General features: G+C 40.0%; 4 protein-coding genes and 1 long non-coding RNA gene across 16 annotated transcripts; 3 read left to right on the plus strand and 2 right to left on the minus strand.

The window, feature by feature from the left end:
• The first annotated feature begins 7,872 nt into the window (after positions 1-7,872).
• Positions 7,873-84,004, plus strand: LOC141737851 (uncharacterized). Of its 2 annotated transcripts, XR_012585249.1 has the most exons (7): positions 7,873-8,018; positions 66,042-66,199; positions 75,303-75,378; positions 77,250-77,355; positions 78,287-78,352; positions 78,820-79,030; positions 79,770-84,004. It is a non-coding gene; the product is annotated as an uncharacterized LOC141737851 (long non-coding RNA). The 2 variants fall into 2 exon arrangements; XR_012585250.1 differs by lacking the exon at positions 78,820-79,030.
• Positions 84,005-92,452: 8,448 nt separating this feature from the next.
• Positions 92,453-131,088, minus strand: PROS1 (protein S). The gene is made up of 15 exons (XM_074597702.1): positions 130,922-131,088; positions 125,513-125,670; positions 124,397-124,421; positions 123,979-124,065; positions 121,242-121,364; positions 120,968-121,090; positions 118,936-119,061; positions 112,517-112,638; positions 109,943-110,061; positions 103,573-103,762; positions 102,460-102,627; positions 101,235-101,403; positions 99,471-99,619; positions 98,480-98,693; positions 92,453-94,913 (listed from the first exon to the last, which is right to left on the minus strand). Exons 1-15 carry the CDS (start codon positions 130,998-131,000, stop codon positions 94,768-94,770), a joined length of 1,998 nt encoding a protein of 665 aa, XP_074453803.1. The 5' UTR covers positions 131,001-131,088; the 3' UTR covers positions 92,453-94,767.
• On the plus strand, positions 105,286-178,328 carry ARL13B (ARF like GTPase 13B). Of its 11 annotated transcripts, XR_012588740.1 has the most exons (12): positions 131,110-131,895; positions 137,125-137,302; positions 138,993-139,063; positions 141,460-141,709; positions 165,096-165,201; positions 166,017-166,219; positions 168,565-168,661; positions 170,326-170,554; positions 171,043-171,159; positions 171,627-171,715; positions 172,903-172,946; positions 176,201-176,338. XR_012588740.1 is itself a non-coding variant. In XM_074597796.1 (11 exons), the coding sequence occupies exons 3-11, from the start codon at positions 139,009-139,011 to the stop codon at positions 176,275-176,277; spliced, it is 1,203 nt and encodes a 400-aa protein (XP_074453897.1). In that variant the 5' UTR covers positions 105,286-105,410; positions 137,125-137,302; positions 138,997-139,008; the 3' UTR covers positions 176,278-178,323. The 11 variants fall into 11 exon arrangements, 10 of the variants coding, with proteins under 10 accessions (XP_074453897.1, XP_074453823.1, XP_074453862.1 ...); XM_074597796.1 differs by lacking the exons at positions 131,110-131,895; positions 172,903-172,946 and adding an exon at positions 105,286-105,410 and having other exon boundaries at positions 138,997-139,063; positions 171,627-171,695; positions 176,201-178,323; XM_074597722.1 differs by lacking the exon at positions 172,903-172,946 and having other exon boundaries at positions 131,104-131,895; positions 137,128-137,302; positions 171,627-171,695; positions 176,201-178,323.
• STX19 (syntaxin 19) lies at positions 151,335-162,750 on the minus strand. Its single transcript, XM_074597811.1, has 2 exons — positions 162,611-162,750; positions 151,335-152,433 (listed from the first exon to the last, which is right to left on the minus strand). Exon 2 carries the CDS (start codon positions 152,341-152,343, stop codon positions 151,465-151,467), a length of 879 nt encoding a protein of 292 aa, XP_074453912.1. The 5' UTR covers positions 152,344-152,433; positions 162,611-162,750; the 3' UTR covers positions 151,335-151,464.
• A 4,715-nt stretch (positions 178,329-183,043) lies between the features above and the next one.
• On the plus strand, positions 183,044-205,495 carry NSUN3 (NOP2/Sun RNA methyltransferase 3). Its single transcript, XM_074597822.1, has 6 exons — positions 183,044-183,145; positions 184,434-184,543; positions 186,117-186,460; positions 188,113-188,267; positions 188,801-188,922; positions 203,393-205,495. Exons 1-6 carry the CDS (start codon positions 183,047-183,049, stop codon positions 203,652-203,654), a joined length of 1,092 nt encoding a protein of 363 aa, XP_074453923.1. The 5' UTR covers positions 183,044-183,046; the 3' UTR covers positions 203,655-205,495.
• The last annotated feature ends 82,863 nt before the right edge of the window (positions 205,496-288,358 follow it).

Consider the following 288,358-nt stretch of genomic DNA (forward strand, 5'->3'; position numbering starts at 1 on the left):
ATAAGAAAATTAATCCTTCTTCGGGAAAGGAAGGTTCATGGAGCCAAACAGCCTTGGTTACCCAGGACACAAACCAACATCCAAATGTTTGACTCATAACGGGGCTCTTCTGTGCTCTGCAATAAGAGGAATTGTTTTGCCATTTCTTCAAAAAGCATTAAGCACAGTCTGTAACTGAGAAGGGATTTAGCAGGGGAGTGCTTATTTTTCATCTGGTATTAGCAGTTAGTTCCGCTGGAGAAAACTCTAGGACTGAGCTACACTTAGCTGGCTCTTCCCCTGACTTGTGAGTACTTGAAATACTTGGGATTTCTAGACAGTGTGTGGAACTTCTTGGTTGAAAAAAGCACAATTTCAGGTGAACGACGCTTGCATGCGGAAAAAGGATGGAGGTAGTCAGATATGTATGTGCCTTTGGTTGTCACAGGTGACCTGCACTGCAACTCTTTTGACTCTGATTGTCTTCATAGCTCTGGAAGAGCAACACAGGACTAACAGTCTCCTAGATCTAGCCCTCTCATGGTCATACCCTCAGCCACTCTTTCCCTACCCCACCCAGAAAGTCTTTGATCTGAAGCAGAGTGGATTGCTGGTGAACTCTGGGAATGACAGAAATCTTGCTTTAGGAGGGTTTTGTGAATCATCTTTTTTATGAGAGATGGCAGCAGCTTAGGTAGCTATTCTACTGGATTCACTTCACCTTCAGGCTGGACTGTGCATCATTATGAGTTAAAAACAAAACATCGAATTATGGAAAACAAAAAAAAAATCCAAGTGAAGTCTTTCTAAAAAAAAAAAAAGGAGAACACAGCATGACTGAAAAGTGAGAGGGGATCATGAATGTCTGTTTTCACAGAAATCTGGATGTGAGGGATTGGGCTGACTGTAATAGATTCCCCCCACCCCTGTTTCCCCCCTTTCCATTCTGCTGCCTCTGATATGGAGATTTACACTGACCTCTGAGTCTTTACATCTTGCAATTTTCCAGCTCTTTGATAGAAAGCACATTCTTACTGGCCACTTAATTCCTTTCTGATCAACATTACGTGACACCAACAATCAGAGGGCCTTTTATTCACCAGCACAAAAGGGAGAATGGAAACGTACTTTTTTCACCCTAACACAGCATTGCCATGGTCCCATGAGCTGGCTGTAATCCTGGTTTCATTTTTTCTTTTCTGTTCTTTAGGGATGCTAGAAACCCAGCTTTAAGGCTAAACAAGAACAAGATAAGACAAGTTCTTTTACCTTTTGAATACCAAGGGAATAAATCTTTTTATCTCTCCCTAACTTCAGGTGCAGGAAGTAAAAAACCTTTTCTGTATTAACACTGAATAGGACTGGTCCATTCTAATTTGCCTGAAGCAATAGTTTCATTTCTAAAAGGACACATATTTAACCACATAAAACAGTAATAAGTGTAAGGAGAAAATGTGACTATTTTCAAAAAGGCAAGACTTAAAAGAAGAGACAGGAAACGCATTGAGCATTAGACGCTGATGCCTCTAACAGCCTCCTTTCTCAAGCCAAGTCCTGGGGAACTGCGAGGGTGAGGGGTAGAATTTTCAGCATTCAGCCCTTTGCAGAGGAATTTAATTGAAGAGCCAGAGATATAACAAACACAGGCAGTGAAACCACCTTCAATTGAAGTTGTGACTGGAGGATTCTGGAGAAACTCCATTAAATATTAGTTCATGAATCTGGGGCCAATTTTGTCTTTACCAGTGAAACTACTTTAATACTGAATATGTAAATAATAAGGGTTAAAATAAAAAAGGAAATGGAATGTAGAAGCAAGGAGAAATGTCATCTTTCAGTTTCCTCTCTTATACTTAGTTTCTGCTAGGTGCTCCTGAAGCATCAAAGATCTGCTCTGCTTTGTGTATGTACGTATGTAGTTTATATACTCCTTTCCTGAGGATATCCCATGATGAACTGTTGACATTTAATCAGTTTTTAGAGTATTGCTTGCACCTTGTTTACCAAACAATGGTGTAACTGCATATTAAAACAGAAAAAACAACTCCTTATTCAAAATAATGGTGTAGATTGATTCATTTGGCTTTATATATGTAATACATTAAAGTGTTTTTAAATCTAAAATAATGCAACATAAATATCTTGAGGTGGAGGCCTGAAATAACTGGGAAAATATGCAGCCACCATTAACATGAGAAGATTTCTCAAGCAAAAGAGTCTTCAGTCATTTTGAAGCTACTGATGTTGGGAAATTTTAGGCAGATTTGGAACACTATCAAATAGATAAACTGTATTCACACTATGCTATTTAATTATATTCAAAGTCTTTCTCAGGTTGGTTGATCAAAGCTGTTGTCAGCTTTGTAATTTTTGAAGTGAAGGATTCTATTTGATTTTTACAGGAGACACTTAAGCACAATAAATAGACAGAAAATAACTGATTACAAGCACAAGATTTTTAATTTGCTAAAAGTGATTTTGTCAAAATTCTACCCCAAGAAAATTTTTAGAACATTTTGGATTTGTATAGAACAAAATCAAGTTTCTATCCTCATAACCTAAGTGTATCTACCAGGAACATGCATCTTTAATTTAAATTTCTGTTTTCATGACTTAACGTACGAAATTAACCACAATAGTCTCTATATCTAAATCACCAGACCTAGAAAAAGTCTTGTCTAGCTGCAGACGTTGCTTCAGGTGCTAAGCTGCTGAACTGCTTAGCGAAGGTCTTTCTTCTAAAAGGAGCTACCCGGTCAGCTGTGACCCATACCAAACAGAACTTGGGAAATTAAGGAATCATTACTTCTATAAAAATTACACTTGCAACTCCAGTTGCAATTAGAGGTACTGAAGGGTCTGCCTGCGTACATAAAGAGTGTTCTTGTCCAACGGGGGAGAAGAAATCCCTGGAGGTTTTTGGGAGCTGAAGGGAATAGTATGGGAATAGTTGCTGGAACTTTCTAGTTATGAAGTGAGGAAAAAATTGTCAAGATCATAGCAATGGAAGTTATGTATAAAAAAGGATGTAATTAATTGAACTCTTAAAATGGTGTGAAATATTTACGTAGCTCTTCTGTTTTATGTAAACGTGCACCCTCCATACGTGTCCTGCGTTCTCTGCTCTGCAGCTGTGGAATGCGGTGCATCTGTGCACGAGGAGTGTGTGGTCTCGCGCCATAAATATTGCCTTGCACTTCATTCTCAAGTTCACGTGTTGGATTGTGTGGGAGAAGAAAGGAAAGTTACCAAAAATTATGCAGAAGGCTTTCTTGAAGCTTCTGACCTGAGTAACCAGACACATTATTCTTCTGAGTGATAGCTTGGAGCTGACTTCAAAATTCTTGATATCCGTTTTTAATTGCAAGGAGTGAGAACATGCCATTTCCAAACCCACTAAAATGTGGTAAGCTTTCTCTCTCTCATTTTCTGACTTTTAAGACAGTAAGCCATCCAGGACTTTGTTTTGCCTTTTTATTCTTTTAACTGGAAAGAATGTGATCCCTGACCTGTTTGGGGTTTGTTTTTTTTTCACATTCTCCAATAGAGAAGAATGAAAATAAACTGGCAAATGGTGTTTGTTTGCACTTCCCAAAATGGCTGCTTATTTTGAATAACTCGAGGTTTTTATGCCTGGCTTGAGAAGCTTTATTTTGGTTTTCCATCATGTGACAGCTAGCAGGTTTTTTTCAAAATTTTGCATTGCAGACATACTTTTCAACTTTTCCTGCACCTCACTCAGGTGTTGTTCAGGAAGCTGACTGAACATTCCCTGGCAGGAACATTTCCACACACCCTGAGAAAATGGGAAGATTATCAAAGCCATACATTACCCAAGCATGCACTCTGACGGTGGTGTGCTTGTGGGACCTGCTTGACAAGTCCTTATTGCAAGAGGAGGAAGAGATCAGCTGCCTGCTGGAATAAGCCTTACAGCCCTGCAGTGACTTCAGGGTGAAGGATTACAGGGTCTGTTAGTGTAATCCACCTGCCTGAGTTCCCACTGTGGAGGGAAATCAAATCTATGTTTAATCCATGCAGAGTAATCTTTGTTGTAAAGCCACTGCCAGGTAGAAGGATTACGGGTAGACAGAAAAAAGGTTAAATTTGTTTTGAAAGTTACCATTGACCACTGTCCATAAATGAGTATTTGACGTAGACACCTGCCAACAATGTTGATCTGTATTTTTTCATTCCCTTTCCATGATAATAAACAGAGAGAAAACCTATTTTAGCTTAGTTAATGGAATTCCTTAATAAGCATTAGTGAGTTTAGGAATATTTCAAATTGATGAATATAACAGCAGGAATATGTACAACTGAGAGAAGAACATACATTTTAAGTTGCTAACAGAGGATTAAGAAGATACAAGAGTCAAAGTACTAGGAAAAGGAGAAGCAGCTTAAATCACCTGTCTTGATTCTATTCATAGAAGACTGACTGTTAAATTAAAATTCTGCTGAGTGTTAGTGAGACCAAAAACCATTATTGTTTTTAAGATTGTGGTAGTTTGTGAAAGGGATTGAATAACACAGCTCTAAATAATCAGGATCTAGTTACAGTGATACAGGAGACCACTTCCAGATCTGGGCTCCTATAGTTGATATTTAAAAGGCAGGGCCATAATGGAGATGAACGGATTTTTTCAGCTACCAGGAAAAAAATATCTCTACTTTGTAAACTGAATGCCCTTGCTAACTCTGCTGAGATATGCGTAGAAGGGATCTACTGACTGTGGAAGATCCTTAACCTGGCAGTAAATCATCCATCCTGAATGCTGGATATAATTAGCAAAGTCAAAATGGTTTTCTCAACCTCCTCTTAGTAAGCAAGGCTTGAACATCATGGATTAGACATACAATTCTCAACCACTTCTCTGACCTTGACTGTGAATTTATGGTCAATCAGATGAAGTTTTTTGTATTTCCTACCTGAAAAGCGTGGAAGAGAGATTGTTCTGCCAATTTTGAAACTGTTCATTTCTTATTATTGTGTTGCAATTAGAAGAATCTTGAAGAACAACTGAGTGCTTGAAGCACTCTGGAGATGACACTGTGAGGGCAATGGGAGGAATAGCAATGGATATAGTTAAACGATTGAGAAAAGACATGTTATTCTGGATTTTGTGATGTACTTATCTTGAGTATAAAGGTGAGGCAAACAGTCCAGTACACAAATAATCCATTGTTCTACAGGTGTGGACCAGAAACTTAGAGTGTGTTTATAGCATCAGTGTTCTTTTAACACAGAAAATTTATTATTTTTTTTCAGTATGACCTTATTGCTTTTTCATCTTGCTATTAGAACCCACAGTCTACTTATTGAAGACAGATCAAAATTAGAAATTTTCACTTTGCAGGAAATAAACAATTTCAGCATGGGATTTTATTCTGAATTTAAACTAAAACTCCTATTTTTCATAAAATAAAATGTTTGGAAAAATATTTTTCGTAACTTGAATTACTGCACTCAAACAAAGCAAACATTTTATCTTTTGATTTTTAATAAAGAGCTATACCAAACATTTCAATAGAGTTGAAAACCAAACCACTTATCTACAAACAAAAAATATTTTATTTGAAATTAACAGCTGCCACAGGAAGTTGTGATTTTAGCCAGATTAATATTTTCTCAGAAATAATTCCTTCTAGACAACATTTGACTGTTTCAGTTGTTATTAAGTAGAATAAAACTGTATTGATGAATCATTGGACGTGGACAGAGAAAGGTCTTGATTTCACTCCAGTGACTCAGGTATCATGTAGCAAAGCAGTAGTTATGAAACCTGGGCTTCTGTGATGATCAAATTGCAGTCTGTATAAAATGAAAACAGCTATTTGTTTTCTACCTTTTGTTTTGTTTTTCTTCTTCTCTTCCTCTATTGTATATGAAATAATGTGATGAAAATTTGAAACATTCTAGAGCAGTTACTTGCAGCATACAGACACTTTGGAACCTAAAAACAAATAAAATATTAATTAGAAAAGACTAATTTATATCTTGTTAACTATCCTTTGATTCACGAGCAGTAGTTAATTTAATCATGGGCATAGTTTATAAAAGGAATTGAGCCTGAAGCTGTTGTAGCTAGTTCATTTAAAAGATAATTTTATGTACTGTTCTTTCTGTGATCGATTGCTGTATGAGCTGAAAAGTGCATATGGCAGAAACAACAATTGCCTCGTCAGGAACCAGCTTGACACACAGCTCCTCTACCCACCAGAGCATCCTCGCTGAGAGAAGCTCCTGAAGACACCATTATGCGCTCTGGGGATGTGGGGGCTGGACCATACTCTACATAGAAGCCTGATTTGGGTCATCATTTGGCACGTAGGAGCAAAGAGCCACAGACCCTGCCCTCCTTGAGACTTGCGGTGCAACCCAGCCACAGTGCTTTGCTTGGATGTGAGTCTAGGTGCAAAACACTCTCTCCACCTCAAAACTTCAGGCACTCCTCCCACATGGGCGCCACTACGCTGAACCTCCCTCACAGAAACTAAGTGGCTGCCAATATTATTGGGGGAGAGGACTGAGGCTGGGAGAAGCAGAGGACCTGCTTTCTTTTGAGAGCAGTTGTGGATTTCCCTACACCGTTTAGGGGTTACAGCCTCAGATGGGGAAAGCCAACACAAGGAATCACTACTCTCTTTCTGGAAAGTTAAGTCTCCTAAAACACCACATGAGGGCTCAGAGAACTTCAGCTGGTAGAAATCATTACTGCTAAGCTGATGTCAAAGGAGCAGCAGCGCTGATTTACATCAGCTGAGGCCAGGGGATAGACCAGGGTGGGGGCAGAGGGACAGAAAGTACAAATGAGCTCTTGGAAGATAAACCTTTGTTTTCACTGATGTAGAACTACATTTAATTTGCCAGTATGGATTGAGAGTAGTTATCAAGTTTATTTATAATGGTAAGGATAGAAATTAATCAAAGAGAACTTTCCTCATAGTATCTGTTTTATATCTGTAGCAGAAGTGAAAAATAACCAGTGGAAGTGAAATAAGTTGCTTTATGCAGCATTGGAAGTTTTGCATTGGTATTTTATAAAATAACAAACAGATAGGCATTACTTGCCTGCGTTAATAGTATCATATACCATCTACAAAATTTATAATTGATTAATTTCCAAACAAAATGGTGCAAGTTGTTCAGCATCTGTTACTTAGCCTACAGGAAGGGAATAGCCTGCTCTGCGAATACACTACTAATCTCTGTTGAAATTAGAAAACTCTGGTCTAACCTTTACTGAGAATCACCTAGCCTTTTCATAATAACCATTATAGCTGGAGATGCCATATTTACCATTGCAGTATGACTGACAGTGACTTTTGGACACATTTTTCATGGTGGCCTACTTCATGCTGAGCATTGCGCACTGCCAGGACTACCTTCCCAGACCTCAAGTGCCCCTGTCCTGCAGTCCCAGGCTGCCTGTCATAAGTCCTTCAGAGCTAAGACTATCTTGTGCCTTTTAGAGGGTATTGCTGCAGGGTTTCTTAGTTTGAGAGGGATCTCTAGGCAAATAACTGAGCGGCTCAAGCAATTTTAGCAAAACATTTGGGTTTTTTTGCTGGTAAGAGGCAGATGACTTTTGAAAACTGGAAATGCCCACACAAATGTGAGATTCTTTGTGTGATGTGATCTCTTTCTTATGCGAGATATTTTTCAAAGCTGTTTCTGATCAAAATGAGAGAGAAGCCAGTTTGCTTTTCAATGATGATCCACAAGGTGACTATGAGTACCCACCTAAATGTAGGAGAGGTGGGACTGAGCTACACCTGCCCTGCCCCAGCTGCAGGAGGGCCACTGAACTCAGGTTTTCTACATCTCACCTGAGTGACTTAACATGTGTCCCATGGAGAACTGGCCCAGCAGGAGTTATTCCAGTTCCTGGGCAAGTTGGTTCCAGAGGCGCTACCCCAAATGCTCTGAAGGAAGGTGATTTGAAGCAGGAGAATGTTCTTACCTTTCCCTTTTGGGGATTTTTGGTAGCAACAAAGTAACTGGATGTCTCAAGTTCATCAGGAGTCTTCAAAAGGTACCTAACTTGTCTCGGTGTGATAGTGTAAAATAAGTAAATTCTGAAATGTCAAAAATATTCTTAGGGCAAGAAAAATTATCTCTATGTAGTAACTTCATCTCTTCAGGCTCTTCTGCATTTTTCCCTTCTATCTAATTATAAATACACATGTATATATATATGCAAACTTTTATAAAAGGAGGAGGATGGACTGAGAATTATCTGTAAAGTATGTTTTATCTTTTTCTCTTGGAATAGTCATCAACTGAGACTATGCAAATAGCATAGGAAAATGGAGCAAGTTTCCAAGGTGATTAAGATGGTCTTAAAAGTAATACCAGGTAGATCTGCCCTGAGAACAGGTTTTTTTCTTGAATATAGTTGGGTGTGGTTTTTTGTTTTGTTTTTATTTTTTGGGGTGTGGGGGGTGTTGTTTGTTGGTTTGGTTTTCATTTGGTTTTTTTGGTAGATTTTTGTCGTAAATGGATGACAGAGGACCCTGTAATGTATTTCAGGAGTATAATGCAATTGTATTAACCAGCTAAGATTTGATGTTCTATTCTAAACAACCGCCTCTTCAACCTACTTTTTTATGGTGATATAGCTATCCTATTTTCAGTAAGAGGGGGGAAAAAAAATGCATTGTGTATTTACAAGATGTGACACCACACAACTTTTCAAAATTCTCTGGTGGTATGTCCTAGTTGCTCTCTTTAAAGCGTGCTACAGTATGCTTGCAGCCGTTACACTGCAACTATGCCACTTGCATACAAAACTCTGGGCTTGCACAAAAAAAGGTAAGGGTTAATAATATGCTCTGTTGTGCATAATGTGCACGTATAGAATGAGGGTGTTCTATTGCTTGTTTTGATATTAATGCCTTCCTTGCTGTGGATAGTGCTCAGTCAGCAGCTCATTAGTACTAAAACATCTTTACTGTTCAAGCAGTTTCTCTGTCTCTTCTTTCTCCGATGTTAATACTATTCATCTCAGAAGACAAATGTTCTGGATCTATTATATTTTTGGTGGGGTTTGTTAATCTAGGATCCCAATGCTTCTTAAACATGAATGAATTTATATTCGTGTAATTCATTTTTCCTATATAGACAGAAAAAAATGAGTGAAATAACAGGTAAATTAAAATTACTATATCAAAATCTGTGGCTGAGGAGAAAGGGCAGTGCTGGATAAACAACCTTTTGGGATTGTTTACGTATACAAATACCTCATTAGTAACTTTAGCTGTAATAGTTACACTGGATTAGACAACAATAAAGCAAAAAGTACTGTCCTCTTTGGGTAGATCTAGTTATGTGGTATCAAGATACTTATACAGTATAGTCTGCTCCCATATGTTCACCACAAAAGGCAGTGCTTGTAAAAGAACAATCACGATGAATATCTCTATATCTGCCTTCAGATAATTATTCTACGTTTAATGCAAATTTTATATTAACACAGTCGCTTCTGATGTGATTTCCAGTGTTAAATCTTCACCTCTAACCACTGACGTCTTCCCTATGGGCTAGATATTCCGTTTAAACTTGCATGTATTCAGCTGGATAACTTCTGCTATTTGATCGCTTTCTAATCCGTATGCTTTTTTCTGTCTAATCTTTGTGTTTTGCCATAAGGCAAAATGCTGTCATAGATCATTTTATATGTCCCTCGTGTTTACATGACTTTCCAAAATAAAATCTTGAACTTTTCTCAGTCAAGTTATTTAGTGTTCATCCATTTAGGTAGAACATATATGATACTGTGGCAATTGATGATGTTTGGCATCATTTGTATAAATTCTAGTAATAACTGTTGTTGGCATATTATTGATTGTGCTTACTGAAAATCATGTTTTGTTGATGGGAAGTGATTTGTCTCTCCAAACTATGTCTGTGCTCCTGTTGATTGGTGTAAGCATAGCATGTTTAGGACAGCGATGCTTGGGAAATACAAGTTTTTGATGAAAATGGAAAGTGATGGATTTATTCTACTTAGTCAAGCAGTCTGTGTAACTGCACTAAATTTATATGGTGTGTTTCCCTAAATGGCTAGATTAAAGCTAGCTCAGAAATGTTTGTATTGTAACAGCTAGCTAGTTGGCTCTGTGTGTGTGCGTGCGGAGAGGAGCAGCCACAGAGGAATAACCCCTGCAGTCCAGAGAGTCTGAGGGGGAATGTGGGTGTTCCTTAAATTAGAATAATATCATGCTTTCAGGATAAAATATGTTCAGCTCTGATGCCTCTTGTTCCCCCCTTGTGTTAGAGAGTGCTGGGACAACTCTCCATGGCACTGCTCTGAACTGCCTTTGGGTTTTAATAATAATAATAATCTCATCTCCTTTGTTCAGACTATTTTTACCTATGTATTTCACAGTGCAATCCCATAAATACTGTGTCAGTGTGAGAGGGGTTGGATTCACAGAATGCATGTGGAAGTGAACAGCCTGGCTTGGGAAGCACATGCAGCCAAGAAGGTAAAAACTTCATGGGAGGTCTGGGCAAATGCTCTGTGTTCCCACTTTATACCCTAAAATAGATCCTTTGTAAACCTGTGGATGTTGCCAAGCCTGAGGCATATAGTATTTTGGAAGTGAAGATGTTTAAAACAAGTACTTCATCTAAGCCTAAGCAGTGCTTGGCCTGCTTCAGTGATTCTTTGGTTGGCTTTTGGTGTCTGGTTTGGTGCAGACGGGTGTGACAGCTGCTCACCCAATAACTTCCTCAAAGAGGACCAGAAGTTTGTACTATCCCACCTTCTCCTTTTTGTGAGAATTTGCCAGGATACAAAGCAGAGTCCAAAGCCTGCAGCAGCAGGATTTTGGGGTTTGTGCTTTAACCTTATTGCTCCAAAGGCAGGGTAAAAGGCCCAGTAAGGTGCATCTTCCCTAAGACCAGGTATACAGTGAATCCTGATTCCCTCCTCTTTTAAGCTGCTTGTGCTACCTGCTATTAGGGCTTGCCCTTTTAAAGAACTTATTCCCTACTGCTTGCCAGTTTCACAGGAAGGTCATACCTTTCAAATTAGACTAGTGTAAAAGTCTTTGCAATGAGAAGTTTTATATTTCCCAGACCAAGTTCACACTTTCAGAGCAGAAACCTGTCTCTCCATTTGGGGCTATTCTTGTAAGTGAAAATATGCGATATTGAATCCCCCGTCATATTACTTCTGCTTTTGCCTTGCTTGACAGTGATTTGGCATTTTTCTAGGCCAAAGAGGCAAAATATTTTTAATTACTTTGAGCATATTTACTCCCTCAGGTTTTGACTTTTCTGATGAGCTTTGAGGTTCCTGTCTGAATCTTTAAGTTTTATACCTAACTGTATGGATATTTGGGGATATTCGCTGGATTAATTTTACTCTAGCATAGCTATGTGGAATAACTTCACAAATCTAGGCTTCTGTGCTTAACAGTATATGTCATTGTCAGAACTGCTTTGTACCGGTATCTGTTTTCAGTTTCACACTGAGGTAAGCATCTTTGGTGGAAAACACTTTATGTAGATGGATGGTGAGCTACAAGCAAATTAGGAGTTGATATCTGCTAGCTTCTTGAGAGTAAAATATGTTAGTGTAAAAAATATTCTGAAGTTGTTCTTTCTGAAAGAACTTATGACTAGCACTTTTTAAAGTTCTTTTTAGCTTGTGTATAATAGAGTAAGCCTTAATACATCACTGCTCTCTCTCTTCTCCTTTGCAAATACCTTTTTTATTGTTAGCAGTCTCTTCAGTTGCTGCACAATCCCCTTTGGATTGTGTTTAGCAGTATTAAAAATCACAGCAGCATACCCTCTTGACTTTGCTGATGTTAAAAAAGAAAATGTTTCAATTAGCTTTTTTTTTTTTCCTATTTATTTCTGTGAGTATTCTGCTTTAAGCATACCTCATACAGTTTCTGCCTGGATCCTGCCAAGGACGAAAGTAGGTATTTCAGAAGTCAGCTGTCAACTGGTTGGTTACAAAGGTAGTGAGGTCTGAAGCAAGCTCCAGTAAACAGGTGAAGAAGGAAATGGTCTCTTGGCGATGTGTAAAACAATACCGAGGAATGCACTTTCCCCAAAGCAGATTTTGCAGGGGCGCTGTGGTCAGGTGTCAAAAATGTTTACTGAATTACCGTTTTATTCTCTCATGAGAAGAGAACCTCTCCACATCTTAATTCTCTCTCTTCCTTATTCTTCTGATACAATTTCCCTAATGTGACATACTTGTTTATTGCAATAGTACTGATGAAAACCAGTCACGAGTCGGGTCACAGAGGCACTAGGATTGTACAGATACAGCATAAAATGTCCCAAAGGATTTATTCATTAAGCAAGCCTTTTTATCTTTCTCATCTTCTCTCTTAGCTTTTGGGGCTGTTATCTGACATTTTGTCAAACATGCAGTTCTCTGAAGTTGTTTCCAGTCAGTTCTCTTTGAAATATTTATATTATAGTTTTATCTGAAAACTCTATATGTAGAACAATTGAGCGTTAATATATACGTAACAGGATAAAATCTCAGTACAGTTTTAATAAGATAAGTCTTCACTCAGAACGCAGATTGAAACGGGGTCATGAATTGGAACAGCACTAATCCATTTGTAAAATGAAAATGAGAAATGGTCTGTTTGTGACATTCTCATAATACAAGTGAAGATTGTTATCCCGCTCAGCTCGTGTTGATGGGGACGGGGGAAGGATGTGTAATCTAGCAGCTGAATAAGTATGACCTTGGTCTGTGAAAAGGCACTTTTGTTAACAAATTTGTAAGTACTCGCAGTTTCCATTTTCATGCTTTCTCATTGCTATTCCATCCCTCTAAATTGATCAATGCTTTGTGTCAGGCAGACTGTGGATCTGTCTGCAGTTTGCATCCCATCCCCTCAGGTGAATCCTGCAGAGGACTCTTTCTCCCAACACCCCTCCCAGGCCACGTGAAATTAGGCAGATAATCTGTCTGTTTCTCTGGACAGTATTATCAGCTGTCCTGGTGTTCTCGTAACTTAAGTGTTTGTTTGACGTTTTTAGGTTTTGGTGTTTGTTTGTTTGTTTTTTTCCATTATTAAACACTACTTGTGTCTCTTACTGGCACATGAAGGTTGATGCTCAGTTAATTGGGGGGCAGGGGGAAGCTGTTTAAAAATTAAATGACTATTGCAGCACTGCTGAAATAAACAGTATTATGTCTTGCAGCATGTGAAAGTCTGCCTCATCATTTAAAAAAAGGTAGTGAGTAATAATTATTTCAAAAAAATTCAGTATGTTTCCAATTATCAAAGGTGGTTGTCTTTTTTTAAAGAGGTTGTACTGCTCTGAACTGACTACTGTGATACAGAATAGAAACATTCATTTGAATATCGTTTAAATCGCTAAAACCGTTTCTGTCTGTATCTCATTCTTACTTTTAAAACATCTTCATTTTTGAATTAAATGCCGTCCACACGCACTAATTTACAGCAAAATATTTCTTATTTTTTAGCAATTATTAAGACAAAGGAGTGCATTTTTGACATTATTAAAGCATCATCAACCTACAAATTAGTTACCTTATCTGTTCTCTATCTGCATAATCCTCATGCCCCCGTCACCATGTTTACAAATCCAAATGAATATTATGCAGCCCAGATCTAATTAATTTTGGATTAGCCTTCCAGACACATGTAGTTCTGATCAAAACAATCTGTATTCTCTCTTTTCTGATTAGGATGAAGCCTGACCCCTGGAGTATTCTGTTTGTCAGGGGATGTGGTAGAACATGAATATCAACAAGCAGGTTAATCCTTAGGCTGTCACTTTCTCCTTTATATGCAGCATCCTGTATTTTGTTGCTAGAAACCTTGGGGATCTAGGTAACGTCAGAGAGCAAATCAGTATCCTGCAAGGCTCAGGTGAGATTGATATCTGACTAGACATGTAAGCAGTTCAGCATGATGTATAATGAAAATAATCCGCTGAAATGACTTTTCAAAAAGATCTGGCATTCTATTGTGCTCTTCTTGAAGTGAAAGAGCCAACTTGAAGATATATTTGAAAGGAAAGCTGAGCTGCTATAAATTTCAAAATATATAATGAGAAATTTAGATAATGGTGATTGGGTAATTTATTTGGTTTTATGCATCCTCTGACAAGGCAGCTATTTGGGACTTCTGTTCATTGTCCATGGCACAATCAAAAGACTAATATGGAAAAAAATAGCTTCCCCTCCTCCCCTGAAGTCAAGATGGGGTTTGGAACAGGATACTTTAATTCTCACAGTTAAAGCCCTCAATCAATTACTGTGTTTTGAAGTTCAATAATTTGTCTTTTGTTTTAAGATAACATCCCTACGAACTCTTTAAAAAAAAAAAAATTATTCATGGTAGACCTTCTCTTTAAACATGTTCTCTTAGAATTTAAAATAAAATTTAAGGACAGAATCCTGTAGTTTTCAGGGTGTGTGTTCATCCTGAAGCAATTCAGTGGTCTGGCTGCATGTGATATTCTGCATATAGACAGACAGATATCGCAAGAGTTTGGTGGACTGGAGCCTTTAGATGAAGCTTTTGCCTCGGCAAAGCACATGTGCAAGGCACTTTACACTGCTTAAACTTTAACTCACGTTGTGCTTCCTTACTAGAAATGCACAGATCTCCAGGCCTATATGAACTTTAGTAAGTAATACAGCTCAGTAAGAACAGCACTGGAGAGGAAACACTTGATGCTGGGGACCTCGTGCCAATCTTCACCTATTTCACGGGGGTACTTCAGGCTAGCTTTAGTCTGGTCCTGTGGCCTAAGTGTCCATTTGCAGTAGGATTGTATTAGATGTGGTACTGAAATGGACCCTCTGGTTAACTTGTTCTGAAATGGATCCTGTTTGCGTGCCCCAAGTCAGCTGCAAAATGTTAATCAAAATTTGGTAGGTGCAGAAGAGTGACAGATTTGGTTTAAAAGTGTACCCTTAAGTCAACGAAAATAGTAAGGCGGATAGATGCAGCCTATAAAACTAGCTGTTTACAAGACTAAATTTAACTCATCAGCTCTGTTGAGAGCAAAATAAATTAGAATGTTTTCTATTATTTTTTTTTTCTACAATACCTGAACTCCCCATAGAGGGTGCCTATTCTTATATATGGCATTATGTCCAATCACATGTAATGAAACATGAGCTAATAACAGAAAACTTCTGGAATTCTATTTTAAGCGCTAAGGTGGTATCTGTCCTCCAGGACTTGTTTCATACTATGTTAGCAATCTGAAGGTAAATATTGCCTTTGGCACCATGTTTGAATAAGGAGATTTTTTTTTTTTTTTTTTTTTGGGGGGGTGGGGAAGGAAGGATCCTCCTCTTCTTTGGCTGAGAAAGCCACTGGCTAAAGCCTTCAATTTTTCCTATCGGCAGGAATATTCCGCAATAGAATAAACTTCTACGGCAATAATAAATGTCTGGAGTTAAGTTCCCATTGCTGGATTGAGTACCTTGACTTCATTAATTTCTTGTGTGGTTTCCAGTCTGGTATTTACTCAAACAAGAGTACAGTGGCTTTCCTGTAATTAAGGCATTCCTTGTTCACAGCAATGAGAAAAAGATTTTGCCTCTTGTATGCAAACCTCTGTGACATCTGTTCACTTGAATTTATGACTTGGAATTTGAAGGCAACTGAGCTACTTGATGGCTTAAGGCCTGGGTTTGAGATACTCCAGCTGCCCACCGGCACAGCTTATGCTCTGAGGTTGTAGCAGATAGCCATGCTTGTCTTCGCTTATCCCATCATCTAGGCTTTCCTGGGAAGCTAAATAAAGTGTATCTGTTTTCCTTTCTAAGTGAGGGTGAAAGTTTAACAAATCTTCTGATAAAGGGAAGGCAGTTTACTTGTCTTCCTTGCAAAAAGTAACCTTTCTGTTTCGTGTTGAGATTAGATTTGTCTATCTACAATTTCTGTCATTGGTCTTGCTATATACCTCTTTGTGAGATTGAACCCCTGCGCCTTGCTGTTGTTCCTCTTCTGTGCGTTGGTAGCATCATATGCTGATTGAGTCACTTCTTTATCCTCCTCTGCAATAAACTGCATGGATTGAGTTCCTTGACCATTACATTATAAGGCTTATTTTCTAGGATCTCATTTTGATGTTCTTGTATACCCGTACTGTTCTTGACCTGTAGCTGTCAACGCTGTATGCAGTGCTTTTGTAAAAACCTGATCCTGTGTGTAGAGGCAAGATGGTGTCCTTTCTTCTCTGTGCTTTTCTAGATGTATAAAGGTTGCATTAGCCCTTATTGTCCAGTCTTTGTTTGACCAGTCCTTTAGAGTAGGCTCATTACTGTCCTGGTTGAACAAAGTGATTTTTTGGTGAACGGGGTTATTTTTTGACATGTTTATTTTACCAAAAAAACCCAACAAAACCAAAACAACCCCCAAACACTTCCCCCCTCCCCCCCAAAAAAAAAGCACCCCTCACACTCAATACAGATGTTTTAACATCGATAGCTCCTTACATCAAATGGAGGATTGCTTCATTGATTCTTTGACTTTGAATAAGTCGTCCCCCTGCTTCTCATTACCTCTGAGTGTCCCAGTTGTTATCCTTTCTGTGGCTGGTCACCAGAATTTGATGGCACTATTGCTTTGTGCTTTACAAAGCACTTGAGGTAAAGGAAGACAAATACTAACCAAGCAATATGGTAATGGTCAGAAATACATAAATATAAAATTACATAAATGAAAAAAAAAAAGTAACACCAACCGAGCATTATTAACCTGTAATGATTTTAACATTTCTTAGTGAAAAGTAATTTTCAATTATCTACTGTTGAAAACAGTAGAAACTAAATTCTCAGCAACTAGACAGGAAGTTTATAAGATAGAGAGAAATCAGTCAGGGTGAGTAATATTTCAAGGCTTCTCTTTTGTCTAAGTTTTGAAGGTGCCTAGGAAATCAATTGTATTTGAAAAGTGAAGATATCATGCATGTAAACATTCAGTAAATGTAATAATGACTTTACTGTTAGCATAAAGTCCCCTTCCAATATAGGTGGTCTGCAAATAACTTTCCTTGGAAGGCTGCTATTCCAAACAGAAACTCAATTACTTTTTTTTTCAGTAACGTTTGTAACTACAGGGTAGGATAGAATAGGTAGAGAATGGATATTTTTCTATTTGAATGCAGATTAAATCTTGTTGGGTTTTCTTTCCCATCTCCCATCAAACCAGATTCATTATCACTCAGCTATGCTCCCCCAGAGCACAGAGCTCATTCAGTTTAGCTTAGGGTCACCCAATGGGGCACAGCTACTGGCATGAGCTTCTTACCAGATCATGGAGACAGTCAGTGTCAGTGATTAAATGGCTTTTCCCCTTTTTATGCCCTGAGGTACCAAGCTTCTAGATCAGTGTCAGGTTTTATACTACTTTCTCATTACACAGAATTTACCATGACAAGGCAGCTTTATTTATGTATCATTGAAATGGCTATTGAACTGCCTTCTCTTTTGTGCTTCTCTTTAATAAGTTATTCTTCAAGGTTAGAGACTAACTGATTAAGCTGGTGTTACAGATAGCTTTGATTGGAGATACATCAGTACACGAGTCAAGTGAGACACTGCAGATCTTTCTCGCTATACTTCAGTCAAGCTCAGCTTTTGTTAAATACACAAAGGCACCTCGTAGCTGAGATGCTTTGCAATTCTGAAAAAATCATACACCTTTGCTACAAGTAAAGTTACAGTAGCTGCAGGCTGCAGTATGCTCTTGGTAAATATATGCAAATCTGCATCTATTTGTATGCTGCCAAAAATGATAAAGGAACAAAGATGCCTAAATACCTTGGGGGATAAATTTGGCTCTAAGGCCCAGCTGCTGCAAATACTTAAGCATGGGCTTAATTCTGTATGTGTGATCAGCATTACTGTGAGTTTAATATATGTGTTAACACACGTAGAAGTGAAAGAACGAGTAAATCTTGCTGAGAGAGAGGTTTATGCGTGAACCTTGATGCCAATTGGATAAACCTGGTAATGTACAAAACGTGACCCTCAAAATTTTTTGGTGATGAAGTTGGGTTTGGATTGTTTTCTCCCTTCAAGTGGAATCTGGAATCCGTCTTTGAATAGGAGAAACTGGAAGGTACAGGGGGAAATGAGGCTGCAAAAGCAGCCTAAAGATCAAAAGGTGCCAAAAATAAATCTTAACTGATCTCCATTGTGTTCATTTCTTATTTTACCTTGCTGTTGCCTGATGAGTTATCATTGGATGGAGCGGTTGAAAGTATTGTTTGGCACTGTAGTGGTCACGTGTATTGCCCCCCCCTCCCCCCCCCACCCTCCCAAGTGAAATGGCTGAAATACTTTTTATAACGAGCAATTTCTTATGATTCTTGATGAAAAGCAAGGTCTGCAGATATTTGAATTAGTGTGATTATACTTGGATTTTTCAGCATTCAGGCTATCTTTGTGGTCTTTAAGAACAACTTGCCAAGAGTCAGATCCATTGTGTTAAGAGACCATACGGTTACTTTACTGTGTGATTGTCAATTCCTTGCTAAAAAACCTATGAAATACATCTTTCACCCCACTAAACTGACAGTCTCAATACAGCTGTCTATTTGAAGCTTGACTTTAGGCAGCAAACTAATAAAAGCATGGAAGAAACTAATGAGAGGAATGAACATTAATTGTAAACTAGAAAATATGCACAAAGGACAGAACTGGAAGAAAAAAAACGGCAGAAATTGAAGCTATGACAACTCCTCTTTTAGTTTGAAAAAACAACCCATAGAAAAGATTAATTACACTGTTAAGTAGTGCAACTTCTAGTAGCTAAAAAACCCAGAGGGCTCAATTCATCTTTGTATTTTGTCTTTAGAAGTGAGTGTCAAATGATGATGCAAGATATGAAACACTGATGGATGGGATTGAGTCCTATGTCTGAATGATCATGATGCTGTAAATCTGTGCTGTTCTACTGACCTTGATGTAACATCAGTTTATGGCAGCTAGGAATTTGGACCCTTGTTGAAGTTATATAATCTTTCTCAAGAGAACAACCAGCACTACTTTGTGTAAGAGACTGAAGAAAAATCTGAAATCTAGACAGGGAGGGGAACAAAATCTCTTGTGCGCAGAACATAAAGGTAAACTAATATGTCATGACAGGAAGGAACATGTGCTACTTCATTCACAAAAGAAGAGTCACATTTCCGTTGTTTATTTTACATATGACACAATACATGTTTAATTAATATTTTGACTAAGGCTAATAGCAGAATTTACCCTAGTGGTTTGAATTTTTTACAGGAATGCACATAACTCCGGGTCAAATACCACTTGAGTCAGGGGAACCTTAAATGGTGATGATAGACATTGTCTAGCTTAATTGCTGAATGGGGTTGAGGCCTTTGACTTCAGAAAAGCACTTTCCGAATATATAAAAAGCTTGTGCTGCCCCAGACGCATTATGTAGCCTGATTAGTTTAATCATAATTAAAGATTCAACTCATCTCTGCTATAATTAAAGACTGTGTACAACAACAAGAACGTACTTTCAATAGGATCATAAATGCTATTTTGTTCTGAAGAACAAAAGAGCTTGTTTTTCTGGACTACCGATGTCTGAAGTCATGGAGAGACTAAACTTGTAGCATCAAGAACTGGTACAGTAAGAGACAACTCTTTTCTTAATATGGTTGCTTTAGATTTTAGTTCATGGTACCTGCTTTCCTCTACGCATTTCATAGGAGCTTGAAAGTTAGATACCAGCTTTTACTTATTAGAGGTGGTCTGAAGTCAGCAGAAGTTTGCTTACTTAGATTGAATCCAGGCCTTAAACAGAAGTGTTGTTCTTTAGATGCAGCCTCAAAGGAATGAGAGTCCTGCGACAGGGTGGATGAGCACTGCTCTTGCTCTGGAGTTACTTCTAGGGCTTGTGTACCTCTGTCCTCAGAACAATCCACCACGCTGCAGAGAAAAAGCAGCGCCATGAGCTACAGCACTGTCTCCTGTCAATAGGAAAGCTGAAGCATTTGTCCCAGGTATACACCTGTTGTGATGAAGGAGCAGGAAAGAAGGCTAGCATGCCATGAAAAGTAGGGAGGGGGGAGGTCAAGACACTTAAGCCCTCTGTTCTCCTTCCTCTTCTATATGTGATACAGCAGAGGACAGAAGGAATAGTATTTTGTTGTAGTGATTTAGTCTTTTACGCAATGGCTGTTAACTCTGTCCAGCCACACCAGGAGTGAAGACTGTGTCTGCCTTTCTGTCCTTGCCGGGCACGACAGTTTCACTGGGGCAGAATGAAGATGATAAGACAAGGAGTTGCAACGGTGAAGGATGCCCAAAGCAGAACTAGAGGGCTGTTTGGGAGAGGGCTTCTTTCATATTTTTACATAAAATGTAAACTTCAGTAACTCTTTTTAATATTCTAAGGAGTTCAACTAGCCATTCCCCACAAGGAAACACAAGTCTTTTTGAACAGTCCCGTGAGAATATAGCTTGTTCTTGCTGTCTAACGAGAGAAGGATGAAAAGACAGTAACATCAAAATATCCCAATCCCTGATGAATCTCTGTCATTCTGGTTATACCAGACAGATACTGACTTTTTTTTTTTTTTAACAATCATAATAAAATGTGCTGGGATTGCAGAAGGCTTACAGCTGCTGCTGTCTCATGAACAACTTTGTTAAGTGTTCGTTTGAAGCAGTTCGTTGCTACACACCAGAGGAGGTTCATCCTCCCCTGCGATGCTGCATTGCTATCACAATGTTCTACAAAGACCTTTTCTCTCCCCTTCTTCTAAACTGCACAAGGACATTAGCATGAAAACGAAGACTTTGTTCCTTAAGTGTTCATCCATTCCTCTAGCTTATCCTCCCACCTGAAGTCCTCATCTGTGGCATCAATGAGTTGCAGTGGAAATTGGTTTGATGAGGCTTTTTAAGTGCAATCCACTTACATATTATATGCAATAATCTCTCTATAATTATAGACCTCCCCTTATTATTATTATAACATCTTTTAACACTTTTGAAGTTCCCTTAGTCTCATAATTCAGCGTCATTGACCAGAAGACAAAGAAATCCACCAGCTGCAGAGTTAAAATCATGATTCTGTTGGCTTTAATCTCTCTTTAATCATTAAAATATAAATTAGCTCTTGTACTCATTACTTCCCAAACAGCTTTCTCTTCTGGGTTTCTCTCATCCTCTGCTCGCAACTGCCACCTGCTTCTTCTGGTGGCCTGCCTTGCACCAGAGAGGAGATTCCTTCCCAGTGTTTGTCAAGAACAAGGGTGCAGGGCCTTAATAGCAAGAACTCAAAATAGAGGAGTTGGGTGTGGGCAATTACAAATGAGTAGGTCAAAGAGTGAGGACATCTCTGTCAAAGGACACACTTTTATTACGTTAGTTTAGATAAGAAGTAAGTGAAGCCTCTTTGGAGCGCTACTGAATTTTCTAGCCAAAACTGGATGCACGGTATACACAAGTCAAGTGCTATATATCCTTGCAGGAAGGACAGCAATATGCCCCTGACAGTCCCTGAAAAGGAGAGCGTTTGGTCTTTGAGTCAAAATCTCTTGTATATTACTGCAGCTATTTTAGGCTATTGTGTGGCAATGGCTTAGATGACGTACATATGTCCGGACTGATGGACACATATTTCTTTGGTGACAGTTAAGAATTTTTTTTAAATATGTTATTCCTAAGTGAAAATTTGCTCTATTTCTAACATAGTAAAATGCATAAATACACATTGTTTGGCCACAGTTAGTTGTCGCCTGAGATCCTATATCAGGAATAGATTTTCTGTTTCCAGCTACATCTCCATCCCAGTCACCTAGTCCAACCCTCCTGCAATAAGCAGGGACATCTTCAACTAGATTAGGTTCGTCAGAATCCCATCCAGCCTGACCTTGAATGTTTCCAGGGATGGGGCATCTACCACCTTCCTGGGCAACACATGCCAGTGTTTCACCACCCTCATTGTAAAAAAAATTTCTTCTTTCTGTAGTCTAAATCTACCTTCTTTTAGTTTAAGACCATTACCCCTTTTCAAACATCAGGATTTAGTATACGTCTCTTAAGGCTCACTACTCTATAAATTAAAGCCTACTGAAGTCTGTGGGACTCATGCTGTCTAGTACCTGAGCACCTCTGAATGCATAGGCAGACCAGATAAGAAATCCCAAGCAAAAAGCCCTATGGTCATACAACGTTGCAACTGGTGCTTAAGTATGTAACAATTCACATGGATTCACCCTGACTCCTCCAGTGCTTAAAATCAAGCATTCACTTATGTACAGCTACTCCTGTAAAGTTTTGGCAACAGGACAAAATAAATGTGTTCATAGTTCAGCTATGTGAAGCAGAGAGGAAAAAGCAAGGGCTCAGGGCAATTGACACCTCTAGAAATGAAGAACAATGTGTGGAAGAACTTTAGTGCTACATACACAGATCCTAGCTAAAGAGAATGCTTTACTGAGCCATGAGAAAGGCTGACCTCGTGGAAAAATCATGCAGCATATTCAACTTCATTGTATCCATTATGTAGTCCCTAAATGATGTGCAAAGGGATGACCCTAATTAAGAAAGGCTCGACCTGTTGGCTAAAAGCTTAGAAAATTGCTGTTCTTTCCTATGTTTATTATCTGAGCTCCTTTCCTCATTTCCTAAATGCAGAAGACAAAATTTAACACTCAAATCAATGAAAGATATTCTGTGTCTGGATTGTGTGTATTCATGATTTATTCCCCCCCCCCCCCCAAACTTTGAACATGATACAGTTTGGTTCATGGCCAGGCTTTAAAACAAAGCTTTTATTATTATTATTAAAGAAAAAAAAAAGAGAAACCACAAAGGATAAAAAATGTCTGTCTTCCATGATATTGCTCAGGCTACATGAATTAGGCATGTGAAGCTGTGGCTCCATTGAAAACAGATTTTTTTTTTTGCTCAAATAAATGCTGAGGAAGCAATTTTGCAATCTGACAGAACGAGTTATTTATAACACCTCTTAAAATACTTTTCCTAATTTTGACAATATGAAGAGAATCTTGGTTTGCTTTATCATAAAGAAAAACATGTACATAATTTGTGTTGTTTTAAAAGGATATCCAGAACTTTATTTACTTATCTTTTATTTCAGTAAGTACAGAATTGGAAAGGAACAACAGAAAGAAGCGACAAGAGATGTGCTTGGGTATTTGAGCATAGCCCCAGTAAGGCAGGCTCACTGTGGTTTATTGGATTTTGAATACTGTAAAGCCAAGCACATATGACCTCAAAGGGAACCCCAAATATCACCTCTGCTACAAGAGGAGGATCATGTAAAGTGGCACATCCACCTGTGCCCGGCAGCAAAATAATTAAACCTTTTGCCAAAGGCAAAAAAAAAAAAAAAGTTCAAGGAGTGGGTGGAGGCAGAACGCTGCTGGGCAAAGACATGGCCTAGCCGCAGCATTGCATTTTTGAAGAGCTGAGTTCTGACCCCAAATCCATTGTCCTGGCTCTACTTGCTGCAGAAAGCAGGTAGGCAGTCCCCCAGCCGCTCCTGTTGGTCCAGCGTTGCTGCTATCAGCTAGTTGCTGGCATTCAGCAGCAGCACTTTGCTGCAAAGACCTCTCCTCTCTCACCCAAGTCACACACACAAGAGGTACCCCTTACTCATGAAGGGGTTCAGCTCAGTTCTTATTTAATGGGAAGCCTTTGTTTATGATACTTGCTGTAAATGAATTTTTGAGGCCCTGCAAGACATTTTTGAAATAGGAAAGTGTCACACTGAGAGAGAAGGAAGGTTCACAAGAAATCCTAGGAAAACCCAGTTCTAGCCTTTGCATCCTCCTGACCAGAAGTGCTCTGATTGCAGAAGCCACATAAAGATTTGGGAGCTTTTTAGGGCCAGCAGAGGATGCGGTATGGCATAGGGTGCTACGCTCGATAGGTGCCTAGCTGGGCAAGGCCTCCTTCCCTTCTTGTATGGTAATGAGCTGCCTCAAACCAAAGGATGCGTCACCATCAGTGCATCAGTGCTATTATCGTATCGAGCCTTTTCTCCTTGTTCACTAGGTGTTGGAGTATGGGGCCAGGCTGCTGGGGAGTGCCCTTTGTGTGGGTGGGAAGTTTAGTGGCCAGTTACAATGAGGAGATAGATGGTCCTAATAGTACTTGCAGGGAAAAAGACATCTGAGGAGACCAGATGGGAAAGAGGAAATTGGTGGTCTGGGAGAGCTACAGAGGAAACCTGTGTTTGAGAGGGTGGGCAGACCGTTATGAAAAAAGGAGAAATGTAATCCAGAAATCTTAGGGCTGCTGAGCTATGTGAAGGTGTGATTTGTATTCGTAGCCTGTCTTGGAGAAATAATATGAGGTAAGAGCTGCAAGTGCTTTTGTGGCTATTAAGCTTTACTTCAGAATTCCTCATCTGACCCTGAGATTTTACAGGATGGGTTTTAAGATTAAATTAATGGAAAAAAACACGTCAGCTCCTATAGCTACAAGGATTTTTTTATTTTGATAACTTTGTTTTTCTCCTACTCCTATTCTCCAGTTGAAATGCAGCTTTCACAGAGTTTCAGTAAGTGTCAGCAGGATTGTGATTCCTAATGAAGAAATCTGCCAGCCCCTAACTCGGCATGGATATGCCTGGTGTGGACAGAATTGCACAATGCAATGTGTTTGCTTCCTGAGTGGAAGCAGTAATTTTTGAAATCTAATAACATTTCAGTTTTAAAATTGTTTAGACTCTTGAGATATTTTTTTCCCCTGCTTCTTTTACAGTTTATTCTTTTCTCTAATTTTTCCTCCCCAGGTAATCTTTTCCCCTTAATTTTTTTTTTTTTTAATACAAGACCGTAAATAAAAATTATCTGGGAGAGAGGATGGGGAAAAGGAGAAAGAGTTTAGAGGCAGAAAGAAAGGGAGAAGAAAAATCATGGACTTGCAAAGCCAGTACTTCTTAAAATATAATTGAAATAATTTATGGAAGTACAGTTGTGCATTTTCAGTAAGGTTTTTTGTTTGTTTTTTTCACTGGACCATATAAGAATTCAGGACATCTAACTTGGTATCATTAATGTACAGTGGGAGCTGACGCAGGTCTCTTTAAATAGATGGGATAACTGCACTGAGTGGGACTGATTTAAAGAGGACAAAGACCTCTGCAATAGAAGCTGGTGCAAGAGCATTTTCCTATCGAAGCAGGTCAAAAAATAGGTACCTGTAATGATTGTGCCTTCACTTCTATCTATTAAAAAAAGCTTCTTTTGAGTTTTTAGACAGACCTTTTCTGCAACAATCACTCCTTTGCACATTTTCCCTTTTTACTATGTTTTCTTACTACTTCATGGTATTATTTACCATAAGAGGAAATTTCTCAGCTTTACCCTGCACACATCCCTCTTAAATACTGGGGTGACATAAATAAATGGTGTTTGTTAGTGCAGCACTGAGGAAAGATGCCAAGTTGGTTGATTCAGTACACGAAGCTTTCATTTATATGCAGAACAGGTACAACAGGATTAGTAACAGGAGAAAATTTCTAATAGATTTGTGTTAGAGGGTAGTTCATAGAAGCACAAAATTGTGGAGGTGGAAAAGGACCTCTGGAGATGCTCGAGCTCAACCTTCTACTCAAAGCAGGGTCAGCTGAAGCAGGCTGCTCAGGGCTATGCTCAGTTAGGTTTTAAGTATTTCCAAGGATGGAGATTTCACAGCCTTTCCGGGCAACCTGTGACAGCGTCCAGTCACTGTCAAAAAAACCCAAACAAACAAAAAAACAACTATGAAACAAATGGAGGAAAAAAAAAAAAAACCAAACCCAAGAAACAAACAACACAAAATAAACCAAAACCCACGACACCACAGGCTTTTCTTATAGTTAAATGATTTTTTTTATATTTCAACTTGTGTCCATTGCCTCTTGTAGTTTCTCTGGTCACCCCTGGAAAGGGCCTAGCTCCATTTTATTTGCACCCTCCTGTCAGACATTTATATGTGCTGATAAGATCCCCCTGAGCCTTTTCAGAGCTTAATGGTCCCAGCTGTCTCAACCTCTCCTTGTTTGTCAGGTGCTCCAGTCCCTTAATTATCTTCACAGCCCTTTGCTGGCCTCACTCCAGTAAGTCCATTTCACTTCCACTTTCCGCTATGCTTAGCGATCCGCCCCTGCAATTGAAATTTTGGATCCGCAACTGGAAGTAACGCTGCCATTATCAGCCCTGGTGTCATTCCTATTAAGTATCACCCCACCCTCCCAAGGGAGTTAGTGCCACAGAGCCGTCCAACATCTTGGTGTTATGACAAGAAATATTCTCCTGCAAGAGCAACCCACCTGCTTAGCCCTACTTGGAGGATGGTTTTCCTCTCTTTCTTGAGGCATTGCAGGTATTGTTTCACACAGTAGGAATGTTGGAATACTTCCCAGTGACATCTAAAAATATTGAATTGCAAAAAAGTGTATTTGTGCCTTTGTTAGAAACAAATGGAAATGGATTTGACCATTGCCAAGTATCTAACTGGCATTTGATCAGGTGTCAGAGGGGTGTGGAGCCCTATGCTCCAGGCATCTTTTGTGTTGATGTTTCAAATAAGTACTCTTAAACAAACAAAAAAGAAAAAGGAAAAAACCAAACAAAACGCAAAAGAAAGACCCACCGATTGAAGAGGAAATGCAGTGAACTTGTATGCAAGTTCATATTTTAGTTAAAATTATTTTTACTTCACACTTTCTATTCTTCCATTTTAAATGTTACTTTTTCTTTGTCCTTTAAATAGTTCATTTGTCTGGATATGACAAATAAGAGGGATGCTGGATGCTGCCAGGTGGGATAGTTTGGCAGCTGCTTGAGTTAAACATAGTATTCTTATACGGCATAGAGACAATAAATTAGGTGTCACTGAGTTTTATGTTCTTCTTATCTAACGAGAGCTACGTAATGCAAATGGGGGAGTCTTCATAAAATGGTAAATAAATAGGATATTATTATTTGAAAATACCGGGGTATGTTTTACTTTTGAAGCTTAACTTTAATAGTTTTCAATGTGGTACTAAATTGCTGGTTACGTGGGATGTTTAATAACTTCACAAACAGCAAGCTAAATTCAATGAATAGTGAGCGATTGGTGAATAAATTGTTTCTGTGTTCAGACAGTTCTCCATATTAAAATGAGGATGCAACAGAGCGAATGAAGCATTGACTGCAGGTGGGTGGATATACTTCTCTGAATACAACACTGACTCCTACATATAACGGGAGGTTCCTACCTTACTCAAAGTATTAAAATGCTTGCACTAGGTCTAATCGGTTTTGACAAGTGTTTATAAGCCTGTTTTCTTCCACAGAAGTACGGAGGGGGGAATTTTAAAGAACAGACAACTGATCTTTTGAATTATGAAAGGAACTATCAAGTGGGTGTGTTTGTGTGTGAATGTATGATTTATACCTAAAATATGAACCCACACATATAGGCATTGGTAAGACAGAGGAATTTTTGAAGCATGCTTTTTTTTTTTTACAAGAAATTCATTTACTGCTCTGCACTTCTTCCAGCTGTCTGTAGTATGATGATTTATGAGAAAGGATTGTTAGAGTTTGATTTAGAGCGAAGCTAGGCACTGAAGTATGTTCACTTTATGACAGATATTTCCTGTTATCTTTGTGAAGACCTCTGCAATAACACGTTTCCATACCCTCCTAGATCTGTTAGAACCTGCTTAATGCCTCTCAAGCAAAGTCCCAGGCTCTGATTCCCTTTTGTGCTCTGCCTTCCGGGCCATGCGTGAGGGAAAATTAGGTACAAGCGGGAGCAGGTGGTGCAGGACCCAGCAGCAAATGAGCTATAAAGCTATAAACTTGGGGAGAACAATGTAGGTAGAAGCAATTAATTTTACACTGAAGTACACTATTCCTTTCACTAATCACAGCTGCTCAGGTCTCACTGTGAAGAAGGAAGGAAGGATGATAGGCAGGTATTTGTAATACAATTCAAAAAAATATCAACTTAGCTTACAATTTAAAGGGTTCTGTGTTAAAAGATAAAGCCATTTAAATTCCAGCTTTAGGGGAACATTAACCTTTCCTCTTCAGAAAAATGTATGTTAATAGAGGACTTGGGGATTGACTCTGGATGTGCTTGTCAGCCTAATGCTGCTGACAAACCCATCAAACCCATGACTTTCTTTTTCCTTTTTCAATTCTTTGAGTTTGGGACTAAATTATTATAAAGTAAGAATTACCACTCTTTATTTCACTAAGTTTTATGTACAACATACATATGGTTATAATGGTTGTTAAATCAGAGATGGAAAAAAGTAGCTACAGATCTCAGGGGTTTTTTTGTCTCATCAATTAAATAAGGACCAGTCCTGCTATACTCACTTCATCACGGTAGCAGACAGATGAAGTTTTTCTCCACATACAGGACTGGTAGAAGTCCTATCTACTTATATGACCGTAACACCTTGAAAATCCACTTCTGGATTACAATCATACAGTCAGTGCTGTGTCCTCACCAGTGCTTACCTCAGCTGTCTGAAGCAGGGCTGGAAACAAAGGGCACATGTTGAAAGGAGTCCCCTTACAGCAGTAAAAAAATTCACCCCTGTAATGAATGAGCAGAGGTGAAAAGTATACTGTTTGGAGTACCTAGACCAAGTCTGGGAGTCCCGTGGGGGAGCAGGGGAAGGAGAACAACTTCTAATTCAATCATAAGTTTATGGACTGAGAGCAGAAACTGCTGTATGAAACGGTATGCCTTGTATTCAGAAGGGGTGGGATTACAGAGGGATCATTTTCAGTCCTTCAGGCTCTTAAAAATCAATGGAAGTTGGATACCCTCTGTAATGAGGGAGAATCTCACCCAAGAGCTAGTGAGAGAGGAATGAGGTCATTCAGAGTCATGGGGCTTACAAATAGGCCACTAGATGAAATTCCAAATTATTATGGAAAATAAGTGCATGTTTGCAACGACTGTGTTTACGTGGAAATCCCTTGACTTAGTTTGAATGTTTCTCTTGGAACCACTTGACCCCCGGAGGTGGTCCTCAAGAAATAAATTTGGAAGAAATATATACATTTGGCCTGCTAGAGCTACTTGAGTCAGATGTTTGGATTTGTCACTCCACTTTCTTATATAAAGTCTGGACTCAGCTGCTCAGGAGGGTTTGCTAGCCAGACTGAGGAGAGTGGTCATTCTGAGCTACATTTCCTGCCTTGTCTGTTCTGATGCTTTGGCCTGTGCTGTAGCTGTTGTGCTCAATGTTGCAAACTGCTTGGGGTAAGTAGGGGAGGCTTGAACTGTCTACTGGCTGTTCTGTGAATGAGTTTGAACCCAAGTGGCAGCTGAAAGAAAAATGGATGACGTCTCCAGATTCCCACAAGAGAGAAGATACTGCAGTTTAATGACTAAATACTCAATAACTTTGTGGACCAAGCCCAACAGGGAAAAGGGAAAATAAATGAAATTAATTATTTTAATATTTTAAGCTTTGATGGGAAGTAGAGTAGCCCAACAAAGTTTTATCTTTTTTTTTTTTTTTTAGCTAGCGTAGTGTAATACAGTAAGGTTTTCCACCAAAGGTAGGGTACCAGTTTAGCCCAACAGTTACCCATTTGTTACCAAACAAGAATCAACAATATAATAATCCAGGAAAACTTGAAATTATGAAGTATAAACCAAAATGGAGCCTTTATCCATTTTGTATATTATATAGTTTTTTCTTCCTCTTGCATCTGATTTGCTTGTGGTGTTCTCCACTTCCTTCGTGGATCTTGCTGTTCCTAACCTGCTTTGCGAAAAGTATTGTCTAATTAAGAAAGCTTATGTGGAATATAGAATTCAGCTACGGATTTCTGATTGTTCTGCAAGGGAGATTTATTCATCTACCCACCCTAACTGGAAAATAAGTGAGGTAGCTACCATATGTGACCCAGGTGACTCCAGCATTTGCCAGTGAAGTATTTCAAAATCATAAATGAGATTTAAACACTAGATCAGGACAGGGAACTGCTGGAGACAGTATAGCAGAAGGTTGCAAAGATGATTAGGGGACTAGAACATCTCTTTTATAAAGAAAGGCTGAGGGACTTGGGTCTTTTTAGTCTGGAAAAGAGAAGACTGAGGGGGGATCTTATCAATGCTTATAAATACTTAAAGGGTGGGTATCAGGAGGATGGGGCCAGTCTTTTCGCAGTGGTGCCCAGTGACAGGATAAGAGGTACCAGGCACAAACTTGAACATAGGAAGATCCATCTAAATGTGAGGCTGGACAGGCTGGATCAATGGGCTGAGGCCTATGGTATGAGGTTCAACAAGGTCAAGTGCTGAGCCCTGCACTTGGGTCAGAACAACCCCATGCAGCGTTACAAGCTTGGGGAGGAGTGGCTGGAGAGCTGCCTGGCAGAAAAGAACCTGGGGATGTTGGTAGACTGTTGGCTGAATATGAGCCAGCAGTGTGTCCAGGTGGCCAAGAAAGCCAACAGCATCCCGGCCCGTATCAGGAACAGTGTGGTGAGTAGGACCAGGGAAGTGATCATCCCCCTGTATTCGGCACTGGTGAGACCCCAGCTCAAATACTGTGTCCTGTTTTGGGCCCCTCACCACAAAAAAGACATTGATGTGCTGGAATGGGTCCAGAGAAGGGCTGGTGAAGGGTCTAGAACACAAGTCTTATGAGGAGCAGCTAAGGGAACTGGGGGAGTTTAGCCTGGAGAAAAGGAGGCTGAGGGGAGACCTTATCTCTCTCTACAACTACCTGGAAGGAGGTTGTAGTGAGGTGGATGTCAGTCTCTTCTCCCATGTAACAAGCGATAGGACGAGAGGAAACAGCCTCAAGTTGCACCAGGGGAGGTCTAGACTGGACATTAGGAAAAATTTCGTGACTGAAAGGGTTGTCAAGCATTGGAACAGGTTGCCAAGGGAAGTGATTGAGTCACCACCCCTGGAGGTATTTAAAAGACGGGTATACATAGAGCTTAGAGATATGGTTTAGTGATGGTTTTTGTCAGAGTTAGGTTGATGGTTGGACTTGATGATCTGAAGGTCCCTTCCAACCCAAGCGATTCTATGAGGAGGAACTTCTTTACTTTGAGGGCAGCAGAGCACCGGCACAGGCTACCCAGAGAGGTGGTGGAGTCTCCTTCTCTCAGACATTCAAAACCCACCTGGATGTGTTTCTGTGCAATTTGCTGTAGGTGACCCTGCTCTGGCAGAGGGATTGGACTAGATGATCTCCAGAGGTCCCTTCCAACCCCTACCATCTGTGATTATTTGATGTACCAGAAAATGTTGATACTTATTTTCTTTCCTTCTACTATCTGAGTCTTTTGGACTGCACTTGGGCAATGTCCCTGAGCATGAAAGCTGAAAACATACTATTTTGAAAAAGCCTTATTTTCATCTTTGCACTTCAGAAAGGGTAGCTTTCAAATAACCAACATTTGGACGTAGCAGCACTGTTACCCAGGGTGAAGAGTAACAAAGTAATTGCCATGACTTATCTAATTAGCAAGTATTTTATCTCCTTTTGTATATTTTGTGTCCAGTCTGTTCTGCTTACATCTGCAGGATTTAGCATGACCAAATAGCCAGCTTTGAAAATCTGTCCCTACGTGCATGCAAATGGGGAGGTACACAGAACCTTGCATGCAGCAGCAGCATGTACGACGAGTATGTCACAGTCAGTGCTAAGTCTCTCCTATTTTTTTTATCACCATTAAATCTGAGCTTAAGGTTATGTGTGCAATGCAATCTACCTCGAGTTTCCTCTTCTGAGCATACAACTGTGGACATTTGCAAGCTCATTTTTCCAGCTCTAGCATCTACACGGATGACTTTGAGTGTTAGCTAAGGTAGCAGGCGCTTACCTGAATGGCATTTTCCACTGGGGTTATGCCCCTTCTCCACATGAGAGAGAAGTGCTCCAGGGGCTGTCACGCGACTGGTTACCCAGGGAGTCATTGCTGTGTGCTCTTTGGAGTCCCAGGCTGATTTCCTGGGAGCAGGGATGTGGCGGTAACCAAAGCCGTGGTAGTCATTTGTATAGCATACCGTCCGCTTCACCTTCCTTTCCTCTCTCACATATAGTAATAATAAATTATTGCTAGTTAGGTTGGGCATTACCCTCAATTATCAAAGTAATGCAATTCAGCTAGAGACGGAGTGTGGGCTGGGACTCTGTCTTCATTCCTATTTTAAAGCTGTAAGATTTCAAGCTAACTGCTAGCTGCCTGCCAAATTGGGCCCATATATATGTTTTAGTCTGGTGCTTGTTTTGCACATATGCAGGAGGGTGCTTCTGGAAGCTGTTTGCTCAGTGCAAGCTACACCGCTTTCACTGCCTCTGATGAGAACCACCCAGTTAGTCTGAGACAGTTGAGCCTCAGCATTTTAATAGATCTGTGTGCTGTTAGACCTCATCACATTGTTATACTCAGGAGAAGGCAATTTTAATTTTCATATTGAATAGTAATGCTCTAAACCAAACATATTGCTTTGAATCAAAGCAGCCCAAACTTGAAAGCATTCATAAAGTGGAAACAGGTGTAGTCAGCTGTTTAAATACTTCGCAAGTTGTTTGACACATTACCACAGTAGTTTGATTCACGTTTGAAAGTTAGGCATTTGCATAAGCAGAGTGAGATCATAAATCATTTTGGACAGCATATTATTATTGTGTTAGTTCCTGTGGATTGATGGAAATAAGTAGCTGCAACAAAGCAATGCAAGCCAGTTCTGAACGTATATACATGTTTATGATCATTAAAGCAAAGAAAGTAATAAAAAGTAATTTTTCATGAATAATAAAAATCGGATGAGGTTTTTCTCCAACTGCATTATTTTTGTGCTTCCTTTTGGTAAGCTTGGAGTTGGTGTATTGAAGTGGCCTAAATGTCTGGGTGAATAAAAAGTCAAGAGGGCGCCTGAATTCCAAGTAAAAGGGAGCTCAGACGTGTTTGCAGAAGTGAATCCCAGCTGCTACAGAGCGCTCTGAATTGTGCACTATCTGGATTTTCTTGTTGTCCTTTGAGTAATTGTTGCATGCCACGACCCATGATCTTTGTTTCCCTAGAAGTACGCTCTACTCCATATTTTATGACATGCAGCAAAATGGATGAAAATATTAATCTTTTTTTAAAAAAAAAGTTAATTTAATAGAGGAAGAAGGGAGAGAGCCAAGCATTATGTTATAGTTTTTTGATGAATGCTCTATATTTCATCTTTATGCACTTGAGCCAAGAGACTAACTCATCTCTTTGCATAAACATATGGTGGCTTTGTTTTTAGGCAGATTTGTGACAGTAGTGAGTGAGTGACTTTCCAGGCTCTGACAGTTGTCATATTCATGGGCAGCAGTACTGCCAAAGAGCATGCATATTAACATGGTTATTCAAATTCCCTGTAACACCAGAGTACCGGATTCAGAAACTGCTTCTCCAAAAAAGTTGAATGTTATTAGGTTTGTTTCCTCAGGGGGTTTCTGTTTGTTCATTTGGGGCTTTTTGCTTGTTATTTTTACAGTTTTTGAAAGCCTTTATTTCGGAGCCAACTTATACAATAGAAACTGATTGCCTTTGATCTAAAGTAGTCAAAGAGACTGGATTTCAGCAACTGCAGTCTTTTTCTGGGGAATAGATCTGTTTGTGTTGTTAACGATGGGAGCTGACTCGTGTATTTTCTCAATAAACTATAAATATGAGAGACTGTAAAATGGAAAGGAAAAAGAACATCATCACTGTCTTTTGCTTGACAAAGACCATCTGACAGATCCACTTTTGCCTCCTGATAAGTAAAGTAGGCAAGAAAGGGAAAATAATGATGAAAACAGTCTTGAATAACAAGTTGAAATGATAAGAATTTTATGGAGAAGGGAGAACATAGATACAGGACCAAAAAGACCACGGCATGTTGTACTGAGAAACCTTTATTCAAACAGATAAAAGGAAAAGAGAATATGTTTTGTTAGACTGTTAGTGTTTTACAGCCAATAAAACAGGATCAGGCAATTGAGATCAGATATAAAGAAAGCCAACCCCTGCAATTCTTGAAAACACTCTAAAATTTTCAAAGGAAAAATACCATAAAGATCAAAACAGCAGCTTCATTATACTGAAAAGGAAGAGGGAAAGGGCATCCAGATAGGGATGGTATTTCTGTCTTCTGCTCAGTTCCCCACTTGCACGTTGTCAGGGCCGGTAGCCACCAACCATACAGTCTCAGCATGCTCAAACTTGCTTACGCTCAAACTTGCTAGTTAGATTTCCAGGGGAGTGATGAGTTAAAGAAAGCTAACTTAACTGTTAATTGTTTACAAGTTAACTATTATATAAAGTGTTAACTATTCATGTGTTTTTTGCTGAAATTTTAATGCTCTCTGTCCCATATCCTATTTTTTCCACATGAATTGACAACTGGAAGGGGGGGGTGGTGGATTCTCTGCTTCTAGTCTCCATGTGTCAAAGCTTATTTAAATGCAAATAGCAACCTTCAGTGCTTTCTCCCAATTTGCTTCTGCAATCCAAGAACCCCAAAAGTGCTAACTGAACTGCTATGCAGTCTCAAAACAGTGGGTTTTTCTATCAGTTTGACATTTCTAGAATCAAATCCCAATCAAAGCTTTGTAACAAGTAATAAACTGTACATTTTCATATGATATAAATATCATTGAACGTATTATTTACCAAGTTAGCAGAAAAGGTAAATGCAATAGATAGTGACAGACAGCAACAGAACGGGTTGCTGTCTTTTAGATCATTTTGCTTCCAGTGCGATGAGGTGGTTATAACCCAAGGCTACCAATAAAGCTGTCCAAAGACAAAAAAAAAAAAAGATCAGATTTTGCATTATATAAATATGTAGATGCTGAGTCAAAATAAGAGGGAGCAGTCAGTGGCAAACTTCTTATTTCTGTGTATTTAGGAATACTTCCACAAACTAATCAAGTCCTTGATGTATTAGAAAGCAGGAAACTGCTAATAACTAATCTTACAAAGAGAAGGTGCAATATGAAAAACAAAATAAAACCATTATTTTTATTTTTGACACAAAAAAACCACTTAGACATGCACTACATTTTATAATCCTGGTAGCAAAGCATTGAGGCATCTACTTGAGTTCTCCCAGTAGTACTACTTAAAAATTAATTCAACAAGCTGTTGAGCAATCTTGCTTGATCCAGTAAAACACTCAAGAATGTGCAAAGTAATATGGTACGCTCCTGGTGTCACCTGAACTCTGTTGCTAAATCTGTTATGGATTTTTACTGAATAAGCTTAGTCTCACTTGTCCCAGTCCACTCTTATGCATAAATTTACTCTTTCTTTGGCATCAGGGGATGGATTTGATTTTTGTGTTAATTGCAACCTTTGCCCTAACCTATGAAGTTAAATAATCACAAAGAATCACAATGGGGAATAGCAGCAGAAGTGGTGAAGTTTTCATCTCAGGTAAAATTTGAACTGATGCAATGAGGTAACAGCTAAATTGGGTAAAACACCCATGTTCAGACTGACATGAGTTCAACTATATAGTTTATATTTTTTGTTTTAATACCGCCATGTATATATCTGCGTGGAGGATGAGCAAGCCACAGGACAAAAGGAAAGCATACTGTTCTTTAAAGTTTCCGGTTTCCTGAGTTCTTACGCTTGCTTTTGCAAGTGTGAATGCTTTTGGTGTATTCTCTATTTTTCTGATGAGGAGATTGGGTTGAATATAGGGACACTCACTAAGTTACTGGAATAGAGTGCTTTTGATAGCACTGCGTACCTCCAAATTTTACTGTAACGAAACAAAAGTAAGTTTGCGGAATGCAAATTAACTTCATCACATTGGGATATTTTAGAGATCAAAGGCATAAACGGGATCAAAAAAGGATTAGGCAAATTTAGAAAGGAGTTACGTACTATTAAACACAATGTTTCACCAGTTCATTGAGTGGAGTCCCTAATCAACTGTTCAAAAATAAGATAAGGAACATTTTACATTTGCTTTGACTCTTCAGTATTTCCCTTAAGCATCCACTGTTGGTCATCCTGAGAGATAGGATGTTGGGCCCTGTGTTGGATCTCTTGGCTTGACTCTATAGCTGATACACTGTAACGTCTTCACAGACAAACCTGGTAGACGTCACCAATGGAAAAACAGTTTTTGTCATCCTACACATGATTGTTGAGAAATAATTTCCTAGGGTTAAGATGATTGAGAAGTCTTCTAGAAGAAGCCAGAGAAGACATAATGCAAAGAGTTGTCGTTTAGGACGTGGTGCTTTGTTCCTGTTCTTCTTGTCCAGGGCACTTTACTGAAATGTTTCAATTTTCTACTTTTGACTTTCTCAGCAGTACCAGTTACCCAAAATAGACCGCTGCTCTGATAGAGCTATACCTCCACAGAGGATACCTGAAAGGGATAATGTGTATGCCATTCAATTTTTTCCTCTGAAGGAAACTGTCCTGTACTTGCTTATAAACAAATATAATCCTTGTTTTAATTGATGATTTCCCAAACAATTAAACAAAATTAAGATCTGGGAATAAATAAGAAAGTCTGGTTTTGATGTTTCTTCACTGTAGTCATAGGTCAAATCTGTATATAATCTTGTGGCAAATAAGATGACAGACAAGTTTTAAGAACCATTGTTGATGACCATGAATTTCACGTTGGAAAATAAATTCTCCTAATTTTCCTTCTAACCAAAAGGAAAATGCGTGTGGTCCTTCTTCTAGAGACATTGCCAGACAATGCAATCATTTATTCCACCTGGGACAATTTTGTCTCTACCATCAGCCAAATGATAGATATTCATATGATACATGAAGCTCTTATTTTTACCATTGGAAAAAAGATATTTTTTTTTTCTCTAAATCTATTTCATAGTAGTTAAACTATGTATGAAAACTTATGATTTTTTTATTTGCAATATGGGTCATGGAAGTCTGTAAATTGATTCAAGTTGCATGTGTTGATTGACCCTTACACAGAGAGTAATTAAAATCACTAGTCAGTAATTTCTCTGGCAATTATTTCCCATGCTGTGTTAGCCGAGTTGTTATATCTGAGAGTGACAGAAGATCCACAGAATTTCAAGTTAAGGTTATGCTTTTTACCATACCTACTGATACAATTAGAAGATCAATTAGAATGATTTGTTAGACTCAACTTTTTTTTGACCTATAAGCTGATACTGTAAAAGATACCATGTATTCCCACAAATTTTGTCTCATTGACCATTTTGTCATTTTAATACGGATTTAGTTTAAATCCTTTCTCTGTAATTAGAGATGGGATTTTTTTTTTAATTTATAGCTGAAAGATCAGAATTTTTAAAAGAATGATCTTCAGCCACTGAGGTTCAATAATGAATCTAATTTTTTTAAATTTAATCTGCATGTCCTAGGAGTAATTAAATATGTTGTTCTAGGCACCTGTTCTGTTCTTGAACATGTAGTTCTTGCTTTTTTCCCAGAAACAAGGGGGGAGGATGTAGTTCAATGAGTGATGTCATCAGTATTTGCTCTCTCTCTTCCAAACAATAAGCTAATTAAAAAAGTAGTTTGACTAAAATTTTTCATATCACTGCCTCATCCACAAAAAGTGGATCTCTGTACCTCAAGTTCATTGATAATCCATACAGATTTAATTATTTTCCTGAGCTTGGATTGTGGCAGGACAGGACACAAATAAGATTAGTAGCAAGATACTGATGCTTCTAAGAAATAGAGAACACACATATTAGAGGTAAATTTCAATAAACCAATGGTTGAGTGTATAATAATTGGCTGTACAAAGAATTTAAATCTCAGCTCAAAACCTAACTGAAGTTGTCCTGCAGTATTACAAGATGTCATCTTGAATTTCATGACTAAACAGCCATAACTTCAAACAATAGGCAGCTAGGCACACTAGTGACACACTGAATTTTTGCTAATAAATCCTTCTGAGAAACTCTGGATTACCTGTTTCTTTCTCTGGAGTACGTATTTTGTAGTTCAGCTACTGAGTTGTTTCTGATAGAAATGGTGGCTACCATATTTCAGCACGTGATGATATCTTGCCTTGGAATGAGGCAAAGTAACCAGCTCTACGCCTCAAGGTACATTTTCCTCTTTGTGCCTCTTCAGCATTCTCAGCAAAAGCCAGCCATCAGGCAGGTGACTTGAGGGGTTAGGCACTCTGCATTGGGGGTTCAGGAACTTAGGAACCTGATCGGAAAAAAACAAAAAGCTCTTTAAACAACTTAAATTTGATTGGGCTATTGTTGGCCCCCTACGGAAGACTGTCTTTCTATCGCAGAAGTTATCTGCAGTGCTTTTAGGGACAGAGAGAGGGAGAAGGGTAGGTCTCTCTGAATCAGCTCTTATAATCACCTCTAGTTTGTGGGCAGAGTTTTCACTGTTCCTTTGAGAAGTTCAATTATGTGAAGATTACAGAAGTAGCTGTAGGAGATGTTCTCAAGTGCCTTTGGTATTAATTCAAAGAGGAATGAGTCAAAAAATAATTTGAAGCCTGACATTAATCTTTGAATTTGTAGAAGAGCAATTGTTAGAAAATTCCCTACTGGTTTATTTTCCCAGTTCAATTCAGAACAGTTTTGAACAGTAGGTTATTCAGCACAGAGTTAGTATTTCTATTCTGAATAGCTGGCATAAAATATTGCTGTCAAGAGTCAATTTGGATCAGTAAATATTTTTCTCCTGCAGTGTTCCGGCATGTTTTTGAAAGGGATAGAGCAGGATGAAAAGCTGATCTTGGAAAAATAAGTATTCTACTAAGTTTGATTAACGTCGTTTGGTTGATGGATCAAAACCAGAATCTGAAATAAAAACTTTTTTTTTTTTTTAAATACAGTGAAGCTAAGAGTTGAGTCTGTTTACAACATTTTTTGATTTTGAAAGCCTGAGAATCTTAAATCCCATCTGTGTGTGCTCAAAGCCTTATGAAAGAAGCTGGGTTTACAACTAGTTTATTCAGTTCAAGATCATCAAATTCTGTCTGTGTGGCCTGATCTCATCAGAATTATCCTATTTTAGGTCACTGTCTCTGTGACAATAGCACTCAGATCTAGTGCCTACAAATTTGACAAAAAACTATATCCTTAGGCAATCTTGGATCGTGAACATTAAATCTTTTCTAACTGCAAATGATATTTCCTTCATTAATTTCTAAAATTCCCCAAGTTATCAATTACACAAAGCCAAATGTTCAATATTGAAAATGCCCAGTAGATTTGTATTTTAATTTCTCTAAGCTCTTTATCATTGTTCAGAGATAGTATATGTGATTTACAGACACTTAAAAATCCCATGAAATTATGAAATTATCAGCATATTGGGAATCGTTCTTCCATAATTTGCATGAAAGGCATGGTGGACAATTTGCAAAGACCAGACTGAAGCAAATGTATGCTTTACTTGGACCAAGAGGAGCAGCAACAGCTCGGGATAATATGACAAGTGTATTTGTCTCCGGTTTTCCAGCTTAGATTAAGTCTATATGTATGAGCTGGGACCAAAAGGTCCCTTTAGTTCAGCTGTTCTTAATGTTATGCAGTTGCCATATCATGGTGTAGAGCAACGGGGAAAAACAGATTTTCATTTCCAGTTATAAAATACTAGGTAAAAGAGCAAGCAAATACAAAGCCTGGCTAGGACACACAGCTTAATATCACACGCCTTGTTCTTAAACCCTTGTTCTCAACAAGAGTTTCCATCAGAACCAAGATCCCTTTGAAGACTTGGAAAATTTCCTGTTAGGTTTGATGAAAAACAGAGCTTTGCATGAGTTATTTTCACAAGAAAAGTATAGGGCACAAGTCAAATTATTAGGCTCTCTTGGGGATGCTCAGACAATTGCATTGCTGGATTGACTGGGTGTCCTGAAGCGTACGTGGAGAGCTCAGACTGTGTTTGCTGATGGGCACCATCTTGTCCCCGTGGAGTTTTTGACTTTTCCATCCGAAGGGCAAGTGAAGGGGAGAAGGCATTAATAAATCTCAGTATATTTGCTACTTGACATTTCAGCACAAAAATTTAAACAGAAATGCGGAAGTATTACTACTTTTGCCGTAGCAAAATTTTGAACTTTGCTTAGTTTCTATAGAGGAAGCAAAAGCAGTCAGTGTGGTGGCCTTTCTGTACCTTCTCTGGGCTCTGGACTTTCTCAGGGTTAGGATGGTGGTCTTGGCATATTAAAGGAGGCACAAAATCAATGCTTCATACCAGTGTGAATAAATGAAAACAAAGGCTGCACGCTGTCTTCAGGATGCTCTACCTTAAAATTTTCCATTTACTCCTGGTAAGTAACTGGGTTTAATTATTCCTCCTTTGGGGATGCATAGTATGCTTACCACAAGTGTTTTCCATTAGAAGGCATTTCACCAGGAGTACCCACACAGGTGCTTTTTAATAAAGTATAAGGGATCTTTGTACACAACCCTTCAGATTCGCTACAGCATTATGACAACAAATACAAAGAATCTAAATAAAAGCTTTTGTCATATTTCTGAAAAAGAAGGGATTTATTCTGGAGTCTTGAGGAAAGTTTGGAAGTCTATTTCCATGGTTTCACTGGGGCTAGAGGGGTCAGGTTTGCTCTTTACCTAGTGCTTGCAACCAGTTACGTACATGTAACTAGCAATATTTGTGCAGATCTTCTTATCTTTTTTTTTTTTTTAATGGTAAAATGACACAAACTAGCTTCTGATGTACTCGTGCTAAGTGATGTTTTATTTGACAAATAGTCCTACTGAACTGGGAGGGAGGAAGTAGATTCAGTATCGGGTTTTGGAATCTGACCATAAATAAATGTTGACTTTTTTATTGTTTTAAATTTCTTATCTGTGAAGTTTCCTGGGGTAGATTCAAGATGTCCAAAATTAAGATCATTGCTTCTTAGTGTAAATTAAAAGAAAAATTAATTCTGTCTGAATTTATTTCCCACAAGTTTAATGCTTTCAAGATGGTGTGCTTCACCAAAGTCAGTGGAATCAGGCCAGTGGTAAATACTGTCTAAAGTTCCAAGAAGGAAACTTCCTTCACAGAAGATGAATATTGCAGTTTTTAATTTAAGTTGTAGTTTTTCAAGACAGAGAGAGATTTAGAGAGTCAAAAGCACATCTGGGAATATTTTATAAACTGGAGTATTTTCCCAATGAAAATGCAAAGCTTGTCTTATGTTATGTCCAAAATTTCATCTTAATTAGGGTTTGCATTCCCTACAAGCAGCTATATTTTATGTTTGTTTTGACATCAGAGACATGCTGTTAATTAAATGTCAGGAAAAGCAAAGGTGGTAGAGAAAAAGAATGACATAAAATATGTACATATGAAAATATGTATATGTATGTGTGTGCATGTGAAGTTAAGTAGTTTCTTTTGCAGCATTGAACTCATCGTTGAGTTTTTTGCTTCCTAGACCTCACGGGAAAAATTACCTTGGGAGTTTAACAGAGGGATAAATGAAATGAAGAGATTCTTTTTGCACTTGGTCTTTAGCAACCAACTCTTCAGTTTTCATTCTGAAGGTGAACTCTGATCAGTCGTTCTTCTTGTCTTTGTAGTACAAGGTTTATTGGGATTGCTTACGGCTTGTTTGTGGGGTTTTTTTTCTATTGTTTTTATACTCTCAACCCACCTGTCAGAAACACTGGTATATGAACAAGACGCAGTGGCAGTGACTTGAGTTCTTGTTCTGTCTTGAGATACACAGTGGTCTGAAGTTCACAGGTGCAAACACTCGATTTTGTCATCTCTAACTAAATTTGAGTTAGAAGTCTGAAATCGGAGCAATCTTCAACTGTCTGTTGAATATGTTTTATAATAATGATAAGATGTGAGTGGGCAGCACACCCAGTAGTCAATTCCGCTAAAGTTTATCATATGCTTAGTGATCTGTTTACTTCCCTGCATAAAATGCTCATTGTGAACTGAAGCATACCTGGAAATAGTGTATGTTAGTCCTGAAGACAATTCTAGATCCCTCTTGTTGTCCCATACAGGGACTACTGAACATAGCAAGGATCGTACAGACAGAGCCAAACTCATTTGCTAGGTACTGGGCCAGAAGACAATTGGTCCACTGGAGTTTCTCATGCTTTTTCACGTATGACTCCTTGTTTATCTTTATGCTGCCAATGACTGTTGGCCCAAGTTATGCTTTAGCACGTTAATAGTATTATTTACCATGTACTCTGGCGTTATACAGTCCTCTGACAGCAAGTCTACCCCACTTCCCCACGCATGCGCATAGAGATATACTTGTTTTTTCTTATACCAGCTCTCAGAGTAGGGCAAGTAATATTCCCTCCTGGAGAGAGAAAACAGTTATTCCACTTGTCCCGTCAAGTTATTGTCTGTTGAGCTAGTTAATACGCCACATATTTATTTTATGACATTAATCACTGAATCTGAGTGACACACAGATTTTAAGGTAGGAAAACAATCCCTCCAGGGTCAAACTATATTATTTTTCTAAAAGGTAATTCTGCCTGTGTCTGTATTCTGAAAAGGGAGACAGTCGTCACAGCAGTATATCAAATAATATGAGATTTAGAATGCAAAAATCACAACAGACATCTTATTCAGCACCAGATAAAATCTGAGTGAAAAATCAAATTTAAGAACAAAGTCCTGCTCCGAACCCTTCTGGAGACTGTTTCTAGATACCTGAGGAGCTGCCTCCCTCTACAGGACCATGCCTGACCATGACAGCTATGGAATAATAGAAATACCAGCTATAAAATGGAAACTAACAGGCAGCAGGAAGAGGGCTTTCTCACAGATGGTTTGGGCAGCGGTGTTTGCTCCTGGAATGTATTAGGGATACCATCAGTTCCACTGCTAAAGAAAACGGTTTCCTTTAATTGACTTAACTTTCCCTCGAGTAAATAAACTTCACTGAGGAGGGGAGAAACGCATAGAGTAAGTACTGTATGTCAACTGCTTTTACAAACACTTTTGAGCAATGCTATTGACAACATATAAAAACTTAAATTACCTGGCAGCAGAATCTATAAATTTTCTGGTGAGAAAACACATGTATTTCACGTGCATTCTGCTTGCTGTAATACCGAGAGCGCCTTGCACGTTTTGCAGATGCGGGTAGAGCAGGGCACCAAACCGGTGGGTTGAGCTGGATTTTGCCACCCTGATGCTGCCCAGCTGCCTGTGGCCTTTACAACTTGCCTGAACCTCCAGCTTTTTGTCTTTCATCTCATTTGAGGTGAAATCTCACTGAGGGGGAAATTATGTCTCACTGTAGGTTTACATGAAGTTCATCACAACAAAATGCTTATTGCTTATTTAAATTACGACCCCTGGGTTGTAAGTAAAGATTATATAAACAATCTTATTTTTCTTTGTACTTTGACGGAAGAGTATGTGTTGTACACAATTTATATGGGTCTCTTGCAATTCTCTTGTATTCTTGAGGTGCTTGTGGTAGACTAAGTCTCTGCTATCACCTGTGTCTAAGGATGTATGATACTCCTTTGAGGAACCTATCTATAACTTTCATAATCTTCCTCAAAGACAATTTGCTCAGCTACTCACGCTCTGTTCCTTGTCTGTAGATGGAACTAAACTGTAAGAACACTGTTTCTCTTGTATTAAGCATGGGATATGAATTACTCTTAAGAACAAATAGTATCTTGAGTTTAAAAATGGGGATAATCTCTATTTCATTGGTGTCTAGAGAAAGTTCTTTTGCCTGTAAACTTCATAGTCATTTACTATACAATAATGAGGGTACTAAAAGAGTTGGATGTAGAAAATAACTTTTGATTAAATGATTGATGGTTGACTTTTGCCTAATTTAAATTGAAAAATTAATAAGTAGCAGACCACTTTTTTGAGAAAGGCAAACTTTGGTAGGCTAAAGTATCCAAAGTTTAAATTAATATTTGGTATTCTAATATTGTGTAGACCAAAAATGTCTGTAATTACCCCACTGTTGTGATCCACATGAGGCTGTGGGGATATGAGGAGACTCCTTTCTCCAAAATCTTCATTGGTGATACTGCAAAACGTAAATATAAATCAAGAGTTGCCAAAGTCTAACTCAGATAGAATTTGTATATTAAAAAAGATTTTAAAAGGCTTTTCAGCTTCATAAATTAAGAAATAAATGGGGCTACTTCTACACTGCAGGGATAGCACAGGTGTTGCTTTGGATATGGTATTAAAAAAAACCAACCTTCCCTCACTCCTCAAAACTACAGGAGGTAATCATGCTAGGTAAGCTGAGCAACCTCCGTCCCAGGGGTGTGAAACAATTAGAAAAGGAAGATGTAAAGCCAGAAGCAAAGACTGTGTTCTGACAGACAGCTAAATACATCTGAAAAATTGCAAATATAATACCTATATTTAAAATGGGGAAAGAAAAATGATCCATGTATCTACATGCATTTGTAGTATCAAGGGATTAAAAAAAAATAAAATATTGAAGGAACAAATAAATACATTGAAATATATAGAAAACATCTTTCATTACAGCATAGGCTTTAAGGTCTAGATGAAACCAGATTAATCTCTGATAAATTTGTATAGATATTATATATCCTTTGTCTAGCATAGTGCATCAGCATGGCATTCATAAATTTCAGTCATGAAAGAACTACTAAAAAATGGAAAAGGCATGTTTAATAGGAGAATTGTAAAATAAATTGTAATGTAAATGAATCATAAACAGATGAAATAATGACAGGCATTGTTGAAAGGTGGATCACAGTGCAGATTAGAGGTGAAACTCTCTGGATTAATTTTGGGATTAATCTTGTTTACTGTTTTGACAGGAGCTATTCTTGCTGTCTATATCTTTATTTGCTTTAAATCCAGGAGGGGAAAAACTTCTTTACGGTGAAAGATCAATGTACAAAAAAGGAATGGACATAAACTGTCCATAATTATATTTTGATTAAAAATGAGAAGAGCAGTGAAACTCTGCAATATCCTACAGTAGAAGTAATGAGACCAAAACAGAGGCATATTACTGCTAAAATAAATAAATGCTTGCATCAATAGTGGGATAGTTTTGATGATTTTTTTTTTAATCGCTATCTATTAATGTGTTTTAATGAAGTACAAAGATTCTTTTAAAGAATATAAAGAGATTGAAAGGAGAATTTAAACCATATGCAACGAAAGCAACACAAGGCCACATTCCAAATAGCAAGAAAACAGGAAAATGTCAAATAGTTAATCCTCAATGACACCCCTGTCCTGTGTAATGAATATGGGTGGCGTCATATTAGGGGAGAAAATCGAGTATGTAATTACAAACTCTATCACAATGCACATTGTGTCAGTGGGGCTGAACCAACATTGCAAAGGGCTACTGTAATTCAAATACTTTGCTTTTAGTTTTAGTGCTGTACTAGTAGGTTTGGGGGTTTGGGTTATTTTAAGTTTCTGTGTGTGTTTATAATTCCTATTTACATGAGACCGTACACACAAAGCATGTGTTTTGATCAAACACTAAATAATTACTATGGGTTGAAAGTACTAATTCTATGCCAAAATTCCTGCCAAAACAATAAAAGTGATATAATTTTCACCATCCTTTTTTTTTTTTTTTTCTTCTTCTTTTCCCAACCTGGCAAATATTAGCTCTCTGAATCAAAACTCACCAAGTTTCCAAGCGTCTCCTGATCTGCCCACGCTCATCGAGTTCCAAGAAAGAGAAAGGCTGATACAGCTGCTAGGCAGCATTTTGAAAATGTTGAAATCCCTTTGAATACCACAGAAGGATCTTGGTCTATAAATTGTCCTCAGCAAATATGCCATGAGTGTAAAAGTTATAGCTCTCTTTAAAGGCCAAACTGGCAGAAAAGTTTTTAAATCCCTAAGAAGGGTGTAGAAAATATCCAATTTTATATGAAGAAAAAATTGCATGCTTTTGTGGTATAGATGTTGAAGAACAACTAGGCAAGAAATGCTCTGCAAAGAAAGGATTAACATTAATTTCTGTAACTTAGTCTAGTATAGATTTTGATGATTATGGAGCATGTCGGCAGAAATTACGCTTCAGCACAGTCATCTTCAGTAAGTCTCAAATAGGATAAATAATCAGTAAATACTTGTCCCCCATTAAGTCACCAAAAATAAATTAGAGAAATATGAGCTTCAGAAATCATAAACACAATGCATCTCTCATGTTTTCCCATACATATGGTAATACTTAGCATGGTATTGGTTGGGGTTGGTTTTTTTTTTTCAATTCTGCTTTCATAAAAATTCCTACAAACACTGAAAGTATTTGGAGATTATAGCCACCAGTTGTCACTTAACCGCGCTACTTTCACTTGGACTTTAAAAGTTGCTTATAGTCTCCTCTGACAGTAACTCCCCAGAAGATGTCTTGTAATTGAAAACAGAAGAAAATTTCACCTTTCAGTTAAAAAGTTTGAGTTTGTTATTTTCTTGTTGGAAAGCCAGCAAAACAAACAAATCTCTGAAGGGAGCTCTTCTCACGCGTTGGAAATAACTGAAATCAGATTATGAGTACAGCTGAATCAGAGGAATCTTCTTTATTCGATGCATGCAATGACATCTACACAAAATCATCAGCTTCTCAGTAACTCTGAGGTACATTATTTGTTAAAATCTGTACAAAGGTTACAAACAAAATGTGTGGTGTCCCTTGATGGGTCCCCCTGGTGTCCCTAGTGCTTTACATAATAAAAATTAATTTAGCAATGCCTCCTCTGTTTTGCCACAAATTACTTTTTTATTGCAATGTGAGCTTGGCAATTCTTCTAATTAAAATGTTTAAAAAGAAAAAAAAAAAAGTGCATCCCTTGACTTTTCAGTTTTGATCCCAGCATGGGTCCATTATCACAGACCAAAAGAACACAAACGGTTCTTTCTATCAGAAGTGATGTTCTTAGAGCCAGACATTTTCCATTTTTATCTTATGAAAGTGTATAGGATAACCAGTACACACCATGCTTTCTGGGCCAGGCCCTTTAATTTTCATTTTTCACCTTCCAGGCTCTTACCTTATATAATCAAGTACCTTCTGTGTATCTACCAAGTGGGCATTTTTGGAGTCTTGCTGGTTGTGTAGGTGTATGGAAATCTGATTTATGTGCACAATCAGGCATTTTGCATACATAAGCACACTACAGTATAGGCCATGAAATGTATGTAAATATGGCAATCCTTTTTTTAGGGCTGCCTTACTGAAGTCCCCAGACATAAATTTTGTCTAGGCTGAGGTATTTTGTTATTTGCCATGGCCCATTTGCCAGACACCCACTAATGTTGAATTAATGGTCTCTCTGAATGTATAAATTGACTTTGCCACAAGGAAGAGTCAAAAGGGTGCAAATGGCTATCTAGGAGCCCAGTGTAAAGTAGATGAAAATAAGGTCCTTGAAAGAGTTGCAACTGAAGTAGAATTATTCTGTCAATTTAGAAACAGGTTGTTGGATGAGCGTGCGAATGAGCTAAATGTTGGAGTTTATTTTAGTTAGAAACTTGTAAGGAAAAGCAAACAAGCTTAAAAGGGTATCATGAGAAGAAATTTTTCGATAAATGCTTGGAGACTGTTAAAAGAAAATGCTAGAACATAACAACATTTTATCTACTTCCCTAATTTGTCAGCAAAACCACTTGTGCAATGAAGGTCCCTAGCCCAGGAATGTATAAGAAGAAAAAAGATACAGTCATTTTAAAAGGAATTAAAGGTGGAGTAAATCAGACAACCTGGCAATGCCTTAGGAACGTCAGCTTATTATAGGATGTGCTTCCATGGGAATTTTCTTTATTAAAGAAGCTGGCTCATGGACTTCAAATCCCATGGTGCGGTTTGCTGACATTTAAACTGTGTCAGGACTTGTGATGTGCTGTTCTATGATGCTGCAAGCTAGAATGCTGGAAATAGCCCTCTTTAGAAAAACCCTCCAAAATTGTACATGTGATTTAGAATATGGAGCTGGGATGGGAGAGACAACTGTTTAAACTGAAGTCACTAGAGGGAAGAAAAAAAAAAAAAAGGGGGGGGGGTGGGAAGCATGGAGTCATGCATTCAGTTACCACGATGACAAGCTTGAAGATAACACAGACATGTGAGCAAACCAGAACTGGCTTATATTTTCTCGTTAACTTTCTGGTCTCTTCCCACCCATCCCTCTCAATGAAAATTGAGGTTAATTAAAATACTTTCAAATTTGTCTGGGACCCCCTGGCTGATGGAATTGGTTACAAAACACATTGTGAGCTTCAGTCAACGCTTATCCCATGACTGAGTCATGTTAAGGTTCCTCTGCTATATCACATGTTTTAAGCTGTGGACTGACATTGCATCCTTTCTCTTAATGAGGATGCTAATAAAGCTTCTCTTCTACCTTGCTATCCATGTGGCAATCTATATGCTATTTATATAGCTGGATGGGGCTTTGAGCAGCCTGGTCTAGTGCGAGGTGTCCCTGCCCATGGCAGGAAGGTTGGAACTAGGTGATCTTTAAGGTCCCTTCCAACCTAAACCATTCTATGATATAATGAAAGTCGTTACTACAATATGCACCTTTGGCATTGCCTTTAGTTATCCTTGGCACAGCTTGGTGAAACTGGTGGATGCTAAAAGCAACCTGGGGATACCAAGCACTCAGACACTGAGTCACATAAGCCTTATAACTGCTTAGAACTGGAAGAAGTTAGGTTACAAATAGAAAAGTTTAATGAATGTCAGTTGACATCAAGGGGACTTATTAAAAACACCTGAGTTCATCAGAAATAGGAAAAATAGATGGTTGCCCTTAAAAAATCCAAACCAAAACAAAAAAAAACCCCAAACAATCAAAAAAACCACAAAAGAATCCAAATAAATGAAAAAAAAAAACCACCCCAAAAAACCATCCAACAAACAAAACCAAAACGCATCTGCTGCAGGCAAGTTTATTTCTCCACTTTTTGCTTTTCAGTAAAGCCAGGAAAAACATGGCAAGATGAGTCACTTGGTTCTGATCTATTTTGCTGTTTTCAAATTCTGTCCTTTCCCCCTTCACCTCTATTATCCTTGCTTTCTGCTACAAGTATTACTGATTTAAACAATAGCTTTTTAGAAGCCCCCCCATCCTGTTCTTATTAGTCTGGTACCACTGGGTGCAGGTTGCCAGGGTATGATGTTGGACCCAGGGTTTTCTGGGCCTCCATAACTCAAGACTGGAAAAGCAGCAGAAACTCACTGTTCAGGGCAAAGTGTAGTGAACTACCAGGTAAAGTGTAAACTAGGCTGTACGGTATAGCGTGTAGCAAATGGCAAGTTGGTAGGGGTTTGGGAGGTGGAGAGAAAAGAGAGGCTTTTTTGTCTCATAGGAAGGGGTCCTTCTGCCTAAGGAAGACGATGTCTTGCAGAAACTTCCTGTGGTGCGGGACGCTGTGCCGAGTTTAAGGCTATGGGCTATGAGAGATGGCAAGAGCTGTCCACCGTGTGACAGCCTATAATGCTGTTAGCTAGGCAAATTCCTGACAGTAGGCCTCAGTTTAGGCATTTGCAAGAAAGTTTATTTTCTAAAAGCTGAAGGGGATGTGGGTGAATGAAATGAGTAATTCCTGAGTGAATGCTGTAATATTTTCCGTGTATGGTTAGAAACGTAAACACGTTGGGAATGGGTTCAAGAGACCAAGATGTGGAGGTGTGAGGGATACGTTTTAGCCAGTTTATAAATCTGAAACAGTAAAAAAAAAACAATGCTGGATAAGCTAGGTGTAGGTATAACTGTTTATTTGGGGGGTTTCACTTTTTGTTTTTTACCAGCTGCAGAAATTGCTCGTACTTCACTCCCCTTCTGGAAGAGCAAGACAGAACAGCAACCTCTTTTCATCAGGCCACAGATCAGGCAGCAGATGGCAACTTTGGATGGCCTCCGATCAGGCTGGCTTGAATTAGAGATGAGTCCCATCCCCTTCCAAGTGAGCACAATGCGAGGCTGAACTGGGAATTGGATCATGTCTAAACATTGTGTCTGGATTCAAAATGCAGCAGAGTTTTGCTGTACCTGATCCAAGGGCTCGGCTTGAGCCAAGCCCTAATTAGGACTTGTAACTTAACAGAGAAATGCTCTGTGCGTTGCCATCAGTAGTCCTGTGTTACCTATCTCTTCCTATGATATTTTAGAAAAGATAAACTGTCTCCAGGGCACAGCTGGTCTCTGAGGGCTGCTTATAGCACTCCATTTTAACACCTGAAATGGAAAAAGATGCTATTTGACTTCGTAACTCTCTTTCATCTCTGGATAACCAGCTGGACTTAGGAGACACTTACTATGAACAATCTCCCAATAAGTGAAGGCAAAAGCAAGGTAACCTCTGAAGTAATCAAGTAGCTTTTAAGTAGTTGCTTGCAAATCAGGAGCAACTTCTTCTTTCCCAATGTAGTGCATGGATGAAAAGGGGCAATAACTTGAAAATGGAATTCATAACAGCAAAAGGAAAAAACCTGGGAAACAATTTTGAAGACAATTACTAACATAGATGACAAAAAACAGAGAAGCCTCTCTAATTGGTTTTCTGAGTCCCTCGTTCTCAGAATAGCTGATTGGAGTTGTGCTGCCTAATGTTACTATCCACTCTTTGTAATCCCTTGCTGCACAGTGAAGGGGAAAGTGTTGTGGGACTGCAGGAAAGGCAGCACTGCTTTCTGCTCCCTGACCTTCCACGCGCTCTTGTGATAGTATCTGAGGTTTATTAAACAGACCTAGTGTCTGCATATCACTGTAGACTATTCTACTTAGTGTGACTCTTCGCTGTGGAGCTGGGTTCAGCTGCAGAAGGATCTCGGCACCTCATTCATTTTAGAGTTTGCGCTGCCAAACCCCCACAGTAGGAACGGAGGTGATGTTCTCCCTGGCTAGCAAAATGGAAACAGGCACAGAAGGGCTGAGCCCACACAGCACACTCCTGCTCACACGAATCTACCCTTATTTAGACCCCCTACAAAATATTGTTTTATAAAAGCAAGAGTTTTACTCTGTGCGCATGCTTGTCATTTATATCACAAACAGGCACTGAGCTCAGGGAACATGGACATCTGAAGTTGTATATTGGCTTACGCTACATCACAGGGCCGTGCTTCCCTGCCTGCCCTGAGAGGGGGATGCCGTCTGCAGCTGCTTCCTGCTGGTAAATGCGCTGGTAAAATCGCTCTGGGTGAAGCTAAAAGGTAGAAACAAAACTTCCTCTCCCCCATCATATCTAGAGGGAAGCTAACTGCCCCACGAGGGCTGTGGGCCCCCATTGCTCTGCCCACACGGGCAAAAGGACAATCTCATGTTTGCTGTAAGTTTATAAGCTAATGTATTGGAAGTCTGAGCTTAGACATAGCAAAGGCCGTGCAATCCTTTAGGCTGCTTTAGCATGCATGGCATCCGCATCTTATTAACATGCCAACCTAATTCCACTCCTTTGCTTCACAGACAAGTACCACTTTATTAGCCACAAATCTATTATCTTCCCATTTGAAGGGCTCTGAATAGGCTTACAGCAACATTCCGCTTTTGTGATACAACAAGTCTTTTCACATTGATGAAAATACTTTAAGAAATGAAAAATAAAATTCAACAGTGACAGAAATTCCAGTCGTTCCTTTCATCCTCCCAGTGTGAGCCAGCAGGTGCAACTTGACATTCTTTAAACAAACCTTCCCCTTGCTTTGTGGCTGAAGAAAGGCTTTGGCAAATGCTTATCCTTTGATATGATGTGTACTTGACAAAATTCACAGGGAGATCTGAACCGCCGCTTTGAAGCAAATGCTTATTAGAACACCGGAGCGCTAAAGTGCACTGTGATTTGGCTCGGTTGCTAGTAAGACATCAAGAAAAATGTGCCCATTATGTCAATTCAAAGTCAAGTCTAAACACGCTGACTTCTGAGAAATCTGAGGAGAATTTGTGGCCGCGCAGCTCTGCCGCTTTATTGCTTATCTAATTTGCATTTCCTTCTCTGTCTGTCAGTTCCCCCCTGCATTTGTAGCTGAGCAGTTGGTGAATCATCTGGAATTCATTAAATATTTTCCATTACTGTACTTTACTTTCCATTTTCAGACCTCCTTCTTCTCTTCCCCAAAATGTGCTACGCTTCCAGCTGCACGTGAAAGGAAGTGGGGACCCGTCTCCCTTTCACAGCTTGGGGGTTGTTCCAGGATCGTGTTCAGTCTATGCAGGTATTCAGCGGGGAATACTTGATCTAGAATATCTGGAAAGGTGCTGTGGAACGTGGGCCAGCAGCGAGGACAAAACGTCTCATGTTGTTACCCAGGAAAGGTTGGTAGGTGAGATGAAACTAATGCATCTCTTTCTGCCCTGACACAAAAAAAAAAAAAAAAAAAAGACCTTTTGTCCTTTCTCTCTCCTTATGTCTTGAAATTCCCCATGAAATGTTACAGTTTGTTGCGATGTCTTCTTTCTTTCCTGCCTGTGAGTAACCCCCTAGCCTGGTGATTGCTGGCTCGTGCACAGCCAACTTCTTCAAACATGATACCCCGAGTCTGGAAAGCATTCGCAAAACACCTGACCTGCCTCTTCCGTAGCAGATGGCAGATCCTGGTAGAGGATCTCTCTGATCCTAACGAGCTGTCTCATTTAGCAGAGGTATTTCAAGATGTACCTTCTGGAAGCTTAGGAAATGCAGCTTTGAATTTGAAATGTGGTTTGTATTTTTAATGCTGAATATAAATAACTACTAGAACAGCCTCCTTGATGCTTAGTTTATTCCCTTTCTCTTGACATATTTAAATCAAGATTTGATAACTTCCTAACAGATTTTCTATAGTTTAATAAGAAATTATCATCTTGAAACAAGACTTTCTGGTCTGGCCATCAGGGCTTGAGGGTAGTATTCACAGAGTTAGATAACCATAACAGTCCACCCTGGCCTTAAAATGTGCTAGGCACCATACCGTCATTCTTAATAGATTAAAAACTGTCTCTTTAGCTGGGGGTGGTAACAGTTCTTCGCTGAGGTGAACAGAGAGGTCATGCTGGTGGTGGTCAGCAGGAGTGGGTGTCTTCAGTGGTCAGCCCCTGGTAGGCTGCAGGTGGGCAGGACATGTCCTAATGTGCTCCATCCACTGCCTGCAAGCAGGAAGGTCCTTCTCCCAGTTTAGGCTGAATACACGAATACAGATAATTAGTCATTGCATCAAGCATCGGAAGCAAGCAAGAAAGGAGAAAGGTGCTCCAGGTTTTTGTTTTCCCTCCTGTCATAGGAAAAGCGCTTGGAATTGTTGATTTGTTAAAATGTTCAAGAGAGACATGACATTTGTTTCTTTTTCTGAAAACTTAGCATGTAAACACAGCAAATGTTATGTTTTGCTTTGAACGTACAAGTTGCATCTTAAATATTACAGCACGTGTAAAGGCATACACATGTACACAGAAAAAAAAAATAATCTGGTGTCGAGGCTGGTGCCCTGGGGAATGGGTTGGAAGGGCACTTGCAAGAGACCTTGGGAAAAGACTACTGAGGGCTCTACGTGCCTAGACTTGTTGAGGATTGGGCCATTCAAATATGGTATCGGACTTGCCTCAGGTATGTAGAGGTCTGTCTGCCCGGTCTCAAGTGGTAGAAAACTGCAGTCGGAGAAACTATTTCAGGAGAGGCTTGTAGCTGTCAGGTAATGCTGCTGTCGGGTGACACAATCACCTTGCAGAGAGTGCAGTCCAGGTTGCAGTTCATACACAGGGTTTGTTCTTCTACCCAGACCACCGTAAGAGCTAAATGCCTTGGAAGCAATGAGGGTTACTTGCTTGAAAGCATATCTGTTGTCAGTAAGTCTTGCCCTCAGATGGTAAAGAAGGCGTGTGCCAGTCGTGTCCGTGGACTTGTCGGGTTTCAGGAAGGACCAGCTGAGCTGTTGAGGTTTGCTAACCTCTTGGCATCAAAACAGTAAACTACACGTGTTCAGCAAGAAACCGCAAGCACTTTGCCTGAACTCAGCAGGATGAGTGTGCTGAGCAAGGGACCTCGGTGAGATGCATGCGTGGACCTTATCTCAGCAAGCAGAAGTGCTGAGCCAATAACAACGCAATGGCTTTGGCATCAGACTAACGAGCCAGATTTGCTGATGCTAGCGCTCTCGGATTTCGGCTCCTGGACATTGGGCCAGCGCAATGGAGACGCTGAGCCTGTAATATCACAGTACCTAATGACTTGGCATCACCTCCTCAAGCGAGAGCTGCCGTGCTAATAACCACAGGGGCTCAGCCTGCCACTTAGCTGAAGACCTATTAACTAGTGGTGCTAAGCCAGGAACAGCAGAGAGTCCTGCAAAATTCATACTGATGTCAGCCATGAAAGAGCTTTGCCTCTATTAAAAAGATTAATAGTCGTAGTATAGAAAGTGAAAACCTGCTGTTACATCTCCTGGTTTGGCTGCGCATTGCATCCCTCAATCTTCCATGTGATAGTGTAAGAGCTGTCATCCTTTTTCAGAGGCTAAAGGAGTCCGGTTTGCCCTTTTTAAATAATCTTTTTTTTTTTTTTATCAGACAGTCTCTTCTTCTTGCATCTAAAATTAGATGCAGCTTCTCAACTCGCATCAGACAGAGGCACAGCAGAGCATCTAGGGGGAAAAAAGTATGTATCTAGAAGCCCTTAGAGAGATTCACTGTCAGATTGGAGCAAAGGAAAAAAATAAAAGAGCTATCGTTTCCGGGTTTGAGGAGTTTTTTTACGTATGTCTGTGAGACTCTTCTTTTTTCTGAATGGGAAACAATGGAAATGGGCGTGGGGAAAAAAACAAACGCAAACTTGATTATGTTTCTCAAGCTAGTTATTTGTAAAGTAAAATGTATTTCACCTTCTCCAACAGAAACCAGGGGAAGGTGATTTCTTTTCCCCCCATTTTCTACAAGTTTCAGTCTCTTCCCATGCCTAGTAAATGTTTCTATGAGTCTTTAAAAAGACATTTGGGAGGCTCCCAGGCTATCAATATTCAATTAGCATTTAGTACTACAGTCGTCTCTTTGCAAATTAAAAACCATGCAGTTTCCATAGTGACCTAAACAAGATGAGAATCCGAGGGAATCTGACAGAAGTGAAGATAAGCAGATAGCAATGCAGATATTTTAAATGAGTTTGGGGTGGTGTTTTTCATTTATTTGTTTTGTTTGTTTGTTTGTTTTTCTCCCAAGGTGTATTTTGAGGAACCGACTGTAATCCTGACTCGAAAGATCTCTGGCAATGACTGGGCAGCTAGATCCTGGCGTAAAACTGTTTTGGGCGCTCTTCAATGTTCTCTAATAATGCTTCAGAGTAGTAAATGGCCAGGAAAGGATATTCTCCATTTTCAGCTATTGATGTAGCTTCACCAGCCCTCTTTCCTTAATGGCATCACAGCTTAAGCAGATGCACTTCTATGATCTTTGTCTTTCTCTGAAATATGAGTGACAAATGAGGCTCCCTGCAATGCAGAAGGAACTCAGTCACACACCCTCCATTCCACAGTGGTGCCAGTGTCCCATCAGTGGGATGAGGCCACCACAGCAAGAGATGCTGGTTTTACTACAGAAAAAAAGTCTGGCAGATTGTTGTGTTCTTTCACTAAGTTTCTTGAGCTCTGCTTTTAGACTGAATTTTGTTTAGGCAATGATAAGTAGATACAGCCATCTGTATGATTTGTTTGTTGTTGGGGTTTTTTTAATTAGGGGTTGGGAGAATGTGCCTAGAGAATTGGGGTGGGCAAGGAGTGCTGAGTTTTGGTAGGTAAGCAGATGGTTTTATGCAATGTGACATTTAAATTCCAGTCCATAACATGTTTGTGCAGTGCTTAGATCAATGGATATCCCTTTAGAAACAAGAAAATCATTATTAACATTTGGTTGGTTGTGCAGTTGGAGCATCAGAGAGGCAAAAAGCACGTGTTCTGTATTTTTTGGGAAGATCAACTACAGATATAAACCTGAGCTTAGAGAAATTTCCCCTGGCACTGTGGCACTGTGCTCCCCTTTCTTAGGCTGGTGCCCTTGAGGCTCAGCACAAGCTCATGATGGATGGGACACTTCTAAGCCACAGGAAAACCCTCAGCTGGCCAGACACATTTCCTGGCCTTTAAGAACAGTATGTCTCACCCTTTGTAAAGCATTTTGTTTTAAAATGAGGGTAAGGGGAAAGAACAAATTCCAAACTCTCAGCCTTCCAGTCTGCAAAATTTGCAGCCGCTGACGTGCATTGCCTGCAGCGGGTTCCTCCACGCTAGCACGTGTAAAAGCTGAAACTTTAGGGTCTGAGCACTGATGCTGATTCTTCTCTGCCAGCCATCCTGTACCCTCTTGCTGTTTAGCTGAGTGTTGAACCGTGTGTTCAGAGCCCCTCATTGAGATTTTGCCCCCCGTTCAGCCCAGTCAGCGCATGTGTTGCGTCCTTGCAGAGCTAGTACAGCTACTGGTACCTAAGTTACTCATCAGAGTAACAAGCTCACTGAGATGGTTAGGCTGTTCGTGTCACTACAGCAGAGACGCATCTGTAATAGATGATTCTCTGCCCTGCACCAGGTTGAATGAGGCAATTTTTTGCCATAAGAACAAAAAAATGAAGGTAAAACGTACTATAATAGCTGATACACATTTCTACTGCTCTGATACGTCCATAACAGCATTCTGCATGAGTTTCTATATATGGTGTGGCTAATAAGACAAATTAGGTATTCCAGCTGCAAAAACACAGTGTGCAGAGAATGATGTGCAGTTCAGCTGCAAAAATATGGCACTCGTGTGACATTACATTCAACCCTCTTCCCCCAGGAGTTCTCCCTCCTAGGTCAGCGTGGAAATGACAGCCATCGCCAACACAGCGCAGTCCGTTTGCTAGGGAATCGGGATACTTGCCTTTCTGCAGCTGCCAGTTAGGTGGTCTTCACAAATATCAAAATCAAATAAAGAAAACGGGACTGTCAAAATCCAAAAGAAGTTAGTAGAGATAAACACTGCTTGATTTGTTGGGGTTTTTTTGTGTGTGAGAGAGTAAAAATAAATACGCTTTTTGAACTTATTTAGTTTCTATTAAAGGGGTGCTTCCACGGCTTAGAACAACTAACAGAGGTCTTTCCATTTGGGTCCATTTCAAATTTAAGTATATATTTTATTTTGTTTTGTTTATCTCCATAATTATCATCACCGCCTTCATCTTTAATCCTGGTAGATTCACTGAATGGCGTGGCTCCCTATAGAAGTTCATTTATCCAACTCTAATTTGGCAGGTGTGTATATACAATTGTGATTACATACTTGCACCACTTAGAGGTGAGCAGCGAGTTAAAACTTCCCGTGAGAACTACCTTGTTGATTTCCTTTTCTTCTTCTCACCGCTGCTGCTGGCAGCTGGCTGTGTGTAAGATACTGGTTCTGCAGGTTCCTATCCTGGCACCATACGTGGCTGGAGGCTTTAACAACTGTTCAAAAAGGCGTGCTCGTAAGTGACAAGAAAATCCCTGAACTGCCCAGTTCTGTATTCGATCAAGGTTTGTGAGGTTTTTTAATTCTTATTTTATAATAATAAAAACAGCTTTAAGGATGCAGACTTGGAAAGTGTCAGCTGGTAGGATTAGGAAAAAAGTCCTGTTGCAGCAAATTTACTGAAAGAAACAACTGAGATTTTGTGTAGTCTAAATGTTCCCTAATCCAACATGTCCTGTGTTCTATTCAAAGCATAGCTTCACAGTGTGATTCTCAGCTAGTGTGCATAATTCATTTACTAATGTAAATTGAATGGTCCAGGCAACAGCTCTTATTTAAAAAAAAACAAAACCAAACCCCAAACAAACCTGCAGAAAAACTCAGGTTCTTTGCTGAATAGTTAAATGGTTGAAAATTCACAGCTCTGTATTTGTTTTTAGTACGTGTGTATCAACCTATTGTCTGCTCTGAGGTAGACCCCCTCATTTCATTATCCTGAGAAGTGGCTGCTTGCTTATGGTTCGCGTTCTGACCATCCAACCTCATTGATATCGCTTGATCTAAGTGGTGGGATTTTTTAAGCTATTATGTACTCACAGCTCCAATTTACCTCAGCTGCACAGAAGCCACAAAATCCCCAAACCCTCTTATTTAAAACTCTGGAATTAATATTCTACTGACAGTAATAAGGGAGGAGCCATGGCCAGAATGGGCTGCATAGACAAAGCTACATCCTGTTTTTCTGCTTCCTGTGAAGATGATGCTCACAGGTTGAAGATGGGCTGCCTTTGAGGGAGAGTATGAGAGGAGTATGAGCTGTTGCACTGCCTTTGTCCATAGTAATCAGTGTTATTTTACGGCCTAAGGTCGAGGTGATTAGGGAAAATCAAAACTGGATGAGAAGCAAACTAGATATGCTAACAGGTCCATCAAGAGCTGATTTTGATTATGGAGCATGTGCCAGTGGGGACAGGCAGAGTGCAGAAGGCTACAGCCCACTCTGAAATTCAAATTTTCAAGAAACCCAGACCACAGTGACTGATTTGATATTGAAACTAGGAAAGATGAGGAAAGGTGGTGTCTCGCTATGTCTATTATGTCTGTTATCTGTAAATGTTGGGATGAAAAGACTGTTTATAAAAGGTTTGGAAATGGCGTGAAGAACTGTGCTCTCCTTAGTGATGGATGCAACGACTGATGCAGCCCTGATTATATCTGCTCTGTAAATAAACACATTTAGGATGGCTTTGGCTTTATATGGCAGTGTGTGTCTCCTAGTACTTTAGAAGAAAGCTAGGAGTGCTTCTTGCACCTCTTTGAGGGATATTATCAAGTGGCCTCTACTTCTCTGCCAGCACAGCTGTCTCTGCTGGCAGCATGGCTAGGAAGGGTCTCCTGCATGACAGCAGCAAGCACAGGGGACTGAGCTCTGCGTGACTCCAGGCGTGCCCTGCTCCAGTGTCCCTGAGAGCTCTTCAGCAGGGGGAGCGGAGGAGGGAAAAGAGCCACTGGCTAAACTACCCTGCGGAGCCCATAATTCAGTTTGGGGGTCTGCTGGGGTTTGGTTTGGGGATTTTATTTTGTTGAGGTTTTTTATTCTTTTCTTTTCCCCACTTAAAGTGATTCTGCTGCAGCTGCAATAGTTAATGAAGTGCTGAAAATGGAGTTGCTATTCAGCATAGGGGGGGAAGAAGTCTTCCTTTTCCTGGCTCCCCACAGGCTCCACAAGTCACTCGGGTGGGTCAGGGGGGAGGACTTGGCTGTTAGCTCAAGCGGCATAGCCTGATGAGCAAAGCTTGGGAGTTTCATAAACAAACATCTCGGCAGCTGCGTCCCACCCAGGTTGGTGATGGGAGGACAAACTGTTAGCTCTGTGAGATACGGCTGGAGATCTCAATCACTGTGATCCTGGCTTTCCTCTGCAGCAAGTGGAACTGCAAGCATTCCCCTACATGCGAAAAGGGACTTTCAATTTAGGGTGAGGCCATTTGCTTTGCTTTGCATTTGTCAACCAAGGTGTTGACATTTGTATTGTTTTGGTTTATTGCGCTTAAGTCACAGCCCTAGACATTCTCCAGACTAGTTATTGCTCACAAATAAACAGAGACGTGTAAGACATTTGCTAGCATATTTACTTTTCCGGTGTGAAGCTAACGAGTGACATCATTCTTTAGCAGCTGTCTTGATTGTGCAGCCCTTTCCTGCAAGGATCATGTCCTGAGAACAGAAAAAAAAAAAAAAAAAGATCAAAACCCAGTAGAATGATGGCAAACATCTAACTGAATAATTAATTGAAAGAATAAATGACTCATTTCATCAAGATCATGAGTGAATCTGAGTCCTGGACTTCCTGTCCTATGCAAAGAGCCCTGAGAGTGTTTATTTAAGTGGGAAACATTCTCTGCGAGGAAATGGGTAAATAGGGACTTCGGGAGTTCAAAGCTAAGGTCCTGCAGAAGAAATACCAAAGCTCAAGGGCCATGCCTTTAATTTGCGTACACCATTGGTTACAACTTATAACCATCAAAGAACTGTCTCTCAATGCTTGTTCACATTATTTGATCTTCTTGAGCTTGCAAAAATTGATCTTGTTTGATTTTAGTCTGTAGGAACTTATGTCTCTTCAAGCCTTAATGACAGATAAAGATAACACTAGAATAACCTGCCTTGGACAATGGCTGGCTGGTTTTGGTTGTGTCTTGAAACAAAAAGGAGAGAAACATGTCTAAGAATAGAAGAAATTATCAAAACATTTAAATATATACATATTTAAGATTAAATCAAAACTGCTTGTCCCATATCACTGAAGGCTCTGGAGAAACAATTCTCCTAAGACATTTTATGGCAGCAGCAATCAGTGGAGGCTCATTCTTTTACTTGCCAATACCTTCAGCAGTGTTTATGTAAGTTAAGTAACAATAATAATTTTCTTCAACGTGTACGTTTTCTGCATCTGTGAGATACATTTTGTCAAATAAATGAAACAGGAAGGTATCTCCAGAACGTCTAAGTGAGGTATGGCATCCCATTTACAGCATGCTCCAGGGGCAACTTGTCAGTAGAATTGTGTGTCTCTCAGCAGCGTCTGGTGGAGCTGCAGACAGAAAATCCCAAAGAAATGTCAGTGATGCCTAAAATAATGACAAAGTCATTTTCAAGTTATTTTCAAAGGAGGTATCTGCTTCTCCCATGGTATGACAATAAAGCTGTCACAGATTTGAGCAGGCAGTTAGCCCCAGAATGCATGCTTTTGACCTGGGCGTTTGCATAAGTCAGATACAGAAGTTGTAGCACAAATACCTCAGAGCGTGTTAGAACTGAGACAGTCTGCGGTGTTCATCAAAGACTGAACAAAGTTTTGCTTATGTTTACATTTCTTGTTGTTTAGGAGAAGTACTAAACACAGTAAGAAATATAACTTTGTACTGAAAATTTCCAACTTGTTCATGGTTTGGCCCAGCCTCTGTGGGATACTCGATCCCACCATGCTGGGGTGCCACAACACTAGAGCTGTTGTGGAAGGTGAGGGGCATAACATGGTCTATGCTTAAAGGTCATCTGTTGAAAAATTTTGGCTTTAACTCTGCAACAAGGTTGATAACCTCAGAGGGCATTGCATTATTCATTTATTTCAGTGGGAGCAGGATGAGCCCAAGAAGAGCCCTTGGACCAAAGAGTGCAACTCAGTTTGTCTCCTATGAGTTCATCCTCGGTACCTCTGGCTAGCTGTCTTTCAAAATCACGTGCTTCCAAAATGGGGCAGAAGGCATTTTGGGGGGCTTTTCTTTGGGTTGGGGGTGGAGGGGGGAAGGTGTTCCACTTTTAACAGTGGAAAACTTTTTTTTTATCCACTATTTGTGTGTCTGTAGGAATGATCCACAACAGAGACACTTTGAAGTGGCTTCAATTTAATGATAATTCAGTACCAGATTCTGGCTGGTTATAATGGCTCCCGGGGAGCTTTTCAGACCTCATTTTCCCTGGTTTAAATCCAACCCCTGTTAACAATGTCCACAAGACAACATCGTTACCTATCAGGAGGCTTACGTAAAATGAACTGGTGTTAAGAGTACAGTTTTCAGTAGGCTGCATCAAGCCATGAATATGAACAGCATCTGTGTCCCAAAACCCCTTTCACTGCGTGGAAGGTTGACTTGGTCCAGTTGACTGCTGCCGCTTTCCTTGCTGCGAGTGACACCATGCGTAGTTACTCAACACTGCTGTGTACCTGGAGTGCCTTGTTGGCTACGGTTTGACAGGATAAAATATGTAATATGTATTTAAAAAACAAACCAAAACAAAAAAAAAAGAGGAAGTGAAAAGTCTGTGACAATCTGATGCTTACACCAGTATGAAGGTCATTCACACATTTCAGCGGTGCTGTTTTGCAACGCTGGAACAATTTAAGCCCTCAACAAATTTAGAGCCTTGAGAGGATCGCAGCAAATGTTAACCAAACTGCTTTCACCCGTGCCTCCAGGGCATTGATTTTAAACACCTAAGCTCCACTAGCCTTTGGGCTTCCATTTTTAGGCAGGAAGTTTATTAGAAAGGAAACATACGTGCTGCAGGAAAAGAGAGGCCTCTGGTACTTTCCAAGTCAGCATTTACGTGACTCGGGTTCATTTGGAGAAGAATAATTTATAGTGGCGTGAATAAATAATAGCAGTGAGTTCTAACTGTCCAAACACGATACATAATACCCTGGGAAAATTTCCTCTGCTGTGTACTAATGACTGATTGTTGGCTTTTATGTTGTGAGCGACTGTAACGAGTAAATCATTTGAAAATAACTGACGTGCTCAGGTTTATTTAAGCAGCGCTTGTCAAACGGCATCTTCAAGCCAATGTGAGATATGAGTTGAGTTCACTGCTGCAATCAGTGTGGTCTCTTTGCCTGCATTTGTAAGCAACCATGCAAGATCAGCTGCTGAACTTAAAAAAAATCAATGGTGTGATTTGCATTGCACAAAATTGCCATTATATCAGTGTCTCTTCTTGTGAAAATAAATACATTTAAACATCAGGTAGGTGCCTAGCTCATCTGGGAAGATCATCTGCAGACTAATATAAGAGCAATAGCAAAAATATATTCCCTCATGCATTCCATTTGTGTGTGGAGAAACATTTTCAAACTGTTGTTAATCATGCTGTGTTGACTGTTCCTCTAGCTGCATCTATGGCACGTAAAGCTTCCTTTTTTCTTTTTCTGATTGTAGTTTTACTGAAACGGCTCTTTTTCCATGTATTTTTTTTTAATCATCCAAAAGGAGCATGTTTTACGCTTCTCTCCTTGTCTACCACTGCTTCTTACTTATTTGAGAAAACCTTGAAACTTTATCATGAAAGGAAACTACCAAAAACGTTGCTTTGATTTTCATTTGCATCTCTTCATTGGTGTTAGTGAGAGGCCTTTTGAAAGGTAAGAAGCATTTCTCTATCTCTTTCAAAGGACATAAAATGCTTGGGCAAGGTGATAACTGGACATTACAAATTTTCCTCTGCCTGGTGAAGCTTACACTGCTTATGCTGGTTTTCTGCACAAGCAGAGTTTTCTGAGGTGTTTTCAGAGAAAAAAAGCAACGAAGAGCAACAAAAATAGTGCAAAGCATATTTCAAATTCAAAGTTCAATTTACACAATTTACAGCAGCAATAAAAATTTCTCTCTGTTCTACCAACTTTCTTATCCCAGGTGACAGTTAAGACATTCATCTGTCTTGAATTTCTCTTTGTCTACCTTCATTGTAATATCCAGGCACTGAGGTTTACTGTGAAACAGAGCAGTGGAGGAAGGAAGTCTTGGCCCAGATAGTTTCTGGCTTTTGACAAGGACACAATTCCTTTCAATGTCACAAATGAGATTTAGTTTTTTCGTTTCTTCCAGCTGCCTAAGTGTGCAGTTCTGGGTTTTGAGTTGCTTGATGTCGACATCTGGTCTTAAGTGGACTAAGAACCTAAACCCAATTCATGGAAGCTACCAAAATCTCACCCAGGTATTATAATGGCTATGGGTCACTGCTGATTTGAAGCCAGTCTTGAAGTGGTAGCATGGATGTCAAAGGTTTCATCTCCTATTTGCAGTTCTCTGAGCCTGCCAGTTCCGTTGCTCAGCATTCATCTAGGTCAAATCAGCTCTTTTTGCCTTTTTTCCCCTCTTTTCCTTTGTTTTGCATATCTTCATGGAAAGATGAACCCATCCAATGAATCAAAAGGTGAAAATACCCCACTGGTAGTGAATAAGTGGTCGTATCACTGAATATAGTTTTATCCTACTTTAATTTCTCACAATTGCAACACTTTTAACTAGGTTTTGCGTTGGTGGGTGGTTTCCTGTCTGCATTTGTGCTCAACTCTGATTACTTTGGATCCAATGCATTCATCTGAATTTAGTATTCAGTGAACAATTCTCTATTGTGGTCATATGCATAGCTTCTTACCATCTGGCATCACTATAGCTACTACTGGCCCTATGCAGTTTCCATGGTAGTCAATGGAAATTTTTGGGGCTGACTTCACAAAGCAATGCATCCAACACAGGAGAGAAAATATGTTAATCCAGAAAAGGTACTAACAGAGCTTGTCACTGAAGTACACATTTTCTTTGCTTTGCCCTATAGTGTAATCCCCACCTGACAGATGGCTCATCCAGATTCATCCAATATTTGTAAAGGGATGGAGAATTGTAAAACTGGGTCTTCCAACCACCAAGTTAGCAGCCTAACTTTGGTGCCATCCTTGAGAAAAAAGCTGTGGGATGAAAGCAAGTATAAGGCAGGGAGAAAATCAGCCAACCTAGCACCGTATTCACAGATTTGGAAACAAAGCTACCTCCCTTAACAGCTCTTTGCTGTTATGAAAAAAAAAATAAAAATCCCTCTAAAACCTTCTATGGTTATGTTTGTTTTCACAAAGGTATGTGTGTGTTTTGGTATTTGATCAATGCAAGTCCTCCATGGTTGCTATAGCTTTTTCAGGAATCTGAGAATTAAAAGATCACATAGAACATGGTTCTCAAATTAGGTGAATTAATGTAATCAAGGGCAGAATTTGCCTGTTACCTTGATTGTATTGCTGTTGTCTGGTTCATGTGCCCCTAATACACTGGTAATACAAGAACTAGCATTTTCAGTCCCTTTGACCCTCTCTTGAGTGAGACCAGAACCTCACCAGGAGAAAGGGAGCTACAGTATTTAAAAATTATTTTCATGTAGACTTTATAACTATTACCTTTTTCTCTTCTCTTCAGTTTACTCTTTTTCTGTGTGTTAAAAACCACTTTCCCTCCTCTGGAGAGCTTTTCCCTATCCCATGCCCTCTCTACTCCCAGCTTCCGTGACCCTCTTTTTACCTTTCTTTTCACACGGTACACAATTTGGGTTGTTTTCAAACAAATCTGAACTTTTACTTTGTTCTGATTTTATTTGTGGCCTGAAAAACAAAGCGCATTAAGTTGAAACAGACACTGAATTGCCTATGGGGGTAACTTGCAAAGTACTGATGCTTGGAAAGTTCCCAAAAGAAAACAAAGCCCAGCAGTCTTGCCTTGTTTGTAGAGCTGATGGAGATCATTGACTCCTAAACCTTTGCCATCTCCTTCCAACCAGCCCCCTAAAATAACAAATACATGGGCTATGTCAAACAGTTACAGTCTTCTGAATCACGAGCCAGACATAAGAGTGACATGGAGACTGTTCCTGCACATAAACATTAGTAGCTCAGTTTTGGGGCAGCTCTGTCACGCATCGCAAAGCTGTGCTGATTTACTTCCACTGAGAATCAGGCCCAATATCCCACAGAGAACAATCGAAGTGATGGATCTAGAAAACAGAGTTCACTCCATGTGGCATGAAGTACCTCTTCGAGGTTTTTGTTTATTGCTTCCTGATGATATGCTAGGCACTCTACAAGCAGGGAAGACATTTTCACATGCCCAAAGTCTAATTTAGAAAGTGAAGAGGATGGGGTGTGTTACAGGCAAGGGGACCCAAGATCAGGCTAAGGAGAAGAGTGGGATTCTGTAGTTGCAATGTGCCCACACCACAATGGCTCAGAGCACGTGTGATTTGAATCAGCTTGTGGAGCAAATGCAAGGCCAGTCATGACACTTCAGCATTCGTTCAGCTGACAGAATGGAGTCAAAAGCTGCAAGTTAAATATTTTGTATGAAAAAAGAAGGGCATTAACAGAGGCAGATCCGGTAGACTAAGTGCTTTTAACGATAGCCTGGAATAAAGCAATTGCTCACTCAAAACGGAAAATTTGATAGTGAAATTTTATTTTACTGTTATAGAAGTTGAACATTTTTACCCATATCGTAGAAAAATATCACTTTTCATTGATGCCGTGTTGTACATATAGTTTCAAAGTTCAAACAGGGAAAACTTGGCAGCCTTTAGGGGGGTCCACAGCTAGAATTTGCACACAGAGACAGAGAAGGAAGAGGGCAGCTCTAAATACAACTTTGTCCAAAAGCACAAAGGTGGAGGTTTTTTTCCTGCTCGAATGGGAATATAAATAGGGCTACTATCAGAAGTGTTATTTGTTTCTACTTCTGTTTCAGAAACAACAGTAGTGTTTCCAAGGTTGCTGCTGGTAAAATGTGTAGACACAGCTTATGCCTTCGTAGTGTCTCCTATAGCAAAAAAAAGTGGTAGTGTGGATTCTTTCAGTAGGATTTGCCACAGACTAAACATGAGAGTTTGCTTTCTAGGCTTGGTTGACTAACCTTCATCCACAAGAACGGTTCATGCTTTCCACAAAGCACCACGCAGGACAACCGGTGTCCACTTTGCCAGCAGTGCCAAGCCTCCAAATGGCAAGGGGTCTTCTGCAAATATTGGCATGCATTTGAAGGGCTGCATGCCAAAGGTACAGTTATTTTACTTTTTAATACAGTTATATTAATTTGACTTGGAGCCTGTCAGTCATGCAACTTAGTGGGGATCTTGATTACAGAGTAGGTTTTTTTTATTGATTTCCCCTTCATGCTTACCGAAGATATGGTTGCTCTTTGTTTGTCTTTCCTTATCCTTCCTTCCTCCCCTCTCCCTTTTACTTTCCTATGCTTTGGACATAATAATTTCACCTATATAGACATAAATGCTGATCTGAAGAAAACAACATGTAGCAGAAAGGCATACTAAAAGAATAAACGGTTTATTATCGCTCACCTGTTGTACACAATGGATGACTTTGGTAAGAAGTGGGACGTTGAATACCTCATTTCTCTCCTGCAGCAGCGTGGCTCTCTGGAGTGACTCCAAAGCAGGCAATGGAATTACACTCTTGTAAACACTGACTGGTGAATCGAGACGCCAGCCCTGCGAATTTCCTCTCACAGCACCCTCTCTTCCACTGCATTATGCAAATGTATTACGCGCGTTCACTGCTCTCAGCATTTCTTTTTCAGGCCTCATCTATATAGAATTACTGAAGCCATCTAGGTAATAACTTGAAAGAAAATAGACTCATTCAATGAAAGATTTTGAAATTGCAATCAGCCCTTGAAAGAGAGTGAAATCAGGGACAAGTAACAGATGTTGGTGGTGGCTAATCTTTCAGCCTATTATTTTACCATATGGGGGTCTATGCCACAGACTTTCATGCTGAAAATAAAAGAGAAATTAATCATTGTGTGACAATATAGAAGTTAAATAGCTCTGTTGCAGTCATATTTGCTTCCATCTAGAAACCATATGCAAGAGCATAGGCTCCAAAACTAGATTCAGCTGCACATAGGTTGTTTTTGTGGTGACAGACATCACATGACTTCAGAGGAAAAAGAGCTACACCATTTAGTTTACATGGAGAAAATGAATTTTCTGGCTATGCTGAGGGGTCTGTGAAAGGAAACCTACATACACACACCTGATGGACTCTGATAGGAAATGATATCTTCCCTGTGGAATCGAACAGAGAACTACATCATATGCATAGGATTCTATAGGATGTTTAAAAAGAGAAATTATTTCATTCTGTGTTATGCCAACAGTCTCTTATCTGGCTTTTCTCCACTGGAGGCAGGAGTGCTTTGATAGCTGCAGGCCTTTATAAGTCACTTCTACTCAACTATAGTAAATATTGATATACGTATGTATTTAATTCCTATCAAACTTCATAAGATTTTTCTACAAGAGAAATGCCCAAAGAGCAGTTGTATCTGTTCTATTTCTGCTGTAAATGTTTCTTTAAAATGCTATCAATGTAAGATCAGTTCTCCATTGGTAAACCAGAACTAAGGTACTAAACTTCTAGTTAACTTTCCTGCTAGCTATCTTCTCTGTGTTTACATGTGGTAAGGAGAAGGACCAGTTCCAAAACACTCCTGGCTCTATCTGACTACTGGAGTGTGTTCCATTAGTCACTCAGGCTTAACGTGGTTGTATTAGGCATGAAAAAATTGACTTTAAAAACACATATTGGGCAATACAGGTTAATGTATGGTCATGCCTAGAGAGAAGATAGGATAGATGGTCCATCTTGAGCCTGCTCCAAGACCCACAGGCATACCCATGCATGAGCATGCAGAGAAAAACTCTGAGAAGAGGTCAGGAATTGGTGAATCTATCCACTACATGATCTTACCGTTTGGTTGACTGAAGTAGAGAAAACCATTCTTGGAACAGAAGATGCCTAAGTGACCCAGCTGTGTTACTAATTCACAGCAGTTTGATGTGAACTGCAGCCAGGGTTTCTTCATTTTATTCCTTGCTCCAGACACGCTCGCTCCCTTAACCCTTTACCTACCAAACTATCATTAAATCACTGCAGTGCTTCATCGTTGGTGTTGCTGTCCCAGCATACTATGAACAGAAGGACATACACGAATAAGAGAAGGAAAAGGCATTCCTATCCTCTAGACCCTACTGCTATGATTGCTGAGAAGCATAGTCTCTTTCATGTTTTATTCTTATTGCAGTTACATTGATTTTTCATATAAAAAGGAAGCAGATTTTGTGCTGTATTCTTAAAACACAACTCCGGTCTCTAACAAGGATCAGAACTCCTGTTACTACACTGCGTAAGAGCTTGAGCTCTTGTTTTGCACAGTTTGGGCTCAGCCTAACCATGACTACTGCTCTGAAATGCCATGGGCTGTCTGTGAAATACTTCCAAGGCCAGGTTCATAACTGCATATAGATATAAATAACTGTCATTAGTGGTTCAGAGGTGTATGCCTACGTATTGGAGTAGGAACAGTAAGAAAGCTAGAGTTCAAAAGTTAGCCATGAAGTTTTGAGAGGCTAAAGAAAATCAACGGAGAAGGCTGCACCTCTGAAAAATTGTTTCCCTTTGTATCCTTGTTTCCATCTTTGCAGAAAAGGCGTTTTCCTGTGTGTGCATAGTAGGAAAGAAACGAGTACAATTTGATGACACATTTCACACGTGAAGTGCTGACCAAATTAATGTAGGGATCTATCACAATTTATTGTGCTGCAACTGGCCCCAGTTAATGGGTCCCCCTAGAACTTCCATTTCTTTCTAGCCAGACAGATGACACTTTTTAACCTAAAATCCTCTGAGTAGAAGGAAATTTGGGAGAAAGCCCAAAGAATAAAAATCATCACATAAAAAAAATAATTAATCCTTATAACATTTTTGTTCAATTAGCCTTATGTTGTGGTTCGTGGTTAAAACAGTCATGGCGATACCCTCTTTTCATTTAACTTTATTTTAACACTGGTCACTCTGTAACCCGGTGTGTTTGATCAGATTTTATGCTACCAATCAAAGTGTAGACCAGGCCTCTGATACTGTCAAATCAAGCACTGCAAGTGATTTGAACCATAAAATGACTTCAATTAAAATAGTTTAGGACAGAAACTCTAAGATGACTCTGAAGAGTTTTTTAGTGTTGCTTTTTTTTCTTGCATTCCCCAGATTAATGCACTCCTCATTTCTTGTTTCTTGAACTTCTGTGTTACCTCTAGTCTCCTTTTCAAACATCCCTAATAATTTTACTCTGTGAACTCAGGTAGAGATGTAAGTATTTATTGTATCATAAAAATAATAAGAAGAAAAACACTCAACAAACAAACATAAAATACAAGCCTTACTTTCAATTTAGGAAAGGGGATATTTTTAGCTAGAAGAAATCGGCCGTTTAGTACTTATCAGCTTTTTATAGACAGTCACACTGAACTGTTTAAAAGCATGGCATCACACAGAAAGTCTGATCTGTTGATCATATTGGTGATGTCTTTCATTTCCCAATGGGACGCTCAAATGTTAATGTGAATCTTTTCCTTGTGTTTTTCGAAGGGCTTGACCATACAAACACAACTTCAGAAAGTGTCTGCAGTGCTGCACTGAGCCTCCCTTTTGGTTCCTAGAGAGCAGTAAGGAATGAAAAAGAAATGTGTTCGCTCGACAGAAGAGTTATATTTTTCTCGCATTTCAGCATAAGCCTGCCTATTGTGTTTGTGAAATGTACTGAAAAGGCAAAAGCTGAAATTACAGTCTTATCATCAAAACAGACTGATTCATGGTTTATATGCAGCTAATTGCTTACTACTTAACCCACTTCTAGCTACATCCCCATATGCAGCCTTTTTCAGTCTTTAAATGCTTTCAAGTCAGTTGAGGAATATTAATTTGTTCCTCAACCCAGAAGGGTGCCCAATTGTTGGGTCAGCTGTTAAGAAAGGGGAAAATAGTCATTTGCACCAGGCAGCTTGCTTTCTTCCATTTGATCAGATTACAAATGATTAATCAAAACTAAAGACTTCTTACAAGCAGGCAGTTCTCTGTGTTTGAGGAGACTCCACGTTATTTAACTCAATGTATGCCTTTTGTGAAGTATCATTTGCCATTATTAATCCTGTAGCAGCCCCTCATAGTCTGCTTTAACTGTACCACCAGAGCTTGCGGTTCAACCAGGAACACGTAGCCCCTACATTATTTAGGTAAGGAAAGTTTATTGCTTCACATTTATAGAGCCTTGGTTCTCCTGTGTCCTGTAATCACAGAGGTCTTTTACTAGCACGACCAGGAATTGAACTCACATCCATTTCTAAAGGAATTCAGGAACGTGAAATTACAGCTTCTGCAGCTCTGTAAGAATATATTGTACTTTCATCCTGTTATATTACAGTGTATTTTAAAGCTATTATGGATGGTTTGGCAGTCATCAGTGTATTGTTCTCAAAGCCAAATGAGCTTCACTTGTTAGCAGAGTTTGTTGAGGACTTGGCCTCTTCTGATTCCTGCAGAGCAAGACTTTTGATGTGCTCTGTGATTTTGGAGCACATCCTGCTGATAGTTTCAAACGTGTGTTCCGGAGTAGCTCAGTCCATTTGAAACTCTCAACTCCTCAATCAAAAATGGATAAAGAAAACTAGTGCGCCAGGTTGTATGTACTTGTTCAGCACTACCAACCTAGAATAATCACATTGCCAATATTTGAAGTTTCTCTGGATGGACAGTAGTGACCTTTAGAGAACAGGCCCATTACAGGTGACTTGGTTGCTCTCTAAATAATCTGCACGCTTGTAAAATCAAACAGGTTGTCCTTCTCTTTGTGGGGAATAATTCTTCCATGTTTCAGGAAGTCTGTTTCCTATCAGTAAGCTACTTCCATCTTGATAGAGGCCCTTGATTACATCTTTCTGGGAAACTTTGCTTAGTTAAAGGTTCAAATACCTCTTAAGAATTTGATCTGGGCAACCAATCTGTAGCTTGTCTCTACAGAGATGCAAGCCATGGGGCAAAGGCTCCAGAAGTCTTTGCTTGCCTTCATCCTTCTACCCAACATTTGTCCATGGTCACAATCAGCATTTGTTCCTAATGAGGCTCTAGCTGCCCCGGAGCAAGAAAGCATGCTGGGTGGAAAGCCCGGCATCAGCACTCACACTGAGAGCTGAGGCTGGCTTTGTACACCACAACCCTTCAAAGAGTAGGCAAATTGCATTTTGAAAGTCCACGGTCCCTCAGGAATTCTTGACCCATGTGGTGCGAAAATGAAAGATGAATTTTCTAAGTAGAGGCTCGCTCTCGAAGGAGCACGAGGGTCAGCTTTACAGTGCTGTATGCAGCTACTTCAGTAAATCAGAATGGTTTCCAAGGGCCTCCAGCTGTGTTACAGCTCTTCTGTTGCTACTTCTGGAATATTATTGGAGAAAAAGGCAGCATCTTACACAAGGGCTGTGATCTTTTAAATGTTGCTGCTCTGAATCCACCTACATGGAAGCACTTTTGGGGTAGAGAACTTCCGTTTCTACATCAGTAACCAAAATCTCTAGCTCTCTCTGGGTTGGCTTGGCCTGATGTAGCATACAGGAAGAATGAGGGAAAGATCTCATTTGCCAAAAGACAGGATTTTTGTTGTTCCTGGTCTGAAATCATAAATGAATAGTTGCATGATAATTTAGGGGGCTAATTCAACATGATGTTTCTCTTCATTTACCTCACTGAGTACTGTTATTAGCACCTCAAAACTAAAACTTTTGTCCTTTAATAGTCAAAAGTTTCAAAAAAGCAACATAAGAAAAAAAAGGCAATTAATTTTTCCAAGACAATGATTCACAGTAGCAATAGCTTTCATCTATCTGCCTCTTGTGTTAATGTACAATCTAATTTTCTAACTTTAAATTCATTTTGAATCCTGCCTCTTTAATCTCTGTAAAATTTCTGGTGGTGACTTCTACTTCTTGCATAATTATTGCTAATGAAAAGCTTAAAATGCCTCATTGAGTTGGAAAGCTATTTAAATACTTGTTATCCAGTCCAAATTCTAAATTTCCCATTGTCTTTGGTGTACTTTTGCTTAGAAGGACAAGCTATGAGTGTTAACAAACTGGCTGTACTGGAGACTTGGTCCAGCTATCAACTACAGGTGGAACCTGAACTTCATCCTAAATGCGACCCATGCGCCCTTCTTTTGCTAAAGTAATATGCCAGCAAAGGCAGGATTTTACGGAAAAGGTGGTGGTGGTGGGGACGGGGATGGCATTCTTCCTCTACCCTCTCTTTCTCCCTTTTTCACAATCAGTGTCGTCTTTTTTTTGCTTTACATGATTCAGTCTCATTTGGGTGGGGGCTACATCCAAGGAGTGAGAAGTAAATAAGTTATGAGGGCAACTTTGGTGAAGCTGCCTTGGTTTAAGTGTTTTCATGCAGGGTTGAATGAGTGGAGGATGTGGCCCAGAGGATTTTCTTTAGTTAGCCTTGCCTGAAATTGGAGCAAACTGAGCTTCTGTGGAGAATTAAGGCTTGAGTCTTGGATCTATATCTGAAAGCTTTACCTGGTTTTCTTTTTATTAAAAGGGTGCTCAGACATCATCTCCTGGCTCCAAAACTGACAGAAGGAGGAGCAATTGAGTGTCTGAGGCACTCGAGAGTGGCCTTGGAGACCCTGATCTGCTACCCCGCAGATGAGCTGTGTGATCTTTGGTGTGCTAACCTGTCTCTCTGCACCTCAGTTTTCCCACTTATTCTAAAGTTGCGCTTCCTTGCCTCTGGGAAAACTGTAAGGAAAAACATATTAGTGTCTCAGTCTTTCTGAAAGGGGCTGTTACAGAGAGAGGTAAGAACTGGTTGGTTGGAAGAGGCTGTCGTGGCACAAAAGAAAAGTCATTGCCTCAGTCTTTGCCCCGATGTGAAGCTTTTGACATCCATACAATACAGGTCGTTTTTCAGCATGGCTCCTGCTATTGCTAAAGCATACTATTCTTCGTTATGATCTTCTCCCAGATGAGAAGCTGGAGATAATGGTATATCAGTGACCCTTATTCACCTCATGTTTAGCTGGAAACATAGGTGGAGGACGAGACATGGCTGAAGCTATGAGAACTGATTCCTGTAACTTCTCCAAGAGATGGACAGGTGGAGAGTGTATCCCTCTTTCCCCACAGATAATAGAAATGAAAAATCAGGAGTGGCTGGAGAAGCAAAGCCAACTTGTTTTTGAAGCAAAAAGGTACTGCAGGAAGGAGGGGCTGAGGAACTTGTTTTTATTTCACTGAATGTCCAGACAAGATCAAAGGAAATTGGCTGGGACACAGGAGAGACAGAAAAGACAGGCTGTCTGACTGTCTCCATGAGTCAGAGAAAAAATATAAACTGTAAGAGAAAGATGGAGGACATCTCTGAGGACTTTGCCCTAAGCCCAAGGATGTTCCACTTGAATGAGGAAACAGAAAAAGATATGCCCATTTTATTGATCTTAAATTACCTTATAACTCACATGCATCTTGTTAAAGACCCACTCACAGAGGCAGTTTGTGCCCTTCAACTTTTGCTTTGCCCTAGAGGGTTTTTTGTACACCTGGGGTATGCAGAGGTTTCAGCTCTGGCAGATGGGATGTGTAAACCCCAGGCTTGGTGGGGAAGGGGAGTTAGGTCATCATGGGGTCTTTGGGGCCCCACATGGTGCTTCTGTGCTCCCATTTCCATGAAAAGACACCTCGCACCCTCCAGGGAGGTGGGCAGGCTGTGGGAGGACTACGGAAGAGCACACAATCCCCGTCAGCCTGGTGAGAACCCACATGAGGGGAATTAGGTGTGTTGGGGTAGGTGGGGGCATGTGCTGAGGGATTGATGACAGCAGTGGTCCTGCCTGCGTGGCAGGACGCAGAGGCACCTGGTAGGAATGTGGTCTGGGGTCATGCTTACCGTGCCACAAATCTCTTGGCTCCAATTTAGTTTTTTCTGGCTCTTAAGAAGGATCAGCCCCCACCAACTCTGGCTGGCCATGGCCACCCACCTCTTGCTCTCGTCTGACTGGAGCCTGTCACCTTGCCACTGCTGAGTCCTCCAGCTTCATGAATTTCACAGTATGGACTGCCATCCAGTTTTCACCTGACAATCTCAGCTTTTATTGGAAAAGAAATACATTTTTGTCCCTTGTGGCTTTAGAGAAAAATCTGAAATACATGAACTTTACATACCATGAAAGGGAACCAGCAAATTAAAAGAAATAAGCATTTATTATTTTTAAGTCTACTTTTTAGCATATCTCAAGAATTTTGAGGCTTGGTTTATAGTTTGGGAGGTTTTTTAACACTTTGAGGTGATGGTGACACATCTTTGAAACTCTTGACATAGCACTGTGTAATGCAAGAGGTGAAGAGGACAGATCCTGCCCTTTGCATGTGTTATGTCTGTCTGGAGCCATATCATGGAGGTGAAAGGAATTAATTCTGGTAAACAGGCGGTATACTTCTTGCTTCTGGATTTGGGAGGAGATTTTCTAATCTCAAATTGCCTTTATGTCAGCTCATATAACCTTAGTTATATGGCACTGGTCCCTTTATCCCAGTCCCCTATCTGACATCTGCACAGAACTCTGAAATCCCAAACATTGTTGGTGTGAATCTGTGTGAGTCCTCTGGTTGTGGGAATTCTTTTTTTTTTTTTTATTTGGGGGATTTGTATCTTTTTTTCTGATTAGGTGCACAGCACACGCCTGGTTCCCACAACTGAGAGGAAGCAGTTTCTTGGTGTTCACTCTCCTGGGCAGTAATTATAATTTGTCAGGAATGCAGTTTATTTTGTAATTCAACATTTCCCTATAGCACAATTGTGTAACACCTATACAAATAGTTGTTCCTGTTAAATGCTTGGAAAAAAATAAAACATGCAGTGGATGTCAGAATAGGCCTAAGGTACTCACAGGAACATTCATTAATATCATCAGTAATACTTCCATTGGCTTCTGCAGGAATAATTCCAAATCCTAAATATTTGTAGTTCCTGGCAGATGCTATACCTATGGCCCTAATCTATTTATATATTCAGGTGGAATAGTAAAGGTAAAACAAGATTGTCGTTATTTCCCAAGTATAAATCTTAAGGGACAGCAGCTGGGCATCAACATGGACCTCAGGTCCTGTGCTCCTGCAATCACTGGTTTCTCTGATTACAAGTCTGATAAAGGAACAAAAGTAATTTTTTCTGATTATTTTTTTATTGAAGCTTCTTAACGGTGTCAGATTAGTACAATTCACGCCATCCTTTATACTCTGTTAAACAGCCACAAAGAAGAGGTCAACGTGACAGCTACAGCAGCGGTGGTTACTATTTTCTAGGCCTCTTTTAAGTACTCAAGGGTAAGCATTTAAAGCAGAACAAAAGATGTGAAATCTGTTACTTGCAACCCAGGATTTCTTGTGATTATTGAATAGTAGTAGTATTACCCAGAACAGCAGCAATGAAGTTAGAAAATGGGAACGTAGAGCAAGCAGCTGTGACTTTCTCCTCATTTTCTCTTAAATTTCATTTGGAAGGAAAGAAGGCCAGGATAAGAAACACTTTAGGAAATATTTTTTATTGAATATTCATAGCCTGCTTGTGACAAATGACGTGGTTATTAAAATATCTGCTGCTCTCATACGGAAATAAGGGCATCAGTTGTCTATCCCCATCAGGAAGCAATGCAATTGAAATGACTGTCAAATTATTTACACAGTGATGGCTCTTATTTAAGCTGCCCCCCCTACCAAACTCCTTGCAGTGTTACACCCCTCTGCCTGCCTCATGGTCGCCCAACAAAACAGGCAGAAGTGTAGAGTCAGGGGAAAAAAAAAAGTTCATAAAGACTGTGGGGTTTTTGTCCATGTTTTGGATGGTCTGTATGAACTATTTGAAATATATTTTGGTGAGTGACATTTCAATATAATCCATTTAAGTGGAAAAAAATAGCCTCACTTTTTTTTCAGAGCATTTGCATGAAGCTTTTATTTGTTAAAAGTGTCTCCTTTTTATTTTCCCCATATAGAAGGGGAAGTCATGTTAGCTTTCCAGATTAAGTGATAAGAGTGTTTTATCTCCTTGTGTCCCACTCATTCTATTGAGTCTCCTGAGTCCCTGTCGCAATCTGACCAGCAGAGTTCACTCTTCAAGTGAGGGCACACAGAAAACACAGTCTTAGTATATTCTGTTTTGGTTTTTTTGTTTTGTTTTGTTTTGTTTTTTTTTAAGGAACTAATGCTTTTTGCAGACATAATAACTTTTCTTCTCAAGCAAGATCCCTGCTGATATGTGACTTTTCTTGACTGAAAGGTCAAAAAAACCCACAAAAAGATCTATCCAGTGGTGGAGCAAACAACTTGCTTGATGTTAGGACTATCATTAGGAAATTTTGAAGGAACTGAGTGCCAGAAAGCCAAACTTGGGAAGAACGCTCCAGGAAAGCTTTGTGGTGTAGGAGGTACCAGCAGTGCTCTGAAGGAGCCACCTCCCTCTCCAGGGGTGGGGATGAACCAATGAACTGAGTAAATGCTCCCCATTAGATGGCTTCATCGTCTCGCTGGGTATGTGGATTACCATAGGGCTGGCCCCACTGTGACAGTGCTGCTGTGGTGTGACTTTGCCTGCATGCTTGAGCCACATCTGAATTGTTGGTGAACCGCAAGAGGCTCAAGAGACGTGAATTCATGATCCTTCATCTGCTTGATTTCTGTAGCAAAGATTGCCCATTGGGTTCCAAACAAAATAAAATTGAGATTCACTTTAGCTTTGTAATTTTACAACAACACAGCTGGAACTTTATGGTTTTGCCTCGAAAACAGTCCTAAATGACATTTCAGATTGTCCCTCTGAAGCACTTTGTGTCCGTAAGAGCTAGATGAAGCAATGATCCTCTATACGCGTGTGCATGCACAGAGCTTACGGCAATGAGAAGAAATTACATATAGAAAGCTAGGGTTTGGTTACCCTTAACTGGAAAAAAGGAGATAAAAATAACAGTACTCTCAAGTTCTCACAACTCAAAAACTGGTGCCTAAAAGCTAGGAAATCAACCCCAAATCAGAAGTTTTAAATTAAATAAAGTGAGATGCTATCCATTTGGAATCCAGTGTTAAGCTATTAAGCAGTACGCTTCCAAGTTTTTTTCAACAACCTTGAGGGTGATATGGCAAATATATATTATACTGTGTTTTAATAATCATTGTATTTCTGCCAAAAAAACTTCTTCTAGGTCATCTGATGAACTCTATCCTGGTCCCCAGTGGGAAGCCTCTTGCCTTTTTTCTACATCATCCCCCAGCTTGTTTCTGTACAAAAAAGGTGACTGAAATTTGCAGGTATGTTAGTTATTGGTGATTTTGCACTTATTGTGAAGCCAGACCTTTGACAATTATAAACAGATGCCTCTGTAACACATTCGGTTCTGCTCAAAAAGTGGAAAAGTTGTTGTATCCTCTATTAGAATAATAATAATAGAACTATAGCTTTACTGTGAGTAGGAAAAACTTATGCAGTTTCAGTCAGGAAAAAATGTTCATCATAAAGCTATTCGTGATTTCATTCAACAGCAGTATTTTATATTTAACTCAGTTACTTAACTACACTTTATGCAGTGCAAATATTGAGCAGAAGTGAAGCTGGACTGAGCATTATTCGTCAAGATAAGACTGTGATTATTCATCAAGAATGACCATTACCTGGAGTTGCAGAACCAAATTCAGTGGGTCTGCAGACAAGGATTGTACTATCTGAGAAATATTGTTTGTCCTTTGGGGGAAGGGGGTGGGGGAGAGGATTCAGATGTTCCATTTAATAATCCCTGATCTACAAAATTTTAAATTCTGAACACTGATGTGTTGCAGTACTCTAGAAGGTAGGCACAACTGAGCTTCCAAATTGAAGCAGTGACTCAGACATAGCTGTAATGCCTTGGTTAACTGTAACTGTAATTTAAGATTGACCACAGGTAGAATAACTACACCAGAAAAATCTTAAAAAACTAAAACAAGTACTACCATCTAATGTTTAAATGTTGTTGTAGTGGCTAATAATACTTTGCAATATTGTGTGTGCACGTCTACCTTTTCAATAATAAACAGATGCATAAATGGTACACGTAGAAGCTCCCATAACCTGATGAGTCCATTATAGAATTATATCTTCAACTCATGTGCAAAACCAATCATATGAAGAATGTTCATGCTGCAGTTGTTTGAAAAGAACAATGGTGAGTTAAAAAGCTTTTTGTCTTTTTTTTTTAATCCACAGATGCTTTATTCTTTATGAACTCATCACTAGAAGACATCAAAAATCTTTAAAAATCAAGTTACACAGGTAACAAGACCAACATGTGCCCAGAGATCTAAGTTTTGATTTATTTTTAATTAGCAAGTGCTTTCTGTAGTGCAGTGAAACAAACCATGTTTGCTAGTGTTTCTCCACTTAATGTGCTTTACGAGAGAAGCCCAGGTTTTGAAACATTTAAGTCAACCTAATTGCCTTTGACATGTCTGCTGCTTTTCATATTTTTTTCTCCAAGATCTATTTCTCTTTTTGGTACCTGTTTCTTCCTCTATTTGTGTTCTCTTTCCTCTTCATATTACCCTTTGTTATTGCTTTCTCCTTCCTTTTCTTTTAATCAATGAAGTTTCAGTGGACGACATCCTTTGAATCAGAAATTTAACACCACTGCACAATGACCAGACACCATAAGGTTATAGACATGTCTACTCTACAGTAATAGGACAATAATCTAGATATCCATACTAGCTCTAAAGTGTCTCATCTGGTTAACGATACAGGTCTAGCCACCATATGAATCGGCACGAGCTAATGTAACCTACTAAGAAAAGTCTGCAGAATAACGCTAAATCCTGTGAAAGCTTCTTTGATGGGAAGTTACACGGTGCAATAATTTTGAGGATCCCTGTTCAGATCAGGATCCTCAGACTCGGAAGATTACTGCTGGGCTAGAAGGCGAAATCTCCTACCATCTCTGGTGCACAAATATTTGTAAGTCTTTAGGTATGAGTTTTCTTTCCACAGCGTCTGGACCCCGAAGTGGCTTTCCTTCTCTTCCAGTCAGATGAGGCTGTCTGTGCTAGAAGAGCTTCTGGTTATGATCTGGATTCACACTTCACATAAGTGTGGAGATTAATTAAGTGAGGGACAGATACCCAAGACACTTATAATTAATGCCTTAAGTAAGTTATAAACCAGGGCTCCAAAGATGAAAGCTCACTGCTTGACTGATTTACTAAATCACACATTCCCTCTCAACTACTGTTTTAAGGGCACAGTCTTTGCTAGCCCCACGCATGTGCTTTGAGAATTATTCACTTCAGAGCCGCTTGCATTATCAACATCACAGTATTTTTTCCTAAGCGCTGCAGTACATGCCCATGTTAAATTCTTTGAACTTGCATCACATCGTACGATCTGATTAGACCTTTTAGACCTGCAAGTAGATGTTTTGCATATTGAAGAACTTAATCTCATACCTAAATCTCTCTGCCTCCTGGGGTTCCCTACATGAAAGGTATTCTCCATCAGCTATTCAGATGCTTCTATTTTCATCCTGGAAAACTACGATGACTTCGGGGGAAATCTAAGAGGGAGCAAGTTACTTTGAACCTTGGTTTTCTCCTACAGGGTTGGCATGCTTTTCAGTTTCAAACTTAATTTAAAAAAAAAATACCTCTCAGCTTTCAAGAAGTTGGGTAATTTTTTCTTTTTCTTTTGGCATTTTCAGAAAGAGTGTTTGGAGTCTGGTCCAATACTCCTGAAGTCTAAGATGAGAAGGGAAGCCAGTATGACTAAAAGTAAACTAAAGAGGTTATTAGAAGTAAAAAAGATGACCTTCAATAAGTGGAAGTCCAAATGAAGGACATAGAAAAGATAAGAAAACTTCTGTCAAGCTAAACATGAAGCCATAATAAAGCCGGCCAGGAGGAGAAAGTGTGCAAAATCTAACAATAAAAACCTTTTTTTTTTTCAAATCCATCAGAAGCAGGAAGTTTGCCAGCAGGTTGATGGAACCAATATATTACTGAAATCTAAAAAGACCGCTATAGAAGGACAAGTCTACAGCCGAAAAGCTTGAAAGTACTACATTTGCGAATGCTCCTTATGAAAGGGGTCAAGGAAGTTTCCCTGTTGGAGCCAATTGTTGGGGACTGTCCTGAGGAACAGCTCATACTGAAGTGGTTTGATAGGAAAGGGGAGGAGAATAAACCAACACAACAACAGGGACAAGGGCTGTGCTGTAAACGTGCAACTCGCACAAAAGCTCCAAAGAAACTGAAAGAACAGTCAACTCTTCTTGCATCATAGCACTTAAGTCAGCCTTGTTTTAGAGATCTGTGATGTTCTGTATCTGATGCTGCTTTTTGAAAAGGCTTCAGGACAACCAGGAAACTACAAATGTGGGTACAACTTCCATATTTCCAAATGGGTATAAACTTCCCTTATGACAGTCAAAACAAAATCAAAACAACAACAAAATAAACCCCAAACCCATGGGGCAAAACAGATCAGTTTTACAGCCTCATTTCTTTTGTATGGACGATTGTTCCAAATTCAGTTGAAAGGTAATACTGTTTTTTTTAATAATTGTTTCACTTTTGACAGGAGGCTACATTCTATTCTAGCTTGAAGTCTTACCAGTCTAAATCAGATTCATGCACCGCACAGTTGGGATAAGGAGTGGAGAGGAAGAATATAGGGACTGTGACTCATTTGGTGGTTCATATGTCTGGGAGAAAAGCCGGTGTTCTCTCTTTGCTGTAGTATTACTGGGGCTGGTTTTGAAAGACTGGCCTCAGCTCTTTTCCCCATCCCCATAGTACTCAGGGGAAAATTAGGATTAAGGTTATTGTAAGTGATATTTTTGGTTAAGACATACAAGGGCCACCTGTTCCCTGCCTGAACACCAGCATAAGTCAGAACAGCCAGTTTATATCCCGTTTCCCCTGGTCCCTTTGGAGCTCTAGAAAGCAATGAAAAAGCCTAGAGCTGTGCACTTCATCTCTTCTTTTCTTCAGCACTCCCTCTTCTGTTCCCTGGTGCAAAATCTGCCATCTGCATGAGGGACTGAAGTAAAGCTGAGGAAAAAAAACCCTTCTGCCCATCTTGTGCCTCCTGAGAAGCTTCTGCATAGAAAATTATTTCATGTGGAAATTTCTGCACAAATTCCTTTTTTTAAGATCAGTGGCATAAACAGAATTTATATAAACAATCTTATGACCTGTAAATAGGTAAGACCTGTGTTGGTCAAAAATAGCACAGTCAAAGCTCCGACTACCGTGCAGTAAAACTCTTATTGTCTGTGTGGTACAAGGCTTTAGAGATGTTTTTCATGTGAAGACGCTTCCCAAAATGCCTGTTGACTTAAAGCAGATGTGCTCATTTCATCCCAGTGCATTTGGACTGTGGAGAATGTTGTTGATGGTAATATGTGGACTTGCTACTTTTGTTTGGAGTTGGGGTTCAGTTTTACTTTTCATGCCAGGGTCTTGGCGTAGCTTTCAGAAGTAGGGTAGTTGTTTCCAGCTAGAAAGCTTTGACCAACCTATCTGAACATATAGGAGACGTTCGTGAGAAACGGTGGATGGGAATCCAGCTGTACATAACAGGATCTTAAATATTGAATTATGATCCCTTAACACCCACTCCCCCCCTCCCCCAGCCCCTTTTGTCATGAATAGCATATGGAGCCGCATGACTGTAAATACAACTTTAGGTCATCTCCAGGAGGGATCAGATAAGTGGTTGCGGCCTTTGTTATAACTTGAGCAACTGCTTTCAACCTCCTTTACAGTCAGATACGAACCCTTAGTTTGGCTTTTAACTAGAGAGGATCCCCTGCTTATCTGAGGTTACTGACAGAGTATACTGCTGATACGTTTTTATGAAACGTTTTGGGTTAGCTAAAAAAAAAAGTAAGTAGTTTCTGCCTAATACACTTCAAATACTTCATTTTCATTTATGAAGACCATAGCTATCCAGACTAATGAATTCTTTGCTCTTATCTCTATTTGCAATTTATATTTATTGTTCTGATTTCATGTATAATATGTAATTGTTAAAACTCTGAGATAGAACTTTCCCTTTAATTCAAAGATAACACTAGTAGTGGAAACGAGCATGAATTTATCCAGATCCCTTTGATTGTGCTGCCAGTTACTCCACGAAATCTTCAAATACCGCTTCAGATGTTCGTCCAAACTAAATGCCTACTTTTTACAATGGTGGGGAGAAATCCTCTTTCCCAATAATTTAAAAAAAAAAAAATAAAGAAAATTGTTCACGGTGAGTTTACAGGACTTCACAAGTATGAAGATGTCAGGATGGGCTTTTGGTTTTGGGGTCTTTTTTAGTTTGTTTTTTTTGTTTTGTTTGGGGTTTTTTTGTTTGTTTTGGGTTTTGGTTTGGTTTTTGGGTTTTTTTTTAAAAATTGTACTATAATTCCTCTAGAAGATGAAACGCAGTGGGTTTCGCTTGACCCTGTTTCTGTAAAAAGACGAAACCACCGGTTTGCCCCAGTCTTTTTCTTGCTTAAGGGACGGCAGCCGCGCCGGAGGCTGGGGCTGCGGGGCAGCAGGGAGGAGGAGGAGGAAGGGGGGGTGGGGGGTGGAGGCGGGTGGCCCCGCCCGCCGGCGCGCGCCGTGTGTGCCGGTGCCGCAGCGCCACCCCGCGGTGTCCCTGGGCAGCGCTGCCCCGGCCCCGCCGGCGGCGGGGCGAACGGCCGTGCGCCTTCCTGTTCCCGACCCGCGGGACGGAGGGAAATACGAGTGTCCCAAAGGCGCAGCAGCGAGCCTTTGCGGGGCGTCTGAGCCGGGCCTAACGGGACCCTGGCACGTTATTCACAATCATAGAACGGTTCGGGTTGGGAGGGACCTTAAGGATCATCCAGTTCCACCCCCCCTGCCATGGGCAGGGACACCTCCCACTGGACCAGGCTGCTCAAAGCCCCGTCCAGCCTGGTCTTGAACACCTCCAGGGATGGGGCTTCCACAGCTTCCCTGGGCAACCTGTTCCAGTGCCTCACCGCCCTCCGTATAAAAAAATTCTTCCTGGTATCTAATGTAAATCTACCCTCTTCCAGTTTGAAGCCATTACCCCTCATCTGATCACTAGATGCCCTTGTAAAAAGTCCCTCTCCAGCTTCCTTGTAGGCCCTCTTCATGTACTGAAAGGCCACGATAAGGTCTTCCCAGAGCCTTCTCTTCTCCTGGCTGAACAGCCCCAGCTCTCTCGGCCAGGAGCTCTGCCCTCTCTTGCTTCTACTCACCCCACTGATGTGCTCATCTTTTGTCTCCTCTAGCTGGAGATGACTGGGAATTGCCTGGCTGAGGAACTGAATATCTCCTCTTGCTATTTAATAGGAAACAAACTGTTGCTAAAGCCTTTGAGCCCTCAGATCTCCATAGCCAGGCAGGCGCCCAGGGAGCCATCCTGCCCTGGGGAGAAGAGTCAGGGGGTGACTCCTGCCCTACCCATGCAGGGAACCCAGTACCCAGCCCTCCACCTGCGAGAATCATCTTTAAACACAGCATAATATATCCTCCAAAGCTGAATTTCACAAAGTTTCCAAGTTTCCACTTCTAATTCTTTCACATTTCTGGATTTCATCTGCAATACAAAAAAAAAAAAAAAAGAATTTTGTAGGAAAACCAAAAAGGTTTTTCATAGATAACAATGCATACACATTTCTCTACAGCAGATCTTGCATAACCTTTAGAAAGTTACTTTATTTCTGTAAACTTGATTTTTGGAGCAGCAAATGGGTGGATAGCTGACCCCCAGGGAAAAAAATGTAAGTCATCACTGAGAAGCAGGTGGAAAGACCACTGAATTCCAAGTTGATGTTGCCAGGCTAACTGTATTAGCAAATATTTTATATAAGCCTAGCTTGCGTGTTCCCTGGTAACTGTGTTGGTTTTAACAACTTACGTAAACATAATGGATATCAGCATTTCTGTAGGATCCGATGTATCACATTGTACCAAAGCCTTGAGTGAGAAACTGGCAATAGGTCATAGAAAATAATGCAGTATGACACAAAAGGATTTTTGTCAGCTAAGGCAGAAATTCTTGTGGAAGAGGGGGACAATGTTTTGTCCTTAAAATATCAGATTCTCTGCACATACGCGCTCCACTGACAGCACATCAGTAGTTAAGCGTGTGAGAAACATCCATTTCTCATTGGTTTTGGTATCTTAATTAAACATATGTGACCAGTGAGGCAAAGGCAGAGTGGCCGAGTGGACGCGTCGCTGTGGCTGATGTCTGCAGACAGAAGTGCTCCGCGGCAGATATATCCTAATATGGGACACCACCTCTTGTCCTGTTGTAAGCGGGAGCTCCTCTGCCCCACAATGCAGAGTGCTTTGTATAAGAAATGTTATTTGTGCTCTCTCAAACCCTGTCATGTGTTTGTGTTCCTTTTCAGATGAACTTTAATTCTGACCCTGCTGAGGGCGTATTGCTTGCTTTGGAAATGCTTGCAATATCCCCAGAATGTTTATTTTCTACCCCAATATGCTGCTACATTCTTGCAAGCTTTCTCTGGTTGTAATGCAATATTTGGCCACAAAACAGAGAATACAAATGAAAAACAGTGCCCCAGTCTTAGGGAAATGGAGTTAACCTATGACAGAAAGTGTTTTATTGGAAACAAGACAAAGATTTCCAAAGAAATAATAAACAAACAGCTGGTCAGCGTCCCTGTAAGACCATCAACTTCAGATGTGTATTTCCTGGAAGGATCAGAGTATTTTGTTTCATTCTCTTCCTCTGCCCTCACCAGGTAGCAGAAGCAGAGGGCAGCTCTAGTGATAATGTTCCAAAGCAGGTAATTAGATATTTAATAAGTGTAGCAACAACATAATTTGCATGACCAGCTAACCATCTACAGATTGTTTCCAGTAATGGATCCAAACCGCTGGCTTTCTGCAGGTATTTGTTGAAGACCGGCACTTAACCAACAGTGCACTAAGAGTCAGGCTCCAAAGGGTCAGCAGCAGGAAAACATTTTTCTCCTGCAGGGCTGTTCAGGAACGTATCTAATGACAGTGTGGACGTTAGGGTCCCTTTTGCCAGGATAGTAGAGTTTTGGAAGGGTCACGAGAAAACCTGTGTTTCCTGAAACAAGGGCTGAACCCCTCAGCAAAGAAACGGTAGTTACAAAAACCAGTCTCAGAGAACCTGAAAGCAGGCCTCCGTGTCCACAAAGCCACAGCAACTCCCTGCACATGGGCTAGATGGAAGTGCAGCTATAAAGGTGAATCCAGGTACAGAGTCAGGCCTGAATTCAGCAACAGCTGGTTGTTGGGCTAGACAGGAGCCTGGCTGCACTGTCACTACCCTGAGAGTGCTCAAAATCCCGGCTTTCCGTGGTAGCTAATGCCTCTCCCTTCAAAACTATATCTCGGAATGATATGCCATCTCAGAGTAACCCTAGAAGCAGAACCTTGTGATAGACCCTTGTGATAACCCCTTGTGATAGACCACAGACTTGTGCAGGGGAACAGCAGGGGATCAAGTTCTCACACGTTGCAAGTACAGCTTGCAGAGCTATATTATCTAAGTATTAAGACTAAAATGTTGTTGGATGGCACCAGATGCTTCAAATCCCACTTTGTGATCAACAACAGAGGCAGGGAAGTAAGCGTGATACAAATCAGAAAAGGAGGGTCAGGTAGACATTTCCTCATCTAGAAGCATAAGGAGACTTGAAGAGTCTGAAACTGAAGGAAAAAAAAAAAAAAAAGGTGTAAAAATGAGGAGTTTTACAAATGCAGAGTAAGAGGTAGACTCCTATATGGCCAACTCAGTCATAAGAAAGCGAATGCCTGAGCCTGGAAGAGCCCAGTGTATCTATTACGGTGCAAGTGAAGCTGCTGCCCTGGCAGCTACCGTAGCCATTATTGTAGTGCTGAGCTAAGCAGGTCAAACATATACGTTCCCTGGGACCTCAAAATGCTTTGTTTCTACTCAGATGACCTTGCACTTGAACACTCGGTGAGGAGCAGCACATCCACAGACCTGCTTTCGCTGGTGTGGATGATGGATGGGAAACCTATTATGCAGAAGGAGGGGACTAACGTAGAATAGAGAGTTTGTCTTCAGGACAGAGTTTGGAGAAACTTTTTCATGCTATAAAAACAAAATAAAAGGGTTGGGGGGCAGGACTGTTTTTTTGCCCTATAAGACAAGGTAATAAAATTGGCACAGTACTCCAGTGAAAAGTCAACCTTGTGACCAGCAGCACAAAGCCGAAGCCTTTGAGCAGATGCATCCTTGTAGATAATATGACCACACGGAATTGCTGTAAGTATATTTGCAAATCAACCCATAAACATTGCAGTGTTTGTGGAGCTGACAGACAAGTAGCCAGAAGAGCTGCAGTGCGACCCGGGCCTTCTCTCCCCCTTACGACACAAAGCAAATGGGCTTGCACTGTGCTCCGTGCTGGTGTCAAATACAGCTTGCTTAAAGCAAAATGGGTTATTGTAACTTATCGTTGCTTCCTGGAGTATAGATGTATCATCCATAGGCTACGTGTCCTCTGCTCTCTGCACTACGCAACAGTTGAGTATCCAACGGTACCTTTAGAGAGCAGGCCGTCCTAACAGCGGTTGAACACAAGCCCCAAAGAACCAGCCAGGTACCATCTGCTCTCTCCCCTCTTCTTGCCTCATGCAGCCAGCCAGCACCTCCTTTCTGCTAGGAGGACTGAATGATAGCCGGCTAGCTCTCCTCCAAGGCTCAGACATAGCCACGCCAAGTGACCGGACTTTCAAACTCTGTTGGAACAGACATGGAGATGAATTTTGCTGGCGCACTGTTGTCCCCAACACGCGCACTGGGGTATTGGTGTATAAATACCATATAAATATTTTGGGGAGGGACTGTTTGCAAGGGCATGTAGCGATAGGATGAGGAGCAACGGCTTTAAACTAGAGCAGGGTATGTTTAGATTAGACTTTAGGAAGAAGTTCTTTACTATGAGGGTGGTGAGACACTGGCACATGTTGCCCAGAGAGGTGGTGGAGGCCCCATCCCTGGAGACATTCAAGGCCAGGCTTGATGAGGCTCTGAGCAACCTGGTCTAGTTGAGGATGTCCCTGCTTACTGCAGGGGGGTTGGACTAGATGACCTCTAGACGTCCCTTCCAACCCAACACATTCCATGATTCTATGAAATCTAGCTGCAATTTGCAAAAGGTATTAGTGTCATTGCAACTTTCTTTGTCACTATGAACTGAAAGTCTGGACAGAAATTTTCTAGCAGAAGTTTAAACTTGGCATTGCTGCATAAACCAAACATGGCTTATGTGCAACACTTAGTACTTAAAAGTGTATTACGCTATGCATTTGTATAGTACAATGTACAACAGACATGGGAAGTCATCAGATTTCTGGATTTTCTGGAAAATTACATTCTCATTCTCTATATACATCAGATTTAGCAGGCACAGGTTAAAATTGTGCAGTACTGTCACAAATGTCTTTTAATTTTGTTTGAACCTATTGCATTTCTCTTCTGACTGCAAATATAAACCTCTGTATTTGTACCCAGGTAGACCTTTGTTCTGGCAAAGAATAGCACACAATTTAAGTTTTGGCTTTGAGACACTGTGTAGGTCAGGCTCTTCTGTCTGTGCAACAAGACAGATTTTCAGAGGCATGAAGGGTAGTGGAGTAGTTGACTTCCAATGTAGGTGGATGCCTAATGTCCCTTCGTGCCCTTGGAGATCACTCCTTTGTGTATTGTTTTGCCATCTGCCTACACAAACACTCTCAGCAAGTCTAGAGATAAATCCAGCATTAGCAGCAGAAAAAACAGTGTACTTAATGAAGAAAAACCAATTGATTCACGGCAAAGGCACAAAGTGCTTCAAGGGTCTGTTTAATATTCATTGTGCAGATTCCTGAGGAATCAATGTCCACTTTTAAAGTTTCACTGGTGGGGTTTCTTGGGGGGGGAGGGTGGTTTTTTAATATCAAGACCTACAACAGGCTGTAAGGTAAGACTGACTAAATCAATTTCACCCTTGGTTAGTGACAGTTTCTTCAGGCTTCTGGCAGTAGCCGAATGTTTGAAATATTGGCAAAGCTTGTTCTTGCTTTCTCAGAGATGAGCTAAACTACATTTTCAGCCCTTGAGATCACAGGTCACAGCTCTGCTTCACCAGCTTCAGCTAATGACATAATTGACACCCAAAACAGAGCAAGGAAATGCTAAATGTATCAACTGCTAATATCGTTAACAGTGGGGAACCTGGAAGTCGTGGTATCTTCACCTTCTGATAAAAGTCCAAAGACAGTTCAGAGGAAAAGTTGCTACAGAGCTCAAACAGGTGAGAGAGTGACCATTTCAGTTACCTGCTTTATGACAGCGGTAAAAAAACCCCAACATTTTATTTTCTTCAGGAACAAAATATGAAAAGAATATTCACATCATTTAAATCAATGGTCAGGCTTTTAAGTGACATATAAAGAACTTAACAGCACATCTCAGAGGTCCCTTCTAACCACTAAGATTCTGTGATTCTGTGATCTTGCACCAAATTATTGTAATTACATTCTGTCTGCTCGTTTGAAAAAGGTTCGGCCTGTATTTCTGATGTTTTGTCAGGTTACTTCTTTAAAGTCTTCCCTGTGTAAATAAAGTTTGGAAAATAATAACGCAAGGCTCATCTGGCTTTAAAAAGACCGAGAGTAACTGTGCTCATCTTACTTGAAATATTTTTTTCTTATCCATCATTTATTTAAAAAGAAAAATCTTTTTTTATATGGATCGTGCCTGGAAATGTTGTTCATTTATCTCCGTCTGAAAAGCTAAGTGCCTATAAAAAGCAGCCTTTGCTTGTGAAGACAGGACACCAGTCCCTCTCTTGACTGTTTGACCCAGACTAATCTCGTTTCCCGTATGGGGTGGAGCACCCCAAGGACCGGGGGTTTTGGCCCACCCCAGCGGATGGAAGGAACGGTTTGGGGCAGATCCTGATGTCATCCCGGTTCACATCTGTGGAAGACAGCAAATGCAGAGTAATGACTTCACGATGAGGATTTTGTGAAGCTGCCAATGAACTACTTATGAATCCTCTGAAAGACTGTGAGAGCATCTATCAGCCTTCACCGAGGCACAAGCTCCAGTTCATCTGCGCAGCTTGCTGAATGAACGCCTCTGTTGCCCAGTGTGGTGATATAAAGTCACGAATTACAAGGTGATGGGGTTTGCCTGTTCCAGGCAAACAGGTTTGTTAAATCGATACGACCTTCTGTTCCAGAAGAAACCCTTTAAGCAAAAGGCTGGCTTCTGCTCAGATTTAAGAGAGAAGATTGCTTTTGAATGGGCTGCGTTAGCAGCAGTCTCTGACCAGCTGGTGGGAATGATCATGCACTCAGTGATAGGCTAGAAAAGAGTAAGGCTTGCTCTAAAGACACCTTCTCTTTCTTCTCTCTCTCTTTTTTTTTTTTTTTTTAAAAAAAAATAAAATAAAATAGAGTTTTGGTTGATGGGAATCATACCAGAAACTGAAGAAGGGAAAACCTTTTCCTGGAAAGGTAAGCTACTGCTGAACGGCAATTAGAAATAATGACTGTTTTATACATGAATTGTTCTTTCTTGGGGTTTGTTTAAAGCAGAGCCATTTTTATTCTGTACCTTCTGCGCTACGCTAAACTTGCGAAAATTTAGATATAATAGTATGTGTCTTCAAGTGGTCGTCTTGCATCCTATTAATTAAGATCTTACCTTTAATAAATCAGTATCTTATTTACAATATGAATAACACCACCAGTAAGTTCTAGAAATATTGTTCTCCGGTCCTGTGGCCCTCATCACCTCTTTGTTTACTCACGCTGGGTGTCGGCATCGCTGTCAGCACGTGCTTCCCCACTAGTGCTGTGGTGGGCCCTCAGCAGAGGAACCTTGGCCAGATCAGAGAAGAATGAGGCTGATTCTGGTCCTGTATCTAGAAAGGCTCATTGTATGGCTTTTTGTAGCTGCAGAGTTGTGTATTGCTGTGTTGGTCTTTATTTACCTCTCCACTGGGGAATGAGAGGGAAGGGAAACCCAGCTTCTTAATGAGCGTTAAGAAACAAGGCACTACTAACCACTGCTTTGCGTGGAACTGTTAAGGCTTGCAAAAGCAAAGCAAGATTTTCAGAAGTGCTCCAAGGACCTATTTTGCTTATGAGGAAAGGTGAGCAAGAGACTCCATCTGTAGCAGGTCTGGCATCACAAACTACAGTCTTGCACTTTCAGTATCTTCAGTTACTCTTCTAATGACAGATACTCCAGGGCAACCTGAAGTCCTTGCTTAAGCTCCAGTTTACGTGCAAGCGTGCCTGCCCAAATATGTGTACTTGTAAAGCTGGCCTTGGGGAGTGGGGGGACACAGCCCTGACTGCTGAGCAAACTGTTGCCGTGCTAAATGATGTGAAACTGCCAAGTGAGGCTAAAAAGTGAGCTGTGTTTTTTTGAAAGAGGTGTTTATGTGTTTGGAGGGGTGTAGAGTGTAAGAGAGGAAAGGAGGTGAAAACATCTACTGGAACTAAATGACTTGCGGGTTTTGGGGTGTGTGTGGTGTTTTGTGGGTTGGTTTTTTTTCCTGGTTAGCATTGTTCCTGATGGGTTTGTGTGTGCATGTGTGTCCCTCCCCTGAGTGCTCAGCTAGACTGGATAGAAGCCAGCGCACCAAGGTGGACCAAGCCTTTGTGGTGCTTTCAAAATCGAGAGGTAGAAAATCTTCTGGTACAGATTGCTGCATAGAATGCTTTTATGTTAACGTTTGCGTATGAAAATATTAATTATGCAAACAGTACTTATCAAAGCATTTTTGCATGTCTGACTTTCCCAAAATCCATGCACCCATGTGGTGTATGTTTTTTGCTTTATATGTTGTCGCATTTCCTATGGTCCTCATCCTGAATGATAAGGGGGGGATATCTGTGGCTCTGCAAACCCATGTTCCACAATACTGGTTTCTTGTTGCTTGTTTTTTCCACACTCTTAATTTGCCGAGATGCTACAAATTCCTCAAAAAAGCCCCTCAAACTTTTTTTAAAAAACAACAAAATGAAGTCCTGAATTACATACAGGTGTGTCAATTTGCAACCACTTGATTGATTTAAGTGTCTATAAGCCATATTCTAAGCTCCCTTAATGGGATGATTTAGCTGATGATTTAGCTGATTGTTCACATACTCCTATTGAAATGTAACTACCCTTACAGCAAAGGGCTATGCTCAGTGTAACAACGGGGGCACAGTCATTTTGTGGATAGGAAGTGTTTTTTTAAAAACATGAACAGTAAACCTTGTTAAGGTTTTGTAGGTAGTTTGGAGGTTTTTGTAGACATTCCTTTTGATTTCCAATGATAGGACAACAGTATTTCCATCTTGTTGGCACTTTTGCACAGACATGTCAGGTCTTAAGCTGCCTAAAAGGACAGGAGCCAAGGTCACTTAGCTCTGAACTCCTGCTGCAGGACTGTGGTCTGGAAAAGAAGGTGGGACAAAACCAGAGACTGAGTAGGAGTCATCTTTTTATTCATTTATTTATTCACAAAACAATGTCTGTCTTGCTCCTTTGGTACTAGCTCTTATGGTTTTCCTTGTATCTAGTTTTTTTGGTACACAACTGTCCCTTTTGGCAGACGAAACGTGAAATTGCTCCCAAATCGGGGTGGTTACTTTGATATAACAAGGTTGCTGAGGCAGCAAAATATTAGGCATGTGCATGTGACTGATGACATCGAAGGACCATCAGTGCATTGTTCAGTGATAAGCAGGACTAGAATGATGGAAAATCAGTTTAGCCTCTCTTTCTTTGAAGATGACAGCTCTAGAGCTAATCTTGAATATCAATAGAGAATGTGTTTGCACAAAATCTACCCAGTTATCTCTACCAGGGGACGTGCAGGCATTAAAGCACGTAAAACAAGCCTAGATCAGGCATATACACAGGAAGCTGCTCTAGTATAAATGAGAACCAATTTCATGACTAGATTTCATTTTCAAGGAAATTAGGACACGCTGATTTGTATCACTTGGTGCACAGGAGCTGAAAAAGCACAGAGCAGGTCCAGCCGTTCCATATAAGCACTGAATGGCCATTGCTGAAATGATTATACCTAAAATACAATGAAATACATCTGATGCAGGAGAAAAGACAGGAATCAATAACTTTCACTGATCTTTCTTCCATGTGTAGCTTTAAGCAAAGCTTCATTTCCTCAGGCAATATTAAACAATTAATAAACTTCAACATTTACCTAGAGAATATGGATGCCTGTTTGAATAGCATATTATTTGAGCCAATTCTTTTCTTTGATGCTGAATCTCATGAGTAAGCTATGGGACCACTAGAACAAGTCTTGCACAGTGACAATGAACAAAGATATGCAAATACAACTTAAAATTAAAAGAAACTTGCAAATGCTGCTTTATTTAATTCTTACAATAGGGAGGCACTTTTACATTTAAAAAAAAAAAGTGCAGTGGCTTCACTACAACTACAATGCTCTAAAATATTCTTCCATGAAAACAAAAAGAAATAGTGTCTGTGTGGGGAAATTAAGTGATTTTTTTTTCCTTTAATTTCATCTCTGCACTGGTTATTACACTTAAAAAAACAACCAAACAAAAAACTTAAAAAAACCCCACAAAAACCAACCAAACTTTTTTTCTACTGTTCGCACAGTCCAACATAAGCATTTAGAGTACTGCTGACACTTTGCTTTGTGCTCCTCACCTCACCGTTTCTGTGTTTGTGGTACAAGGCAAAGAGGCTGACCCAAGGGCTTTCCAGAATTCAGAGGGTGCTGATGAGATACTCTTAATGAAGTAATCACATGTATTTGATATCAAAAGTCCCAATTCAGCTCTACCTTGCATGTAAAACCTGCTTATTTCAGTCAACTTACTCTTCAACTCTGGCCCAAATGAAGAACGTGCGTGTTGCGGTGGGAGGAGCGCAAGCTGGGACACTTTCCTGTAATTATTTCCCCTTTGTGGAGTCTGGAGAAATTAAAGCTTTTTTTACATGCCATCGTAGAAAAGTGAACTAGAAGTTCACTGGCAATTAGCCCCCGGGGTGTCAGCCATACGGTCGGTATTCCTGCTGATAGGCAGCTAGAATGAAGCGGTGCTGGGCAGACCGGGAGGCTGTGCCGAGGCCGGCCGATGTGTGCCACATGACACAAGTGGGAAGTGAAGTTAACAGTAACCTCAGACAAAGCAATAATGTTGAAAGATGGGTTCAGATTCTGCAATACCAATGTACCAACGTTAGTACTCGACAATGAAAGAAACCTCACTAATGTCACTGGGAATGTCTCTGGGGAAAGGCAATCCTCAAAATGAGTATTGTCACAATCCATCCTTGTGTACATACGTTTCCACTTCAATGTCTCAAGCGAAGAAAGTAAACCTCAGGTCAAGAATCCTGGCAGATAAATGTCTCTCTGATTGATGGACGAGAGCATATATTCATCACTTACAGCAATTCTCTTGCTATTTATTTGGTTTGAGGTTAACAAAGCCACTAGGTGAGCTGCACAGGGAGACTTCTGGTTGTGTGAAAATGAGTTTGGAAGTGGAAAGAACACTCAAAGGATGTTAAAGAAATATTAGAAATACTTGAAATGAGCACACCTGAGGAAAACAATACTTTTCTAATTACCTGTTCCATTAAAGTTGGTTGAACAGAATACAGCCTTACATTCTGATGTTACTAGCAAAACTTAGGCTTTCAAGTATGTCATAAACACAGCTGTAACAGGGCTCACAAATAAATCTCTTATGGGACTGTGAATGTAAGGTTGACCTAAATAAAGGGAATATGAGGGACCATTAGAGGGTGTTCGTTCTGAAGAGTGCTAGATTTGTCACGAGTGGAAGAAACGTTTGCTGTAATTTCTCAGCTTTACCCAGCAAATTCCAGTTTCATGTCCTGAGAAAAAGACCAGAGCTCCTTCCTTCACGCCATCTCCTTTGTTTTCCAAAATTGCCTGGGGTGTACTTTAATCCACTTTGAAAGTAAATTACCTGACCTGATCCACAGCTCTGTTAAAAGTCTAAAGCTGGGTTCCTAGGATAGAAGAATTAAAGCTGGTACAGTATAACGAGAGCTATTTTCAAAAGCTGAGCTACTTAGAAAAACACTTCGGTTTTGAAGTTGCGATACCAATATTGATACAACTTGTAAACATATGCACAAAGAGCTTGGTCTCTGGATTCAGGAGTACTTTTTTTCCTTTATCAAAAGCACATATTACAAAACCTGTAGAGATTTCTCTTTGTATGTTATGCTTGGAAAATTTTAATGAGAATAGTAATGTATTTGAATCTAAACAAAACCAAAATTTGCAACTTGTAACTTTATGCTGCTATATGAAAAATAAGAAGTAAAACTGGTTCTAAACAGCACTTCCTGAACTTACTTTCTAAACTAAATATATCAAGGGCATAGTATGAGCATGAAAGATAAATCTAGCTTTAAGATTTATCACTGATATGAATAGAAGAACATTTTACAGAATTTTCATCGTTTCTCTCTTTACAGCTGAAAAGAGAGGGAAATTTTCCCCCCGTTCTATCTAAAGGGGTGGAAAAACACGCCGTTGATTATTTTCCTGGCACATATTGAATAAAATAATACAGGCTTCATTATGGCATGAGACTAATTACACAAATTGTATCCGAAAGAAAAAAGTTAAATTAAGAATTGAATGGTTACTGCATAATCAGTGGGCACGAGTGAGATCTAATGTCATTGTGTTTAGAAATGGCTTCATCCAGATCCAGCTGTCTGTTGTTGACCTTCACCTCCATGCAGCCGTTATAAAAAGCAGTTACTAACGTAGCACCCAGAGGAACATCTGCACAGAAACACATTCAGTTTGTTAGGCCAAGGCATGCAAATTCTGATGTATTTTTCAGATTAGCGAAAACATGGGGAACACTCCACTCCCCAGCCATTAGTCATCCATGGGAGAAAAGAGCAAATTGGCAGGAAACACTTAAGTTGTTCTCCCTTTTCTTTAAGATTGAGATAAAGTCAGCAAAGCTTAGAAAGGTCAGTAAAATTTGAAATATGCGTTAGAAGTCTTCTCCCATCCAGAAACATAACTATGTGACTGTCTTTCATAGTAGCATTTCCTGGATTAACAACAGTGAACCAACAGTTTGTTTCATGGAGTCCACTGTTCTCGCCCTGACATACAAACAGATGTCTTTGGGTTTTGAGGTCACAGAAAGAACCATCTTGCTTTTGCCAGAAAGCTACTCTGGATTCAAATCTGCAAGTTCTCAGATAGGGGACCCCTGGGAACGTTTTACAGCTTCCTTACTGCTGTTTCCAAGTGAATTCTCTGTAAAAGACTCGCTTTATCTGTTGCTCATTTAGGTATTGTTTGGATTATGGCAACATAAGGTCATGGATATGCTTCCAGGAAAAAATATGTTAAGCACAAAATCGAGCAGGCATTGTTTTGAGGTCTTAGAGTACAACTAGATTCTTACAAGGTAGGCAGAAGGTGCTTCAAGTACCTTCAGTAACTAGAATGAGGATGCCTAGAAGCTGATCTCAAGAGCATCTTTTTTGGATGTTAATCATCTTGTCCTTCCTAGAAGATAAACTTCAAGGTCTGGGGAACAAGAAATGTTGCTTTCTTGTCGTTTTATTTTGCTGTAAGCTGAGGTACTGCATAAACAGTCCTGTGGAATTGTGCCCTTCGGCCTTTTTTTGCTCCAGCGATAACACTGCTGTCATAGAACTGAGCAAGTCTCATTTAGCCTGCACTGGCTGTGCTGAATTAATTAACAAAAAGGCATACTCCCAATGCTGTTACTAGTTCGGAGAAATGCATATCAAAACCAGGGACTTCTGGTCTTCATGAAATGCCTGTTTTTGTTGGGTGCCTTTAATAATACAGTTCTCTGCGCTGTGGCTCACTGTGGGGTTCTTCACCTACCTCTTCATACTGCTCAGTAATCCCAGAGGCTTTTCAAGGGTACGTCAGAACGAATAAACGAATCAGAGTAACCAAACTGGCTGTACACGGGGACCTAAAGTAGTTTTCCCATATTATTTTTTCTCTCTTTGGTAATAGAGACTGTTGTGAAAGCAGGTCCCTTGGATAATGTAGGGTTTGTGTTGCTTTTTGAGACCGTTAAGTAGAAACTGTTTACACATACAGAGGGTTAATTTGCAAGTTGAAGATAACTTTTAAAACTGAGAGATTACACTTACTTTTAAGGAGCAGCAAGTAACTAATGCTTCTTATCTATTTGGGATCCATGACTGAAGCCAAAGTCTTAGCTGTTAAGACGCCAATTACTCTGTGGCTGGCAATGTACTAGAAACAATCATTTAAATATCACGAAGAGGTCTAAGAAATGACCAGAATCTTAGTTAAGTTACTATGGCTCAGTGACCTACTGACTCACCTCTACTAAGTAAACACTGACTTCACCTATCTTTTAAAATTGCGCAGGTATTACAAAAATACTGACACTTACCTATTGTGGTATGTGATGGTACTGCATCATTAGCACCTTCACATTCCACATCCAATTTGAATTGAACTCACCTGGTTACCTTGTTTCCAAGATATTGCATACCCATTCAAAAACAAAATTAGAGGAGAAATACTCGGTGCCTACATCTTGTTACATCCTTGATTACCAGCGTATGAAGACTGGTTGAGAACAAGCAAATTCCAACATTGGACCTGGATGCTGAGGCAACCACCACTTCAGACAGAGGCTGTGGTACTTGCGGTACTGTCCTAAACCCTTCACTTCTATTCTGACAAGCAAGTCTAGAGGGTGGAAACATAATTCCAACTTCTCCTGTGTACACCACCTTGGAAGAAATGCCTAAGGACACCATCTCCAATGGATACACAATTCCTCCCTCTTTCTACTGCTGTGCACTCTTTTCTCCTGCAGATAAAGACCAGCTATACTGGGGGCAGTGCTATGACACTGCCACATACATGTAAAGTGGATGTCCATTCCAGACCGTGTTGATCAACCTTTTAGGATTTCCTTAGGAATTGTGACTAACTGTCCTTAAAATACCTTTAATAGAGGACACGGAAAATCCCTGCCAGTAGTAACGCTGTAACCGTAGTGTCTTTCCCCTACCAACTCTCAAGTTTGAGGATCTTATGCTTCGAAAAAATCTTCATCTCTGGCAGTGCTATTTTTCTTCATGATTCACCCTAAAGCCAAACTATTTTACAGATACGCATGTGTACACTTCCCGCACAAAATAACCACAGAATCAGAATGGTTCGGGTTGGGAGAGACCTTAAAGATCACCTAGTTCCAACGCCCCTGCCATGGGCAGGGACACCTCCCACTAGACCAGGCTGCTCAAAGCCCCATCCAGCCTGGCCTTGAACACTTCCAGGGATGGGGCATCCACAACTTCCCTGGGCAACCTGTTCCAGCGTCTCGTCACCCTCAGGGTAAAGAATTTCTTCCTAATATCCAACCTAAATTTCCCCTTTTTCAGTTTAAAACCATTACCCCTTGTCCTATCGCTACACTCCCTGATAGAGTCCCTCCCCATCTCTCCTGTAGGCCCCCTTTAGGTAGTGGAAGGCTGCTATAAGTTCTCCCTGGAGCCTTCTCTTCTCCAGGCTGAACAACCCCAACTCTCTCAGCCTGTCCTCATAGGAGAGGTGCTCCAGCCCTCTGACCATCTTCATGGCCCTCCTCTGGACCTCTTCCAACAGGTCCATGTCCTTCTTGTGTTGGGGACTCCAAAGTTAGACACAGTACTCCAGGTGGGGTCTCACGAGAGCAGAGGGGCAGAATCACCTCGCTAGACCTGCTGGCCATAATGCTTGTACGTCTTAAGACTGGGGTACACTTGCAGCTAGCTGTAATATTTTAAATATATTTATTTAAAATATATTTATATATTTTAAAGACATTTATTTATATATGTTGTAATAACAGAATATTTGCTGCTTCAACATGTTTTCTGTCTCATAAAGTCTGCCAGTCATCTATTGCCCAGAGTTTAATTGCTGAAATCATATTCCGGCTACTCCTTCTGCACTTCTCACACTTATTTTACTTACAAATGCCTGGTTTTCTTACATACTTGAAACAGTTCCTAAATTGTGCCAGCTGGTGGCATTTCAGAAATATGCAATGTTCTTTCCTCCCCAGCTCAAAAATCAAGACATTTTTTCCAAATTCAAACCTCTAGAGAGCCTCATGGCTTTCAAAGGGCATGATAAAGCTACTGTTGAAGAGCAGGCTCCCTCAAAAGCTGAATAGACTGGATGAAACAAGAAGCACTCTGGGGAAAAAAAAACAACCCTGTTTCTTTTTGTACAGCTGTAGGCTTTTTCTTCCTTGGGTACAAGCCTGATTATATTCAGCCTTAAAAATAATCAAATTAATGAAAAGAAATATAATTCACCTGGCAGGCCGCCCAAGTAGGTAACAACATTTGCCATCATTGCTTGATGCAGGGTAGACAGTTGCTCTGTATTGCTTCGGTCTGTGTGTGAATCAACAGACAGCTCAAGTTGCTGTCTGGTTACCAGAAGTCCAACCAGCACTTTCCTGGGTGTACACAATTTCTTTGATTCCAGCTGTGCAACAGTGATGTTTCCAATGGTCACAATAATTTTCTAAATGGAAGAATGGTAGGTCACAAAAGATGTTGCATATAACTTCAACACACAATTACACTTGGCTCTGATGCCTTCTAAATTTGGAAGGAGAAGAATAGGGAAGGATAAGAAAACGAAATATTGGAGCCACATTTTAAAAATTGGAACCTTAAGTTGGAAAAGTTACCAAAGTTGATGTATAATGTTCACTTTAAAAAATCTTTGGCTACGGTTCTGAGGTGAAATCCCGTTTCTTTTAAGGGCAAAAAGAGTACTGCTACAGCTTCTAAGGTAACTAACTCTTCACTATAGGTTCTTGTTTGGGCAAAAGCATGGGTTAGCCATGCTGTATAATCATATCTGTCTTAGGATACTTGATGTAAACAGATGTAAATGGAAGTTTAAGGACAAAAAGATTTGTTTATAAATTGAAACTAACATGATGCCACTACTATAATATCATCATTCTACTTCTGTGATACTCCCCGTTCTGCTTTGTGCATTTGAAAAGCAAGGTCAAAGAAAACATGATGTAATGGACAGTAACTGACATAAGACCGCTTGGTGCTTAGTCACTGCTGTGCAGTGCAATCATTAATATATGTTCCGCACATCACTATATGATCTAAGTGCTCTTCAAAATATTAATGCAGCCTACCAGCTCCACTGTAAGTAGGTGTGAGTAGTTGTTTTTTTTAGTTCGATTTTTCACAAATGGAGTAGCAAGTTAAGTGAGACAAAAACAAGAGGTGTGACTTAGATGCTTATCAGCTGCTACAATAATTGTAAGATCACCTGTGAGTCAGAGGAGTTAGAGTCCACTATGGACAAAGCAAGAGGCACTGTTTCATTAGAAACCAAGGCAAACATAACACCAGTGTCTGTGGATGGGCGAATAGTCATAGTCACATTTATTAGCCAATCTTCAGCACTGTCAAGATTATCTGTTTTAAAAAGAATAATTGAAATTAATAAATCCATTTGCTAATGAAAAATTAATATGGAGTTAAAAATTAGTATTTAATCTGCTGCCACTATGGAAAAAACAGTACTAATCTCCAGAAAAAGCAGTGAACTTTGGAACTTTTAGAAAGAACTAGGAGTCTAAAAAAAAAAAACAAACAACCCCAAAAAGCAAACAACCAACCAAAACCAAAAAAAACCCCACAAACTTTAATCCTGCATCTTTCCTTATCTTCTGTGTTTATTGGACTTTTTTTTTTTCTACCTTCTTCATTTCTAATGTGGAATAGGCGCCACATTTACTAGAGGTGAGTTCAAAATCAACCCCCCAAAAAATTAACTCATAAATTGCTGCCAATAGTAGAATATTAGCAGTTCTCATACACTTTTACATTTCAAAGCAGTTCCACTATTAAAATGGGAATACGCAGGTACACAAAGTGAATATGCAGATACTGCAAATATAATTTCATATGATGCATTCATAGTGAAGGTAATATAAAAATTACTATCTAAAGAGGTATTTGTCATCTTTTCTATCTTTTTCTTCCTGTGTCTCTTCCCCATCTCATGTTCCTAAAACATGAGGTGGGGTCATATTCCTACGCAAAGCCAAATGGGCAGCGAGACAGTGGGCTATAACAGCTCATAGAAGGGCAGCAGTAGGTGTGGGCAGCCTCTTGGATTTGGGGATGTGGGGGGGTGAGAACAGAAAAGAGGGTGTGAAGTCGTGGCAGCAACCCCAAACACAAAGGTAAGGAGGAGTCATGGCAGCATGGTGTTAGTGAATGAACGGGAGTAAAGTTGAAGAAGCTTGAGTGGCATAGGAAACTCTGATAGAAGTTGGTGGGAAGCATAGAATATGTAAAGCTGGAGGAATCTTTTCTTCAATGAGTGCGTGAGGGAATTTAAAGAAAAGACCTGTGAAAGAATAGCAAATCCTGGGATGAAAAAGACCGGGGATCAGAGCAGGGCTGAAGGGTAGCATAGCATTTGGGATGGGGAACGGTATAACGACAACAGGATTTGGGATGATGCTCAAGAGATGTCTCATTTTGGGCTCTCAGGTATGCACAAGGAGATCCTGGATTGGAAATTTTGAAATTAGAGCAGGAGGTCAGGCAAGAAAGTTCTGGGTTTGGGAAGGGGCAAGTGAGGCACCTAAAACCTCTAGATAGGATGTTCATTTAGAAGCAGAATTGCACGCACAAAACTATCAGCGACCTCTTTCTCCATCCGCAGTCTTCTTTTTCTGTCAGTAATAGGATAGCTTTCCCCATTGATGAACAGGGGATAGAATTAGATCTTTGGAAAGTGAATGTGTTCAACAGTGCCCATCCTTTGCAAATAAAGAATACACTTCCTAATATAAAGCACTTCAGAAATAAAATGTATGACACCAACGGGATTAGAATTCTCATTTGAGCACATTTCTAAAAGAAGTTATGGGAATCATTGCTGGATGCAGTGGCGTATTCAGTTCCTACGTAGCTTAGTTTGTTTGTGGATCTTCCTTTTTTTTGTTTTTTCTTTAACAATTCATCAGTTCCATCACCACTCCAGCAAAAATATAGAAACAGACAGAAAAATACTTACTATAGTTTATCTGAAATTTTGCCATTCCAGTGCCAGGGTAGAAGGATCCTCTTTCCACTGCTACTAAACAGTGTTTGCTTTGTTTTTCTTGAATAACTTCTTTTACACCTGAGTGTCCCTGATTCATCAGGTTCCAGGCACGAATGCACCCATCTAGCCGAGGGTTAATCTGTAGAAGAATTACAGCAGTACGTGTTTGCATTCAAAGTTGTTTTTAAAATGTTAATAATAAGGCATTACTTTACATATCAACTTTTTTTTGCTAGCCAATGCTATAGGTTACAGCACTGATGCCAGAAGAAAACAAATGGCATGTGTTTAGTACCTCGGCCTTCAAAAGGTATTTTTGATTTAGTAGCATTTCCCATTTTGATGCTAGTGATCTGTACAAAACAGATGGCTTCAATTTTTTAAAGCTCATGCTGTCCTTTCGTTTAGGTCACAACAGCTTTTCTGTAGCTGAAAGACAATGATCACTAGCTCTGTTCCTCATTCAAGGTTTCATGTTCTCCTTGTACCAAAGTACAAAGAAATTTCTGGAATTACTTTCCATTGGGTAAGGGGATGTTGTTGTATTGCTTCATATTTTTCCTCTCTGCTTCACTTTTGAGCAAAAATAGATTTAAAAAAAGAAAAAAGGTGTAGCCTCTACTGTACAGTTACTTTTTGCCTCTGTTTAGACTGACAATTAGTCTGAAGGCTCCTGGACTGAGAAGTAGACAGTTGCAACAACTTGACGGTTCTCATCCCCAGCGTAAGAGAGAGGTGCTGAGGATGGAAGACTGAATGAATCATGGGCCTTGTCTAGCCTGGGCTGTTATAAAACCTATTAAAAATTAAAGCTTGTTGTGCTGCCTGCACAGTGAATTCCATACCTATTCAGAGCCTAGCAAAAGCCAGCACCAAAAATATGGACCACTCCGAAATGCTCTCACAGCAGAGTAGTGGTGATTTAGGGAACCTTAAAGCTATGTTAGGAAACAGGCTACAGAATCCTGAAAGATTCGACTGGAAGTGTTGTGTTTTATAACTGAAACCTAACTGAAGACAGACTACAAAACTTCATGCATATTTATTTTCAAAACAGTGGTTTAATAACCTGATTTTTATTTTCCAAATGGATTCCATGCCACTCTTCCTTCCTCTGTGACTACCAAGTGAACAATACAAAACCAAACAAATAACAGAAGAGTATTAATCAATGAAGTCTTATTATTTTAGTTACCTGTTTAACAAGAGTGTTGCCCACTTTGCGAGGTAATCCCGCAATGTACACCTTAGTTTCCAAGAAACCCTGTGATTGTTTAAAAAGAGTTCCTGGGCTGTTAATACTCATCACGGCTTCTTTAGCTATTTTTACACTGATGCTGTGTTCTAGTTCTTCAACTGAAATCTAAAATTAAACACAAATAATTACATATATACACACAAAAACATGTAGGATATTTTGAATACTAGTTACATATAACTGTATGAAACATTACTAATGTTTCTCTAAACTTAAACTTGTAAAATAGTTTTAATGCAGCGAACATTTACAGCATATTTAAACCTGAATCGTGACAACTGTCCATACCCATGGACACTAACAGGAGCATGATCTTCCATTCCATGCCCATCCTACCCCTGGGAAAACCCGTGCAGCTGCTTAGTTTCCTTTATGTGCTATAGAGTTTGCAAGAAGCTGATGTCCACAACTGCTCTGTATCCAATCCACATTTGGCATACAGTTCTCCATATCACTGCAACCTGCTGCAGAAGACTGAATCTTCAGATGGGACGTAGATAAAATAGGTTCAGTGTTTGCTCCCGCTATTATTAGGCATCAAAGCAGATTTTTAATCTCAAGAAAGTTGTACCGAACTGAAACAGGAGGTCTATGTAGAGTCCTAGCTTCTCTTGCTCCCCTTCAAAAACAAGCAAACAAAATCTAACTGATGTTAATAATTTGGTGTGATTTATAGTTGGTGTAAGTGAGCAAGCTTGAAGAACAAGATGGATTTCTGGTCTAGCAAATGTAAAATTTGCTATCTAAACATAGCACTTGACAATGCAATCACACTTTTTAATATTCTGCTGCTTCCGTCATGATTACAAAGAATAATTCCTATATTGCCAGCTAGTGGTAATTACCTCTTTCTGGATCATAACAGGTGCCACGATTTCCCAGGTGTAAGGCATCCTGGTGAATTCCTTGGCTGATTTTTAAATCTGGGATTGAGGGCACCACTTTAAGCCTTTTTAACAGTTGCTTAATTTCTCCCTATTTTACTTATCAAGACAGAATGTTCCCATAGTGGGTTAAAGGAAGGAAAGGGGAGAGGAAAACCCATCTTACTATATGCCACAGTCCATCATTAATGGCTTTGCCTCCACTGGTGACTTTTGTTCCAAATTCATTCTTGAATTGAATTTCAATCTTCCCATCACGAAGAGCAAGCAAGATCCATGCTGTATTGTCAGGGGATTCTGCATATAGTATAACTCCCTCTGCATCATATGTCCGGAAATCAAATTCTGCTGTAAATCTGAGTTGTGAAGAAGAATCTTAATAAGAAGACAGGAAACATGAAATACTGTATACCCTAGGATAACTCCTTAATAGGGTAAAAAAAATAAAAAAAGTCCATAGATATTAACCTTTTGGTAACTCTGTACCTGAGCAGTTGTGATACTGGCACACGATTAGTCAAAAGCAGAATCTAATGTAAGCCTTGTTCATCTGAATCCAGTGAAAAGTTTTGAGATTAGTGCCGTGAGCTGGGATTTGAAAGAGCCTTGGTTCAGCTTCCAAATCTGCTATGAGCTTTACATGTGAAGTAAGAAAGTACATGTTCCTTGAGTAAGAAACAGACGGAATATTCCTATTGCATTTTGTGGAGATGTGATGCAGAAAAAATACATGACCTATGATGTGCTTCAGTACAACAGGGTTGCCGAGTGTCATCCTACAACAATCATAACTTAGCAATTTGCTTTCATTACTGCTGCCTTTTATATGTCATTCTCTGATTCGAAGATTTGTTGTCTGGATCTTGGTGGTTGGTTGAACATATGTATATACGTAGCAAAATTATGATTTATATTATAGTACCTGTACAGTGTATAGGTACAGACAGAGGTACGTCTGCCTGTACCTATACACTTATAGGTATAAGACAGAGTATAAGTACTGTGAAAAACAGTCCTTGTTTCCTAGAACTTTTGGACTAGATTAAATAGATTAAGGATGAAAGGAGAAAACAAAGCATTTGGAAGTTAGGATTTGCTGAAGACAACAAAAGAAACAAGGGATCTGTAATTAAGAACTCTTACTTTGCTTTCACTCTCAGTCTTGTTCTTTGTCCACTAGATGTCATTGTCTCTCATGCAGACCCACAGAAAAATCATTCTGTATTTACAGAGAGATTATTAAGATAGCTTCAGACATTTATCATCCTAGAAAGGTCTTCCAGGACAGCATTAATGCCTGGTCAACTTGGAATAGTGGCAGAGGAAAAAGTTCTCAATGTTTATGTCCTTCTGTAAGGTTCTGAGGCTCTGGGGATCACCAGCTCAACAGCTGCTGCCAGTGTTACCCTCAAATTGCTCAGTCAGTAAGTCAAGGAAAACTGCAATTTCAGCTGCTACAGTGAAGAAGTCCAAGAGTAATGAAGAGGTCACAATCATTAGCAATTGTTTGTGGAGGATTTTCTGGTCCAGGGAGGTCACCCTGTGAACAATCCAAGCACAGAAAATCTGTTGCTGGTGCAACTCTAAGGAGGAAGAACAGCACTGAAGCAAGAACAGTGTACGTGCGACGTCAAGAAGGAAGTTGAAGATATTTGCGCCACCAGGCACAATAGAAAGAGGAAGCTGGTAACGATCAACTACTGACTCTGGCAAGCGCGTGGACAAGCCTTATGCACCAATCGAAATATAATGCTTGCTGCGAGCATAGCACTGCAACCAGTCAGAAAATTGTTGACGCGTGATACGGAACTCAAATTACCTATAACAGATGAACTGTCTGAGCAACAAAGTGGCATTAACCTGATCACATTGGTCGTTGTGTTATTGTCCGAAACTTCCGCATCGACAAGTGGCGCCCGAACAGGGACCCTCAGATCGGTGTTGGGACCAGACTACCCGACGAGAGACCGATGGGTACGAGGGGTGGAAAAGCGGCTGGAAAAGGTGAGTGCTGCCCCGGCACTCGGGAAGACGCTGATAGCGCATAGATTACCGGGAATCTCGCCCTGGCCAGATGAGCGGCCGGGAGGAGATGGGGTCTACACTCTCAAAAGAGGAAGAGGCAGTAGTTAAGCTCCTCCAACATATGCTCTCTATGAGAGGACTGAGTTACGATGTGCCGACCCTGATGGCGCTCCTGGCATGGGCGCGAGCAAGGGGATTGATTGAGACTGTCAGTGATCCTTTCATCCCAGAGACATGGTCAAAGATAGGAACTGTATTATGGGATGAAATTAGCAAGGGATCGAAGGAGGCACACAAGTTTCCCACATTGTGGAGGTTAATCTCGGAAACGTTAAAAGAAATGCAAGCAGAGCGTACTGCCACAACTGCTGCTTTCACAGCATTAGCCTCCACCACCACCTCAGACCAAGGGGGTTCTGCAGCAGCATTCACGTTTGGCTCGGGGCGTGTGATACCGCCCCCTCCCCGCTGCCGGTGTGGGAAGGGTGGACATGCTGTGGGTCTGATGCCGGTGACAACTAGTGGCCCCACACTAACCAACCCGGGAGACGGAAACGAGCAGAAAACCAGTGAATTTCCTCTCCCTCCACCTCCAGAAGAGGTAGCAAGTTATAAGAATGATGAGGATCAGAACGAAGGACAGGGTGCTACAGCAGGTTTCCCGCCTTTACCCCCTTCGGGATCAACGTCCCCTGGGAGTCCACGAGGCGGGGAAAAAGCAGAAGGACTGAGAGACCATCAATTTTGGGAGCTGCTGAAGAAGCTCGAAGCGTTGGAAACGCGAATAACTACCACTCACCCTTCTGCTCCTGTCGCCCCGTCGGCGCCGCCTGCATATACGGGGGTGGACGGGAGGGGAGAAAATAGAGGGGGAATACAGAATCGATGGAAAGGGGTAATTCAAGAGGCTGCCGTGGAAGGAGTGTTTCTTGAAGCGGCAGCCTATCCAGTGTTTACGAATGCTGCCCAACAGAGGGAATGGGAACCTTTTGATTGGAAATTATTGAAGGAGGTGAAACAGGCTGTCACACGGTATGGACTCAGTTCTCCTTTCACTAGAGCTTTAATTGATCATATTTTTGGTTCTAATTTGTTAACTCCTCATGACACCAGGCAAATAGTGCAAATGTTGTTGAAACCATCGCAAAAATTAACATTTTGGAAGGAGTGGGAAAGTCTGTGCGACAAGGCTGCTATTACTCCAAGACAGCAGGGTGATCCACTATACGGGGTGCAAGCACAAATGTTAGAAGCAGCTGACAGGGTGTTAGCGCAAGAACAAGCTTCGGTGATGGCTGCCGCCATCGCCATGCAATCTGGACAGAAAAAACGAAAAGGTGGAAGGTCGGATAAGCGCTGTTTTCGGTGTGGGAAAACGGGTCATTTCAAAAGTGATTGTCGAGCAAAGGGAGTTAGGCAGCAAGACGGAAAATGGTGCGTAGATTGTAAAAGCGGTACCCATAACACCATAGAATGTCGACGATCGGGAAACCGGGGTACGAGCGCGCCTCGTCCTCCTCGCACGACGACACAAACACAGGGGACAATGCAGGGTGCCTGGACCACTGTGCAGCAGCCACCGCAGGAAGCGCAGGGGTGGACCTGGCAACTGCAGTAGATACCACTCTAACCACTACTGCTGTGAGGTTAATCGATTCAGAGCAGCAAGGGCCACTAGGTCACAGATTAAGTGCATTATTAATAGGGCGGTCTTCCGTTTCTTGGCAGGGTATCTTTGTAATCCCGGGAATAATTGACGCGGATTATACCGGGATAATAAAAATCATGGTCTATACTTTAACTCCCCCCATAAGCATTCCCCGCAGGTCAAAAATTGCTCAGTTGATACCTTTTCAAGCATGCGTTCCCCGGGTATTAACAGAACGTCGGAGAAGTAATGGATGTTTTGGGTCAACCGGGTCTCCTGAAATTTTGCTAGCGGTTGACATTGCACGGGGAAAACCCAAAGAAAAGGTGACAGTGACCCATCCTTCCGGATCATCCATGGGCCTAACCATGCTTATAGATACGGGGGCTGATGTTACAGTGATTTCTGAGAAAAGTTGGCCCTCACACTGGCCTCTTGTCTCTGCCGCTACCAATGTAGTCGGGGTAGGAGGCTCTCAGAGAACCATGGTCAGTGCATCATTTGTTTCTTTTGCCTTTTCTGATGGGGCTGTAGCCACAGTGAAGCCCTATGTGATGCAAATACCGGTGTCCTTGTTGAGCAGGGACTTACTCTCTCAATTAGGAGCTCGTTTGGTAACATCGCCTTTTCAGGAGCAGCCATGGTCAAGCAGCCGGTATTAAAGCTCACATGAACGACTGGTAATCCTGTGTGGGTGGACCAATGGCCGCTAAAAGAGGATAGGCTGCGAATTATTCAATCCTTAGTACAAGAACAGTTAGAAGTGGGTCATATTGTGCCGTCCACGAGTCCGTGGAATACCCCAATATTTACTATTCCAAAGAAATCAGGAAAATGGCGATTGTTACATGATCTTAGAGCCATAAACGCAGTAATGCAGGACATGGGAGCGCTACAACCTGGATTGCCTTCACCTGCCATGATACCAAACGGCTGGAACGTATTTACTGTGGATTTAAAGGATTGGTTTTTTACTATTCCGTTACATCCTGAGGACGCGGAAAAATTTGCATTCACTGTTCCGTCCATTAATAAAGGGGAACCAGCAAAGCGATATCATTGGGTGGTATTATTGAAAAATTATTAGAGGATCAAAATAGCTTACGCCATGCTGTGCTACAAAATAGAGCAGCAATTGATTTTTTGTTGTTAGCACAAGGCCATGGATGTGAAGATTTTGAAGGTATGTGTTGTATGAACTTGTCTGATCATAGCGAGTCGATCCATAAACAATTGCGGTGGTTGAAAGAACACGCCAGTAAAATCAAACAGAATCAAGGGTTTTTTGATGATTGGCTCACGAGTGTTTTTGGACAACTGTCACCAGAATTAAGGTCTTTGTTGACGGAGGGTCTTCGTATTTTATTCATTATGCTTGTCATTTTGATATGTGCGTGTGTAGGATTGTCATGTGTAAAACGAGCTGTGTTGAAAGTGGTTAACCAAACTTGGATTGTTCAAACAGAAAAAGGGGGATTTGTGGAGGATTTTCTGGTCCAGGGAGGTCACCCTGTGAACAATCCAAGCACAGAAAATCTGTTGCTGGCGCAACTCTAAGGAGGAAGAACAGCACTGAAGCAAGAACAGTGTATGTGCCACCACAAGAAGGAAGTTGAAGATATTTGCGCCACCAGGCACAATAGAAAGAGGAAGCTGTCCACGAAGCACGTGGACAAGCCTTATGCACCAATCGAAATATAATGCTTGCTGTGAGCATAGCGCTGCAACCAGTCAGAAAATTGTTGACGCGTGATACGGAACTCAAATTACCTATAATAGATGAACTATCTGAGCAATAAAGTGGCATTAACCTGATCACATTGGTCGTTGTGTTATTGTCCGAAACTTCCGCGTTGACAATTGTTCTGACAGCTGTAAAGGAAATCATACAGATGGTGCTCTAGACAAGGTACTGTGCTCTATTGGTGTCCTTGGAACACCCTGTGAAAGGAAGCAGGGGGGCAGGCAGGGAGCATTGGCCTGGTTTTGTTTCTCAGCAGCATCTGTGTGGCACGTCACAGCTTCTACACAGAGCAAAAGTGAAACAGCAGCAATATCCAAATGAAAGCCATTCCCACATATAACTGGAAGTTGTACAGTAATTATTTTCCTATAACATCTGAATTTTTTGTCGAGAATTCTAAATGCCTTCCTGTATCTATATTATTGCCTCCCACCTTCCCCCGCCCCTGCTCTTTCCTTCGGGGGAAGAGTAAGCTTCTCTCATGAGGAAGCACTGATATTTTTGCTCTCTTGTCCACAAACCAATGGGACCTTCTGCCTGGTAAACTTACTGCCCTCAATCCTCTTCCTTTTTTGCCCATTCAAATCTGTGTCTCTTTGAACTCCTTCTCCCAGTCCATACACTTCTCCTTCCAACAGCAGTGGGAACCAGGACTATGATGGCTGGACAACTCCAACGCTGATATTCACAGATGTGGTCACATCTGAATGCAAATGGTGCATGTTTTGCCCCAGCTGTGCACTGTTTCCTGGCTGGGACAGAGCTGCTACTGCCTTGTACCCACTTCTGGGGTATATGGAAGAAACTTGCTGAACTTTTAGTTTTGCCATGTAAAAATGCTGCTGTCTATACTGATGAGGTGGCTCAATGACACTGTAGTGCTGTAAACTGACTCCAGACACATTACTCCTGCCTGTCCACTTTCAAATGACTCCAGCTTCCTCTAAGTGCTAGTATATGTAGGAATCTGAGTTAACCTCCATATAAAGGTATCTTAACCAGTGGGGAGATGGTGATATAATTTATGCATGCAGTGCACTCTTTCTAAACCCTCAGAAAATTAATAGAAATAAAGGTCCATAATTTCAATGCATACTTTTATCAACAGCAAATGCTTACCTCGTGACATTTGGCAATTTAAACTTTAAGTACAGAACGGGAATTCCTATAAATTGCTCTGCCAAGTAAAGCAGTTCATAATTCTTTTCAAGGTTCAGTGGGATACATGCGGTAACAGACTGAAAATGGTAGAGAATAAAAAAAGCTGTTAATGCATTGTGATAGTTCATGAAGCAACTCCTATTGTTGGCTGTTAGCCTGTCCTTTTTTTGAAGCAATGGTTTACCTCTGTTTTTTCTTTTTTTAAACTTGAATACCTATGTACAAATGAAGGGGTGTGTTTTTCTTTTTGCTTGAAATGTCCATTTATTTAAGCTGTTGGAGGATAATTCGAGTTGAAACAGTTTTGGTGGATTGCAACTAATATTTAAATATTTAGTGTTTGAATCAAGAATTCAAATCTTCCATCGGGCACTTTCCTTTCACTCACTTACTAGGGTCCTGCCAGGCTCCATTATTAAAGGAATCTAAACCCGATCAGATGTTAGAAGTGAATGTGGCCAGAGCTGTGTCTTGAGAAGATTTAATAAAAAAAATAATAATCACCTTTTATTTTCTTTGTCAGTATTGATCTACAACTACTCATAGCTGAACAATCTCTGGTACTACTAGAATCATTTATCTGGAATAAAAAGTAAGAATTTACAAGTGGATTAAGTAACAGATTAATAGAAAATGTTTCTATCTGGCTGTTCCTTGAATGTACTTGTCCTATTTGAGCTCTGGAAAGGAATGTTTATGAAATCAGCACCACAATTCCTGATGGAATAGCACTGGTTTAATATTTCTGAGAACTTTTAGTGGGGATATGAATCTCTTAAGACTACATTCTCAGGTAAACTGTAAAAGAAGTTCTAGATATTATTTGTGGCAACTGAAAGGCCTACAACACTGTGTAAAACTGGAATTCATCCTAATGCTCTAGACAAATGTGAGTAATCACAGTCAGCCAAATGCAGCTGCAATGAGAGGAGGGAAAATGGTGCTTATTCTTTCAGGTATTCATCTACTTGAAGTTTTAAACAAAGACGTTTATATCCGGGAATAATGTCTACTTTGTGTGTAGTGCAAGTTTAAACTAGTAAAATATTCAGTAAACAAATGTCAGGTATCCATTCTAAGGCATGACTTCTTTCTCTTCTGAAACTGTGATGTTATAATTAAAGAAATATCTACAGTTTTGTTTTAAAAGTAAAGCACTCGGATCTCCTTTAGGTACAGGGAGCTAGGCTCTGCATGTGGGGAGAGGTGGGAAGACTCTTTTCAAATGTGGTTTAGAGCACCTGTCTCATTGACTAGTAGGAGCCTAAATGTCTCTGATGTAAAGTTATCCCTCAAAACAGCCCTTGCATATCTTCTATATGGTAGCAGTTTAGTAGTTCTACAGAAGAGAATGATCAAGAAGAGGTGTTAAGGGCTTTTCTGTTCTCAAGATGTGCCGTACTTTGGTAAAAGATAATAAGGCAGTTCCCAAAGTCCAACTTCTGTATTCACGATGTAGCAGTTCCATTAAATGTACAGGTGTTCATCCTGAATTTTATGGCTACTTCATTTTATGTCTGCTAGTGTCACCGGTCTTTGGACTGCACGTATTTTCAGCTGATTAAATTATTTTTTTTTTTTCAATTGAAAGGCCTGAAACTAACTTGAGATAGATAGTTTAATCACTTTTGAACAACAGTACGAAAAATAAAATGTAACGAGGCTAGAAGATGCTCTTCCTATTTCATGAGTAAGCAAAATGAAACATGACTGCAAATGTTGTTCAGATATTTCAGGAAGCACAAACAAGATCTAATAAGTATGTGCTAGAACTTGCATCAGACCTTGTTCCTACTGTTCAAGCCCAATTTTGTTAAACTGTGTTTGGGGTGGTTTTTTGTTGGCAGTTATCTGAGGTCACCTCACATAACAAGTCTCAGCCTGCCTGAACCTTTCAAAGTATACAGAGAACCACTCGCAAGAAAATCCTTGTACTGGGATTCTCCAGAGTTTCAAACTTTCCACTAATAAGCGGTGTAAATTTTCAAACTAGCAAGAACATCTGATTTAGGCTGTGAGATGTTCTTCAATTGGCAAGCATTACTAGGTGCTTTTTCTCAAGCTACAGCAGATGAGAACTGTGGAAAACAACCCCGTTTTTTTAAACTTGACAGGCAAAGCCTAGAGTAATTCTGAAAGAGTGAAAACTTTTGTGCAGTCTAAGGAAAACCTGGGAACATATGGACAAATGGAGTATTCTGCCTCTGAGTAAGTGTAACAGAAATTACTTGTTTGATAGGAGAAAGCTGGGTCTTATTTTGGAAGCAGCAGGGAATAAAAGAAGACTGGCTGAGGCAAGCTTCTCTTGACAGGATTCCTGTAAACGAGCATGCATGAACTGAATGGCATCCAAATCCCTAGCGGGTCTGCTTTGTGAGCCAAACCACGGCTCAGAGTCCCCAGCACTTTTTCAGCAATTTTAGAATCAGTTCTCAAATAGCTTCCTATTTTCCTTAATCTAATTTATCCTGTCATCAAGAAATATCCAACTTTGTGATTTCCCATGTGGAATTTTACATAGTACAGTTTTACCTCACAATTCTTCATGTCCTTAGAGAGCTTGAACCCTCTCTTGCCATCACAATAGCAGCTATAACTTCCTGGAGAGTTTACACAGAGTTGAGCACAAACATTTTCGGAACATTCATCAATATCTAGGAGAAATGGAAGCATACAGAAAGTTTTATTCAGATTATTCATGGCACGGACTGAAAACTAACACAATAAATTAATGGAATAATGGACTAGGTGGGTTCTCTGGCATAACATGAATCCAACAGGTGACTGCTGCTAAGCTACACTGATGCTCACGGATGTCTCCTATGCAAAATTTACAATGCAGAGTTACCTGCTGGGTGTATAGGACCCAGCAATCTAATAGAGGCCTATTAGATTAGCTGGTCTGATTTGTGGGGCAGTAAGAAGCTGAGCTGTGAGGTGGCTGAATTACTGTAAGAGACCTCAATAAATCACTAGTATTTATGGCAGAAATGCCATTCTGGGTCAGACCTCTTCCTTTACCTATAGATGTCATAAGAACTTAGAGTATGGCAAGTATGTGGAGAAAGGACATGCTTTATTCACATAAAACAATCTCAAGGCAAAATACCTTTTTAAAATAATATACAATAATATCATAACTAACTAAGTTTCAGACAGCATCTATTCATGGAGACCAATCTGACTTCATCTGCGAATAAGCTAAACAAACTAAAGGAACCTAATTTGCTATTTAGCAGGCTGTACACAGTAAATAATTTAGGAATTAAAGGCTGTGTAAAAGGCCAATGTAACTGTTACATTCCTATTAAGGAAACAAACTCTCTCCTGGATAAAGAGACTCTAATGAGCATGATTTTTAGGCCTCAAATCAAAGAAACTGCAATACTTGTTTTGAAGAAAAACAAACAAACAACAACAAAAAAAACCCCAACAAAAAACAGTCCTTCTAGTGGGAATAAACGATTTTGTACTAATGTGTGCATTTAAAAATCTGTTTTATACTTTGCTAGGGTTTTTTTAAAGATTAAAGTACTTTTTTTTCTGTTGCTTGGGGCAGGAGAGAAGACAAGGAAAAAAAACAAAAAACAAAACCAATCAAACAACAAGAAAAAAAAGACAAAAAAAACAAAATACCAAAACCTTATTGGAGAAACTATTACTTTGTAGTGAGCATGCACAATCTCCTTCCAAAACAAGATACTATGTTTAACAGTTTGTGGATGCTATTCTGAGTCCTACCTCTGCTGCAGTTAACCATCATGGGCAAGCTGCTTTACCACCAAGTGCTAGTAGTTTCTACATTGTTTAAATGGCCAGCAATTCATTAATAAGCTGAGGAAACTGGTGTCATGTTTGGCTGAAGAGTTCCCTATTACTAAAATATTTCCCCTTCCTCACCTTTGCTCTAAGTTATCAGTGCAAGGGGTCTGTGCTCAGACTTAACACTCCCTCATACATGATCTTATCAGAAGAAAAAGCTGTACTCCCCTGTACTGCAGCAAATACAGCCAGAACTAAAGCTCTGCGCAAGCTCCAGCCACACGCTGTGTCACTTCTCCTGCTGACATGGCAATCTGATGTGTGGCTGTGTAAGCTACAGGATTCAAATACAGTCTTCTGCTGGTGTTTGCTTCACCTCTAACTTCTTCCACTCATCTCCCATTCTACCCTCTGATCTTCAGAAGCTGGATGGCCCTTTATATAGGCTGGTCTATTTGATACCAGCTTGCATGTTCACTCTTTGCATGAACTACTGAGGACTCTTCCAAGTCATTTCTATTAGCTCCAGAATGATAGTTTACCTCTGCTGTCAAGCTGGAAACCATCTCCTGCTGCATAGCAGTGAGGTTTTCCTCCTCCTCTTTTTGGAAAGAGTTTCAATGCCATTTTGAGCTAGCTTAGCAAGTTTAAGAATGATTGCACTGCATGCTAGAAGCCTACCAAGCGTCCTAGGCATTCCACTGAAAGGCACAGGATGCAATACAGAAGTCTGTAGCATATTCAAGCTGTGCCAACATGGCAGTAGCACTCTATAGCCAGCTCCACCACATCTTTGCTTCCATTTCACTAGAAGAGCTCTCTCTCCTGCAAGGGGATGAGGTACAGGAAAAGAAACAACATGGGAGTTCTCTGCTTTAAGATTATGGTACTTCTATGAACAGTGAGTTCAAATGAACTGCTCTGTACACGGTTCCACTGCCGGCCCCAGGAGGGTTCTCCGAGGATACGCTGGGTCTTAAAGACACGTGGAAGACCTTTGACCAGCAAGTGTTGCCATCACGTTTTCCTGTTCCGGGGAACAGTTTGATACATATTGGAAGACAGTTCCTAAAATCTAACTGGAGAGTTGGTGACTGGCTTTTTGGATTGTTCAGTCTCTAACTGGTCTTAGGTACGTAGCTGCAGAAAAGGTTACATAGGAAATTCTGCTGCTCTATATGCCTTCAAGTGCTTCATCTATCCAAAATGTCAGCTAAGTAAGTAAAAGGAATTGTTAATATAGAAATACAGTTTGTTTGTTCAGAATGTTTGTTCAAGTTGATCTGACATTTTGCAAATGTTTTCTGTGTTGCATACTCATAACTTGAATTAGTTTTGAATAATGAGCATATAAATTAAATTGTGACTGTGTCATGATTACAGTCTCTTCAGAGGTGAATGTTTGCATGTGTTAAGAGTTTTCTCCTTGTTCAGATTTGAGAAAGCCGTCCTATTAAAAAGTGTATATATGCATGCAGACACCTGCAACTCTAAATTACCAACCCTCTACTTATGGTTTAATTCCTATTTCATTCATTTTGGCCTCTGTCACCTGTAGTACTACTTAGGGGAGTAATATACCAGGGTGGATTGCAACATCTAAGTGTATATTTTGGAGTCTTATTCAAACTTCTTTCTATATGCTTCGAAGATAATGCTCGCGCATTAGTCACATGGCAGTATTTGGTCAGCTGTTAAGAAATACTTTGCTGATGCGTACGTGCAACTGATTGACCCCTCCACTTCCTCCAGCTACGAGAGATTACCTCTTACTCTTTCGTTTGGCATGCATACTCCTTTCCATTTCAAAATCATTAAATTGTTTATGGTCTTGATGGGGGTTGTCTAACCTAGCAGATGCAAGCTCAGCTTGGTGAAAGGGATTCTGCTGTGAAAGTCACTTCCTAATAATTTCTGGTGCCTGGCAATCTGACGTCTATTTAAAACTAAGACTATAGGATGATGTGTTACAACGTGAAGCTGCATTTGTCACTGTTGTTTTTGCATCCTAGCAAACATGCAAATGAGGCAATGACAAAATCCAAAAGCAGCAGTTAATTTTGAGTATGTTCCTCGGGCCCAGGGCCTGCTGACAAACAGAAACTTATGAAGTTGTTATGAAAGCTTATCACACAGGTTGACAAATGAAATTTCTATCGTTAAATCAATTACTCAGAGACCTGCACTAGTCTTGTGGGAGTGTAAATTTCCATTACCCAAAATGAACCTACTGCTCAAGGGTAAGGTCTCTCTCCAGAGTGTGCTATAGCAGCAGAGGGACAGGCAAGCTTCTTGGATAGGTATGAATTCTCCTTCCTCATCAGATATTCTGGAACCCCTGATCGGTCCAAATGTCAGGATCTCCCTGTATGGAGCTAATCATCCTGCTACAAAAATGCTGACATGCAGAGGCTGGAGTGGACTACATTTTTTGGAGGTTTGTTTTAACCATTTATGCTATAATTATCCTGCTTTTTTTTTCTTCCAAGTTGCAGTCAGCATCTTTGCACGTTTGTTTGAGCTATTTCAAAGGCTTCCCACAGATCTGTCCAAATGTCAGTTCCACATCATAAAATAGTCAGTAAAAGCTATTCACACAAACCCATGAATCTGAGCAGCATCCTGGGTTCATACAGCTGTTTCAGTGGAAGGCTAAAATAGCTTGCTGTGGATAACTTGCTAAGATACAATAAAATTGGCTACAAATGAGCTGCATACCATGTCCTAGAAGGCAGCCACTCTATATAATGCTAGGGAAAAATGGTGATTTTCCCAGAGCATGAATGCAGGGGCAGGTTTTGTGTGTTTTGAACAATTAATGTGGGAACGGGAAACCCTGATTTCTTGTCTCAAATTTCTAGACTACATGCTAGGAAGGGACTAATACCTGAAATACAGACATACTCCATGCTATTTAACTGGTTCAGTCACTTCTTTAAGAGAAGTTTCCCCTTCAGAGAAGAAAGAATAATATGGGGAAAAACATGCCAAAATTTAGGTAATTCTTTAAAATTCGGGTTCAGCTAGGTTTGCCTCCTTAATACTGACTACAAGACAGACCCCTCTAGCACTATAAGCTTACTTACTTATTTCCCACTACCCCCTTTTTTTTTTTTTGGCAAGGTGTTTGAAATTACAAAAGTGGTGGTAAGATAATCAAATCCTGTATCTAAAATTGTATGTATTCTATGAAACAAAGACTGGACTCTACAGATATCATCCTACTGATAGTGCCTCCTAAAGGGTGGGGATGAAGAACTGTAGCAATATTCTCCTAGGAATGGGTGAAGAAAAAACCCAAACCCTCTTCTATTCTACTCTAATTGTCTCTGTCATCATAGAGATAGTTGTGCATAAATGTATGTAAGCCTGATTTTTTCTAATAAGCATAATTGAATTTGGCCACCTACACGACTATGACAATGAAAAGCTAATGTCATTTATTATTTCTGTAAGGCTACATTCCTGTCAGTCTGCACAATCCTGTCCTTAGACAGGATTTGGTGACTCATTTAATGTGGTTACAACAAGGTCTGAAAGCTTATCGGTATAATCCTCCTTCTAGGAGGTAAGGCTTTGCTCGTTTTAATGTCCTCATCTTGCAACCTTCTGGAACTTGTGTTTCAGAAGAAAAATAATACTTAAATTCAATTTGATGTAAGCCATGTATATGCAGAAAGTACGAAGAGGAGAGAGAATTAGATTAATTACTGTGAAGTTTTTCTCATTTCAGTCCACACTGACAAAATTGTCAGTAACATTTTAATCCCACAGTAACTGGACAAAAAGACATCTCAATATGTAATCATTACCACTATGCAAAGCTTTGTCACGCAAAAACTGCATGAAAAGCCATGGAGCAAAAGATTCATAGCCAGCAAGAAGCTACTTTTGTGTCCGTTAGAGCAATAACATAAAGGCAGCATTTAAAATAAAAATCAGTCACTGATGTATTTTTCTTAAACTGCCAATGTAGAAAATTTCCCTTCATAGTAAAACTGTAAGAGCTTATATTTCTCTTCTACAGCTGAAATTTAATTTCTGATGTGTGTACTAAACAGAAACTTTAACAAGAACATAGAAATAGAATACTTTCTAGGACAGTTACGCAAATACTTTCAATACTTGAAAAAGTCATTTTATGACAGCCCGCGCATGAATGGCTCCTTGCTGCTTTACCACTCGCTATCAGTACTTTTCAACTTTGCTATAATTGTTACAGAACTTTGTCTTGAAGTTCTTTCTTACATATTTTCATTTCAGAACAGAATACTCATGAGGAAGGATTCTTTTGGTGGAGTTCCTTTTTTCATAGCTCCTTTTCTGGATATTTAGGAACTTTTTTTATTTTAAACGGGGGGGTCTTTATACAAAATCTTCTATACAAGTGTCATGCTGTCACTTCCAGCCTAGAATGGAGATCAGTTCACTCTAATGCTGTTACTTTCTAGCATAACTAGATACCCTGAGGAAGGATTAGACGCTTGAATATTATTTTACATGGAATTCAATGATCCCAGTGAAAAGCTCTTTCCAATATCTGAGATCTAAGGACATATAAAGGACAGAGACTGAGCCCCGGGCCATGAGGGCTAAATAAGCATCTAAACAGCCTACCAGATGGATAAAGACAAGCTTTTTAGCTTTTTGAGAAAACTTGATTAATTATGGTTTTCATTTCTGATGACTGCCTCTTTATAAATCTTCCTAACTGTCTTGCCCAGTTCGGAATTGCCAAGGACTTTTAATTGCTTTTGCTATAACTTGTCTTGAATTAGGGGGTATATATTAAACCAACTGACATCAAATATTCCATCCTTGTAACTGTAATGATGCTTAAAAACAAGGTACAAGACAATCTAGTAACGTCCGGATCCTCAACACATTGCTCCAAGTTACCTGAAAGAAACATCCCAGCTGTTAGAGAGCTCGGGCAGAAAGTCCTCTCTACAGTGGGACAGGAGAGCTCCCATGAACTGAGAAAGTTATCTGGCATACAGTAGGACACGGAAGTGTACTGTAAAACCCTCCAACGGCTGGGAGTAAGTCATTGCAACTATATACACTACATGTAATATAGCCTGACTGAGCCTCTGAAAGTTTGGTATAGCAGTGGATTAAAAACAAAAAATAAAGAAAAAAACCAAAAAGGAAGACAAAAGAAAGAGAAAAGGGCGGGAAAAGCCTACCTTCACAGTTCTTGGAAGTTGAATTATATGTGTAGCCTTCAGCACATTCACATTCATATTTCCCCAGGGTGTTCTTACAGATGGCTGTCCCACAGATGTTTGGATGTAACACACATTCATTTATATCTAGAAATACAAACAAGTTATTAAAAGTAAGTTGCTCTCTCACATACCATTTTTCCTAACTCTGTACAAAACTGTGCATACTAAGTGAGGCTGGCAAACTGTCTCTTTCTTGCTAGGTTTATTATGCTTCCATAACAGACTATAGCTATAGCCATAATGATTTCCAGAGGTCTCTAAAAGGCACTTCGGCATGCCCTCAGTGAAAAACAAATTCTCTGCCTGCCTGCCTTTCTCATTCTCTCATGTGTCCTATGGATAACATGAAAAGGGATGCATGTCCAGGAAGGCAGAGAGAGAAACAGTCTGCAAATTTCCTATAAGCCAAACCAGGCTGCATGGTAAAATCCTATCTTAGAAAAAGACACCCAGGAAGACAAGAGATAATCCTATCAGTTTCTTACATGCTATGATCAATTCATGTCACAATTGTCTTTTAATTGGCTATGCTGACAGGCGTTCGAGTCCCTCACTGTCTCTTCATCCCTCAAACCATTTTACTGTCTATCTTCTGTGTTGTTTCCAATTTTTCAATGTCATTTTCAAAATGCAGATGTGACAACTGGATGCAGCATATAGTATCAATCTTACTAAATGTCTGGTAGACAGAAAAAGATCAGATCCCTGGTAGCATTTCAATTCCTGCTTGTATGTGCAGGGATCATTCTTGTTTTCTCTGTGATTTTGTAGTAGTTGTGGAGATGGTGCTGCACGGGAAGAACAGATTCTGCCACTGGCTTGTTAGGATTCCAGCAAGCTTGATATTGACAGCTTGACACTTTTTAAGTCAAAGCTGTCCTGAATTCAGCCTACTTTTCTATAGTTACCATGTATACTCCAAACTCCTAGGTCTATAATTTTGTAGGTGGATGTAATGAAACACTTAAATCCAGCTTATCAAATGATCGAACTAGTACTCTAGGTACCAATGTACATTGCTGTATTTTTATGTTTGATTATTTTTTAACCAATTTTCCAGTATCTTTCCAAGAATTACAACTTATCTACTTGCCCTTTTTGACAAAACAGCAATCTTCTGTTCTTCTGGAATTTCTTTGGAAATTATGCATTCCAAAAAAAAAAAAAAAAGGAAATGACAGCAGGCCCTCAAGTCTGGCCTCTTACAGAATTTAACATTATCCAAAACTGTCAGCATAATTCAGCATCAAATATATGACATTAAAATGGAATGAGGTTGTATTTTTTTTCTAACTATACAGTAAGAATTGCTAATTATGTTAATACACTGTCTTTACCTGGAATGGAATGAAGTGCACAGGTCATGGCCAATAATAACAGACACAAGCATGTACAGAAAAAAAAGTGTGCTGGGTGAGTAGAAGACAAATCTTTTTCTCCATTAAGAGCATTTTCAGATTCATTAATAGTTTCTTCTCCAATGAACTTCAAACTCCCAAAAGAGCAGCATCACTAATTAGGAGTGATTCAGCCTAAACCAGTGCAGTGTTTACCAGACAGAATTTCCATGGTTACACTGTTAGCTGGTCGCACCACTCTAGACTCTTTTTTCAGCATGCTTAAAGGGTATGTGAAATTGGTTAGTGACCAAAACAAGCTTTACAGAGCTCTAGTAATGAAACAGAATCTAACATTATAGTCTCTTTTCTTCTTCTTTTGCTCTTTTTTTTTTTTTTATTTCCTGAATTGGTTTTAACTAACCTCAGGTCCTTGATCTGGTTCACTATACAGTTGCACGAATGTTTGCAGCGGTGTAAGGCTGTAGGTGGAATGAGTGGCCAGGGTGAAGCAGGACTGCATCTTTCAGAGGCAATGCAAGCCTGTGCTGACTTAGAGCATTTATGAAACTACTGGACTAAAGTCTTTCCTCTCTAGTCAACAGGCCATGTACTGTCATGTAATGGTGTCCTCCTTAAGTCTCACTTCCTACCTCCGCAATCCCGTTTATTTGAATGCATGAAGTAGCCATCTTCACATAAGCAACGGTAGCTTCCAGGTAAATTAGAACAGCGTTGGCTACAACCTCCGTTTAAGTCTTCACATTCATTTATATCTGGAAAGAAAACAAAATAAAAATCTCTGCTAAGGGGAAGGCATTCATAGACCAACTGTGGGTATACTTAACGATCTGATGCTATTCAATAACGGTACAACTATAACTGTGTCCCTAAGAACTAACAACATGATGAGAGTAGAGACTATACCTTCTTCACATTTCTCTCCTTGCCATCCTGGTTTACAGACACATGTGTATTTGGCTTGTCCGTCTATGCAATCCTTATATCCATCTTTATGGCATGGCAGAGGGCTACACTGGTTTGAAATTTCTGTGGGATGGAAACATTGGAAATACTTGTTATTTGCGGTTACTTTTCCTTAAGGATCAGTTTAGTCTTCCTTCTTCTCTTCCTACAGATACCTTTCATCTTTCATGAAACAGGAAAGGGCTTGATGCGTAACCTCAAGTACCCTATAACCACCTTGCTGCTAATTCTGTCAGCAAGAATTTGCAAGTGATTGAGAAAAAACAAAGCCACCAGTACTTTGTCAGAAAGAAAACAACTAGAAAACAAATGACTCACTAAACCATGTTAATCCCTGCAAAATGTGACCAAACATGGACTCGATACTATTTTCATTACATTTTAAGGACTTATTTAACTTTTTAAAGAACAGTGCTCTGTTCCATCATATTACCACAAATTTCGCTAGAAATACCAAAGTTTCAACAATGCCAAGAATTCAGAGTTACAGAGATCAGTTTCTCTGTTAGACACATCAGCATCTAACACTGTCACCTTTTATAAATAACTGCGATGACAAATAAATTTGGATCTTAAAGAGCCACTGAAGACTCTTTATACATGCCGGCAAGACCTAAGAAAGCAAGGCTCAAAATACATAGGCTGGGGCTGAAAACACAGAATTCACTGCCTTTTTTGCTCTAACCAAAATAAGTAAAGTTCTTTTAACTTTTCCCACCGTTTTCATAATTTTACATCCATATACCACATAATGCATCATTCTATTTGTGTCTTCTGAATATGTTGGTAGCTTTATAGATTATTTTTCTGCAGGCCTTCAAACATTACAAATATATTGTTTCTACTTTAACATTATGTTCTTGTAAAGCTCTGCAATGTCATTCTGAGGCATGCTTTAAAAGAAAAAAGTAGTGTCCTAAAAGAACAGATAGCAGAATGAAAAGAAGAAAGGGTTTTGTGATGTTCAGATTCAAAAAAGTGGAATGAAGGGCAATGTTCCTGAAGACCAACACTTGCTATGAATCTGTACCTAAGGCCTCATTGGATTTCTTAAAATATTTCTTACTTCACTCAAAAGAACTAAAGAACTGAGCCCCATAGAAAGTTTAGCTTTCTGTGACTAAGAAAGCTTAACAAAATCTGCGTTAGTATATTTGTCAATTAAATCTGCTTCTAATTAAATTCTGCTGCAAGTAAATACAAAAGCTCAGAGGCCAGCCAAGCTCCAAAATTATAGAGCACCTCTAGAATAGATCCTGCTTGTCAAGTAATATTTATATCGCAAACTAAAGGATTCCAGTTGCAGATGAAGACTGACAGAAGAAATTGTGCAGAAGAAATAAAAGGAATGGGGCTTATGTATGGCTCCTTCACAGCAATTTCCAAATGCAAGTTCTACAACTCCCAGTGTTTTTTCCTTTTTTGATTATTTACTGCTTTTGTAGGTGCAGGAATAAGTGTGGTATAGGTCTGGTATGAGCAAAGTATTTCATAGGTGACATATGTGGAGTTACCCTCGGAGTGTGCAACTGGTGAACAAACTTTATGCATACTCTCTTTACTTCTCCTTTATCCTGGTAACCGAACAATAGTAATTTGATTTAATAATATGATTTTATAATTTGATTTTATGATATGAACCCAAATGGACAAATACAGTTGCCATCAAGTAAACTAGTTATTTTCACTGGGTAATAATGAAACACCGCAGGTTCACACGACTCTGACAAATCCTTTCCTCCCAGGACCTCTAATAAGAGTGAGAAAGAATTATGTGAATGGGAGTAGTTTGTGACAGCAGTCACGTTGGCCAAGTGATCTGGAAAATATGTTCATCCATGACCATGTGCAGTGTAATTACTAAGGATTTTTTTTGCCTTCCGTTGCTTTCAATGACAGAAACAGTGTCAGATGGTTAAGGATAAGTATCCCTGTTCAAACTAACTGAAAGCTTCTTTGATGTAACCTGTCTGTAAAGGTTTAAGAGGTTTAGAGAGATTTTTCAACTGTGACAAGTAGGGAATAAGGTACAGATCTCTTCCTGTGAATTTACTAAATAAAACACAACACACACTGTACTTATAAACGTACAGGCGTTAAAAAAAAATATATATTTGAGCAACATCACAAGTTTCATGCTTTGTGACCTTCTTGTGTCAATGACTACGTCTTCCAGCTAATATTTGAATTTTTCAGCTGGTAATGTTACTCACCTCATGAAGAGCTACAGTGTAACTACGGGCCAAAGAGTGGCACAAAGGAGAATCAAACCAGATGGTCTCTTCCTTTAACTGACAGAACAGGACTTCTGAGATGCAAAAAGTCAGGCATAACTATTAAAGATATGGTAGAATACAGAGGATCTACTAGGGAACATCAGTGGGTTGGTGTAGGACACAATTCTATGTTTCTGGAAGAATTACGACTTCCATTTTGCAGTTAATTATCTTTTCCAGCATGCTTTATAAAGTTAAAAACAGTCACTTACACAACTTGCTCTGAAAATGCTTGGTCTCGCCTAATATTTTTTGTCAATTTCTGTTCCAGATTATTGAGTTTGCCTCAGTTAAATGGAGATTGGTCTCTTTTTCTGCCTATGTGAACTGCTTTCGAGCCATGTATGCGTGTGGTCTTAGATCTGAGTGCATTAAGTAAAATATCTAACAGCAGCGCTTACCATTGACACAAGCCCTCAGGTCAGCTGGAGAATCTGGAGTAACTGCAGTAACCCTGAAAACCCCTGCTCGATGGGAGGCAAGGCAGCCTGCAAATGCAAACCCACACAATCTGCTTACGATACAAACACTTATTTAAAATGAAATTACAACAGCTTATGCACGGCATCTTCAAAGAGTCTGTTCTCACAGCCTGAATCAGAAAACTTGTCTGGGCATATTAAGGACAGCTGATCACATACCAACCGCCTGAGTGCCTCTGCTAGGATCTAAGCACACACAACTGCCTAGGAGCCACCATGCATTATAACCAGCACGGAAATCATTCAAGCGCTATGGGCGGAATAACTAAACTAGTATTACCCAAATAAGACAACCAGTGAATGATATACTAGAGTTGTTCAGGTTATTCATACTTACTTAAATATTTGGGATAAAAGTATTCCTGCAAAAAGAAAAGAAAAATAAAGAGTAAGAAAAATCTAAGGTAGATAGAATTATAGCAAACTATATCACTGACTATGTTCTAAAATATATTGGTATTACAACTACAAAAGAAGCAAAAAAGAAAAAGTCACTCTGACTCATAGAATATAGACCAAGTTTTCTATATCACTATTGTTTAAGCTAAGATACCAGATTATTTAATAAACACAAGACTCAGTGAAGGGTTGAAGATACTGCACTGAATTGGACTTTGCTTTCAAAGCGAAGGCAATTAAAATGAATTGGGTGTCAAAGTGACTTTGAAAATTGTCTCTTTAAATGGGAGGATCTTGCCCAGTGTTGTTACTGGATGCAGAGCAGCCTCCTTTATTTCCCTCCTTCACCCTAAAATAAACAAAAACCCCTGGAATAGGCTGAAGATCTCACATGCAATTCATAACAAACAAAGTTTGGTTACTAAAACAGAAATTGTTAAAAACAACTTATTATTGTTTATTATTATTGATTACTGAAACTATTTGATCTTAACAATCAGTATATCCAAATACATGCAGTATTATCGAAGACAGAAGATGGACTTGATATAGTTTGCGAGACAAGAATTCATTTTAACCACATATATTTTGTAATAACCCTTTTATAGTACACAGCTGAATAAAATATACCTAACACTAAATAGTGTGCAGTGGGAATGAACTGAGGAACAAAGCTCTCCCCATTAGGAAGAAAGCTTGCAGTGATACCTCCAGTCCCCTCATTAAAAAGGCTGCACTGCCATGCATCCTCTGTGTAAAATTTTAATTGAAGCCAACACCGTTTTCCCACATGGAATGCTTGCAGACAACTGTGGTCTAAAACTGGTGATCCGTACTGGAAATTAAAATAATATCTACTCAACTATTCTCTTTGCTTATACAGTCTTCATTATTAATTGTGCAGGTTCTATACACAAAATAATTGCAGACCAATTTGTGGTCTGCATGGTGGCGTTTCTTTTTAGCTTTGCAGTGTGAATTATATGTACTTCTAGCTTTCCCCCTGCAAAAAACTACTATCTATCTCACAGATATTCATCAGATAGATACTCACAGTTTCAGGATTATTTTCAAAGATTTCTCTGGCTTCTTCCTTATTGCATAATTCTTCAATGCACTCTCTTTCTAAGTTTCCCTTCTTACTTTCTTCCATAAAAGAATTTGCTCGACGTTTCCTCACCAGGAACTGAGAGGCGTACTGCTGAGACAAAACTTTGTAGAAACAAAGGAGCTCTGTTATTTATTTATTAACAGTTGAAAAACACTGTAAGCACTGAACAAATATGAGAATCTAACACAAAAATGTGAATTAAATGCTTAGTCAGGAGTTGCTGTTTGCAATCATTTTAGAAAATCTGGGCAAGAAATCCTAGGAGTCTGTTTTCTGTATGTAGGGTAGCTGTTTCTGACCAAAAAATCCTGAGTCATCAAAAAACCATTTGCGCAACGCTACGCCTGAAGCATAATTTAAATGTCATATTCAGGACAAGATATTTTTTTTAGCTATGGATATTCTAAATGTGAGATATGTGACCAATAAATGGAAAAATGCTGTGAAGCCTTTTATATTCTGATTCTACTTAACTTCTGAGAGATGAAAAATGTGTCTTATAAAATCAGGCTACCTGCTATATGTAATTAACATAAATGTTATTTTATTTTTCAGAACCATAAAGAACAAGACAAAGTAAAATGTGGGAATGATATCCTGAGAAATATCAAGGCAGACAACCTACAAATATAGTCACAATTTACCAAGACAAAATACAATCCTAACCAACTTTTATATTTCAGATCCGTCATGCTATCATAGAATCACAGAATTGGTTGGAAGGGACCCTTCAGATCACCTAGTCCAACCATCAACCTAAAACTCACAAAAACCATCACTAAACCATAACTCTAAGCACTACGTCTACCTGTCTTTTAAATATCTCCAGGGATAACGATTTCACCACTTCCATGGGCGGCCTGTTCCAATGCTTGATAACTCTTTCAGTGTAAAAATTTTTCCTAATATCTAATCTAAACCTCCCCTCACACAACTTGAGGCCGTTTCCTCTTGTATGTATGACGCCTTATGTGTCATTACTTGATTTTCATGTATCTTGTTATTGTCATCTTATTGACTTTTACACAAATTGTAAACAAATAAGCAAGTTGAGAAATCATATTAAAAATGAAAGATGCCCGTTTCCTTCGATGTTCTTTGTAGAGCACACAACACTACAGGAACAGCAACTAAATTAGACTTCCTTGTTAGTCTAATTTTTGGACATACCTTGTGATTAAGAGAAAAATGGATGAGCATAATTGGAAAAAGTCTAGCTCATAGGGTTAAAGAGCATGGCCAACGTATGTTAATTAGACAGCACCATACTTCTACACTTGCCCTTCTTTTATCAGCCTTTGCACAACTTAACCTCTCAGACTAGCACAACTGCATGAGGGTCATGACACCTGCAGTGAAAACCATATACAGTGTACACACGTATTCATCGCTAGTCTACCAAGAAGATCAATTCAAGCAGACACAGTCAATTCAGTACTGTTTATGAGCACGTAATACCTCAAACCCAAAGTGCCTTTACAAGACGTGCCAGCAGCCAAGTGCCAGAGAACAGCCTCCAAATGTCTGTGCTCTAACAGGAAAGAAAAAACTTAAAAAGTTTATTAGAAAGAGCAGTTAATGAGGCACAGAACTTGAAGCGAGAATAGCTTTCAGGTGACAGATGTAACGAAAACCATATCATCCTAAACACATTACTAAAGGTCTCTATCAAGTGATGGGGAACAGAACTTAAGCACTCTGAAGTGCTGCAACGCTGGAAAATGACCTGAAGAAACCCTTCTGTTACAGCATCCTAAATGTATTTGATGGTGGGATAAACGTGTCACTTCAAACTGATCTGTTTGCTTTCATTCTGCTAAGAATCTTTCTGGTAAGGCAATAGGTAAGATTTCCTGATGTAAGGTGGACCCTACTACAGCATACCCCTGAAGTTTTGAAGCACACCTTTATCTCAGAGGGCAACCGGCAAGTTGCTTAGAAATGCAAGGAGGATAAGTCAGCTTGTGCCCTTCCCCACTACTAAGCGTATGAGCAAGGGAGTTTGCTATTTGAGGATTCATTTCTTATATACGTGTTGATGTACATGGTGGTCTCACCGGAGAATGTAAAGAAGTCTGTAAGGTGACAACTGATCCTCTAGAAAGCTGGTCATGGAAAGAAAAGTCTTACCTTACTTTCTGGGCCCCCACTCCCAGAAATTCTTGGCACAAAAGAAATGATTCAATCCTGCTTTCTTCTTCTACTGTTTCCCACTTTCACGAATGTTAAGGTATGCCATAAGTACCTCTCAAGGGCTATTAACAACGCATTTCAAGAGCTGGATTTGGATTCTCTGGTTGTTACATATCCTTCATACAGCAGTTAGGAGAAGCTTTTTCTCAATCCACAAGCCCACCACTAACCTATCATCATCTGCCAGGAGACTGGCAAAAGCACAGCAAGATCACAGGACAAGAAGGGCCTCATGAGAGCTCTTCTGAGCCCTAACTGCACTGGAAGCATACCCAGAAAAACATTTTGTTAATTTATTTATCACCAACTGTTGCTAGCAGTGTCATTTTCATTAATTTGGGTAAATGGCTGTATTTGTCATTACATAAAAGCAGGCTAATAAGAAGGATGCAGAAAGTCCATCTGTTGTGATGCAAAAGGAGTGACAACAAAATAGTAAAATTGTGCATTGTACCCACCGATTTTGTTTACGTTGGAGATTTCTACCAGCGCAAGCATGCTGACGTAGCTTTGGGGCAGAGGCTCTGTGGTGTAGATGAGGTCTAATTCATAGCTAACTTTAAACAATCTTGTTTTGACCTTTAGCTACATCATTCTCATTTTGACACAGTTTTTCAGTAAATAAAGCACAAGAAAATTCCAAGTGCAGGGAATGTTCTTGAGCACATTACACCAGATGTTACACTCCTACCTCATGTTTTCAATACAGTGGGGTAATGGAAACAGGTCTTTTCCCTGACATCCTGGTAGTTCAGCCTTCTCCTAAGGTGATTTCCTATGACTTCTGAGTTTAAATAAAACATGTAACTCGATGTAAATTACATATTTTTATTGCAAATATTTCAATTCCCATGCATGAAATTAGGATTGTATTTACTCAACTGGCTTTCCCTTACAAAGATTATGACAGGACCTTTATTAAAAAAAAACAACAAACAACCCAGATGATTGCTGCTCCTGCCAGTTTGATTACAGGAAACTCCAGCCCACTTCTGGCCCTGCCAAACCAATAGTTAACCCTTAAGGAACTCCGTGTGCTTCATTTGGTTATCACCGAAGCCTTATGGAATTCAATAGCTTTACGATTTCAGTAAGTGTTGTACAGACACTGTGTAGTGATTACTTATCAAGCACCTGTTTAGAAGTAATGCTACTGAAAAAGAAAAATAATGGGGGGAGAGGATGAGATTCACTGGTTTCTTACAGCTGTTTTGTAGTGCAGATGCAGCTAAAAACCTGCCTAAGTGGGCTAGTTAAACATAGCTAAGAGCTGCTTACCTAATTCCACAGTTGTGGAAAGCAGTTGTAGCCTACTAGTGCTCTCTGACCGCTAAACTGAATAAAAAGGACATGTGATACCACTGTAGAAAGTGGCATCATCTTGTTTGTACAGCTGTTATATTGCAATCAGCTCCATAGCTCCAGCCACTGGAGTCTCACGAAATGCTCATCAGTGACATAAGCTTTATGTAGACAACAAAATAAAGCCAACCAATTACTAATGTTTGCCAGTTCCTTCTCCATCTTATCCAAAATGTGTTGGGCCACTAGATGTTGGACCAAATGCAGACACACTAAGACTAGCAGAGAGGCAACTTTCCTTTATAGTTACTGAATGGTACAAGCTGCATTATGAAGATCTTTCTGTTTTCTCCCTTTTTTTCACTGTTCCAGAAATCCCTGGCCAGGAGCCAGGGACAGGAAAGCAACTACATGGACCACAGATATTTTGCATGAGTAGGACAACTTCTAATTTCCCACTGTTCATAAAAGAGAAAATTGACAAGGTATGCAACGGGGCAGATAAATGGAACAGAAAATGTGACGAAAACAGGAGAAAAGAACATTACGAAATATTTATTAGAAGATTTATTTTTAGGACCTGTTCAAAAATGCTATAAAATGAACTTTCATCTTTCCATACTGTTCCCTTCATAGTCAGAATCCCTAGCATTCAAACAGAAGTCCGAATAGTAAACATTAGTTTTTTCTTCTGTTTAATCATTAGTAAAAGACGTCAGAAACTGGCTTACTTTGAGCTCCAATTCTGCTTGTTCCAGATACATGTTGTCTTCTTTTAGTACTATGCTCAAAGACTATAGTGTCAAAGACCTAAGCTTTGATTTTTGTATTTATTTGTGGCAGCATGTAGTTCTTACTTAGGCTGATAGGTCTGAACTTATCAAGAGAGTCCAGGCTGCTTGTGTGGACTCCACAATAACGTCACTCTTCTGAGACCATGATCTATTGAGTAGTTTTCTTCCAAGCGAATCATAGAATGGTTTGGGGTAGAAGGGACCTTAAAGATCACGTAGTTCCAAGCCCCCTGCCATGGGCAGGAACACCTCCCACTACACCAGGTTACTCCAGTAATGTTTGTCCCATCCAGCCTGGCCTTGAACACTTTCAGGGATGGGCCATCCACAGCTTCTCTGGGCAACCTGTTCCAGTGCCTTACCACCCTCATGGTGAAAAATTTCTTCCTAATAACTGATCTAAACCTACCCTCTTCCAGTTTGAAGCCATTATCCTCATCCTATCACTGCACGCCCTTGTAAAAAGTCCCTCTCCAACTGTCCTGTACTTTGTACAGCTTTTTTTTTTACTAGAAAGCTCCTACGAGGTCTCCCCAGAGCCTTCTCTTCTCCAAGCTGAACAACCCCAACTTTTTCATCCTGTCTTCACAGGAGGGGTGCTCCAGCCTTCTGACAATGAGCCAAGAGCTATTTGAAGGCACAGCTCCGAGCTGCAGAGCTGCGTTTTCGTCCGCAAACGGCTTCTGAGCCGCGATCAGACTCCAAACTCCGCTGCCCCAACAGTAACGGCTGGCTTCGAGAAAGCAGCCAAAACCGATGGGATCAAGGCTCCCCGCCGCCGCAGCGGCCCGGTGGCACCTACCCGGGAAGGGAGGAAGGCGATGCACCGGACCGCGGGGATGGGCCGCCCCTCGCCTCGCTGCTGAGGCGCCCGCCTGCAACACCCCCGTCCCCACTCCCACGGGGGACGGAGCCGGCCCCCCGCTCGGCACCTCGCCCCCGGCCCCAAGGCGCCCCCGGCGCTGAGGGACGGGCGGTTGGGAGCGCGAGGGCCGCCAACGGACACCGGCCCGCGCTCCCCAGCCCTGCTGGCTCCCCCCCGCCCCAACCTCGCCTCACTCACAGGTCGCGGCCTCCGCGAGGGCGATGGCCACCGCCAGGCCCGCCAGCAGCGGGAGGCACCGCCTGCCCCGCGGCCTCATCGCTACCGGGGGGGGGCGGCCGGGACCGGGCACCGCGCCGTGACTGCGAGGCGCCTCCTCTGGGCGGCGGGGCCGGGCGAGCTCTCTGGGGGCGGGAGGGAGGGGCAGCGGGGCGGGGGGAGGCTGGGCCCTGTCCGGGTAGCGTTGTCCTGCGGGAGCGTCAACAGGGCGCCGGGCGCAGCGCTGCCGGCGGTTCGAGCCTGACCCGCGGCCGCGCCGCGCCGAGGGGCGGCCCCGAGCATCCTCCCCAGGGAGCAGCTCCCGCCGCGCACAACCAGCGAGAGGCGGCAAACCACGGAGGGCCCCGCACCGTCGGGAGAAGGGCGGAGCGGGGCCGGCGGCGGACAGTACTGTAGGGTCGCGCCGTTGTTTATTTTGGGGGGGCGGGGGGGAGACCGGGCACGGGGGATAGCGTTGCTGCCTCGCCCCCTTACAGCTGATTGGCTGATCCTCCCCGGGCACCGGGGTAGCTACCCGCTCCTATTGGTTAGCCGCGGGCCTGCCCTCCCCCGCCTCTCCGTCCGAGCATCGGTGTTGCCTGCCTTCGCGCTCCGCTGCTGCCGCCGCCAATTTTGTCCCTTCCCGGCGCCCGTCGGCGGTAACCAGGGGTTACCGGCCTGGTTACGCGTCCCCACTGCCTCGGAGATCGCGGCTTCGACCAATGAGAGGCTTCGCGTGAGCGGGGCGCCGGGCACGTGACCCTGGAGCGGCCGCGTCGGGCCCGGCGCGGCGGAGCCGAGCGGAGAATTCGCCGTCGCTGCCTTCCCCTTCCCCGCTCCCTGCCTTCGGACGCGGCCTCCCGCCGCTCGGCAGCAGCGCCAGGTCCCGCCGCCGCGGCGGGGTCGGTCTGCGCGGCGCGGAGCTGTTAGTGCCGTTAGCGCCGTTAGCGCGACCGGTGAGTGCCGCCGGGCGGCGGCTGCGGGGGGGCTGCCGGCCGCCCCGGGTACTGGTGTGGGGCGGCTGGTTGTGCGGCCCGGCCTTGCCCCGACCCGGCCTTGCCCCGACCCGGCCTTGCCCCGACCCGGCCTGTGTTTCCAGGAACGGCGTGTGCGGCGGGCTGCCGGCGGTGCCGCGGGAGAGGGGCGAGGGCTGGCGGCCGGGGGTCGGGGCTGAAGGCCGGGCGCCCCGCCGTGCGGCGGGGTGTCTTCTTTGGGTGCTTGCGCCTCCGAGGAGCGCCCGGAGTAAGTTTGCCCTCGGCGGGGCTGCGAAGTCTCCCGGGTGGGCTGGCGGGTGGTGCCGCCCCGCCGGGCTCGGGTCCGGCGTCCTGCTCGCTTCCCGACCGGCAGAACCCGGCTCCGGTTTCTTCAAGTCCTGGTCCATCGTCGCCACATAAAACACATGGGTGTGTGTCCGTAGTGACGGCCTCGGGCTGTTTGGCAGCCAGTTTGTAAGTCTTCAAGCAAGAAAATCTGCCAAGAAAATATACTTGGAGTAGATTTTCTCTGTAATGTTGATTTTTAAAAACCAAAAAATTACTCCCACAGTGGAAGAGAGAAGCAGAGGAAGTGTGCCTGAAAAAAAGTGACTGGATTTTAGGGCTTCTTTTTGGAAACACGAGGAGGGTAGGAACGTGACTGGAAAGTGCAAAACTGACTTGAACTGCTAGTCTTATAGTAACTTTTCATTACGGAAGAACTGGTAGTCCTAGAGCTATTTCTCACAAATACTTGTATGCTTCAGTCTCAAGACATTATAGTTCTTTCTTGCACGTCATGCACCTGTTAACTATGCTGCAGTTTTGGCAGAGAGGATGACATTGACGTTTTTGCTGAATATGCTTTCATCACTGCTCAATCCCTTGGTTTGCTCTTCAAAATATAATAGAATCATAGAATGGTGTGGGTGGGAAGGGACCTTAAAGATCGTCTAGTTCCAAACTCCCCTGCCACGGACAGGGACACCACACAGTAGTCCAGGTTGCTTAAAGCCCCAGTGTCTCACAACCCTCACAGTAAAGAATTTCTTCCTAATATCTAATTTAAATCTACCCTCTTTCAGTTTAAAACCATTGTCCATCATCCTGTCACTACACTCTCACACATATAAAGATAATGCAATACAACTAAAATACTGAGTTCTTACAATTAAAAGTTAAACAAGGAACATCACAGTAGGAAGTTAAATAATTAAACTTTATGAGGAGAGTCAGCTTTAAACATTTTTTAGTTATACTTTCTAGCAAAGTGAGAGCTTGTTATGACTGAAAAAATTCTCTATCGTAAAAGCCTCTACCAAAGGCAAAACATTTAATGTAAACTCTGACATTGAAATCTGTAAAAAGTGCTTGTTTTGTACTTTGATATGGAATTAGATAAACTTATTCATCAGATGACTTTGGATGTTGGACTTGTTGGTACCCAGTGCTTTGGATCACATAACATGCGGGCTGCTAAGTAGCTCTTGATCTAAATCTAGAGTGTAGAGTTAATGCAGTTGTCTGACATGTATTTCTTAGTCTCTGTAGTATAGGTTTTCTGTTCTCTTACCTAAAAATGTGATCTTTGACATTCTTGGTTGTTTACATTTGTGCTGACCTGCTAGCTAAATGGTATACTAGCTAAACGACACGGTTTTACAAATTTCTGAGCTTGTGGGTGTGTTGGTTTTCCTTCACCTCAACAAGCATAAAGAGTTCAGTCTGACAGATATAATAGCTGGAACAACTCCCTGAATGTTGTTAATGCAACGAATAAAATACATGGGGTATGTTCCATACATATTTCAGAGATCAATTTTTTGCTAGTTCAAGAAATGCAGTCTCTTCAAAACAGCATAATGCAATGTGATTTGCCTCTCTACCGTGATTTTCTCATCAGTGTTGAATGCCCTTTCTTTCTATAGCAGCATGTTTTGGACACTTTTAATCTTATTTGTTACCTCCTGCCCACCCCTCTTTGGGGTTTCGTATTTAGACAGAATTCCTCTGCTATGATGTAGTCGTCCTCTGCTTTTCACTGTTTAACAAGTTTTCTTCATCTCATGAATCCCATTTGAATGCTATGGGCCATATTTGTGCTTTAGAGCAATTTTGTGACAATTTGCAAAGCTAGACAATCTATATAATATGGAATGGGAATTGTTCTGTGATGATGCTCAGGCACCAAAAATGTTACGCTTCTGTCAGCGCATTGTTCATTGAGCTTTTACATTTTGCTTTTCAGCAGAACTAGCTGAAAATTTGTATAACTATGTTCTCAAAGTTAGCTTTGTTGGTACATGCTTGTGGGTTGGAGCACCATGTTCCACTGCATGTGAGGTTTTTTGGATTCTTCAGAGCCTGGTTTTAATACTTGTAATAGTTATAATCGTCTTGCTCTCCTTTTTAGGAACTTCTCTGCTCTTCACACATTAAGCTGTCCTGTGGAGAAGCTATTCTCAGGTGTTCTTGTATACTGGAGTATAAATGTTTAAAAAGTATCTGTTGTCTCTGCTCTGGAGGAAATCTGACCTGTTTCTGACATTGAATGGTAGCAGATCCACACAAAAGCATCCTTGAATACAGCAGCTTCATAAGATGAGGAGTTGTTCTCAGTTCCTACCTGTATAAATTATCTAAACCATCATAGTTTATTGGGGAGAAGATATGTTTGTTAGGGATAGTTCCTCAAATATTTTTTTTATTTTCATTGGTCTAGATTGGGAAGATGCAAACTTTGGAAAGTTATCATATGTAGTTATTCAGTTTTCTGCATAATTTGAAAATACCTTAGTTTGAGGTTATTTATAATTTAAAATATAAATGGAATTTCTTTAGGTTTTGTTTGTTTGTTAATTTTAAAAAGGAATTTTGAGAAACAAGCTTTAGGAAACTTGCTGTGGTAATTCAAAGTGTCACTCCTCTAGTTAATCTGCTCATGGAAGCCAGTTAGCAGTATGGAATATCTGTCTATATCTCAGCTGCTCTGATATGAATCCAGTTGTTTGGTTTTTTATTAGCTTAAGCTGCTGATCAAAATGGGAACTAAGGTGATATGAGCCTGTGAGCTGAGGTGATAGTGCACATTTTTCTGCAAGGGTTGTGATAATCTCTGAAGGAGAGATTGGTATGTCATTAACCACCATGCCCTGTCCCATGATATATGCATGGATATTATTCCCTTGTTCCATAGCCTCCCCACTTCCATGCCCCTTTCCCAAATAAGAACAGTTGATGACTTGGGACCCATCTCTGGAAGTGGTCTCTAAGGGCAGGATAAGTGGCATGTTGGATAGTTGGGTGCCAAGACCCACTTGGATTGGGTCACCACCACACTCGCCTCGTTCCTCATGAGACTCATCCTCCTGTGGTTCAAATGGTTCCTGCTGTACTGTTCCTGTCATGTACAACTCAAATCATGGGTTATTTTACCCCAAGCTTAAACCTCCTTGATATACACTCTGGATTTCCTCATCCTTCCACATTACCCACCAAGTGCACTTGGGATGTCGAGCAAAGATAATCCCACAAATGGCTTTGCCTTTTCCCAAGGGAGGAGAAATCCCCACTGCCTTTCTCAGCTGCTAACAAGTGCTGGACTTTAATATGCAGTAAAATAATCAAGTTCAGTGACCAGCACAGGACCCTGCCAATTAAAAACTATAACGTGCTCAGACCAAAGCTGTCATTATCTTGAGCCCCATATTGGGCACCAAGAAGGACTGTGGCGGATTGATCCTGGCCAACAGCTAAAGATGCACCCAGTGACTTGCTAGATGGGGAGAAGATAGATGATGACGACTTGTGGATAGAAATAATGGCAGTTTAATGGGGAGAGCAAAAACTGCATGCTTAAACAGAGCAAAAAGGAATTCAATCACTACTTCCCTTCAGTGGGCAGATGTTCAGCCGCTTTCTGGAAAGCAGGACCTCAGCATGCTTAATGGCTGCTTGGGAAGACAAACACAGTGAACGTTCCCCCTTCCTCCTTTTTTCCCTGAGCTATTTTTTTGCTGAGCGCAACATCATGTGGTGTGGAATATCCCTTCCGTTAGTTGGGGCCAGCTGTCTTGGCTGTGTCCCCTCCCAGCCTCTTGCTCACCCCAGCCTACTGGCTGGAGGAAGAGGTGGGTAGGGCAGAGTGGGGGAAAAAAAGAAAGCCTCAGTGCGGTGCAAGCACTGTCCAGTAATAGGCAGAATATTTGTGTGTTATCAGCAGTGTTTTAGCCAAAAATACAAAACACAGCACCATGAAGGCTGTTGCGAAAAAAAAAGTAGCAGCCAGACTGGGTACATCATCCTACCAGGGAAGTTGTGGATTTGAACTCGTGAAGTAAAATTGCCCAAAGCTTGCCAGTGAAAGGCCTTTACCTGAACAACTACTGTTTTTCGCAGTAGGATTATTGTAGCTGAATAAATAAGGGAATTTTGCATCATTGTGCACTTGACGGCATTGTTTGTGTAAGCATTACTGTTTCGTAGCTAAGTGTGCGTACAAAGACATAAACATGAACAGGATCGCACAGTTATTCTCCGTTGGTTGTTCCACAGAGCAGCATCAGAAAGAGTTCCTCTGTTTCTCTCTTCTGCTTGAAGAGTAGGAAGTGGGATTGTAAAATAATGGAAGTACTTGATACTTGTATTTGATTAAGTGACAATTACTAGATATTTAGCTGCCAGTTCCTCAAAGTACTCACTAGCAAACCCAGTTTCCTTGTTGTGGGATCTTTTCGTGTAAAAGAAATTGACAGTTAAATGAATATACTTAACTGGTAGGACATTCTTTGTTTGCTTTTAATGTCTTACCCTGTTGTGTTCTTAGAAGCCTTACTCATGCTTGAAATTGGTCCTTATTTTCAGTCAATCAGCAGAGCTGTGGGATATGTTTGCGAGGCAAACAGTGGAGTTTCATAGCTTGATGTGTCTTTCTACTCTCACGTTTCCTTATGTGCAGTAGTCTTGCATTATTATTTTGTATGAGTACTGTGTTGCTGCTGCCCAGATACGTAAAATGGGAGCAGATGAAGCATGAGAGGATGGAAAAGTGGAAGACATAATGAGACTGTCATGGGGCTGACTGAATATGACACACTCTGAATAAACAGGCTGCTGCTAGGGAAATGGCTTGCCTTGGTTATACATAGGTGCTAACTGTGTTTTGTTGTTTTTGTTGTTTTTTTTTCTCTCCCCTGCCCCATTCCATGCTAGCAGTGACAAGACAACATCTGGGCCTCTGCAGCAGTTTCTCTCCTGGTCTTCTTGGGTTGTTCTGGCCTGTCCACATTGTTTCTGTCACTGTCGTGGCTCTGGATGGCTAGTGAAGAGGGATGTTCAGTCTAATGGCCAATTGCTGCAGTTGGTTAAAACGGTGGCAGGAACCTATCAGGTAAACATGTGAAAGTATTTTACATTTCTGTGCTGACCTTCCCAAACTGTATTTCATGTCCTCTTGCCTATGTTTTACTGTATTTGTTATATAACATTGTTTCGTATTTTTTAATTCTAAGACAAAATCTGTCATTTTTTTCTCCAAGAGAGAATAAATACATCTTCTGAACTTAAAAATGAAATGTTAATCATCTCTAATTCAGGTGCTTTGTTTCCAACTTCAGGAGAGTATAAAGTTCAAAATATTTTCCTTTGCATGCTGTTTCTTCAAGTTGAGCATTGTGGGGTGATGCTAGAATGTTTATGTAAAGTTTATTTTTTTTTTTTGTCTTATTGTTTCAGTTTCTGCATTTTGAAATTCTGAAGTGTAATGTGTTAAAACACTTTGTTGTCAAGAGTAGACTGTAGCCCCGGTGTTTCTTAGTATTGTCTAAGTATCTTAATGCTGCATTTTGTGGGTAGCCTGGTGATCTGTTCTCATTTATGGAGTTGTACTGTTCTCGTTTGTTTCTGTTACTTTTACTTTGACATCCTGCATCTTTTTCCCTCCAATCAGCAGAGATGCACAGATAGCGCATAGTTTGTTTCAAACTATTGGCAAACTATGGGGAAGGGAAATAAAGGGTACACAACACTTATTCATACTCCAAGCTCATGTAGGAGGATTTGCTCTTTTATTCAGTGCTACATAGTTTAGGTTTTACAGAAGGTGCTGCTGTTCAAAGAACTGTATTGGATTGAATAGCTTTCTGATTATAGACAATTGTGAGTTTATAAATGTTCATGGCTGTTTTGGTTTTAGCTTACTTTTAAAGTATATTTTACTATGATCAGAGCTTTTTGGCTCTTCTGTAAGAACTTGCATAAATTATACTTCATATGTGATGCTATTGTAGTTTTAAGGCAGGAAATGACAATGGTTTTAGTATTCCTTCACTTAAAGGAGCATAAAATTGAGCAAATTCCTTTGACTTCTCTGAGTCTTTGTGAATAGGAAGAACAATGGAGGTATACACATAGATACGTTTTTCCTATTGTTTCACTTACAGTCCTATCCTGGGATAAATTCTGACCTGTATGCCAGTTTGCTAATGTGTTGTACATACTCAACACCACTGGTTTGCACATTTGCAGTCTAGATTCCTCCTGCTTGAAACGATGAGTACCATTGCTGCTTATTTGCAGCATCTGATGTTGTCTAGACAAGCGATGTATACTGTTGTTCAAATGCACTGGTTGAGTCAGAAATAAATTTCTAGTATAGGCACAACTTTGAGGCAGAGAGACAGTAAAAATACAGGGGAATGGAAATGAAATTACAAAAATTGTTAAGAGACCATGACCACACCAAAAAAAGGATAAAATTTACAGTACAGTGAAATTAAATTTCAGCAGGCAAAAACACCAGTTGAAAGCAAAATCATTGTCTCATGTGAAACTTACAGCACAATATTAGACCTCTCATTTCATACCTTGTTCTGCTGTTCTGTCTAATCAGATAGTTTGACATATTGAAAGCCAGATATGCAATTATAGCAATGCCTGCTACTTGGTATTTTGATACCCGTTCTTTCTACTACTTTGTCGTAAATTTGCTATGCTTGTATAAAAAAAACTTAATAAAATAAGTGATGTCTAGCTAGAGGAAAAAATATTTGAAAAATTTTTTTTTTTTTCTCCTCATGGAGGAAGGTGACACTAATAATGGTGGGTCTTGATAATGCTGGTAAAACTGCTACAGTCCGAGGAATTCAAGGAGGTAAGCGATTAATTTGTTTAACATCTAAATGGAGCATTGAAAGAGATAATATAATTACTGATTTTCGATCATTTTAATCTAAAAATGTTGCTTCACCTCTTAATTTATCTCTCCCTCTCATATTGTTGAAAGAAAATTTTGGTGATTGTACCAACATCAGTGAACTTTATAATAAAATCAGTGTTGTAAGTGGAGGAGGAAAAGGTCCAAAAGAAGGAAATTGCATGTGCATGTATATAACATAAAGGACGGTTCTAGTCATACATATTTTATATCATTATTTATTACAAGAAAAGCACTAGCAATTTTCTAGGCACTTACTTCAGTAAGAGATCACTTGATTTTGGAGGGTACTTTGCACCATCCAATGACACATGCAAGCAGGATATAATTTGAGATAAAACTTGTGCTTATGAAAACAAAAATTCTCTATGTGTTTGGTTTTCGTTGCATGTTTTTTGGGGTTTTCTTTGGATTTTTTTGTTTGTTTTTTTTCCTCTTGTGCGTTTGTCTTGCTAATTAACTTTCATCTTGTGTAATAACAAGAGTGTACTTAGTAGTGTTTTGGCAGACTGGGAAACTCCACCTTGACTTTCTGTATACGCATGTTATGTAAGTTCACAGACTTGCTAAAGTGTGAATAATTATGAATATCCTCTCATTTATATTCCTGAATCTTTGCCCTGACAATGTAGGTGCTTCGTTATTTAGCTTTCCATTCTGTTTCAAAACCAACTTTAATGCCTTTACTGGCTAAATGTGACAGTTATTTTTTTAAAGTCCTTTTTTTTTTTCTGGGAAAAATGGGATAAAGATGGGTATATCTAAAGGGAAACTCCTGGAAAAGATAGTTCTGACTTTCATGACTGTTTCCCAGCACTTGAATAGTGCTTGCCTTAGAAAGCAATTTTTTTCCTTAACAGGGTTTGCAGAGATTATAACCTTCAGTTAGTCTTCAGGGTTGATAAAACCGGTATTTTTGGTCATCCACCAGTCATACAGCCTATAGGAGGAGACTTCAGTTATGATTGCTGGGTTTTAGCAGAAACCAAATATATTTCAGTTCTGAGAACTCTTAAACCTGGGCAAATCAGCATGGTCACCGAAGTCATATTTGCCAAAATGAATCTGCAGCTTATATGGCAGACCCTGGTTTTGCACTGAAGACTGTTTATTATTGGAGACCTCACTGTAAAATTAGGAGCAGATGTTTCAGCAATATCCCCTTACGTTCAGCACCATCAATAACTTCCACCATTAACCAGACCTCATATTAACATTGTTCTGTCTTGCAAGAGCACATACTTACGGCTCACACTGCAAAACCTTCTTCAAAATAAAGTCTGCTGAGTTTTGAAGCTGTAGTTTCTCACAAATGGGGGTCCTGGACCCTCTCTTGCTGGAGTCTTGGCTTGCGCTGTTCTGGCCAAGGGGTCTGTTCTGAATCCCCATCTCGGCTGCGTGTGAAGGCTTCTCTCAAAAAAGGAACATGGTTGCAGAAGGCTGGTGGTGATTTAGCTTCTGCACTGCTCTTCAGAGCTCAGTGCTTTTGACCATGCTTTCATTTCTTCCTCTCAACAAGCTGAATTTTACATCTGTCTCTCCTGCCTTGGGCTACCAAGCTACATAAAACAGTTGAAGAGACCCAATGAACTCGCCCCTGTAGATACAGCTTACTGGTGTGACGCAACTACAGGCTTTCTTTGCCCTCTGGAGAGGGAGACAGCAAGCAAAAATATTAAATATAAAGCTATATTTTTTTGGCATATTGCATGTCAAACTAAAAAACAGAAAATAAAAATAAACAAACAAAGGCCAAAACCTGATATTGAATAAAGGGAATCAAGTAGTTTACATCTCAGAAGAACGTGGTTTCAGTCACTTCATCTCAGCCCTTGGTTTGAAGCTGTTTTGGCAACCATGAGGGATAAAGAATAAATTTGTCAGAGCAAAAGGCTTCTCGGGTCATAATGCATTAACTGTTTTGTTTGTTTTCCTTCTCAAACTTGGATTAACACCATACAAATGCTGTGTAACTGTTCAGATGGGAGCATTGGTGCTGAGGGGGAAAGTAAAAACTGCAATACACTGAACACCACTGCTAAATATTACATTTCTTTTGCTTTCTTCTGTCTTCCAGCCCCACCTTGGTGTTCCTATCTGAATTAATGTAAAGTAACTGGTTGAGAGACTAGTGCGTTAATTTGAAATCACCTGGGGAGAGAGAAAATCTTAATGTAAAAAATATGTGGTTAACAGTATGGTGTTACTTAACAGGGAGGGTTTGCTCCATGTTGTTAAGATGTGAATTTTGCTATGCGTATCGCAACATAAAATCCTCCTTAAATAACTAAAGATACTTTTTACTGAAGGCTGTCTTCTTTGAACTCTGACAGAGTCTCCTGAAGATGTGGCTCCAACAGTTGGGTTTTCCAAGATTGACCTTAAACAGGGACGCTTTGAAGTCACCATCTTTGATTTAGGAGGTGGAAAACGAATTCGGAATATCTGGAGAAATTACTATGCTGAATCCTACGGTGTAATATTTGTTGTGGATTCCAGTGACATTGCAAGAATGGAAGAAACAAAGCAAGCCATGATAGAAGTTTTAAACAGCCCCAAGATATCAGGAAAACCTGTGCTAGTGTAAGTAATGTTAATAAATGTTCTCCTAATAATCTGTAGTTTCGTGAATTTTGACCTTCAATGTACTATCTAAAGAGCTGGTTATGTATAGTATAAACATAAAGTACACTAATACTACTGTAACTTTAGCAGTTTTACAGTATTTTTGAAGTATTTATTTATGCAGCTCTTAGTATTGTACTAGTGAACAAAGTCTTCTCTCTCTCTCTTTCTCTCTCTCTCTCTCTCTCTCCATGGTGATATGCGGAATCCACTCAGTGCATCTGACATTTGATCTTATTTAGTCCTTCTCAGGGATATTTATTTCTCTTCTCTTTCATTAGTAGTGGAAAAATAATAAGTTGGGTTGGGTTTTTTTTTTTTTTACTCTTTAAAATTCTAATAATACTTGAAAAGGTATGATAGATTAAAGGCTTTGCAAGTTTGGCATGGCAACATGGTGTAAAAATAGTTACTATTTAGGCCTACACCAATTACTTAAATTGTAAATGGTTCTTTATATTCTGCAATACCAGTAATCTCTCAGCAATAAATATCTTTTTCACTTAACACATGGTGGTGCTGCTGATACATGATCAGCAAAAACTCATTAAAGAAGGCTTGCTTTAATAGTGTTTGGTATGTGCTTTTGTTTCAGTGCATGTGTTTTAATGAAAAAAAAACCCAAAGTTAAAGTTTCAAAAAGTCTAGAGAGGTTCTTTCAGGGAGTGGATAGATTCACGAACTTCTCTGCTTAAAAACTAGGTTTTGTAGAATATTGTAAATAATATATTTTATTAACTTCAGCCACACAAAAGTTGAGGACAAATGCCCTTTTGAAGTTACAAAATAAACTATGGAAGTTTAAAATGGTTTATCAGGACAACAACTTTGTCTGGTGGGCATAAGACCTCCATAATGCAGTAATGGCACATTTCTGTGATGTAAAGAATCTGTAAAGCTAAGAGGAGAGGCCTCTTACTTTTAATGCGTCGTCACTTTTAGTGATGATCTGGTGGTTTGAGGGGGGAAACTGGCTAATCTGTTTTGATCAAGTGGAGTGTAGTTCAGCAAGCTAATAGTGTATATGTTGAAAAATAGATTAGGTGTTAACTTCCATTGCTACCTGAATGTTATTAGTATAGGGAAGGCAATAAAACCAACTTGATGCAGCTAGTTTAACTCAAATCTGTTCTGAAAATGCAACTGTGACAGTTCACAGCTGTGCAGTATTTCTAAACAAATACAACTTTTAGTTTTGTTTTGTTTTTCCATAGAAATCTCTATGCCCTGATCCCATAATAGAGTTTATTTGGCTGTACGTGCAGAAAGCCCACTCACTTTCCTGGGACTTGATCCTGCTTTTTGATGCATGTCAGTAGCTAATCAGAAGGCAGAGTGTATTAACTGAGTCTAATGGTGACTAAACTAAGTTTGTCGATGTTATTGCTTTCTAATTGATTGAGCCTCAAGCCTTTGAACAGAATTTGGGCTGTGTTCCCATGAATTTGCAGTGTTCCAGTTCTGTGTAAGGGCCCGGTAGTTCTTGGTTTTATCCTCCCTATACGAGCCTGCATCTTGAGTTACAAATTCTTTCCTGTATTGTCTTTGTTTGCTGTTTGGTGTCTCTGTTCATGGCATAGCTGTGCTACTCTTGGCACGTTCAAATTATGTAAATCCTAGAATTTGTTCCAGTATTTGAAGTACTACTTTTGTTGAGAAGTAGGAGGGCTTGGTCAGTAAGTACTCACTGGTGTTTGTGGTATGGAAATAGAGTGCTTAGCAAATGAGATTAAACTGATCCCATGCACCTTCCCTTCCCTGAAGACACCTTTGGAGATGCAAACACCCATTGCTCATACTTGCCAAATAAAGAGTTCTGTGGTGTAATTTTTTTCCCTTAAGTCCCTAAAACTGAAAAATGAAAATGTATCAACAGCAAAAAAAAAAAAAAAAAAAAAGGAGGAAACATCAGATTTCCAAATTTGTGATGAAAGTTAGCCTCTTTTAATGTTTCCTTCTTCTAGGAATGTTCAGCTTTTGTTCTGTTTTTTGTTTTTTAGTAATGAGATATTTGGTACCCATATAGCAATAAGTTCTCTAACGTCTTGTGAAGTTTCTAATTAGTGCATTTTAGTCTGTGCATGTATGTGTGAAGCCCAGTATTTACTGAAAACAATATAGTGACCTCTGAGTATTAAGTCCAGGAAAGTTGAAGTTTACTTTCGGTAATTCCCTTCTCTCCCATGCTCTTGCAGTGCAGAACACAATCTATTTCTCTTTTCATAGAATATTGTTGTAATTTCGTGCCAGAAGAGAGAGACTCCTCCTCTGTTATTTTCATACTCTGCAAGTGTGTCTCTGGTCTGGATTACTGCTTTCCTCCAGCATATGAAATAAACAAGGAGAAGCAGAAAAACAGGTGTAATTTGCTTATTCTCTGCTGTCTGTAGGTGGACAGATTTCTCTGCTGTGTTATTTGTATGCTTAAATACAAAGCGCTTGCTCATTAGGGTTTTAATAATTACCAATTATCATCTAAAAGACTAATAAAAGAACTTCAACTCTAAAGGAATGAAAAGGAGTGAGCTATAACTTCAAAGTGTGTATGTGCTAAAGAATGACGAAAGAGGTATTGGTGACTTGATCAGAATGAAACAATTAAAATGTTTATACTGGATATTCATGTTTCTTTTTAAGCATAGATTGAACTAACGTGCCAAAATTTCAATAGGCAGCACTGAATTTTAGTCTAATGGTATTTACCCTAACTTACGCTGTATGCAGTATTTTGTACAGTGAAGTATATGTAAGTATGCTGTAAGATTGGATGCAAGTCCATTTTGGATTTTGAAGGCAGCAGTAGAAGTTGCTGTATATGCAGTATCAGGTGTATCACTGTGTGTACCTAGCATCTGCTTGTCTTTGAAATAACCTGCTCATTATGCCTTTTTTCTGTTTTGCCATTTTTTGTTCTTTTTTTGTGTGCTTCTGGTAGATTATAATCAAAAAGACAGAATTACTTTTTTTTTTTTTTGCATTTATGGGCTATCATCTATCTGGACAAAACTAATTTTGCCAGTTGGATTGGGGAAAAAGATGGACGCCTGAAATAAACCATTGCTCATCAGGCAATGAAATTAGTGTATGTGTAAAGGAACATTCCAGTTGGGTTATCAGTTTCATGTTTATGGCTGTGCTTTGTAATATTTTTGTTATTAGCTAATAAAACTTGGGAAGGAGTGATACTGGAGTGGTAGCAATGGTAATGAGGCAGGAATTTGCCTCTGGATAAGAATTCTGATCTGTCAGAGTTCTCTTCTTAATCTGCCCTTACACCACGGACTACCTCAGCACGTATAAAAGAGAAACTTGAAACAGAAATTGCATTCCTTGTTAGGTAAATTAACACTTAGTAGAACTTTCATCCCGTTTTACTTTTAGAGTTTCTGGTGTTCGGAACATTAGGATTTGGATTAACAAGAGTGTTGCTGTTGAATACTTTTAGAAAATTGGTTGTTCAATAATAATTCCAAGAGGAAATAAAATACAATTTGTATAACTGTACTAATAAATAAACACATTTCCTAATATGCTCACCTTTTCTTACATACTCTGACCTCTCTCACTAGTTCCTGAAGTTTTACTCTCTTTCTCCTTCTCTTCCCTTCCTCTATTCAGCGTTTCTTCTCTAGCTGGGTAAGCTCATGCTGTGTCTGGTTGTGGTGCAACAAGCGAAGTACTCAGCTGTCTGTTGCCTTTGAGAATAGGTAAAGTGAATGAATTAAAACTAGCTTTGGTCTCTCTTCTACCCTTATGAATTTGATATAGGTCAGGGGTATGGTTATTGTAGGAGCTAACTGTCCTTGCAAAAATGGTCTAGAAAAAGTAGTCGGGGGGGAAAAACCCTTTTTTACTCAGGTAAGCAAATTTTGTTGTGATGTAATGAGTAAAATATATGCTGAATCATGATGTTCCTTTATCTAAATATATCTCCTTTTTATCTTTAAAGATTTGAAAAAGAAAATAATATATCCTAATTTAACTGTATGTTTCTTCTTGTAAAAAGATAATGTTGTTTATAAGTATGAGGTAACATTTAAATAAAAGTATTCTCTAGTTGTTTGCTGTTACATGATGCAGGTTTATCCACTGCTCCGCTATGCAGTTGGGAGTTGAAAAAAATCAAACAACCAAAAAACCAAAAAAACCCACCAACCCAAACCCACAAAAAACCCCAAAACCAAAACCCCCACCAAACACAAAAAAAACCTCACACACAAAAAAAACCAAGAATAGGAACAAATTTCAGCAGTGATACACTTAATGGTCACCAAGAAAGGCTTGGGAGTCTTTGAAACACAGTCCTTAATAGAAGTAGACAAATTTTTTTTTCCATTTTGAACAGCAGAGTAATTATGTGGTTTGTCTACATTGAGAGATTTAGTCATCCCTCTCCCCACCACCCTATTTTTCAGGTTGTTCTTTGGGTGCTGTCACCACAATAAGCCACACTGTGTATGTGTCTGCTGGTTCACTTACTTCTTCTTGGAGAGAAATGGTTTCGTGTCCTCCCTCTTCCTGAGAGGACGTACCTGTATAACACTGTAGTTTGGTCAGATAATTAGGGTGTAGACCATACCAACTTCAGCTTCTCCTGATCAGGACAAGTCTCCAACACTGCATGAGCAGGTCTTACACACTATGTGCCCTCATGCTATATCCCAAAACTTTATGTGTATGATATCAGCATGAACAATTATTTCATGAGGTACATTGCACTGATCATTAATTTGGACATGCTGAATTAAGAATAAAATAATTTTATATATGTAAGTCCTAAGGCCAGAGGGATGTCGTATGCAGTCCAACAAGAGACGGGGGTCAAGTGCTGTAGTGTGGATGTGACCAGTCCTCTCCAGAAGGGGATCTCCAAAAGCTCTTCACTCCAACCAGTGTACATGGGTGCCAGTCCACATCACTTCATCCAAGGGCCAGAGCTTGCTTTCTGGCACTATCTCTAAAGACAGTGTAGTTATAATTTATCACCAGGTGAGCAACTAAGTTAATGTGTGTATTTGGAAGAAGCAGGGGAGAAGAGGTGGGAGAACAATTTTGGTTATCTTGTCTAGCTGGGACTGTGATGTGTGCAGTAAGTGTTTTAATCATAATGTATAGGGAGGTATGCAAATGAAGCCCTCGATTCTTTCATGAAGTATGTGGAAAATTGTGTCCACAACAAATATTTTAAATTCTTCCCAGTAGAAGAGTAGGTCATTGAAAAAATGTATTTTATTCTGGAAAAAGTCACGTTTTTCCTTAAAAATCTGCAATTTTTAAATGCTAGCTTTTCCCAGTAAATATGCTATTTCTGTTATTTCTTTGAATAATGGAACGTTTCCCAGAATATTTTTCCTAATTTCTTTTACATCTGCCGAAACAAGCAACAGACCTCTCTGAAAAGCCCTGGGAATTAATGTCAATTTGCATCACTGTGTGTTGTCTTAGATGTCTTTTTGTTTGTAGTCAACTTTATACTGTGAGTAGCGCTAGCAAGATACCACTGTGAATTATCATGGGAAGGTGGGTCTTATTTCACAGTGAAGAACAGGATCCATTACTTAAGTTTGAGATGCAGTCTTCATTATGGAGCAAAGTAGAGTTGGAGTCACTGGCCCACTCTTCCTTTTGGCATCTTTTCTTCCATCCCAATCTATTGTATTATGATATGCCCTAATCCCATAGTAAACCTATTCATGTAGTAACTCTGATAAGGGATAAGAAGAGACACTGATAGGGATAAGAAGAGACACTGATAAGAAAAGAAAAGTAAAGGGGAAGACAATTCTTGCTCCTCATCCTCCCTGATAAAGGAGTGGATAGTGAGCCTGAGCACTATTTAGGTGAAGTGGAGGCCCAATAACCTGGAAAGAGAACAGGCTAAATCATGCAATGTGGGTATAGGATTGGTACTAGACACAATATTACAGTAATGTGGGGATATAAGAGTTCTGATATTGTTCAGCTTGATACTGGCTTCAAATTGTGGTATCTTATTATCTATCACAGCCCATGGAGGTATCACCGTATCATTTTAAGATGGTTTTCCTAAAGTGCTGAAGGTATTGGCTGTTATTGACTCTTAGTACAAATTACTTGAAGACGTTAAACTTTATATTTGGCTTTTTTTTTTAATTGTTCTGTGTTACGACTTAATGTATGTATGCTTTGCTCATGTAGGCCTCATTTAACATTCGAGAGCTTAAGTAGTTAATCAGTCTGTTATGTTTGCGGAAACTGAGTTGTAGAAACTAAGAGTTCTTGCAGTTCTTACGTTCATGGGTCGATTCTATGCAACCTTAAATTCTCTTCTAATTTTTTTGTCCTTTTATCAAGCAGGAACAGTTGGATTTCGTATTATGTAGGCAAAAACTGTTTTTCTTTGGGGTTATTTTGGGGTTTGGTGGGTTTTGTTTGGTTGTTTTTTTGGTTTTGGTTTTTTTTTTTACTTTGATCTGAAACACATGCAAGAGAAAAAACAAGTCTGTGTGCTATGGCTGATATTTTTATACCACAGAGATTGCTGGGCAGATATTTTTTATTTTTTTTTTAGTATAAAGTTACTTTCTACGTGCTATTTTGGTGATGAGGGATTATAGTTATTAATATCTCGTATTTCTTATTAGAACACTAGCAGTTCTGCTTTAATTTGCTCTTCTGCATAACTATGTAACTAGAAAAAACACTGGAAAGTTATTTTAATGATTACTGCAAAGTTTCTGCTGTTAATCATTTTGAATGCTCAATATAAAATCCTCATTATGTCAATGTAAGTTGTAGTTAATACTAATTACTTTCAGCTAATAGTACCTCATATATGAAAAAGCTTTCCACAAGTCTTTCTGGTTTGCTCTCCTCTCAGTTCTTCTGCAGCGTGTTATATATATTTCTGTTATGCCATTTTCTAACCCATATACAGCTGAAAACTACCTGAGTTAGTTACATGTGTGTGGATAGGCAGCTGTCTTCCTGAGTATCAGTGAAACTCAAGTTTTCTTCCAGGATTTAAAGTTGTTGTTTAACAAGACTGTATTTACTTCAAAGGAACATATCTGTTGTGCGAAGAGGAAGGGCTAGCCCAGGAACACAAATTTCTCTCTCAGATAAGGATGCTTGTGTGAACACTCCTGTATGGGGGATGCTGTGTAAACAGGTGGTGTTTGTTGTGTTTTGGTTTTCTCTTCTGTCAATGCTGGCTGCAATAATCCTTCACAGATGTACTGTAATGCCTTTCTTTTTAAGGGCCCAGGAGGGAAGGAAAGGGCTATCTGTTATGCACCTCTGTTTATTTCCTAAAAGTAGAAACAGAAGATGGGGTGGTGTTTCTGTGTAGTGCATATTTCTGTGTGTATTATGTATTTTTATACACATACATATATATATGAAAGAGCATGTTGGCCATAGCAACTTTTTTCTCTGTATTGCCTATTGGCTAGTTTCTACTCTGCCCTTGGAATCTAAAGGTAGCTTCCATATATGTAACAGTTAAGGGAGATTATTTAATGGAATAGTATCAGTAGTGTCATTATCTAATTTCTTTTTTTGTCACTGCTGTGTAAACAATCTTTTTCACTTTAAGGTTCAGACCACTGATTGTACTTCGATAACCGGGATGACAGGTATCCAACTATTTATAAATATCACAATGTGAAAATAATTTGGTAGTCCCTTTTCATAGTAGATTAATTGCATCTAGTGGAAAAAAAATCAAAGACATCTAGCTCACCTAATGTCTTGCAGAATTGCAGTGCAATTTGCTCCAACTTCTCTGACTGTATCCAGATATAGTGGTATTGATTGTGTCTTTGCACAGCATAAAGGAGTTCAGAAATATGTTCCTGTTTTGGTGTTTAGTTTTGGTGTTTTTTCTTTTCCTTTGGAAATAACTTTATCTCAGTTGCATTTTTATTTTCTGTTAAATTGCATTAGAGCACTATTTCTCCTTCAGTTCCAGAAGGGCAGAACGCAACCATTGAGACAATGGGAAGCAAAAGCACCCCGCATCTGCGAGCTTCTCTTTCACTGTAGAAATAACTGCGTGCTGCAAAATAAAGCAGCGTTATACTTACTTTCATGCTAATTCAGCTGTTTCGTAAAGAACATCTAAGTTCTCTTCAGGGACAGTTTGAGTCAATGGCTAGCTGCTCTGTTCTAGGTATGCAGAGAGGTATGCACTTTAGGCACTTTCCTTGCATACTTACATGAGGATGCTAGGCTTTTACAATTAGCAAAATTTCATGGAGCCATTTGGAGTTCTGGAAATGCGCAACTAGTTCCTCTGGCAGCTCCTGTAGTAGTATAAATAAATACATGTCCTATACCGTGTCTGGTTCTGGACTTCCCACTACAACAAGACTGTGAAGACAAATGTTGAATACATTAAGGTGAATCCATCCCATTTGGGTATTGGAGCATGTAACATATGAGGAGAGTCAGAGATGAGTTTGTTCAGACTTAAGATGAAGAAACTAAGGGAGAGGTCTTCCTGCTGCCTACTAGTAAGGTGTGAAGATAACAGAACAGGCTCTTCTCAGAGGCGTGGTGGTAGGATGAGTAGTGGTGGACAAGATCTGCAACCAGGGAATTTCCTGTCTTGATCTGAGCAAGAGTTTGAGCAAAAGGCTGGTCTGAACATCCCCCAGAAGTTCCTTCCATCCTATTTTGTTTATTTTTATGATGGAGTTCTATTTTTTATTATGTTTTTTTTCCGACACTTTTGTACTAGTGAAAGTGAGCCTGCAGACTCAACTGCATATTTAAAGAGGCTAGGCAGCAGTAAGAACGTGTCTTATCACTGTGTAATAAAGTATCATATTCCCCTATCCTCACCTGGTAGAGGTCTGCCTATGTAGCTGAATAGTGTAAATGTTTCTATGTCAGCTTATTAATGCTTGGCTTCTCAGCACGTTGCTAACAAGTCTTCCTGTAGGTGTGGTGTCATGGTCTTCTGCTGTTAGCGATATTTAATGTGTTCAGAAAATATCAGCTCACCACCCATCTGTAAGAAATAGAGCATGGTGTTATTAAAATAAATAACCCAATGTCTGTTTTGTGTTCCATAAGACAGTGCACACTGTCCTACTATAATATGAGCATTATTTCATAGTTTTAAGTAGGTAAGTAAGCCTGTAAGTAACTTTTGCTATAGAGGTGGTATTGAAACACTCCTGATAACTGTGTTCTGACTTCTTGTTTGGTTTAGGCATCACATTCTGGATTGTTACTAACAATGTCTGCTTTACATGTAGATTCTTTTTGTAGAATTTCAGACTCCTGGAAAAAAAAACACTTTAGAATTTGAACCAAGTAAATGAGAGCGCTAAAAAAATGCAAGGCAATTAAAAATACTAATTGGTATTTTATAAAAAGTAAGTAAACCGTTCTTATGAACCCTGTCTTTGAGATTAACAGTATTTTCAATGCTTCCCAAAACCACCGGTAGTTTCTTGCCACATTGTGTTAGTTTGAGTGGAAATACAAAAAAGCGTCCCTTGTGGCCTTTGATCCTTTCCCCTAGTTCATGTGTTTCTGTGAAAACCGTAAAATTCTTTGCATTCTTTTAATTCTGTTTGCAAAAACAGATGCAGTTTTTCCTGAGAGCTCTGTGGAAGGGGAAATGGGAAAAAAATGAAGCAACTGAGGGATCCTGAGACTGCTTTACACGATCAGATTACTAAGTAGGAACCATTGGTATTTCTAATAGTTTATTTCTTTTGTCATTTGCAGCATGGACAACACCAGCAGCATACTGCTTTGCAAGGGTTTCTTTTGCGATATTTGACTGCAAGCCCAAATTTTTCTTTAGATACTTGAGTGTATTCTTGAGTGTTGTTCATACTGATTTCAATGTTGTTGATCATCCCCCCTTGCTCCTCCACCAGAACTGATATCTGGATAAAAAGTTCCTGTAAGTCTTTGATCTGGTTCTCCAAATTGACTAGTTCTTTGTGTCTCTGTTCAATCTCTGAAAGCTGAGCTTTCGTAATTTTCACTTCAGTGAGTAGATTTTCATTGAAAATCTCCCATTTTCCTTGTTGGAGCATGTCGTTGACTTCTTCCTCAGATACCTCTTTACCAGCTACTTCAAGCTGACGGACAATAAATCTTCTGCATTTCTCTTGCTTAGCATTTATAGCATCGTTGTATGAGAGCATCGCATTTAGGTAACGCTGGGATAAGAAAGCATGCTGGGAAGCTAGAATTCTTACTGTGGCACGTGATGGCCCATGTTCATTTTCAGCTTTTTTCACTGTTTTTGACAGTTCATCCAAACTTTTTCGTATGTGCTCTGCTTGAATTTTTATTTCTCTTGCTATGTTAGATTCCTTTTTCAGAACACTGAATCTTCGCATTGAAGATAGTAGACTTTTTTGTTGTTGACTGAATTTATGAACTTCCTCCACCAAATTATTAATTTCATTCTGAAGCTTCTGGATTTCATGCAAGTGCCTTTCAGTTATGGGTTCTTTTTCATAAATAATGGCCTGCTGTTCAAACTCCTCATGCTCCTCCTCTTGTACAGTTGCACCGTTGTTTCCTCCAGCTATCTGTAGTTCCCTAGCTCTCAGTTTAAGCTCTTGGAGGCGGTCTCTCATGGTTTTTATGTTCACGTTGGATTTTTCTGTTTTTTTTCCCCCCCCCTTGCCACACAGGGAGTTAACTCCAGTATCTTTGTTCTTGTTTCACTGTAATCAAAGCGTAAAAACAATCAACGTTAGCAGTTATATGTATACATGATAAGTAGTTTTGGAGATTAGAGCTACTTCCATCTGCACAAAAGTAAAGTAGATGTAGCAATGACTTGGAAGTGGTAGGTATTCTGAACAAATGTACAAGGTAGGTGGTGTCAGCGCACTCCACCATTTAATCCAGTTTCTGTAGGACCTAATCATAACCTAAAGTTTTTAATTTATCTTCAGATGGGTATGGTTAACAGTCTTCCCTCAGCTTCTTCATTACAGTGTTTTTTCCACATACAGTGATTTGTAGCCCAAGACCATTTTTGTGGTAGATTGGTTGTGTACGGTCCAGAACTTAGAACAATGAGGAATAAGGCATGTGGAGACGACTCTTATTTTGGGGAGGAAGAGAGGAGTAACTTAAATTGTTATTTTATCATAATTTCTTATTTGATGCAAACTAATCAACTTTTAAATCTTTTTGGAAATAGAAGTGAACCTGCTGTTCCATTTCTGGATTCTCAGTAGGAAACACACACTTCAGCTTTTGAGGTTATGAGATAGACTATCTAATGAATCAGAGTTCTGGCATGAATAAGTTACTTTAGGCTTTTACTTTAGCCACTCTGAAAAACCTTTCTCCATTTTCCTTGCCTTCTATTGCCTGGGGAGTTTAATTGGTAGTTACTGAAGCCAGTAACTCTACAGCAAAACAGAACAAGAGAACTCTAATAATTTAGCATGAAAATACATATATTTTTTTTAATGTCTAAGTTTTCATGGAGGTGGATACATGTTACTAATATTGCAGCTTGAAGATTTTCAAAGCCTTTTTGGGATTACTGTCATCTATTCTTACATTGTCATTTGCAGTCTTCATAAAATTTGTGCAAATGTACTTTGTGCATCATAGTGGGATACAATTCAGTACCGTTTCTTATTCAATAGAAAGTGGATTTAGTTCTGTTTTCTACCCTAGCTGTTGTGCAAGCTTTACTGGGGATATAATTATGGGAAAGTTTCTATTGTGTATGTTTTAGAAAATATCTAAGTTCAACTATTTTTAATTATAGGGAAGAAAGTATTATTTTTAATCTCTGAATGAATGTTTTCCTTGGACTATGATCAAGAATGGAAAGTTTCAGTAAAAAGCATAATGTTCAGGACTAAAAGATTGTGGGATTTTTGCTTGGGTTCTTCTGGTGAAGTCAAATGTGTGTCTTTCAAAGGGCTGTTCAAGCATAAATGTTAAACAGCACAGTAGTATCTTTTGGCTGTTTCAGAGGTTTCAGGGCAGTCTTCTGAAATAGTAGTGTTTTATAGGTGCATTTCTTCTTAAACCCCAATTCTAAAGATTTTTTTTTTTTTTTGTAATTTGGCACAGTATTTGTCCAAAAGGATGTGTTTGTAATAACTGTCAAGGATCAATCCAGTAACCTGTCGATATGCAAAAGATTTCATTATACGATGATGATACGACTTTGGTATCTCTGCTCCCTTATGCATATTTAAATTCCCTAAGTAGATTTTTGCATAATACAAGTCATGGAATTGAACTGCACGAACATGTCTTCCACGGACTTAAATCTGGCTGTCTGCAGGAGGATTAGCTGAAAAACAAAACCTGAAATGCCGCAGAGATCAGTCATGAGAAAGAATGTTGATATTCTACCCTAGAGTGGATTTCCCTTACTGCTTTTTATTTTTCCCCTTAATGCCTTAAAATCTGAATTTAGTGTTTGTTGATCCACATCAAGAGAATCCAAAAAGCCTGGCAGTCATTAGAAGTTACAGTAACGTACTGAGAGTTGTGCTCAGGCAAGCTTGCAAGTAAATTGTTGGAAAACATTACTTTGGGGTGGGAAAATGCAACATGTCTTCATTTTGTTAGAGTAATTCCTCTTCGTTGCCTAACTTGCTGTGTATCTCCGCACAGCTAAAGTCAAGCAGTTTCTTCAAGATAACGTTCTTTAGGAATGTTTCAGAGCTGCTTGGCACCACTGACACTGCCACAGGGAAAGTTCAGTCTGGGGCATGTGAATAGAACCAGAAGTGCTAAACAAGGCTTCAGAGAAGTGACCTGAAAATCTGTTTTAGTATAGTCTAAAACATCTGTTGACCCATGTTAATTTAGCATGGCTTGACAAGACTGTGATTAAAAGCAAGTTCTAAGGGCACCATTAATGCTTATGATGTGAGGTGGCAAGACTTTCTTGTATCTAAGAGAATGCAAGTAATTACTGAAAAGCTGTATGACATGCATGCAGTCATCAAGTTATTCTTTCAGAACACAGTACAATTTCTCAAAAGGGCAGTTACCAATTTTTCATATGATTAATCTTCTACAGTGTGAAAGTAAGTTAAACACAGGAGCATATGAACTGTACTGGGCTTTATCTTCAATTTGTATATCCATTAATGATTGACATCTACTTTTCAATGCTTCGGGTGCATTGCTCTTGAAATAGCTCTATTCCTGGGGGTGGGGTGGGGGAAGAAAAAGCAAGAGAATTGCAAATCTGAAAATATTCTCGAATATCAAACTTGCAAAGAAGCAAGCAGAAAATACGTAAGGTTGTTGTTAATGGAATATTTTTTTTTCTTGTTTAAATGTCAGTCTCACTAAAGAGTGGAATATAAGCAATTGAACCCTAGTTTTGTATCGTATATGCCATTGGGCTTGCCTTCAAAACCTGACACTGAAGGTGCTTGCCAATAAATGTGGTTGATTATACTGGCAAGTGAAATGCATGCTGGTTTCAAATAAATAAGGATGTCTTTGTGACAAAGATAACCTTGACACTTGTTGGCTTGGCTTCTTGAGTGTTCCACAACAAGCTTTGTTCATATACTGAGTTCTTGTTGTTGTCCTAAGTGTTTGTGCATATGTATAGGGGCACTTCCTGTTGTTCTTTCGATTGAGATCAAAGATCTATTTCCTTGAAGTTTTTGTCAGTAGAGGGATAATATGCCTATTCTTTTAGAGTTGAGTAAAAGGAATATGTGGACTGAAAGCACTCCAGTGAGTTACTGTGTCCCCTACATTAAAAAGAGAAGATGTTAAAAGATGATCCTTCTGAAGTGATAAAATAGCACAGCCTAGCAAATCCTCATCAGACTTTTTCGTCATTGAAGTTTGGAAAATTTGGGTTAAAACAGTTAAGAGAGTGACTGCAGTAAAGGCAAAGCAAATAAGTACATGGGAAAGCATTCACTTGTTCAAATGTAGCTTCAAATTATTGACTATGTTTAGAAATGGCCCTAAAAGCTCTTACACATATAAATCTGAAGAGCATTGGTGAAGTTTGCCCATGCTTCTGGCCATTCCTCAATAATAAATGCTGCTGTGTTGTCTTTTATCTGAACTGTTACTGATGTTGGAACCAGGTGTTTGGAGACAGAATCACAAGCTGCTAGCTGGTCTTTAATAAAAGATAATCTGCAGAAATCAAGTTGCTCTAATAATATGGCGGCAATGACTTAGTCAAACTGATGTGGCACTGTGCCTTCTCTGTTCACACTTAGAAGCAAGGTAAGATTGAAAACATAGCCACAGACAGACAGGGCTACAGGATGGACTTGGGGAGGGGGTGGCAGGGATAAGAAAGGGCAAGGAGAAAGAATCAGGCCCAGTTTTGCCCAATACCTAAGTTGTACTCAGAGTTCAAGGATTATTGATGTGCTTTCATGCACATATTTGGGGTGAAAAAATAGGAATGCACGTGTGGCATTTCAGTTTCGTCACTCTGGCATACCTTATCTTCTAGAAAGGCTTCCCTCACTGCCATTCAAGGTGTTTTAGTCACGCAGATCCACTGGTGATTAAGTTTATATTTGTTCTTCTGGTAGGCATCTTTATATATAGTTTTATTTAGTAGACAGGTTCAGAAACACCATTTTCACATCTTTGTCAAATAGATTTTAAGGGTATTGCAAGAGTCTTTGCCTTCTGATAACTTTATTGTGTTGCTCATCAGGGTTATGAATCTCTCCAGTCAAACTGATGACATATGTGGCTGGGAAAGTCTTTATAGTGATAGTTACGTCAGCACACTGACTAGGGGAATAATGGAACCCGATAACTGGACCACCATTATTAATCTGTCACGATGATAATGTATGTCCTAAATTCAAAGATAATGAATTTGATGGAAATGAAAATTTTTATATTGTCTTATCCATTTTTTAAGGGAAGAAAATAAAAAGGCAAGTTGAAAGGTCCTTCTACCTAATTGCAAGGTAGTCATATAGCATATTCTTCCACCTATCTAATTTATCAGTAGACCCAGTAAATGGGGAGCCTACATCCAAAAAATGAGATTTGGGCTGCATTAAGTTAAAAGGCATAAATGGATATGTGAGGTAGGTAAGTTGGTCATATGGAACTCTTGTTACTCGTTATAATTAGGTTTAATGGCTCCTTTTTTGGCTTTGATGACTTTTTTTATTTCCTCCCCACCCCCTTGACTTGCCAGAACCTGTTTATTTTAATTTCCATAGTTTTGTTCACTATTTCTTGGTTATTCAGCACCTTCGTTAAAATGCCTGACACAAAAGGCTCTGTTTGTATTTGATCTTTGATGCAATTTGGTTGCCTTCTTAAATTCATTTTAACATGCTGCAGTCCACCAGGAGAAAAGAACTTGCAAACAATCAAGGGACAGAACTCTTTCTTTAAGAGCTCTTTGAGATGTACGACCCGTGTTCTGCCTCATACTCCTGTTTTCACCTCTGATGAAATAGCTACTGTTTACTTTTTTTTTTTTTATGATTGCAACAAAAATAAGGGTCAGTTTGTTTTCCCGTTCCTTAGTTATGAGTCAATTAAGGGCACTGGGTAGAGGACACTTTCTGGCAACATGGCCTAAAGGAATTTCAAGTTACGAGTAATCTTATTTTTTTTATTATTATTATTTTTCTAATCCATTTCCAGACTGCAGTGAAGTTACATTATAGCTCTGTTATATGGTGCCAACAAACCTGTATAACGGTTATTTTTGAGCACAATGGCTCTGAGTAATGTTTGGAGTTGTACTCTAATTTGGAACTTGATTACTGCTTTAAGTGTCTGAAGTTTAGCAATAAAAAATTAGTGAGACATATACCATTTAAATGCCTACAGTTTAAGATACTTGTAGTAGTCCGAGGGGAAAACTAGGGGTTTGAGTTGAAATTTCAGTTTTCTACAAAGGCTGTACTCTCTCGCGTGTTCACACAAGAAAAGAAGAAACTTGTTGGATGGCATTTTGGACTCTTGCCCTGTTACCCAAAGATATGTTTTAAGTAATTAAAGTAACCAGTCTTGCTACAGGTTACATTTATTTTCTCCTTTGTTTAAGCAGTTTCCTTTAACTTGAATACCTTGTAAACAGACATGCTTAAACCAAGGATTATCACACAGCAAGGTGGTTGGATGAAAATATCCTCTTAAAGCACCTCTGTCTTAAGATGATAAGTCCTTGGAAAAACATATTTAAAAATAGTTCTAAGTTGAAGTTTCTGTTTGTGGGAAGTGTGGGTGTGGTTGAACAGGAAAATACCAAAGGCAGGAACCCTGCCCTGGGTATGAGACTAAGAACAGATGCCATTATGTGTGGAAGGTAGCTAAATTCTATCAGAGTATATAGGATATGCTAGTGCAAAATCAGTAACATTTTCAGCACAGGGGACCTAGGTGCTAATGGGTATCTCATTCTTAATATTAAAAAATACTAACATGCAAAGGTCATTTGTATTTGTCAGCCTTTGTCTCTGGAAAATAACCAGTAGCACGTTGCTTCTGGCATTGCCTACTAACATTGAGGAAATACAAACTGGTTGCTTGTCCCCTTGAGACAGTGTTACCCACCATAACTGCCATAAGGCTACCCAGTGAAACCAAAATGACCAACACGCAGGAGCACAGAAACAATGCATTTGAAGCAAGGCAGCTTTGGAGTTGCTCTAATTAGTGTGAAATAGATCATGGGAGGTGGAGAAATGTTGATACTGAGTAAAAACTTGAGATTCAGATGGAATAAAACAGGTCTTGAGTATTCAAGGAGTTCAAAAGATGGGCAAGAATGAGTCCAAAGTTACTGGAAAAGTGTAACCAAATCGTGCTGCTGGAGTAAGCCCTCCAAGGGAGATGTGGAGGGGGAAAATAGACTGTAATTACTTAAAATAATTCAGATGTTTTTGGGTGTTTCGCCAGAAATCTGTAACACAATCATGTTGTAGGAGATGTAGCTGTCTTTGGTTGATTGTGTAGTGTTGCATGATATGGGAAAGAATCCTAACACAGAAGAGAAGGGAATAATACAAGGTATATAGACTTTAGCATTAGTGGAGTGTCAGAGTACAGCAGTTTGTGAATCATCTGTGTTACAAGCTTTTATACTTTTGAAATCTTTGCAACTGTCAGTACTTCTCTTACGTTCCAATTAGAAAAGCGGGGATTTTTTTGCTATTTTATGAAGACTTGATTCAAAGATGCACAGTGAATCAGGGGCCAATTTGAGATTGTTCCTCAGAGTTTTGGAACCTTTGTTATGAATGTGTGGCTGCTTGAGGAAAAGTATCTATTTATTTCCATGTCTACAGACAGCAATTTTCATTTTCTGTACCGATACTTTGGGTAATGGAAGGTGGTGAGTTCATGCTTTCGCGCTGACATAAGTCACAGTTACGATGACACATACTGCACCTACGTACGAGTCCTGACTGACAAAACAATGACCTCACTCTGCAAATCAGTTAGTCTGTAGATTATTCTCTGTAATTGGAGAGGGAATGGAGTATCCCTTGATTAAAAGCAAAACTGAAGAACTTATTTAATGTTTTCATGGTGGTGTTTTTGCCATTTTGACACTTACTGTCAGTAGTGCTCTTTAAGAGACCCCAGAACTGAGCAGTACAGAGAAGTAAATGTATATGTTGTAGGAACCTGGGTTTATTTGTTTATTTCCAGCAAGAATAATACTGGAAATCAGCACCTTCACTTAATTAGCTGGTGCAAATAAGATGGCCACCTGTAGGTCACAGAAATCCAAAAACAAAGTCATAATCTCCTCTGCCAAAACATCCCATAATTAAGGTCCAGGTATTGACATATTTTTAAAGCAGTTATTTGATATAAATTAGGAACAAGAGAAAAGGCTGCAACAGGATAGAGAAAAGGTGTAATTCTTTCAATTTGAAAGGATATATAGTTTGAAGCCTAGTTAATGACTTTGTATTGTTATAAGTCAGTTTCAAGATTTTTGTCCTCCTGGCAGTAGAATTGCAGGCTCAAAATTTGTACTTTACATTCCCATTTCATCTCTGTCAGACCATATAGCTACGTATCACAGCCTTGGAAATCACCTGTAATAAATGTAAGGATTTCAAGGCCGCTTTTTAAAAAACATATCTTACAGGCAACTTCGACTAAATACCTTAATGTTTGCCTAGGTATTCATATATCATGGTGAAATAGAGTAGAATAAAATAATTCATATTTACAGGTTTTTTTTAAATTTCATACAAAAGTATATAGCAATATAATTAATTGTCGTTCCTTTTGGAATTACTCATCTGGAAGCTGAACACGATTTTCTTGATGTGAGCTCAGACCTCTCTGGATACAGCCTATTTGATCAATAGGTCTGATTAAACTGATTGCAGAGCAGTGTGTCAGAGAAATATGCTTTCGGTAAACAGGAATATGATTCAGACCTGAGGTAAGGACAAGGCCACTTAACCAAAATGAAACAAATTATAATTGTTGATGTTCTTGTGACCACTTCAAAAGGTAGTATGAGAATGGAGTTGCTCTAGAGTTGCCTAGAGATATTATAAACAGGATGAGTTTAGAATCTTATACTCTCTTATTTAATTGTGACCTGGAGGAACTGTTTAGGGAAAAGACTGAATTAGAGAAATATCATATCTCCTTGCAGTTGCATGAAAGCAAACTCTTAATTGATGTTTGCAGGCAGATAATCTTCTAGCACTTTATTCAGTGGGTTGGGTTTTTTTTATAGCTTACCGTAATATTCAAAGGATTGTTTTATATAAGATTTGAAGGCATGAAAAACAAACTAGAGAAATGAAATAAGCCAGTTTATTTGAGAAAGAGCCTAGTGTCAATCAGTAAAAAGTTACTGATGGGTTTGTAATTGTTGTCAACAATCCAGAAGGTGCAGGGGCTTAGAATGCTAAAGAAGAATGTAGTAGTTTAAGATCTATTAATACGCGCCATTTGGATTATTTCAGTGTAGTTGAAAGCTTTTAAAGGCAATCTGCAAAAAGTCTGTGGAATGAGGGGGCTCAGAGCTAAATCTTAGAGTGCCTTGTGGTCTCCATTGGAGGCCTGAAACTGTTGGGTAGTTCTCCTGTCTCCTTGTTTGTTAAAAATAGCAAGAATTTTGTTTTCTGTGACTTCCTCAAAAAGCCAATGAGCTGCCAGTAACTGAAGGGGAAAGAACAAACAAAACAATCTGACAAACTGACGTCTTTCTGCCTGTTTATAGATGAGGAGTTTCTTTCATGCATGTTAACATAAGCACAGCATAAAGAGGCTAACAAACCTTTTCTTGCTATATCTGCTGATGCCTCGCTTCTCTAGGATAAAACATCCTCCTGATTGTTGTCCCCAGGATTGCCCAAGAAAAAAGTTAATAGATGAGAGATGAAATTTCTGAAGGGAAAAAAAGGTAGAACAGCATTTTTAAATAGAAGATGGTCTGTAGACTGAAGAATATGGCATTGTTTTTTCCCTTGTGTAGACCGCTGTTAAATTCAAAAGTTCTCTCGCTTTGTTTTCCCGGGAGTGCTAATTCAGCCACTCAAAGCTATGGCTTCTTGAAGTAGCCTTGAAGACTAATATTCTTGATCTTAGATAAATCATTCTCATAAATATACATTTTCCTTAAGTTGCTTTTAATCATGTTGATAGTTCTGATACTGTAGTATTTTGACTCCAGGGATGCTTTGCTCTTTGTTAATTTTGATGGCCACCATGCAGGTTGGACCCAATATTATGGGTTTGTGTAACTGATTAGACTTAACCCCAAAAGCAGCAACTCTGAGACACTTTTACAGGTTACCCCCCTAATGTGTATCCTCTACAGTGGTTAGTTTTCAGTGTTCTGTAACTGTATGAGAATCCCACACAAGTGGAGAGAAATGTGTAAGTTGAAAAGTAAGTGATTTTAAAAAAAACCCTCCAAGTCTGCAAAACAAGAAAACAAAAACATGCGTGCGCACATACCCTCACACAAAATACCCTCTTCTCATATAAACCCTTTCTGTGTCACTTCTTGGATTTTTGATGAAAGCTGAGATATGAACGTGTTCTTTTCATACTGGATTATTTTCACCAAATCTTTTGGATTGTAAAGTAAACTTTAGTACTGATTGGTTTTTTTCTTATTCCTCTTTGTTCAGTAATTTACATTCTTATTCCTCTTTGCTCAGTAATGTTCAGGTCAAGGAACACACATAGTTTGCATTCAGACCTTGTTTTTCTCTGGCATGTCTTCTGGCTTCTAAGAGAAATATTGTTACTGAACTGTAGATGTCAGTTGTGCCAATGCACACATACACTCCCTTTCCACATTGTTTCCCATGACTCTTAAAATAAAGTTCAAAAGCTCTCTAGTTGCTTAGAAAAATCCTACTTGATACAAAAGCAGTTGGTGCTTACCTTTTCTTTATTTCTTGCTTAAAGTAAGTTTGTTACACTAAGAAGGCTCCAAATATACTTTATATGAAATTGAAATAAGCCAAGCATGATTTTATATATGAAAGCTTCTCACTCAGCAAACTTAATGTGATAAACCAACAGACACTCTCCTGTGCTTTCAAGTATGTTTTGATATATGCCTCCTACAGTTCTTTAAACATGAAAAATAGCTATATATGAAGTTCTACTGACTTGGAAAATTAAAATCAAGGTCTATCCGTTAAGATAACTCTGACGTATTCCCTAAAGAAGGAAGTTTTATGCATAAAACTTGCCTCACAACCTAGCATTCCTGTGCATGAGCGGCAGAGCTCTGAGACTATATTCACCAAGAGAAATACCCAGTTCTTTGGAGGGTAGACATCCATTATTTGTATGCTTTGACACTTAGGCACATTTCCATTCTAAACCACACTACACAGCCTTTTTCTGATATTTGCAACTTAAGTAAAGAGTACATAAAAGAAAAGCCTTTACCTTTTAATCTTGTGCTGGTGGCTTTCTCGTTTATCCTTTAGAGGAACTCCTGAGGGTAAGCTTCAGTATAATCTGAAAAGCATTGTTTCGAATATTTGCTTAAATAATGAGTCTTGAGTGGCATTCCATTCAGTATTTTCTGCATGCCTTCTGCTTCTAGTTCTTAAATAATTGTCCAAGGGTTCATCTTCAGGAGCAGTGGTGTGAGAGAGAAGCTGACTTCTGCAACTGCAGTAGACAGGCAAATTGATTACTTTCTACTGGGGAATCTGGTTCTGCCTGTTTGAAACCCAGCCTTGCTGAGAGGCGGATCGCTGCTGGAGCTGCCCAGTAGCAGGAAGTGTCTGGGAGCAGCTCCCTAGATAGAGAGAGGCCTTGGAAGCTGCAGGTGGAGCGCTGCCTACCAATGAAGCCCAAGTGGAAGTGCAGGGATTGCTTTCTTCTACACTGAAGCACGAAGGAAAAAGGAAGCAAGGCTAGGTCATTCCGACATTTACTTGAAAGGGGAAAAAAATCCAGCCTAATAATATCCTGTCTCACAGTACCTTAAAAATACTTTAACTCCATTTGTAAGTTTGACCTAAAGACCGAAGCGGGGCAGGGGCGTACAGCAGGAAATGTATGACCTGTGCTATACCACTTCAGGTCTTGGGGAGCATCAGGTGGAGACAGCTATTTGGATAGGCTGCTTTTCCAAATACAGCAGCACCTCAGCTGTATTTTTTTTTAAATACAATCAGCATTGCAACAGGAATACTGTGGAGAAAATGGAAGCTAATTGACCAAAAAGACAAATCTTACGCCTTTTAAGATAATAGAGGTTAAAAATCAGCAGCTAATGCAAGTTATAAGACATTAGTGTCACGCTTACACTGAGCTATGCAGTTTACCAACATTTCATTCTGCTTCAGCTGAGCTCTGTAGAATGCACAGTCCAATAACATAGTAAATAGTGCAGTTATTTAATCCTGAGGTGAGAAGGGAATAGGCTGTGGCAACAAAGTCTGTGTTTGGAAATATTTTCTTCAATTAAATCTAGATAGGAATTGACAGCACTGCTGAGTACTACTTTTTGAGATTAAGGGGCTGTGCAGTAGGATTTTCAGATTGTGACAAAGATAGGTTAAATGCAAAAAAGTGGAGATAATTGTTTCCAGTCTTTTAATTACTTTCCACAGCTTTCTTGAATTTCATTTCAGTTTTTCACTGGTTTAGCTTTGGCCCTGTTTCATAGCCAAATACTGAGAGGACATTACTTGTCCTAGCTGGTTGGTGGGAAGGAGTAGTGACAGAGTGGCATAAGCATATTGAAAATGTCATAGCTTCTGTATATGCATTGAACACCAGTTAGGGAATTTCTGCACTAAATCATATAGAGTACAAAGTACTGTAGAGTTACTCTTTTTGTTGAAAAAGGGGAATGGATTATCAAAGCCAGGGTGGGGGTAGGAAGAGCCTTGTGCTGTTTCTAGCTGTGCAGGCAAGTCAGCAAAGTTGATCATCATTAGGATGTAGGGGGTTTTGTCCCCAAGCTGATGATAAGTATGTGAACCTTTTGGACCACAAATAGTTCTTAAGTCTGATGAAGAACGAGTGAGAATGGGTGTTTGAGAAGCTGTCTGCATGGTCTGCTTCATAAACTCTACTTGAAAGGAAAGACTAGATAATGAGTCTAGTGTGTGAGGTTAATGGTGACAAGGAATGTTTTTTTTGAGCTGTAGATGCAACACAGCTTTTTCTTTTAATATTTCTTTGAGGTTAAAACTCTCTTGGGAGTAAAATAATTAAGAACTGAGGCCAAAATACTGTGATTCTGGAAAATGGGAAGGAATAAGGTCTTAGATCAAACTGAGGTGCTGACAAGTTCTGCTAACTATGGAGTTATTTCCTACCATTGTTCCCTCCATGCGAGGAGTATGATAAATGCAAAGTACAAGCCTTGGCCTAACATTCCCTAAAAGCCAATTGACAAGGACTTGAGATTTCAGAAGAAAGGCTATGATGTCTGGTTCTGAAACCATCTGCCATTGTGTTAATGGAAGCCAAATATTTGTGATTTTATCCATAAAGTTGAATCGAAGGTCTCTTGCCACAGAAGGGTTGATCGTGAAACAGTATTGTGTGGGGAAATGCACATAGATTGGGAAGTTGCAAAGTTCTGAACTTTGATTCATAGACTCCAACAGATTGTGCTGTCTAGCTTTAGATGTAGAACGATACAGTCTTTTACATCCATCTTCTTAGCTGTAAAAAGTAATTGCTTTTTCTATGGGTGCTTAGTAGTTATTTAATATTAGTATCTGTTGAATATAGTGCATGGACTAATGTGTTTATTAGGTAGAAAGAGCAACTAAGAAATAAATCTAAAACCAGACATTTTGTCTTTACTTTCTCCTTCCTTTTCTTCCAACCTTTGTCAAAAGGTTGGAGATGTGAGAATCTCTCAAGTCAGGATGCTCAGTGTTTCTTTTGATCTTTTCTTTAGGCTGGCAAATAAACAGGACAGAGAAGGAGCTCTGTCAGAAGCAGATGTAATCGAATCCTTATCTCTGGAAAAGCTTGTCAATGAACACAAGTGTCTATGTCAAATTGTAAGTATATTTTGAGATGCTTCATTTTCTAGTATATATATACATAATGCTTGCAATTAGGTGGGGGATTGTACCACATGGTGTAAAACTGAAACTAGAACCCTGCAATCCTGGCAAAGATGCCGTACATATATCTGTTTTGCAAGCAATTCTCCTGTTCACCTTGGCATTCTGCTTATGGATCTGTTGAGGAAATTTTTACAACAAGGTTCTCAAAGTGTACCTGCTGGTTCACTCTGAAACCATGTAAGAAAAAATAATTACTGATGTGATTTAAAACTTTTTTAGTTGGACAGCAAGTTTAGTATTCCATCTCTTTAAAAAAGAAGCATGTCATTTTTTCCATTTTACTAGACAAATATAATACAGGCTGTTATAAAGCAGCGCAGAACAGAACATACATATTTGAGGTTGATAAATTATATTTCTATATAGATGCATAGATATGGATGTCTATAGAAACAGGTGTGCAAATATACATATATATACATAACAGGTGTGTGTATATGTAAGAGGTGTATATATATGTCTATTTAGAGATAAACACGCAAACATGTTTTTCTGTGAGTATTCTAGTATTTTTGGAAAAAGACTAGAAATAATGAAATTTGGTAGAACTAATGTGATTTGTATCTTGGCAAAAAAAGCACCTAAATTGACAGGAAACCTATATGCAGATTTATTTCCCATACTTCTCAGTGTTTTGCAAGATTCAGAGTAAACAGTAGTTGTTTGGCTGAGTTTTTGCTTTCAGTCAAGGAATGTGATCTGAACGGCAAATAATTTTCCCCTCCTTCTTCTCCTTATATTTACAGGAACCTTGCTCAGCTGTCATGGGCTGTGGGAAAAAAATTGATAAATCAATAAAAAAGGGTTTATTTTGGCTTCTACATATCATAGCAAAAGACTTTGATGCCTTAAATGAGCGCATCCAAAGAGACACTACAGAACAAAAAGCATACGAAGAACAAAAGAAACTAGAACGAGCTGAGCGAGTGAGAAGGATACGAGAAGAAAGGTATTCTCTCTGTAATTTCTCCTACCTCCCTTTCCTCCCTTTCTCTAAGACGCTTGCTTCATTCTGTACATGGAGCTTATGGGAACCAAACTATCAAGGATTTAAAGCTTACAAGCCAAGAGCCTCCATATTAAAAGTAAGGACCTGAACGCTAAAAGCCTTTCTTTAAGACCTACAAGATTTTGCCTGGTTCACCCCCTTTATTTTATTCACTCTATGCTGGAAATGTACCACGAATGAGAATCGCAAGGTAGTTGTGGAATAAATTTGGCCTTGCTAATCTAACTTCCCAGGAGGCTAATCTACAAAATAAATCCTGTCATTGAATCTTAAATTACCTTCAAGTGTGTTCTAAAATTAACTTTTATTAACTTAACTTAGACTTTGTAACCTGTGGGTGAAACTTTATTCAACACTACACTTAATAAACTTATGGATATCCAGCAGGTGAGGCATGGAGGGCCTTAAGATGATGCATCGAGGGGAAGCGGGACACATAATTTATTACTTGCCTTCAGTGCCCTTTGTGGTGGTCATCAGCCCACCATGGTTCCTACTAGAGGCTGATGTGGGTCATTTTACAGGGGCATTCTTAGAAAATTCACTGAGCGCCCCTGTCTCCCCGTCTGCCTTATATGTGCAGAGATTTGCGAGTCTCAGTTACTGTATGAGAAGTAATTGTGAAGCTACTGTGAAGTGTCTTGGCTTGTACTCTTGCTGATTTGGTTTAATTAAGCAAGTAAATTGCTTAAGCTCGTTTTAAACACCTGGAATTTGACACAGTCCTCATACATATTTCACAAAATTATAAAAAAAAATATGCATGTGCTGTTAGTTTGCCAAATGTCTCTGAATTGACAAAACCCTCTGACCATGTTGGATTTATGCCATGTTGAGAGGTGTAGCAAGGAGGACTGACTTTGAAAAGTGTCTCAAAGAGATTGTCTGACAATCTGGGCATTTTCCATATATTCTGTTCCCACTCAGTAATTTTGATTGTATTTATTCACTGGAAGAATTGGTTGGGTCCAAACTGGATTAAAGGCTTACAAGTTTTGCTAAACTGTCCTTGTTTCTTAGAGGAATGCTAACTAGTAACTTCTGCTGGTTTTACCTGTAGCTGAGGACTTGTCTCGGATATAAGAGAGAGCATTAACTCTCATCTTGCTGTTTTGCCTCAAATCGGTTTCTTACTGTAAGAAACAGGTTATTCTTTATTCAAGTGTAATTCTGTTTTATTATGTGCTTTAATAACTCCCCTGAGCGCTTTTAGTTCAGATTTGCTTTTCTGTTTTCTTAAAGTGCATTTCCTCAACAATATGTTAGTAGCAATAATCTTGTTTCAAATGTGTTCAAATGGAAGAGAGAAGTAGTGCCAATAAGTTTTAACACAGCACTGGCCATTCCTTCCAAGAAATATGGTTTCAGGGGTAGATTGGTGACCTCCTTTGCGTTCCCTTCTGTGCCTCCAAACAATGGGGTTCCTTCCTCTCTCAGTACTTGCAGCTGTAAAGTAGGTGTTACAGTGACTTCCTAAGTGCAAGTACCATCAGATCAATTGATGAAGTGTTTGATGAGCATATGATTTATCAATGATGTATTATTTAATAGATAGTAATTTAACATTTCTTACATAGAGATCTGGTGCATAAAAAATAACTAGTGCTGGTGCGCCAACAGTATACTGAGGATTAGGTGTTCTGAACTTTTGTGTTGAAGCAAATATGATTCCCTAACTGTTACTACATAAACCAAACAGTCTAGCACTAGTTGTCCCTTATGTATATTAAGAGGAATCTAAAGTTATGAGAAGTGGAGGTGTATTAAAAATAGAATAAGAGGTTTTAGATAGTCTGGTTTCCCACCGCATTTTTTTTTTTTTTAAATGATTGAATACCTTGAAACAAGTTATAAAAGATTACCACCGTGAAAATTTTAGTATACTGTTGGACAATCGAAACCTTCCAGTTATAGATGTATTCAGTCATGTATCCTGTCCTCAGAAACTGCTTCCACTTCCTGACGTGCTGATTGAACATTCTGGCACACAGCAGCATGTGTTTCTACCTCTGACATAACATATACTTGTGCTTTATTGATGTTAGTCTGTCATTCTGATTTCTGTAGAATGTTTTTCAAAATACAGAAGCACATTGTAAAAATCAGCGTGCATAAATTGGAGGATGAGTTAGATGACATAATAAGTGTTCTCTAGGATGTAAAATGTATAGCTTGGCTTCTTCATAATTCTTTGTTCATCCCCCCTCTTCCTACTCCTTCCCCCCGAAAAAACCCAACCCACCCCCCCAAAACACTAAAACAACAACATAAACACAATAACAAAGGGAAAGAGAAGAAGGAAGAAGTGTACCTGATGAGGAAGACCCTGAGCCTGGCAACTGTGAAAACCCCTTTCAGCCTATATCTGCTGTAATCTCTGAGGTAAGAGAATATATGGAAGTCTGGATTAATTTAGACCTACTGCTAACAAATGTCTGAGGGGTAATGGGAAAAATGGTTCATTTAAAAGAATTGTTCTAAGTCTGTCTGCACAACATTATTTATCTTTATTAATCTTGTCATTCTGAGGGTACAGCAAAGGGCTACAAAGATGGTTAGTGGACTGTAACATCTCTTGTATGAAGAAAGGCCTGAGGGATTTGGGTCTTTTCAGTCTGGAAAAGAGAAGACTGAGGGGCAACCTTATCAACACTTATAAATACTTAAAGGGTGGGTGTCAGGAGGATGGGGACAGGCTCTTGTCAGTGGTGCCCGGGGACAGGACAAGAGGTAATGGGCACAAACTTGAGCATAGGAAGTTCCACCTAAACATGAGGAGGAACTTCTTTACCCTGAGGGTGGCAGAGCACTGGCACAGGCTGCCCAGAGAGGTGGTGGAGTCTCTGTCTCTGGAGACATTCCAAACCCACCTGGATGTGTTCCTGTGCAACCTGCTCTAGGTGACCCTGCTCTGTCAGGGGGGTTGGACTAGATGATCTCCAGAGGTCCCTTCCAACCCCTGCCTTTCTGTGATTCTGTGAATCAATGCTTTCATGTTAAGAAAATCCCCTATTACGGATTCAGGCAGAAAAAGTTTCGCAGCCACAGTAAAATAAGGGTATTGTAAACAGATGACTGAACACATTTCCTAATTAGACTATTGGATATTCAGGGTTGGAAAATATTCAAGGGTTATTAGTTTCTTGTAAAATGTTTTAGTGATGTAGTGAGTCACATGAAATATCACTGACTACTTCAATTATTTAGATTTCTGAGTATAACCTGAGACAACTGAGAAGTTTTCTTAGCTTTGAAATATGAAAAGCGTATTAATATATAAAGTTTCCTTAACCTGTGTTTCTGAGTTCAGGTAGTTCTTATTTATTGTACCATATCTTTTTATTCAGTTGACTTGAGATAGGTAATATAATATCAAGAAACATAAATTCTCAGTGACTTTTCCAGTAAGTAATTCAAACATTTGCTTCTCCCCAGGACAAAAGCACGCATATCCATATATCTTGCAAAGTCAGCTACAGGAACAATAATACACTTTATAATAACATACAGGGTAAGAAGAGAAGGGTATAGTTGTGATTATTGGAGAGATGGTGATCTACTGTTTCATTGAGTCTGTATGACACAATTGGTATTTGACCAAATCATGGTAGCACTTTCTGGGTACTTAAACTCTGTGTGTGTGTGTACTTATTTATTTTTAACTAAAACATTTAAAAAAAAAAGTTAAGAGGAAGAAATTAGGAGTTTTCTAACCTTTTGCTCAGGACTGTTGATGTTGTTTATATAGCTTGCATTTTTTTTTTTTGCCATATGACCAAAAACAAAGCAAGAAAACAGGCTATAAACCTAAAGATCATTTCTTTTGCTCTTAATCCTTCCTTCTGCCCCACCAACCCCCCCCGCCAGCTTCCTCTGGGCAGGATATTGGAAATTTAATTTCTTCAACAATTTGAAAATGTTTTCTATGCTAGATGTGGGACAGAAAAATATGTTAGGAATATTTTGATTTTTAAAATAACCTTCCTGTCTTATTAATCAGTTTACAGCATTAGAAGTTTTTAAAAAAATCTTACACTTTTTGTTAGAATGAAAAACAAATGGAAAAGGAAAAGAAGCGGCAAAGGTTGGAGACTGAAAAGGCTACAATTGTCTTGAAATCGCAAACAGAGCAAGAACAAATGGATGCCCAGAACGTCTCAAGTAGCAGTAGCCAAAATACAAATGAAAGTAGACTAGAAACATGCAATTCTACAACTACACAGCTTTTGCAGCATGAAGAAGGGAATGAGCAAGCCTCAGAATGCCTTGACTCAGGTAAAACTGCTTCCTTTTAGTGTGTCATTTAATGTTATTTTTCACCTAGCTCTTCCCTCTCTCTGTATTATTTTTCATGATACTGCACATCAATTTAATCTATTGAAAACACAAAAATACACCATTAGGTTATTGTATTGGAAAATATGTTTCAAAAAAGTGTGTGTTTGTTGGTGTGATTGATACTGTAGCTGAAACTAGGTTAATTTTTATCATAATTGAATATGTGGTCCACTTTCTATCAGTACCAAGCTAAGTTGAATTTCTTTATTAAAACATAGAGTTTGCATATATTTTATGCTTACCGTTTATTTTCTATAGCAAAATGTTGTGTAAATTTTACATTTTACATTTCACATGCTTTTGTGTATAACTTTGGACTGAAAATGCTGATGCATCTCACCCTAACAATTGTATTAAAAGATGATCTAATATATTCTCTGAATATAACTGTATGGTATGTAATGTTTTATTTCTGTTTGATATAGATAACAGTAAGAAAAAAAATAAGAAACCAAAATTAAAAAGGGGCCACAGAGTAGAACCTGTTAATGCAGAAGATGCTGTTCCCAAAAATCCTACGCCACCACCATCTCTTCCACCAGGTAAGTGTCCTAACAAACAATAATCGATGTCTCAATTTGTGGTTATTAGGCCTTTAAAATATTCATTTGTGAATGATGAAACTGGAATGGTCTTTATACAGAGATATGCTACTAAACCTTACCCTTCAGGAAATTCTTGATGCAGTTTCACACTTCATGGTATGAACTTTCAGCAGTATTGATTTGATCCAATCTGTGTAGGGGAAGATGTTATTGTTTTCAAAAAAAAAAAAAAAAAAAAGAGTCAGAGACTTGACTGCTCACTGATGAAAAGTGATTAAAAATATCAATATTTTTAAGGATAAATCAGTTTAAAGTATTTCATCATTATTTACCATATATACAATATATTACATACTTTTGGCATTTCTAAATGCTTTGATTTCTCCCAGAGAACTGGCTTCCCTACATTTCATCAGAATCAGGTGCAGTTGTGGCATGTTTTGACTCTCTTTGTTTTTCTTTAGTTGGCTGGGGAACTCCCAAACTTAATAGACTTCGAAAACTTGAGCCTCTTGGTGAAACACATCATGCTGGTAATTGAAAATATTTTGGGGTTTGTACTTTTTAAAAGCATTCTCCATTGTTCATTCACTTCTACGTTCATTTCATTCTTCATCTTTTTTTAATTTCTTCATGCTAATTTTTATTGACCAAAAGCTAACTCTTTTGCTTAGCAGAAAGCATCTTTTTGATTTTTCAAGTCTTATTTATTTTTTTACCAAAAAGAACGAGGTCTCTCAGATTCCCTTACAAAGTTTAAAGTGGCACGGCATATCAGAAGCTATTATTGATCTGAAGTTATTTGCACAGCAGCATGCACCTACATATTATAATGTGTCATATAACAGAGAGTAACAGGACCGCTTACTTTAAGAGTTCAAACACATATTGCATGTAGACAGTTCATCATTATCTGATGCAAAGGGGACGGAAGCTGGGTTACGTGGGTACTGCAAGAAGTCTGAGGTACTCAGCAGAGAAGATACTGCGGAAACACCTAAGCAGGACTGCAGAGATCTGGCAGGGCTTATTAATTTGGGATCCATAGTGACTCTTCCACATCCAGGCTGGTTCTGCGCTAAGCTGCCTGCAAGGAGAGGCGTCAGTGATAAAGCTTGGGATCTGCTACTTTACCTGAAGAGCCACTGTGCCTGAAAGTTCATAAACTGATAGGATAAATAAGTTTAATAACCGGAAATGTCATGGTGTAGTAGGTAGATTCTTGATTTCTCTCTTCAATAATGACTATTTTCTAATTTTTGGAAGATCGTGGAAGATTTTCATATGCTCATACTGCATCTTTTTTCAGTTTTAAATGATAATGTCTTCATTTATGTTACATTTTTATTTTTCAAATTTTGAAAAGCCGAGTGAAGATGGAGTAATATGAGATGAGGATGACCAAACTAAAGCAATGGGAACACTTAAACAGATTGAACAAGACGAACGTTAATTGAGAAACTTACAGAGAAAGGAGCTCAGTGTGGCTGTAGTGATCCTTGAGCTTAACCCTGACTTGAACTGATTGTACTACTGTCATGTAATACAGCGCTATGCGGACATACCTGCTGAGGTTCTGACGCAACAGAACATTGGAGCTTCTCCGCCAAAGAATCCTAAAAGATGCCTAAAGAGGAATTAAGTTCTCTAGAGACCAGACATTTATTTTTCACAGGAGCATGTGCAAAAATGTAATTTGTAGTCTTAATCATAAAACCATCTTGCTCTTTTTTTTTAAAGGCATATAGAGAGAAGGCGGCAAGAGAGAAAAGCCTGATGAAGAGGTAGGGAGGGGAAGAAAGGGAAGGGGTGTTACTCAATTTTTACCTGTGCCTAAGGGAGGTGTTGCATTTTGTAGCAAGAGCATGGGTGGGACAAAGAGGAAAGAAACTGCTTAAGCTAGGTTCCCTACTCACAGCTGTGTAAGTTAATAACCTGAGATCTGTATTAATTTAGTCCATTTGTAACATAAGAATAATCATTAAAGTGTTTTGGAATCTAACAATGGAAAAGATGTTGGTAGGGGAATGATCTCTAGACCAGAGTTGTAACCATTGAGATCAGAGGAAACTTGGAGTGCTCAGAACTTTGCAGCTGAATTTAAGACCTTGCCTGCTCTTTTCTGAGATACTTTTTTTTTCAGGAATTTTGAGACACTCACAAGATTCACACAGATATAGAAAATCTGAGAAAGCAAGAAAACATATATTAGGAAAGCACTATTTATAAATTAAAAAAGCTCTTCAAACTCACGGGCCAGCATTGTCAAACCTTTAGTTAGGTCCTGATATCCAAGAGCGTGAATTACTTATTTTGCTTAAAGCAGTTGGTTTTTTACTCAGATCATTTGAGAGACATAGAATCATTTAGCTTGGAAAGAACCCTTAAGATCATTGAGTTCAACCGTTAACCTAACAGTACCAAGTCCAGCTTGCACTGATTTTAGCTTGCCATCTGTCCTTGCCTGTTTTCTGTCACACAACAGTGTTTTTCAGTTACTTTTTATATATTTTGCAGACAGAGAGCCTGCTCCTGCTTGGAAGCTCATTCGAGTTTTCCTAAGACCAGTGGAGCCTACCTTTGATCCATTTTTTAAAATATTCCCAGAATTGCATCTTTCTGAAAACCAGCTTCTTTTTGGTTGTCCCTTCCGCAAAGAAATAAATCAGTTCAGATTATTGGGGGGTGGTGAGGGTGTCCAGCTTTGCCCGTAATTCAGTGGAAAGGTGGTTTTAAAAGTTTTTCAGGCATTCAGCCTTTGTGAAATAAAATGGCCTGGTTTCCTTATTGGTTTCATGATTAATTGGTATAAATGTCTTGAAAGCACGATTTGCAGTGAAAGCTTAAAGTTTTGTTTGTTATTTTTTTTTCATTTCCTTTAGTAAGGCTTTCTTTTCTGTGGGATTTTTGAATTCTCTGAGATGAATTGTTTTCTATAGTGATTCTGTTGAACAATTTTCTTTGAGAAACTGTTATTGGCCAAGTGGCTGAAAAGCCTTTGTATATGGGGCAAATGAGCACCTACCTGCATGTAGACCAGGCTGTAAAACCTCAGTTCCTGTAGGGTGTCCAGTAGATGCTGTTGTCGAGACTCCAGGTAAAATTGTTAGTGTCCGTAAGAGGAAGGAAAGAAAAAAAGTATTTAACAGTCTGCTTTTAAAAGTTTAAGGAGCCTTGGTTATGCATAGACATTATTTTCAGGAGTACTCTCTAAAGTCTTTGTCCAAGACTGTAACAATAAAACATTTGATAGCTCCTCAACATTAGTCAAGAAGCCCCCTTAAGCTTCAAAACAGGTGTGACTTTTTGTAGCATTGATTTCTGCAAGTCCATGAAAAAAACACAGGAACGGGTGTTTCTTAGTATTTCCATGCATTCTAGTACAGATCTTTGTGAGTTAGGATAGCAGTTATTCCTTTTTTTTTTTTTTGAAGTGTCACAGGTAAGTGGTGTAGACCTTGCTGCTGAAATATATAAAACTAGTGTAGTGTGAGTTGAAACAACCTCCAAAGGTCTGGTTTTTAATGCGAGGTGCTCTCAGAGACATAAATCTGTCTTAATGATTTGATGTGCAAACTGAAAAATTTAAGTGTTGGTGAGCAGGCTATTTAGTATATATATTGAGTCATTTTTCTGTCTTTCTGAGCAGAGAGCATTATGTTGGATGTTTAGGCAGAGTTAACAGGCAGTAGAGTCAATTATATAAATCTTTAATTATACACTTATTTTCACTAAAGACTGCAATTTTTCCAGTCATGCTAATGATTCTAGCACAACACTAGGTATGAGTGCCTATTTATTGTCACTGGAGGATACATTTGCAAGAACGATAAATCTCTCCCATTATAGGAGGTAAAATTGCCTGGCAGTCCTAAAATTGTTTGCCAGACTCAAGAAACTGACTAATAAAAACATCCATTGTACAGGTTTTCATTTACCCTATAATCATTTGTTACAGTTTTGTTGCTTTTCACATGCCGCTGTAACACTGAATTAGCTCTATTAAAATCAAATGATTTACAACAATAATATAAAAGTGTTATTATTTTGCTGATTAAATGTAAGGATAACTAACACCTTGATCCTACAGACATATAAACATATTCTTAGAGTAATGGAACCCAACTTGCTTGCTTTTGTTAATTTTAGCTTGGGAATACAATTTTAACGCAAGTTATTGCCTATGTAGAACAAGTGGAATTAATTTTCTTGGAAAATTACGAATTATTAAAGTTGAATTTTGTGTTGGCAAGCCATCGAGGCTTTGTTGCGGAGGAAATTGTATAAACAAAACTGAGATTTGAATGCTTCAAAAAGCTGCTTTTATTTTTTCTTGATTTCTACCTATTTCCTCTTACCATCTTTCATGATATTATTTTGCTTGTGAAATGCTTTGCATGTACCAGTCTGCATGGTTTGGGGTTTTTTTTTTTTATATCAGTTACAAATGTTTGAGGATACTTGTTATTCTCCTCTGGTGTACTCAATAACTTTGTCTTAGACAATTTTACTACTTTAAACTCCTTTATTGACAAAAGGAAATACTGTGCTTTTATCTAAAAATTCTTAATGTAGTTATTTTAGAAAATTAGCATGGCTTTCAATATAGATGCCATGCATAAATGGTCACAGAATTTTGGATGCTGCATGGCGTTACTGTCACTTAAAACTTCATTGTAATGCAGATTTGAGTACAGTAACATTCAAATTTTAATACTTCATTTTTTTCAATTGTTAATTTGTACACTTTGGATGCCCTTCCTATTTTTAGGGATGTTTACAGGTTATCTTTGGGCTTGATCTTGCAAATGCTGACGCATATATAACAAAATGTAATTAAAACCTGTTTCGGCCAATACACGTCCAGACAATTAGCACTATATCTGAAAGTTGCTTGTAGGAATTAGCTCTAAACTTGTAGGCTACCTAGCTTTCATCACGGAAGCAAGGTTTTACCTTATTTAAACAGCCTTTAAGCAAGGGAGATGGTAAATAACAGATTAATGTGGGTTTGCTTCTCTCACGTTTCTCTATGCAGATTTCTACGGAAAGCCTCTGCCCCCGCTGACTATACGCCAAAGACCCAACGGCGATACCCATGATGTCATTGCTTAACTGGATCACAAATAGCATTTTAAAAAAAATCTATCAATCAGAAACATTTTTTGCCCTTGAAGGAAAATTTTAAAAATGGCAGTCTATCAGCTTGTTGCAAAATAACTTGGTGGCAAATAAACATGGAGTTCATTTTATCGTACTTAGTTGATGAGACTTCGTCATTTACTTTTCACATCACCAGCTCTTCTTCAGGATTTAGCATGAAATGAAGAAAGGTCTATGTGTCTATGGATGCTCATGTGAACGTGGTATGGAATATTTATTGGGTTTACTTGTGAAAATTCGTAGCTGTAAACCTGAAGAAAAATACCATCAAGATCACATAATACTGGATTGTATGTTCTCACTAAGACCTTTCTCCAGGTGCCGCACATCGTTGGTATTTTTGCAGCTAATAAATAAATGATTCTAAAGCATTTTATAAGATTCATGTATGATAGAGTGAATGTAGGAAGGTTATGCAACAAATATTGAATATATTTTTCTAACTTTTTATAAAATTATTTTAAAGTTTTAGTGGACACACGTACCTACTACCAATAAAATGATACCTAGAAAGCGTTAGAAAGCTGATAGTCAAATGCATACAAGCAGAGTATGTTTGACTCTTATGTTTCTCTTACAGTAGCAATACCACTTATTAGAGATTACATTACCAGATGCATATTTTGTATTTCTGGCAATCTGAAGGGGGAGGAAGGTAGAAAGGGAAGTTTAAAATAAATACATTTTATACAAAATTATTCCGTTTGAATTGTCTGAAAGTTTTCTTAAGTGTTGTTTTCTTTGTTTTGTTAACTGATTTTGGCATAGGTAAAAAAATGCAGTTGGAAAAATAGAGCTGAATATTGTATTGTCTACTACATCGTACAAGAAAATTGCACATAGTGAAAGTTTTGCACTAATTCAGTCCTCAATTCTGATGGAAAACTGAATCACCCAGTAGGCGTATAAGCTCCAGCACTTTTTAATCTTGATAATACTAAAACACCACCTTGAAAGCAAAAGAAACTCTAAATTATTAAGGACTTACATAATATTTTCATGTCATGTGTTAATTTTACATTAAAAAAAAAATCACATACAAGTGATACATAAACAACAAGGGTTACAGTTGGATAAATCTCTATTTAAATGTTCTGTATGTGCTATTCTTCCTCTTATATTGGAAACAACCATTGGTAATGCCATGCAAAGGTAATGCCATTTAGTTACAGGAAGGATGAAACTCCCATTCAAAGGTTTTTTGAAGAAGCATTACTTGATTATTTTCTATTACGTTTTCAGTCTTCCATAACATGTTACTACCAAAAGATTTTAGTAGATGTTTAAAACAATGCAAGGTATATATTCAGCATTTTGACATTAGAAATCTTTACCGTATACCCCTTAGAGCAATGAGTTACACAAATAAATATCTACCATATTAATTGAAATTAAATTATTAACTAAGATTTTTAAAGAGTACGTTTGAGTGGGGGAAGAAAATAATCAGTTTTAGGAATATTAAGTTTGGAATGGGTGGAGAGGAATATTCCAAGTTTGCTAGTTTAGTGTAAGGATGAAACAATTTGTATGTGACTGCGAGCATAAGAATACTTTTGTTGTGTTCTAATAGTGTAACGTGGTTCAGTTTGATTATTCTCAGGATTTAGTCATTTTCACTTCAAACACACACAATATGAAGTGGAGGGGGGGGCTGCATAAAAGCTTACTTGTGCAATCTCAATCTTACTATCTTTAGCTATGTTACCACTTATATTTTTTGGCTTAAAGGCTCTAAATTTGCAAGCTTATTTTTTTACAGCTTCAGTTTCTAGAAAAGTATTACCCTAATCTAAATCTAAAATAAATCTAAAATAAATTAATGGAAGTCGTTATTAAAAATAAAGCTGAATACTGCTGTGGAAACAAAATTTGAGAAATGGAAATGGAAGATGTTGATACTTATATGTGAAATATGTGTTATGCGTGTTATGTATGTGAACACATGTATCAGTTTTGTTTCTGCTTTTAAAATAAATTTTACCAATATATTACCAAAGTACTAAAAAATGTTTCATACGGTTTTGTTTATTAATATGTAATTATTTACTACAGTAATTTTTTCAGTAATTTATAGTACCTTAACTTTTTATTTGCTCATGATAACATTTATGTATAGAATAAAACTAATGCACCAGCATCAACATGTTTCCCATATTATCATAAATTACAATTTTTGGAAGCAAGTATAGTCATAAATGCTTAATGGCTGCAAGTCTCATTTACATTGCTAAAATGTATGAAATAGAGACCTTATAGACAGAATCTTTGCGTATTTTACGACTGCAATGTGATCACATTTAGAATATATTGACAGATTGGCACTAAGTTATGTATATATGTATACACTTAAAGTGCTTTGATGGTGCACGTAGTATTTGAGAGGTGGTAAGTTGCACAGTTGTAAGTTGAGAGGTAATAATTATTGCACAAATTAGAAGATTTCGTCAAGTTCTGATGCTTTTCGTTGACAATAAGGTCACTTTCAAAATGTATGAGTGCATTCAGCTAAGAGTATTTGTACTTAAATACACGAGCGGTAAGTAAACAGAAATACGCTACATGAGCAGAACATTTTGCATTATCTATGTGCCCCACTAAATGGATTTTGGATAAAAATTTTTAAAGGTAAATTAAATGTACCTTCTAAGATAGGAATAATAATTTTCATGAGCTGAATTAGTGTAAAAGGTAATCAGTGCTTCAAAGTAAGTCATTCTCACTGTTTTCTTCCTTTTTAGTCAAAACATAGAATTCACAGAAGGACCTTACACAGAGATTCAAAGGTTTTAAATAGAAAATGATAACTATAATTGTCTTATTAAAGGTAGGTATATTTGATATCCATTAGGTTTAGTTTCACATCTGTGATGTGGTGTCTCCATATGAATAATGCACAGTAAGCGCGGGACGCTGATACTGAGGTGAGACAAAAGCACTGCGATTTCAAAGCTATTTGATAATCTTGTGAGATTTCTATTTCAATTCCACAGCCCTCATGGAGAATTAGAAAGCTTTAGAAGATTTACCTGCAACAGACAGCTGATGCCAGCTTTCTAATGGCCCTCTCGGGAGCCCTGGTTACAAGGATCAAGATGGGAGCAGGAAAGCGCCCGCAGAGGGGCCGACGAGGCAAGTGTAACTGGTGATCCTGGGGCACACCAGTCAGCCCGCACCCACGCTACCAGTGGGGCTGTGGAAGCCCCTGTGCAACACGCTTTAAACCCGTGTTATCTCTCAGCTTCTGGGCTGTGAATTCTGTATGAGCTTTGTAAAGGTTGCAGTGATTATTCTTTCCTTGAAACCCAAAGAACCGTAACTCTATCCTCTGGAGGCCTATCTGTCACTTAAAAATGGATTTCTCAGTTTTGTTATTGTAGATGACTTTTAAAATTAGGTTGCCACGAGTGGTCTCATTACAATTTTCTTCTCCAGAAGAAACCAGTATATGTCCTGAGAACAGTTATTTTTGCATATAATGTCGCATTAGAAAAGATTAATGGACAGTATCAAAGCAAGCAGCATAGGTTGTTGGTTTTTTTTTTTTCTTTAAATAACATTCAAACAGTAGTTTTTCCACTAAGATATTCCAGTATTTTAGTTGAAGGGTTAGTACTTGTAACTTCAGGATGCCACCCACTAACTTTGCCTTACTGTCTGTCAGCTTCCTAGCTTCTGGAATTCATTCAACTTAAAGTATTTACTATTTTGAGCAGAACATACCCCACAGTATTTCAATAGATGCATCTGTAAATGGAGCGAGGAACTACATTTTAGAAGTAAGTATAATTTGAGACATGTTTGTCTTGGGACAGGAGAATCTCTTTCTTGTTTGGTTGGTTTTGTGAGGGTTTTTGGAGGTGGGTGTTTGGTTTTTTTTCTGTTTTCTCCCCCTACTGTTCACATAAGCTGTATATTCTTACTTGGGATTGCTCTGGCAACTGCTCTATGGTAGCAAAATCTGTGCTTTCCAGAAGATTTTAGGAAAATGGACCACGGAATGGTTAGCAATCTGTGTATACTTCCCAGCAAATATGAATTTAAGAGCACTTCAGATTCTCTTCTTGGGGCTAGTAGAAAGACTGAGAGGGGGAAAAGTTGAGTGAGAATGAGTAACAAGAAATCAAGTCCTTGCATCAAGCCAAGTATGTGGGTTAAGCTGTGAAGACCAACAAAGCCAGGTAAGCCTGAGTAAGGTGCTACTGAAATAATTATTCACTGATAAGCAACTAAATAATGGACTGAAGGACTGAGAAAGAGTAGGAGACTCAGGATTGTGAAGTGTTTACATACATGTAAAAATTTTCTTCAGAAGGTAGTAGATTATGCAGACCTCAATCCGATGCTTAGTCAGTCTTCCCACCATGTTTGCATTTGCTACTGCAAAAAAGCAATGTCCTAAAATTTATCATGAAGAGAAATACAGTCTTAAAAAGGCTTTCCAAAGAGTACTACATCCCAACAGCATTAATTCACATGATCTTCTAATCTACATATTTTTTTATCCTAAAAGTCTGGCTGCCCAAAACTTTGATCTCCATAAAATCTAGCAAGCTTTTGCTAAGTCTGTCCTAATACAACAAACGTGGAGAATATGTTTGCTTGTGTATTTCTAAATTACTATATAATAATAGTGAAGACTCAGAATTTGTGCTTGCTCCAGGAAGTTGTGGACACATGAAACTGAAGAGCAAAAGTCACAGTAATGGCCAGTCTTTTCTGTTCGCTAGGCTCAGAGGATTTTAATGGTGGTGGTGGTATTTCTGAATATTGACTTGCTAATTTTAAGACATTTCAGCCATCCTCCACTCTCTGAAAGTATCAGGGGACGATTGGGCATACACTGTGTCATCTTCCTTTGCTTTCCAGAATGCAAGGACATGCTTAGAAAACCCAAGCTTGAAATAAGGTAACTTAGGTTTAAAGGAAATGTGTTAGCTTAAGAGAATTGTGGACTGAGGTTATACTGGAGTTGTGGAGATACCATGGATTTTGCAGAAATGAGATACAGTTTGTGGTTTAACAGGGCATCCAGGCATGCAAGTGGTCACTTACCGTGGCAAGCGCAGTTGCTTAGGTGACAGGAATCACTTAGTTTTGGATTGCTTTTTATTAAGAGGATGTCACTCCTGTACAGTTCCTGTACAGACAGTAGCCTGCCTTTCAAAATGTACTGAAGTTATTCTCCCAGAGTCAACCCGTCTCTTCAATAGCATACGGGAGAGATACAGGTTGCAGTAGCATTTTTACTGTTTTGTTGCAGTTCATCTGTTTGTGTTGGTGTTGCTGCTAGTGAGCAAACTGTTTAATTTAAGTCCTTTCTTTGCTTCTGAGGTGTTGCAAATCTTACTGGTTTCAGACACATTAAGCAACACTGATGGCACCATCTACAAGTAGAATATAGCCCTAGATTTAGGGGAATGTGACTTGGCGTACTTTTCTGTTTTATTGGTACAGTAAAATTCAATTATTGTATGTATTTTCTTATATGTTACTGGTCTTGGCAGAATTACAGCCGCAGAGGACTGTACTTTTTAGACCAGTCTTGTTCTGTATCTGTTGGTACAACTCGTGTATCAAAAAGCTTTTCTGGTTTCCTTTCACGTTTGATAGGTAGGAGGTCTCCATTTTGCCTACTGGCTCTTTGTCAGGATCCTGATTGAAACATTTTAAATGTTTCAAGTTTGATGGTAATTTGCATGAGGTTTGCATAAACGTTCTTAGTCTTCATTAGTCAGTGCCTGAAACTCAAATATTTATCTACATGATAGCACGCTCCTGCCTTTATCTTTGCACGCTTTTCCAGCCTGGATTTCAGAGGCCGGTTTCGGGGCGCAGGAGCTGCGTGAGCAGCCATTAATTGAAAGTACGGTTAATCAAACTGGCCATTTCCACAGGGGTTGCTCTTACTGAAGGAGTCGGGAAATGCTGGGGGACAAGCGAGGTTTTGAGAGAGAGAAAAAGAGGGAACGTGGTGACTTTGTTTTGCTAGGCCATGACGACTGCAGCAAGAGATGACAGAGAGCAAGACGGTCTTTCTCATGGAAGGGCTTTGCAGGTCTCCAGGCGAAGGGCTCAGAAGAGGAGCTGCACGAGAACTTCGGCAGCCTCAGATTTTAGTGCTGCTAAGCCAAGTTACAGTTGGCGAGCTGGGGTCTGGTTGTTCTCCTGACTGCTGCTCCCAGAGAATGGGCTATCTGAAAACGTGTGTAAGACATCTGCGTGAGTAATTCCCAAGATTCTCACAGTGTTTTGTTGGGTTTTTTTCTTTGCCGTGTCAGCAGGTGGGGGTGGAGCTGATCCCCGGTGGGGCTCAGAGGAGGCTGTCGAGCAGCTGAACGGCAGCTGCAAAGTCTGTGTAAGCCTGGACCAGCCAGGAGCTGGGGTCTGGTGAGAAGCCGCTGGCGGCGGTCTGACGGCGGTGGGGCGGACGGCAGCAGCGCCCGCAGCAGGTCTGGGCTGAGGACCGTGTTTGTGAGTTCATTAGCCGAGGGTCCAGTCACTGCCCGGTCCTGCTTCATCTCCTGGAGGGGCAGAGGGGGCTGCAGGACAGCGCAGCCTCCCACCGTGAAAAAGAAAACCGCAAACAAACCCCACCCTCAAACGCACCCCAGGGAGAGACGCGGGGCACAAGGCGGGCGAGGGGCCGGACGGCGGAGCTTCCCCCCGTCCTCGGCCGCCAGGGGGCGCCCCGCTCCCGCCTCCCCGCCCGGTTCCGGCCATGCGGCTGCCGCGCGCGGCGGTCCAGCTGCTGCCGCCCCCGCGCCGGGCCGGGGCCGCACCGGGGCCGCGGCGAGCGGCCGCCCGGGCCGCGGGGCAGGTGAGGCGGGGGGTGGGCGAGGGAGAAGCCGAGCAGCGCGGCTCGGGCTCGGCAGCCGGAAGCGGGGCGGGAGGGGCGCTCGGCCGCTTCCTGCGCGTCCTTCGGCGGGCCGGGGCTCGTCCAGCGGTACGGGAGTAGTCCCCGCCGCCGCCGGGCGGGGCAGCGCGGAGGGGCCCCACTGCGTGTCGGGAGCGAAGCTTCCGAGTTTGAAAGGGCGGTGTTGGGGGTTCGGGGTGTTTTAAAGCTCCTGGGGGCTGCAGGAGGAGCCGCGATGCCGCCCGGTGACCAGCGCCGGGGTGCCGCTCCGCAGCGGCTGGAGCCCGTTTGTAACCCCGTGTCCCTTCGGGAAACGAGCGCGGGTATCTTCGGGGTTTTGTCCTCTGTACGGAAAGCTGCCCCTACCCGCTTTTGCCGTTCAGCGCCCTGCCCGTCCGCGGTGGCTCCGGTACCGCGGCGCCGACCCCCCGCAACGGGGATCGCTTCCCGTTAGAGGTACAGAAACGGGAGCCAAAAACGCGCTGCGGGGTTTAACTACGAAATTAAGAGACGGCAGAAGTAACTCGGAGCTTGGCAGGTCCTTCGGGTTCTGCCTTCTGCCGGTTGTTTCCGTTCGGCGGCGAGCGGTGCTCGGCCGCAGGGAGGACGCGGGGTGGGTGGCGGGAGGGGAGAGAGGGAGGGGGGGACATCCAGCAACACCTGTTTCCTTTCGGGGCTTCCCTCTCAATAGCACAAGTTTGCTTAGAACCAAAAGTTCTTCCCCCTCCCCCCTCAAAACATAAAATTTTCATGGGTTAAAAAAAAATAAAATATATATATATACCCGATTTGGTTTTTTTTTTTTTTTCTTGCTCCTGGAATAAATTAGTTATTGCGGTGCTTTGCAGCTCAACTCCAGCGGACTTCCACAGTGATTCAAACATACTTATTTCTTTTAGTTAAGCACACGGGTACATCTTGGCAAAGGTGGTCACAGTGCATGATCATAGTCATGCCATGCTTATTTTGCACTCAGGAACAACTGTATTATTAGCATAGTGGGTACAGAGAAGGAGTATTATCAACAAGCTTTGAATGACCTCTTCCCAAGTAGGGAAGAAGAGAGTACACTAGCTTAACTTATTTGTTCTCCAGAATTTGTATTACGTCTTGATCACATGTGGTGAGACTTTGGTATTTGAGCATCCTAATATCAGTGATACTAAGTTGATAAAACGTTCTTTTAATCATTCCCGTGAGGGTTTCATTTGTTTGGTTTTATGACTTTTCTTTTTTCCTCCTTTCTCTGAAGCTGGAAAATAAAACAAAAGGGAAACTTCAAAAGCAGATTTGTCAAGTCGTTCTGGATCATTTTGAGAAGGAGTACACAACAGAACTGGGAGATACATGGACCGGTGTCAGGTCTCTGTTGTTTTGGGGAAATGGGAGAGGGAGGGGAGAGGTTCTGTTATTTTTTAAGTGCTTCATAAAATGAATTTGAAAAGAGTCATGGACTGTAACAACTGCTTCACTTTACTTTCAGTTTAGAACTAGCATAAAAGTGTGAAATAACAGAAGACTAAAACTTGGAAGTTTTTAGTTTTTTCCTTGACATGATTATTTTGGATGCAATGAAGTTTCTGTTCTCCTGTATGCATATGCACTGCAGAGAGACTGCTATTTTCTGTTTGTTGACTCTTCGGTAAAAACATGGCCTAAGTGCATCCCTTTATACTTAACAGCTGCTGTTAGGGGTTTTCTTTTCTACAGTTTTATAGGATCTTGATAGACTGGGACAAAGACGTTAGGAGAGAAGTACATCCCCAGATTTCTTTCATTAGAAGAATTTGAATATTAATGACATGTACAGAAAAGGCTACCACTCAGTTTGGGCCTCGATCACACAGCCGCTAAAGAACTGGCTGTGGTATTGAGAGCAGACGTCTTCCCTTTCCTGCTAACCGGCGGTTGTTGCTCATAGGAAAGCCCTTCTGGAGAAATTCGCTGCTTAGCTTAGGTACTTTTCAACAGGAATTTGAACAAAAGCAGTTGACTTTGACCTGAAGTGCATGAGAAGTGCTCCCATGATCAGTGCCATGTTACTTAGAAGGGAAAGGCATCTTAAGTGATCAGTCTTACAAACCATGTGATTCCTCTGAGTGCCCTCTTTGGTTTGGCCTGTTTGGATTAAAAAATAGTTTAAAATTAGTATCTCTGGTGTTTAAGAAAAAAAAAAAGCATACATGTATAGCATTAGTTTAAGTGAATCAATTTGAAAACGCTTTTAGGTTGGATCATTGTGTAGTTCTCTTTTTTGGCAGTGAATATTCTTGAGTATTTTTTGAGGCTAAGTAAAAAAATACTGAGAGAAATTCAAATAGAAAATGGGGGAAATCCATGTAAGAAAGGTCTGAAAAAGTTAACTGAAATGCAAACAAGCATGTTCCTACTATATAAGCGCTGCTTTTTGACTGTTTTCCAAGGATAGCTGTCAGTTTAAGCTTTTCTGGCCCAATGTTTGCAGAACGTAAAAGGAACTTTAGAAAAGACCACTTGTAAAAACTTCGTTTTATGGTGTTGGCTGGAATAACCATTGCAAAGCCAATGTGATTCTTTTTGCTGTGATATTTGCAACTACATTTGTTCTTTGTCCCTGGGGAAGTGCTTTATAGTCAGAAGGAACATTATGATTCATAATTTATAACTTCTAAAGTCATCTGTTAAAGAGTTAGGAAAAATAGAGAACATCTTGTCTCAGAAGAAATTAGTGTTTTAAATGCAGTAATTAGAGAAAACGTCCAGCTGATTTCCTATTAAAATTATTTTACTGCGTATTTTTCTTAATCGTATCTAATCAACGTGATTCCGTCTTTGGTTGTACCAGAATCATCCAGTGGTGAGATTGTTACCCTCATGTAAGAAAAGGCTTCCTGCGCTATGGAGAGCTCATTTTATTTGCCGAGTTATTAAACAGCTTTTCCTTTTTTCAATCTAGAGATGTACTCACACACCCGTTGTGCTGGCAGTATGCTGTCCTGCTTAACAAGTTCAGCCAGTCTGCTGAACTGGAGAACACCTTGCATGTAAAGGGGTATCATCCTGCCTTCCAAGGACCTCTGCCCTATCTTCCGGCATCGTTGAAGTGTTACATCAAGAGAACTCCTGGGCGATTCCCTGCACAAAAACACCAGGCTGGTAAACTGAAAGAGTATTATCTGCTGAATGCCGCTTCGCTGTTGCCAGTGCTGGCCTTAGAAGTGAAAGATGGGGAGGACGTTTTGGATCTCTGTGCTGCACCAGGGGGTAAATCAGTAGCTATCCTGCAGTGTGCCTATCCAGGTAATGTATCGAGGTGCTGTTAGAAGCTGATCCCTGGCTCTGTGCCCGGGCTATTTCAGTTGCGACTGTTTTCTCTACGAGATTCGGACTGGGGGCAAAAAAACCAAACAACGATTTATATTCCAAGTAGTTCCATGCTGTTTAGTAGGATTTTTATTTCTCTTTTCTTAAAAGGGGATGAAAAATGCAGTAGTTATTTAAATATAGGTTACTGCAGACTGACAGACAAAAGTGGAGTAGCTCTGTTTTTCTTCCTTCCTTGGTTCCCTTATTGTTACTTCTCAAGAAGTTACTTAAAATCATGTAGATTTGTTGGCAGAGGTAAGTAATCTGCAGTCTTAGAATACTTGTACTTTTTTTTTTCTTTTCCTCTGCTACCTCTCTGGCCAGTGTTATGCAAATAGTATCAGTAAATTTAAGTGTACTGGTGTAAAACAGAGGATAACAAATTAAATGTGCAAGATCTAGGCAGAGGGAGAAAGCTTATGATGAGGAATTGGTGTCTATCAGTGTTTAATAAGCTCTGTGTTTCAATCCACCTAGATGTTGCAGAAGGGAACTAAGACAATCTCAGTGTTTAGAAGGCAAGAGCAAGCAGCAGCTCAGTTCTTCCAGGCCAGGGAGTTAAAGCAAGCTGTGATTGCTGTTCCCAAGTTTGTATGTTAGCTTGGGTAGTAATTATATCAGAATGTTCACAGCACCTTATGTTCTTACTGATGACCTGCACTTGTTGATTACAGCTGGTTCTCCCTTCCTCTTCTAGAGGAATGAGGTGATGCCACTGAGGTAAATTAAATGTGGGTTGCCCTTTCAAAAGGTTTGGGGAAAAAAAAAAAAAAAAAAAAAGAGACACTTCTATCGCCTGGCTGCTTCTGAAGATGGCAAATTGTTGCTGGGAACGTAATATGTAAGGAAGTTGATTCTTAATATACCTTAGTGAATGCCAAGATGTACCATATTGCATGTGGCAAACATGGTGCAGGACAACCTGTGGAGAGATGAAAATAGAAATTTTATTAACTTAGAAAACAGGACTAAGAGTCAAAAATACCATGCTGTGTTTCTGGTCTGGGTACAAGCAACAGCAGTTTTTCTTCTGAAAGGGTAACTTCTCTGGCTACATTGTTAAAAGTAAGTGCAACCGAAAGGCTTTTGTTAAAACACAGCTTAAATTTCAAATAAATAGGGAGCTGGACTGCTTGGCTCAGGATACACAAAACTGGTGCTTTATTTATTTAAAAGGCAATTAATTAATAAGGGGTATGTACTTCACTTAGATAATGGTTCAAGGAGCCTAAAAAGGTGCTCACTTAGCACTAGTCTTTGGATATGGATCATGTTTAAAGTTTGTTTTACTGTGAAAGCCTGTTGCTACAGTAAGCATTTGCTAATAAATATGTATGACTCACTCTGTAGGAGCATGTTGAAATTTACTTGGGTTTATAAAAATTCATCAGTGTTATAAAATGTGCAATAATACAAACACTTTAGGTGTAAACTATGGCAGTCATGACAAAACAGTAGAACTTCTGAAATCAGTGTAACTCCTTATATTTGTAAAAAAACCAAAGAAACAAAAAAAACCCAAAAAACCCAGAAAAAACATAAAGACTTATTTTAGTGCGTTTACTTAATTTTTTTAATTTTCTAAGGTCAGTTTCACTGTAACGAGTATGATGACTTGAGGTCAAGATGGTTGAAACAGACAATGGAATCCTTCATCCCGGATCCTTTGATTAACTTAGTAACGGTCTCTCAACTGGATGGTAGGCAGATTGGAGATCTTAAGCCTGAATTGTATGACAAGGTAACGTTATTAATTATTAGCAAATAACTTTTCTGCATTATGCTGCTTTTTCTTCCTATGCTGCTCTCTTCTTAATTTTCTTTTTTTTCCTGTCCCCCGCGAAAATATCTGACCTATGAAGGGGAACCAAGGTGATGTACAGGAATTGCAGAGCCTCAGGAATCACTTTATAAAGCCAATTGTGCATTTGTTCATGTGTTAGGTGATGTCACCCATTTAGCCTTGGTAGTGAATTCTGAAGACCTTGTAGCCGTGTTCTTTGCATGATATGTAATTAGGAAAGGGGGAAACAAGTGAGAACTATTCAGGTGGAGGGTACTTTTATAGCAGTAATTTCTTCTTTTCTCCCTCCCACCCTCAACTCCATAAAAAAAAATCTCAAAATAATAATTAGATAATTTCTGCCCCTAAAAGGGAAAATAAAAAGTGTGGTTTAAGTGATTGCAAAAGTCAGTTGAGTAGATTTTTAGCATACAGTGTTCAGAAAGGGAATATCTTTATTGTGAATTGTCTCACTCTTATTTTTTGTATAGGTTCTGGTTGATGCTCCTTGTTCAAATGACAGAAGTTGGCTATTCTCTTCTGATATTCAGCAAGCTACGCTTAGGCTAATACAAAGGAAAGAGTTATCTTCTCTACAGTTCCAGCTGCTAAGGTGAGAAGTACAAAGGAAAGCTATTAAAGGAGCTTTTCGTAATTAATAAAAATGACATGGGGGCAAGATTCTTCCATGTTTAGTAACCAAAATCACGTTTCATTATGTGAAAAGAATGTGAAGAATATTTTGGTGCAATTGCTGTTTGAAATAAGCAGTTAATCTAGGTTAATGTGAATATGGAAATTTGTATGGGATAATGTAAATAGTAAGGCCTAGGCCTTCTGCTACCATACTGCTCTACAGTCCTGTTAACTCACTTATTCACATATATCTCCATTTTCAGATGACTCGGAACAGTCTGATACTATATCAAATAATATAAAAATATTTTCAGTGATGTCAGGGTTTAACCCCAGCCAGCAACTAGGACCATGCAGCCGCTCTCACTTCCCCCCACCCCCCAGTAGGGTAGGGAGAAGAGAGACAAAAGGAGGGGAAAGAGAAAAAACTCGTGGGTTGAGATAAAGACAGTTTAATAAAACAATGACGGAAAAGGAAAATAACAACAATAATAATGACAATGGTAAAAGAATATACAAAATAAAGTGGTACGACATAAGCCGCTCTCACTAACCTGCGATTTGTTGCCCAGCCCATCCTGAGCAGTGATTGCGGATTCCTGCCCCCTGGCCAAGCCCCGTTTATATACTGAGCGTGACATCTATGGTACGGAATATTCCTTTGGCCAGCTTGTCCTGTCTGTGCTCCCTCCCAGCTGCTATGGGAAGCTGAAAAGGTCCTTGACTAATGTAAAACATCACCCGGCAACAACTAAAACAATATGCATTATCAGGATCATTCTCGCACCAAACACAAAACACAACAGCTACTAAAAAGAAAATTAACTCTATCCCAGCTGAAACCAGAACGAGTGGACGCAGCCAGCGTAGTTTCAGATACGTTCCTCAGCTGAAGCAAAGACACGCATATGATTTTTAATAGGTTTTTTTTCACTGTGAAAATAGTCTATAAACCTGCCAAGCTGGGCATTCTTTCACAAGATCCTTTTGCTGTTGCTGTTCTTTCACAGAGGTTCTTTATTACAGTCTTTTTGATAACTGTCAGGAGTGGCTACCAACCATCACTTAGGTCATTAGTTAATGTTGCTTCAGAACTTGCTTTCTGGGCAGTTTACATGAAGAGATTGAGTCTACTATTGCACGTTCTTATGTGCTGCTTGTATTTAATACCCATTTGACTGTGTGTAGCACAGAAAGACTACCGCTCGTAATTGATAGGGTAAAGAAGTAAAAGAATGTGGGCATTGGTGAGGGAGCAAGGATTGTTTATTTTTCAAGAACATCCACCCAATAATCCAAATCAAGGTTGTCATGTATTACACTTTTTAATGATACCAGCCGTAGGCTAGCATTTGTGTAGCATTTCAAACTCTACAGTTTTTCTTGTTGGGGGGGAAAAAAAAAAGTGACTTCCCAATAATACGTTCTAGTGTTCTTTGCAAAGTAACAGTCACGTCTGAAGCCCATCTGTCAAAGCAAATTGAGGGAAAAAATAACACTATAAAATAGAAAAAGAAAGTTTTTATGGAAAGTTCCCATTGCAGCAGTTCAAGTTAGTTTTGCATGACTTCCAGTTGAAAAAGACCCAGCAGAAGCCTATGATTTATAACAGAAATATGAGTATCTTATTGCAGTAATGCATCATGTCACCCATTTCCTTTGAAGAAATCAATCACATTTAAAACACTGACCTGCTTCAGTTTTCCCTTTTCAATATTTGACATATAAAATCCAATTTGTGAACCCCTACCAAAAGAAAGCATATATCATGGAGAAAAATTTTGAGAATTTGCATAAATCACTCCAGATTCTAATCCTGAAGCAGAGAACTCATGACAGCAGGAACCTTGTTTTAAAAAAAAATGTAGACGTTCCTGTCAGTCCAAATCAAATTTAATTGAATTATTCCTAAATCAAGAAGAGAACTTTGCTTCTGTTGAAAGTATACTTTACTATAGCAACAGCAATAAGAATTAGATTTGTAAGGACGAAACATTTTTGATACGTAAGTTCCACTAAAAGGATGGTAATATCAATTTTGTTGCTCAGTGTAGGTCTGAGTAATTCTGTCGATTAACCAATCTACAGAACTGGAATTTTTTTTTGTCTTTTAATAGATTTTGGAGCATATGAAGTAAATGGTTAGGTTGCAGATTTAGAGATTACAAGTGTTATCAGGTACAATATTTGACATATACTTAGTAAATGGTGTAGTTGTCCACTGTATTTTTATTGTTTCTTTTATCTGATCACTTTAGAATGAATTTCCAATACTAATGACATCCCTGCATGAAAGGGAGAAAGGAAATGATAAAATGAGACTCGGATAGGCTAAATGATTCGTACAAGTGCATTAGAAGTTTGGCAAAAGTAAAATCGTGGAATGCTATCCTATTTAAGCCTTTGTTTTATGGCTAGGCTGCATAATTATAAATAAAAAATTGGATTTGAATCCTGTCTCTGATACTTCAGTAATATTCAGGAAGGCTGAACCTACATTAATCCAGCTGTACTGCATTTTATGTGAACCAGCTCATGTAAAGCTACCTCTGGCTTATCTGTTCAGATTACCTGGTGCTTTATGCTCATGGGCATTTCTCACCTTGGTTCCTGTATCTGTAAAACAAAACCAGTTTTGTTGAGAGTAGTATAAGAAATGTTGTGTGATTTGGAGGTGAAGCTTAAAGTGTAAGGGCCAAGCGTTATTTCAGTTTAGCAGTAGTGTGAATTACAAGGATAAAGCACAAATGAGAAGAATGAAATGCAGAGGGGAGTTCTATATTAATTTCTATCAAGTGACACTCAGCCCAAAATTTGGGATTCCCTCTTTCTTAATTGAGGAAATGCTTCACTTGTAATCTTGTAGTAAGTTTTTTTGGGTTTGGTCATCTTGTGCTTTTTACTCTTTTGCATTTTTTTGTGTTTTGCTGGGCTTTTTTAGCAGGTCAACTTAGGGGGGAAGCGGGGAACATCAGAGAGGAAGTGAAGGAAGGAAAAGTATTTTTTGCAATACAGTGTAATTTATTAAGTGTATAGAGGCTTCAGAGAATGAAGATCTGAAAGAAGTGTTGAAACTGATGCAACGATCTTCCTGCTCCAGCCTGCATAAAATCTGAAATGTAAATAAGTGGTATAAATGCTGAACAGCAAATTTTGTAAGCACTGAGGGCACCACTGATTTGAAGGAAATTGAGATTGTAATGATTGTTAATACCAAAACCAAAGCATCCCTGCTGAGTGCTATAATCCAAGAACACACTGCAAATCTCGTTATTATGTGGAGTGTTCATGCAGAAAACAAATTGCAAAGTAAGAAGGGAATGTTTATTTCCTGATACTGAGTGCTAGCACAAAATGCAGTGGTTCCTGTAAGTGAATTTACCAATGTTACCCATTCTAAGATAGAAATTAAATTTTGGGTTAAGCTCGAGTGCATAATAAGTTAGTGGTGAAACTGTTACGGATGTTGTAATTATTCCTGGACCAGTTACTGCAGCTGAAAGAAACTGTGTTAGGGTTCAGTTGAAAATAAATCCAACAGGATACAATTTAGAAAACTCAGCAAAGGCATTCTGACTACTCTAACTCTTCTATACACAACATCTCTCAGTAATTAAAGAGCTCTAATTGGTCTTTAATAGAGTTCTAGTCCACAGAAGCTCTGACTAACTTTAAAATATACGTATTGGGTGACTTTCCTTCTTCACCTTTTCCTCCCTAGTAGTTAGATACAAGGGAGATTGTTTTGAATACCTATGACACGCCCACACAAAGTTAAGAGATTTAGGGGAATTTGGGGTGCATGAGAAGGCAGAAGAACTGTTCTGTGCTTTGGATTACTGGTGGCAACACCACCCAGCCGTGTGGAGCGGTTGACACGCTGGAGGGCAGGGATGCCATCCAGAGGGACTTGGACAGGCTTGAGAGGTGGGCACGTGCGAACCTCATGAAGTTCAACAAGACCAAGTGCACATGGGTCAGTGCAATCCCAAGCACAAATACAGGCCGTGGGGAGAATGGATTGAGAGCAGCCCTGAGGAGAAGAACTTTGGGGTTTGGTTGATGAGAAGCTCAACATGAGCCAGCAATGTGTGCTTGCAGCCCAGAAAGCCAACTGCGTCCTGGGCTGCATCAAAAGAAATGTGGCCAGCAGGTCGAGGGAGGTGATTCTGCCCCTCTACTCCGCTCTGGTGAGACCCCACCTGGAGTACTGTCTCCGGCTTTGGAGTCCTCAGTATAGGAAAGACATGGACCTGTTGGAGTGAGTCCAGAGGAGGGCCACAAAGATGAGGGCTGGAGCATCTCTCCTATGAGGACAGGCTGAGAGAGTTGGGGTTGTTCAGCCTGGAGAAGAGAAGGCTCCGGGGAGACCTTATAGCAGCCTTCCAGTACCTAAAGGAGGACTACAGGAGAGATGGGGAGGGACTCTTCATCAGGGAGTGTAGTGATAGGATGAGGGGTAGCGGTTTTAAACTAAAAGAGGGGAGATTTAGATTAGATATTAGGAAGAAATTCTTTACTCTGAGGGTGGCGAGACACTGGAACAGGTTGCCCAGAGAAGCTGTGGATGCCCCATCCCTGGAAGTGTTCAAGGCCAGGCTGGATGGGGCTTTGAGCAGCCTGGTCTAGTGGGAGGTGTCCCTGCCCATGGCAGGGGGTTAGAACTAGATGATCTTTAAGGTCCCTTCCAACCCAAACCATTTTATGATTCCATGAAGTAAGCTATACACAATGCTCACTTTCCTAGTTGATCTCTTTTGAGTTGTATGTATGCTCATTTTTCAAATCTCAGGATGAAGCATTAAACTTGCGTGGAGAAATACAGGAAACTATGCTTCCTAGTTAATGAAATGTTTCGATCCCTCTTTTGCTTATAATGATTTTTAAGGAACTATGTCTGGTTCTGTGTGACATATGTATCTCCTCTTACAAACTCTATGCAAGTGGAGTGCAATACTATGATAAAATTAATGTTTCCTTCTGTACAAAGAACTTTTTTCCTTTGGATATCAATCGTAACATGGTATTTGAAATTGCTGATCTTTTTCAAGAAAAGGTTACCAGAAGTTTTGGGTTGTTTTTTTTTTTTCTTTCTCATTGAATAGCTTGGGAGGTAGAAGGGTTGTGCACGTGCTTTTACTTGGAAGGAGAAATGAAAAAACCTCAACCCAAATATTCTGAGCCTATTTTTCTGAATTAAAGGGTACTTAAACCATTAGCTAATGTAAGTAACCGGGTGTTGTGCGAGCCGCTTCATAAAGCTTTTGATTTGTTGCTTCAGTCCTTCAGTCCTGTTGTCTTGCTGCTTCAGTCCTGGGTTTCACTGGGGCAGAGGCTGCTGATCATGCAGCCACTTTGCATGGTGGTTTACCAATCTGCGCACATGGGAAGTAAAATGAGATTGACGTTTTCCCTTAAGTCACCAGGTAGAATTGACAACCTAAGTCTCTAAAGGCTAATCTACGTGCCACCGGACCCACTTTATTTTCTTCAGTCTGGAAAATATATCCTACTACTTTGTTGAAAATACAGGACACAAATATAACAAACCTTAAGTTACAAGCCTCTCTGTTTTCTCTGGTATGTGAAAATTAGTGATGTGGTTTCATACAATACATATAATCATAGATTTAATTGTTGAAAGAGAATCTTTTTCATATAGTGTGTGGTAAGTACTGTGATTTACTGGAAAAATCCTGATATTCCTCCTCCTGCATTCAGTGTCACCTCTGTATTTTCAATGAAATGTAGAGATTTACATATGTACCTAGAGGAGGAATTGTGCGGTCTTACGTGTGAGGTTTTTTATTGTTGTAAAATGAAGGCAAAAATTGTTTTGTATAAATATACTACTGTATAGTTTGAGTACCAGCACATGGTACCTCTGTAACACTTCTACTTTGGTTAAGATGAGCCTGTATGGCACATGAGCATATAATGATGGACTAAAAAAGGACAATACTCATAATTAGCTAGTTGTCCTGTCCAGGCAAAGTGATTCAGTTTTGTTTGTGATTTGCTACTGATGAAAACAATATCAGCCTTTAATGTTCATTGCAGTGGGGAGGAGAACCAGTGTCTTGAGCCTTTAAAAAATTTACCATCATAGAAGTTGCTTGAGTTTCAGTGTCAAGCATTAAATGTGCAGCAACACTGGAGGTCATGGAGGAAGGAGAAGCCACGAAGGAGTCCCTCCAGAAATACGGCAGCTATCTTGTCCCATAGATTTTTGTTTCAGCGTGTGCTGGACTCCTGCGCAGGAGCTCACTGGGTGAAGTTCAGGGGTGTTCTGGAGTGACTGGAGGCCCTGGAGGGGAGAGGTGATCTGGGGAGGGAAGTGGATACCATTTTCGGTGGAGAAGGGAAAGAAGGCACATAGAAAAGTGGAGAAAATCTTATTGAGGGTTGTTTTATCACACTGTTCTTCAGCTCTTTCCCTGGATTTTTTTCCCTTTGCTCCTCTGTAGCAGACCATTTAATCCACTTGTTATGCATAACCGTCTAGTCGATTAGTTCCACTGGGAATTTTTCAGAATTGCAACTGTTGGACCAACAAATCTTCGGTGGGTTGTGCGGACGATTCCTTCTTTAACTACTTCCATCTGGGAAAATAGATATAGACTGCTGGCCCCAGGCTCCAAAATGGCCATGCTTATCAGGGTGTCTTACTGGGCAAACTGTGTTCCCTCTCTGTGCATCCTTGCCCCGCTGGATAAAAACGATTTGGTAGCTGCTGACTGGACAGGGAGCATTTACTTTTTGTTCTAATTTCGTATGCTTAAATGCGGCATGTTTGTGCTGTGCCATTCCCTGAAACACTGTTTGTTGGAGGTATGAGTCATTTTCCTGAGTTTTTCAGACTCCTGGCTGGTTTGAATTTCTTCACAAAGAGTGCGTGCTGTGGCCATTGTTGTGGCTCCATTTTGTCTTTCATCAGAGATGGTAAAATAAATGGTTTCTGAATTTAATTACTGCCTGGTTCCTTAAGCCTTTGGCAGTGCCCTGTGAGTCACTTATGGATCAAGTCTGGTATGATATGTTGCAAAACAAAGTTTATTGACTTAAAAGTAACTAAATTCATGAATAAGCAAATAAGCTACCCAGCAGCTAGGTAGCTGTTTTGGGATCACGGATTTAAATTCAGACACAAATTTTGCTTTAATTTCACCTTCAGTCCTTTCTATCTCTCTGTGTGGTTCATGGGCTGTAATGAAAAATGGTAACTCTAAAGCTGTACGGCAAAGTCTGTAGTGGGCTTCAGAGGTCTTTCGTGCTCCGTTCTCTAGCTGAGAAAGTTCTGCTTGGGCTACATATGTTTTTCTTCTTAGAAAGAATGCGTTTAAGTTGGGAAGAGGGATGGACCTCTGAGAGTGTATGAGGCAAGAAGGTAATTCTGGGATGGCTAAAACAACGCAAGGATTGAAGGTTTGTCACAGCAGGAGAAGCGGACTACCTCTAGCTGGTGTAGGCTAGCCAGCTAGAAACAGCATTGCTGTTAGTGATACTGAGCGTGTGGAAACCCTGAACGTGAGTGTGCGAGGCAGCTGCAACGTTGAGAGTGGAAGCAAAAGTCCTGAGCATTTTGTTGGCTCTCGTGGCTCTTAAATCTGAGAACGGTAAATAAACCAATCTGTTACCATTACAAGGGCACTGCTGTTCTGGTGCTGCGACTGAATCTCGTAGCCCTGTGTTAACAGGATGAGTATTTCAGAAGTCACCAAGCATTAGAGGAGAAGGCTCAATAATGTTGAACTGAAGGTTCAGGCTTTGCTTTAGAAGAATTTAAAATTGTTTGCTACAGAAATGTTTCTCAGCATTTTCAGGACAAATTTTGGCTAGAGCAGGACAGGGTGGGTTTGGGGGTTTTGTGGTGTTTGGTTTTTTGGATGTGGGTTGTTTTTTTTTTGGTGGCTGTGTCTGCTTTTATTTATAGTTCAATCTAATGATGAAAAAAAAAGCAGTTTACTTCATGTTTCTCCTGTTGCTACTGTGTTACTCTGAACTGCAGTGTCTCTCCAGGGTAGTAAACCTTACTTAGGGCCAGAGGGAGTTCCAGCTGCTTGGGGTATGGAGAGAATATTTGAACTAGCGTCTCTGTCTCCTGTGCACCTCAGTCACCGCCCATCGCAAAGCATTGAAAAGATTGGTATTTTGACACAGAAGGAATTTCTTTATCCTTTTGACTTGGTTTGGAGTGAAAAAAAAAAAAAAAAGGCAGAAACTTTAACATGCAAGCCGTGTGACCACAGTGTATCTGGACTCATGTAAGAGGAAGAAGGAAATGTGTGATATCTTTAGTCAATAAAAAGAATAGGATTTGAGGATAAAAGCAAGTGCATCTTGAGATGCTTTGCTTCTTGAATAGCTTACAAAAAGGTTGGTAGTCTTTATTCTGGTCAGACATTATCTTGCATATTGAGCAGAAATACATCCCAGTTACCAAAAGATGGCACTGTTGAAGTGTTGAATTATTTTAATATTGACCTAAAATATATGTAATCTTTTTACTTTAATACTGAAAATGGTTGAATGATTAACATGATTAATACTGACCCTTCCAATGGCATGCAATGTAAACCCAAGCACAGGAGGAGCAGGCTGGATATGCAGGTGCTAGCTATACTACGAAATACGTATTTGTTGTCTGCCTATTTTTAAAAGAATGTTTGAGACGCCAAGGCTTTTAGAATGAACAAAATGTCAGCCTATCATGTTTAATTTTCTGTAAGTGTGAAAAATCCTCTTTTTAGGTTCTTGCTAACTATGTTGTAGTTGCAAGTAAGAGTTTTTTTGGTTTTAGAGTTGTCGTGTGGCGCTTGAGTGGTCTTTTTTCCATGAGATATTAGATAATAATACTGCTCTGTCTTCCCTAATTTATTGTTAGCATCTTCTCTGTTGCTAGATTTAAAATAAATCTTGAGAAGTGAACTAAATAAAACTGCTTTAAAATAATATATTTCTTTTGAAAATCTTATTCATTACTCCTGTTACACAAGCAGTTAGGATAGATTACTCTAATGCATCTTCTGTACTTCTGATTTCCATAGTACAATACCTGCCATTGAACCCGTATCCAAAGACACACCCTGCAAAAATACAAAGTATTGCTAATCTTTTTTTTTTTTTTCCTTTTTTGTAAAACCTTATTTAGAATTAGGAGGGGAAAAATCTGCATGTATTAAATAGTTTCAGAATACTTCCACGTAGGGCCACGAAGATGGTCAGAGGGCTGGAGCACCTCTCCTAAAAGGACAGGCTGAGAGCGTTGGGGTTGTTCAGCCTGGAGAAGAGAAGGCTCCAGGGAGACCTTATAGCGGCCTTCCAGTGTCTGAAGGGGGCCTACAAGGAAGCTGGAGAGGGACTTTTCACAAGGGCGTCTGGTGACAGGACGAGGGGTAATGGCTTCAAACTGGAAGAGGGTAGATTTACATTAGATATTAGGAAGAAATACTTTACTGTTGAGTGTGGTGAGACACTGGAACGGGTTTTCCAGAGAAGTTGTGGATGCCCCATCCCTGGAAATGTTCAAGGCCAGGCTGGATGGGGCTTTGAGCAGCCTGGTCTAGTGGGAAGCCAATGGCAGAGGGTTGGAACTAGATGATCTTTAAGCTCCCTTCCAACCTAAACCATTCTATGACTTCCTGAATGTGCTGGTCATTAACCACCGTTTTGTTTGGATTACAGATGTGTCTTGTGCTTGTGTGCTGGAAAATTGATAATTTTATAGTCGTTAAAAGCAGTTAAAAGCAAATGTGGAGAAGCATCAGGCGTGCTTCTATAGAATGATGTGCCAGTGAATCTCACTGTATCCTGCAGTTGACTATCTTATGGCGCTAAAACAATAACCTTATACTTCTGCAGTGGTGTAGTATGATAACATGCAACATAAAAGCTTGAGTTACACATGTCAGTTTCCAACACTGGTGGTGCTTCTTTAGGGTCTTGATTGCAAGTACTAAGGGGTTGTCACGTTACTAAAAGATAAATGGTTGTAGGGAATGGTGAACAAGCTGTAAGGCTCCAGAAAAAGTTTCCTGTACTTTAAATGTGTATTCTTACGTTTCTCCATATGAAGCTTGAAACTTTGCAGTTTTAGTGCCTGTAATATGTAAAATTCATTATGACAAATATACATACGATCATTTAAAATGGATTTAAAGTTATGAAATTAAGTATACTTAACTATACTTAATCTGTATTTAAATTAAAAGTTTTAGTTCTTTAATAAACACAAAGGTAATCTGTACCACTAAGAGAAAAATAACTGCAGATTAATTACCTTTAGGTAATGTATTTTATTTTTAAACATTGTATTATAATAACAGGAAGGTGAAAAAATATTTTAGGGTCTTCTGCCCTAGCACCCTTTTTAATCATTCTAGATTTGGAGTCCATTTTTGGAAGTTCTGAAGTACCTTATAACAGGCACCAAATCCCTTCAGCTAAGAGTCGAGCTTTAAGTAAGGATGGGGGATAATCAAGATGCTTAATGTAAGAGGAATCTTATGTTCTTAGATGGTGGAATCATAGCAGCAGTCGTGGGTTCTGCTAGATGCCTGTAAGTTAGGGTCCAGCTCTGATCTATCCCTTGGATCAGCTTGTTTCCCTTCATTGACTATAGAGGAAGACTAGTTTCTTAAATTTATTGAACAAATTCTCTTATGAATCAATTCTCTGTCGTGCCAATGACAAGGGTACCAAACTCTCTGAATCTGCTTAGCCCAGCGCAGTATCACTCTGTGACTTTGAGCCCAGCACTTCTTCACTTTGAATTTTTGCAGCTCAGTGCAGGTTTATCAAAAGCCAAGCACGGCTTAATCAGGGATGGCGGTCGGTTGACTTTGAACACAGCCTCTGAAACAACTGTTGCTGAACTTGACAAGATGGATAGATACATTGATTAACCTTGCGGCGTAAAGTAATCCTCCTTAGATATTTTAATTCATGCCTTAGGTTCAGAATAAAGATAACTGCACTGAGCAGCCTGACCCTGACCTTTTTGGGTCATGGGCCAGTGAAGATTCCAAGCTAGGGAGGCTTAGAGTTTGGGGGCATTTTGATGTGAGATTTTCAGGATTTTGTTCAGAAGGCTGCGTTGCTTTTACCTCTGAGTCACTGCCCCAGTGACTGAGTTGTAGGAGCAGGGTGCCTTTGAAAGTGTTGACTTGAATGTTTGTTACTTTATATATAGTAAGAAAAGGACACTTGCCAAGTGTCCGGGCTTTTAACCCTGTAAGCTGTAGCTATATCTACGTTTTTTGCTATATGCCTTTACCTTTTCCCTCTTCTACTTTTACATGGTAAAAATGTTTTCTCACTTCTTTAAATGTTCATGTAGTATCTGGCTTATAGGTAGGAAAGTAGTTGCTCTTATCTGCTTCTATGAATAAAATTATCGGATATGCTTAAGGTACATCTTGATTGTCATGCAAAAAGCACTTTCACATTTCCAAGCCAACTGGCTGTCCTCTCATGGCTCGGCATTGTTGTACGCATGGAAAAGGTGTAGCTGGAGGGGGAAGTCCTATGACAATGAGTAAAGTAGGTGGTTTCTTATAATACTGTGAAGATCAGCTCAACTTTGAGAGCACATTTAGACTTCATCCCTGTTCTCTTTGAGTTCTAATGTAAAAGCTAGAAAGCAAGAGACTATTATATGGGCAAAGAAAATGCTTTTATGTTTTCCAGAACCGATATGGGGCCAAGTAGACAGGGGATCAGGGCGCGGTTCCCTTGTTGTCTTGTTGTTCATGAGAAGGGAAGGTTGTACGTTCCAGCTGTGTTTTACAATAGTTACCTGTCATACATCTGGGCTCAATGTGGTTGCTCAGACAGGCCGGAGAGCAGCAGCATAATCCCTGCCCGTTTAAATGGACGGCTGCAGCCACAGCAGAACGGATGCAAGCAAGGGAGGTAGCTGGAAAGACGGTGGAGATGGCTTAGGGCCTCGGGTCCATTACTGGTGCTTTTGTAGCCTGCTATATGTGTGTTGGAACATGGAGGGGAAGAAGGGTGAATATGTGGAGCTGGGCAATTCAAATGCATGCTCGTAACTGCAGAATTTTAGGAAATAGAATCTGGAAGGCATGTTAGGGTGACACCTGCTCTGTTTTACTGTCTCAAGGTGGTGTTGTAAATGTCGTCCCATATCAACCTGTGTCCAAAACATTCTTAAACGTTTTTGCAGACTCTAAAAAGCTACTCAGTGGTCTGAGATAAGCTTGCAGTTTTGCGATAGCTTTAGGTGATTTTGGAAGTATCCTTGAATGAGTCCATTAGGCCCAGTTAAACTGAAAGTATTCAGACTACCTAAGTAGTCTGTAACCTGTGCTTTACCTGTAACAGGCTGAACTTGAACTGCTCACGCACTTAGGCTAAATGTGCTAGCCATCTGCTCACTCTCCCAGCTTTTTACTGAAGACTGATACAACAAAGGTATTAAACACTCATTTTTCTTAGGGCATTATCTGTTGAGAGAGCTCTGTTCTCTTATGCTAACTAAAATTGGACTAGTATAGACTCCAGTAAAATATGTAATTAGCTTGATGAGTAATGTAACCAAGACTCATAGAAGAGATGATCAAGATAATGGATACACTCCCCAGAGAAAGAGATTGGGTATATAATACACAGGAGTTTTCACCTGGGAAGGTGAACAGAGTTGTATTATCTCTGTCTGAAACAGTCATTTGTCCTGGTGTTTCCTTATTATTTCAGACAGGACTTTCAGAGTAGCTTTGATCTGTGATCTGCTTTGATCCTGCTTGTGATGAGGCTTTTCTTTATTGATTCTTTTCCTGAAAAGGCCAAATCCTGTTAAAAGGACTTGTCATCTTTTCCTTGAATTTTCTTCTTTCTTTTCTCAACTCTTTCTGTTCAGATATCACCCTAAGCAAGTCCTCAGCTTGTCTCCAGAGGAACTGCTGCTTCAGTGCCATTGTGTGTGTTTATCTGGGCTTGGAATCAGGCTCACTGCATTTGGGGGCTGCTCGCTTCATGTGGTTTGAGGATATGTGGGGGGTTTGGTTTCTTTTTTTCTTCTTTTTATTTTTAGAATATTTTTTTTCTGTGTCAATGCAGTATTTTCAGTAATATCTACCAATCTAAGATTATTCAGTGTCTTTCCATGCAGCGTGACTGCGTGTGTCATTGTGCTCCGTGAGTCCATGCTTCCAGCGTCTCCCCTGCCCTCATCCACCTGCTAAATTCCCAGTGACACACTTGTGGTCCCCTGAGCACCTGCCTTGATGTCTCTCTGATACGCACAAACTGAGAAACAACATTCACCTGATCAGATTCTCTTGTTTTTTAAACAAAAGAAGTTTTGTTTAGGGAACAATGGTATCTTAATGTGGTATTTGCTTTAGCCCAGTACTATCTGTTTTCCAGAAGCAGTGAGGTGATCTGTTTGAATACTAGTTTACAACTCAGTCTTTGAGCCATTATGTCCTCAGAAGCTCCAAAGGTATAATAAAAAGGGATTACCTTAAGAGAGCATGAACTTTTTTTCATTTTTTTAGCAAATGAACTTTTAGTGCAGCTTGGTCTTTCAGTTATGCGATGGCACCAGATTTGATGGTGCATCTTCTGTGATGCAAGATTTGGGGTTTTTCTTCTTACTCTTTTAATTTGCAATAGGTGCATATCTCATTTCTGTACTTTTATACGTTATATTTTACCTGTCTGAAAAAGGACCTTGCAGATCTACTTTAATGGAAAGTAAACCATTTGTTTAAGCTCTGTTTTGGTGGGGAAGTGAAAAAGAACCTCTGTTCTCGTCATCCACCAGCAGTCATGAAGCTTTCAGGAAACTTGAAATCTTAAGCCACTACTTTGCCTTTGTTTAGTCAAAATTTGTCAACAGGTTAATAGGTGAAGGGCACATAAATATACATTATGATCCGATAAGTCACAGAATGGTAGGGGTTGGAAAAGCAGTAGCTCAGTGAAACCCCCGAGTGTTCTGACCTGCTAAATAAGTTGCAGAAATGTTAGTAAAATTACAGCCCAGTAATTAGTTCAGGCTGTTACTGCAACTTTACATTCTGGTATTTGTTCACGCAAGAAGCTAGCTAAGTATCTAACTAGCACTTTTGATGTGGTGTAACCCACTTTGTATGCACACCTGCAGCATTTTCACAGTTGTGCTGTGCGTATAAATGTTTGAAGTATATTCTGCAACTTGGAATGAATGCTGCTTTCTATTTGTCATTGTTGTGTAAAAAAATAGCTTCAGTTAACTGAGAATATATTAATAAATGAGAACATGTGTTGCAGGTAGTTCCCTGAACTGTCAATTATATACTGTTAAGATGGTTTCATTATGCTGTTTTTCTCTTATATATTTATACCTATTTAGAAGTCTTACATGTTCCCCCTCCCAGCCCTCCCGAGTATGTCACTTCTCATGTTGATGATTTTTTTTATTTTTTTTTTGTTATTTGCAGGTCTGCTATTAAAGCATTGCGTCCTGGTGGATCTCTGGTCTATTCTACATGCACTCTCTCAAAGGCAGAAAACAGCGATGTGATAAATCTCATTCTAAACTCCTGCAGTGATGTTATGCCCATAGACATAAGTGAAATGGCCAAAGCTGTTTCTCAGGAATTTACTTTTCTCAGTGGTACGCAGAAGCATGAACTTCTGGTTCTCCCAGAGAAGGGGAGAGCATGGGGTCCAATGTATGTAGCTAAATTAAAGAAAATATAGTCCATCTGATGCCTGTTAGGTTTTTATAAGGGATATGTGATAAATTAATATTTATTTCTAATGTAGTATGTGTATATGAACATGTCCAAAGCAACTGAATTTAGAGCATTCGGCTGCTGCCTAATAAAAAGGAAGCTAGACGCTTAACTTAGTTTAGCTTAAAATACTGAATGTGTCTTCTAATGTGGACTTCTAATAAAGTCCTTATGAAGTCAAGGGAGCTTGTATTATTTTCAAGGTGATGCTTTTAAATGGATTTGTATCCTAGAATAGAGGTCTAATGTGGTGGGGTTTTGCACTCATTTTTGGTTTTTTCGTTACTAATTTGGTGTTAATGCAGTATATTTTAAAATAAATGGTTTCAATGGTCTGAAGTCATGGAAATCCTGCATTCTCTCTCAAACATGTATAGAAACCTGTTTTCCTGTAAGACCTGATTTGTACGCGGAGTTTGTCATCTTAAGCGCCGACTTTTCTGAGCACTGGCAAAACAGGTTTCATATTTGTTAAGTTGTTTGCTGGTTAAAAACTGTCTTTTGTTTATAGTTGCAAAGTTGAGCAGATATATCAACTTTTTTTCTATTTTTATATTTTTTGAGCTTACAAAAATATAAATTGAAAGAGTAAATTACATTGAAACGTCCTTAAAACAGCAGATTTAGATGTGTTTAGCCAGCCATGTCCAGGGCACACATTTGAAGCAGAAGCAGCATGATTAATAACTGCAATGATAGCACAGTGTTCAGAGAATTTTGTTACATAATTACGGTCACGATAAGCGAAACAGACAATCTGGAGAAGTGGCTTATCCCACCGAGTTAAGAAATGTTATGTGAATTCGCGATGTCACGTCGGTGGTGTGTAAGGAGAGTCCCAGTGAGAACATGTGCTGATGTTGTTTTTAGGTTCCCTCAGTTCTGCTGCACAATGCTATGGATAAATACATAGCCGCGTGTGCACACGTTCATGCGTATGCACATGCAAACTGTGTCTTTCTATGTGCTGCCTGTGGATTAGGTGTACAAACTTCTAATTCAGCAGTGCTTGAACTATGCCTATAATGGATCATGTAACTGTATATATATGAGGTCGAATGCTTGTCTTGAAGTAGAGTGGGGCCTTTTCATCCCTCTCCGAGCAAAGAGTCCTTTCCCTGATCGAAGCTTATAATAATTTTTTTGAAGGAATGGTGTTTTCAGGAGCAGAGGGTTTTTTCCGGTAGATGATTTGCTTGTGTGGAAATGTGTGTGAGACTGTGTACATGTACATATTTCATATGTTTTATGTGTACATCTCTGTGTATATATGTAATTACAAGTTTTTTGCAATCACAAGCATAATTTGTTAATGCAGATTTTTATTTTTATTTTTCTGAATACAAAAAAATATCAACTTGTAAATACCGGAAAACCTACCAAATTGGTGATTCTGCACCTCATTAACAAGGCAGGAATAAAGTTGATTGCCTGAGGTCTTCTGGAAGGAACTCCGTGTAACCACGCTGGAAATGCGGTAGTTCTGCATGAGATTCTCCAGTGATTCTGTTGCTGTGAGCTCACAAATACTTGTTACAACAGTGACTGAACTGCCTTTTGTCCCTGACAAATTCAGTTGGCTTTTCACTGCCTTTGTTCCCTGCTCACCTTGTTAGACTGATGAGCCTCAGCTCTGCATTCACACCAGTTCTCTTATCAGTACACCCGTGGTCATGGAGCACTCAGCATTTGTCCCCACTCTGAGGATTGTGGCAGCTGGGAAGGTCCTGTCGGTGGTATCTAGAGCAGTGAGAAGGCAGTGTATTCAGAAGCACAGCACCTGAACTAAACAAAATCTTGGTTGCCTGAAGCAGATGCTGATTGTGAGCAGTAGCTTTGGTTTTTCGGGCTTCTATGACTGTGAGGAGGGATGGGGTGGGCAGTTTGCCCTCAGAATAGTGTCTCACTGGTACACCCTGTGCTGAAGGAAATAAACGCACAAGGTACTCTGCCACTTTGGTGCATGAGCTTCCGTGGTTATCCTTTCCCCTGCTTTGTGATGAAAAGTGTTTGAGGTGTCCCTGTAGTATTAAATTGTCAGCAGTCTCTGGAAACTTAAGAGAATATAAAGCGTATGCAACTTGAGGTACAGAAGTTACTAATGTATGCAGATGATATTGTGTTCCTGTGAAAAGACTTAACGGCATCTGTCCCAGCAACATTAAATGTAATATCCAGATTTGGAGTCATCTCAGGCTACTGGATGAAATAACAATACCCTTGTCAAGGTGCTTTCCATCAGTTTTATTTGCCCCGTGGAAATTGAAAGCCAAGAACGTAACTTACTCAGGGATGGAGTTAAAATTTGTGGTTAAACTGAATGGTTGAGGAGAACGCGGGCTACGTAATCACAGAAAGAACAAAGGGATCCTTGAAGACTGAACTTCGCTCAGTCTCAGCATATGGCGAGTCCCTGTGAACTGAATTGCATCAGACCTAAATTATGCAGCAAGACTTCCTGACGTATGTAGAAGCTGCGCTGAGTTCTGTATAACCGTTTGCTGATCTCCAGGAGTTTCTTTTCAGCTAGTCTAAAAATGCACCAAAAAAGGAGGAAAAAGTGAGGTTAATTAATAAGTGATATTTCTTTTGCTTTGTAGCAGGTGAATGCTAGTCCAGAGTGCTGGGGAGTTTTGATTATTTTCTGTTCTAATCAGTTCTGGCTGGTGACAGGGATTTGGTAAGCATGTGTCGGGGGAGAGGGGGGTGAGAAGGGAAAGGAAGAAGGGATTGGAAGCATGCCTGGAGAGGTAAGGGGTAAGGTTTGCACATGCGAGGAAGCAGCTTCCACTGAAGGGTACTTCTTGAAAAAGTTTTGTGTCTGTTCAGATACCTCTTAGATCCTTCTGATGTCCTAAGACGACGTCTGCTCACCTCAGGACGAGGCTGCAACATTTTCCCTTTTTACACCTTTTTCCCAGGGAATCGTAATTTAATTCCTCTGTGTCCTGTCTCCTCTTTCACGAACAGCACTGATGGAGATGGCGTAACGAGCAAGTCAGCCTCTCTAAATTACAGAACATTGCAGCCCCAGGACAAAGGCAGGTGAGCAAGCTGAGGGCCAGAAAATTACCATTTCTGTTGTATAGTGGAATAGCCAGAGAAATCTGCATGATCTCTAATGAAGGCAATTAAGACAGTGTTTGTGCAACTACTCACAATCATATTATGCGTACCACACATCACTGCCAGTATATCTCAGAGGCAGCAGAGATAACTTGGGCTCAGATACTATCATGCTTTTCTGCCATTCCCTTTTCAGATGTACAAAAAATAATTTCCCTGTTAGCTTCGGGGGGTTGGCACAATAAGAAATGAAGGCCTTCTATAAAGGCAACTTCAGTATTTGCCAAATTTTATCCTTTATTCAGTGACATCTGACACAATTCAATTATGGCTTGTCAAAAGCATTCTCCACTGCGGAACAGAGTGGAAAAACAAGATTACATACAAATGGCTGCAGACTGTTACAGTCAACTAGGGGACTAACGAACTCTTGGCTTTCTTAGTGAGATGTGCAAAGAGAAGGTGAAGCACACTAAAAGAGGGGTAAAATGAAAAGATCAAGACGACAGCAGTAGAAGAAAAATGTGAAATGCTGGATAAGAGATACCATGGTTTTTATCATGGAAGAGCAGTGGTGCTGCACCCTGCGCAGGAAAAGGTCCGTGAGTGTTGGGGTGATGGGGAGAGGGGAGTTCCTTTGGGGGAGAGTCGGGGGAGAGCCACAGTTACCTGTGCTGGGGTGAGAAGAGTTCATTTGGCTATCTTAGGAGAAAAATGTCTTTTGAGGACATCAATCATGAAAGCTGCGGGGGGCTGGCTTTAAATTTGCAGGGTATTTAAATTAGCCCTGAGCACTTTAAATAGAGCATGGCTGCCTGTTTCTTGCAAAGTGAATGGCTGCGTCGGTGCAGTGTTCCTATCGGAAAAATTGATTTGGTGGGAGGAAGGTTTGAGAATCTGATCTGGCTTAAATACCTGTTCTGGCATAGAATATGGCCTGCTGCTAAGCTGATTTAACTTTATGCACTATTGGCTATAAACGAGACTCTTTCTTCCAGGCAAAACGAACAGCGCATATTGGTGTAGTCTCTTAACTTCCAGGTAAAAACTCAGGTAAAAGTGAAACTTCAAGTTTCACACTGTCAAGCTCAGTTATTAGTTTGTCAAACTTGGATCAGAGAGCACAGGGCATATGTAGTCACTAGTCTTAGCTTTTAGATGGTGCTGCTGTGTCCCCACCACATGATTTTTTTACTAAAGATAGGTTTTTATAAGACAGTTCATAGCAATCATGAAACATTTGTCAGAAAATGCTTTCATTGGCTGATCTTCCTGGCTGTCTCCTAAGATTTGAGGTCAAGGCCTAGTGGCCTTGCAAGGTTTTGTTTTCTCAGTAGTTGTACCTAATTTTCAACAGGGGCAAGCTTCACAGAGCTCCCGTGGCTCCATTTGAAAAATGCATTTCAGGTGGTACCAAAATAAAATGCCTCAATCAAAAAGTCACAACTACTCCTGAAAGAAAGCGATGGAACATAAACCTAGGTGTCATGTCAGTCTTTGTATTTCACTGAAGAATTTCTACTCCCTACAGCTGCGTTTAAGGTGGTCACTTACGTAAATGCTTCCTCGCTGTTTCACTTTGTGATAACATGGCAGTATGGACGCAACAGTACTGTGGCCACTTACCAGTGTGCGATGGGGATGTAACTCTTCATGGTCACAGAGGAAAAGGAAACAGATCTGCTACCCTAAAACCACAGGTAATAATAAATTCTATAGTAAGAAGTGCTCCAAAAGTAGTTGCAGAACTAAGTCTTTTGTTAAAGAAGCTAGAAGCACTAAAAGGCAGCACAGCTACCTAAATTTGATGAGGCTAGCGCTTCAGCTTATCAGGGGCATTCTTACCTTGTTCTTTCCGAAGTGATGCATCCCTGATGTATGGCTTTCGTCTTTAATGACCGTAACTGTTTGGCCTGACCTTACCTCTGACACGGCTAGTCAAATAAAGCAGTCAAAATAGGCAAGAGGCTTGTTTACATGCAGCATCAGAGTAGCTCTCGCAGCGATCACAAAGAGATTTGGGTTAACTGTCGCTGTGTCTTGGTCACCCATGATATTCCAGTGTAATACTTCGATAGCAGCACCTGTGTCAGGGGTGGGCCCTGACACGACTCCTCCAGATTCTCCCTTTGTATTGCGTAACTTTCATTGCTACTGGGGAGATCTCTAGAGGCACGTGTCCTGCTTCAGTGAGACTCTGCAAATAAATGGCTTTCAAACCATCTTTTGATGTACTTGAGTACGGCACAAACTAACAATGTGAAATTTCCATCTCTGCATAGGTGTTTTTGTAGCATCTTAACCTGCTGCAGGTCCCTTGATTTGAAGGCACAGAAAAACGTAGTATGTATTTTAGATGCGTTTTTCCTCTTTTTTTTTTTTTTTTAAAGTCCTCAGCGCTTATTAAACATTCTACCCTAGAAGAGGAAGGAGGCTGTTGCTCTCTGCCCTACCTAAAACTGGGTAAAGCCCAGAAGTGGGATAAGGCAGTAGGGAGAGGATGGGCAAGGTGCCGCACAAAAGTAACAGCGGAATGTTAACTCCACTTTTTAATGAGTCAGCCTGATTGAGAACAGTAACACAAGCACACGTGTATTACTGAGAATTAAGTGGTGGTTTCTAGACTGGACATTTCATTAGATTTTGCTCAGAAGTAACTGTGGCCCCAAGCTCCTCGTTCTGTCTGGCTGACAAAATAAGGATTGTCTCTGCCAAGGGGTTTGGCGTTGTGTGTGCCTTATGAACATATTATTGAAAAGGGTCTGCCGTATCACCAGTTCCAGTCCCCTGTTTTGATAAGTCTGCGATATGCCTGCCATAAACTGCTAAAACTTTACCTCGAAGGTTTCAGGTTGCTTGTCTCCACTGGAACACAGTTCTGGAATTACGTTGCTCAAAATTCAGAGAACTAAATGATGAGTTTGCCTCCCCGCCTGCGTCTGGTGTTCAGCATCACTCCAATAACAAATGAAATGAGCAGCTACTACTGCTTGCATTTGGTTGTGGTGGGCTATGAAAAGCAGGGAAACATGTAACTGATAGAGTTCTTTAAAAGCACTTTTTCTAATTGTCACAAAGTGAAATAAGGATAAGAGGAAATTCAGGCCAATATATGGGGTTTTTTTTTGTAGGGTTTTTTGCTTTGTTGATTTATTTTCTAGGAAAAATCTAGCTCGGCTGAGTGTGTGATTAAATAGGTGATGGAATAATTCTTTACAGGGAGGAGAAGATGCCAGAACATTTGAGTGGTGTAAAACTAGACTGCACAGAGGATTAGAAAAGGTACAGGGAGGAATAATTTTGTGTTGGCAGGAAGTAGACTTAATAGTACTTTTTTATCTGTAATTTTTATGATTCTATGGCTAACCAGGGAAATGTTTAATGTTCCCAATACAGCAACTGAAGGTAGAAGAAGGAAGATTGACGTACCCAGCACTGTTATAATTCATTTCATTACTTCACACAGGGCTTTTATATTGTCACGCCCATAAAGCGCCAGCGTGTGTGCTTATAGCCAATTCATCTTTATATACTGCTTCTGATCCCATTGAAGTGAATGGCAAAACTCCCATCAATTTTAATGGCAGTGGGATATGGCCCATTTTGTAGATATACAATGTATATTTCCTGCACACACTATTTTTCGTGTATAACGTGCCTCTCATCTGAGCTTCGGAGAATGTTTTATAAAGCAGCTAAGTCACAACCATTGAGGTAGTCTCCAGCTGATGAGATAACGTGAGCTGTCTTCAAAACGAGATTTAAAGATTGACATTTATTTATCTATGTATCTATCTATCTATCTATTTATTTATTTATTTATTGTAGGCACGGTATGCATGTAGAAGGTCTCCATGTGCAAAGTATCATCTTAGGCAAATTTGCCCAAAGACATTGCAGGAGGTAACTATGTTAGAAATAGATGTTACACTTGCAAGGTTAAAATTATGCTTCAGTGTTTGAAAAATAGGAAGCATCAAAGGAAATTGAAGGCAGCACGGATCAGTGGCTTAGTACATTACACAGCAGTCTGCAGCACCAGAGGCGAAGAAGGGTCCCGTTCGGAAAGCATCTGTTTGGATAGTGACTCACTCAATTAGCAAGGTACAAACCAAAAAAGAAAAGAATTAATTATTGATTCTTTGGATATTTTAGAGAGTGTTCTTATTGAGAAGCATTTTAAACAGTGGTAAGGTGTCTGTTTCTTCCAGAAACCATCACCCTTGACCCTATTTAAAGAAAATGTACAACGTATGAGCCGTATTTTAGTAGCTGTAAACCCTGCTGGTTATGCATTGAAAGATCTGGATTCTTCACAGCATGCAGCATGTGCGTACTGGAAATGGAATTGCTTGACAGGCTGATGTCTTTGCTCTAGAAGCTTCCATTCTTCACAGTAATGTATGCTGGAGAGCAGTCACATTCCCAGATTAATGAGAGAACAGGGTTTGTAGAGGACCCAAATGGGAAGTTTGCAGTTTAACTGAAACTCCTCGAGTGTAGTTTTGAGTTAGGTACCAGTAGAGACAAAATAATTAGCAGACTGCACTGCAGGTGACGGATCACCTAGCCTTACTGTACAATACACTCTTCCACTAAGTGCTTCCTGCAGTTACAGGTTCTGGAATTGGATTGTGTAAAGACTTATGAACTCTCTTTGACTGGACGTATGCAAGAGTATATCCAGCTTGTTGAATGACACTTCCCTTTAGTTAGTGCCGTGACATTGAAGAGTATCTCTTTATGAATGTGTTGACTGAAGTAGCTGTGCTCTGTTGGGGTAACACAGTAATGGAACAGAAAAACACCACCATTCTGAAAGATGTTAGCATCATCTGAACATACAGGCAGTCCCCTTGCATGCAGTCCCTTACAGCCGCTCTTGTAAAAAAGTAGTTATCTAAAACACATATGAATTAACTCCTTTTGGTTTGTTGGTTTTCACCATCTTGGGATTTTCAGAGGTTTGGTTGGTTGGCTTTTTTTAAAAATATGTTAGTAATCTTTTTTTTTTTTTAATTGTGTGTACAAAGTTGACTTGAACTGTTAGGCTGGGACTTACGTTCCTACATGGCTATCAAGAGAACGCACACCTTGAATTCAAGTGCTGAAAACACAGAGTAAGCGCTGAAACCAGTTTCACGAAGAGCCGCGTCAAGTGCTGAGCTGTGCACCATAAAACCATTTGTTGTAAAGCACCTATAAACCACCACTATGGCTATTGTGGCGTTGTGGCTATAGCACTAGCCTGAAGTTCAGGAGGTCGGAGTTCAGTTCCTAGTTTTTCTGTAGATTTCCTTTGGGCAATTTGCTTCTGATGTGATTTTCAGAAGCAATTAGTGTAGGCCTAACTCTGCTATCAACATAAAAAATCCCTATTAACTTATCTGAAAACAGAGTTACGACTTATTGAAGCACATTTGCAGTTTTGTCCTCAAAGTCTCCAGGTCTCATTTTTCCATCTCTCTGCTGAGAATTATGTGTTCTAATCATAAAAATGATGTGAGGATAAATTCATGGATATGTGTGAGCCACACAGGTCTTAGAGCAACAGAAACCAACCTTGGCCCACTAGCATTTGTTTACTTTGTAAAGGTCTGATTGACTCCTCCAATTTCCAGAAGCTGACTAATCTGGGAATTTATTTTTTAAATTATGGGGCTACTTTTGAATGAGAGAATTCATTATTTTTGCTGAGAACGTACAATACTTTAATAGCAGAGGATGGGGATGAGGCAAGCTTTTTGCCACAAATTTCCTTCCCATGTCCTCTCTTAAAAGACAGTCTTGCAACCCACAGCAGGTGTTGGTAGCCTGCAAATTGTTTCTGCCCTCCCTAGCAGATGTTACAGTAGCATTTGGCAGTATACTGCGAACTCCAAAGATTTCAAAGATTAAAATAAGTGAAAGTTGTTAAACAAAAAAGATATAAAATGTTCTTTCTTAGACAAAAAACCGTAAATAGCTGGGCTTCTGACAAAAGCCTATCTCCCTTACACTTTCTTTTGCAGAATACAAAATGCTCTAACTTCTAAACTCAGCTTTGCTTTAGTCTGAGATACGCTGCTGCTTTTTTAAATTATTGATGCTTGACTTGAGGAACACAGAGGGCATGTTTTATTTTTCTTGAAGTTGCATTCACACAAATTGGCTCCCAATGCGGAAGAGAAAGTGATTTGGAAAAGCATTTACAGTTGTGTGGGATTGCAGAGGCAAGGGATGTCAAATGGGGACGTTATCAAAGTTCATTTTCTGAAGGCTACTCTACTTAAAGGGATGCAACGTTTTGTGTCTTTTGGAGCTGGTTTGCAGCAGAAGCATTTTTTTAGAAGGGGGAAATAGATACTAGTTCTGACAAGAAGAGATGTCTGAGGAGGAACAGAAGAAATGTGTTGAGCTAAAGAGAAAAATAAAATTATGAGACTTTATGCTAGATGTAATTGCTATAGTTAAAGAAGTACACAGGCGCTATGATTGGAAAGAGTATTACACATACTGGTAAACAGAAAAAAATGCATAAGTTGGATTTTTGAGCCCCAAGTTTTCCATGCTCATATCGACTATTTGGAAGAACAAGTAGAAAGAAAATTAAGCTAATTATCGTAATTATCATAATGACTGCAATACCAATTTGTCAGTTATTTCCAGGTGTTTTCAAGTGACAGAAAGCTTGAACCACTAGCTTAGAGTGAAAAAAAGTCTCAGAAACAAAACAGAACTCTGAACTGCTGGGTTTGTCCCCTTCCTATGGTCTGATTTGCATAAATTTGTAGACACGGAGCTTCTCATACTATGCAAGCAGCAAGATCTCTGTCGATAGTTAAAACTTGGGAAACTCCAAGTTCAGGAAGTTGAAATGCAATTCCTGGGTCTCAACTGGAAGCTCGTTTTCACTAAATGTTTCTGAGAATGAGGGCGTAATAAGCTCTGTGACTCAGAAGAGACAGAGTTATCATTACTGTGACCAATTTTGGATGACTTGTTTTAACCTCATGCATTGGGCAGTCTCGTGGAGAACTATATGGAAGGCGACATGGCAGAATTGCTCTTTGCCAGCTCTACTGAATGGGGCTGTGCTTTCCTCTGAAGTGTTTGACAGTGACTCTTTGCAGGGATTCAAGATTGGACTAGCTTGGACTACGTTGGCTGTCTTTGATGCCAGAAGGACGTATCTGTGTTTCTGTGAAAAATGATCCAAACAGTATTTAAAAAAAACCACCAAACTTTCCACTGTGCATACATGTAGACACACGCACAGCCTTTTAGTTTAGACCCTCCTCCTGAAAAATACTTACAGATAGCTAGAGTGTGATGGGATTAGGGTCATGGGATCAGAGATAAAGAAGTGAAAGCTGATCAAATGCCTTGGGGTGTGTTTTGTTCCGTCTGTTTTACTGAACCTGTTGGATTATTGATTTCTTTTATATTTTTTGAATAAGCAAAAACATTTGGAAGGAAAAAGATAAACGAAAACACAAACCTATGCTAGGGAGAAATGTCTATAAAATTTTAAGACTTCCAAAAGGTTTTTTGGGTTTTTTTGTTTGTTTGTTTTGTGGGGCTTTTTTTTTTGGAGGGGGGGACTTTTGCTAAAGAAAAGAAGGTGGCAAAATTGCTGTTTCTGAAATAGGCTATAAAACAAGAAGTGTATAAAAAGCTTTCTAGGAGAGCACATCCTCTGTTGAATCCTACATTAAAAGGAAAACGAGAACTCTCTCTTTCACTCTTTATATGATACCTTTAGTCTGTCTGAAATGGAGTGAGGTTAACAGTGGCTAAGTGACCTATGTGTCAGTGTCATATTCACTTCCTTGGAGACTTAGGCTTTCAGAATCATTTCAGCACTTTGAAAAGGTTAACTTAAAGCTCAAAATGGACTGAATTTCAGTTAGTTCTGTCAGGCAGCTCTTCCTCCTGCTGTCTCGGTTACTTTAGGTACACAACTGCTATTGCCGATGGTGAATGCGAAAGTGCATTTGATCTGCCATAGGGGGTTTTAATGAAAATGTTGTGTAGACTTGTTATGGAAAAGAAAATGTGAAGTTCTGTTGGAATACCTGCAACCGGTTTACACAATTTAGTTGATCGGTGTTATGATGAATAAAGCAGGACCAGGCATGAACGGGTGTGAAATTTTGCGGCAGCAACAGTGGCACAGGCAGAATTTAAAAATGGCGTCATACCAGCTCGTCTCTGACAGCCTGTATGTCCATGTTTAACTCAAATTATGTGACGGGGCATTGCAAAGAGGATACCTTTAGGAAAAGAGGACAGCATGCAAATGCCTGATTTTGATGTAACAAAGATAATTTCAGACTGCAAATCGTTGCTTGTGCTAAGTATGTTTCAAAGAGTCCAGCTGATGTCGGCATTCAGGCTCCAAAATTTATTTGGACCTAAGAAGATTGAAGTTTAGGCCTGGGTACAGCTGAGGCCATACAAGCACACAAATAGGTTTCACTTTCAAAAGAATGTAAGATCTGTAAGAAAAGCCCCGTCCCTTTGGATAGCAACTTTCTCCTTGTGTTCCTCGGCCAAGAGAAGTGCAGCCCAGCAGAACCGTCGCTGACTCCTCCAGGGCATCGCCACTGCTCTCCCTGGAGCGAGCACATGGGGAAGCTCAGCCGTCCTGAGCCCCCCTTGCTCCCTTTGCTGCTGCTTCTTACTGCTCTGCAGCACACTGCACTTGTGCAGCAGCCTCCACTCCTTTGTTTCTTTCTACCCGAAGTTTTAGGGGAGGTAAAAGCAAACCTGTAAGAGCTGTAGGAGAGGCAAAAGTAACTCTGGATGGAGGTGGGCAGGTTGGTTTGGTGGGGAGCGAAGAGAATGAGTGCTTAAAGAAGTTACATTAGCATCCAAAATAAATTAATTTGATCAGAAGCACTGGCAAGGGTTACTTCTATGATTTTAGGTAAGCTGGAATTCATATTAAGTGGCGCTTTCTTGCATTTTCTCTCCCAGTCTTCATTATTTTTTTTACCGTACTGGGTGGGCAAGGTATTGAACTAGCTGTGTGTCTGGTCAATGACATAGGGCTGTTTTTAGGAGTTCTCACAATGGGATGTCTCACTTTAGAAGCTCCTCCCCTAAAAAAAGGCAGTACTTAAAGGAAATTAAACGATCCTTAAAAGCTAGTCTTATTATTGAACTTATAGTCATACCATGATCCCAGGCTGCTTTTGGTTTTCAAATTTCTGTGAGTAAGAAGTAAACATGAAGACTTTCCTTCCAAATGGCAATGATACTTCCAAATCAGCAAAATGCATACCTGATTTTTGCTCTTCTTTCTTTGATGTACTCCCTTTTTGAAATCATTGGTTTAGAGCACTAATAAATCTGAAAAAGCCAGCCCTAAGCACAGCCAGTTTGGCAGTGGCCTATCCTGGAAGAAGCAGTTAGCCAATGTAACAAGCGATACTAGAATATTGCTGTGTTAATACCTCCTTACATTTTATGCAGTATATTTGTTCAGTGAGCCTAATGACGTGAGAGTGAGATCCGAATCTTTCCCATTTCTGTCTTTAACTCATATTCTGTAATAGCAAGTTTATGATGGCTTGTCTAAACTTCTGCTCTCATACTCAGATCAGGACGTACATAACCAATGTTAATATTTTGTGTCTCAGAGGCTTCAGCTGGGACTATTTTTCTGTTCTGTAGTATCTAAATATTAATCGGTTGAATAACTGATTTTCTCACATCTCCCAAAAGGTATGATTATGCTTACACTGAAGTGTGAAGTCTATTTTGAATGCCAACCTAGTAAGTTTACCAGAGGATGGGAGAATAGTAAAAGTTAAGTGGTTGTTCAAGAATTCCTGCGAACTGGAGTAAAAGCGAAGTTTGGCATCAATTCGTTGACTTAATTTATATTGGATCTGAGCTATTGCAGCCTCTACTGCAGAAGAACTGTCTCGGCCATTATCACATTTGGATATAGAGTCAGTTCTAATCTCGCTTAGTTTCCCTTCCATATTTCCAGGAAGAATGAGGCTGTTGAGCCTTGCATACAAGCCTGTCAACTCATTTCAACTTGTAGCTATTTCCCAGGACTGATATAACACATTTATCTCACAAACCTACTCCATTAAAGGACGTCAATACATATGTTAGACTTAAAGACTTCCTAACCGCTCTTACCTTGTAGCGGTCCCTGTTGTTCTGAGTCTATGAGCTGAAAACATTATCTCCTGTCTGTGTCAGGAGGTCCTTTGCTCTCTATTCTTTCCCTACAGACCCATTGTACTTTGCATGCCATGTTTCCCCTATCAAGGTTGGCAGGTATGCTCGCAGGCTTATAAAGGATTTGTTAAGAAATTACCTTGAGACCTTTGTGTCTGCTGCAAATATAAATAAGACAGCTGCAGTTTTTGCTGTTACAAAGGAGATGGTATAAAGGCACTGCTTAAAAAATGGAGGAAAATACATAGCTCGTTTATATGTTAAGCGAGATAAGTCTTCCTGGTATTGTAGCCACTGGGACTGTGACAAGGCAGCAAAACTCTGGAGCAAATCTTTAATTAGGTATAAATTCTCTCTGGGGACAGACGCTCCATTGGCGTAAATTCTCAGTTTCAGAGGAGCAGTAGTAGCCAATACCAGCTAGAAATCTGCTCCATGCTTTGAGAGGGAAGGGCTTTCTGGAAGTTTTCACTTACAAGATCCAGGTTTTTACATTGCCTTGACTTAGCAATTAATTTAGGACTATAATCCCTAGATGATCTGGGTGTACAAGCCCAATCAAGTGTAAGTAGTGTGCTTTGAGCGGAAAAAAAAAAACAAACCACCTCTCAAGGTTGGGTCCTTTTTGGAGGATAGGGAATGGTGTCCCTTGGTTTCCCCCATGAACATAAACTTTCTGAAGACATGAGAGTGCTTGTATCTTCTAGAGATTTGTCTGACTATTCAAAAAGTGTCTGAAGTGACGGTACACAAAAAGTAAGAACCTGGAAAACAAGGCTCAAAGAGGGGAAGAGAGACATAAGACCACAATTAGCAAGCTACCGACTTGCTTCCCTTTCTAAACGTAGAGTTCTCTCTAATTTACACTGTAGGCAATCCCAGTCCTATCCTACCTAAAATTTTCTGCCCTTATTCTCAGAGTAGAAGAAACTTGCGTACTATCTGCTTGGTGAAAACTACTGTACATAAGTTTATGCAGTGCATGCAAACAAAAGTGAAAGTTTTCTGTCTAGTCCTATTTGATTCCTGGAGCTGTAAATGGGACTTACTCAACTTTTAGTATTTAGAATGGTAATAAGTTGCATCTATATATATAGATAAATATATATATATATGTACACTGGTATGTATACTCATGGGAAGAGTATATTAAAATGTAGTGACACAAAAGTAATTTTCACTTCAATTTCAGACAACAAAGCAAATACGTCTTCTATCGGTCATAATTCTCACACATTGCCTCAGAGAATGGGATTTGAATTGTTCAAATGAAATTAGAATGTTGTGGTCTTGATCTGAATAGGAACAAGAATTAAAAAAAATATTTATATGGAAGATACCCATGTAATCTGTGGGGCTTCTAGGGCTGTTAATTTGTGAGCATTGTTAATTCAGTAGTAATAACCTCCTATATTAGTGCAGCTGAGTGTCAATATTAACATGTGGTATTATATGCATTAAAAATGCTACGTTTACCTTTTTTTTTTTTTCTTCCTAACATGCATTACCAGTTTCAGGTCTAAAATTTATATTATATTCAGACAGTCCAGATCTCATTACATTAGACAAACACTGTACAGGAAGAAAGTGGATCACATAAATGCCACTAATATTATTCATGAATTTTCCTACTGCAGTAGGTTGGAAATATACTACAAATATTCTCTTATAAATGACTTTGTGTAAGCTCTGGTATTGTATTTCTGTATTTTTTCATTACTATTTAAGAGGTTTTGATTCATTTCTTCAGATAAAGTTAAATGCTTTACTGTTACCGTTTGTTCTCTACCATTGATGATTATGTACCTCCTTTCCACCTTCCTGCTGGTCTCTGGAAGCTCTGCTGTAGCTTTTCACAGAATCTTTTTCTCGGTTTTTTAGTGTGCTTTGAATCAGACAGAATTTATGACTGTTCAATACTGTTTCAGCTACTGTAGGTAGTAGTTTATGTACCTGTTGTCTTCTGATGTAAAGCTGTTTGCATACTGGTAGTTGCTGTTGGGCATTGTGTTGTAAAACAGGCCAAAATATGGGAATAGAATCACAGAATGATAGGGGCTGGAAAGGACCTCTGGAGATCATCTAGTCCAACCCCCTGCCAGAGCAGGGTCACCTAGAGCAGGTTACACAGGAACGTGTCCAGGTGGGTTTGGAATGTCTCCAGAGATGGAGACTCCACCACCTCTCTGGGCAGCCTGTTCCAGTGCTCTGCTGCCCTCAAAGTAAAGAAGCGTGTAATTCCTGTGTTCCAGTTTGTGCCCGTTGCCTCTTGTCCTGTCCCTGGGCACCACAGAGAAGAGTCTGGCCCCATCCTCCTGACACCCACCTGCCCTTTAGATATTTATAAACATCGATGAGATCCCTCTCAGTCTTCTCTTCTCCAGGCTAAACAGACCCAGGTGTCTCAGCCTTTCTTCATAAGAGAAGTGTTCCAGTCCCCTCATCATCTTGGTAGCCCTTTGCGGCACCCTCTTCAGCAGTTCCCTGTCCTTCTTGAACTGTGGTGCTCAGAACTGGACACAGTACTCCAGGTGCGGCCTCACCAGGGCAGAGCAGAGGGGGAGGTTGACCTCCCTCGACCTGCTGGCCATGCTCTTTTTAATGCGAAATATATACATTATTTAGTGCATGTATAAAATATAAAATTATACATATAAAAAGGGTATAAGGAAACACCATATATAACATCGCATATGGCATGCATATGGTCTAGGACAACTGTGAGTAAGTCTTCTGAAGGAGTTGTATTAATGGAAAAGCTCCAATCTTAAATTGGACCATGTTGTAGTGTTTAATAAAAATATTATCTGTGACATTAATTTCCATAGGATATTTTAACACAATTTAAAAACAAGATTCTAGCTAACAAATTCCACAGGTTTTCACAATAATTCTGTATAAATCCATGGCATTGCTATGTTGTTTTATTTTTTCAATTATTCTTTTTTTTAGGTTGCACAAAACCTTCCCATAAAGAAGTACAGTATCTTCTTCTTGTGGTTTGCTGAAGTCCTAGAGGAACCTGTGGTATAAAATGCAAAAGTAATATGTTCTTGACAAGAACGGATCTGTCTTTATTGAGCATTGTTAATTACCTGAAAAGATCGGTTGTGCATATTAGTTCAAGAAAGCTCTTCTATTGGTTATGATATGTGTATTTTGAATGCCTTCTCTTATCTGTCACTAAAAACATTAAGAAGGGAATGATGTACAGCCTACTACTGGGTTTGAGCTTCAAAACAAGAAAGCATAGTGAAATGGAGCGATGGGAAAGTCGATGAGTGCTGTGAGTTCTTTTCAGTGAAACTACTGCAGCTAATACACAAATCTTTTTCCACTTCTCTCACCCTCCTGTCTTTTTATGGAGGAGCAGGGGCCAGTGGGAGAGCTGGCAGATCTTTGGGGCATCGCATTACCTCCACTTCGTTTCACTCCGTTTCTCTTCTCACTGGTCTGAGGCCTTTCTGGTATGATTCATCATTCACAAGGCCACGAGGTCTTGAGGGGTTTTCCAGTGATGGTGACATTACTCACCGCATTACATCTGTGAATACTGGCTTCAGAAGTTACTGGCAAGAGAGCAATTTTTCTGAAGAGTTGACCTCTTGCTTGACCATAAAATTACGACACCATTTCTTGGGTTTTTTTTTCCTTCCATCTGCTGTGGAAGGAAAGGCGAGTAATGGGCTCTGGAGGGGACAGCAGATCAGATGACTTGCTACTGGCTTTTTTATTTGTTGAAGACAAGGTTTATTTATTGATCCAGTCAATTTATTTTTTATTATTTGTTTATTTCAAATAGGTGAAATGATGCGTGATTCCGATTCATTGGCCAGAGCAAATCCCTGGGACTGACAGCGTACTTTTAATAGATTTCTCCAGTAGCAATTAGGCCAATGTAATATAAGCAGTGCTGGTGGTACAGGTTGTTTTCCGTAACTAGTAGGCCAGCCTGTCAGATAATACCCGTGTATTCACTGGTACGAACTGTCACTAATTAGAGAAATCTGAAAGGTCTAGAGGGTCAAAGATGTGCTGCTTGTTGTTGGAGTTTATTTCTTTTGACTAGGCTGAGATGTGTGAACTGGATTTTTTTCTGACTTGGTGGTTAAGGTATAACAGTCTTCATTTTAAAACAAAATTGTTATCGGTGCTGAATTTCTGTAGTCTCTTTTCTATCCTCCCATGTTTGTGATTTCTGTTGACTAAAGTTATTAAAACTTGTGCATTCTGGATATGAATAAAACCCTAAAAATTATTATTAGTACATTCACTCTTTACTACCAGAAATCCACAATTATTTTTTCACAGCAGATTGTTGCGCAGAATATCTTGAGTTATAGCTTTATTTACCCTCATCTAAGAATTTTGCAGCAAAGGGGCTGTTAGTAAATATAAGTCAGAAGGGAAACATCAACCGAAACATGGAAACACATTCAGCCTCCGTCCCAGGTAAGCTCGTTTCATGTTTAGTGCAAGTTCTCTGATGTACAAACGTGTGACTGAGACATAGAGGAGAGTTGAAGGTGGTGGTGTAGGAGAAAACCCAAGCATTCAGATAAGGTTTATCTACCTTATTTATTTCCTGAGCTGTATTTCATTGTTCTCATTCTCTTTCTTGCTGTGTTGACTGACCACAAAAGGGCTACCGATTTCCATCTTCAGTCCTGTCTCAGGCTTATTGGGCAAGCAATCCAAGCAGGGTATGGGAGAGGCGTTCTGTAGACTACGTTATGGTGTCAAAGACTGCACAGGACAAAGCTATAGGACGCGACGTGAAGTCAGTGCAGCCCACAGGACAGTCTGGGTGCGTTGCAGTGTTGAGAAAAAACCATTCTGCTTTCTCTACGCAAAAGGAGAGCTGCCTTTACATTCCCACAGGAGGCTGTGGTACCTGAAAACCTTCATATCTAGTAAAATTTCTTATACTAAAAGCGAGCAGGTTTTGAGGTCAAACCATTTACTGTATTTACACAGAGGGCTTTCTAGGGCGATAACTATTTTGTCCTCATTTTCTTGTGTTTCTGCAAAGTCTGACATCATCAGGTTCTGGTCCACAGCTATGCTCCTAAATATAGATCGTGAAATACACATGTAATGAAATACACATAATAATTCATGTTAATGTGGAGCTAGGTGAGTATTACTATAATCATCTTTTTTTTTTTCCTTGTATTTGCACCTAAATAATCACATTGTTCAGTTGAATTTGGGTAGAAAAAAACTATCTTTATGCCTGTAGTTAAGAATGCAACCTAAGGAATCCTGATATCCAAGCCATTTGAATCAGATTTCAGATAAAGGCAATTTTTCATACCATGACAACTATCAGCCTAATAGAAGGTTTCCTTTTCCTTTCAAAGGTGATGCTATTTTTGCTAAAAGAAAGGAGAGCCTTCCAAAATTATAAATTCTGAAGATATGAAATAGGTTTTGAATCTCAAAGCAAAGTGTGGTTTTCATAAAGTTATTTTTCGATAAAGTTATTTTTTGATGTGGCTTAAAGTTGTGTTTTCTTCTAGGCATATCTCTGAATTCAGCACAGCCCAGGAGCTCAGCCTCTGTTGAACACTAGGCCCTCTATACGTGTAAGCTACTGATTGGTGCTCTGCTTCTTAATTACGTGGGTGAGTAGGAAAGAACCAAGAGTTTTCTGTTTTATTCAAAGGCCTGAGAGAGACTTCCCACACAACAAAGGCCATTTGCCAACACTTGAAGTAACACACATTTTCATGAATATTGGATTTGCTGTTTTAATATTTTGTCTATGTCAAGCAAGTGTAAAAGGTGTTAGAAAGGAGCTTCAGCAAGGAGTAAAAAACAGGAGAATTTGGAGTCCAGCCATTAGTATTGAGACCAAGCAGAGATGACCTTGCAGAACAAAGCTGCTGCGAGAGGTAGGTGTGGAGTAATTACTAAATTGACTAAAAATACAAAAGCACAGCATTGTTCACACTTTAAGGAGAAGTATAAAATCAAGAGGCTTCTGAGGTAGAAAACAGCTGCGGCTAGCATGCGACATCTGCATTTCTCTGTACGATGCTTGCGAAGCTACATGAGATACGAGATGGAAGATAATTATTCTGTGGCCTTGTCTTATGCAGATACAGGACCATGAAACAGATAAGCTGCCAATTAGCTGCCTGCTCGCCACCCTGAGCCAACATTTTGACAAATTTTGATGAAATGCTGCCCTTTGTGTGAACTTTGCTCATTATAATGTCATTATAATACCAAAACCACACCTCCATCCCGAAGGCTACCCGCCTCCAAGGGGCAACCACTCCTTCTTGAGTCTGCGCCCTGAATTTCTCATAAACTATACCTGTAATTGTGAAGTGAGAGAATTTTACACCAATCATAACAAAAGTATGTATGACTAAAGTCACTCAAACTCCACCTTGAAGATAACAAATAGTATAAAAATAGCGCGAGAGAGGGGAGATACCCGGGGAAGATACCATCGGGAAGAATTCAATCACTGACTTCTGGGATCAGTCGATGGGCTGAGCCTCTCTTCCCCCCCATAGGGACGCCTTTGGGTAAGACTTCGATTATACTGAGTGCTTCCTCGGAAAACTTCGAAATTTCTCTGAAGAATCTCTTTCCTACATTTATAGCCAGGCTGTATCGTTTATAACTTTGTCGCGCATTTTGTATAAGTAACAATACTTTCATTTGCACGTGCTTTGCAGACAGTGTATTTATCACGGGCAACCCTAAGAACCTGTATATCTGTTGTTTAAATAAACTGCACTGTTTAAGTAGCTAGTTGTTTCGGTTTCTCACTGAACGCGACCAAACACTCGAGAGTGGCCGTGCTAGTTCAGGAGCACGACTAGACTGAAGGTGCAGTCCACTATTAGTGTATCCAAATTGTAATAGTTTAATAATTATTAAATGCGATTCAACTGATAGTGCTGAATTGGGCATCACTCAGAATTTAAACCTAGCCGCACCTAGCCTCCCACCTCCGTGAGGAGCGTTAGAATGCAAGGGGGTTTATCTTCTGCCAAAACTGCTTTGCCCCTTTCACGCAACAGTAGGGAAGAGTTTTGAGCAGCAAGAAGATAAACAAGGAAAGAAAGATGAGAATTTCCATTTAAGACAGCAGAAAGCAAGTAGAATTTTAATTTTGAGAGAATGATCTAATACAGACTATGACTCCAAAAATGGAGAAATGCAGACTAAGAGGTATAATTTGTCACGCTAAAGAAATGTTTATCTGCAAGACTATCTGTTCTGCCTTTTAAAGGATAAAAATTCTCCCATGTCCAGTTCTGCCCATTTATGACTTTGATTAAATATCCTTGTCCTTTTTACAGCTGTTAGCCACAAGCCAGACCTGTTGTATAATGGGCCGACATATTGTCATTGAGTTTGTTGCTGATTATCCGAGGCCTAAGAGAAATATTCAGGCTTCAAAGTGGTATCTCCAGCTTATTCCTAGGAACAGTGTGTTTTTCTCCACCTTACCTTGCCTTATCTTCCCCACCATTTTTATTCAAGTAGCTTGTCATAATCAAGACCATAATTTACTCAGGTAGCCTCTCATAAGTCAAGACCGTAAGGTAAAATCTTTTTGAGAAAGGGATGCTGGTCCAGGAGAGACTCATGCAAATGGCTGCAGTCTACGTGCCCTTGAGGTAGTACCGTGTCTTACGCTTTTGTGGCATAGTGCAAGAGTCTTGTGCCTTATCAAGCCAGATGGTCTCATGCTATTATATGATGAGGTGCAGCACCGCTGTGTGTCAGGCAAAAGGAAACTTGAATGGTTCTAGGAAACCAGAGGTCTCTGCTGACGCACGGGCTTCGAACCTTTGATGTCATAAATACAGGTGGGTGGGTGGACTGATTCCAGTCCACTGCAGAGCTGCAGCAGAATGCAGCAGTGTTAATTGACTGCATTAGCAACATGCTCTCACGTTGACGGCTTGAAATAGTAGTGCATGGTTGTAGTTGGAAAAGTGTTGCCCAAAAGAGATAGATGACATAAAGCGCCTAGGTCTCCATGAAGCAGGGTTCACGGCCATGTCTGTGTTACCAGATAGGTCTGTTTAACAGAATGTGATGTGTGCAGCAGAACAGCTGGGGCTGAGGACCCAGCACTGTGTATTTCAACAGTTTACTCTGGGTCAACTGTAGCTAGGTGATGTGAACTCGGTGGCCATTAGTGGCTGCAGAACTTTAGGTGGACTCTTGGAGCACACTATCTAATTGAGTTTCGTCCAAAAAGAATCCAGTTTTCACACTCCAAAACCACTCCATAATGTGATCCAAAAGTATGGTAAGTGAGACAGAGTTGCTCCAAGTGCGCAATCCTGCTCCAAAGCAGAATACTGCTGTACCCCATGAATACACAGGGAACTGAGTGACTGAGAAAGACAACCATTTTGTGATCCTCCTTCCATTTAATGGAAAGCCATCCCATGCTGGATGAGTTTAGCGGCGCTAAACTCTGCGAGGTGGCAGGGAGACTGCCTGGTCCTCCCAACTGCGCAATCTCAGTTCAATTCTGCCTGCCCTTTGCTCCCATCCATAGCCTCAAGCTGTCAGGATTTTGACTTACTTAGACTTCAAAAAGTTAAGCCTTCTTACACGTTTTTTAAGAAAACACTTGAATACTAGTTTCTTGATGGGTTTTCAGATCTTCAAAGTTCATGTTTTCAAGATTTACGCTGCACATGTTCTAATACAAATTCTGCTAGCATTTTCTGTGGATTGCTGATCCTTCAAGTTTAAGATGATGAAAGTAATTAGCTAAATGGTTGTTCTCTAAATATAGGGAAGCCTTTTAAGTAAGGGCATAGAAAAAATTAACCTTTTTTCCCTCCACACACACCTCCTAGAGATCTGAACAATCGATTTTACATGGGTAACAAATTTAAGTTCAGTAGCAGTATGATAAATACACTTCAGTTCTGCAGCTTAATTCACATGCTCTTGCAAACCAATGCTTAGGCACGTTATCAATAAAGGATAGGTGACATTTCTGGTAACTGGCATAAACATGGAGTCTGTGAGACCGTTTTACTCCTTTAGCTTTATTTATTTATTTATTTACTTGTTTATTCATTTATTTATTTATTTTAAGGGGAACAGACTTAGAAAACCCAAAGGGTAACTAGTAACTTGGAACATATATAAAGATACAGTCCCTTTAAAGAACATTTCCAGCAAGAATTCCATCCTCTTTCTGGGGCTGCCAAGTGGCCTGAACCACCTGACTCTGTTGGATTGTTATGTCTACCAGTAACTAAAGAATATGGAGATACTGCAAAATTCATTTCAACTACTAAACCTTGTGTGTCTTGGTAACTGATTTTGGAAGATATTTAATGCTGTGTAGTCGTTAAAGTCCCTTTGCTCAGCTCACCTTTTCCACTAATTCTACATCAAGGTAATCCAACAGTTTATAGTGCATTGTTTCCGGTCTATATTTTATAACAAGAACCACGGAAAATGATGTTCCATGTGATCACTTAAAATAGCTGCCACTTTTCTCTGAGGCTTCAATTTTGAAAACTGTCCACAAAAGTTTACGAATTCAGATTTTGAGCATAGTGTCCATGGCATGAAATGGGGAGAGCATGGATATGCACAGCTGTTTCCCACATCAAGATCTGTTTTCATGTAATTTTCTACTGTATTCTGAACTAATGATGAAAAAATGAATTAGGAAATGGGATAATTAGTTTTGAGGAGTAGTTGCTTACAGGCTTTTAGGTAATTTTGATCTCAGTATGCTGTACTCAGGTGTGATAATGGATAATTCATTTGCTAAACAAGATTTTACTACTAAAGATTTTACTACTAAAACTTCCTGTCAGAAAATTTGTAAATGGAAAAGTCAAAAGGCATTGAAAGCAGCCACTATGTCTAACAAAAGATACATGTGCACGTCCTGCTTTTAAAACTCATGAGCATAAATGTGTAAATGGAAATACTCTAAATGGTAGAAAAGTCCATCACTGAAGGAATCACACTTTAATTATAGGAATTTGCAATACAAGTTATAGAATCTTATTTCATGAATCTTGACAACTAAGTATTCTGTATAATTAACTGCATTTTGAATACATTGCATCGGATAGATGGACCATAACTTGAGATACGGTGTTTCCGTCTGAGCAGAAGCTCTTCTTTATTTTTTTATGTATATGTGTATATGCTTCATATACAATCTATGTATATGATTGTATATGTGTTTTGCCCTATGGAAAATCAAACACATAACATGTGATCCAGAAATGACTGAATCAAGGAAACAACTACATTGACTTTAGGCACCAACTTTGGTGTATAAATATGGGCTTTTGTTACTTTTGAAAATAAAGGCTTGTCCTTCATCTTTTAGTACTCTATGATTTTCATTCCCTTCATCAGAACTGTAAGTCTTTGCTAATTTGCAGTGGGGAATGAAAAAACTTGTGCATTAATGAATTTTGTGCACTAGCAAGTAAACCATTTTACAAGGATGGCTACTGCTTCAGTAAACATGTTCTGTTTCTCTTTTTTGTCAGTGTTAGCATATCTTTAATTATTTATGATGCTTCATAGTCGACTAGTCCATGTTCTGTCCTATGTCTGCAGAAATAATGAAACAATAATAAGAAGAATCTTGACCGCAGCATATGCCCTATCTGAAAGGTGAGAACAGTCCACAAATGCTGTTTTCTTCAAATAATAAGCGGTGCTATTTAGGAAAGTGCTTATAAAAAAATGTCTTACAGGACTCATACGCAGCATCGTTTTAAAGGTTCTGCTTTTGTCAGAGAATTAAGCTAAAAACCCATCTGCTTTCTGTCTTAGAAACATTGGACTAAATCCAAATCGAATATAGTAGCCTCACTTGCACAGAACTAGATTCGCTTTAATACTAATTGGAACACCAAGTACCTGTAATTGCCTCCTGGAGTCCGTGAGAAGGGAGCAACACGATGTCCTCCTCTCTTCCTGTGCTGGCTACAGCTCTGCTCTGAGAGATGCCCAAGGGCAGAAGCTGGAGTAGAGTGATTACCATGGGCTTTTTTTTTCCCCACACAGCCTAGCAGTCTTCCCAGTGCTCTTCCTTCTCTTGTCTGGATCCCCCCTGCTTGTGACCTTGTCCTCTCCTATGGCAACCTGTGGCAAATTTACCTTCCTCTCCTTCAAGCTCATGCGGTTACATCCCTTACCAACACTTACAACGTTCTTTCCCAAATTACTCATTGCTCCTTTCCTAAACCTCATGCTCCCTGCCACTCTCATTTAACCCTTTCTTCCCATTGTCAGCCGCTGGTTTTCCATGCTCCCTCGCTTTTCCTGTACGAAGTCTTAGTGTTGTGTGAGACTGCATGCTGCTGCTCAAAGCAGTAGCTGCAGAAAAGCTGCTTGTCTCAAGCCCGTAGGACAATGTCACCCTGGTGCTGACATGAGCTCCCTGTACCGTTTTCAAAGGCAGAATGGGGAAATTGCTTCTGCAAGGAACTCAAGACAGATGGCTGTTAAGTACAGCAAGTGCTTACTTGCTGGAGGGAAATAAAACCTGTGCCTATTGCACTCTGACAGATTGGTTTGAAAGGGTTCCATGCAGTTTATAATCTCCAACCTGGAAAAAGAAACTTATTTAGCATCAGTGACTTCCCCCATTTAATCCTAACTCTTTCAGCAGGAAGAGAAGACATAAGATTATAAGTAGTAGCTATAAGCAACTGTTTTAGGCATCTTAAATCAATGTATCTGTAGGCTATGTGGAAGCTGAGGATGAGGAAATACCGGGTGTGAGAGACAGTTGTACCTTTCCGTGATCAAAAAGGTCAGAAGAAAGAGCTTGTCAGCCAGGTACCCAATAAACATAAATTTTGCTTTGTGTGGATCAATATAAGGTCGTGTGTTCATATCCGATTACCTTAGATGAATTAAGATATTGGAAATTATTAAGGTAATAAAAGACAGGTTTGGCATTGTGATGGTACTTCTTTGTCCTTGAAACTCTGTGGTTGGAGAGGTTCCCGTTTGTAGATGCCAGATGGTTCTTGAAACCTGTTTGCTGAAATGAGGGAATATTTCTACCCTAGTAGGTAATTTTCCTATTAGGATCTCTTTGGATGTTCTCTACTCCTGATTTTTATATATCTTTCTTCTTTTGTATTGTTTTCATTTTCAGTCTGTATCCACTTTTTCTGTTCATGTTTAGTTAATTACTAGCACAGTAGAAATAAATCTTCCCTAGTGTGATTCTAAAATCTTTTTGTCTTTGCCAGCCAGCACATCTGGGCATGCTCAGAGTTACTGATATTTTTGCTGTAATCTCCTTGGAATTGGAAACATAAAAATGGGAAGCTAGAATTTACTGAATGTCAGCTAAAGTATCCGTCTCTCCCCATTCACATACCTGTTTTGTGGAAGTGAAAAAAACCTCTAAAAGTCTGTTTCCTCGTTAAAATTAGTCTGTAGTTTAATAATTTTCCTACTCTTTTCACCCTTATGACAAGGGATCCACTAGGCTCTTATGCCTGCCTTTGCACTGTTCTGTTACGATGGAGGGCCTCCAAGAAACAGCACTTCCTCCTTTCCATTGCACCTGAAAAGAAACTGTTCTGTAGGGCTTAGGCTTTGCCTGCCTTTACATCATGCAGAGCAACTGCAAATGAGTCGGTCTTGTCGCTCTCAATCTGTCCTGGTGCATAAAGCCGGTCGCTAAAGCCCAGGTCTGCCATTTAGTCTTTTGGGGAATATCCCCTGTGAACGTTTCACTGTCAGGAGGTGATTCTCCTGGATAATCTTTCTTAGCCAATTATTTCAGGCTACAGCTGTTATAATTGATCCATGCTTTCTTTCATCATTGCTTTTTTGTTGTTGTTGTGAGGTTGTCTTTAAGATAAATTCTTTTAATTTCTTTTTGGAGTATACCTAGGTCTTTGCTTTTTCACTCTATATGCAGTCTGCATTTTGAATACATTAATTTTTTTATTTTTTTTGCTTTATGTGGTATCCACTAATGTCTTATTATAGGAATAAAGATGTTTAGTTTGAGCTTTGTCCCCTTCTGATTGAACCCCTGCTGTAGTATCTAGTGGGTTTCATATATCTCTTCTCCGCACCAGGCCTCCATTTTCATAACACATTTTTACCATAAAAAATGTTAATATTAAATATTGATTAAAACACACTACTGTCTGAATCGTGTATGTCCTGACACAGCAATTTTCTAGTGCCTGCATGTAAGTATTTCTATTCTTTTTCTTTACAGTGTTCTGCAGTGAAATCCTGATGTTTGCTTATTATTAATCATTTTAATTGCACCAAGATTCGCAACACAGCAGTGCTTTAAAACCTACATGCAAATCAAGGTCTCTTGCTCTGCTGAGTCTCTGATAGGAATGTATGCATTTGAGCCTGAGTAATGGGTTAAGGTCAAAATATCCAGCACGAATCAATATTAGATACAGTCCAACATCACCTGCAGGTGTGCACCACACTAGAAAAGCTGACATGAAACGAGTGACTCTTTCTGTGGGGCTTTCTCTCCCCTTGTGCATGGGATGAGCTCTGACCTCAGAGGAGGTGCTGGTGTTTGTTGCCTTGTTTGTTTGACTTTGTGATTGTTTTACCTACGATTAGAAGAGAGAATTTACCATCATAAGCCCTGAATGTCTAAAGATGGGTAACCCTCAGGGTAGAATTTAGCAGATTACGGTGGCTGAAGACAAGAAGGTTTGTCTTTCCAGTGAGGGGATGGATGTAACCAGAGCAACCTGTAATGGCTGTTTTGGTTTGGCTTTGGCTAAGAAAGGAGAAGCGGTCGTATCAGTTAAACAGTCAAAATGTCCTGAATCAATCTTAATGCAACCTTCATCTTGTTTTGCTGCAAACCCTGTGCGATTGTTTACGTTCTCAGCATCGGTGGAGAGCACAGACCTGTCTCTCTTTTCCCGGAAAACAAGAAGTCAGGCTGGGATGCCTGGCATAAGAGCTCCTCTGTGACACTGCTCTCCAGACAGCACTCTGGTTTTCTTCTTTTGTTTTGCATACTCCACAAGGAAGTATAGCTTAGGTAGGTTTTTCTGCTCTGTGTTTGATTGTTTTTCCTAAATAACCATGCCTAGTGATTTACTTGATTCTAACTAATGCATTTGTAAGGTGCCAGCTATTGTAATAAATAGGCAGAAGGCAACCAGCAGGGTGTTGCTGTTAGAGAAGAGATGAATCTTGGTATTTCTGTAAGCAACTCTCCTTTTTTACTTTGTTACTTCAGACTATAAAACGGAGTGTAGGAATTCACTTCATAGACACTCCAAAGTGTCTGTGTTGGCGATAAATGGATATAGAAAGTAGGTGGGTTTGGGGTTTGTGGGTTTTATTTGTCTTTTTTTTTTTTTTTCCCCCTGCTAACTTCAGTGATCAAAGTTGACTAATTATATGGTTTATGGCCCTTCAAACTTCTGGAGATTTTGCTTTTGTTTCTGTATTTTCAGCATGCTTTTGGACATTCTTGAGAACCACACATGGAAAATCTGCTTTTAACACCCTCATTAAGCCTGTATTCTGTTGTTTGTTACTGCAAGTTTAAAAATAAAAAGCTTAGAAATATTTCAAAGTTCTCTGGAGAATGGAGCCTGGTTCTGGAGGCCGATAGCCAGATTGTGCTACAGCATATGATATAAATCAAGAATAACTCCGTTGATTAGAGGGGTATTACTCCACATAACCAGGAACAGAATGTGACCCTCGGTTTAATTTCTGAAATGGCTTCTGAGTTTATTGGAGCTATGCATCTCTGCAGGACCTTTCATGGCTTTGCTGCAGTGGTAGCCTGATGTAAATCAGACTTCCTTACAGCTGAGAACAATGCTGATTATATATGAAGCTCTAATAATGTTTGCTGGAGTTTTGTGTTCTTAGGACCATCTTAGACATTCAAACAGCTTACCCTTCTGCCTGTGACCTGAAGGAAAAGTGTTTTACAGTAGGTAATAAAGAGATTACATTAGATGAAGTTATTTTCAGTAGCTCTATCAGTAAGACTGAGAGTCAATTATCCTCGTCAGGTTCATCTTTAGGACGCAAGCAAAGAAGAGGGCTGAGACATTTATACTGTACTAGCAAAACGAGATTTAAAGATGCTGTGTTTGCACTGAGTACTTGGGCCTTATCAGATGTAACAACTAGTGAGATCACCGATCATATTTTGGGAGTTGGAGAGTATTGCCTCAGTCTCTTTTGGGGTGCTCCTTGACCTCTTGGACTCTTACTCAGCAGAGTAAGCAAGCTGTGTGGCTTTCATTACCCGTGTCAGCGAATATTTGGTAGGGAGAATAATGCTGAGGCTCTGATAGGATTTCTGGTTTCCTTTTTGTGAATTTCTCCTCTGTTGCAAAATCTGCTCTGTCTGATTTCAGAAAGCTTTCCAGCATTGTTCGCTGCTTACCCTGCCTACACTCTTGAATTTGTATATGTTGTATGTACATAGTTTCATAGAATCATAGAATCATCTAGGTTGGAAGGGACCTTTAAGATCACCGAGTCCAGCCATCAACCCAACACTGCCAAAACCACCACTAAACCATGTCCCTCAGCACCACCTCTACCCATCTTTTAAATACTTCCAGGGATGGCGATTCCACCACTTCCCTGGGCAGCCTGTTCCAACGTTTGACAACCCTTTCGGTGAAGAAGTTTCTCCTAATATTCAATGTAAACCTCCCCTTGTGCAACTTGAGGCCATTTCCTTTTGTCCTGTCACTTATTATCTGGGAGAAGAGACCGACTCCCACCTCTCTACAACCTTCTTCCAGGTGGTTGTAGAGACTGATAAGGTCTCCCCTCAGCTGCTCCTCATAAGACTTGTTCCCCAGAACCCTCAACCAGGTTTGTTGCTGTTCTCTGGACCCGCTCCAGCACCTCAGTTGGTTTTTTTTTGTGGCAAGGGGCCCAAAACTGAACACAATACACAAGGTGCAGCCTCACCAATGCTGAGCACAGGGGGACGATCAATTCCCTAATCCTGATGGCCACACCATTCCTGATACAGGCCAGGATGCTGTTGGCCTTCTTGGCCACCTGGGCACACTGCTGGCTCATATTCAGATGGCTGTCAACCAACACCCCCAGTTCCCTTTCTGCCAGGCAACTCTCCAGCCACTCTTCCCCAAGCTTGTAACGCCACATGGGGTTGTTGTGACCCAAGTGCCGGACCTGGCATTTGACTTTGTGGAACTTCATACCATTGCCATCGGCCCATCCATCTAGACTGCCCAGAACTCTCTGTAGAGCAGAGAAGGAAGCAGCTTTCCCTACAATAAGATGCTAGCTGTTTTTTAATTTTCTTTTTTTTTTTTTTAAATGATACTTACAAGATGTAGAAGACTAGCTTTCCAAAAGCAACTTTGCTGTTTAAGAGCCCTGGCTTTTTTTTGAGATCCTGTAACACAAAAGATTCTGATGTTTCTTCTACAGGGGGAAATGCTGCTTGAAGAAAGGCCATATGCAATGGTATGTCATTCTTCTACCTATTTTTAAGTGTTCACATACCCCCCACTTATTGGAAAGAAAGACGTCTATTCTGAGAATGTAACAGCTGAATCAGTAACCTCTGCCTCTCACAATTACAAGAAACTGATGATCAGCTGGCGGATGGGACTGTGCAGCTGGAAGGTAAGGCTAGTGAAACTATGCTGACATAAATCTACTGAAGAGCTTACTCACTATGTGCCTCAGTTACTCTGTCCATGGCCTTTGTCTATGTTTTAGCACCCTTTAGTTATCTTGTCAAGCAGCTGCTTCCTTCTCTGCATTCATCTGTGTTTTTACTGCATTCTTATATATTAAAATTTTGTCCATTAGAGTACTGAACTCTGTTTTCAATCAAAATGAGGTGAATGTTTGATTCCTACTTGACTGAATGATAGAAATACAAAATCCTTCCAGCATGCAGTGGTATCAGAGAAATGCTATTATGTTTCAATAGTTTATGGCGTGCCTGGAAGCATGTATTGTTTTCCCTTTCTAGCCCTTTTCCTTCCTTTCTGGGGACTGTAATGGCTGTTTATAGTGAGGTGGTTTCAGTCAGGTTTCCCTTCCCCTCCATTTTAAGTTAGTTCTGGCAAGTCAGTGCCTTTATATACTCACTTCTGGCACAAATTGGAATGGTCTTATTATCCAAAGAATGAACCTAAAAATTGTAATCATCACTTGATCTGCCATTCTGAAGCAAGACTCTCTAGTAACAACTCAATATTCTATTTTGGTAGCATTGATTGACCAGAATTGCATGCATTTCGGTACACCTATTTCTTCTTCAGCCTCTCTGCTCAACAACCACTTCATCTTAGCAGTAGTGGTGAACTGCTAAGGTTACTGCTGCTGGAAAATAGGGAGAGGTAAGGAGCTAATCTGAAAAAAAAAAAAAAAATGTAACAACCCTTAAAGAACTGGCATTGCCTTTATGTGGAGCAGCACACTGGAGTTGGTGAGTATCAGTGGAGTTCATCAACACCTACACCTGATGGGGAGAAGTCATGGAGCGGAGCAGGGTGTTTTTCTATTGAGATCTAGAGCATGAGTATGATTTATCTCTGCTTTGCTTCTCTACAGCCAAGCTGCTCTGTTAGCTGCACTTAGTGGTCTGTGGGGCATCCTGTAAATATGTTTTCCCGGTTGTGTTCCTAGCTGCTATAAATCAGAAGCTGTTTCACTGAACTTGTTACTTGAGTTGTGTAATACCAGTGCAGGTGAGGAAAGTATTCTGCCTATTACACCGTTTTTTTTGTCTGTCAGCAACAAATTCCTTTTTCTGGATGAATTCCTACTCCTGTACTTACAATCTATGAGAGGGTTAGATGCTGCTTTAAGTAAAGCCCAGAGAAGTATCCAGGTAAAATTACTCAGGGAAACAAATCTTCTATCGTTTCTGGAGTTCTGCCTTATAAGTCCCCAGAACCCACGTGCAACTTGAGTATGGATTTCTTTCAATAGCTTTTGTAATTAACAAATTTTGTTGAGAAAGAGTGAAGAAAGCCCTAAACTTTTGGAGTTTCTCTGAAGGTGTTGTGTGTATGCGGTGGGGGGAAGGAACAGTTTCTCCTGCCTTGGAGAGGGCTCCAGGGTACCTGGGGAAACAGGTTGCTGTTAACGGGATCACAGAATCCTTGCCCTCCTAGTCAATTCTGAAGGCTGGGTGCCTTTGCATGCTCATTTCTGGAGAATGTTTCAACAGTCTCATTATTCTAAATCCCTGTCCTGTTGTTCACAGCTGATTCACAAGGCTGCCCACTGCCCTTTCCAGTTTCTCCCATTACTGGTGTGGAATCTTGCTGAAGGAGTTTTCTCCCCTTTCTTCACTGCTGAGTTGTTTAGCTGACTCTCGGAGGGCAGCTGTTCCTTAGCTCAAGATACATTGAATTGAAGTAAAACAAGAAAATTAGGAGATGGCTGTCTGACATCCAAGTGTTGGTAGAGTGCTTCAAATGTCTGTCATGACTATACAGGGTTGAAAGACCTTACACTTTAAAACAGCTTACACTTTAAAACAAAGGAATTTACATGCTTCAGAGGTTTTTTATCTCCTTATCTTGTCTGTGAGGAATTAATAAGTTAAAGGCATTCAGCTCAGAGTGGTGGCTTGGTTGCGTGCCTCTTATTAAGTAGCTGAGGCGTGAGGAGACTGTAACTTGATATATTTACATAGACTGCAGCTTATGGACATGAAGTCTTTTCTTTTGATGCACTTTCTCTAATCCTCTGCACTTTGACTCATCCAGCAGGTGATAAAATGTACCTGTCCATTGCAATAAAAATGTTATGCTTTTATGTGCTGACTTATCCCCTGAGATCTCCAAACACTTTGTAAACCTTTTGACTAAGCTATTGTGAAGGGAGAGTCTTTATTCTTATTTCCTACTTAAACAAATTGAGGAGGAAAGGAGGTTAGTGTGTGAGTGCAAGGCCTAAGGCTGTATCCAACATCCATTTCTAATTATATATAGCAGTAACTCTTCCAAAATATTTTAGTTTGGTTTGGGTTTTTTTTTTGTCCTTTAACTTGAAAGACATTATCACTCACTTGATTTTACCACTTTTTTTTTTTCCCAGGCATAGCAGCTTTTGTCTGATGCTAAATGTTCTGCTTGTGAGAAATGGCTTCATTGCCATGTTGCCATAGAGGGCTTTGACTGTTTCAGATCAAGCAAAGTCTAATTTTGCATTCTCAGAGTCCTTTCTGTTTAGGAACCAAGCAAGCTATTTCAATAAAATGTATACCTTCTAGTGCTATCAAAAAGCATTTCTTAAGGCTATGGAAAGAGATATAGGGTTGATAGACACAAAAGTTTGAAATTCCATTCATTGTTTTATGCAATACTGCCTAATTTGTTTTTTTCTCCTTTTTGCCCTGTTTGATGGCCCTGAGTCTCCTTGGGACTGGGAGCAATGTGTTCTTGGAACACGAGCAAACAAGGGAGTTGTTCTGCAGATACCTGTAAGGAGATACCTGATCCTTCAGGTCTTCTGAATTTTTTTGTAGGTAAGTGTGGCTGTTAGGGGACGTAGGTGTCAGGGGTTTTTTTTTCCATCACGTTGCCTTTATTCTTGTCAAAGAAAGGTCAGGAATTAACCATTAGAAATTTAGATTGTTCTATTGAAATTGTTTACTTGGGATGAAGACAGAGAAAACCCAAAACTTTTAAGATGACAAGAATGGATACCTATGTAGTCTGCAACATTTGGAAAAATGCTTCTGGAAACAATCCATGAAAAAATTGTGGTTCCTGGGCAATTGTAGGCAAGCTAGTGAAGATTGTGGATGTATAACCTGGTAATATTTAAGTCCTTTAAAGATATTACTGACCAGAACCTCAACAGTTGCATTCTTTTTTACTACCATGTATTCAAATATTCACCTAAGCCTACAGGGCCATCCCCAAATGAACAGGTTTGCCAGACAAATGTCTACCAGTACTTGCCATCTTTTGATAGCACTTTCTGTCAGAGGCTCCTTTTCCATTTTTCCCCCCATGTATACGTAGAAGAGATGGTGTGCCTGTTTCCTGTATATAGCTCAGGAAAAGGAGTAATGAAAGGACCGTGACGTTCTTTTATGCTGGCATTTCATTTGCTAGATTTCCTTTTTCCCTCAATGATAATTGAGGTAATTGATAAGCTTGAAGAATTCCCTATCATATCTATAAATACAGCGATTACCAGACAGTGGTCCAGCTAGGCTTCTTGATGGATGTATTTCTAACAAGAATTTATACAAACTTGGTAATTCTGTGTGCTTTCACGTGTTGTCAATTTTGAAGTTGATCACTGATGTTTGGAGTTTTTTCCTGGTGCTTTTTCTTCAGAATGATTGATCTATAATAAACGAGATAAATATAAATCTCCATGCTCTTAATAATTTCTTGATTCTTCTTCAATCATTTCTTGGTTCTGTTCTTACATATTTGGACTTCCTATCATTCTCCATCTCTTTCACGTCAGTCCTGATTTTTGACTCCTCCTACTAGCCAGCCTGTGTCCCATTCCTCTGTAGTTTACAGAAAGCAGAAGAGGTAGAATTGGAGAAGTAATTTGTAACTGTAATGTTTTAGTGCTTGCCCTTTCTTGGCTGGCTCTGATTTCCTCTGGGGACTACCTAGCGAGTGTGGAAAAGAGGTAGGGAAATAAAGCTTCCCTGCCAAGTGAGCCCAGTGACTTTGGATGCTTGGAATCCAATTCCTACAAATTCTCTTTTGGTTTGCCAAAGTGCTTTGGCTGAGTTCGAGTATGTAGCATAACAGATTTAGAGAATCTGCATGTAAAAAAAAGTATTCACAAGACTCACACAGATAGTTCATGAAGGTAATTTTAAAGTGCCATTGGCTTCTGCATTTACTGTAGTTAATCCTGTAGCTGATGTTTCATGAATTTTTAGTACCAATTTAATAGTTTTCATCTGTAGACGCAACTTCAGGACTAAAATGATATCTTAAACTACCACCAGCATACATGTTAATAATTAAAATAAACAAAATTTTGACCTGTAGAAGAGGGAAGTACTATGTTTGTCCAGTCTAGAGGAGCTACTGTTTATGGCGTTAGACTTTTTGCTACTCATGTCATAAGCAGAAACATACAATCATAAAGCGAAATTAGTAACACCATCAAAATGAAAGCTGCCTACATAACATGGGTCCAAGAAGCTGCCCAACTGGTAAGAAGGAATTGGTAGGTGTGGAATATTTTATTATAGTGTTCCTGTGGTGTGCCTGCAGTGAGAAATACAAACATTTTAAACTCAAAGGTAATGTTGCTTAAATAATTTGTGTACTTCTGTATATACATGTTTGCACAGCAGCAGCAGTTATTGGAACTGGTACTAGATATTTCTGGTGTTTTCATTTGGTGTAGGGTTTTGTTACTTGTAATTCTGAGATGTGGTGGCATTAGACATTTCTCAAACATGTGCCAAAACAAGCAACCTGATAATTGCTTTTTTGCTTTTCCATTGTTCTCTGCTATGGTAACTGCTTTAATGCTTTATGTGTTTGCACTGGCTTATTTTTATCTCTGGAGTTTTTTAAAAGCAGAAAAGATACAACTGATAGAGCACACTTGCATCATCCAGCAAAACATTGCACTAGTATTTCTTGCATAGCTTTTCTGAATCAATCGTATTTATATTGCTGTGATCATCTAATGTATTTCTGTATCCATGTGGTTTTGCTCAATGTGATACTAGAACAAGGATTATAGACACAAAAAGCAACTTGGCTTTCCTTGAAGTAAAATATTTACAGAGAAAAAGCAGGTGTGAAGTCCACTGGCAATTCTTAAAGCAGAGAATGAAACACAAAACGGATGAGTTTCACTGCCATCTTGGGATGCTGTTCAAGCGTGTTGCAGACAGCAGCAAAACTCAAAATGTTCACAGCCACATTCTGCAAAAGGGTAAGAGCTACCCACGCTCTGTTTGGTGTGGATTCGCTGGCTGTGCAAGGTCCTCAAACCTGTCCCCTGGCAGAGCCCTTATGTACAGCTGGGCCCTTCTTTGGGAACTGGGGCTTCTAGCTGCAGGGTTCAGTCCTTTGTGTCCCTGGGGCAGGGTGATTATTTGATCACAGGTGAGCAGGCCGTCTGTCTCTGCACACAGGGAGCTGTGGAAGGCAGAGGGATGGTGGTGTCCTGTTGCACACGTGAAGCAGAGTGACAGGAAGGTGTGAGGGGCTGGCCTCATTTCATACTTGAAACGGCAGTCTGGAAAGAATGTTGGCTCTTGCCTCCTTGACCAGATATCTGGTAAAGGCAAGGTTAAGTTCAGGCCACTTCACTGGCATCAAGAGAGGTATGAGGATCTGTGCCAGAAGGGGACCTTGTATATGCAGCCATATCATATTAACATTAGATACACATTGTCTCTCACTCCAAAGTTAATTCCCATCTGATTGATGATCTAGAAAATGCCAGATTTTGGATTTTCTGTGATGGATATAGTAACAATGTATCATCAAATGTCTCTCAAATGCTAATCAAGGCAGAACAAACAGTAAAGCAAACATCTCTTCAAATTCATCTAAATAAAAAGTTTATTCCATTAATAAAACTGGCAAAGAAGCTAGGAATATGGGATGAATCAAGAAGAATGACAAGTTTTTCACCTCAGCATCACTGGTTCATATGTTGCTAAAGTTAGGGAGAAAGTGGTCACTAGGTGAGATGGAGGCTTTGCTAGATCTTTCCCTGCTCTTTGTTCTAGAGATCAGCATTGGAAGGGATTAGGATCAGATCTGCTTCTGAGGGAAGAAAAGGAAAATGGTGAAAATACTTAAGGCAGTCTGGGAGTGTAGCAACTAGCAGGTCTTCATCGTTTCTCTCCCCTGACAACCAAAGCTAGTCCACCCTATACAGGAGAGGAAAGAGTAGCAGCACGTAAGGTTCGGCTCATTAGGTGGTGAGGAGTGCTCACACAAGAGGTCTGGAGAGCCCCCGCCAAGCCTCCAACCTCCACGTCAGACAGCTGAAAGGATCTATATCTCATCTGCAGGTAGCCTGAAAGTTGAGGAGGGAAGATCAGCCCCTCCAGCCTCTGTTCTTGGCACAGAGTCTTGTTGGGTGCAGGCTTTGCATTTATACAGGTCATTTGTGGATTTCCCCCAGAGCGAGCAGATCGATTTTAAAAATCCACTTGAGAACAGAAAATACACGGCACTGAGCTCCCATCTGCTCCCTTACACAGAAATGTTCTGCTCTACAGTAATGTTCTGTAATGCTGTATTCACACAGCTGAAAACTGTAATGGATGGGCCAATGACTGCAGGATGGTGGCAGTTGTTTTTAATAGGCACTTACACGCTTAACATGATGTAATTGTTAACAGGATTTCTACACAGAAATAAATCCACTTATTAGTAAATCCATTGGGAGAACTGGTGAAAAAAGAAATAGTGATGATTTTCAATGAAGTGTGGTTGTTTTTTTTTTTTTAAGGCAGAAAGCAAAAAGTCTGCTGTTTAGCAGACTCGAGCCTCCTCTAAGAATAGCTTAAAACAGTAAATGTCCTCCCATATAGACAGAAAGAGTTTACTAGAAGTCGCTGACTGAACTAGTATCTGAGGGACATAAATTTTATACACATTTCTTTGTCATTTAAGAGAGTGTCTTTCTATGTTAAATGGGATAGCTGATACAGAAATTACTCTGATCTTGTTTTCCAGCTCTATCTATCACTTCGGACATGACAAGGAGCTCAGGCTAGCAGTGCTTGAAGGAAGGGAAGTACAAGATTTGAAGATCATAACCCTGTCACGTTACAGTTCATGGTGAGGTTGGCCATTTATATGAATTCATTCAGGTGCTTCTTTCAAGGTATATTTACTATATCATACAGAACTGGACTACATAGTTCTTGCTCAGAACAAGGTTAGAAGATTATGTATATTTTTCCCTGGGACAGTAAAAATATCCTATTGACAAACAGAAGACTTGTTTTCATACTTATTGCAATATAAACAAAAAAGCTACCCATAAAAAGAAAAAAAAAAATCTGTATTCGATGTAAAATTTGAAATAGCATTAGCTAATTCAAAAGAAAATTTCACTATTGCTCATTTCAGACTTGGGTTTGGTATTAGCGGTGATGAAAAAGTCATGCATGAAAATGGACAATCAGTATTTACCATATGCTCAGCAAAGCCTAACGGAGTATTCAGTCCTATGGTTTTTAGTTTGCTGGACTGCATAAACAACACAGCAATAAATTTAGTAGAATACTTGATGAAAAGTGATGCCTATATATGCATTAAAATGTCTGTTTTCCAGCTGCAGAAGAACTATCATCAATTACATTTCTTCCTTTGAGCTTAAGATCAGATCTTTAATCTTAAACCATAATTTCAGCTGCGCAATTTGTATGAAATGAGGAATTACATCTTATTGGAATTCATCACAATTGTCCAGTTAAAGGTGCCAGTGGAATGAATCAGTATCACAGGAATGAAAGCTAATGGTGGTGCCGTGCCTGCATCCAGGTATAAGTGGCCTCCAGAGAAATTCAAAAGGGTGTTGTGGAATATGGGTGAAATGTTGGCTGAGTCAAACAACTTGAACATGTCAATAGAAACACGTCAATAGTAAACATGCTAACATGCTAGGAAACCCCATCCCAAAAATGTGATGACTGAGAAAGGGTTGACATGGGTTTAGGAATTCCTGCCAAAATGTGTTCTTTATTTGCAGTAGTTCCTATCTTACTGGACAGGAGCTCCAGTTCTCTCTCTCTTCTGGCCTAACTGAATTATTCTGAGAATTAACCTGTCTAGGTTTCTGTACTATTTTTGCAAACAGTTGCACCATATTTATTAAAAGCAGAGTGCAGCAGACCCTGCTATAAATCTTATTAAAATTCTGACCATTATCATCACTTGGCAATTCATAAAATGATGTGTTAAAAACCCGTAACCTGTAGTCTGTTCTGTCAAGAGTGTTCCCCTGTTAGATCCCCGCAGCTTCCGTCCAGTTTATTCTTTTGTCTGTTTATATGCAGACATAACACTTAACAAGTGATGATGTGTAAACAAGAGTGTGCATTGTGCAGATAAACAGACTCCCACTGTTGAACAAGTCCTTAGCAGATTGAATTAAAAATAAATACAGATGCAAACTGGAATACAATATTTATTTTAACAGCAGGACTTTGTCACTGGTAGTATTCCCTGATGTTTCCAGGATTAAATAAGTGTCTCTTAAAAGAGATTCACTAGTCCAGAAGTTTAAAACAGTTTAAACCTTTTGGTAATACTACCAAGGGGAAAGATAATAACAATTAGCAGTTCTTCACAATATCAAGAAATAACATTTGCATTAACTGAGAATTGCTGGCTCCGTGCAACCACAAGTCTTTTTACCCACTGATAAATGTAGTCATAAGAGATGAAAGAAAGATGGCACAAAGATTTCCACTGATCTCAACATACTGAATAATACTGAAAAGGTTTTTACTCAGGACAAAAATTGGATTTGGATTCCATACTCCATTGAAAATTCAGAGGAAAGAAGTGTAACTATCACTAGGCTGTTAAATATTTCCAGTGTGTGCTTCTCAGTAATTCCAAAGGTACTTAAAAAAAGCCTTGTCAGAAGTTCAAAAAAATTGGTGAAGTTTCCTTTCTTTTCCTGAGAGCATCGCATCACTAAGCTTGCCTTCAGCAGTTATTCTTAAATGCTAGGCTCAGTCCTGTTTCCCTCGTCCCCTTCCCCCATTGTTTTTGATGTGGTTAAGGTCAGAGGGGTAAATATGAAGTTCAAGGGGATGAGTACTGGAGAACAAAAGAGTGTTTAGCTCCAAGGTCTAGATTCAAGTCAAGCTCAAATCTCCAAAAGTGGCCTGGTGAAGAGCTATCAAGTAATAATGAGCAAAGCAAAGGAAACACAGCTAAAAACATTCACAAATATTACGCTGAATAAAATTGTAGATTCACTTTCCTCTTTTATTCACTTTTGCATTTAAAGTGCTGTAGAAAAAAAGATAAGAAACGTAAAAGCACTGGAAACACCTGGACAAGAACTAGTTTGACTGTGTCCTGTGTTCACTCAGATGTGATTGTGCATTTTGTCAGGCCGCCTATTTAAGGATGCTTTCTCTCGCACGCTCATCCAGTTAAGTCATTCCATGATTTGGGCCACTAGTCATACAGTGAGAATATTAAATGTCTAAATGAATAACTAAGAAATAGTTCTGAGGGAGGTCATGTACTGTGGTGAGTTTTTGAAATAGGTGTAATCTATAATGCTGAGCAGAGACAAAATTCATAGAGAGTCACTCTTAACAACAGCAACTTCAAAGCAATAAAACCACTGGATAAGTTCCCCATTGCTCATGATGCACTCCAGCACTAAGAAGCTTGAGTTCATTTCTTTGAGGATCAATATCCAAAACACACGAAATAACATCACAGTTATGTGAAAGATAGATAAACTTGTAAAAGCAGTTATGGGATTCATGGGTTCAAAGTTCATTTTTCTCCTCATTTCTCAAAATGAATGCATAACTTCAGGCAAGTCTTTTAAATCTCTTGTTATTTCACTGCTCTGCTCCATCAAAGAGAATGATAATATCTCCGCTGTATGAAAGCTGCATTGCTTGTGTAATCAGTTAAGCTTGTACAATGCTTTACATTCGTATGGCTTTCATCCGTCACAGTATCTTGGAGAAAAGTTTTATTCCTTTTATTGGCACAAAGCCAAAGAAGAATTTAGTGGAGTGGCAAACTAAAGTATTCTCTCATGGTAGCTCTTTCAAAATTGAGCGTCAAAATTATGTGTGGGCATGACAGATAAACGAATGTTTGCACTGCAATTTGTAAATTACCCTTATTTGAACCTCTCTTTAATGCGAAAGTTACTCAAGTTGCATATTTTATTGTTCAAAATTTGGCCGTTCTTATTTTTTGAACGTTCAGAAGAGTGGTTTTGAACACACAAAAGAGTATGTAAGATACAAAGGGAGTGTCTTAAGTGCAGGAGACCTAATTTACTACAGAAATGAAGACTTGTCTTTGGAGACCTCCTAAAGAAGTCTTTGATGATTCCCAGTTGGGAGCTATTCTACAACATCAAAATCACTCCAGAAGGTTTAGAGCTGAAATTTATCAGGCAGCAGTTGTCTTGCAGAAAAGAATGATTCAAGGTAAGTCAGAACTGCTGACTGAGATCCCTCTTGCTGCAAATTTTCTTATTGTAAAGTGAACCCTGGAAGTGATGACACTGGAAGTAGTAGGACTTCTCACATGCCATTTGTATGTAATTCTCCAAATTATTAGTTTGTCATGTATATGTGCTAATAATTTCATAACATGTCTGCCTCAGACTTACAAAATCTCTATGATGGTGAAGGCAGACTTCCCAGACATCTTTTTATCTCCAGTTCAAACTGAACTTTCAGGGTAGTAAATTCAGGCTTAACAAAAAAGTTGATTAAGCCAAGGGGCCTTCTCTCCAAAGACCTGCCCAGAAGATACTGTCTGCTCTGGAGGGTTGGTAGCTGAGCACTGTTGACCACTGAAAGGGGTTGATCAGGAGCTTGCTGGTTGAGAGCTCCTCTTGGCAGGCAGGGAGTGGGGCCAGCTGGCTGTAAGCGCTGAGGGGACTGGAGGGAGAAAGTGGGAAGTGCAATGTGGAGGAGGTGTACCACAAAGCACTCCAAATCTGATTTGCAAGAACTGTGGGAAACCTGAGACAGGGAATGGTGTTTAGGTGTTGTGGTAGTCCTACCTGATTGTGGCTTTTTCTTGAGCTTTATGAAAATGTTTCTGCTAACATTACTTTACTGAAAGAGTGGTCAGGCACTGGAACAGCCTGCCCAGGGAGGTGGTGGAGTCACCATCCCTGGAGGTATTTAAGAAACGTGTAGACATGGCTCTTCAGGGCATGCTCTAGTGCCCAAGATTATTGGTTTGTGGAGTTTAGTAGGTGGGTGCTTTTTTTTTTTTTTTTTTTTATGTGGTTGGACTCGATGATCTCAGAGGTCCCTTCCAACCACTAAGATTCTGTGATTCTGTGAACATAAGAGAGGATAGGATTTTCCCCTGCAAAGCTCAACAGATGCATGTCGTTAGAAGGCCTAGCTGCAAGGCTTTCTGTTTTGTTCTCTCCATTCCCTTAGTAAAATGCAAAATATGGCTAACTTTTCTGTTGGATCGTGGTCTGTTACTGAAGCAGACACTTGTGATAATTGTAGTTCCTTTTCCAAACTCCCTGATTCGGCAAGCTGATGTATCAGTATTCTGGGGGATTGCAAAGGTTTTTTTTGTTTGTTTCCTTAGTGCTCATCACACATGAAAAGCAGCATATTTTGATTGGTTGGCAGTTGAAAGTGCAATTAAACATTTCAGAATCTGAAAGAACTTTTGAAGACATTCCTTTCTGTTTTGGTGGTTTTGTTGTTGTTGTGTTTTGATGGCTTTAAAATTTATTTATTTATTTATTTATTTAATGACAGCACAAGCAAGTTCAATGTTTCATTTAGATGATGCCAGCTGTCCATTGTGAATGTAAATGATGAGCCAGTGGAACTGCATGGTTGCCTTGAACAAATACGTGAAATAGAAGTGTGTTGTTACACATCCTGCAAGTGCCTCTGCTGTGGGAATCTATTCACTCAGAGGACATTTAGCTGATATACTGTACAGCTGGCCGAAGAATGCCTTTAGGCTATCTGAAAGTTTCCACAGGAAATGAAATGCTATGATGGAGTTTGCTGCAAAACACTATTTTATAAAATCAGGCTAATTTTGACCGTCTTCTTTTTAGACTGCTAATTTCAGAACTCTGCCTCTTCTATTTGATATCCCCCTTTTATTCTTTTTTGTGAACTGTATACAGTAAACTTCTGACTTTTTTTTTTAAAAGGGGTGGATTTTTTTTACCCCTCCACATCCCAGGATGCATATATACAATATCTTTTCGTTTATAGCAGGAAGCCAGAGAGATACTAGGAAAAAGGCTATGCTGACTCTATGCAGTAAAAGAGCGTGAGGGCAAAAAAAGCGTTGCCAAATCTGGTTAATCCTCTGATTCAGGTGGGCTCTTGACTACTTTGCTGGGAAGTCATGCACTTCTGAAAACCGTGGTACTAGAGGAGTGTGGGATTCTCCACGGCCTGGGCAAGGGTTGCTTGGATGTTGTTCAGTTATCGTCACTTTGTACACTTACCTTCACGTTATTTATAATGTGTGCTGGTAAAAATCTGTATTTACAACAGCCGAAAGAGATGATATGTTAACAATAGTCATGAAAGACTTTGGTAAAGAAGTGAAAAAGAAAACGTGCTAAATCTACTTATGCTAAAATTAAATCAAATAATGTTTTCTTTCCTTCCTCGTATACCTTTCAATTGTTGTAATTAGTGTCGTAAAAAAGGTTACTAGAAATTTTGTTCTCTTATGTACTTTATGTCTCAGGGTGCATTCCTCAGAGAGAAGAAACATAGTATGGTAACTTTTATAGCTTTCTGGAGTCTTTTGGGGGCTCCAAACAGATTTAATGCGCCCCTCTCCTTTTCCAAAAGCAGCATCTTACCTGCTTTGAAGTAATTCACAGGTTAGTCTTGATAGTTCTCTTATCAGTCCAAGAATTGTCTCACCTCTATGACACATTTCTGTTTCCAGTCTTTTGATCTGCAGATTAAAGTTTTAGAAATGGTATGGATGCTCTGAATTCATAATATAACATTATACCTTAGTTCAAAGCCCAAGAGAATATAGTCTTAAGAAAAAAGTCTAAATCAAATCAAATCAAGCCATGTGCTTCATTTTTTACCACAGCCTACCTTTGAAAATTTGTCTGTATCCAGGCAGGTCATGGTTTGTTTTGTCTCACCTTGAGCAGACCTCCCAAAACCCCAAAGTTTCATCAGAAAACTGGTGGCTGAGACCGTCTCCCTCCCTGTTATCTCCTGTGGTTTTGTGAGTTTTCTTTCTTTGTGTGTTTGTGTGTTTTGTTTTGAGGTAACTTTCATTTAAAAATCTTTTCTCATTGGGTTTCAAAAGTTCACCTGTTAGTAACGTTCCAGTTTCTTGTGAGGATTTATGAAAAGAGCAGGTGATTTTCTTGTGGAGTGTGCGTATGTGTTAGAGTATCAGTTGTGCAGCTCAGATGGACCCATACAAATTCTTGATACTCATTTTACCTAGCTCAAATGTCGATGTACGTTTCATTCACTCACATGCATGTACATATGCCAGGTCTTCTAGGTGCTTGTCCCCCTTTGACCAATGAATATCTTTGGAAAGAAGTCAGTCTTTGAAATTGTCTAAAAAGGAAAGGAAGATTATAAGTATTACACACACTTCACAAAAGCATGACAGAAATTCTTCATAGTTGCAACATTTCTTTTTCAAATGTTTGTTCAAACAGCTGCGGAGAGCCAAGATGTGCATAATCCAGAGGACAGCATTCCAACTAGGAATTATTGTTCCTGAGGCTAGGTGTGTGGGTGTGAGCTTTTTGTTTGTTTTGTTTTTTAAGGAAAATGCAATACATGAAACGGTATAACAGCAACACTTCTGTGTGTGGCATCGCTTTGCCCGTGGGGTGATTAAACTAAGGTTTGTTAGTGATCTGACAGCAGATTTCCTGGACCATCATACAGCATAAAAGTACTGTAGATACTCTAGCCAGCCTGCCCAGATTGGTGCTGCGGTGGGTTTGTACAAAGATGTGTGTGTTACCACAACTGAATGCTTGATTGTGACAGGTACGCATACCTTGCTGCAGGCCTGGTGCTGTCGGCAGTGTATTTGGTTTAGTCCAGTACAGGTGTGAGAACGGGCAAGTCAGCTTGATGATAGCTGTCTCCGTGACTCCGGGGATACTCTTCTGGCCCGCCCTTCCCTGGAGGAAATGATACGTTGGCTTTTAGTTCTTCTGACCAAAGGTTCATGCTCCTCACCATTGCATGTTCTCATTTGTGCCCATGGTATCCTTCTGCCTGCACCCCATCCTGGCTACCTTTCTCCTGCTAGTTCCTTGACCCCTGCAAGTTCTGCATCCTAGATGCTAGTTGTCTATCTTTTCTTCTATAGCCACCTCATAAGCAGTAACTTTTTCTTGGGACACTGGAAAGGTTATTTATTGCTGTAAGATTATCTTAGTGCCTAATACTAGCCATCTGTCTAAGGAGGAGAAGGTTGGCCTCGTCCACAGAGCATAGATCTGGGACTCAGCCAATCTAGCTGCAACTTCATCTGTGGATTTTCTGTCTGAACATCAGTGCTTTAGTCATCCATTGACTGAAAAGACAGAGAAGCTGTTTGTCTTTTTCTCAGAGTGATACTGTAAAAATAAACTGTTAATTTGGAACTATGGCATTCCAGGGGTTGGTAAGAACCTATTAAGTAGACAAAACTTAGGCCCTCGATCTGTTTGGTGTGTGCATTTTTCTTCTGCTGCCAGCTCCCATCTTTCTCTGTCCTTATTCTCAAAAAGGCTGGAAATAATTTTCCCAAGCTTTATGGAAATGCCAGGTTTTCAGCATAGTGTAGTCCTAGAAAGAAAACGTAAATCTGCATTAGGTTGTAAGTGACTAAGGAAGCACTTTTAACATGGTATCACTGTGACTCTTGACTATAGCCATTGCCAGCACTTAAATGATAATGAAAATGAATTGTTTGCACTCTGACTCATGGTGTCTTTACTAAGTGTATGCTACTTCTTGCCCTAACGTTCTGTACTCTGCAAAATACCTTTTTTTTTCATTCTAAAAGACATTTCTAGATTTCTATTACAAGGGTACTTCATACACCATGAGAGTTTAAAAGATACTATGATAGCAAATGTTAAGGGGTTCTGCGGCTTTTTCTATGCCTCTCATGGAAAATGTACACTCTAATTACAAATGCACTTGTAGGACTGCAGATTAAAGTAACGTAATATGTTTTTTCCAGCTCCAGTTTAATCAGCATAACTAAACATGCCTTCAAATCCTTTTGTATTCAACAAAGTATGTGTGTTCTTAAGAGCCACTGAGTTTCGTGGAACTTAAATGCATGCCTGAAGTTAAACGTGATCTTAAAAGCTTTGAATAGAAAGAAATTTGAAATAAGTGCTCGAGTTCCTCAGTGAAATCTCTCATGCAGCTTAAAGGAGAGCAAGTTGAATAATGAGAATAGTGCAAAGCGCGAATTCATAAAGGCCGTGCGGAAGAAAAGAATTACAAAAACAACCAGCACTGTCAAAACTTTAAATACTAGAAAATTTTCTCTCCTTCTTTAGTGTAATCTTGGGGGCAAAACACCAAACATTCTCAGGGCCTGGAAGAGATGAAAAGGCTCATGTGAGAAAGAGGCAGTGACTGCATCAGATTGCTTTGCTTCTGATGTAATGAAGCATAGGACTTCACAGAGAGGGGATTTTTAGCATCATTATCCAATGTGGGATGCAATGCCACATGTTTTATGTTGGTGTCCTTTGATTGAAGCCTAATGATTCAGACCAAAATAGAGCAGTCTTCAAAAGCCCACAAAATTAAATATGAAAACATTGACGAAACCAGTTAGGTGACGTAGATGACTTCCCACATGACATCAAGTTTGTGATGATACAGTATTTTTCTGTGAGTGATTACAATAGTTATAGTGAAAATCCCTACATTTGCAAGGATCCCAAGGAACTCTGACTAGAGTTAGTGAGGTGAGCTGGGGAGACAGTGAGGGTTTGGGGGAGCTGCACTTAATTCCCGGGGGTGGAAGGCAGGAGAGGAAACATCAGTACCTTTCTTTGAAATGGTTCCAGTTCGGTGGTGAAATGGTTCCAGACCTTACCTAAATGTGGGGACAGGAGATGACGTAAAGAAAATCTTCAGTGTCTTATTAGGCACTTGGATAGTCGTAGAAGGGAAAGGTTATGCAAATGAGTTCCTTTTTCTTCCTTTTTCTTTTTTTCTTTTTTTTTTTTTGTTTTTTTTTTTTCCTGCCCTAGGATGCTGACACAAAACACTGATGAGATTTGGGGGAGATGTTTTAAATTAGAAACTTGGGAAGAGTTGACGGTTGCGGAAGGGTAGTGAAGTCACCCAAAGACATCTGGTAGGACTGTCAGTCAGTGACACGAATGCAATTTTGCCAAGTATAGGGTAGGACAGAAAACCGAGCTGCATTGGAGAAGGAATAGGTGGAGGTCAGAGTTGAATTCTCAAAAAGTAACAAGGTTACAGAGGTGAACGACATCAGATTAGGCATAGGGCCAAAAGTACATGTTAGAAATGCTGGTATGCATAAATACTTATAAAAGTTGGTATAATTTCTGAATTTAAGCATACACCAAGTCAGCAAAATTTACAGGAGAAAAAAAAAGGTACATATTTAGGGCTATGTTGATTAGGAGTCTCCAGCAGACAGTGAATATAATCACCTCTGTTTATTGGGGCCTCTGTTTTTAGGATACTGTCTGATTTCATCCCTCTCCCCCTGCATGTGTGTTGTATGTGTGTCCCCCCCTCCATTTCTCTGTTCGGGAGTACCTCGTCTGTGTGTATGATTTCTTTTGTTTCTCACTATTTCTTTTGTCACTTCTTTTCCTGACTGTTAGCACAGGCTTTGCTGATGGCTTGATGGTGAATTTTGGTGACTGAGATTAGGAAAACACCTAGAGGTTGCTAATGTATTAAAAAATACAGGGTGTATTCTTTCTTTGTCTGTTGCTACACTGACTTCAGTGCATGGTAGTGTTTTCTTATACCAGCTGAAGGTCTGCATGTCCAGGAACAGCTGGTTTGCAAAATGCAGAAAGTGTTTCAAGAGCAGACCTTTATGGAATGGTGAATGGACAACCAAGTAAACCAACCCACTGCCTGGTACAACGTGACAGAGAAAATGAAATCCAAAGAGGTAAGAGGAAAAACAAAGTTATGATCTAAACACTGGAGTATGGTCTTTCAGCAAACCCACAGGTGTTATTGTTTGGTCAATTGTTTTTTTTTCCTCCTTGTCTCAGTCCTCAGACTTTGTTTGAAATAGTCTTTAAAACTAAACCAACGTGATCTAAACTGCTCCTCCTGACTAATTAACCTTAGCCTGGTGAGATGGTCAGTTGTTTCCAGCACTGCAATTCGTCACCGTGGAAGTGTATGCAGCTAGAGATGGGCCTGACCCAAAACCGAGATCTGAGCATCTGCACGTTTTGGGGAAGTGAGGTGTATGGCACAGCCTTCAGAACTGAACGCTGTCTTTATTGTGAGCTGAGGTAAACCTCAGATCCAAATCCAAGCAGAATCTTAGCTGTTGTCCCTTCAAAGTGTTATATTAGAAATGCTGGGCTGTGGCAGCAGAGGATGAATTGGATAAGGAAACCATGCTGACCAGAAAGCACTTCTCTTGAATACATGAACACCTGACATGGCTACAATGATATTTCTATGAAAGGCTCCTCGCTGAGCAGTCGTGCATTGCCGCTTCTTAGGAAAGTAGAATTCTTGGCTACATTACAGACCTTGATACTCACAAGGATAATGCAAAAAATATAGAAATTAATGTGGGTGTGGAATAGCTATAAAAGACATGAATGAGATTGTAAGAGAGATTTCTGTGGAACGTTCTCGTTACATCAGGACTGGTTACTTTCTGGAGGAATGGTTTTCTTCTTGGTTATAGGATAGCAAGGTTTTTGGGAGTACTGGCACGTTACTGTGGAGACGGTTGTGCTGGATGAACCAAGAACTTCTCTTGACCCTTGTTCTTTAGAATTGAGCAAATCTACAGCAAATAAGGTACTTGGTGAAAGTTTCATGTATGCAGACAGCTGCCTGCCAGCCCTCCCACTCCCTGGATCTGTACCCCTGCCCCTTTCCTAGGCTGCAATTCAGTGGCAGTAGCGTATGATGGTGTTTGCAGGCCTTGTTGTCCTGCCAGGTATCCTGTCATAGACTCTTCCACTGGTCCTCTTGCCCTGTTCTCCAAGACTGTCTCCAATTCCTTTCTGTTTCTAACTTGAGTAAGTTATTTGGTCAGGGTTATACGTGTGTAAATAAGGCAGGCTGTGTTTGCACTTTTGCCATTTGTATGAGTTGGGCCTAGGTTCCTCAGTTATTTTCTCCGATGTTACTTGACAGAGTTGTACTGTGATTTTTGTCCTCTTCTACAGAATTCTCATTCCTTTTCCTGTGGGGAGTTGATAGACAGCATTTAAAAGGTGAGGATTCCTTATATGTGATGTAGGATTAAGTCTGTGGAAGTAAGGTTATTGGAAGTGGAGAGCAACAAAATCATGGGGGAAGACAATGAAGTCAGACAGGTTTCTCCCCAGGAAACTGCTTACACTGGCATCCGCAGTGCTTGGGGCTTCTCGTCTTCCGTGCCGAGCGCTGGGCTGCAGTGCTGCCTAGTAAAGATTAAAAAAGTGTTTTCCTATAAACGCCAGCACATCAGTGTGTGCCAGCAAGTGTGTAAATGTTAAACCTGGTGGATCAGGAACACAGGTATGTGTGCCCGTAGCTATGCATGGTGTGAATATTAGTATTCCTAGTTTCTACTTTTTATGCAAAGAGTGTGTGCGAAGGCGGGTGCGGGTTCTTTTTCCAGCTGCTGCGCTGAGGTGTTGCTTTGCACGCTGGGCCTGGTTACGGTGTAACGGAGAAGAGTAACTGATAAAAGTCACCTGGGATTTGGCATTTGTGTAGTACCCTAACATGTCAATGCTATAAAAGGTCTAAAGCCTCGTGAGCCGCAGGAGCGTTTGGATTTGTGAGACCAGACTTCATTAATGCTCTTTTCTGATTTGTTCCTATAGTCCAGTGATTTGTGGTCCCCCAAGAGGCGTGCAGACCAAATGGTTCTGTTTACAGGAAAAGGCCTGTAAAAAGGAAGAAGCCTGGACCTGACGCTGCAAGGTTGTACAGTTTAGGGAGGAAAAGGTGGGGGAGGCTGGTCCTGTTGCTGTTTTGCTCAACACAAAAGTTCAATTTCCTTGACAAATGATGGACACTGCCTCCAAAATTGGAACTCTGATCCCAAAGGGGCCCTGTGTTATTATAACATAAAGAATGGTTATTAAACTGTCAGAGGGTTAATAGTTTCATCTTAATAATCTTGATAGATGGTGCACATTTCACCAGTGCTCCAAAAGCCCACAATGAGCTTTAAAATATTTTAGTATTGGCTTGCCCTTCATTTCCCAAGGAAGTCTAAGGAGAACTCTTCTTACTAATAAATTCTTTATCATAACTTAGCTGGTTTTCCCCTTATAGAAGGGAAAGATATCCTTTGCTGTGCTGTCTGATTAATTGGTCTAATTTTATTGGGAAAATTAAATTCTCTTCTTTATCTAGGAAGTTATTTAAAGAGGTTTGAGCAAAATCCCAGGCCATGAGCCTGATGACTACTCTGCATGAGCATCTCTACGCTTTATTAACTTATTACTTTTTAAGTGATTTCTGTCTGAAGGATTCCCTTCAACTTTGAGGGCCATTTGTCTTCTGTTCTCAGGATTTCAGGATGACAAATGGTATGTCAGATATGACTTACTGTAAGACCTTAAGGGATTCATATAGGGTAGCTCTTACCCTTACCTCAAAATGCTCTGTATGAGGTAGCCTATAAAGCTGGGCAATTTTGATGGCCAAAACAAATCTCTCAAGAGCTGTACAGCAGGCAAAGTAGCTATACTCTTAACTGAAGTAGGTCTTAAAATATCACTCATCATTTAATGAGAAAAAAGAACAAATAAAATATATGTGTATATAAGTATGCATGGGAGTTGACACCAATCATGGAAATTGTAGTATACAACTAAGGATTAAGATAAGGGAGAGTCTTGGCAATTTTGAAACAATACAACCCAATGCTTTGCTTCTCTTTGCTTAGAGCTCTCTCAGAAAAGCAATATGTCCCCAGATGTGCAGAGCTGATGGAGATGCACAGCCATCTCCATTCGTATGTATCTTTTGTATTTCCAAAACTAATGCATGCTGAATCCGGCAACCAGGTGGAGGGACGCTGCTAATTGACTCACTGTATTCTAGCCTCATCAATGATGGAAAGGGCAACACTTTGCAGTGAGGTAGGACTAAAAAGCATATAAACCCTCATGCTTTAGATCACAAGACAATTTGCAATAGCCTGTGTTTAGAAAGAAATTTCCCCATAAGTTTGTATTATTGCAAAATTATGTTTGATATGGAACTACTTGTGCCTTCTGGGAGTGACTGTCTTTAGAGATGAGCTATGGGTCTGATATGGCAGTTCTGCTACTAGGGCAACGCTTTGTCCTGACAATTGTTCCTGCACACAGCTCCTAAACAAGATGGAAGATTATAGTGACACACCCAGTGAGGTGAATCAAATATTGTGCTTCCTGATTTAGCTGGAAATGGGCTTGATGTTATCTCCTTGGATCTCTAGGCTTGTGTTATTATTATTTCAACTAGAATTTCGACATCCATACCCTGCTGATGGTTACAGGACAGTTGCCAGGGTTAGCAGCTTTCTACCCTTTTATACAGAATTGCCATGGCATTCCAAATAATTCTGCAATAAGAGAACGTTAGCTCAGAATGGTTGAGATTGGGAGGGACCTCTGAAGGTCATCAAGTTCAATACCCCTGGCTTAAGCAGGACTATCTGCAGCAGGCTTCCCACGACTATGTCCGGGTAGCTTTTGAATGTCTCTAAGGTGGGACACTCCACAACCTCTTTGGGCAACCTGTGACAGTACTTGGTCACCCTCACTGTAAAAAAGTGTTTCCTGATGTTCGGACAGCACCTCTTATGTTTCAATTTGTGCCTGTCGCCTCTTGTCCTGTCACTGGGCACCACTGAAAAGACCCTGCCTCAGTCTTCGTTACACCCTTCCTTAAGGATGGTGTAAACAAGCGATAGGATGAGAGGAAACAGCCTCAAGTTGCACCAGGGGAGATTTAGATTGGATATTAGGAAAAAATTCTTCACTGAAAAGGCTGTTAAGAATTGGAACAGGCTGCCCAGGCAAGTGATTGAGTCACCATCCCTGGAGGTATTTAAAAGATGTGTGGACGTGGCACTTAAAGACATGGTTTAGTGGTGGACTTGACAGTGTTAGGTTTACTGTTGCAGTCAATGATCTTAAAGGTCTTTCCCAACCTAAATGATTCTATGATTCAGGTATTTATATACATTTATAAGAACTCCCCCGAGCCTTCTCTTCTTCAAGCTGGGCAGTCCCAGATCTCTTGGCTTTTCCTCATAAGGCTCCAGATGCTCCAGTCCCTTAATCATCTTAGTGACACTTCACTGGACTGTCTCTAGTAGCTCCATATCTCTCTTGTACTGGAGAGCCCAGAACTGGACACAGAACTCCAGGTGAGGCTTCACCAGTAGAGGGGAAGGATCACCTCCCTCAACCTGCTGACAACACTGTTCCTAATGCAGCCCATGATTTTGTTAGCCGCCTTTGCTGCGAGGGCATGTTGCTGGCTCATGTTCAATTTGGTGTCCACCAGGAACCCCAGGTTCTTTTCTGCCAAGCTGCTTTCCTGTTGGTTGGGCCCCAGCGTATGCTGGTGCATGGGGTTGTGCCTCCCCACTTGCAGGAAATTCCTCCCTGGGTACCGGAGAGCTATTCATTGCTAGCTGATCATTTTTTTTCAATTCTTCACACACGGCACTCCTAAAGCAGAGTAAGTTATGACAATAACGCAGACAACAACATACTGTAAGGTAATACACCCTATAAGGTTTGTAGGAAGACATTAAAACATATGTGAAAGCCTTTTATTGGTTGTCTAGAAAAGGGATCTAGAGTTAAAAACTAGCTACAGAAAAGGAACAGAAAATACAAATACTACAGAGTTCTGTTCTTGGAGACTCCTCATTTACAGTTCACTGCTTTCTTTTTTTTTTAATGTTTCACAATAAATCAGATTAAACACTCACTATTTGTACATAAAAATATGAAATGTGTGCCTTTATAAGATTATATGTATACTGGAGCATGCAGAAGGCTGTCCATTATTTTTATGAATAAGTTTGATATAGGTTCCGTGGCCAGGCATAGCTATGTATGATATAAAGTTGAAAAGAATACGGTGTGGGAATGGCCATGGTGCCACCCCCTTTATCTGTAAAGAAAGTGCACTGAAATATCCTAAAGCTCAAAAGCACAAAGTATGGAGAAGTACCTTATGGTAAAAGATGAAACAAAACAGCATGTGTTCTGTCCTTCACTGTCAACATGATAACTTGTAAGCATTACTTTTCCTGCATCTTCCTTCTATTATTATCACCCTGTCTGAGCTAAATGACCTGTGACAGATGACAAATGTAGGATAGTTCATGGACAAAAATCACACTCAAAATTGGATATATCGTGAGAGTATTGTAACCTGCTATTCTGAATCTTAACAGAAATGCAAAAGAATTTTTTCTTCAGTCTAGGACAAGTTTCCAGGCAGTTGATTCAATTAAGTGCAGGATGAGTCTTCATTGTGTTAGACTTTTCAGATTGAAAGATTGGTTTCAGTGACTTTGTATGGAAGGTAATAGCAGCAGGAGCTGACTGTTTAAATATGTGATGGCAGATCAAACTCAATACTGCAATAAACATAATAAAAGATTCCTGTCTTTCATGTTTCATTCCCTGAGGTTTTGGAGATATTTCAAGTTTTGATCTTCAGTGTGGAAGTTGGATGCTTCCCTCTCTTAAGCCCAGGCTGCAACACCATCTTTATTTAGGACAGAACTTAAACAAATGCTTGAATGTCACCCTGTCATGGAATGGTGCTAAGTTTCTTTACCTTAAAGAAGGGACAGTAAAGAGGAAAGGGTGGGGCCACATTAAGTCTTCAAATATATAAAAAGCAATTAAGAAGAGGAAAATGCTAGTCTGTTCTTTGTTCTCATAGTAGATAGCACAGGAAGCAGTGGGATTTATATTGCATCAAGAAAGATGCTAGCTTCCATCTATATTTCTGATTCTTGGAGAAACAAGGAGAGGGGTTAGTAAAACTGCCACCTTAGACTTCCGGAGGGCAAACTTTGACCTGTTCAGAAGACTGCTGGACAAAATCCCTTGGGAGGCTGCCCTGAAGGATATAGGAGCCCAGGAAGGCTGGACATACTTCAAGAGAGAAGTCTTAAAGGCACAGGAGCAGGCTGTCCCCATGTGCTGAAAAACAAGTAGGCGGGGAAGGAGACCGGCCTGGCTAAATAGGGACGGGGCAGGTCTCTCATGAAGACTGTAAAGAAGTAGTGAAGCTATGCAGGGAGAAAATTAGGAGAGCCAAAGCGCAGCTAGAGCTCAACCTAGCTACAGCCGTTAAGGATAACAAAAAATGTTTCCATAAATTCATTAACAACAAAAGGAGGACTAGGGAAAATCTCCCTCCCTTATTGGATGCAGAGGGAAACATAGTCACAAAGGATGAGGAAAAGGCTGAGGTGCTCAAAGCCTACTTTGCCTCAGTCTTTAGCAATGGAACTAGCTGTTCCCTGGGCACCCAGCCTCGTGAGCTAGGAGACAGGGAGGGGAGGCTGAATGAGGTGATCACAATTAAAGAGGAAGCGATCAGTGATCTGCTACGCCGCTTGGATGCGCACAAGCCTATGGGACCGGATGGGTTACATCCAAGAGTGCTGAAAGAGTTGGCAGACGTGCTCGCCAAGCCACTTTCCATTGTCCACCTGAAGTCACGGCTAACTGCGGAGGTCCCAATGGGCTGGAGGGTAGCAAATGTAGCACCCATCTACAAGAAAGGCAGAAAGGAGGATCCGGGATACTATAGGCCTGTCAGTCTGACCTTGGTAGCAGGGAAGGTCATGGAGCAGATGATCTTGAGTGCCATTACAAGTCATATAATGGACAAGCAGGGGATCAGGCCTAGTCAGCATGGGTTTATGAAAGGCAGGTCCTGCCTGACGAACCTGATCTCCTTCTATGACAAGATGACCGGATTATTGGATGAGGGAAAGGCTGTGGACGTTGTCTACCTAGACTTTTGAAAAGCATTTGACACTGTCCCCTGTAGAATTCTCATGGAAAAACTGGCTGCTCATGGCCTGGATGAGCATACGATCTGCTGGGTCAAGCACTGGCTGGATGGACGGTCCCAAAGAGTGGTGGTCAATGGAGTTAAATCCAGCTGGCGGCCGGTCACAAGTGCTGTCCCTCAGGGCTCGGTGTTGGGACCATTTCTGTTTAACATCTTTATTGATGACCTTGATAAGGACATAGAGTGTATCATCAGCAAGTTTGCAGATGACACGAAGCTCAGCGGGAGTGTTGATCTGCATGGGGATAGGGAGGCTCTACAGAGAGACTTGGATAGATTGGACCGATGGGCCAACGCTAACGGTATGAGCTTCAACAAGGCCAAGTGCCGGGTCCTGCACTTGGGCCACAACAACCCCGTGCATTGCTACAGGCTTGGGGAAGTGTGGCTGGAGAGCTGCCGGGCAGAAAAGGACCTGCGGGTTCTAATTGACAAGCGGCTGAACATGAGCCAGCAGTGTGCCCTGGTGGCCAAGAGGGCCAATGGCATCCTGGCTTGTATTAGCAATAGTGTGACCAGCAGAAGGAGGGAGGTGATTGTCCCCCTGTACTCAGCACTGGTGAGGCCACACCTTGAGTATTGTGTCCAGTTCTGGGCACCTCAATACGAGAGAGATATTGAGGTGCTGGAGTGAGTGCAGAGGAGGGCAACGAAGCTGGTGAAGGGCCTGGAGAATAACTCTTATGAGGAGCGATTGAAGGAGCTGGGACTGCTTAGTTTGAGGAAGAGGAGGCTGAGGGGACACCTCATCACTCTCTACAACTGCTTGAAAGGACACTGTAGAGAGGTTGGTGCTGATCTCTTCTCACAGGTAATTAGCGATAGAACAAGAGGGAATGGGTTCAAGCTGCAGCAGGGTAGGCTTAGGCTGGACATTAGGAAAAAATTCTTCACAGAAAGAGTGGTCAGGCACTGGAATAGGCTGCCCAGGGAGGTGGTGGAGTCACCATCCCTGAATGTGTTTAAGACTCATTTAGATGTGGTGTTAAGGGATATGGTGTAAGGGAGAACTTTGTAGAATGGAGTTGATGGTTGGACTTGATGATCCCAAGGGTCTTTTCCAACCTAAATGATTCTATGATTCTATATTGTTCTATAAACCTGTGCCACCATCTGAGCTGGACATATATTAAATTTGCTGACAGTTGCATTTTTCTCCATGTAAGGTAACTTTGTGGTCCTTCACTGAAGAGATAACAAGTCCTTCCTTGTGTGAGGCCACCTTTTATTCTTTTGCAGTACATTAATCTGGTGGCAACCTGCCATTTTTTTAGGAGCACTTGAATAAAACAAAAATAGTGCACATTAATTGTAGTCCCTGAGTTTTGTAGCCTTTTCTGTGTAGTTGAAGTATTACTTATGGTTACTTATGGGCAGGCATATCTCTTGATTAGTGAGTTCTTATTTTCATGTGCTACTTTCGTACTCCATGTGGGTTGGGCAGATTCTTTCCCTAAACTGATGCTGTTCTCTCCTCTCCATCTGAATCTAGCATTTGTTTTATTGCTGGTGTCCCAGGATGGCTCTGGGATAGATCTCTCTGATGCTGTGTCATAGACTCCTTTCTGTCAAAGATGGTTGGAACAGCGATGGCATCAATTCAGTTCTGCCCCCTTCCTATCATTCCACTTAAGTGTTGTTTAAATCTGGTGGCAGGTGAGTGATTAGTTTGAAGTTAGTGATAACAGAATGAAAGGATAAGATAGTTAGATAAAGTTGAGGCAACTTTACTCATCTTGTCCAAGGAGCTTGTGACTGAAATTTGTTGCTGGGTTCTCCAGCTGCTCCTTGGAACATGGTCTGGTTCACTAAATTCTTATTTATTTATTTATTTATAATTCTGTATCTAGTAACTTAATGGCTGATGCTGATTTCTTTTTTTGTTTTTAATTTGACCCTCAGAATTAATTGTTATTACCGCAACTCAAAGTACATTTCTTCAGAATAATGTAAGACACACTTTCACACAAAGTGTAAAGTGTAAGACACAATTTTCAGTAGCTTGTTAATGTTAATCCCAGGGATCATATTGTATCTTGTCTCTGACAACAGCATCATATTACATATTGCTTTTACAAGAAATTCAAGGTAGCAAGTCAATATTTTACAAAACAACTTGAGTTTTCCCTGAACAGAAGCAGTTTGTCTTGCCACGCACCACTTCAACAGCAGAACTCATCTGAGGTTTGCATGGGTTTTTCATTGGGAAGATAAAGGTCTCCGGTTCTGGAATTCTCTTTCTCTGAATCTCACTTTCTTTTCGCCAACCCTGTATCTGATGGCTAGTGCTGTATGGCTCATAGTTCTGTTGGTCAGTGGTTTGTGTAAATTTTGTTTTTTATATGTGAGAAAAAGGATTTATGTGCTAGGGGAGATAAATTCTCTGTTACGTTGTCATGGCCTCTATCCTCCTGTGATTACTTATGCTTCAGAGGTGGGAGAAGGCTGTACACGCTGTCTAACTGCCTGGCTCAAGGTCCTCTCAGGTGGAGAAAATTTCAATCATTAGAGCCCATTCATCTATTTTGTATCACTTGGTCTCAGGAATGTTTGGTGCATGGTCAGTCGGGAGATCCAAGCTACCAGTATAACTTAAAGTAGCTGCAAAGGTCTGAATGTTGAAGAGGGTGCATAAACCACACCTTGTCTCCCTCTGGCACTGACTGCAGCTGAGCAAAACCCAAAGTCCCGGACCACTGTAGTTAAGTGCATTTTTAATTTGTTGTGCCCAGTTGTAGAAGCCCTGATGATGTGTAATGAGTGGGAGTTGGAATCTGATCTATCCGGCATTGCTGAAAACTGGGATAATGCATGTTAAAATGACTGACTATGGCCTGTTCAGCAATAGTATGGAGTAGATATAATATTTGTAGCATGGCTGGTAAGCCACTGGACATGTAGTCATCTTGAATGCATATTTGCTGGTGTTCTCTCTAGCAAAATTTGAAGTGAGGAAGAGGATATTCTCTTCTTCAGGTTATGAAGTCAGCTTACAGAATACCATGCATGACCATCTAAGCATCTTTCTGCACTACAGTGTGTGGGCAACTTCAGTTTGAGAGACATATACTTACTGTGTCATGCAGCCAGTGGTGAAATTTTGTTAGGATTTCTGAAATACTAGAATTTTAAATTTTCCTACATCGTATGTGTTGCACTCAGGACCCCATAACTTCAGAATGATACACTAAGAAATATTAATCTTTATCTTGTTAGATAGTGAATACGTAGGCACTACTAATTGTTGCCTATGGAAACTCAGAAAGGAAAGAGGAGCTGTTTGAATGGTAGCATCTGCCCTGGTCTTCCTAGGGGTCTGATTTCCCAAAGCTAAGGAGAAATAGGTGGAAATTTGAAGGGAAAATGTAATAGAAAACAGTGAATCAACACTTGCTGTTAAAAAAGACTTTCTCAATTGTACAATAAAGCATAATAATTTGGGGCAAAAGCCCATCCTGGAGTAAGACGAAGTAGTAACGTACAACAGATGGAAGAAGGAGACATGGCGGTCAAAGCAATCAAGTATGCTAGGAAGTAGAGAAGACAGGAAAAGGCTTCCCAGGAGAAATCCATGCCATGACAACAATTTTGCAGGTTAGTGTCTACAGAAATTTTAAAGACTGTAAGAAATAAAATTAAGGGAACAGTAGAGACCTGTTGTACTGGGCACAGCTGAGCCCTACAGCCTCTGTGGTAATTTTGAGGAGGTTGTTGAACCTGGTCTCTGAGAGACTGACACCCAGGCTGGCTGATTTAAGGTGCCTTTTGTCAGGGATGCAGAAGAGTTACATGAAAACATATTTTCTATTCTCTGTATGTTTTGCATTACTGGGGAAATTGCAGAATTCCTATTTCAAAATGAATTTGGTCATATGGACAAGTAAAATTCATGTTAGTGTGATGTCTGTCTCCAACTCAGTATTGGGCAAACGATGCAGACTTGATTTAATAAAGAATTGATAGATTTAAATAAAAGTAAATGCTAGTAGATCTGAGCTTTTGAAAAATGTCGGTCAGATTTATGGTTTTTTGATTAAGGACTTCCTCGATATCTATGAAGATATAATAGACTTAGACATTGATATAGAGTTTGATGTAATACCATGGTAGCTTAAAGATGTAGCACTCTTTGGATTTGTCAACGTGCCTTTAATTTATTGGGAACTTGCCAGATGTGGCAGTAATTGTCAGTGAGAAGCCATTACCCAAACAGGAATCACGCTATTGATGCATCTTAATGGCCCATACCAGGTCCATGGTATTCAACATCACCACCCATCATCTGGAAGTAAATGCACTTTAAGGCTTATAAAACTTGTAGCTGACACAAAGAGCATCAAAATGTTAAATAACATCGAGGACAAACGGCAGCCTTGCAGATCAAGATCACTGACAAGTGGGGTCTGCTTACACAAAAGTCACGTTCAAACAATGCAGATTTTGGTCCAGCCACACGTAAAGGTACCACAGATTTAGGAACTGTAGATGGAGGTGGTAGCTTTGAAATGGGGAGTTATATCCTCACAAGTAGGAAAGGGCTTATGTGTTGGGATTAGACAAGAATATTATACCTCCAGTGCAAAGTTGTGTCAAAAAGGCCTGCTGAGTTTTGGGGCTGTTGGTAAGGAGTTAAGGAGAAGGAGGAAAAAAAGGATGTCTGTGTAGTGCATTGGCAAAAACTCTGTTGAAGTACTTTCCTTAGTTCTAGAAAAACTGTATTTTAAGATCCAATGTTAAAAATTGTGGTCAGTGTAGAAAACAGACTCCAGAGCCATCCAGAGACTGGAGAAGAGTTTTAGCACTGCGGAATACAAAATCAGTTCAGTCTGTGTAGGTATGAAAAGGTGACTTTGAGATTACTTGATTGTGAACTGTAAGTGCCTTCGAGGAGAGAAAATACTGGGTAGTAACGGGCTTTTCAAACTAACACAGAAAGACACAGCAGATCAGTGGCTGGAAGCTGATGCCAGACAGCTCAAACGTAGTCATGAGACACAGTTTTAACTGTGTGTTTTAATGTCGCTGGTACAAACTCATAGGGGAAACGTTTAGGCTCTGAGTCGCTGTTTTGTGAAATCAAGACTCAGTGTCTCTCTGGAAGATGTCCTTTAGCTGTACAAAAGTTATCAGGCTTGTTTCATTGGTAACTGGGTAAAATTTAGTGGCATGTGGTACACAGGAGGTCATTCAAAATGATTGTAATGGTCTTGTCTGCCTTTAAGCTCTATGAATAAATGTTTAAGTTAAGCTCAGTTCCTTCATTCTGTAGAGTATGATAGGCTGTTTGTATTTCATTTTATTCTCTCCTACAAGCCTTACCTTACAGCCTCCAATATTTATATACATGAATCGAGGGGAGGTGACTCTGCAGTAGCTCATCCCAGAGCCACGGTGCGGTTGGTGTTTGTGATCGTGCCGGCCTGACCTGTGAGCGCTCAAGGACTGACTCGTGCCCGTCAGTTTTCGGTAACACCCAATGCTGTGCCTTTAAGCGCCATGCAGCCCGACACACACCCCCCCACACACACCCCCTCTGTGTTTGAGGGGGATCAGCTCTGCCAGCTTTAATCACTCACCTTAGCCTGGTGCAGAGAAAGGAGCAGAAAACGCCACTCGGCAAGGCTGCAAGGCCATGAAATTGTGTTAAGCAACACTCATGAAAATGACTGGATTTGCTATTTTAGCGTTAAGTGTCTAAATGTTTTTGAAATTGTAATTTTCTTGTGCTGTTATGTGTAAAGGTGACCGCTCTCCGTTGGGCCCTTGGCAGTTTGCTCCCGACAGCTCATCAGCTTGATTCATTTGGCGGGGTGGTCAGTCAGCGCCTTCTCTGCAGCGGTAAAGCAGGATTGAGCTCTTCTCTGAGTTGCAAGGATATAATGGCATCCGCTAGAAACGCAGGACCTTCGGAAGACGCATTAGGGTTTTATTTTTGTGGCAGCGATATACTTACCAGGGGTACCAAGATTATAACCCTTATTTGGGGTTGCCAGCGGCCATGCAGGAGTAGGAAAGGCAATGTCACTGGTGCAATCCTGAGCTCCTGCTGGAGGGACAGGCCCGAAGGCAGGCATTTCTGCAGCCAGCTCACTTTCTATCTCACTTTCATCTGGTGTTTAAAATTGCGGAACGGAGGGAAGGTTTGTGATGTTTGGGTGTTTCCCCCTTTGGCCACATGATGGCACACATCAGTCAAATGAGCATTACAATATTACCCGCGGAACTGGGAATGGAGAGGAATTAAGGCTCCTGTTCTGGGCTCTGGTGGTCACGGTTTATCCCCCCTCGCTGCTCTTTTGGTCTGCAATTTACCGCGATCGCAGCGAGGGACAGCGGTGGTGTTTCGGCCACAAGCTGAAAAAAATACTGAAAAAAAAAAAAAAAAAAAGAAGAACAAAAAGGGTCTGAAGCAGGAGCAAAAAGCACACCTGCCCTCCCTCCCCCCCCCCCCCCCAAAAAAAAGTCAGCTTTTAAAAGGGGCTGGTAGCAAGAAAACTGTTGTTTTTCTGGTTGTGTTATTTTGCGTTGCTTTGGGTTTCTCTTCAAAGGATCAGTAAACACCGAGGAATCAGGGAAATTTATTTTTTCCCAGATACAGAAGAGAAATAATATGTTGTACTTCCTTTGTGAGATGGGGGACTTTTTTTTGGTAAACGGTCTTCTAGTACGTAACACTCTTTGCCTCCCCAGTGACATAGATGGCTGGTGAAAACATCTAAGTGTAGTATAGGATCGAAGTGGTCTAGTGTGTTATTAGTAAGCCAAAAAGCGTTTAATGAAAATCAGTTCCTATGAAATTTATTTTTAGCTTATCACAGCTTCAGTAGTGTTAGTTCCTGCATCCTGCATTTATTTCTACTACCTATAATTAATAATAAAACAGCAAAAGCTTGTTGGTATCATAGGTCTCACCAGTTAATATCCTTTTTTTTTTTAGCATCATTTGCACAAAGAACTCCCAGTTGAATGGAAAACGTGGAAGTATATTTCATATTAATTCTAATGGTAACAGCTAAAGACCAGCAGCCCATGTAGCAATGCTGCATAAAAATACGCAGCATTTTAGTTAAAGACGAAACATGCACGGGGATGTAGAAAACAAATGCAGGGGCTGTAGAAACCTCTGTGGGCTCTTACGTTCTAATACAATGCAAATATTAAGTACAATGAGAGGAGTACAGAAAACAGTTGACAGGATATTTGTAGCAGTGACTCCAAGGTAGCATTTCCTTTCCCATTCAGAGCTTCCCTGTGGTAAAAGAAACTGGCTGAAAAAAAGACAAGGAAGAACACATGAATCTGAAGAGAGATTTGGACAGAGATTTCCAAAGGTTTGGCTAGCTGCTGGGAATTGATTATCTTAATATTGCTGTTCTCCACCTCCCTTCATCACCCATTAGCTTTAAAACCCTGCCCTAAATGTATGCCTCGGCAGAAAGATTGGACCACTTCACTTCCACCTCGCTTCTTGCAATGGGGAAGGAGGGTGATATTCCAGACCCACTGCCTGTCTTGTGGGGGCTCAGTTTCTGTATTACCATCTGAAACATGCAGAGGTTTTGCGTAGCTCTCAGGAGAAGTATCTCAGGCCACTTTGAAAGATATTCATAGAATCATAGAATCATAGCATCTTCATGGTTGGAAAGGACCTTTGAGATCATCGAGTCCAACCATACACACACATACACACACACACAAACCCAACAAAAAACCACAGACAAACAACCTACAATCTCTGCCATTAGAGCATGCCCTGAAGTGCCAAATCTAGACGTTTCTTAAATACCTCTAGGGATGGTGACCCAACCACCTCCCTGGGCAGGCTGTTCCAGTGTCTGACCACTCTTTCAGTGAAGTAACTCTTCCTAATATCTAATCTAAACCTCCCTTGCTGCAACTTCAGACCATTTCCTCTGGTCCTGTCATTATTCACCTGGGAGAAGAGGCCAACACTCACCTCTCTCCAACCTCCTTTCAGGTAGCTGTAGAGGGCAATGAGGTCTCCCCTCAGCCTCGTCTTCTCCAAGCTAAACATGCCCAGCTCCCTCAGCCTCTCCTCATATGACCTGGTCTCCAGACCCCTCACCAGCCTGGTGGCTCTCCTCTGGACACGCTCCAGCACCTCAGTGTCACTTTTGTACAGAGGGGCCCAAAACTGAACACAGTGCTTGAGGTGAGGCCTCACCAGTGCCGAGTACAGAGGCATGATCACTTCCCTGCTCCTGCTGGCCACGCTATTCCTGATACAAGCCAGAATGCTGTTGGCCTTCTTGGCCACCTGGCCACACTGCTGGCTCATGTTAAGCTGACCGCCCACCAGCACCCCCAGGTCCTTTTCTGCCAGGTAGCTTTCCAGCCTCTCTTCCCCAAGCCTGTAGCGTTGCTTGGGATTGTTGTTACCGAAATGCAGGACCTTATTAAACCTCATACAGTTGGCCTTGGCCCATTGATCTAGCCTGTCCAGGTCCCTCTGTAGAGCCTTCCTACCCTCAAGCAGACCAACACTCCCACCTAGTTTGGTGTCACCTGCAAACTTACTGAGGGTGCACTCAATCCCCTCATCCAGATCATTGATAAAGATATTAAACAAAACCAGCCCCAAAACTGAGCCCTGACCTGAGGGACACCACTGGTGACCGGCCGCCAAGAGGATTTCACCCCATTAATCACAACTCTCCGGGCACGGCCATCCAGCCAGTTTTTAACCCAGCAAAAAGTACACTTGTCTATGCCATGATTCGCCAGCTTCTCCAGGAGAATGCTGTCGGGGACAGTGTCAAAGGTCTCACCAAAGTCCAGATAGACAACGTCCACAGCCTTCCCTGCATCCAGAAGGTGGGTCACATGGTCATAGAAATATTGTGCCTTTATGAGCGATAATTTTGTGTGTGTGCTTCTGGTTTTAAGCATAAGTCAGCAAAATGAAAAACGAACACACAAAAAAGCAAAAAGCAAAACCTGCACTCCTAAGCCCTCCACAAACTCCTCACTCATAAGACAAAAATGCAGTCAGATCCCTGAGTGAATATGAAAATTCCCAAGCATCAAACAAGCATTTGACATCTTTGTTAGTAAACAAACACGGCGCGGTTTCATTTCTTGTGACACTGAGTTATGGTACAGCGTGTTCAGCCTTCCTCTCTCTCCCTTGCCTTGTGCTTTTCTCTCTTCCCCTCCTCCTGCCCCTGTTGCTGGCAAGCTGATTCCAGAGGCCCATGACAGCACCCGTGTCTCTTTCAAGTTGAGTGCATTTGTTAGGCATTTGAGAGGGTTGCTTTCCTGCCCTTGGGTACCCCGGCACGCAATGTGAAAGATGCAGGAGTTCACGGACTGCTGAGTGCTTAGCTGCTGCACTTTCCTAAGTGAAGGCAACTAGCGAGCAAGTACAGCAATTAGAAATAAAAGAAAATATTTTTCTATGGGGAATGTTTGTTGACCCCACAGCTGCTAGTTAAAATGAAAAAAAAAAAAAAAGAAACCGTGGCTGTAGAGAGAGGAGAATTCTTATTTAGTTTTTTAAGAGAAAAAATGCTTTCCTAAATCAAATTCATTGTACCGTACAGAGAAAACATGGTGTTTTGAACTCGTGCCTTTAAAGGTAAGTTTTCTAACTTTATCTTTTATAGTAAACTGTCATTAAAAAATGAGTTTTGAAAATGGCATCCTAAATTCCTAGTGGTATCTCAAACTGTATTTGTCATGCCTTTCCTTGTGAAGAATTACCTTGTGAAGAATTTCATAAACAATCCACCAGCTTTTGCATAGTTATTGCATATATACTGCACAGTTTTCTAAATTAGAAGTACAGTGCAAATAAGATGCTCAGAATTACATCGAATTTTGCATTTAGAGAAAACACAGGCTAGATGCTCAAACTTACAAGAATCTATTGGGTTTTTCACCAAACACAGATAGTCAAGACCTTGGTTTTGTATCTCATCCAGTAAAATTGTCTTGGGTCCCTGACTGCCATACTAAGGTACTCCACTAATCTGTATCCAAAGAAAAGATATATTCCTAATTTGTTTCTCTCCGGTACCCTTTTTGAAGTACACTGTCAAAGAGAGGGACTGTTTCATTGCGGTACTTGTCATTGGGTAATACATTACAAGTTTTGCATTGTGTTCTTTGCATGCCATGGTGAATATATAGGTAAGAGGCCTTGAGTGAATTTGGAGCCAGATCAAGCTCTGTATCTTGCTTCAGATTGCCTGTAATCTGTAATTCAGTTTTAGGTACGGTGGTTGTGTTGGAGCCTAATGCAGTTATGTGCATTTGGTTTTGATGGTAGGCATGCCACTTCAGTTAGAAGTATGATGACTGGGGTAAAGCAGAGGTACTTCCTGAAAGAGTTACTTGAGTTGGAAATGACATGAAGCAGCAAAAGAAGAGCTTAGTTAGACACCTTCTTGCAGGGGAGGAAATGGAGTGCTGAGATTAGAAAAGCACAGGGGCTTTACTGGGAGTGTAGAAAGAGTCCATACACTAAAGAAAGTCTTTGGTTGTCTAGGAAGTGCTCCATGAAACCTTTCAGACTTAATCTGCTGAATGGCTGAGGAATCAAGGAGTCCACTACAGAGCTCAACATTTTGTTTCCCGAACAAATATGCTTGGATTATATATTGTCTCCTGATGTCCTCTCTGGCAAGGCAATACTTCTGTTGCTGCGTTGGGCCTGATGGCTGTTGCTGAGTTGCAAGGCAGGAAGGTTTCAGGAGCAGCCCATGAAGAATCTAAAATCCAACACCTCGTGTCTCCAAGTGACAGCTACCTATAAAATCTCACTGACTCTGCTGTGGCAAGAGACACTGTATCCCTTTGGGAATGACTCCTGTCTCATATGCCTAGAACCAGTCCATGGCATCACAACGTAGACACGTGGCAGTAGGCCCAGGAGAGCACAAGGTGCTCTGTCCCCGGTGTTTCACCCCTGGGAATGGCAGACATGTGTGCTGCACTAGCTTGAGGAGGGTCCTGCAGAAAAGTCTCGTGGAGCCTCAGAGTAACCCACAGATGCAGCCAATAAGGTACAGTAATATGGATTAAGTTGTTGACCTCCAGTTTAACTTCAGTTATTAAGTGAACTTCCTTCATTTCAAATCGTTCCCAAGACTCCTTTTCCCTTCATACCCTTAAAAAGTGATCACATTATACTTGGGTTGTTGCATATGGGCTCGAATGGAATTTAAACTGCCTGCCTGACAATGATGAATGAATCAACTCCAAATCCCTTGATGTGGATCAGCTATATAGCATAACAATAATATTGTTGTTTAACATTTATATTGAAGTAATACCGTGAGGAATCTCAGCCATTCTGGGACCTATTTTGTTAGGAACTGAATAAAGCACGTAGCAAAATAACACATCTTGTTCCAAAGGCAAGACTGTCTAAGAGACAAGCTGTACCAGTTGAAGGAGAGAAACAAAAAAGGAGCAGAATGATATAAATGACAGTTGCATCATTATAGAGCTTTACAGACCCTGTGTGCTGCTTAATTTTCTTGCATGGTTGACCTGCCGTGTTGATTCTGGATCTTGCTCAGCCCTTTCCATTTTCATTTTCTTTACCTGTGCTGTCAAGCAAACTCTTAAACCTCAAATTTTGCTGGCAAAGTTTAGAAAATATTGAAAAAAATTGAGCTGTCCAGGAAATTCCCCATGACACTTTATTATTACCTTACCCTTTTCTTTTAGTTGACTTTCTGTACCTCTACATCCATATTCAAGCTTACCTGAATGAATTCTTCTATGCAAGATATTTGTGAAGCAATCTGTCAAATTCTTGACTTATATCCAACTGTATTGAATCTGCTACATTCCCTCCCATTCCTCACTTAATAATGTTTTCAAAAGTGTAATTGGGCTTGTCTGGTGTGGTGGGTTGACCCTGGCTGGATGCCAGGTGCCCTCCAAGCCGCTTGATCACTCCCCTCTTCAACTGGACTGGGAGAGAAAAATACAACAAAGTGTTCGTGGGTTGAGATAAGGACGGGGAGAGATTACTCACCAGTTAACATCACAGTCAAAACAAACTCAACTTGGGGAAATTAATTTAATCAATTACAAATCAAATCAGAGGAGGATAAAGAGAAATAAAACCAAATCTTAAAACACCTTCCCCCTCTTCCTGGGCTCAACTTTGCACCTGATTTTCTCTACCTCCTACCCCCAGCAGCACAGGAGGATGGCGAATGGGGGTTGCGACCAGTTCACCACATATTGTCTCTTCTGTTCCTTCCTCCTCAGCAGGAGGACTCCTCACACTCTCCTCCTCACTCCACACACTCCTGCTCCAGCAGGGGGGTCCCTCCCACGAGAAGTCCTCCATGAACTTATCCAATGTGAGTTCTTCCCACAGGCTGCTGTTCTTCACAGACTGCTCCAGTACGGATCCCTTCCACAGAGTGCAGTCCTTCAGAAACAGACTGCTGCAGCATGAGTCACCCACAGGGTCACAAGTCTTGACAGCAAAGCTGCTCCAGCACGGCCTCCTCTCTCCATGGGGCCACAGGTCCTGCCAGGAGCCTTTTCCAGCATGGGGTCTCCACAGAGTCACAGCCTCCTTTGGACATCCACCTGCTCTGGCATGTTGTCCTCCATGGTCTGCAGGTGGGTATCTGCTCCACCATTAACTTCCATGGGCTGCAGGAGGACAGCCTGCCTCACCATAGTCTTCACCATGGGCTGCAGGGGAATGTTTGCTCCAGTGCCTGGAGCACCTCCTCCCCCTCCTTCTTCACTGACCTTGGTGTCTCTAGAGTTGCTGCTCTCACATATTCTCACTCCTCTCCTCTGGCTGCTGCTGTGCAGTTTTTTTTCCCCCTTCTTAAATATGTTCTCACAGAGGCGCTACCACCATCACTGCTGGCTTCAGTCTTGGCCAGTGGCAGGTCCGTCTTGGAGCCAGTTAGCATTGGCTCTGTCAGACATGGGGGAAGCTTCTATCAACTTCTCACAGAAGCCACCTCTGTAGCCCCCCTGCTACCAAAACCTTGCCATGCGAACCCAATACACCTGGAAATATTTTATTTTTCTTTTCAACTGACTCATCCTTGCTACTGTTCATGGTTCCCTGTGTCCTGTAGGGAAAGTGTTTTAAATCCCTCAGCTAATTCATCTGTTTTCTCTAGGAGAACGGTGACACAAATTTTAATAAAAGCAAACTTAGACCTCTTATTTCAAGAGGAGTAGAGTATTCTGTTGACTGCTTTTGAAAGTCCCACCCTGGTTGTACAGTGTTACAAATATATATTTTTAAAAAAAATAAGATACTTAAAAGTATTTTTTGTCACATAGATAAATTTAGTGCATATATGTCCATATACACGGAGATACTAACAAACCTGCTAAAAGAACATCAGTGGTCTAATGCCACACTCCTGGAAATCCCTACTTCAAGGTCCTATATAAAAGCTTAATTTGTTTCCCTGTACCTCATGTGTGTTATAGCACGGAGCACAGTGTTATATGGTCCCATGATGTTGTCGGCTGCAGTATCTCTGACTTGTGAATCTTGGATTCCCTCTCCAAGCTCTTGGAGCTGAGTGCGCTCTACTGGCATGACCTCTGCTCCTTACTCAGGCAGTGTTTGACCTGCCTATCATATTGCCATCAAGTAGTTCATGTCCAGTCCTGACTGTCTTGGAAGATGCAATGAGAATGTGCAGTGTCCAGACACTGAGGAGAACCACATTAGAGCTGGAATTTAAAATGTCAACAGTCAAACCAATGCCTCTATGTAATTAGTTCTTTCCAAGGAAGGCTGATTAGACTAAAAATTGTGCACAACATGCCTGCATGGCACAGGCAAACCCCAAAATGTGTTGAAACAAAATACAGCCTCCTACTGACCTAGAAATGGAGAAGTTTTCCTTCACTGATATGACCAGGATTCTGCCTTCGTGTAGATGCTTACCCATGAAGTAGTTAGACATCATCTAGTCAAAGGATATAAATACAGAATTGTTATTTTTGGCTTTTTGGAAAGCGTTATTCTAGCTTGGATGGCTTGTTTCATATTATCTAACATAATTTCTGTTACTTTGTGAGCCTGTAGTAAGATGGAAGCATTACTTGATTATTGTAAAATAGAAACATTCCATGTACTAAATTTAAGTGCCCGGGGAAACTGAGTGACGTATATATACTTAAAATCTCAAGTTGTGATAATGTGATCATGAATAATTACAAATAATACATTATTTGCTTTTCATTTGTTCATGTGAAGGGGATGAAACAAGACTGTACCTTGCCCTGAAATGACACAGATAATTTGGATTAGTGCAGGATTATTGCATTTGCCTTGACTTGACATTATATTAAGATTAGCTAGAATTACATTAAATTACGGTAATGGCTTGTCAAAGGCCTCAGCTGTCTTGGGCTGCACTGCCCTCTATACTGCATAATAGGTACTGGCTTGGTCATTTTAGCATCTACCTGTGTGAGGCTGTTGCAAACCACATTTAACTGTGCTTTGGATATTGATCATTTTCTGGAGTTAGAATGATTTCTGGATTAGCTAGGGAAGAGTGGTCTGTCTCTGTCAAGTAATGTAGGATTGCTGCTCAGCAATCGGATTCCTGTGCAATTCAAACAAAAATTGTATATGCATGGGAAGAGGACTATTATGGGGCTGGATTACATTAAAGGGAAAGGCAAAAAGCCATGGATAACACTGAGCAGAGGAACACAAAGGAATAGTGAGAAAAATAAATATATATGCCAGTAAATTGCTAAAACTGGTCGCTGTGATTACTTGAGCAGTATGTCAAAACACATTTTGAAAAATGATGATATGCCATTCTTGTGAAGACTGCAGTGTTGAAGAAAAATGAAATAATGGGAGAGGGGGATAAACTCCAAACACAATCTTGTCTTTTAAAGTACATACCATGTCCTGCATGTCCAGGTTTGACAGTGTAGTCTTCTCAGAGATGCCTTTTGGCCACCATAAGCCTTAGTCAGGGAAATATGCAACAGTGTTCAACAAAATGTGCAGGAAGGGAAAATTTTGTTATAGTTTATTGAATGATTGATGGTAATTTAAATCCAGTTCAGAAAAGCTGTTATGTTCTTGTATCATTTCTTGGCTAGTGTGCAAATAAAAATGCATTGTGTAGTGCTATTGCTGAATTTCAAACGACTTAATAACAAAAAGTTGCTTACTGAGGAACAAGAGGGGTTCCTCCAGAAGATGGATATATGATAGCAATTATGAGGGCAATGGATCGGGCCTTGCTTATATTTGCTAAACAGAAGGAAACATTACAAAATCTTTACTGACTTCAGGAGTGAATTAAGCATTTAGACAGCTATTACCTCCTGACTTAAAGTGAGATTTAGGTATGGAGGGTATTTAAATGTATTACCAGGCCTAAATAGCAAGATGAAAGTCTGAAAAAGATTTTTGGCATTGGAGAGATTTCAGTCTCCTCAATGGAAATTTGTCATCAATGGTAATTAGGCTTCGTGGTGCCTGAATTGCCCTTGAGAATGCAAATATAACCTCCAAAATCACTTAAGCAGACTAGAAGACGTGGTACCTTGGATTGCAAAAAGAATCATCAAGGACGATGTCCTTGAAGCAGAACAGTCCTCTGCAACAGGCAGGAAGTCAAGCAGGCATGGCAGAAGGTCACCACGAATGAACAGGGAACTCCTCACTGAGCAAAAATGCACAAAGACAGCATACGCAAGGTAGAAGTGGAGATGGGCTGCCCAGGGGGAGTATAGAGATGCTGCCTGAGAGTGCAGGGACAAAGTCAGGAAAGCCCAAGCTTAGCTTTGGCTGAAACTAGTGAGGGATGTGAAGGGCAACAGCACAGTGTGGTATAACCGCAGTGGTAGCAAAAGGAAAGTGAAGGAAAGAAAACATAGACCCACTGCTCAGTGGGGCAAAAGACCTAGTGATGAAGGACAGGGAAAGATATGAGGTACTTAACGCTTTTTTTTTAGCCTCCATTGTTACTGGTAAGGTTTGTCCTCTGTTTTCTCAGGTCACAGAGCCTTCTAGTGTGTTGGAATGAAACATTACGCCCAGGAGAAGATAGAGCTGGGGAACACGAAGTTATACAGAACTTCATAAGACCAGACAGGTTGCATCCAACATTGCTGGAGGAGCTTACCAATGTCGTTGTGAGGATGCCATCTATCATCTTGGAAAGGTCATGGATCAGGGGAGGTTCTTGTTTGCTGGAGGAAAGTGAATTTCACGTCTGTTGTCAGGAAGGGCAAGATGGGACATCTCCTGATGGGAGAGTGTGGGGGAGACAAAGCCAGAGACACTGGTCAGAGGGGAACAGTAGCAGGATGAGAGGCAATGGACAGAAGTTGGAACATGGAAAATCCAAACTTCATATCAGGGAATTTTATTTGTCACTGTGAAGAAGGACAAACGTTGGGACAAGTTGCCTAGAGAAGAGGTTTTCTTCATGTCTTGATTATCATATACTCCAAGCAAGGCTTGTTCTCATGTACCCTTTGTCCTCACAGGATACTTCAGCTTTATCTTTCTGACATTTCTACAGGGAGCAGAGTGTTTTGTTGTCATTAGCAGCACTATGAGAACAATAGGGCTCTGAACAGAAAATGCAGTACAATGGACAAGCAGGGAATGAGGCTGAACAGTTTAATATAAGGATTTTCAAATAAATTGCCTGAAATGCTTTGCAACTCTGGCAAAGTAAGCCCCTAAAGATAGAAGCCCCTCCTTGGGGAGCAGAATTCATCTGGAAAATAGTTTTCAAATGTTTTTATTGCACAGAAATCCCCCTGTTCTCCCTGCCCACAATGATTACTCTTTCTATTTGGTGTTAGCTATTTGGGTGTAAAATCCTGACTTCGTCAAAGATGCTTTTGGTATCAGTATAGTAAGAATGTCACTCTGGCTTTTGGCACCCTTTGAAATACTTTAAAAAGTGAGCTGAAATTATAACCAATCAAAACATATAATAATTATGCCTTTTTCATGTATTAACCTGTCTTCATGGCAAAAGGCCTTTGGGGCTGAAGCCTGATGAAAATGTGTATCTGTGTATATGTGCCCATATGCACGTATATATATATATGTATACTCACATACATATTCAAAAGGCCTCCAGCCTTAGAAGACTGAAGTCATGCTTTGATGAACTCTCTCTTTAGGGTATAGTCCTAAATATGGGGAAATACAAGGGAATAATCTGTATATTCAGGTAATATCATTTCCTTGTTTTTGATGGATGTGTTTTTAAGGGCACTGCTGTGCATAAGATAATTTGGGGGTTTGTTTTTTTCCTCTGACAATGAATTTGTGCAACATGAATCTGTCACCTCTGTCTTTCATCTGCCTAATTTTACAGATGTGCTGAAATACCCAAAATAAATAAAAGTAATCAGAGAACTGCAGGATCTGCAAGATAAAGTGGATGCTTACGTGTTTGATTTGCCATCTGCTTTATTTTGGACCAAATACCTCTGTATTCAGTCCAAAACAACAGTGTGCATTTCTTTTATTATCCATGTTGCCTGCCTCATATTTAATCTTATTTTTGTTATTTTATTACAACTCTTTACAGATATGAATTATGTAATTAAAAGTCCTCTGGAAAATGTTTAACACCTGTTCTGTGCCTTAAATATTGCTTACAAAATTCAGAAAGCTGTGAAACCTTACTTTATTGAAGAGACCATTATTATTTTAAAATGCTGCACTTTTTTGCACTGCTATTTTGTGAGGAAGCTGTTGAAGTCAAAGAGAAAGCTGGCTGCTACTGGCTCTAATTACTACAAATTATGTGACAGTTGTTGCAGCAACAGATAGGAAAAATGATTTTTTTAATTTTTTTTTTTCATGAAAAAATGTTGAAATGAAGAGTTGCTACTGACTAGTTTTTAAACTGATAATTTCAATTGGCTTTACTCCATCAAGCACTAGGAAAACACCTGGCAAGATGCTTGGTCCCAGCCAACTCTTGTTAACCTTTTGGCCTTCATAGTAACTATCAGCAGGCACCAAGTCAGTGCTACTAATAAACTGGCATTAAAACTTCCACCTGCTAATAACTTCTTCTTGCTTTTCAGTATTAAATAAAAGCAAATGATCTGTTTAATTACAGCCAAAAAAATTTTGCAATGCTGTGCTGCCTTGGATGGTGATAATAATAATGAAATGTATTTAAGGACACGGCTACATGAACTGATGGCTACTGAGGTAAGCCAGAATGGCAGGAGCTATTGAATCTTAACTTTTTACATGTGGGCTTTTTGCCTATAATAAATATGAAACTTATTCTTAAATGAAGGTAAGGTAAACTGGGGTTGGATAACCTTTTCAAAAATATGTGTAGGCAATTGTAAATGAAGTTGTATCCAAGGAATTTTTTTTTTGTCTTCATTGCCGCTTCCCTTAATCATTCCACTGGTGGTTCTTTGCTTGGGTTTTTGTTTGTTTGTTTCCCCCCTGTTAGCAAAAAGGCAGAGTATGCACCACTTATTCTTTCCTAAATGAAGTTGCAGCAAGCCAGTTAAGACTTTTATAAACATCACAAAGCCAGGGCAGGTTCAGCTGAAGCTTTCCTTTCTTAAATTAGTAAGACATTCAACTAATTTTTAGGGTGTTTTTCTGCCATTCCCCTCTTGCTGTTCAAGAAGGCTGGTCCTCCACAGCCCAGGTACCCCACCTGCTCTTGCTTATGAACTAGCACATGGTGACCAAAACCCTTCTTTACGTTGTTTGTAATATATCATTGCGCTTACATACTGTACGCTGAGGAAGGTGTAAGAGGGACTATTACCATACTGTTTAGTTCCCGGAAGAAGATGCATCTGGGAAAATCATTGGTGAACCCCCTGAGACCTCCGGGGACAAAAATAGGAAAGGAAGACCTTAAGCCAGTTGTGCTAGCTACTTTAATATTTATTTTCCACTCCCTATAGCTCCCTCAAAAACCATTATGCTACTGTTTTTTCCTGTATCTGTGTGGTATACTTTTTTCCAATGGGTACTGTGGAGATGCTATTGATTTTAACACCTGCCTAAACAACTGTTCATATGGAGTTTTTCTTATATTAAAGACTTTTTATTCCTGAGATTTCCAAATGCCTTATAAAGAAAATATTGCCTGATTCAGCTTCAAATTTCCTTCGTATCATAGGTGTATAATAAGTTTATCTCCCCCTGCTTCCTCCCCCTGCCCCCCCCCCTTTTTTTTTTCCTTTTCTTGAGGAACCGGAGCACACAGCAGTTGATTTGTCTTACTAAGTGTATCTTCTTCTAGGTCAAAGAGAAAGTCTGTGGCAGACTTGAGAGAAAAAAACTGAAGAGACACCTTTAGCCACAAAATCAATCCTACTCTGGTATTCTGTGTGCAGCGACGAAGCAGGGGGAAGGTATTGGGAAGTAGCTAATATTTTTATTCTATTAGGAGAGTGTTCTTGCATTCTAATTTTTCTGTCTAACTTTTCAGGAGCACACATAGGAAAAAAAAATCTAGGGAGCAAAAACCTTGTGTAGAAATCCCATATGGGATGTAGGCTGGGTTAGTATTTCTGTCTTTCAGGCGTGCATGCTTCCTTGCTTCTTTTTCCAATTCCTACCCAGATGTCTTGAATATTTTAGGACAAAATTGACTGGATACTGAAGCACCAGTAATACACTTCAATAACCCTGGCGATCTGGTTTGGGTTTTGGAATGTTTTGGAACAAGGAATACAAATACCACTTCCCATACCACGTACTGTAAGTGGAAGAAGCAGTGCCTTACTGACAGTTGGTCCTCTTACCTGTGAAGTTGTTGCCACCTTCACAACGTGTTTTCAGCAGAAAGTGATTTCATATTGATATTACAAGCTGTCTGAATTCCAACAATTTTAATAACTTGAAATATAAAGATCAAAATTAAGATTATCCTTTTTAAAAAGAGGTGTAATGCAACAGTACTTTGCTCTTAATTATCTAGTGGAATGTTTATTACGTGGGGATGTTTGGACTAGCAAGATCATGGATTGCATAATAAATGGAACAAGGGATATATTATATCCATTGCATTGGCCACAGGTCAGTGAATTAACGGGTCCCACAATGTGTTCCAACTTCTCACTACTTCTAGGCAGAGAAATAAGGACTCAGGTGGAGGAACTGTAAAGTCAAGGGAAACTCAGTTCATGTCAATTCTGTTTCAAGAGCTTACTCTCATTATTTATTTCTCCTGTGAGCCTTGGCTGGATTGTCAGCATTATGCAGCATTACTGTGGTGAACTGTTGAGAGGCAGTATCTTCAAAGACAATAAATCTTTAAAAGGACAGAGGAAAACATTAATGCTATACATGCTGTTTAAGTGTTTATAGCTTTGCTCTTTTTTGTTCTGTTTTGCAGAAAAACTCTTGTTGTTGGGAAATCTTGTAGAACTGCCACTCCGCTTTTAAAAAGAAAAGTAATTTCTTAGCTCCCTCCCCTCTTTGTTTTTTTTAAACCTCTTTTGATCAAAATATAGGCAGAGTATGTTGCTGGTAGGGGACCGCTTTAAAAGTAACTTGGGAACTGTGTGGACGGAGGAATAAAAGGCCACAATAAACTTCATTTTTATTTTCCATTAAATAGTTTGTATGGCAAAAGTTTCTAGTGAGACAGATTCAAAGGAAAAGCCTTGCATGGTGCACATCTGCCTTTTGTATAGATCATCAGGTTATGACAGACATGCTAATCAAACAGCATGATTTGCCAAATATCTGCAAGTCTTCTAAATTAGTTGTGTCAAATTTGCGGGGTTAGCTGTGTGCCTATAGCTTAATGACAATTTTAATTGTTTCAGTCAATATCAGCCAACTAAGATATGCTACTCTAAAAAGTGCTCTTGTGTGTGGTCTCTTACCCTGCTGATTTCGGTACAAACAGTTACAAAACTGCAAGTTTGCATATTTGATGGGACTCATGTTAGGAAATGAGTTATGCAGCTGTTAATTTGCAGAACACCTCCTCTCTCATATTAATGTTTCATTTGTGGGGAAATTTCTAGTTTGCCTTCATGGCCACATGCCCTCCTTCCTGATTCTGGAAATGGCTTATAGCCCACAGGCAAAACCTGAAGTCAGTCTTCATGAGATTGTATCTGTTGGGCTTGACTCCCTCCTTACCTTACCCTTTGGATCTTGCATACCTTTGACCTGTCTTTTTCAAGAGGTTCAAGGAGAGACAACTTGTTTATTCTCTGCGTGCTTTTGCCCTGCTGTTACCAAAGGTAGGCAAGACTTTGGTGCAAATAGTATAGTACAAATCCAAGTGGAGATGAAAGGACATGAAGTGGCTGCCTGTCAATGTTGGTGACAAAAATCCTAGAGGTGTAACTTCAGAGCACACAGAAAACAAAGGTGTGATATTTCATGTGTTGTTGACATCTCCCATGTGTTGTAAACATCTCCTATTGTTGTGTTCTTTATGGCAAAACTCAGAACACTGGTACAGACATGGCTGTTCTTCTCAGAAAGAGCTAAGACATTTCTATTTAATGTCAGTAAGAAGTAGGTTAAAAAATAACTGGCATGGAAGAAAAAGCCCAAACAAGCCTTTTTCTACCACATTTCTCTTTTCACTGTAAGAACAACTCTTGTAGTGTTAGTATTTCGTGCTAGCACTGGCAACTTGACATACTTAGTGGGTCTGCTGCCTGTGACTTTAAATGCTGACATATGTGGATTCAGCTGCTACAGAAGGAAACAGCACAGCAAGAAAGACTGATGACCATTGGAACTAGCAGTACAACTAGTCCTAGAGGATTTTACCAGTATCAGCTGCTTATCAGAAAGCTAGTACCACTCAGAAGAAATGCTAACATGGTACCTTGATCAGGTTGGAAAGAAGTACAGTAGCATGTCATTCTCCACTTTGATGTATCTGAACTAACCTTCCCAGGAGAGAAGACCCCCAGTATAAAGTTTGCTGTTTAGCTACTATATTTTTTTTTCCTTAAGAATTCTTTCTTTTATTCTTTCAGTCAGTTTGCAAACAGGTTTGATAATGTATTTAAATAAAAGTAACTACAACAATATTTATAGCCAAGAGGCACAGAAAGGAAGAAAAACACTTCAGTTCTGGAATGATAGCTTGACTTAGAGGGTCACTGAAATCAGAATAGGTGTCAAATCTCAGGAAAGGGCAGTATTTTTGAACCAAATGTTGCACTGCCTTTAGAATGACATTTATCAACAAACTTTCCCAAAGGAGAACTGATGTATCTGCTATGAGAGACTTGATTGTTTGGGAGACAATAGATCTAACAATGTGCTCATAAATGGCTGCTTTCTTTTCTGAAAAGAAGAGGCTAAGGGCAGCACACTCAATGGATCAGGAAATGGGAAAAGGTATTTTGAGGGCATGTGGGAGTTGTTTGGGTTTTTTTGTTTGGTTTGGTTGGTTTCTGTTTGTTTGTGTGGGTTGGTTTGGGGTTTTTTTTTTCCCCCTAACACTTTATGATGAGAAATCAGAGAGAAAGGATGCTGGGTTGCTGAGAGTGAACTTAACCATTGAGCTGGAAATGCAATACCCTGGGTAAAGTGGATGGCTTTTTTGATGTAGCTGGGTACAGAATGAATCTTGTGAGGGAGTTGTTTTTTGGAAGCACAGCCAAAGGTAGAATTATGGCAGTGTGATGGGGCAGAATAACAGACTACAGATGGAATAATAATGGGGTTGGTCAAGTGCCTTTGGTGCCCGAGGCATACACTCCAAAGTGTTTACAGAGCAGCTGTAGTGTAGCATCCAGGCAGTCAAACAAAACTTCTGTGCAGAAAATTGCACAAAACACGATTTTGAACACTTGTACTACTAAAACTGGTTGTGCCGTCAGGGTGTTTATGCTCTCCACTGCTTTTTACAGATACCATCATAGGATCTTCTAGCTGGTGCGATGTGGCTGTTACTTCTTCAGTTCAATGTAATGCAAACTTTATCCCTAGCTGTTGTCTAGCTTGCACCATAATGACGGGCAGATTTTCTGTTTTTGTTTGTTGATTCTGCTTCTAAATGACCTTTTGAAAGGGTCCAGTAGGTGATATAAAATCATGTCTTCTTACGTGAGATAAGGTACTTCCGATGTTCTGCTCTGAAACTTGGAGAGAGTGAGAGCCACTTGCCTTGTCAGCCTCTTCCATGTTAATGTTGGGAGCTTGTTGTCATAGAATGTGTTGGGTTGGAAGGGACCTTTAAAGGTCATCTAGTCCAACCCCCCTGGAAGCAGGATTCAGCGAAACAAAGAACTTTGCTGCTGTTAACTCCTGAGTTGAGTCCCAGTTTCCTGCTTTTGTTTTTCTGTAAGAAAGACAATAGTAGCTGGGAGTGTGTGAGAGCTACGGTCTAAACACTTTTTTTGGTGGGAGTCGTATATTTTATCAAGTTAACACTTGGGTAGCCCAGGTTGGTAGACAAACCACACGAAAGCTCTGGGTAGTGGGCCAGCCTCCCACAGCCTGGGTACTCATCAGGGATCCACTGTATTACTTAAAGCCTCCAACTAGAAAGCTTCTTTTTGAAAAGCTGGGTGGAAACCTTTCCTCAAAAGCTTTTCTCGAACCTGTATTTTTCTCCCTTACAGTAATTAGAAACAAAAACTGTTGGTGAAAGAAACTTGACTGTCTGTAAGATCCACGCTTTCAACAGGACCTCCTTTACCACAGAGCGGTGTGGATGTTTCTTCAGTGCTGTGTTTCTCTCTGTGTGTGTGGCAGAACCAAATGGCCTGTTGTGACATGGATCTTGATCTCCTCGGAAAGTACACCTGTTTCAACAACTGGTGAGGAGACCAGCCTTATTTTCAGGGGTCAGTGGGATGCACTGAAAAGAAAAAATGAATGAATGAGTGAATTTTTCTGGTTTCTGTCAGGGAGCTTAGCCACAACTGCTACGCCACATTGTGCTCTAGCTACCATTGGCCCTGTACATTAAAATATAAACATTTCTAACGAGCACCAGTCACCTGAAGAGCCACTGTCAGAGCAGTCCTCAGTTCTGACTGGTGTCACTAGCTTCCATGCCCATCTTGCTTTCTGGTAAACTTTCCAGTATCGGCAGTCTTTTGCCAATTTGGTCTTACTTTCTGTTAGTTTTTACCTTTCACTCAGGTCTGCAGATTGCTCAGAGCTTATCTAAAACAGACTTCCCATTGCATAGTTAGCATAGTGGACTATGCAGAGCAGGGGTTGTTGTTTAAAGAATCAAATTTTACAGTTGTGGTGCCTGGGACTTTAGAAATGCTGAAGAGCAATCTTCACTGAGGGTGTCTGAAAGGCACATGCAGTTCCAGTTTCTGTACGTTCTTTTGTTTCCAGCCCTGGTGAAGGGATAGACACCAAGATAGGAAGGTTACCAAGAATCTGAAGTGAACATATACAGGCATGCTGGTGTATTAATATGTATGAAAAACACATGGTTTCTCTTGCAAACAGAAACACCTCCTCTGCAAAGAGTGATAAGCCTTAGGTTTTGGTTGGTGGTTTTTTTTTTCTTTGACTCTGCCTATAATTGCTAGGAAAAAAATAGGCTTAAATGTTAAGTTCCTAGAGCACTGTTCAGTACCCACAGAATGGATTTTCAACACTATTTTTATCCTATTGCTTGCTGGGTTAGAATGCAAATAGATGTGTGCACTCTGAAGCTGCAGAAATCCCTAAAGACAGAAAATAGTAACATTCCAAGGGGGCAAATTGTGCCATCCCTGGTTCCTGTCCTTACTGAAGAGTTTTAGAAATTTTCCCCTTCTTTACTGCCCAATGTTCAACCTAATTGCTGTTAACAATATTTTAATAACATGGGCTTTTGGCTACTGCTGATATTTTTGTATTAATACAGTTAGACAATCTCCTTGTTTGGCAACAGACAGATTTTCCCTCATGTAAAGATCAGTCTTGAGTAGTAGGGCAAAAATGTTACACTTCTCCATAATGGAATGACCCATGAATGGCTGGATAGCAGATCTGAAGTGTAATGCTATCCTAAATTGTTTTTCCAAAACAGCTCATTTTTCTTTTAATAATCTTGAGGAGTGACCTAATGAATTGGCAAAATTAAAAAAAACCAACCACGTGTTTTTTGTCACCCTGTCCTAGAGAGTAAGGTTGTAGCAACCTTTTGTACTTGCCTGAAGAGGTATGTAGGTAAGACATTGCTTACATTGTTGTCGTAAGAAGAATATGAGACTCCTTTTGTAAGTTCAGTGTTGCATCTTCTATATTTTAAGTAGCTTTCAAATATTGGGTTGAGAATTATGGGAAGGCTGCCTTCCAGCCATTCAATAGCATCATCTGGGACCAAGTACATGTATCTAAACAAAACAGGGCACTGCAAAAATGCATCCTTTTGCGCTCCCAATTTCCCTTCTGCTACAAGTGCTCCTGGTAGGCCTCAAACAACACTATGGCTACGTAACAACCCTGATACCAGCAGCAGTAAGTGTGGCAATATTACTGGAACTGAGTGTAAACTCTGTTGTGTTGGCTGCAACCACACAAGGTCTTGTGGCACTTGAGATATCACTATTGGCACCCTTTAATTCCCATTGATCTTGCTCAAAACTTACATAGCACCAAGAACCTCTTTTCTCACATATTTCCTCCCATTTTTTTTTTTTTTGCCTTGGTTACAGCCTCCTTATTGCAAACAAGCTCTTACGTTTCCTAGACTGAAATAATGCTGGGGAGAAAACTGTGAGTCAGTGGAATTTAGAAGTGGCAGTAGGGGACAATAAAAAGGCTCAGCTGAGATCCTTAAAAAAAGGTGAGGCGTTGAGATACAAAGAAAGTGGCTGAATTGCATCTAATCATGCAGCTGCTTCTTGATTTAAACTTCCTTCCATTAACCAGCTGCTTCAGTTCTGGCAGAACTATTTTGGGTGTATTTCCTGCTGCAGACCTAATGTGAAAGACTGTTTCAAGGGATGCTGGGCTTACCTCAGAGCAGGTGGAGGGCAACGTGAGGAGAACAGTTACAAATCATTCAGGGCGCCTGAATGTAACTAAAGCCCATCAACATCCTCCCAGTTTGGTACTGAAATGTGAATCATTTGTCCTGGTTTTTGCAGCAGATTTAATTTCTGTTGCAGCTGAAGTGTTAGCATCATCTAAGATTAATTTTTTTTTTTTTAATGTTTCAGTTATAAGACAAGAGTCAGTTTATACACAAAATTCCAGCTCTTTCAAATTTATCAACAGAGTGGGTGACAAGTCAGTCTTGGGAAGGAAAAATAATTATGCTCTAAAATGTACAGTACTGACTTTAGGACATAGCTTTGGAGACTTTACTAGTGTTATGCACTATTTCATAACCTTTAGAGTATTGCTTGGCGTTGCAGCGTGCAGGTCGTTTTCATGTTTGCCAGGAGTGTAATTCCAAATAATTTCGCTCTCTTGTGCTTTAAGTTTCTGCCACTCCGTGTGTGTTTTTGCCACTGCACTTATCTAGGTAATAAAACTCTCTTGAATAAGAGTTTCAGAGTCTCCTGACTGCTTTAAGAAACCACCCACCTTTTGGAACCTCTGGACTATATGAAATAGGAAAGAACAAATCTTTGACAAGTTACGATAGTCAAGGTTAATTTTGAAGCAGTGTGTATGTTTACTGCCTCTTAAGGGAGTATCTTGCTGCTTTGCATGCTACTTAGTTGTTTCTGAGGCTGAAGAAACACTGCTTAAAAGGATTAATTTGGCAGGCACTCCTGAGACTTTAGAAGGTAAACAACAGTTTCTTTTTCGTCAATATGGCAATTAAGGTCTGGGAGATAAAAGCAAAGAAAGTAAACGCAGTTTTGGCTCCTACTGTAGACTGATGGGTTAGTGATCCTTGGAATATTTGATGAGGTGCTTTAATGGTTCTGGGGTGGCAAAATCCAGATCAGATATGAAAAATTAAAGGACAGTGAATGGCAGAGTGTGGGTTATGTGATGCCCAGAACTAGGCAAGTAGGGTTTCTTATGCTCAAGACTGATGTCCAGACTGATTTGGCAAATGACATGTCCTTCAAATGCAAGGGATGTGCTGAACGTGTCCAGATTCCTGGAGATTTCCTCATTTGGCCTCTTCTAATACGATCTTTACCAAAACTTCTGCCTACTTCTGGGCCTGGGGCTAAAGAAAATCATAAGTCTTCCCCATAAAGTAGCAAAATTGGTAAAAATAGCATTATCATGAATACGATTGCAAATTTCAGAGACACCGAGACAGTCAGGAGTGATATTAAAAGACAAAAAAATACGGTGATCCCTTAACAGCCATTAAAGCTGATGGGACAATTTCATTCTTAGCTGCTTTGTTCACCTCAGACCACACAAAGTAGCCACAAAATAGGCTTTAACATCCCTAGTGTTTGTTTTCCCCTAATCTCCTCTTTTGAACAGCACACTTACTACCTATCTGTAAGGGGATGGCTGTCATGTCTCTTCAAATATAACTTCAAGGAGTTAATTAAATTATATTTCTTGAAGTGGGTGGGCATTTAGAGGAGGTTTAATTTGAAATCAGAAATTAAAAAGGTCTGAAGTTAATTCAGAATGCTGTTTATATGCCATTATAGTTGGAGAAGCTGGCAGGGTGTTACCTGTGTGCAGTGGGAGGACAGTTCTATTTTCATAATTTTCTTCCCCATCCTTCCCCCTGCCCCAGTGCTGTTCCCACTGTTTGCAATCCCAAATCTGTTGCTCTTGTTGGAGGTTGGAGTGAGAAAGAGATGATTCTTTGAAGAAGCAGAGCAACGGAAACCCAGTTTTTGAACAAGATCCTAATAAATTCCTTAGGGAGATCTTCATGCCTTTATTTTGGCACACCAATGTTTCTGAAGTGTCAGTGTTAGCTTCAAGTCCTCTGGATCTTCCTCATGACAAATTCAGGGAGAAATAAATGTAATTGCTTTTCTGGCTAAGTGAAGAATTTAATCCATTCTGCATTGTCTCCATTTACCTGCCCTGCTCTATCAATCTGAACAAATTGAAGAGCAATTTAAAGAAAGATGGCCATACTTCGCTTCAAGGACAGTTCAGTTGTTTTCCAGAAGGACCAGTGGTGGAAGATTATCTCATGGTGCAGAGCCCTCTTCCTCTGGAGGTGTTATCTACTGTCCTAACAGTGATACCTGTGGGAGGAATATTGGACATACACAAGTCCCTGGGATCAAAAGGGATGTATTCAGGGTTGCTGAGGGAGATGGCCAATGTCACTGCGAGGGTGCTGTTAGTTATCTTGGGAAGGTCATGGTGATTGGGAGTTCGCTGGAGGAAAGCAAACCTGTTGTCAGGAAGGGCAAGAAGAAGGAGGATCTGAGGAGCTACAGGCTGGTCTCTCTTCAGGCACTGGGAAGATTATGGAGCAAATCTTGGAAGCCATTTCTAGGCACATGAAGAAAGGGAAGATAACTAGAAACAGCCACTGCAGATTTACTTAAGGCAAATCATGTCTGCCCCGAGCATCTCTTGCAATGAAATGAGATGGTCTCCCATAGTACCATTGTAGCTAAATTGCTGAGATATGGTCTGGACAAGTGGATAGTGAAGGAGGTGAAATGTGTCTGTATCATCAGGCTCAAAGGGTGGTGATCAGTCACATGATGATGAAATAGTTGCTGGGTATGAGTGGTCTCCCTAAAGGATCAATACTGATGCCAATATCGTTAATCTCTTTACTTGCAACCTGGATGATGAGATACGATCCACTAAGCAAATACACATATGATACTGAACTAGGGGATTTTTTGATATGCAGGATGGCAGGGCAGCCTTTCGGAGGGGCCTGAACAAGCTGAAATGGGCTGCCAGGAGCGTCCTGGATCTCAGCAAGGATAAGTGTGACTTTCTGCAAAGGCCAGTCACATCCTGGGCTGTCAGCAGGAGTAGAGCCAGCAGGCCATGATCTTCCCTTCTATTTGGCACTGGTAAGACCACATCTGGAGCCCAACCGTGGGCTTCCCACTACAAAAGAGCCACTAAGCTACTGTATGGAGCCCAGCAGTGGGCCACCTTGCTGGTCAAGGCTAGAGCACAGGGTGAGGAGAGGCTGCAAGAGCTGGGCTTGATCAGCCTGGGGGAAGGGAAGGCTGGAGGGAGGGAGTCCTTACTGCTGCCTGCAGTTGCCTGATGGGAGAGTGTGGAGAGATGGAGCCAGCCTGGTGTGCACTGATACCACAAGAGGCAGTAGCACAAGTTATAACATGGAAAATTTCAATTGGATATTGGGAAAAATACTGTCTGTAGCAGGATTATATGTTTATTCCTTATCCTGGCTGTTCTTTTGCTTTTGTTTGTGCTTGACAGAGCCAGCAACTGGGTTAGAAATCTCTCTTCATTTGGATACTTCTACATAGCCTACATACACCGATTTTACCTACGCATTTGTGATTTTCCAGTCGTTAAGGTTGACTTAGATTTCTGTTTTCCTGCCCTGACCGTTCCCCCTGCCTTATCCCTCAAGTACATGACATTTGGTTTATATCATTTACTCTCTAAAAGACTGGAATAATTGCACAGGGCACTCTTTGAACCCGGTCTTTTTTGAAGTTGTTTGGTTTCTGGTTGGTTGGTTTGTTTTTAATTTCATTTCCAAAAACATTCCCTGGGAAGAGTGTTTCAGTTTGGGATCTTAATCTGGATCTATGTATGTGTTTTGTACTGGTATTGTTATTTCTGTGAGAAGTGTGATCTTCTTCTCTCCTGCCTGTTCATCTTCTACAAACAGTTCAAGTGTTCTGCTATAATAATCCATGCTGGAGATATGACTATAACATGCCTTGTACTGATATTCTGCCTTTCCTGTGTGTGAGGAATCTTTTGCTTTGTGTGCTGTAACTGCTCTCACCCTTTTGTGGATCCACCTTTATATTTTAACTGTACTGAATTGCTCGTTCTCTTTGGCTGTTATTTGTAGACAAGTTCTAAAATAGGTTTCTTTTTTTTTTTTTTCCAAAATATTGAAAGTGCTTTTGAAACAGCAGCTTAGATCAGATCTCAAAGTGTAAGAATGAAGGGGCCACCCACCATCTTCCCTGTGTTCATCCATAGGGATTTTTTTGGTTTTTTTTTTCCTGGAAAGTAAAAGATTTGAAGCCAAACATACATCTATATTCTTATTGCTGGCTGCATAAAAATGGAGTTGTCCTGGACAAATGCTCTTGAGATTTTAGTGGCCATTGGGAAAGGTGACGGCAGTTTACAGCTCTGCTTTATTAAGGTGTCACTCTAACGTCCACAAACTCAGTTACATAAAATGTAAAAGACAAGCAGGTAGTGGAAGAGGTTGCACCAAGTATGAAGTTTCTTTCTCTGACTGAAAGACACTTACAGGAATAGTGTTTGGAGTGCTCTGAAAAGAAATATGAACGGTTTTATAACAAAGTTATTGTAAATCTTATGTGCGTGAAATTGTTTTTTTTTTTTTTCCTCAGCTGAAGTTTCCTGGTTCACTTATTCCTGGTTCTTTCAATTTAGTTGCTCTTCT

Source organism: Larus michahellis, chromosome 1 (assembly GCF_964199755.1).
Source record: "Larus michahellis chromosome 1, bLarMic1.1, whole genome shotgun sequence".
In the NCBI taxonomy this organism is placed as follows: domain Eukaryota; kingdom Metazoa; phylum Chordata; class Aves; order Charadriiformes; family Laridae; genus Larus; species Larus michahellis.

Excerpts from the sequence above, each read along its gene's own strand:
- PROS1 (XM_074597702.1), bottom strand. The coding sequence starts at position 131,000 with ATGAGGCCGCGGGGCAGGCGGTGCCTCCCGCTGCTGGCGGGCCTGGCG. Across the intron at positions 102,628-103,572 it reads ATGATGGACTGTGGCATATA|ATTTCAGTTGAAGAACTAGA; the intron begins GTAAGATGGGTT and ends GTTTAATTTTAG. Across the intron at positions 101,404-102,459 it reads GCAACACTCTTGTTAAACAG|ATTAACCCTCGGCTAGATGG; the intron begins GTAACTAAAATA and ends ATTCTTCTACAG.
- ARL13B (XM_074597722.1), top strand. The coding sequence starts at position 137,244 with ATGTTCAGTCTAATGGCCAATTGCTGCAGTTGGTTAAAACGGTGGCAG. Across the intron at positions 137,303-138,992 it reads CGGTGGCAGGAACCTATCAG|GAAGGTGACACTAATAATGG; the intron begins GTAAACATGTGA and ends CTCCTCATGGAG. Across the intron at positions 139,064-141,459 it reads AGTCCGAGGAATTCAAGGAG|AGTCTCCTGAAGATGTGGCT; the intron begins GTAAGCGATTAA and ends GAACTCTGACAG.
- STX19 (XM_074597811.1), bottom strand. The coding sequence starts at position 152,343 with ATGAGAGACCGCCTCCAAGAGCTTAAACTGAGAGCTAGGGAACTACAG.
- NSUN3 (XM_074597822.1), top strand. The coding sequence starts at position 183,047 with ATGCGGCTGCCGCGCGCGGCGGTCCAGCTGCTGCCGCCCCCGCGCCGG. Across the intron at positions 186,461-188,112 it reads CCTGCAGTGTGCCTATCCAG|GTCAGTTTCACTGTAACGAG; the intron begins GTAATGTATCGA and ends TAATTTTCTAAG. Across the intron at positions 188,268-188,800 it reads AGCCTGAATTGTATGACAAG|GTTCTGGTTGATGCTCCTTG; the intron begins GTAACGTTATTA and ends TTTTTTGTATAG.